The 288,358-nt window shown below is 35.1% G+C and overlaps 1 long non-coding RNA gene across 1 annotated transcript; it reads left to right on the forward strand.

The window, feature by feature from the left end:
- The first annotated feature begins 13,768 nt into the window (after nt 1–13,768).
- LOC129480311 (uncharacterized) lies at nt 13,769–210,103 on the forward strand. The gene is made up of 3 exons (XR_008656985.1): nt 13,769–14,358; nt 170,939–171,036; nt 209,557–210,103. It is a non-coding gene; the product is annotated as an uncharacterized lncRNA (long non-coding RNA).
- The last annotated feature ends 78,255 nt before the right edge of the window (nt 210,104–288,358 follow it).

Consider the following 288,358-nt stretch of genomic DNA (forward strand, 5'->3'; position numbering starts at 1 on the left):
AATGGTCAATTTCAAGGATGAGACACATACTGCAATGTCATGTCAGATACAATTCTGTGTTCTCTGAACTGGGTTTCTAGAGTAAGTTTTTTTGTTTGTTCATTTTTTGTTCTTGTTGTTCCTCACTCTATCGTCATTTAAAGGCAGGCCAAAGTTTCCATTCACCATCATTCCTAAGATTATTAGCAGTTAAAAAAATAAAGAATTGCCTATACTGGGCGAGTCAACCATAATTCTGGTTAGAAATATACATGTTGAATTGCTGCCTTGACACCAATCCAATAGTAGTGATAAACTCTTGCATCAAAGGTTTGCTTTTAATAGTTCAAGGAAATTAAGTATATGTAGCAATATATACCTCGTTACAACATACCCTCTATTTTTCTGTAATACTTATTTCTCTTCATCTATTTGTTGTTTACTCTCAAGATAAAGTACAATGAGTTCTAAGTAAATGCATTTGTGTAACTGGGAATGAATATATTAAAAACGAAATATCTAATCAAAACTAGTCTATTATTTCTTCAATATGTTCATGAGTTTCAAGTCTTGACTAAGACATACCAAAAATCTGGCACATGCTTGAAAGCATTCCTTTCAAATTAAAAAATGAAAATATAATCCAAATATTTTAACACATTTTATTATCTTCATTTTGTTGAATGTTGAAATCAGAGATCCACACAGGCAGAGGAGCAGCCTAGATTTCATATTAAGAATTAAATTTCTAAATTAAATAATAGAATGCTAAAGCTGTGGGTCTATGTGTGCAGTCTTTCTTGCAGGTTTGCCAAATGAAGTTGGCAGTGTTCTATGGTTGATTTTTGTATTTGCAAGGGAAGTAGCACATTTTACATGCAGATGTTGAGGATTTTTTTGGTGATCTGCAATATTTTAGAAAAAGCACCTAACAGAGCACTGCGTAAAAGTATATACAATGGATTATTTAATAATGTTATTGAGTTAAAAGTATCACATAGTGCAATGTGGTCTTTTCTGATATAAAGCCTTTGCCCCCGTGCATGGCACAGTGGAAGTTCCATAGCTCGGCTGGGTGCGGTGGCTCATGCCTGTAATCCCAGCACTTTGGGAGGCCGAGGAGGGTGGATCACGGGGTCAGGAGATCGAGACCATCCTGGGTAACATGGTGAAACCCCGTCTCTACTAAAAAAAAAAAAAAAAAAAAAAAATATATATATATATATATATATATATATATATATATATATATATATATATATATATAAAATTAGCCGGTCATGGTGGCGGGCGCCTGTAGTACCAGCTACTCCAGAGGCTGAGGCAGGAAAATGGTGTGAACCCGGGAGGCAGAGCTCACAGTGAGCTGAGATCGCGCCACTGCACTTCAGCCTGGGCGACAGAGGGAGCCTCTCTCTCAAAAAAAAAGAAAGAAAAAGAAAGTGCCATAGTTGTACATACAGCGTTATAATTAAGATTGAAAATAAAGAAGAGGGTTTGGTGGAGAGTTAGCAGTTATTATTCTCCATCTAACAGCTTTACCATGTTGCTGGTGGGTTACTCATGTTTTTTCAGTTTAAACAATTGCATATTTTAGTCAAATATGAAATGTTCAAGCATTAGAAATAAATGTTACAACAAAGCCAAGTCAAAATTTAAAATTCAACATCAAATAATTTCTAATATACAAAAATAAAACATTTTTACTCAAAAATTATATTAGATCTTTTTATTAAAAACTAGATTAAAATTTATCTTTTGAAATTTTATGTATAATTTTGAAATTTCTGATCATTTTGGAATTTGAGAAAACAAAATTAATATTCTACTTTTTATTGATTAAATTATCTTTTCTTTAAAAACTCAGAGTCTAATATCACTGTATGTCCAATAATTAAAGGTTATTTTAAGTGATAATTGGCACGTTATTACCCCAAACAGTTCGAATCTATTATTCTGCCTTTCCTTATTACATAAATGATTATTATCATTAATTAAGCTAAAATGAGAACGTTCTCTTCCTAAATTTATTTAGACATTGTGCTGTTCTTAATAGTTGCGTAGTGGTCAATTTTTTTTTACCATGTATATAATTACTTTTAAATTGCTCACATTTTTTGAATGTTAAATTCAATGGTTTCATAATTTTAGTTAATTATGGCTGCAATAATAAACCCTTATTCTTCAACTGACCAAGTAATTATTCATAGATAATTCACGTAGTTTACAAGTTATATCTAGAATTCTCATCTATATTCTGATAATGAATATATATATATATTTTTTTTTCTCATCTATATTCTGGTAATGAATATAGCTATGTAAAAGGATTTAAATGATAGTTTTTGTTCATAATAACTGACATTGTTATCTAAATTAAATTAGATATAAGGTATGTAATCCTTGATGGATGCAAAATCAAGACTGAAATAAAGGCACAATCCAAATCAAGTAGAAAATAAAATGTGTTCAAATATAAAGATTAAAGTCAATACTTTCATTTTATGTTGACATTAATTTACGTACCATTCAACCTCTGTAACTTCTGCATTTACAAAATGACTTTTTCTATTGCTCTTAGAAATTATGAGCAATAGAAATTACAGTCTGAGAAAAATTAGCTAACAATAAAGTTTAATAACACATCCATTTCTACTCTACAGTTTATATATACACATAAGCACATTCCCAAATATGTAAATATTTAATAACAATACTAATAACAAAATAATGTTAAATACTATAATATCTTAACTGCCAGTCTAAGACTGATCCAAAATGAGATGCTGAAGATTCTTCCGCTGGCTGTAACGGGGAGGATAGTATCAGACTAAACTGCCTACTGATAACAGTAAGAAATGCTGGGTAAATGAAACACAATAGCTATGTAGAAGAATCAGAAAGCCACTACCACAGATAGGACGTGAGGAATTGAGCTCCTCGAACAAAGGAAAACATTGGAATATGAGTCCTATAATTCTGATTGCAGGGGTATAGTGGATAGCCGTGGAGTATAATTTACAACAGATTCATTTGCCACAGGAGATAAAATGTTGTTTTCAGAGCTACTAAATAAATGACGAATTAGGGGTTAATATTAAGGAAAGTGGAACTGCAAAGAATGAAGCCCAATATCCTCTGTGCAATCTTTTATGAAGAAAATAGCTGATTCATGAGTTTCAAATGCATGGAGTGAGAGGTGGAAATTTCCAAGCATAAAGCAGTTCCTAGAAGACTGAAAGCCCAAGCAGAGACTTTGGCAGTTTGAAAGTTATAGTAGAGGCAAAAATTAGACATCAGCATTCAACCAAGAGAACAGACTTAGTAAATAACCCCTGCACTTAGTGGAAATGCATGAAGGTCAACCTCTAGGAGAAAGAAGGAAAAAAGAAATAAGTATTTTATCACAAGGACTGAAAATTAAGTCTTGAATCAGCTGAATGTCTGTTGGGGTCAAGGAAATTTGCACATACTATTACTCTTTCAGATAAATATTAAATTTTCTCTGAGCAGAATTCATATAATTCAGACACTGGCAATTGTCTGGCAATCAATCTCAAAATTACAGGTTCACCAGGACATAGGAACAACTGAGAGAAAACCAGAGAAAAAAATATATTAATAAAACAGACTAAAAATCATTCCTCGAAATGGAAACATCAGCTATAAACTTCAAAATAATTGCTGCTGACAAGACCAATAGGTGCTAAAATTACTAGACAAAAAGTATCATGGAAAAGAAGATACTTATATTCTGTCAAAATATCCCTTTACATCTCAAAATATCAAACACTAATTACAAAGAGACAACATAACTTCATGGTGGAGAAACTCAACAAGCACCACACTATCAATGCACTCAAAGTTAGTATTACCAGAAATAAGATATTAGGATGACATCATACAACACATGACATGATATATGTATTAAAGATAAAATAAATTCAGTACTATATCCCTACAATAAAATTAGTTTTCTGAGGGCAAAGTTTTTGTCAGGCTGGGTGTGGTGTTTCATGCCTATAGTTCCAGCATTTTGGGAGGCTGAAGTGGGGGGACTGCTTGAGCCTGGGAGGTGGAGGCTATAGTGAGCCTAGATCACTCCACTGCACTCCAGCCTGGGCAACAGAACCTGTCTCAAAAAAAAAATTGTCAGGTTTGTTCACCATTGAATCTACGGAAAGCATACTACTTTTCGTATGTTCAGTATAATACTTTCCATACATTAGGCCCTAAATAAAAACTTGCCAATTAACTGACTAAATATAAATGACTGTCTTTCCCCAAGGCAAGATAATTACAATATTTCTTTGGAAACTTTGCAAGCCTTCTAAAGGATAAGGCAGTGTTGCCTTCTTCTCTCCCCTTCGTGGGCACACACTCCATTACTCTCATGCTTAGGTAAGGAGACTTCTCAGGGATACAGCTGATTTGTTTTCTTATTTTGAGAAATAATGCATTTATGTGATGGAATGATCCTTTCCAAAATGGACCACAGAATTTTAGGAAAGTTACAAAAAACAGTGTTCACCTCTCACTTGTTAAATAGTAGCTGCTGAATTAAAGATTAACAACAACAAAAATGAAAAAACATATATTGAGAATATAATGAAATCTAGTTGTATGATGAGAGAGGAAATTGAGGAAAAGCAAGAAGTAATAATAAGTTTTTACTAAAGACTGAGGCTGATCTTCTGTGTTCCAAATATTAGTTATACAGCCAATACAAACATGGGGACTCGATTACTTCGACGGGGAGAGAAGGTAAGTCGCTGCAATGGGAAATACAAATATACTTGGTGAGGATGAAATGTAAGTGGAAAAAACTGGAAAGGAAGGAAGAAAAGCGCATAGGTTAGAGAATTTTAGAAGTCCATATTTAATGGTTCCCTGAAATCTGCAGGTGTTCCCTCTTCCCCCGGATAGTCGATGAGACCTCTCACTCCTGTTATAATTAGAAAAAGCAAAGAAGTTGGACTAAAGGAACAATTTCAGATTTCCACAACACTTACATACACATAAACACACACACACATGCACACACAGACCACACATTATTTTTCAGTTTTGAAACATTTATTCCTGCAGTAAAATTTTTTTAAACTTCATTTTGGTGATGATTTGACGTATATTCACTTTAAGAAAAGGTTGGTGTCCCCCCCTTCATTTTAGCTGGGGGCATCTTTCTGTATTAGCCCATATATATGTGTGCCATATTATTTATAATAGCCACATCTTTCTATATTGTTTGACTCTAATATTATTTATTTAATAAAGAACCTGAAATTTTATGAGAAACTGAAATATTATGAGACCAATCCTGATAAATTGTTGGAAGCTATCTTTATGTGGAGTCTGTTCACCTGTAACACATTTCTATAACAAAAATTAGTTCACAAGCAACTAATACATAGAATGATATCAGTATAATGTAATTATGAACTTCAGCAGAGGAAGGCAAAATTATTCATCAACTTAGCTGCTGCACTGGCATCAGTGAACATGTTAGTTCAATTTTGAGAAAAATAAGAGCAACCACCGGTACTAGGATTTTCTCCCCAGAAAGGTACACTGTGAGTCTGGAGTGGTTATCTGTTCCTTCCAGGTTGCCTTGAATCCCACAGAGAAGACCTGGGTGGTAGTGGGTGCTGATAGCAACAGAGATTTAACACAGCTTTTGGTTTACATTCTTACTGTTCATTAAATCCTCTGGTTTAAAAATTGCATAGATTTTGCATGGATGCCTCTATTTTCCCATTAATTTTACTTATTATTTCTCATATTTGTACTTATTAATCTCAGTATCTGATTTTATAAAGCACAAGCTTTTCCAAGAATGCATAATATTATTTCCAAAGAGAAACTCCTCATGTACCATATTCTATTAAATATTGTAAGTGTGTCAAATAGAAAATGAACACAAACTCTTTCCCAATGTAAAATATTAATTTTACAGATTTGAAACTCTTAGCCTCTATTTGGTAATTGAGTCTGAACTATTCTGAATTCAATGATGTCTTTTCACTTACAAGGTGATATTCCTTACCATCCCAATAAACAAAGATTCACATCTATTAATAGTGAAACATCCAGTTCATTGTGATTACCTCCAACATTTTTCTCTTCCTCTGATTATTGCTTTTTAAAGGTTTCTTCCGTCTTAATACTTCAGTAGTACTAAAACAACTCTAACTTGTGGGGGAGCATTTGTATTCAGAGTCTCAGAGAATGTCTAGGATCCTTTGCCCTCTTACTTTTTTCTGCATCAGCAAACATTATTTTAGGATAGAAAAAAATAAAATCTCCATTTAAATAGTCCATAGATCTTTCAATCTCAGTATATCCACATTGAAACTCATAGTCTTTGTCCCGAAACATGATTTTTTTCCATTTATTTATTTGATCATTAGCAATTAACTCATCCAATAAATACTTGTGGAGTCTTTGTCATGTTGTCAATATTGCACTGGGTGCTGTTGAGAAACAGTTTGCTAAGCATTGTTTCCTATGCCTTCACAAATTTGCAGTCTGGTAGAAGATGCCTCCTCTGAGGAATCTGACATTTGAGCTGAGACTTGAAGGATGAGTAAATATTAACTAGGTGAAGGCAGAAGCAGAAGAGAATTAACTCCTGGCATCCTGCCAAGCAAGAGCTGCGGCAGAACCAATTACAGTATGCCAGAAGAAATGAAAGGTGGCTAGTGTCCCTGGAGTGCCAGGTGTAAGCGAAAGAGTGCCACTGGGCAATCATGGAGACATGAACAGAGATGCCCAGAGCCTTAGTAGGGATCAGTAGGCCATATCAGTGAAGTTTAATTTCATAATTAACATTATTGTATGCTTGTGAAGAGTCAATTATTATGTAAATTTTTTTCACATTGTTTTTAATCCATATATGTGCCAGCACTCTGAGAGACTTACAATTATTATCACCATTTACAGAGCCAGAAACCAAAGGAGGTTAGGTATTTTAGACTGATTTTAGACTGCATATATTCTAATTAAGAAAGCTCAATTTGAAAGTACAGGGAATCCAAATTAGAGTACTTTTTTTTTTTTTTTGAGACAGAGTCAAGCTCTGTTGTTCAGGCTGGAGTGCAGTGGTGTGACCTCAGCTCACTGCAACCTCTGCCTCTGGGGTCCAAGCAATTCTCCTGCCTCAGCCTCCTGAGTAGCTGGGATTACAGGCACATGCCACCATGACTGGCTAATTTTCGTATTTTTAGTAGTGATAGGATTTCGCCATATTGGTCAGGCTGGTCTCAAACTCCTGACCTTGACCTCATTATCCACCCACCTCGGAATCCCAAAGTGCTGGAATTACAGGCGTGAGCCACCGCACCTGGCCGGAGCACTTATTCTTTTAGCCACTAGCATCCATCTTCATTGTCTTGGCAATGGAAACCCATGATAGAATTTTAGGCAGAGGAGTAGGAGTAATCCTCATACCCTGTTCCCCTCTGTCAGTTTACCAGCACCTTTATACTTAACAGCAGCATCTCCTCCTCCTTACTCAGAATCTTAGTGGTTTTAACTACAAAACATAGCTCTAATTCACCATCTTGGGCTAAATCCACGGAAACTATAGTTGGCTTTGTGTCTGACCTATTATGTGTTTCTAATGCCTTCCATTACAACCAATATATCCAATATTATTGTCCTAGTCTAAACTCTTCTCCATCAGCAGTGCGAATCATCTCCTTCAGTAGCAAGGCTGATTATGTCAAATCATACTTAAACACCGTAAGCTACTTTCCGTTGCATGTAGAATAAAATCTTCATCCTTCACTCTCTTAGAAGCTCTGTAGGATCCGTTCATTGACTCCGACTTCAGCCCAATTTTCTGCCAGTCTCCCTTTCACTCATTAAGCTCCAGAGATATCAGCCTTGTCTCCATTTTTCAAACACTGAGCATGTTCCCAATTTATCGTCACAGACCATGCTCTGTCTTTACTAAAATGCTACCTCTCCGTGCCCACCACATTTTCCTATTGGCACTCATTCATTTCTCAGGTCTCAACACACAATTATTTCCCCAAGGACATATTGTGTTGTATTCTGGGCTAGGTTAAGATTTACTTTTTCTTACAAATTTCTGTTTTGTTTTGTCTGTTTTATCCTCACAAACTAATTACTTAAACACAATTGTTACTAAATGATTTTTGTATAATCAATTATCCAACGACTGGCTTCCTTTGCATTTGTTTCTTGCCAAGTTTCCATGAGAACAGGGGTTACATATCAGTTTTGATAACTATTTTATCAGCATTGTATAGCACACTCACGGACACCAAGATACATATTTGCAAACTAGATATGGTTATTAATTCTACCCTGTATTTGGTAATAATAGGAGATTGAGCTTCAAATGTGAATTCTATAAATTCTGCGCAATACTTTCCTCACTATACGAGAAAGCTATGTGTTCTATCTAAAAGTAAAAACAGTTTAAATGTCAGAATAAAACTACCAAGTTTTCACACATGAACTCTCTGCCCTACTTGTATTTGCAGTTAAATGTTGAAAACTGGTTACAAACTATGAAAATCATATTAGTATAGCTGGATGGGGTGAATAGGAGAAAGTGCTTCAGACTAGCAATTGCTAAGTTTGCTATTAAGGATTTTTTTTTTAAATCTTCCAAATGTAATTAAAATCATATTGTATAACAGAAGGCCCATGACCCAAAGGAAAATAAAATGGTGACATGGACTATTTACAGATGATCTTACAACACGGTAAGAAATATCATATAAATTAAGAACAATAAATATCTAGTTTTCCAAAAGTTAAAGGAAAAGGTTTAAAGAGCTAATGTTTTCTTAGGTCTGAAAAATATGTATGCATGAGAAACAGGAAGGTTTGCTCTTGAAATTATTATTCCTCTCCTCATTTATTGCCTGTTGCTAAAATGGCACCAGGTCAAAACAATGAGATACTTTGCTGATAGTATCGCTATAAATACATAGATTTATTGATGGAATTATGACACTGCAGAAGCTTTTCAATTAGTATTAGAGTCATTAACTAGGCAGGGAATATATGGATAGTGGCACTTTTTTCAATTATACTTATAAAGATGTATTACTGCAGATAAGAAGAATAGAAACACTTGTATATAATAGTGTTTAAATGAAATACCAATAAAATGCTGTTTTTTTTCCTCTCAAACAATGTAGCTGATAGCATTTTGCTACTCCCACAACTTCCAATCTTGAGGATTGGATCTGTTCCCTGAGTGTTCTTGGCTTCCTGCAAGTCATTGAGTTTAGTGGTATTAACAAAGTCTTGTAAAATTCTCTGTGCCAGCTTTTCATAGCTTGTTATTTCATATCATTCAAATATCTGCTCAAATATCAGTTCATCAAAGAAACTTTCTCTTACTAGCCTACCAAAAATATCCACAACTTCATGAATACTACTTACTCACTGTTCCAATGTTTGAACTCTTAGGGATAAAAGTATCCAGGTTTGTGGAATTTAGCAACTCTTACCTTTGACACATCGTGAGGTAAGTGTTATACAGAATTCAAATTACTTGCTTTCATTATAGCATGCTAACTATAATGGGGTGACTTAATAGCCCACATATAATGCTTATTAACAACTGGCAATACAAGTAATCTCAGTAAAATCAGCAGTGTTTTTTCATATACAAAGCATATAATAATAGTGGTAATAATAAAAATATATAAAGAGACACAATAAAACTAAAAACTAAAACCACATGTCCCCAGACCTTGGGAAATAAAACCGTAAATACAGGCAGATTGTAAAGATCCAAAAGGTATTCCAATAAATTAGGCAATGCTGGGCTACCACAACTCATAGACTCAAGTACACAGTGGTTCAACATAATAGAAGAGTAGATCATTTAACAGTCCAGGGTAATTGGTGAGGGGATGAGAGCATATTTTCCACAGTCATTCAGGGACCCATGCTGAGGACCACTCTGCCATCTTCAATTGTAAGGCTAGTCCAGACCACTAGGTGGTTATTCTGTTGCCAGAATCAACCAGAGGAGGAAAAGGACAGGCTAGAAGAAGCATGCATTATTTTTGTTCTCCTTCCATTGACCTGAATTCAGTCATATTATCACAGCTAAATGTAAAGAATTCTAACAAATTTGGCTCAGTTGTCTTCCCAGCGAAAAGAAACAGAGATTTTTATGGTCAATGAGCAGACTGCCACAGTAGCACAGATTGTTGGTATGTTGGTGATAGCTTGTACAAAATCTTCCGTAACTCAGAATATGTTCTGCAAAACTCCATATTCTGTAAAATTAGTAGGATGACTACGTGTTCCAGGTTGTTTGAGGTAGTACTAAACATGCTGTCCCCAGAAACTATCCAGTTATTATCCCCTTTCCCTTTCAAAAATGCCCAGTTTAATTTTGTGAATTATATGACAACTTTACTTATGAGAAAATAATAGGATTAGCACAGCCCACTCAAAATCTTGGCCCTGATAAACAAGAACAGTCATCAAAAAAAAAAAAAAAAAAAATGCCAGCACAGTTATATTTCCACTAACATTAGTAGCCAGCGTTATAATCAGTCTATCCATTGAAGCCTTAGTCCTTGGGTCTCATGTTTCTCTTTTAGTTAATATTTGGCTTCACGTAATCTGATATACACTCTTTCTGTGTGGTTATTTAATAATTCAAAACCAAAATTAAAAATTTACCCTCAAGCTATGATTATCAAAATTCTTTAGCTATACTTACTGCCATCTATACCAAGGAATTATTAAATAGTATAATGGACATTTGTAAATATTTTTCACTTCTAGGATGAGTAATAATTAAGATGTGAATCAGTAAAAATATTGGGAAGTCACTTCCATGATTATGCAAAGTAGAGAAAACAAAGGATCCGACGTAAATAGGTCCTCATGCCTGTAATTCCTATGGGTTATGCGCTGACACTGATTAGAAGGTTCATCAAATTTTGCTGCTAGAGTATCGTTACTTGTGACTCACAGGAACCTTCAAGATTTGGGGAAGACACAACACTTGGAATTCACTGAGCCTCTAGAATCGTTTTATAACTTTTTTTGCCTAAATGGCAATAACATTTCCCAGCACAGTAGAATTTATTCTGAGACTTGTTTTCATTATAACATATCATCTGACAGTAGGGAGACTGATATCAAATGCTTGCATATGTCCTACAACTGAAGAATTACTACAAAAAGACATCTAATGATTGTGAATGACCGTACTTACATCAGTTTCCAATAGAAAGTTCATCAGTATCAGGCCGGGCATGGTGGCTCATGCCTGTAATCTCAGCACTTTGGGAGGCAGAGGCAGGTGGATCACCTGAGGTCAGAAGTTCAAGACCAGCCTGCTCAACATGGTGAAAGCTCGTCTCTAATAAATATATAAAAATTAGCCAGGCGTGGTGGCAGGCACCTGTAGTCCCAGCTACTCGGGAGGCTGAGGCAGGAGAATGGCATGAATCCGGGAGGCGGAGCTTGCAGTGAGCGGAGATCAGGCTACTGCACTCCAGCCTGGGCGATACAGTGAGACTCCGTCTAAAAAAAAGAGAAAGTTTGTCAGTATCTTCCTTTGACAAAATTTATAGTGTAAGTTTGGCAGTAAGTGGCTGAGCCCATTTGAGAGAAAAAGCATTTTTTTTTAAACCTTGATGTTAAACTTCTCAAGGATGCTGTCAGCAAATGGTCAGTCAACAAATAAAGTACGTCAGACAAAAAAACCTTTAATGTATGAGTACATACTAGAAAGAGAAAGGTAATTGTGTAAGTGAAAATATAAATATCAATGTGGTGGAGGTTTTGTTTGTTTTCTCCATGAAAGCTGCGCTTAATTGAAAGAAAAGTAGAAAAAATTTAAAAGATACAAATCCGATCACCTAACCCTATGAATGGTAGGGTATAAGAAAATTAAGAGGTATCATAAAAGAACACCTTTTGAGGCCAGGGCATAAAATGTGTATATTTCAAAGGGATTTTGCTGCAGTAAGTGAATATGCTGAGCACAGTGTTGTATCTTGGGGCACACAGTGGTATTTAATGGTGAGTGTGTGGAAAAGAGATGAGATCTGGGTCACAGCCAAGGGAACATAAAGTAATAGTAAAGTGCAGCACAGCCATGATAGAAAGTAGTATGCATTCCATTGACTATACGCATGATTATAGGTGTTATCTAGACACTGTGTTTAAAATTGTAATTTAAATATGTTTGTTTTAAATTGCAGTACAAGAGCAATATATAATACTTCAATATATTGTCAAGGTAATTATTGCGTAAAATAATGATAGTAAAACAGTACTTAAAAGGAGCACAAAACAGTACTTAAAAGGAGCATTTATATTTGAAATTATATTTTTAAATAAAAAACTAATAAAATATGTCTACATAGCTATATTAATAAAATATATTAAATAATATATATAAATATATACACACAAATATATCTTTTTCTCAATATTGACAAAGATTTGTATACTTAATTCATCTTTTAGGAACCACTGTTTTAACTTGCTTGCTCTTCTCATATAAAATTATTCTGGCATGATTTTCAGTTCTTATTTTTATTATTTTCGTTATTGTATTATTTTTGGTTTATTATACTGTCCTTTCTAATTTCTTGTTAAATATTTGGCTCATTTAGTGTGAACCACTCTAATTTTCTTCTATATCATTTCAAATATAAGTGCTCCTTTAAATGCTCCTTTAGTACTGTTTTGGCTGAGCTATGTATTTTATACTTATATAGATGAACACACATATATACGCACACACATATATACATACACGTACACACATACACATATATACACATGTATATAAACACATACATACATGTGTGTATCCTTAACAGGCCAAGATATTTCTATTCTATACAGTAAGATTTTTAAAGTAATCAGTTGCTTAAAATGTGTTGTCGACGTATGTTTATGTTCATATACTTTTCAGGCTATATGTAATTGATTCTAATTTAATTGTACTGTGATAAAAATGGCATCTATAGCACTGTTCCTTTTATTTTTTGAGGCTAGATCATGTTCACTTTTCATAAGTCATCAAAATGTTTTTGAAAATGCCATCTATTTGTCAATGTCATGGTGCAATGTCCCATATATTTTTGTTAAATCAAACTTACTCGCTTTTTATCATTCAGGTCATCTAGATAACTTTTGAGAGGTGACAACGTGCTAGCAGCCCTTGCTCGCTCTCCGCTCTCCTCAGCCTCGGCGTCCGCTCTGGCCGCGCTGCAGCAGCCCTTCAGCCCGCCGCTGCGCTGTGGGGGCCCCTTTCTGGGGCTGGCAGAGGCCGGAGCCACCAGCTCTCTCTGCCGGCGGGGAGGTGTGGAGGGGGAGGCGCGGGCGGGAGCCGAGGCGGCGCCGGCGGGAACCGAGACGGCGCGGGCGGGAACCAGGCTGCGCGGGTGGCGCTCCCGCCAGCGCGGGTTCCTGGTGGGCGCAGGCTCAGTGGGCCCCCTACTCGGTGAGGCCAGCAAGTGCCTGCTCAGGGGAGGATCTCCCGCTGGGCTGCTGGAGTACCCCGGGCTAGGTGCCGCAAAGTCCAGCAGTGAGTGCCATGGAGAAGTGAAGCTGGCTGGGTCGGGTGGGGACTTGGAAGGGACTTGGAGAACTTTAATGTCTAGCTAAAGGATTGTAAAGGCACCAATCAGCACTCTGTGTCTAGTTAGAGGTTTGTTAACACACCAATCAGCACTCTGTCAAAATGGACCAATCAGCTCTCTGTAAAATGGACCAGTCAGCTCTCTGTAACATGGACAATCAGTAGGATGTGGATGGGGCCAGATAAGGGAGTAAAAGCAGGCCACGGAAGCCAGCAGTGGCAACCCACTTGGGTCCCTTTCAATGCCATGGAAGCTTTGTTCTTTCACTCTTGGCAATAAATCTTGCTGCTGCTCACTCTTTGGGTCTGCCCTGCTGTTATGAGCTGTAACGCTCACAGCGAGGGTCTGCAGTTTCACTCCTGAAGCCAGCAAGACCACAAACCCACCAGGAGGGACAAACAACTCCGGACGGGAGGAATGAACAACTCCGGACGCGCCACTTTTATGAACTTTTATGAACTGTAACACTCACCACAAAGGTCTGCAGCTTCATCCCTGAGGCCAGGGAGACCACAAACCCACCGGAAGGAATGAACAACTCCAGACGCACTGCCTTTAAGAGCTGTAACACTTACCGCGGAGGTCTGCGGCTTCACTCCTGAAGTCAGCGAGACCACAAACCCAACAGAAGGAAGAAACTCCGGACACATCTGAACATCTGAAGGAACAAACTCCGGACACACCATCTTTAAGAACTATAACACTCACCGCGAGGGTCCACCGCTTCATTCTTGAAGTCAGCGAGACCAAGAACCCACCAATTCCGGTAGGTAAAAAAAGCTTGTGCCAGACTGTAAATTAAACCACTGCCTCTTTCATGGAGAATGTCTTAAAATTAACCAAGAGAAAAAAATTATGACAGATAAAAGTGTGCTTAGTGAGAGAGAGAGTTTGTTTACATTCTAGCCCAAGTTCCAGAACTTGTTGCAGATTTATAAAGGTTTGGAGAAAGCATTGAGTGTGGTCCACTCAGTACGGATCATACTTTGAGGATTACTTGGGCAAGTTAGATTTTGCAAACAAACATCCCCAACCTGATGTCTACAGCAAGGACATGAAGTAATTTAGGGAATAGTAGCCTCCAGTTCGTGTCATCCTCACTCAGGGATCCAACTTTGGAAGATTTCACTATGGGAAACAATGAGATGGGAAAAACAGAAAGTAGTGAGTCATGCACTGGGCCATGAAGGCTTTTCTTCAGCAGGGACTCTGCTCTTTTCATGGACTTGCAGTAAATAACACCAACGTGTTTAACTTCAAAGAAGCAGGAAAGGGAACTGTAGATATTTAGTGACTAACATGAGCTACCTTCATGAATGTCATGTTTTTGTAATAGCCAATGGCTATGTATTTTTTATCTTTCCATTATTGAAGAATATTAAGATCTCCCAATATTAGTTCAGTTCTCTATCCAAAACTGTGGGTTTTGAATGTATACATTTTTCAGACCTTGTATTTGTTGCATCCAAACATAGAATCTGGATAGTTATAAGTGCATACTATGTAGTAAACCTATTTAATTGAAGCATAAATTTTGCTTTAAAATAATGCATATTGACGTGACTACTCCAGAATTATTATGGTTATTATTTGTCTGCTACATATTTTATATTGTTTTCATATTGTTCCATAAGACTTTCAATTTTGCTGAGGTTTCACATTTTAAGTGTAAAAGTAAATTTAGATGGATTCATTTATTAGTAAATAAATGGATTGGATTAATATATCCATTGGATTATTAATAAATCCATTGGATTAATAAATAGATGGATTCAATTTAGATGGATTCATTTATTAATAAAATGTAATGTCACAAGATTTTCTTTTAGTTTGGGTAGTTGGTACTTTTTCATTTTTACTAATTTCCCCTGTTTTTAATTTATTTCCAATATCTTATTTTACAACTTGTATATTTTAAACATCTTTACATTTGCATTCCCCTTATCTTTTAAAATATTTTTCCGATTTTAATTCCTTCCTTCTCTTACTTGAAACATTAACAATTTCAATATTAATTAACCAACGTCTTACACTCCTCTTGGCCAGATATCAGAATAATTTAGATAACCTACTAAACATACAAGTTTTCCTAGTCTAGTACTTTAGTTCAAACTTTGTCCTATTAGATATATTATTATGTTAGGCAGTTATTGTTTATTTGGATTTACCAATGTCATTACTCTTCCTTAAAGCACAACTTGTCTATTTGAAGTCTTTTCCCTCAGCACCCAGAAACTACTTCAGAAAATGTTCTCTTTTAAATGGGTCTTGTGTATGTATCTGTGTAGTAGACTTTTACATTTTGTGTAAAAGATGTCTTTCATTCACATTACTTTTTTTGTAGGTATTTTCGTACTTTTTAAATTTTCTACATGTTTACTATTTAAGACTATATTTAAACTCCTTAACTTATTTCTTTTCCTGAACCTGATAATTATTGTTTTCCAACAGTTGTAGAGAATTATCAGAGAATTATCATCAGTTGTCTCCTCAAACAATGCCTTTCATTTTCTAATAATTTCTAATAATTTTATTATATATATGTGTGTGTGTTTGTGTGTGTGTGTGTGTGCGCGCGCCTCATCTTCTTTTACCTGTGTCTCCTATGTCATGTTTTAAATATTTCATCTAGGTTTTTTTTCCATACAACATTATGCATGAATTTTTCAGTTCTAATTTCTAGTTTGCTTATTTTTTATTAAAATATTCTTAATTCCTTAATCAGATCTTCGTCATTTGTTTTTGTAATTTATAAATCATACTTTTCTATTTTGGAAGTTTTTTTTTTAATATTCATTTTACAAGTCTGATACCTGAAATATCTATGTTATGCTTTTGCCATTTCTTGTTTCTGCTGCTCCTCAATTATGGTGACTTATTTCCCTATGTGTTTCACAATTTCTGTTTTCTATCTGCTTATATCATTTAACCTGAGTTTTTCCATATAGGTTTTGCTTAATGTCTACAAGTTTTTGTGGTTGCTATCAAATTGGATAAATTTTTAACTGTGTTTCTCACTTAAGATTTTTGATAATGCTCAGACACCAAGAAATTGGATTGAAAGTTTGCATTTGGGGCAGATTATGATAACCAGTTGTTAGAGACAACTCTTTTTTTCTACTCAGTTTCCTCGCAGAGTGATGTTTATTTCTTGTTCCAAGTTATGATGCAGTCCAGCTCTTTGTGGAGCCATCTGTGTGCTGCTATATTGTTTTGGATTCCTTAATGCAAAGCCGTCCTGGCCTTATTACTTTCTCTATATTTCATGAGTTCCTTGATAGGAAAACTCCAAGTGTCCAGCATTTTACAGTGACCCTCAGGATAAAGTTCATTGAAGGCATTATTCATAACCCCTGAGTTTCTCATTTTATTTTAAAGCTCAGCATATTCATCATTTTCAAGGAAGCTTGCATTTGTGTTTTAAAATACGTTTTAGTCAGCACATTAATTACTTTTGCTGATGGAGTCGTTCAGCTCATATCATTTTTGTTTGCTATTAAATCCCTGTCTGTGAATATCTATTGTTACACCAATGAGGTCGTAAGATATTTGAAGGAATGGGTAGATCTTACATATCCTTTTACCTGTAAACAACATTAGATTTAGCTTTTCTTTCCAACCAATACCAATCCAATTCCTGTCACTTCCTCTCCCCAAATAACAATGTAACTACTTGTAGTTTTAAACAAGAGCCATGTTTTCCTTCATTATCTTGCATGTGTTTCTGTCAGTATGTCCATTGTTTTATCTGGAATACTATTCTTCCTTTATTAAATATAAAAATATACATATATATTTATATGTGTGTATATGTATATTTATATATTTACTGGATTCTTTGTGCCTAGTACTATCTGATTTACGAGATTACTATACAAATCTTAAACACATACAAAAAGACTTTGCCTTTCATTCTTCTAAGACTATGTTGAAAGAGATGGACATTTGGAAACAATCACACCAGTACCAAGAAGAGTATTAAAAAAGGAAAACGATTTTATACTGTGGGATGTAAGAAACTGTTGCAACATCAATTTGTTGTTTCCCAGATCCAGATCAACCCTTCTATGTCCTGACTTTAATACAAGAGAAGGACCTTGTAAATATTTCTTCTTTGCCAACTGGTGCAACATTAGGTCTTGGAAATGGAGGGCATCAGAAGAACACTGAAGGAGGAAGGAACTTCTCTTTGTGGTTGTGATCATTTATTTTATGCTCCCATGTCAAAGTTGGCAGCAGCAGAGTATTCAAGCCAGGCTCCAGATTCCATGGAAGTTTTGTGTAGGAGACTCAAGGGCACCCAAATTGAAGAAAGTTTTAGCAGTGGCCTTGGAAGAGGATTCCCAGTGTGTTTCATCAGCGCACAGCAGGCAGATTCTCTGAGCGATTTTCCATCCCCCAGCAGGTGCCTTTCTAGGGAGGCTCATTGTCAACTTACTCAGTGGTTTCCTAGAGTTTTGCTTGTACCTGAGTGGGAAGTTTTCTACTTCTCTGTTTCAATCTATGACATCTCAATAAACATCTTTGATATCTAGTAGGCCACACCATACCTTGTTTAATAAAGTTTGAATCTCATTTTTTTAAGTTTGTCTCTTTAGCATTTGTCCTTGATCCTAGAGGTTATAGATTATTCCTTACACTTGCTATGTCTGTATTCTTTAGCTTTGTCTATGCAGTTTTAGTAGTTAATTAGGTATAGCTAGTTAATAATTCTTCATATTAGATGCTTCTTATTCCATTTGCTGATACAATTTGTATCTCATTGATGAAACTGCCCAATACAAAAAGGCACATGACAGCAGAGAGCTCTATTATGCTCTGTGATATGAAGCATACATTAAAAAGATTACTGAACTGATCTTGTAGGACTTTTATTTTGGAGTAACAACATCCTACTTATCCTTATACCTGAAATTAATAAAATATGAGGATATAGAAATATACATATATATGAAGTAATATATTTCAGCATATTAGGCATCGATCAATGGAAAACAGCAATCCTTGAAACACTGGGAACAAATCACACTCTACCTTAATCCCAGGTCACTTCAAAGCTATAGCACATGGAAGGGAAAACAAAGTGGAGCTTATTAACTGCCCTGAGTTCACATGATAACCCTGAGAACTCAGAGAAAGCCAAGTGGGTAGAATATGCAGGGCAAGTATCAAAGAGAAGAGAGGTGCACAGAGAGAAAAACTGAAAAATAGTTCTCCCCCTCTTTTCTCCTCTTTCTCCTCCTTCTCATCTTCCTTCATCTTTTTGTTATCCTCATCTTCTACTTTTACTTTGTCCTTCTTTTCTTCTTCAAAAGAAGATACAATCGTCCCAGTATCATTTGTTAAAAAGACTATCCACACATTACTGAGTTGCCTTTGTACATTTGCAAAAAATGATATGTGAACACAAATGTGGATCTATTTCTGGACTCTGTATTCATCCGACTTGATCTATCTTATGGCCACGACCACAAGCTCTCAGTCACTGCAGCTTTATAACAAGTCTGTCTAAAGCTTTCTTCTTTCTCAAAGTTACTTTGGCTAATGAATGTTCTTTCCATTCCATATGAATTTTATAATCAGCCATTTGTCAGGGCATAAGGTGTTAAATGGTCAATTAGGGCAATGAGCCAAATGGAAAGTAACAAAACTTTATTCACTTACTACAGTAGTACAGGAAAGAAAAAGACAAAGAGAAAAAAAGGATTGTTTCTTTTTTTCTTTTTAATTTTTATTTTACATTTGGGGGTACACGTGAAGGTGTGTTGCATATATAAACATGTGTCATGGGAGTTTATTGTGCTTATTATTACATCACACAGGTATTAAGCTCAGTACCCAATAGCTATCTTTTCAGCTCCTGTCCCTCCTGTCGCCCTCTAGTGTCAAGTGGACCCCAGTGTCTGTTGAATCTTTCTTTGTATTCATAAGTTCCTATTATTTAGGTCTCATTTATAAATGAGAACATTCAATATTTGGATTTCTGTTTCTGTGTGAGTTTGCTAAGGATAATAGTCTCCAGCTTCATCCATGTTTCTGCAAAAACAAGATCTTATTCTTTTTTTATGGCTGCATAATATTCCATGGTGTGTGTGTACCACATTTTCTTTATCCAGTGTAGGCAGTTAAGTTCATTCCATGTCTTTCCTATTGTGAATATTGCTGGAATTAACATTCGTGTGCATGTGTCTTTATGGTAAAATGTTTTATATTCTTCTCGTTATATACCCAGTAATGGGATTGCTGAGTTAAATGGTAGTTCTGCTTTTATCTCTTTGAGGATTTGCCATACTGCTTTCCACAATGGTTGAACTAATTTACACTCTCACCAAAAGTATGTAAGGGTTCCCTTTTCTCTGCAACCATGCCAGCATCTGTTGTTTCTTGGCTTTTTAATAATTGCCATGCTGACCGGTGTGAGATGATATCTCATTGTGGTTTTGATTTGCATTTCTCTAATGATCAGTGATGTTGAGCTTTCTTTCATGTTTGTTGGTCAAATAAATGTCTTCTTTTAGGAAGTGTCTGTTCATGTATTTTGCCCACTTTTTAATGGGGTTGTTTTTCTCTTGTAAATTGTTTATGTTCCTTATAGATGCTGGGTATTAGACCTTCGTCAGATGCATAGTTTGCAAAAATTTTCTCCCATCCTGTAGGTTTTCTGCTTACTCTGTTGATAGTTTCTTTTCCTGTGCAGAAACTCTCAAGTTTAATTAGATCCCATTTGTAAAATTTGCTTTTGTTGATTGCTTTTTTTACCTTTGCCAAATCTTTGCCTGTTCCTAGGTCCTGGATAGGATTGCCTATGCTGTCTTCTGGGGTTTTTATAGTTTTGTGATTTATATTTAAGTCTTTAATCCATCTCGAGTTAATTTTTATTTATGGTTAGGGAAGGAGTCTAGCTTCAATTTTCTGCCTATGGCTAGCCAATTATCCCCGCACCATTTATTGAATGAGGAGTCTTTTCCCCATTGTTGTTTTTGTCAGCTTTGTCAAAGATCAGATGGTAGTAGATGTGTGGCCTTATTTCTGGGCTCTCTATTATGTTCCATTGGTCTATGTGCCTGTATATATATATATATATATATATATATATATATATATATTTTAAACAGTACCATGCTGTTGATTGTTTCCCTAATGCTCCATTTTTCCCAATAGAATGACACTGGACAAGGTTCTGACAGATGACATGAAGCCCAGGAGGGGGGAATAGAATCATCACCCTGCTGAAAAGCCCTACATACAAGGCTCCTTCTGTATTATGAATCCAGGAATAGGACAGGTGAGGGAGAGGAAGAAGGGCTAGTAGTGGAAAAGTACTGACTAAGAGTGGAGGAAAAAAGTATCTTAGTCAAGTCTACAATCATCCCTCAACAAGACCTCCTTTGAGGTTCTTGAAAAGGCTTCAGCCAAAGATTCACAACAAGGAGACCTCCAACAGGAATCTCTTAGGTTAAGAATGCAGAAATCCATATGAGCATGGCTGTACTGGTGGATGCCTTAGTGCTTGACTGTATCTCTCTCCAGAAAAGTAAAATGCACTGGCTGTGTGCCAAGTCTGATGAGGAGGGCAACTTTCCCTATGAGGCCTACCAGTAAAGTCTTTGAAATTGCCTAATTACAAAGGTCAGGCCTAAAGAATCACACATAGGATTCTGCCCCAGAACCAGACTCTTCAACTCCACCACTTGATTCTTCAGGGCCTGAGCCTGAAGCATAGGCTACCTCATAGGAATCAAAACAGTTCAATTTAAGGGACTTTAATTACACTAGTTAATTTGTCTCAGACAACAGTTAATGACCAGAATGATGACTAAACTTTAAGTAGGGTAATCAGACATGCCATGGAAGAGTGAATATAGCCATAAGTTCCAGTCATTATTAAGTCAGAAAAAGATGTTCCAAAGCCCAATAGAATCTATTCTAGAGATCCAAGAGACCAATTGATATGCTTTGGCTCTGTGTCCCCACCCAAATCTCATCTTGAATTATATTCCTATAACTCTCATGTGTTATGGGAGGGACCTGGTGGGAGATAATTGAATCATGGAGGCAGTTCCCCCATTCTGTTGTCATCGTAGTGAATCTCACAAGGTCTGATGGTTTTATCAGGAGTTTCTGCTTTTGCATCATCCTATTCTCTTTTTGCCTGCTGCCATCCATGTAAAACGGGGCTTGTCCTCCTTACCTTCCACCATGATTGTGAGGCTTCCCCAGCCATGTGGAACTGTAAGTCCAATTAAACTTCTTTTTTTGTAAATTGCCCAGTCTCAGGTATGTCTTTATCAGCAGCATGAAAATGGACTAATACACCAATCTTCTTATGTTTTTATGTGATTATTTTTAAAATCTGGCCTGAGACATTAATCAGTCATAGCACAGCTCTGGCCAGTAAGTTAAAGCTGCCCTAAATGCTTTCTACGATTTACGCTGTGTCATGATGATCAGGGTATAAACATAAAGTAGAATCCCAGCAGGCACACATGGTGCCACTGTAAATAAATAGTTTACATTGTTAGGGCATCCTGATCAGGATATACATTATTTAGTTAGTCAGGTTAATAGCACCCCCATGATGTTCTTGCACCATGGGGTTTTTTGTCCACTGAGAAGAATTTAATTTAGTCCTTGCTTTCAAAAGGACTAACTGAGACAGTCAGTTGTGAACAGTTTTATTTGTTCATGACATTAGTTTATCAGCCTCAGGAGTGTGAATGACATCTGGAGGTGTTCTCCGTGGAAAATCCAAGAGCTGAGGTCACCCCATGCTGTCTCATAATCAGCATTATCAGATGTGATCCTAGTCTCAGCAGTCTCTTTGAACTTGATGTGTTCACAGCAGTTTGGAAAGGTAGTGCAGGGAGGTGGTGGTGGTGGTGTGTGTGTGTGTGTGTGTGTGTGTGTGTGTCTTTCCCCAGAATGAACAGAAAACTGTCAGAAGCTGATCTGGAAAATAAAGATCGTTAGTGTCCTGGCCTGACCCTACCTCTCACCCCACCACACACATCTCCCCAGGTGTCAGCTGGGGCTTTGTTTGTTTGTTTGCCCACTGCCACTTTGTTGCTTCATTCAATAATCAAAATTTCTTACTTTCTTAATTTTCTGCTATTCTCACCAGACTTTTCATTCAAAAGAGTTACAAGCAAGATGTAAAATAAACGCAGTGTGACGTAAATAGTTTTTATACAATATATCCAGAAAGACACAATATGTTTAAGAATTGATTGGGACAAAATTCTGAAAGATTTAAAATGGGTTTGCATAACCTCTTTCAGTCATTCCTGTTTAAAGCCATTCTGGTCTGCTATCAATTTGAGCCTTCATAAAAAGGTAGAAGAGAATGAAAGGCCGTGATAGGGTCATGCATGGAGAATTACATATCAATAATTATAAAAGAAAGGTATAACATGAAAAGGGGGTGGCAGCATGGTCAAATATAAGTAGCAAATGAGAAGTGCCTTTTTTAGGGAATTGCTGCAATGAGACCCTACACTGCTTCCCCATGATGTACAGTCTAGGCTGGTTTTCTTGTTTCCTCCCAGTCATCACTTAAGCCTATCATTTAATTATGAATTGAAAGGTTAACCACCCCTGCAAGTTGGGATTGTTATGGAACATGGAGATTCTATCACAGGATCCATGAGCTCAGTGATATGCAGCTTTGGCTGCAAATATGGGGCTATTAACAGATGCATTGTGCCGAGGGAACATAAACAGAAAACAAATGTGGACTTGCCAGGACTGGGTAGTGTGCCTTCAGTTAATGGAAAACATCAGAATCCAAAAAAAGTGTTGATTCAGTGGAACTCTGTAGATGGGATGGGAAGCCTGGTGTGATCTATTTGCCAAGAAGTCCCTTCCTCACTGGCTCAAGAGATATATCCCTTTGACCAGGATGTGGCAGGTAGGGCAGTTTTGTTTTGGTGGTGTTGATGTGGTTTGGATACTTGTCCCCTCCAAACTACATGTTAAAATATGATTCCCAATGTTGGAGGTGAGGCCTGGTAGCAGGTGTTGGGTAATGAAAGAGGATTCCTCCTGAATGGCCTGGTACACTCCCCACCATAATGAGTTCACATGAGATCTGATTTTGTAAAAAGAGCCTGGCCTCTACACCCCTCTTGCTGTCTCTCACACCATGTGACACACCTGCTTCCCCTTCACCTTCTGCCATGATTGTAAGCTTTCTGTGGCCCTCACCAGAAGCAGATGTTGGCACCACGCTTCCTGAATGCCCTGCAGAACCGCGAGCCATTAAAACCTTTTGGTTTCTGAGAAACAGAAAACAAAACATCCCACAATTTTTCTTTATAAATTGCCCAGTCTCTGGCATTCTTTCATAGTAGTGCAAATAGACTACACAGATTGTCTTCTGATAGAGTAGCAGTTTGTGTCTATAGGTTCAAGGTAGGATGGTGTCTGAATTTCCATGGGCCATTCTCTTACAGATCTAGAAGGCTATCAATTCTACATGTGCTTGTTTTGGGAGAATAATTCAGTCTCATGTTCAGCTGATGAGGTTGGGTTTGCTCCCGTTTATCAGCATAGGTTTTTTTTTTTTTTTTTTTTTTTTTGACAGTCTTGCTCTGTCTCCCAGGCTAGAGTGCAGTGGTACGATCTCTGCTCACTGCAACTTCTGCCTCCTGAGTTCAAGCGATTCTCCTGCCTCAGCCTCCCGAGTAGTTGGAAGTACAGGCGTCTGCCACCGTGCCTGGTTTATTTCTGTATTTTTAGTAGAGATGGGATTTCACTATCTTGGCCAGGCTGGTCTTAAACTCTTCACCTCGTGATTCACCTGCCTCAGCCTCTCAGCCTCCCAAAGTGGTGGGATTACAGGCGTGAGCCACTGCGCCTGGCCTAGTATAGGGTTTTTTTTTTTTTTTTTTTTTTGAGACAAAGTTGTCGCCCAGGCTGGGGTACAGTGGCATGATCTCTGCTCACTGCAAGCTCTGCCTCCCAGGTTCACGCCATTCTCCTGCCTCAGCCTCCCAAGTAGCTGGGACTACAGGTGCCCGCCACTACGCCTGGCTAATTTTTTTTTTTTGTATTTTCAGTAGAGATGGGGATTCACCGTGTTAGCCAGGATGGTCTCGATCTCCTGACCTCATGATCCACCCTCCTCGGCCTCCCAAAATGGTGGGATTACAGGCATGAGCCACTGTGCCTGGCCTAGCATAGGGTTCTTTGTAGTGAGCATCCACATAAGTAACAATGAGTTTATAAGTAGCAGATCTGATTTTTGCACAAATGTCTTGTTTCCACAGGGAACATTATTTTATATGCTAGTCTAAGGCTTGCCAGTGGCCTGATCAAATACTCAGGCCATGGTGTGACAAAAACCAAGAGTCAAATGAAATATAACATACTATATTAGTATGTTTAAGAGTTGGTCAGGACAAAATGGGCCTGGACCATTGATGTGGCCTGAATAGCCATTCCTAGCACATGATGCTCTGCCCATTGTTTATGGGAGACAACAACACTAGACGCTGATAATCAGGTCTGTGTTTTATTTTGAACAGCATATATTTATTTTAATGCTTCTTCGCATGTCTGCTAATTTCAATTGAATGCTGTATATTGTGATTTTTGCCTTTCAGGATGCTGTATACATTTATATTTCTGTTAATGTCTTTTAGCTTTGTTCTATAATACAGATAAGTTATTGGGAAATAATTTCATGTTTTAAGGACTTACTTTGAAGATTTGTAAGGTGAGACAGCAGCATTTTGTCTAAGGGTAATTATCATGTACTACTGAGGCAAAACCCTTTGACTATTATCACCAATCCCTTTGAATCATCAGGTTTTCTGTATTACCTGGAGAAAGCTGTCACTCTCCTGGCCTGTGTAATCTCTTGGTACTGTTTTCACTAATTCTTATTGGTGATTTGTTGCCTAACTTCTGGGAGTTTCTTCACATACATACTTGACAACTCCTGACTACCTTAGGAGGATCTAGGTCCATCTATTTAGGACAAATGGCTCATAAAACTAAATATAAATAGAAAATTTATACAACTTCTAAGAGGAAACACAAGAAAAAATCTTAAAGACATTTGCTTAAGTAAACATTTTTTATTTCATTTAAGATGAAATGAAACCACCAGAAATATACATAAAAGAAAAATTTTGATAGGTTCTACTTCATTAACATGAGAATCTTCTTCTTTTTAAATATACAAGTAATAGAATAAAAAAGCAAGCTACAGGCCAGGTGTGGTGGCTCAGGCTTGTAATCCCAGCATTTTGGGAGGCTGAGGCAGGTGAATCACTTGAGGTCAGGAAATCGAGACCATCCTGGCCAACATGGTGAAACCCCATCTCTACTAAAAATACAAACATTAGCTGGGCATGGTGTTGTGCGTCCGTAGTCCCAGCTACTCGCGAGGCTGAGACAGGAGAATTGCTTGAACCTGGGAGGCAGAGGCTGCAGTGACCCGAGATCACACCACTGCACTCCATCCTGTCAACAGAGCAACAGAGCGAGACTCCGTCTAAAAAAAAAAAAGCTACAGCCTGGAGGAGAAAAGATTTACAAATAATGTAAGTAACAAAGGTTTTGCATTAATAATTCATAAAGAACTTTCAAAACTCATTAATAGAATCCATAAAAAAATTTAAAAATCTATAGCTAAATGCAAAAAATTTGTAGCTACGTCACAAGATTATATATATTTGTGTGTATAAATATGACCACAGAAACATTTTCAACATCATTTTAAACATTTTCCACATCATTTTAATTAATGTAACTAAAACCACAGTGAGATACAACTATACAACTGCTACAATAGCTCAAAGTTAAAAATATATGTAACAGTGTTGCAAGTGTTGGCAAGGCTACTATGAAACTTGAGCTCATACACTCCTTGTAGCAATGTAACATGGCAACCACTTTAGAAATCACTTTGGCAGATTGTTTAAAAATTATATGCATCTAGCTTATAGCCTAGCTATTTCATTCCTAGGTATGTGTACAAGACAAATAGAAGCATGTATCCATGCAAGGACTTGTATATGATTGTTTATAACTGATTTCTTGTGATAATCAAAATATGAAAACAAACCAAATGTCCACACACATGAATGTATGAACAAATTGTGGCATCTTCATACAATGAAATTCATCTCAGCAATGTAAAGGAAAAGTACTGTTAGTGCCTGTACCCACATTTTTAAGATAACTCTTTAAATTATCATATTGAGTGAAATGCACCATGTAAAAGAGTACATACTGAAAGATTCCACTTCTGTAAAGTTGTAAAAAACAAACTGATTTATAATGACAGAAATTTGAGCATGTGCATAGGTTCTCATAATTAGGGGGAAGGAGAGGGAGACATCATATCCATCTAAATGGTTATACTATAAAGATAATAATGATAATAATGTATGTTTTACTCATCATTTTCTCATACCCCACCCCCTCCCACCATCCCACCTTTCTTGAGTCTCAAATGTCTGTCAGTCCACACTCTGTGTTCATGTGTACCCAATATTTGGCTCCCACTTAGAACTGAGAACATGTGATATTTGACTTTCTATTTCTGAGTTGTTCTACTTAAGATAATGGCCATCAGTTCCATCCATATTGTGGCAAAAGACATGATTTCATTATTTTTTATCGATGAACACTATTCCATCATGTATATATACCACATTTTCTTTATCCAATCATCCATTTATGGACATTTAGGTTGATTCCAAAGCTTATTGCTGCAATAAGCATAGGTGTGCAGATACCTCTGCTATATACTGATTTCAATTCCTTTGGATATACACTCACTAGTGGGATTGCTGGGTCATATGGTAGTTCTTTTTTATTATTATTATACTTTAAGTCCAAGGGTGTGTGTACAATGTGCAGGTTTGTTACATATGTATACATGTGCCATGTTGGTATGCTGCACCCATTAACTCGTCATTAACATTAGGTATGTCTCCTAATGCTATCCCTCCCTGCTCCCCCCACCCCACAACAGGCCCTAGTGTGTGATGTTCCCCTTCCTGTGTCCAAGTGTTCTCATTGTTCATTTCCCACCTATGAGTGAGAACATGCGGTGTTTGGTTTTTTGTCTTTGCGATAGTTTGCTGAGAATGATGGTTTTTTGATCAAAATAAATTTCTTTGCGAAAGGCATAATTTCAGAAATAGTATCATTGCCATTAGATATTAACAAATAAAAGAAAAATGACTACTGTTTATTCTCTATCATATTTTCTCTGAGTTCTAATTTTATGATTTATGACAGCATTGGGTTTCTTTTGTTTTTCAAATTTTCACTTTATTTGGAGTGGGGTGAATAGGTAGCCGAAATATTAAAAATGGTTCAAAACAATAGTAAATAATGACACTTATACATTCCAAAGGGCATGGAATTATTACTATTCTTAAATGATACACTCTTATAATAGGTTTTCCAGGAGTCACAGACAAGCCAATATGAGCAATTTATTGTTATGAAATCATGTGTTTTTAACGTTTGAATGCTGAAATTTGTAAATGATATTTCTATTTACTCCAATAACCTGCTATAGATCAAATTTATCTCCTTCAGAGGTTCTTCAGAAGGACTAGAGAAAGCCTTCAAAACATATAACCATAATAAATAAATTAGTTGTACTTAGCAGGTTTAAATGTTTTATGTTCCATTTGTAGTCATATATAAAAACATATAATATGGAAGATCTTTGACATTTTGTAGGTCTTTTGTATCAATACAAAAGTCAACTTAATTCCAATCTTTAAAGCACATTGAATTTGTATCTTTTTAGTAGTTTTCTTTGAAAAGAGTTAAAACATTTTTTGAATCCTTTTTGGAATAGGCTAACATGATTTATGCTTTCTTTTCCTATTTTCCTTAAAGCTCTCTCCACCCCTTAACACAGGCTTCCAAACATTATCTTTCTAAAGATAACTCTAGGAAGGATTATGATTAAGTATCTGAAACATACCAATGCTCACCTTACAATGTGGTAATAATTTTTGTATGCATAATAAACCATATTTAATTTTAAAACTAAATGAAAAATTGAGAATTATTCAGAAATAAGAGTAATCATTATGCAATTGCTATCATTAAGCATGGTAGCAATTAGAATTAGAAAGGGGAAATAATTCAGTCTCTCTATGTTGGATAATTGAGGAGGTTAGTACTCCTGATTATGGTTGTCAAACCTAAGAGCAGAGTATATTTTTCACAAAGTGTCCTCTGAGGAGTTAAACACCAGAAAAACTTTAGGCTGATAATTAGAAATGAATATACCAAGGTGTCAAGGACTCACTCATACACACTAATCAGGTGTTAAATGATCAGGGCAATAAAACTACATTTACATAGAAATTTGTCAATTGGTTGTTAATTATATCATTATTTAAAAATACAAAATTATTGCATATTTTCCAGTAGATTACCTTTAAATCTTTATTTATGTTCTTTGATCTTGAAAGAGCAGTTGTATACTGTATTGGAATTTAATAATTCTTTCTCTGTTATAACACCATTTAGTTATCTATAGCCATTCTCAAGAGTAGAGGTAGTCCCAGCCCTGGCTTCAAATTGGGGCTTGTAAACCAAAAATGAAATTCTTAACCCCCTGAGTCCCTCAAGGTCTGATAAGAGACATTTACCATCTACTATCTCTGAAGCCTACTACTTAGAGGATTCATCTATGTAACAAGAACCTTGGCTTTCACAACCCCATTTATCTTAACTCTAGCATTTCTTTATGCTGCCTTCAACTCTTCAAGCAAAGTTTAAGTCTTTCAACCAATTGCCAATCAGAAAATGTTTGAATCCACCTATGACCTGCAAGACCCTACTCCACCCTTCAATGTGTCTCATCTTTCCAGGCTGAACCAATGTTATTGCTTTATGTATTTGCCTGTAACTTCTGACTCCCTGAAATGTATAAAACCAAGGTGTAACCCAACCACCTTGGGCACATGTTCTCAGGACCTCCTGAGGCTGTTTCATGGGCCACACTCATATTTGGTGCAGAATAAACCTCTTCAAATATTGTTCAGAGTTTGGCTTTTCTCATCAACAGGCTTAAAGCTAAACCTCCCATCTCTCATAGGAACCAATTTCTTAAACTCCACTACACAGTTTTATTGCCTGAATTTCTATAAGTCTTCAGTTTTATTTAGCTCTGCTCAGTGTTTTGTTTTACTATTACATTTCTGGTTAACAAATATGACTATCTTGTGTTTGAATCTTAATTCTATTTTCTTTTTTCTTGCTTATATCTGTTATTCAGTGTATCTTTTGAAGTCAGTGTCATTCAGAGTTGACTCTCCACATTTCTTGATCAAGAAATTGCAAATACTTCTCAACTTTAAAGAAAAATTTCAGTCCTCAGGAACACACATACAGTATGTTTTTGTTGAGTGGAACAGGTTTAGAAGAAGCAGAAAGCAATGCTGCTTAATTTTGAACTTGTGAGGAAAGATCTTAAAGCACACACAACACAACGAAGTATACATCATAAAGAAAACTACTGATATATTTTATTAAATATATTTTCCTTTGAAAAGAGTTAAAAAATTTATATCTCTGTAGATATAGAGATATAAATATCCGTAGAGAAAATAATTATCTATAACAGACAAGTAAAAATCTGGAAGAAGGTGTTAAATGTATAAATATTTAAAAGGATAGATATTTAAAATATATAAAGAATATTTGAAATAAATAAAAGAACCAATAGAAAATAATGATCATAATGTTTGATTGTTGACTTTAAGAAGAATAAACTCAAATGGCCAATAAACTATATAAAATATTTTCAACTTTTTAATTAAAATTAAAAGAAGATAGTATATCATACCTATCAGATGTCATATACATCGATGGTGATATTATTGTACATGTTGGTCCAGATATGGAGCAAAAAGAACTTTATGCTATTCTAGTGAAGAGCAAATTTGTCAAACACTTTTCAGGCTTTGCAGTGTCTTCACTTGAAGATTATTTTGAAATGCTATATAAATCCATCTTTTGTTCATATTGTAAATGCCTCATAGAAATTCCTGTGTACAGAGGAACTTCCATAAAATTATTTATTGGAGTATTGTGTGTTACATGAAAATGTTTAAATAATCTAAAATTTCATGAAGAGAGCAATTAAATTAAAGCTTATTTACAAGATGAGGTTTTTATAGAAAAAACTAAAACTACATATATCAACAAGTATAAATCTCAAAAAATCAAAAATGTATATTACAGAATATTCATACATGTTGATGCCACTTTATATATATATTCATATATGTTGATACCATTTATAAACAATTAAAAACCTGTTCATGGGTGAATATATTCTAAAAACATGCAAAAGAATGATATATCTTGATTTCATGGTAGTGGTTATCTCTGAAACGGAGTGAGGAGAATGTTGTCAAGGAGATTATCACAGTGGTCTCAAGTAGATATGTAGCATTTTATTTTTCATAAAAACAAGAACTAATATGACACAATATTAAGACTTTAAAGTTTGATCGTATGCAAATGACTACTGATTGTATGGATTTGTATGCTTATTTATATACTTTAATGTTCACTATTATTTTAAATTTATAATACATGCAATAATGATAAATTCATATATTTAGTATTTAAAATACATTTGTCTTGCAGAATCTTGAGTAATCACTAAGTTTATTTTTCTTATTTTACTTTAAGTTCTGGGATACATGTGCAGAACGTGCAGGTTTATTACATAAATATACATGTGCCATGGTGGTTTGCTGCACCCATCAACCCGTAATCTACATTAAGTATTTCTCCTAATGCTATCCCTCCCCTATCCCCCAACCCCTGACAGGCTCCAGTGTGCAATGTTCTCCTTCCTGTGCCCATATGTTCTCATTGTTGAACTCCCACTTATGAACGAGAACATGCGGTGTTTGATCTTTTGTTCCTGTGTTAGTTTGCTAGAATGATGGTTTCCAGCTTCATCCATGTCCCTGCAAAGGACATGAACTCATTATTTTTATGGCTGTATAGTATTCCATTGTGTATATGTGCCACATTTTCTTTATCTGGTCTGTCATTGATGGGCATTTGGGTTGGTTCCAAGTCTTTGTTATTCTCAATAGTGCTGCAATAAACATACGTGCGCATGTGTGTTTATAGTAGACTGATTTATAATCCTGCTTGGACAAATGGTATTTCTACTTGGAGATCCTTGAGGAATTGCCATACTGTTTTCCACAGTGATTGAACTAATTTCCACTCCCACCAACAGTGTAAAAGCATTCCTATTTCTCCACATCCTCTCCAGCATCTGTTGTTTCCTGACTTTTTAGTGATCGCCATTCTAACTGGCATGAGATGGTATCTCATTGTGGTTTTGATTTGCATTTCTCTAATGACCAGTGATGACGAGCTTTTTCTCATACCTTTCTTGGCCTCATAAATGTCATCTTTTGAAAATTGTCTATTCATATCCTTTGACCACTTTTTGATGGGGTTGTTTGTTTTTTTTTCTTGTAAATTTGTTTAAGTTCCTGGTAGATTCTGGCTATTAGCCCTTTGTCAGATGGATATATTGCAAAAATTTTCTCTCATTCTGTAGATTGCCTGTATCACTCTGATGATAGTTTCTTTTGCTGTGCAGAAGCTGTTGAGTTTAATTAGATCCCATTTGTCAATTTTGGCTTTTGTCGCAATTGCTTTTGGTGTTTTAGCCATGAAGTCTTTGTCCATGCCTATATCCTGAATGGATTTGTTTCAGTTTTCTTCTCAGGTATCTATGGTTTTAGGTCTTATATTTAAGCCTTTCATCCATCTTGAGTTAATTTTTGTATAAGGTGTAAGGAAGGGGTGCAGTTTCAGTTTTCTGCATATAGCTAGCCAGTTTTCTCAGCACCATTTATTAAATAGGGATTCCTTTCCCCATTGCTTGCTTTTGTCAGGTTTGTCAAAGATCAGATGGGTGTAGATGTGTGGTGTTATTTCTGAGGCCTCTGTTCTGTTCCATTGGTCTATATATCTGTTTTGGTAACAGTACCATGCTGTTTTGGTTACTGTAGCCTTGTAGTATAGTTTGAAGTCAGGTAGCATGCTGCTTCCAGGTTTGTTTTTTTTTGCTTAGAACTGTCTTGGCTATACGGGCTCTTTTTTGGTTCCATATCAAATTTAAAGTAGTTTTTTTCTAGTTCTTTGAAGAAAGTCAATGGTAGCTTAATGGGAATAGCATTGAATCTAAAAATTACTTTGGGCAGTATGAGCATTTTCATGATACAGATTCTTCCTATCCATGAGCATGGAATGTTTTCCATTTGTTTTTGTCCTCTCTTATTTCCTTGAGCAGTGAGTTGTAGCTCTCCTTGAAGAGGTCCTTCACATCCCTTGTAAGTTGTATTCCTAGGTATTTTATTCTCTTTGTAGCAATTGTGAGTGGGAGTTCATTCATGATTTGGCTCTCTGTTTGTCTATTATTGGTGTATGGGAATGCTTGTGATTTTCGCACAATGATTTTGTATCCTGAGATTTTGCTGAAGTTGCTTATCAGCTTTAGGAGATTTTGGCCTGAGACGATGGGGTATTTTAAATATACAATCATGTTATCTGCAAATAGAGACAATTTGACTTCCTCTCTTTCTATTTGAATACCTTTATTTCTTTCTCTTGCTTGACTGCCCTGGTCAGAACTTCCAATACTGTTTTAAATAGGAGTGGTGAGAGTGGCCATCCTTGTCTTGTGCCAGTTTTGAAATGGAATGCTTTCAGATTTTGCCCATCCAGTGTGATATTGGCTGTGGATTTGTCATAAATATCTCATCATTTTGAGATACGCTCCATGAATACCTAGTTTATTGAGTGTTTTTAGCATGAATGGGTGTTGAATTTTATTGAAGGCTTTTTCTGCATCTATTGAGTTAATCATGTGGTTTTTGTCATTGGTTCTGTTTATGTTACGGATTACGTATATCGATTTGCATATGTTGAACCAGCCTTGCATCCCAGGGATGAAGCTGACTTGATTGTGATGGATAAGCTTTATAATGTGCTTCTGGATTTGGTTTGCCAGTATTTTACTGAGAATTTTTGCATCAATGTTCATCAGGCATACTGGCCTGAAATTTTCTTTGTTTGTTGTGTTGCTGCCAGATTTTGGTATCAGGATGATCTGGCCTCATAAAATGAGTTAGAGAGAAGTGCCTCTTTTTCTATTGTTTGAAATAATTTCAGAAGGAATGGTACCAGCTCCTCTTTGTACCTTTGGTAGAATTCAGCTACGAATCCTTCTGGTCTTGGGCTTGTTTTTGGTTGACAGGCTATTAATTACTGCCTCAATTTCAGAAATTGTTATTGATTTATTAACGGATTGTACTTCTTCCTCGTTTATTCTTGGGAGGGTGTATGTGTTCAGGAATTTATCATTTCTTCTAGATTTTCTAGTTTATTTGCATAGAGGCGTTTATAATGTTCTTTGATGGAAGTTTGTATTTCTGTGGGATCAGTGGTGATACTCCCTTTATCATTTTTTATTTGTCCATTTTATTCTTCTCTCTTTTATTCTTTGTTTTTCTGGCTAGTGGTCTATCTTGTTGATCTTTTCACAAAAACCAGCTCCTGGATTCATTGAATTTTTGGAAGGGTTTTTTGTGTCTCTGTCTCCTTCAGTTCTGCTCTGATCTTAGTTATTTCTTGTCTTCTGCTAGCTTTTGAATTTGTTTGTTTTTCTTCACTAGTTCTTCTAATCGTAATGTTAGGGCATCGATTTTAGATCTTTCCCACTTTCTCAGGTGGGCATTTAGTGCTATAAATTTTTCTGTAAACACTGCTTTAGCTGTGTCCCAGAGATTCTGGTACATTTTGTTTTTGTTGTCATTGGTTTCAAAAAACTTATTTATTTCTACCTTAATTTTGTTATTTACCCAGTAGTCAATCAGAAGCAGGTTGTTCAGTTTCCATGTAGTTTTGCAGTTTTCAGTGAGTTTCTTAATCCTGAGTTCTAGTTTGATTGCACTGTGGTCTGAGAGACTGTTTGTTATGATTTCTGTTCTTTTGCATTTGCTGTGGAGTGTTTTAATTCCAATTATGTGGTCAATTTTAGAATAAGTGCTAAGCGTTGCTGAGAAGAATGTATATTCTGTTGATTTAGGATGGAGAGTTCTGTGGATGCCTATTAGGTTTGCTTGGTTCAGAGCTTAGTTCAAGTCCTGAATATCCTTGTTAATTTTCTGTCTCATTGTTCTGTCTAATATTGACAGTAAGTCTCTTACTATTATTGTGTGGGAGTCTAAATCTCTGTGTAGGTCTCTAAGAACTTGTTTTATCTATCTGTGTGCTCCTATATTGGGCGCATACATATTTAGGATAGTTAGCTCTTCTTGTTGCATTGATCCCTTTACTCTTATGTAATGCCCTTCTTTGCCTTTTTTGATCTTCGTTGGTTTAAAGTCTGTTTTATCAGAGACTAGGATGGGAACCTCAGCTTTATTTTTGCTTTTCACTTTCTTGGTAAATGCTCCTCCATCCCTTTATTTTGAGGCTATGTATGTCTTTCCACGTGAGATGAGTCTCCTGAATACGACACACCAATGGGTCTTGACTATTTATCCAGTTTGCTAGTCTGTGTCTTTTAATTGGGGAGTTTAGCCCATTTACATTTAAGGCTAAGTTTGTTATGTGTGGATTTGATTTTGTCATTATAATGCTAGCTGGTTATTTTGCCGATTAGTTGATGCAGTTTCTTCATAGTGTCAATGATCTTTACATTTTGGTATGTTTTTGCAGTGGCTGGTGCCAGTTTTTCCTTTCTATATTTAGTGCTTCCTTCAGGAGCTCTTGTAAGGCAGGCCTGGTGGTGACAAAATCTCTCAGCATTTGCTTGTCTGTATTTTGTTTCTCCTTCACTTATGAAGCTTAGTTTGGCTGGATATGAAATTATGGGTTAAAAATTCTTTTCTGACTTGTAGGATTTCTGCAATGAGTTCTGTTGTTAGTGTGACGAGCTTTCCTTTGTGGATAATCCAACCTTTTTCTCTGACTGCCCTTAACATTTTTTCCTTCATTTCAGCCTTGGTGAATCTGACGATTATATGTCTTAGGGTTGCTCTTCTCAAGAACTATCTTTGTCGTGTTCTCTGTATTTCTTGAATTTGAATGTTGGCTTGCCTTGCTAGGTTGGGGAAGTTCCCCTAGATAACATCCTGAAGAGTGTTTTCCAACTTGGTTCCATTCTCCCCATCACTTTCAGGTACACCAATCAAATGTAGATTTAGTCTTTTCACATAGTTCCATTATTCTTGGCGGCTTTGTTCATTCCTTTTCATCCTTTTTTCTCTAATCGTATCTTCACACTTTATTTCATTAAGCTGATCTTCAATCTCTGATATCCTTTATTCCACTTGACAGATTCGACTATTGATACTTGTGTATGCTTCATGAACTTCTTGTGCTGTGTTTTTCAGCTCCATCAGGTTACTTACCTTCTTCTCTAAACTGGTTATTCTAGTTAGCAGTTCCTGTAACCTTTTATCAAGGTTCTTAGCTTCCTTGCATTGGATTAGAGCATGCTCCTTTAGCTCAGAGGAGCTTGTTATTTCTCAACTTCTGAAGCCTACTTCTGTCAGTTGGTCAAACTCATTCTTCGCCCAGTTTTGTGCCCTTGCTGGCGAGAAGTTGTGATCCTTTGGAGGAGAAGAGGCATTCTGGTTTTTGGAATTTTCAGCATTTTTGCTCTGTTTTTTTCTCATATTTGTGGATTTATCTACCTTTGATCTTTGATGCTGATTATCTTTGGATGGGGTTTTTGCTTGGGTGTCCTTTTTGTTGATGTTGATGCCATTGCTTTCTGTTTCTTAGTTTTCCATCTAACAGTCAGGCCCCTCTTTTGTAGGTCTGCTGGCATTTTCTGGAGGTCAACTCCAGATCCTGTTTGTCTGGGTATCACCATTGGAGGCTGCAGAACAGTAAAGATTGCTGCCTGCTCCTTCCTCTGGAAGTTTCACCCTACAGGGGCACCTGCCAGATGCCAGCCGGAGCTCTACTGTATGAGGTGTCTGTTGACACCTGCTGGGAGATGTCTCCCTGTCAGGAGTCATGGGGATCAGTGATCCACTTGAGGAGGCAGTCTGTCCCTTAGCAGAGCTTGAGCACTGTGCTGGGAGATCCTCTGCTCTCTTCAGAGCTGGCAGGCAAGAATGTTTAAGTCTGCTGAAGCTGTGCCTATGGCTACCCCTTCCCTCAGGTGCTCTGTCCCAGGGAGATGGGAGTTTTATCTGTAAGCCCCTGACTAGGACTGCACCTTTCTTTCAGAGATGCCCTGCCCAGAGGGCTGGAATCTAGAGAGGCAGTGTGGCTACAGCGGCTTTGCTGTGCTGTGATGGGCTTCACTTAGTCCAAACTTCCTGGAAGCTTTGTTTACACTGTGAGGGGAAAACCGCCTACTCAAGCCTCAGTAATAGTGGATGCCCAGCCCCCCACCAAGCTTGAGTGTCCCAGGTCAACTTTGGACTGCTGTGCTGTCAGTGCAAATTTCAAGCCAGTGGATCTTAGCTTGTTTGGTTCCATGGGGGTGGGATCCACTGAGCAAGACCACTCGGCTCCCTGGCTTCAGCCCCCTTTCCAGGGGAGTGAACTGTTCTGTCTTGCTGGCATTCCAGGCACCACTAGGGAAGAAAAACAACAACAACAACAACAACAACAAAAATCTCCTCCAGCTAGCTCAATGTATGCCCAAACGGCCGCCCAGTTTTGTGCTTGAAACCCAGGGCCCCAGTGACGTGTAGGCACCTAAGAGAATCTCCTTGTCTGAGGTTGTGAAGACCATGGGAAAAGTGTAGTATTTGAGCCAGATAGCACCATCCCTCATGGCTTCTGTTGGCTAGGGGAGGGAGTTCCCTGACCCTTTGAGCTTCCCGGGTGAGGCGATGCCTTACCCTACTTCTACTTGCCCTCTGTGGGCTGCACCCACTGTCTAACCAGTCCCAGTGAGGTGAATCGGATATCTCAGTTGGAAATGCAAAAATCACCTGCCTTCTGCGTTGGTCTCGCTGGGAGCTGCAGATCGGAGCAGTTCCTATTCAATCATCTTGCCCAGGCCCCAAGTTTCTATTTTTGAAGGACTGAGAATGTTAGTCAGCAACACATAATAATTAATTAAAATTCCATGATAGAAGGGAAAAAGTTTGAAATCTGATTGCTCTGTCATCAAACACTAACTGTACATTTAACTTATTTATGACATTCATGACATGAGCATTCATAAGTATGCCCATTCATAAGTAAGCCACTTTTTTTATTTATTTGTATTTTTATTTTTTTGAGACAGAGTTTCACTCTCTCACCTAGGTTACAGTGTGGTTGGCATGATTATGACTCACTACAGCCTTAATCGCAGGGGCTCAAGTGATCCTCCCACCTCAGCCCCCCACCCCAAGTGGCTGGGAATGCAGGCAAGCACCACCATGCCCAGCTAATTTTTCAATTTTTGATGGAGACAGGATCTCACTCTGTTGCCAAGGTTGGTCATGAACTCTTGGCTTCAAGCAATGCTCCCTCTTTGGCCTCTCACAGGGCTGCTATTACAGATGTAAGCTACCATGCCTGTCAAATTTTTAGACTAAGCTCTTTTTGTTTTGTTTTGTTTTAGAGACAGATGGAGTCTTGCTCTGTCGCTCAGGTTGGAGTGCAGTGGCGCAATCATAGCTCGCCGCAGCCTTGAACTCCTGGGCTCAAGTGATCCTCTTGACTTAGCCTCCTGAGTAGCTGGGACTACAGGCATGTGCCATTATGCCTGAATAAAACCATATTAAAAAATGTCTTCAGTAGAGCCCCCATAATGCTAACAAAACAGGGATAAGAAGATAACAGAATATTGTCAATGAAAGATCAGAGATTTCAGGATTAAGATGTTTGTCTATGCAAGATCTTTATATCAAGTATAGATTCATGTTTTGTATCATTTCTTAAGCATTTCATTCATTTAAAAATATGTACTAAGTGCTATTATACCTCTGTGGACTTTGGCGGGCAAGATATATTGAAGAAATATTATTCTTTATTTATAATGTAGGATTAATCTATCATATCTGATACAAGTAAAATTAGCAAAGCAGCAATAAAGTGATAGAGAAAACACTTGTTTTTATAGTCAATGAGCTAGTTAAATTAGGGATCTTGATTCTCTGTACCAGCCCTGATCACTTCACAGAACATAAGTGAGAAAGAATTAGCATTACAGTTTTTAAGACATTGTATTTTTGTGACTTTTCTTTATACTGTGTTAACCTCAATTCTACCTAATAAAATATTTGGATTCAAGCAGTGAAATGTTATCACAAAGTAGCCCAAAAAAGGCATTTTTTATCAGTTGAGAAAGAAACAGCAAATACACAGATGCTATAAATTAGAAAGCTGTAACTTTTAGTAGTCTATGATAATATTCGGTAGTATTATCACCTGCTTTACTTTGAAAAACATACCATATGCAAACTGAGCTTAGGTTTGGGGCACTGTTGAAAGTCAGAATTTTGGCATATAAGGCTACCTCCTGTTTCTTTTAATAAAGACTGATTGAATTCCTCATTAACAAGCTGAAATGAATGTGAGTTTATTTCTGTCAAGAAAACATTTTTCTTTCTAGTCCCCCAAATCTAAATTATCTGATGATCTATTCATTTGAGTCTTCATAAGATTAAAAAAGCTAATTATTTCTGCATTTCAAACTGAAGATCTTCTATGATGTGGCTTTAAAAATTAAGCCTCATCAAAAGATAAGCCAATGGATGCAAAACTTTCTCAAAAATGTCAGAATAAATGCTTTCTGTTAGACACTATGAAGTGCTTCAGAGAATAAGATCAGATTAACAATCTTTCATTTATAACTAAAGTTCTTTAAAAAAAAGTTCTCAATATAGCCTCCATTAAACTGACAGAAGAAAGATGAGATCACAGAATGCTATAAATACAAGATCAGAGTTTTTGAAACTAAGATGTATGTCTACACATGATCTTTGGCTATGTCAGAGATGAATGCAAGTTTTGTGGGGAGTCAAATGTATGCAGTACGTAACTAATAGGCCACTGAAAAGAATAATACAAAATTATGAACACAAAATTAGGTTCAGAGTCTTGGATGGAGTCCATGGAAGTGAGGGATCTTGACACTTTAACTTTGTTAGCTTCATGGTAAATTCTTTCCTTGAAACAGTTAATTTTGCATGGAGTTCATTGTAAGTAAATAATTAAACAGTGCATCTCAAATAATTATTAAACATAGGCTACAACAACCTGTGATAGTGTAAAAATAAGGCCAAAATCTGTACAGCTGAAGGACACTTTGAAGTACTTCAGAGGACAATGGATAAGGAGTACATTAAAATCTCCCACTATAAACTGTAGACTTGCTTCCTTTTTGCTACTAGTTACTCTAATTTTTTATTTATATATTGTAAGATTATCATATTAGGGTCATGCAAATTGATATTTTTACCTTTTAATTGCATTTGCTTTTTGCTTCATGATAGTGCTATTTTTACCCATTTTCTCTTTTAAGTATTGCTTTGTCTTTGTCTCTGCTTATTCTGGGATTCTAATTACACATTTCTTAACACCCCTCATTGTATCTCCATGTCTTTTACAGTCTCTTTTATATATATATATTTTTTTGTTTCTTTACATTTTATTTTACATAATCTCTTCTTTCTCTAGTGAACTAATTATTCAGACGTATTGGATTTTTTGGTAAGTTAATTTACTAAATTTTTGATTTTTTCAATATTGTGTTGTTGTTTTGGAGATAATTTTTGTTTAGTTCTTTGCTTGTAGTTTCTACTTTTTTGCCAAATTTGCAAGTTTTCTGAAACATACAAGTATACTTATTTTAACAACTGATTCTAATAACTTCATGTCTGAATTTCTTGTGGCACTGATTCTATTTTTTTCTTAAATTTCAATCATCTGATGTTGACACCTTGTAATTGTATTTATTTTTACTTGTGTGCTGAAACTTATATAAAATTAATTGTAGAAATAATGTCAGACTTTTAATGAAAGTGTCTTCTTTATGCCATGCATTATGTTTGTTGCTGCCTGCAGTCCCTGATTGGGCTGGTCTATATTCAACTTACCTTTCTTAAACAGTGTAGCCTTCTGACATCCAATCAAAAGTGTTTTATCCTGATTCTGTCCCCTTCCTGCTGACAATGAATGAAAAGGCTGGAAAAGAACTAGAAAACGTCAAGACAGCTACTGAGGGAATGAATAATAATGAGATCAGTATTCAGAATTAAAAAAAAAATTAAAAGACAGTGAATGTAATCCCAGCACTTTGGGAGGCCGAGGCAGGTGGATCACGAGGTCAGGAGATTGAGACCATCCTGGCTAACACGGTGAAACCCCGTCTCTACTAAAAATACAAAAAATTAGCCGGGCGTGTTGGCTGGCACCTGTAGTCCCAGCTACTCGGGAGGCTGAGGCAGGAGAATGGTGTGAACCCGGGAGGCAGAGCTTGCAGTGAGCCGAGATCGTGCCACTGCACTCCAGCCTGGGGGACAGAGCAAGACTCAGCCTCAAAAAAAAAAAAAAAAAAAAAAGACAGTGAAGTGTTTTTATGGAGTTTGGGCCAGTTTTCTCTTAGGATTCAATTCTACATGGCACGGCAAAACTGAGGAGCTGAATAGCATTTTTATGATTTACACATAATTTAAAATACTTTAATTTAACTCCATATTACAGTGTGGGCAAGTAAAGAAACCTAATCCATTTTAAGAATAAGTCTGCAGGTGGCAATTTTATAGCCCTTTCCTAACACATGAAGACAGGAAACAACAGTAACCATATTGAGACCATATGTCAGCAAGAAGGACATGAGCTCATAATTATGGGTCCACTTTAATATGAAATCTTAACATGCAAATTGTCTTTCTGTTATTTATCCTTGAAGTAGACAGACCACTGTCTAACATATACTCTTCTGCAAGTACAAGGACAAAGAAGTAGCACACATATTCTGATTTGCTGTTTTTTTATTCAAGTTGTCTCAAATGAGATAGTGAGAATGATTTGCTACATTAAATTATTCTGCCTTTGCTATTTGGTATGTGTGTTTTAGCATTGAATCCTGGCAATAGGGATTACAAAGGAACTTTATTCTGTTTGAAAAAATGTTTACTAAACTGTTGATTTTTATTACAGTAAATCTGCTTTTTGATCCCAACCCATTAAGCTCTGATTTATCTTTCACCCTTTAAACAATAACACTTATTTGAAGCACCATTTCCTCCTCAGACCTCAAATTAACTTTTATTCCACAAATGATGGTGATTTTTAAAAATTTTAGTGAAATTTTATTTCTAAATGTATTTGATAGTAAAATACTCACAGTAAACACTTAATGTCAGACAGCATGTCTGCATAAGCAAACAGGTTAATACATGTTATCTTCTTTAACTCAGCTATATAAAGATGATGATGTGTCCTAATCATGGTATCAATATGTCACTGAAAAATCAAAACTCTTTGATATGTAGTTGATTTTGGTATATACACAGGCATTTGCTTTCTAGTTCTGGACATGTGGTAATGAAATGGGAAATGTTCCCTTGTCCCTCTAGCAGGGCATGCGATGGGGCTGTGGCTGGCTTCTTCATTCAATGCCCTGATGCTCACACCTCTAGGGGGAGCATTCATATGGGCAGACTGTGGGGCTCCCACCCCATAGCAGTGGCTAGGGATGAATGTTTATAGCTGCAGTGTCAGTGGTCGTGTGTTACAGTGTCTTCTTTCAGTTTAGCCGTCCATAGGTGGCTTGTGTTAGTTTAATTAGACCCCCTGCCTTACTGCAAGGACAGAGGACTTTCTGTATCCCAGCGTTTCTTGCCTTGGTGTACCAAAAGAATCGGATCACACGTGGGCTTGGAGGATGAGTACAAGGTTCTATTGAGTAGTGGTAGCTCTCAGCAGATGGATAGAGAGCCAAGCCAGAAGGGGGATGCAGTGGAAGGTGGTTTTCCCCTGGAGTCGGGCTGACCAGCAGCTGGGCCCTCCTCCCACTACCCTGACTAACAACTCTGTATCATTCCATCGATCGGCCTGCCAGCATCTGCTGGTGTCTCTGTGTGTTCTGCCAGCATGCTCCTCTCGACATCCAGTTGCTTGTGTGTTCCTCTCGACGTCTGGCCACTTGTGTCTCTGCCCACTAGAGTCTCAGGGTTTTTATAGGCACAGAATGGGGGTGTGGCAGGCCAGGGTGGTCTTAGAAAATGCAACATTTGGGCACAAAAACAGGAGTGCCTGTCCTCACCTAGGTATGTGGGCACAGGTCCAGGAGTGGAGACCTCTCCAGGGACCTCACTCTTCTCCTCCCAGCACTTCCCTACCTCTTTCTAGTATCAGTAATATTGTTCCTTCCCACCCCTATGAAATTGGGTATTGCCATGTGGTGTTTTAGATGCTGAAGAATTTGATGGAATGGTTATTGTCATTTCAGAGCAAAAGCTTTAAAGGACGTTATACTATGTGTTATAATGCTTTTCCCACCAAAATGATAGTATTAGGATGCATGGGGATGACCTGTATCAGCCTGGATCTTTAAAGGACAATCACAAGCATTCTCCCCAAATCCATTGCAGACATATCACATAGATAAGAAATAAACACTACTTATTTTAAGACAGTTATTTTAGAATTGTCGTAACTGCAGCAAATCTAGTCTATTTTGAATTATGTACTACCGAAGGCTCCCCATCTTCCACATCTAAAAGCATGTAGCTATAGATCTAGTTTATTTGGGAACTATAATATTATTCTTCAACAGTTTTCTTTCATCTGACCACAAATTTTTAAAGATGCATGAACACACAAAAGTCATATTTATATATTTTAATCCAGCCTGAACAGTAATACTAATAGAATTTATTATAATGAAGACCATTGAAGAAGCAAAATAACAGTAGGTGAACAAGAGTTAGTTCTGAATTGGAGAAAATGAAAGTTGTGTATGATTTTAGAATTATATATTTATAATAGCTTAAAGCTCAGATGTACCACAGATATCAGTTTTTTTCCTCTTAACTTCTTTATTTTGTAAATTGACACATTGGATCCATTGAGTTTACTAAAGATGTATCAGGAGTGGGAGAGCTAGATCTAGAACCGTGTTTTCAGTATTCCCAATCCAGTGCCCTCTTCAGACAGAAAAGTGAAGTCAGTTTTACTGCTTCTGACATTTAACTGCTTGGTTTATTAATGGGCCTTAATTTACTCAAAATATATGAGTAGATAGAAGAACTGAAACCATTTTCTATAACTTTCTCTCATTAGTTCCAGGTCATTCTAAATGACAAATGTTTTATATGAGAAAAAAAGTAAGTCCTGTCCGAATTTTATACCCAGTGGAGGCCAAACAAAACCCTTACTGCCTAAAACATACATAAGTAATGGATAAATTATGAAGAGAGAAGTGTAGGTGAGCTCAAGAGCAAGAACATGATCTGCCATAAACAAAGAGGTATCCCAAAGGCAGAGTAAGAAATAGAGGCTATCAAGATTGCAAGTCAAGCCCCACAGATGGTTAAGTAGCAGGGCGTTATTCTCTACATAAAGCAAAGAAAACTGTCAGGATAAAGCTATCTCTCATTCATGAATTAGGAATAGAAAAATTCTACTCATCATCCTGGAGATATATTCTAGAAATTGGTTGCCCATTCTGGATGTAAATGGAATAACACACAAGATTTATGAAGCCTTAGACACTATTCTGCATGAGTGTGGTAACAAAATTTGCTGTGTGCATGTGTACTGAGACTCCAGGTTAAGGAACAAACCCCAAAATTGGTCTTGACCCAATAAATGACACACAGTACAGACTGAGATAAATGGGAAATTACCCCACAATATTTTATTTACAAACAAGATCACGTGAATGACTTTTATGTCTGTTACCCAAACACTGGGGGTTTGGTCTAGGTCCTGCTCCTTGCCACACAGAAAGCCAATCACTGAGACAATGAATATTCCCAGGAGAGAAGGTTTTAATCCGGTACTGTACCCAATGAGATCAGTCTCAAATCCATCTCCCTGACTGACTTAAGTTAAGAGTTTTTACAGCAAGGAAAGAATGCAACTGTGTGAGGAAACAGGAACTAGGGAAGGGTAAGGAAGAATAGTTGGTTAACAACAAGCAGGTGGTCAGTGAGGAAAATATGAACTGAGAGGAGTAAGGAAGCAATCATGACAAATGAGAGTCCTGGCATCTCATTGTCCAGGTGCTGTGATATAGTGAGTTTTATTTCTTTGATACTTTTGAAGAGGCTGAGGGTCTTCTGATAAAGGAACTCAGATAAAACAAATGGAAGTTTCAAGCCTTAAGACCAGAAAGATCAATTTCTATGTTCATCAAAAAAAAAAATGTCAGTGGGACTATTGGGTTGGTTTCAGATCTTGCTAATGTTCTGTTAAACACACACATCAACATTCGTACACATACATACATACAGATATGAGTAAATTCTCTAACATTCCATTTAGTCAGTGGATAAAAGAAGAAGCACAATTGTACTAGAGTAAATGAAAATAATATTAAAAAATACAGAGGGCATTATAAAACTAGGTTAAGTTTTTTTTAAAGACGATAGAGCAAATAGAATGCAAAAAATAAATCATTAAAAGATAATAATGACAATAACAGATGATAATAGATAATAATATTAATAAATAATAATAAATAAAACTACAAATCATCTAGACAGAAAATTAAAAGAAATGTGTGAAAATTAAAATAAATAATCATTAAAATAAAATAAACATTCAATAAATATGTTAAAATAGACTAGTAATACATAAAAAGAAAAGTACGAAATTGAAAGTCATATCTAAGTCTGAGGAATTTGTGTCCTGACCAAAAAAACCACGTGTGATTTTTCAGGCTGAATTATGGCTAATTACAAAGGCTTGATACACAGTCAACACTGACAGTCTCAGAGGGCAGTTGCAGTCAAGGACTCAGGCTTCTCTTGCCAGCCATGCTCCTATACACATTTACATTCCTAGCCAGGCACCTTTATCTCTAGGTCTCTTTACCCGAGGCTTTGCCACCACTGATAAGACCTTTCTATGGAAGAGGAAGAGTAGAACCTTTAAGACACTGTTTCCCAATCTTACATAGTACTCAGAGCTTTCTACTCCTAGCCCTTCCCCCCATTTTTCTTGCCCTTATCCCCCTTTCCCACCCTATAACCCACAAAACTTCAGGAGCCTTTTGTTCAAGGTTCTCGTGGCAGTGGGATGAGCCTCACATCTGTGTTGGAGGGTCAAGCTTCACTTGACCCTCACTTGACCCTCCACTGGTATGCTGTTCTGTGGGGGAAAAATAAAACAAGGAAGAGTCTAAATTTTCTCTGGTTTAGCCTCTTGCTTATACTATTATAATAAGTAATTAAAAACTTTACCATTGCCTCCATTTTTAATCTGCTAATCTGACACTTGGCAGCTCAGCTATCCCTCTCCAGGTGGTTCAACTCCTGTCAAAGTCAGTAGGACAAGGTGCTATATAATTATATATTAAAATGACAAATACAAAAAAATTAAGAGATGTGAAGGGTGAGATAAAAAAACATACATCTAATGAGCCTTACGAGGTAGCACTAGAATGATAAATAACAACATATACTAGTTATTTGAAAAGGCAAATAAATATATCATTGGCAAAACTGAACAGAATTTTAAGGAGTAAAAAAGAAATGATGAAAATATAAGAAAGGACAGCAGTAGATTATTTATAGTATTAAAAAGTTTTCAAAACTAAGAATAATTTTATGCCAATAATTTTGACAATATAGATGAAAGAGATGGAGAATATCTGAGTTATTCATAATAACCCAAATGATAGAAATAGATAAATGGCCTAAGCAAAATTTTAAGATGGCCCCACACTCATTGGTGTGGAAGTCCTCAAGGGGGTCCTTTTAAAGAGTATTTGGAGTATAGAGATGAAAGAAGTCATAGAGACTTAAAGCTGCAGCAGCTTCTCTTGTTAACCTTGAAGAAGCAAACAGCCTTGTAAAGAGGTGCAGAATCCCATGGGCAGCTTCTGAAGGGTGAGGATAGTCCTCCGTTGACAACCAGTCAAAAAATTATAACCTCAGTCCTACAACCTCAAGAAACTAAATTTTACTAACAGCTTTAATGAAGTTGAAAGAAGACTTCAAGCCTCTGGAGATACTACTGTTGTGGCCAACACTTGATTTTAGGCTGGTATGGGACCCAGCTAACCCCTACCTGAATTCCTGACCCACAGAAATGAACATAAAAAATGGGGGATATTTTCCATTACTAACTTCATGGTAATTTGTTATGGATTAAGAGAAAACCAATCAAATAAACAACTCACCAATTTATTCTATGAAGTTACGACCTGGTTAAAAATATGTAAATATTTTGAAGGAAAAAGAAATGAAAGATAAATTAAATATATGACAATAATTTAAAATAAAATATTAGCAAAGTAGCAATACAAGAGGGCCTCTCTCAAGAAAGATATGTTTAATAGTATATATAAAAGAGTCATATATACAAAAATTTATACTAATAAATCTTCAAAGATATTTACCTTCCATGTAATCATTTATATATATTTTTTAGGGTAAATGAGTTCCCAAAGTGCAAATTATGTCAATTTAACATAAAGACAATTTTGCCAATTATTTTTAAAGTTAGTATTCTTTTGTTTTTTAGTCAAAACTTCTAATAATGTTGTGCAATATTTTTAATTCACAGTTCTACCCCATCTATAATTTAATACTGATTAAATATTTACATATGTAATATGTTTTTTATCAATTGTTGGAAAAAAGTAATAAAATATTTTCTCATTGTAAAATAATTTATTGATTAAGTAGCGACTAAGGTATGTGCCAATCAATCATTGCCTTATACTCCTTTAAACAACAAGTGTAATCTCTAAATAAAAAAAACTTAAGTAAATATTGTAACAAATTTAATATTTACAACTGTTTTATGACATTGGAGTATTATCTTCACAAAGAGATGAGTATCTTTTCCAGTGTTGTATAGCTGCTAAGTGGTAGAGCTGGGATTTGAACTAAAGCACTCAGATTTTAATACCACATCATTAATCATTATGTTACTGCTCTATGCTAAAAATAGTAGGGTAGAGAAAAAGGTAACTCTTATCTATATCTCCATATATTAGTGTTGGAAAGATGAGTCACAATGATAAGTATTAACACATTTTTCAGTGCAGAAGTTTATTTAAAAATAATCTGTAGGATAACAGTTTTCAAATGGAATCAACAAAATCAAAACATATGTGACAGACTTGAAGAAAATATTACCATAATATGAATAGAGATGTGAATAATTCATAAGATCTAGACAAGCAAAACAAGCACAATAAATCGATACACAAAAAGATAAACATTTCACAGAAAAGAAATATTAGAGGAGAAATAAATGTATACAATTATTTTTATCCTAGCTGGGAGAGAAGTGACAGTTAATACAATGAGATAAATCTTACACTATCATATTGTAAAAAATAAAACAAAATTTTCTAAGATCCAGGATTGTTGAAGATATAGAAAAAAATAATAATTTTATGTTTTGTTTATCTGACAGTGAATTGAACCCGCCTTTTCAAACAGAGTTTAGCATTCTTTAAAAATAATTTCTGGGAAGTGGCTAAGATGGCTGACTGGAAGCAGCTAGTGTGCATGGCTCTCATGGAGAGGAACGAAAGGGGCAAGGGAACACAGCACTTTCAGCTGAAACATCCATGTCCTTTCGTTAGGACTAATCAAGAAAACAACTTGACCCATGGAGAATGGAGAAAAGCAAGGCAGGATGACCATCCACCAGGGAGCAATACGGAACCAAGGGGACCTTCCCTGTCCTGGGAAGTGGTGAGTGAATGTGCAACCCTGGGAACCCACACTTGTCCCACTGATCTTTGCAACTCTCGGATCAGGAGACCCCCGACATGAACCCACTCCACTAAGGCCTTCAATCTGAGTGGAGTCTCGGCAGAATGGCCACTCAGGCACACGTAGAGACCCAGGAGCTTTAGATACTCTGGCTGTCTGGCAAAAGTAGCTGCAACTCCAGCAAAGTGGGAGTTTAGACCCCCGTGCATACCCCTAGAAAAGATACTGAATTTAGGGGGATGAGCAGTGATAGTTTGCAGGCCCTGCTTCCACGGTGCCTCACAGGATAAGACTTAAAATTCCAGCCAGGCACTGGTAGCAGCATTGCACCTCCCTGGGACATGGCTACACTAACTTTTTAAGTGGGTCCTCAATCTTGTTACTACTGACTGGGTGAGAATTCTGAACAGGGGTGTTTAGCCAGCATTCTGGCTGGCAACAGGCCTGTACTTTCCTGGGACAGAGCTGCCAGAGGGAGGTGCAGGCTGCCATCTTTGCTGTTTGGCAGCCTTCACTGGTGTTACTTCCAGGTACTGGAAAATCCGAGTTGACTAGGGACTGAAGTGGACCCCCAGCATACTGCAGCTGCCCTACAGAAAAGTGAACAGAATTTTAAATGGGTGCCCATTCCCATATTTCCCAACTGAATAGTTCCTCCAGGCCTGACCCTCTAGCCACCCCCTACTAAAGCTACTGAGCCAGTAGCAGCTCAGCAACTCCCTGGACAGACCCTCCAGGGGCAACTGAAAGGCACTCTAATGCTGCCTCTACAATTGAACTGCCCTTGCCACCCTTTGACTAATGAAGGAGCAAATACCGTAATTGCCTTATCTACACTTCCAACAAGCTGCAGTCAACCCAAGGAGAGGAAGACAGTCTGTCTCCCATGGGTCCCACACATCCCCCACTGCTTATCACCAGACAGGGAACCCCTAGCTTGCTTTTACAGCACAGACCCTCCATCCAGGGCTAATTGCACTAAGCAATTGCTAACCCACATCTCCTGGTGTGGAGCAACCAATAGACAAACAAAGTGAGGGAGCAGCAAGCCAGCTGATGTGGAGCCCACAGAGTTTGGTGCAGGGGCAACTGTAGCAGAGCATGACCAGGGCCAGCCATCCTTCTAAGCCCGACTTTCTCCCATAAGAGACTTAGCCCTAGGAAATTGTCAGACCTGATCTTTGCAGGGCAGTCTTGCACATCAGATGGAACTGGTCAGACCTGAGCACTCCTTGGTGTGCTGGCCTCTCCTGGGAACCCAGCCTAGTCTCATGTGCTTACAGGGCAGTTGTGGGTTCCCTGAGGGCCCATACCATAGCTTCTGTGCTGGTGCATTGTGCCTGACTGGTGGAGAGCTCCACTGAGGCGGCTCCTACACTCACACACCAGCCCACATGTTTGTTCCCCATAATGTAGCTTCCCCCAAGCCATGGCAGCAACTCTGCACATCAATTTGCGGGTACATGTCCGCACAGAAAATTTTTACTTCACTTGCCAGCACACAGGAGTGCAGCACATCCCCTATCCCCACTGACCACCATTGCAGACTGACCCTTGGTGGGTTCAGAGTCAGCAAGCCCCACATCTGCCAGCACCCCGCTCTTGCACTAACACTGTGCAAAGACCAGGAGATCTTCCCACACCGTGAGTGATGGCTTCTGCCTGCAGGGCACAGAGAAGGCACCTAGACCTGAGCTGGCCAGCAGCCTGCTCCAAATAATGAAATTAAGGCAAAAATTCAAGAAGTTATTTGAAACTAATGAGAACAAAACTACAACATACTAGAATCTCTGGGACACAGCCAAGGCAGCATTAAGAGGGAAATTTATAGCACTAAATGCTCACAAAAAGTTTAAAAGATCTCAAGTTAACAACCTAACATCACATCTGAAAGAATGAGAGAACCAAGAGCAAACAAATTGCAAAGCCAGCAGAAGACAAAAAATACCCAAAATCAGAGCTAAATTGAAGAAGACAGACACAACATATCATTCAAATGTCAACAAATTCAGGAGCTGTTTTTTGAAAAAAATAATAAAATGGGTAGTTTCCTAGGTAGACTAATAAGTAAGAAAATAGAGAAGATTCAAATAAACAGAATCAAAAATGACAAGGAAGATATTACCACTCACCTCAAAGAAATACAAACAACCATCAGAGAACATTATTAATATTATGAATATTATTTCCAGTTTATATTATGCACATAAACCAAAAAAATCTAGAAGATGTGATAAATTCCTGGATACATACACCCTCCCAAGACTGAACCAGGAAGAATTTGAATCCCTAACCAGACCAATAACAAGCTCTGAAATTTAGTCAGTCATAGATAGCCTACCAAGAAAGAAAAAGCACAGGACCAAATGGATTCATAGCTGAATTATACCAGATGCATAAAGAAGAGCTTGTTCCATTCCTACTGAAACTTTTCAAAAAAAAATTTAAGAGGAAGGACTCTTCCCTTACACATTTTATGAGGCCAGCATCATTTTGATACCAAAACCTGGCAGAGATATAACAAGAAAAGAAGACTTCAGGCCAACATGTTTGATGAACATCAATGCAAAAATCCTCTGTAAAATACTGGCAAACTGAATCCAGAAGCACATCGAAAAGCTTATCCACCACAATCAAGTAGGCTTCATCCCCAGGATGCAAGGTTGGTTCAACATATGCTAATCAATAAATGTGATTCATCACATAAATATAACTAAAGAGAAAATGTTACATGATTATCTTGATAGGTGCAGAAAAAGCTTTAAATAAAATTCAACATATCTTCATGTGAAAAACTCTGAATAAACTAGGTAATGAAGAAACATACCTCAAATAATAAGAGCCATATATGAGAAACCCACAGCCAATATTATCCTGAATGGGCAAAAGCTGGAATCATTCCCCTTGACAGCTGGCACAAAAAAAAGAATGTTCTTTCTCACCACTCCTATTCAACATAGTATTGGAAGTTCTGGCAACAGAAAGAAATAAAGCACATCCAAATAGGAAGAGAGGAAGTCAAACTATATTTGTCTGCAGATGGCATAATCCTACATCTAGAAAACCATCACTTAGTCTCAGCCTAAAAGCTTCATAAGCTGATAAACAACTTCAGGAAAGTTTCAGGATACAAAATCAATGTGCAAAGGTCACTAGTGTTTCTATACACCAAATAAAGTCAAGCTGAGAGCCAAACCAGGAAGAAACTCATTCACAATTACCACAAAAAAATGAAATATCTAGGAATACAGCTAACTAGATAGGCAAAATATCTCTACAAGAAGAACATCAAACCAATGCTCAAAGAAAGCAGAGATGACAAAAACAAATAAAAAACATCCATTCTCATGAATGGGAAGAATAAATTTCATGAAAATGGCCATACTGCAACAAGTAATTTATAGATTCAGTGCTGTTTCTATTAGACTACCATTGACATTCTTCTCAAAACTAGAGAAAACTATTTTAAAATCCATATGGAACCAAAAGAAAGCCTGAATAGCCAAGACAATCCTAAGCAAAAAGAACAAAGCTGGAGGCATTATGTTACCTGACTTCAAACTATACTACAAGAATACAGTAACCAAAACAGCATGGTACTAGTACAAGAACAGATACATAGACCAATGCAACATAATAAAGAACCCAGAAATAAGAACACACACCTACAACCATTTGATCTTTGACAAACCTGCAAAAAACAAGCAATGGGGAAAGAATTCCCTGTTTAATAAATGGTGCTGTGATAACTGGCTAGACATATGCAGAAGATTAAAACTGTACTCCTTCTTTACAATCTGTACAGAAATTAACTCAGGATGGATTAAAGACTTAAATGCAAAAGCCAAAATTATAAAAACCCTGGAAGACAACCTAGGCAATACCATTCAGGACATAGGCATGGTCAAAGGTTTCATGATGAAGATGCCAGAGCAATTGCAAAAAAATAAAAAATTGACAGATGCGATCTAACTAAACTTAAGAGCTTCTGCACAGCAAAAGAAACTATCAACAGAGTGCACAGACAACCTACAGAATAGGAGAAAACTTTTGTAAACTATGCATCAGACAAAGGTCTAATATCCAGCATCTATAAGGAACTCAAACAAACTTAAAAAAAAAAAAACCTATTTAAAAATGGGCAAAGGATATAAACAGACACTTCAAGAGTAGACATACATGTGGCCAATAATCATATGAAAACAAGTTCAACATCACTGGTCATTAGAGAAATGAAAATCAAAACCATAATGAGATACAATCTCACACCAGTCAGAATGGCTATTATTAAAAAGTAAAACAACAACAACAACAACAACAAAACAGATGCTGGCGAGGCTGTGGAGAAAAAGGAATGTTTATACATTGTTTTGGGAAGTGTAAATTATTTCAATTATTGTGAAAGAGTGGCGATTCCTCAAACACATAAAGACAGAAAAACCTTTATGCCAGACAGAAATACTTCAAAGACAGAAAGACAGAAATATTTATTTGACCCAGAACCGCCATTACTGGGTATAGACCCCAGGGAATATAAATCATTCAATATAAAAATGCATGCATGTGTATGTTTGTTGCAACACTATTCACAATAGCAAAGAAAATGGATCAGCCTAAATGCCCGTCAATGGTAGACTGCATTAAGAAAACGTTGTACATACATACCATGGAATACTATGCAGCCAATAAAAAGAATCAGATCATTTACTTTGGAGGGACGGTTGGAGCTGGAGGCCATTATCTTTAGCAAACTAAGGAATAGAATACCAAATACCACATGTGCTCACTTATAAATGAGCGCTAAATATGAGAGAACACATGGGCACATAGATGGGAAAACACTCTGGGGCCTATGGGAAGGTAAAGGGTGGGAGGAGGGAGAGGATCAGGAAAAACAACTAATGAGTATTAGGCTTAATACCTGGGTGGTGAAATAATCTGCACAACAAACCCTCATGACACAAGTTTACCTCTGTAACAAACCTGCACATGTACCCCTCAACTTAAATAAATGTTAAAAAAAAAAGGTAAACTCAACTGGAAAAAAATTAAAATAAAAAAAGTGTAAATGTGATTACCTTTTGACTTTTAAAATAATGCATGCCAATTAAACGTTATTTTCAAGGCTAGGATGTTAATGTCCTAAGATTATCAAGTTGCAACCTACTTGTAAGAGATCACTGAAGAAAGTATAAAATGATACACAGTTATTTTTAAAAGTTGTCACATAAGTGGTATGGTTAGCTCCAAGAGTTCTAAAGCAAACATAAAAATACATTTTTACATCAAGTATATTTATTTCTATCTGCACATACTTAAAATTTAATGTGCTAGCAACCATTGTATATCAAATTTGAAAGTTTATTAATTTACATGTGGACTAACATGAGAAAAGTTTTATTTTTAAAAAAGTCAGGAAAAGAAGAATTGAATGGGAGGAAGGGAAGATGAGAATTTAAAAAGACTACCAAGGAAGTAGGGGAAGGAGGAAAATTGGAGAAAGGGTTAAAGAATAAAAACAATGAAGGCCTTAAATGTGCAATTAAAATAGAATCTATGGTATGAATTAAGGAAGGAACAAAGAAAGATAACTCAATAAACCCTACAAGACCCTTGTCAAATTTTTAGAAAAAAATATACTTAGAAAAATTTTTATTAAAGTCTCATTATAATTAGTAAATAATTGCGTAGGAAAATGAAAATGGCTATACATACTTACAAATCAGGAAAAGCTTAGAGCACAGTATTGTTGTCAATTCTTATCTTTAGTTGGGATAAAAATTTAAAAAGAAAATACAAAAATATAAAAGGTTTTACAGATGTTGTCATTTCCCTCACATATATATTAGGACTCATATATAATTATTCAGGAGACCATGAACTGAATTAAGGAGTTGTGTTCTAGTAAAACAGATCCTGACAAATTCAAAGCTATAGGTATATGGGACAATAGAAAGTATAGTATGGTCTCCTTTTCTGCATATATTCAAAATTTCCTTTATAGATTTTTCTTTTAATCCCTATGTCCTGGTTTACAGATTTTAAGATATATTACACCAATGGGAAGGGATTAACATACTGCCTGGCATTCAGTGGGCATAAAAGTAATCATCCATATTATTGTGTCTGATTTAAAAATTGCCTTTGATAAGATGGACAAAATTACCTAAGATTAAGTTCATCTATGTTATTAAGAGGACCTTTTAACTCTCCATGAAAGAGAGAAAGAAAGAAGGAGAGTAAAAAGAAGGAAGGAAAGAAGGGAGGAAGTAAAGAAAGGAAAGAAAGAAAGAGAAGAAAGAAAAAGGAAGGAAGGAAAAAGAAAGGAAAAGAGGAAGGATGGAGGGAAGGGAAGGGAGAAGGAAGGAGAGAGAGAGAAAGAAGGAAAGAGAGAAGAGAGAGAAGGAAGGAAAGGAAGGAAGGAGAAGGAAGGAAAGGAAAGGAAGGAAGGAAGGAGAAAAAAGGAAGAGGAAGGAAAGAAAAAAGGAAGAGGAAGGAAAGAAAGGAAGAAATGAAGGAAGGAAAGAGAGAAAGGAAGGAAAGAAGGAAAGAAAAAAGGAAGAAATGAAGGAAGGAAAGAGAGGAAGGAAAGAAGGAAAGATGGAAGGAAGGAGCGAGAGAGAGGAAGGAAGGAAGAAGGAAGGAAGGAAAAAAAGGAAGACAAAGAAAAAATAGAAAAAACGAACGAATAGATTTAGGCAGAGGCTTAAATTAGGGTTTCCTTGAGCTCTCCAGAGCTCCAGTTATTTTGAGTAAATCTACTTCCCCGTTACATACCCACACCACCCACTCACCAGATTAGTGTCTCCATCATGACTAAAAACTGCCTATGCAACCAGTTCCCCAAAACAGATTATGTTGTAATGGAGGTTTTCCTGAGCCAGTCAATCATCCAGGCACCACCAGTAGGTAAAGTCTCCAGGTTGTACATTATCACCAGGGCTTGCCTCCATCAATCTGGTCTGATCCAAAAATCACCATCCCCAACCAAGCGATGTACTGTACTTTCTGGAATTTCCAGCCTGATCTAAGCAAGATCCTACAGTTTTCAGTATTTTAAAGAATATTTTTGTTTCAGTTGCAATTGATTGCTTCCATCTGTAACATATTCTTTGCTAACTGGGTTAACAAATATAGGCATATTTTTCTCACATAATCTGAAGTCCACATATAGGCAGTTCCTAGCTTTGGTTCGGTCTCTGTTCAGGCTCTGCAATTCTCACAATGTTGGTTTGTTGCCTTCGTAATTTTGCCTTGCCTCTTAGTCATAAGAAGGCTGATGTATCTCAAATCATCTGGCCATATTTGAATTTGATAAGATTTTAAAAAATGGAATTTGTCCTGTTGTGTCTGCTGCTTGAGCAAGAAAACAAAAGCTCTCCAATGACTCATTCTTACCACTTACTGGTTAAATACAGGTTGTGTGACCTCCTGTAATTGTAAGAGATACTGTTTTAATTATGGAAAATGGGCTTCCTGAGAAAGAGAAAGGCAGCCTGTGTCATTCAAAGCTAGCCCGCTACTATCGGCTATGCTTTGGTGGTGATAGAAGCTGGCCTGCTGCTCACAGTGAGGCCTTGGTGTTTTCTGTTGAACATAAGGAATTTTTTTGAATATTAATGGAATATTAACATCAGACAAGGCAAATCTGCGACTGTGATTATATTAATGGAATATTAACATCAGACAAGGCAAATCTGCGACTGTGATTAATCAATGAAAAACAAGTCAGTAACATAAACTTGTATGATCACAGTACAAAATATATTTTTCTAACCACAAAAATGTCTAAATGTCTGCTGATTTTTTGAAACAGTCTCACTTTGTTGCCTAAGCCAGAGTGCAGCATTGTGATCAAGGCTCACTGCAGCCTCAACATCCTGACCCCAAGTGTTCCTCCCACCTCAGCCTCCCAAGTAGCTGGGACCACAGGTCTGTGCCACCACAATGAGCTAATTTTTATTTTTATTTTTGTAGAGTCCTAGAGAAGTCTCCCTATGTTGCTTTGGCTGGTCTCTAACTTCTGGGCTCAACTGAAACCTCCACCTTAGCCTCCCAAAGTGTTGGGATTAAAGGCATGAACCACATCTGGCCCCCTTATCTTAACTAATAGGAATGACTGCCTCTTCTTTTAACAATTACTAGTTTATCCTTGACCTAGTCTATCCTTCTTATAGGTAAGATGAATTAAAATGATCATAGATTGACCCCTGCCTCTTGATAGCATCCAATCTAGAGCAAAGCCTTGCTACCCAAAGTCCATTTCAATCTCAACCAAAGTCCAAAAATATAATAATTCCTTTGTAACATCGTCTTACTAAAATGCCCCACATTTCCCCATGGTGTGTGTCTCGCCTTCTCACAATGTGTTGGTCAAGTACAAGTGTGCTCCCAGGGGTCTTTACCTGGAAAGCAGTGGTGAATAAAAGCAGTAGTGAATACCTCCACTCTGACTTCTCTAGTTCCAATAGCCTGTTGCTCCAATTCACTCAGTCAGAAACTCCCATTGTTATATTCTAAGCTTTGTGATTGTCAGTAGCTGTAGAACTATAAAAAAATCTCAATTTCAAGCATCCCACTTTATTCAACACTTACCTTTTTCCAACACTTTCTGATTTGTCTTTTTTTAGTACCTACATTCCAAAAATATTTTTACTTCCTCAAAGTCTGTAATTAATTGACTTGACCCATTTTTTTCTATCTCATTAGCCATTTCTTTACTGATCTTTCCTAGATATTATTCATGCTTGGTCCATTTTGTACTCTTCATTGCCCTTGGCCATTTATACATTTATACACAGTCCTTGCTCCAATTTTTCTATTAAACATATTTCATATAACTGCAATCTTGATAGAAACTAAATTCTCTGTTCTGTTCCTTTCCCTGAGCAGCAGAATGTGCACATACATGAAAGATAACTGATCCATCCATCCATATAAAAAATAACTTTTCTGACTTAAATATGTAGCTACAAAATTTGTGTTTCATACTTTCTTACTCTCCCCCAAAAATATTTCACATGTCTTTATCTCTTTTGAACATCCCATACATATTCTATCTTCCTATCCTCAGCTGATAATTTCCTTCTATTCTGCAAGGGACTGAATATTTATACCTGCCCCCCACCGTGGCTCCCACCAAATTTAGATGTGAAATTGTAACCTCCCAATGAGATAGCATTACAAGATGATCCTTTAAAGGATAATTAGGTCATGAAGGTAGAGCCCTCATGAATGAGATTAGTGCCCTTATAAAAGGAACCCAACTTCTTTTTGCCAGGTGAGAATACAATCCTGTTGTGCAACTCCAAAGAGGGCTCTCACTGGAATCGAACCAGGCTGGCACCCTGATCATGGGACTTACAGCCTCCAGAACTGTGAGAAATACATTTTTGTTGTTTGAAAGTGTCTCAGACTATGGCAGTTACAGCAACCTGAATTGGTGAAGCACTATTCCAATGAGATAATTTGAAGCATTTGGAAGAGTCTAATTTTCTGGGCATCAAATTTAGCAATGAAACTATACCTTTACCAATATATTCTATAGTCCATTCTGATGTCACAAGTTTTTATTTTTATTCAAAGCCCCCTCTTTAGAGCTGTATCCTGGATCATTATTTTTTTCATCTTTTCTCAAATACTTTTTTTCTGGAAATTACCTCTTCTCCCTCTGGTATAATTAATTGTCTTCTTTTTATTTACTCATCCCATCAGATTAAATACATGTAATATCTTCCATCTTAAAAATAATTTCTCTGATCTCACATGCCACTGTTTATCCAATGTCATTCCTTTTTATAGCAAGTATCCTTGCAAGTGTTGTTTTTATTTGCTGTTTCAATATTTTACTTCTGACTCTCCATTAAAACATATTTTATTATGAAATATGTTATATAATCAAAATGACAATACATACACTATTTCAAGAAATTGAAGATGACATTAATTGTAGGACGTATCACTGTTTTATCTATCAATAAGAGAGCATTAACAGTAGCGGGTACAACTATAATATAATAACATTGATTGGCAGATACATTGCAATGGTGATAATGTGAAAAATGAACATTTTAGAAATGCAGTACCATATTATTTTTATTAATATAGTAGAAGAATTTAGCAAATAATATTCTTGTACACATATAATAAAAAGAAGAACTCTGGTTTGGGGTTATACTGCTGACTGCTTTCAAGTCCCTACCCCTCCTCTTTATGCTTCACATCTGGGCAATCTGTGGTGGAAGGTGGCACAGGCTTTCAATTCCGATCAAACTAGGAGAACCTCAGCTGTAGGGGGCAGGCTCCACTATGGTATTCTGGTCATTTTGCACATATCTAAGTAGGCCACATGGGCATAGGCTTGACCCGCACCTGGTCTGAGTTTTTGCTGGAGCATGGTGTGATCTGATCTGCCTGAGACGTGAGTGGGATCCTTGTAAGAAGCTGTTCCGAGATAATCTCCCACTTGCCTCTTTGTCTTACTTGGGAGGCTGGGAGAAGGCAGTGTTTCTGAATCTATCACTTTCTGAGGTATGGGAATATTGGCCTTGCTTTCCCCCTCAGAGTAGAGCTATAAAATTTAGACTCCTCAGTAATGAGATATTCTACTACTCATGTTGTGGTAATTAAGCACTCTTGTTGTGATGCCAGCCTTCTTGGTATATGGGACCAGGATCACAGGGTTCCATCATTTTTTCCTTTATTCTTTTTTTTGCTATCTATGCACGTAATAAACTATACTAATGTAGATATTACTGAGGCGATGCATCAGTCCTTGGCTTTTCCTGTCTTCTGCATCTGTAAGCTTGACACCAGCCTCCCCAGCCTCCACCTTCCGACCAACATAAAAGCCCAATACCACCTGCATCCTCTTGCTTTTCTTTCACTTTAGACTTAACATTGGCCCTTCTACTTCTGTCAAAGACAAAATTAAAACAAATTTAGTTTAAAGATCTCAGTCAGCATTATTGTAAATTGGGCAACACTCCATTCTATGAAATAAAATAAGTGTTCCAATGAGCTGCGTAGAGGTGGGTGGTTTTATGAAAAAAGTAGCCAAAGAAAGCAGAAACAAAGATCAAAGTGCAGATTGGTCATTTCAAAACTTATTTTCCTTGGAAGGTGGGGTCAGGGACACAGAATAATAGAAAAATAACTGGTTACCATCAGATTACTTCAGGTTTCATTTTGTGGTAAGGATTAAAATGGAGGAAATTTTGTTATTCCAATCGAAACTGGCCTGCTTGGGAAACCAGACAGTTTTCTCTCTCTCCTGATCTCCTGGAAGGCCAGACTGCAACTCAGTTTCAGTTTGGTGTTGTGGAGCCTCAGCATGAGTGACTTTATTTTGATTTTTAGTGTAGCCTATTGGGGCTTATGGAGGAGCTTAGTCTGCAACAATGACGTCTTATAATTTTTATTCAACACCTCATATCTATTAATACCCATGTATCATTCATCTTAAGATTCATAAGTTTCCAGGCAGTAGGGGATACCTGTAATTTCCTAGCAAGGGATGCTAGGGCCTCAAATAACACAACAGGTATACTTCTGTAGAGCATGATTGTTATTTTTAAAAATGTAACTGGGAGCTGTGATCATGCCACTGCACTCCAGCCTGTGTAACAGAGTGAGGACCAGTCTCAAAAAAAAAAAAAAGTGAAGAAAAGAAATAGAACTAGGAATGTTATTGTTTGGTCATAGTGAATGCTTATTAAAATATACCTAACCACTAGTAGGTAGTTTGTGTGAATTCCCATTATTCCATATCTTTTTTCAAGCTTTGGAAGAGTCTTCTTTTTGATTTTAAAATGCTTAAAAACATTCTTGATATTCTTTCCTGGACATTATAAAGTATTATTTTTCATATTTAAATTATTATTTATATTAGAATTGTATAATTAGTGAAAACAATATTTTGTGGTATATAAATGCATCCAATTTTTTGGCACTGATACCCAATTATTCCAATAAAATCTATTAATACTCTTCTTGCTTTGCTGATCCATAATGCCATCTTTGTAATGACATATGCCTTTCTTTTTGTATCTGATTGAGTTTCTTTCTGGGACCAAAATTCTGTTCCACTGGTTTTATTTAATTATTCAATATACTAAGGGGGTATTGAATTACTTAGCAAAAGTTTATTTAAAACAAATTTATTTAAAACAAAATCACCATATTTGAATAAGTACTATCTCTAGTCTCATTATTGGTCATAAACATTTTTAATTTTGTTTTTATTTTTCTCCCTGCCATAAACACAGCCCCCACATACCAGTATACACATGTGTATGCATATATAAATATTTATATAATTGAGAAAATTGTATATATTGTACTGTGTTGAATAATTTACTTTTTATCAAAATAACATTTAAAAATATTGAATTTATTTGTTAACCATTTGTAAATTTAGGAGAAATATTTTTTTTAAATATTTCACCAGCAAAAATGAACTTATTGTGAAAGAAAGTGATATAAACCTAGAGAGAAAATGACTGTGGTGTGGCAGATGTTGTAGATCCCCATCACCTATCTTCTTGGCCCACCTCTCCTTTCAGCTCCAGCTTCTTTTTATCTTTAGCTGTGAGAGATCATACTGACTTTGATAGCTCCATGCCTCAAGTACCTGACCCTCTATTTCTCTCCCTGAGAGCTTTAACTATGTATCCCAAGCTTGCTCAATAAAAGACAACAGCAACCAAGAAGTGTGAGAAAACTGACACTTCCCAAGGGCAAACTCTAAAGCCATGGGGGCTCAAAGCCAGCCAAAGAGTGCCCCAACCTCTCTGTATTCTGGTGGGCAATTCTGGGAGGTGTTCTATATCACATCTTAGAGGCAGTCAATGAGATTAAACCTCAGTTGCCCACAGTGGAAACTTACTCATTCATGCAATTTTCATTGTCTTAAAAATGTCTTGTTTTTACTCTCCTCATACTCTCAATCATGAGTCTTGGCATCATCTACTAACACCCTTCTCCTAAGTTCTTATTTTAGAATCTGCTTTTGTGGGAATTAAAATTAGGACACATGCCATCATAAAATGTGCAATAAAATGTGCAATAGCTTCAAAGAAATAATATAGTCAAGTATATATCAGATGTAATAAGACAGATTTATTAATAAACAGTTCATTAAAGATAAATATGAAAACATAACTAGTTCATTCATAAAATAATACAGTTAAAATTAGAATTTTTACTAAAAGAGGGAGCAGAGATTCTGACTATATAAACACATGCATGTGTGTGTACACACACGTCTTTGACTTAGCGTGTATACATATATACACAATATGCATGTGTATACACATACACACATATATGAAGAGTATGTATTATATATTATTAATGAGTAAAAGCACGTTGATTGCATATAAAGTTTTAGTTGTGCAAGATGAATAAGTTCTAGAGATCTACTGTACGACACAGTACTTATACTTAACAATACTGAATCATGCACTTAGAAAATTTGTTAACAGCCCTGTTAACACCAGCTCTGTTAACTCTCCCTTTTTGTGGTTAGTGTTTTTACCACTAATAGGAAGAAAGGCTCAAAAAACCTTTGGAGATGATGGATACATTTATTATATTGGTCGTGGTGATGGTCTCCTGGTTATATGCATATGTCCAAACTCATTAACATGTATACATTGAATATGTGCAGTGTTTTGTATCAATTATAACTCTGCTATAATAAAACTGTTAAAAAGAAAAAAAGAAACAAATTGAAAGGTTAAATTATTACAAACCTAAAAATATAAAATACTAATAAATAAGAATAAAAAATTTAAGTTAATGTACTACAAAGAATTTTCTTCATTCATAGACTTTATTTTTAGAACTGTTTTAGGTTTACAGAAAAATAAGCATAATACAGTATATAGCATTTTCATACTAGTTTCTTTCACTTAACAATACATATTTAAGGTTCTTCTATGTCTTTTTATGTTTTTAGAGTTGATTGCTTTTTATCTTTGGGTAATATTCTACTGTATGGATATATCACAGATTGTTTAGCCATTCACCTATTGAAAGATGTCCTGGTGGCTCCTAAATTCTGGCAATTATGTGTAAAGTTTCTACAAATGTTTGTATGCAAGTTCTTATTTTGACTTTAGTTTTCAACTTACCAAATTTTCAATTTGGGTAAATAGGAAGAAATATGATTACTGGGTTTAATTAGTAAGAACAGGTTTAGATTTATAAGAAACAACCAACCTGTACTCCAAAGTGGCTGTATCATTTTGCATTCCCAACAGTGGCAAATGAGAATTCCTGTTACTGTACATCTTTGCCAGCATTTGCTGTTGCTAGTATTTTGGATTTTAACATTTTTAAACATATGTAGTGGAATCTCATTTTTGTTTAAATTTGCAATTTCCTATAACATAAGAAGTTGAACATCTTTTCATATGCTTATTTTTTTATCCTTACATCTTCTTTAGCAAGATATATGTTCAACTCATTTTTAATTAGGTTTTTTTTTTGTAGTTTTTTAAGTTAAGGAGTACATGTGCAGGATGTTACATAGGAAAATGTGTTCCATGGTGATTTGCTGTGCAAATCATCCTATCGCCTAGGTATTAAACCCAGCATTCTTTAGCTATTCTTCCTGATGTTCTCCCTCCTCTCCCCGCTGACCCTCTGACAGCTGCAGTGTGTGTTGTCCCCCAAATTATGTGTCCATGTGTTTTCATCATTCAGCTCCCACTTTTTTTTTTTTTTTTGAGACGGAGTCTCGCTCTGTCGCCCAGGCTGGAGTGCAGTGGCGCAATCTCGGCTCACTGCAAGCTCCGCCTCCCAGGTTCACGCCATTCTCCTGCCTCAGCCTCTCCGAGTAGCTGGGACTACAGGCGCCCGCCACCATGCCCGGCTAATTTTTTTTGTATTTTTAGTAGAGACGGGGTTTCACCGTGGTCTCAATCTCCTGACCTCGTGATCCGCCCACCTCGGCCTCCCAAAGTGCTGGGATTACAAGCGTGTCAGCTCCCACTTATAAGTGAGAGCATGTAGCATTTTGTTTTCTGTTCCTGTGTTAGTTTGCTGAGGATAATGTCTTCCAGCTCCATCCATATTCCTGCAAAGGACATGATCTTGTTCCTTTTTATGACTGCATAGTATTCCATTGTGTATATATACCCCATTTTCTTTGTCCTGTCTATCATTGAAGGGCATTTAGGATGGTTAAATGTCTTTGCTACTGTGAATAGTGCTTCAGTGAACATACATGTGCATGTATCTTTATAATATTTTATGTTCCTTTGGGTGTATAGCAAGTAATGGGGTTGCTGGGTCAAATGATATTTCTGCCTCTAGGTCTTTGAGGAATCACCACACTGTCTTCCACAATAGTTGAAGTAATTTACAATTCCTACCAACAGTGTAAAAGCATTCCTTTTTCTCCACAACCTTGCCAGTATCTGTTGTTTTCTGACTTTTTAATATTAGCCATTTTGACTGGTTTGAGATGGTATCTGTATTAGTCCATTCTCATATTGATATGAAGAACTGCCTGGGACTAGGTAATTTATAAAGAAAAGAGGTTTAATTTATTTATAGTTTGACATGACTGGGAGGCCTCAGGAAACTTACAGTCATGGTGGAAGGGAAAGCAGGCACATCTTACATGGCCCCAGGTGAGAGAGAAGTGAGTACACAGGAAGAAAACTGCCAATTTTAAATCCATCAGATCTCATGAGAATTCACCCACTATCACAAGAACAGCATGGGGAAAACAGCTCCCATGATCCAATGACCTCCCTCCCTCTACAAGGGGAAATTACAGGTCCCTCCCTTGACATGTGGGAATTACAATTTTACATGAGATTTGGGTGGGGACACAGAGACAAACCATATTTGTATCTCATTGTGGTTTTAATTTGCATCGCTGTAATGACCAGTGATTTTGTTGAGCTTTTTTTCATGTTTGTTGTCTGCATGTATGTCTTCTTTTGAGAAGTGTCTGTTCATGTCTTTTGTCTAATTTTTAATGTTTTTTTCTTGTAAATTTGTGTAACTTCCTTGTAGATGCTAGATATTAGACCTTTTTCAGATGGATAGATTGCAAAAATTTTCTCTCATTCTGTAGGTTGTCTATTCACTCTGCTGATAGTTTACTGTACTGTGCAAAATTTTTTTAGTTTAATTAGATCCCATTCGTCAATTTTTGCTTTTGTTGAAATTGCATATAGTGTCTTCAACAAGAAATCTTTGCCGGTGCCTATGTCCTAAATGGTATCGACTAGATAGACTTCTAGGGTTTTATATTTAATTATTTAATCCATCTTCAGTTGATTTTTGTATATAGTGTAAGGAAGGGGTCCACTTTCAGTCTTCTGTATATGGCTAGCCAGTTCTCCCAGCACCATTTATTGAATAGGGAATCATTTTCCCACTGCTTGTTTTTGTCAGGTTTGTGGAAGATCAAAGGATTGTAGGTGTGCAGTCTTATTGCTTGGTTCTCTGTTCTGTTCCATTGGTCTACGTGTCTGTTCTTGTACCAGTACCATGTTGTTTTGGTTACTGCAGGCTTGTAGTATAATTTGAGGTTGGGTAGCATGATGCCTCCAGCTTTGTTCTTTTTACTTAGGATTGTCTTGGCTATTTGGGCTCTTTTTTGGTGCCATATAAATTTTAAAATAGTTTTATTCTAATTCTGTGAAGAATGTCAATGGTAGTTTAATGGGAATAGCATTGAATCTATAAATTGCTTTGGGCAATTTTTGCTTTTGTTGCAATTGCATATGGTGTCTTCAACATAGCCATTTTCACAATGTTGATTCTTCATGCTGCTATAAAGATACATGCACACATGTTTATTGCGGCACTATTCACAATAGCAAAGATTGGAACCAACCCAAATGTCCATCAATGATAGACTGGATTAAGAAAATGTGGCATATACACCATGGAATACTATGCAGCCATAAAAAATGATGAGTTCATGTCCTTTGTAGGGACATGGATGAAGCTGGAAACCATCATTCTCAGCAAACTATCACAAGGACAAAAAACCAAACACCACATGTTCTCACTCATAGGTGGGAATTGAACAATGAGAACACTTGGACACAGGAAGGGGAACATCACACACCGGGGCCTGTTGTGGGGTGGGGGGAGCGGGGAGGGATAGCATAAGAGATGTACCTAATGTAAATGACGAATTAATGGGTGCAGCACACCAACATGGCACATGTATACATATGTAACAAACCTGCATGTTGTGCACATGTACCCTAGAACTTAAAGTATAATAAAAAAAGAAAAACAAACAATATTGATTCTTCCCTCCAAGAGTATAGAATGTGTTTTTATTTGCTTGTGTCATCTCTGATTTCTTTGTAGTTCTCCTTGAAGAGATACTTCATTTTCCTTGTTAGCTATATTCATAGGTATTTTATTATTTTTGTGGCAACTGTGAATGGGTGTTTTTCATGATTTGACTAACTTGGTTTGCCCATTGTTGGTGTATAGGAATAATAGCAATTTTTGCACATTGATTTTGTCTCCTGAGACTTTGTTGAAGTTGCTTATCAGCTTAAGAAGTTTTTGGGCTGAAACTATGTGTTATTCTAGATGTGAGATCATGTTATCTGCAAACAAAGATTTGTTGCCTTTCTCTCTTCCTATTTGAATTCCGGTATTTCTTTCTCTTGCCTGATTGCCCTGGACTACATTGGAGTGGTGAAAAACAGCATCCTTGTCTTTTGCTGGTTTCCCAGGGAATGCTTCCAGCTTTTGCCCATTCAGTCTGATATTGTCTGTGGGTTTGTCATAGATGGCTCTTATTATTTTGATGTATGTTCCTTTAATATTTAGTTTATTAAGAGTTTTTAACATGAAGGGATATTGAATTTCATCAAAGGCCTTTTCTGCATCTCTTGAGATAATCGTGTGGTTTTTCTCTTTAGATCAGTTTATGTGATGAATCACATTTATTTATTTGCATATGTTGAATCAACCTTGCATCCTGGGGATGAAGCCTACTTGATTGTGGTGGATAAGCTTTTTGATGTGCTGCTGAATTTGGTTTGCCAGCATTTTGTTCAGGAATTTTGCATTGATGTTCATCAGGGATATTGGCCTGAAGTTTTGTATGTGTGCGTGTGTAGTATCTCTGCCAGGTTTTGGTATCAGGATGATGCTGGCCTCATAGAATGAGTTAGGGAGGAGTCCCTCCTTTTCAATTTTTTGTAATAGTTTCAATAGAAATGATATCAACTCTTTCTTATAACAATAGTAGAATTCAGCTGTGAATCCTTCTCGTCCTGAGCTTTTTTTGGTTGGTAGGCTATATTACTGACTCAATTTCAGAATTCATTATTGGTCAATTCAGGGGTTCAGTTTCTTTCTGATTCAGTCTTAGAAAGATGAATGTGTCCAGAAAATTGTTCCTTTCTTCCAGATTTTCCAGTTTGTCTGCATAGAAGTGTTTGTGGTATTCTCTGATGACTATATTTCTGTGGGATCAGTGGTGATATCTCTTTTTTCATTTCTGATTGTGTTTATTTGAGTCTTCTCTCTTTTATTCTTTTTATTCTAGCTAGAAGCCTATCTATTTTCTTTATTTTTTCAAAAGTCTAGCTCCTGGCTTTGTTGATTTTTTTTAATTGTTTTTCATTTTTCTATCTCCTTCAGTTCAGCAATAATCCTAATTATTTTTTTGTCTCCTGCTAGCTTCGGGGTTTGTTTGCTCTTGGTTTTCTAGTTCTTTTAGTTGTAATGTTAGGTTGTTAACTTGAGATCTTTCTAGCCTTTCAATGTGAGAATTTAGCCCTATTAATTTTCCTCTTAACACTGCTTTAGTTGTGTCCCAGAGATTCTGGTAGGTTATCTCTGTTCTCATTAGTTTGAAAGAACCTCCTGATTTCTGCCTTAATTTTATTATTTCCCCAGGAGTCTTTCTGGAGCAGATTGTTCAGTTTTTATGTAGTTGTGCGGTTTGGAGTGAATTTTTAAATCCTGAATTCTAATTTGATTGTGCTGTGGTCTGAGAGACCTTTTTTTATGATTTCAGTTCTTTTGCATTTTCTGAGTAGTATTTTACTTCCAATTATGTGATCAAGTTTAGAGTAAGTGCCATGTGAAGTTTAGAGTAAGTGCCATGAGAAGAATGCATATTCTGTTGTTTTGGGGTGGAGAGTTCTGTAGATATCTATCAGGTCCACTTGATCAAGAGCTGAGTTCAAGTCCTGAATGTCTTTGTTAATTTTCTGTCTTGATAATCTGACTTATATTGTTAGTGGGTGTTAAAGTCTCCCACAGTTATTGTGTGGGAGTCTAAGTCTCTTTGAACTTTTCTGATAACTTGCTTTATAAATCTGGGTGCTTCTGTATTGGGTGCATATATATTTAGGATAGTTAGCTCTTCTTGCTGAATTGAAGTCTTTACCCTTATGTAATGTCTTTTTTTGTTTTTTTTTTATCCTTGTTGACTTAAAGTCTGTTTTGCCAGAAAGTAGGATTGCAACCCCTGCTTTTTCTACTTGCCATTTGCTTGGTAAATTTTCCTCCTTCCCTTTCTTTTGAGCCTATGTGTGTCATTGCATGTGAGATGGGTTCTCTTAAAGACAGCATACCAATGGGTCTTGGTTCTTTATTCAGCTTGCCAGTCTGTGTCTTTTAATTGGGGCATTTAGCCCATTCCATTTAAAGTTAGTATTATGTGTGAATTTGGTTCTGTCATCATGATGCTAGCTGATTATTTTTCAGACTTGTTTATGTGGTTGTTTCATAATGTCACTGGTCTGTATACTTAAATGTGTTTTTGTAGTGGCTGCCAGTGGTTTTTCCTTTCCATATTTAGTGCTTCCTTCAGGAGCTCTTGCAAGACAGGTTTGGCGGTAATAAATTCCCTCAGCATTTATTCCTGTGAAAAGCATCTTATTTCTCCTTTGCTTATGAAGATTAGTTTGGCACAATATGAAATTTGGGATGGAATTTCTTTTCTTTAAGAATGTTAAATATTGGCCCCCAATCTCTTCTGGCTTGTAGGGTTTCTGCTGAAAAGTTCACTGTTAGTCTGATGGGTTTCCCTTTGTAGGTTACCTGGCCTTTCTCTGTGGCTGGCCTTGACATTTCTCTCTCATTTTGCCCTTGGAGAATCTAATATTGTGTGTCTTGGTGATGATTTTTCTCGTGGAGCATCTTACTGGGGTTCTCTGCATTTCCTGAATTTGAATGTTGGCCTGTATTGCTAGGTTGGGGAAGTTTTTCTGGATGATATCCTAAAATATGTTTTCCAGCGTGGTTCCATTCTCCCCGTCTCTTTCAGGTACCCCAAATCAGTCATAGATGCAGACTCTTTACATAACACTGTATGTCTCGGAGTTTTTTTCATTCCTTTTCATTCTTTTGTCTCTATTCTTGTCTGCCTGTCTTATTTCAGAAAGATGGCCTTCAAGTCCTCTGCTCAGTCCTTTCTGCTGTTAATACTTGTGATTGTGAGGTTCTTGTAGTGTGTTTTTTAGATCTAACGGGTCAATTATATTCCACTCTAAACTGGCTGTTTTGGCTGGCAACTCCTGTATTGTTTTATCATGATTCTTAGCTTATTTGCATTGGGTTACAACATGCTCCTTTAGCTTAGTGAAGTTTGTTATTCATCTTCTGAAGCCTACTTCTGTCATTTCAGCAACCTCAGCCTCATCTCAGTTCTGAGCCCTTGATGAAGAGGTGTTGCGGTCATTTGCTGGAAAAGGGGCACTCTGGTTTTCTGAGTTTTCAGTGTTTTTTGCAGTGATTCTTTCTCATCTTTGTTGGCTTATCTACCTTCCATCTTAAAGATTTCTGCTCTTTGAATGGGGTTTTTGTGGTTTGTTGTTGGTGTTGTTTTCTGTTTGTTTTTCTTTTAACAGTCTGGCCATTCTTCTGTAGGGCTGCACACTTTACTAGGGCTCCAATCCAGACTCTAGTTGCCTCAGTTTCTTTCTGTACCTGGTGATCTCACCAGTAAAGTCTGTGACACAGCAAAGATGACAGTCTGCTCCTTCCTCTGGAAACTTTATCCCAGGGGGATACTGACCTATTGCCAGGCCAAACACAACTGTTGTAGGTGGCTGGAGACCCCTGTTCTGAGGTCTCACCTAGTCAGGAGGAATGGGATCAGGGACACGCTTAAAGAAGCAGTTCAGCTGCTTTTTGGTAGAGCATCTGTGATGTGTTGGGAATCCCTTGAGCCCCTTATCCATTTGGACTTTCCAAGGCCCGCAGCCTGGACCAACTGAGAAGCCCGAAAGGCCAAAGTGGTGGCCTGCCCTACCCCTCAGTCACTCTGTCCCAGGAAGAACACAGGCATGAGTGGCCAGATGCCCTGGCTGGGAGGACCTACCCTGTGAGGAGGAGTGGACTGGTGTCCCACTTAAAGAAGCAATCTGGCCACTCCTTGACAAACCAGCTCTGTCATGGAGGGGATCACTTCTGCCCCTATCAGCTTGGACTCTCCAAAGCCCACAGGCTAGAATGGCTGAGTTGTCCAGCCAACCCGGGTGGACAACTCCCTTTCCCTGGCAACTCCATCCCAGAGAGAGATCAGAGCTCTGTCACTAATACGTGCTGGTGGGCATGGCTAGAGGGTCTTGTTGGGACATCCTCCCCAGTGAGCAGAAATGAATCAGGTCCCACTTAAAGAAGCAGTCTGGTCACTATCTGCCAAAGCCACTGTGTTGCGTTGCTCGGGGGACCCCTCTTCGTCCAGATGTTTGGACTCTCCAAAGCCCGCAGACTGGAACGGCTGAGTTGACCAAACAGCAGAGATGGCACCTGCCCCACCCCCCAGAGCTTTGCTGAGTCTCAGACAGGCTCCACCCTGTTGCCTGTGGCTGGCTGGAATTCCAAGCCAGTGCATCTTATCTTGTTAGGTGTCCTGGAAGTGGGACCCACGGAATGACACTGCTCAGCTGCCTGGATTCTGCCCCACTCCTAAGGGTATGTGCGGATCTCCCGCCTTGCCTGAATTGCAGACATCTTTGTGGGGGATCCTAAGGAAGGAAAGTGTAAAGCTCTTGAGTCTCTGTGCTTGGCTGAGCAGCTGCTCTGTCAAGATTTCATACTGTTCTATGTGTCATACCCATGGCTTTTGTAGCATGGGCTCAGAAGGGGATCTCCTGATCTGCAGGTTGCAAAGATCTCTAAGAGAAATGGGATTACCAGGGGTTGCAGTCACTTATGGCTTCCCTTGGCTGGGAGTGGGGGTTCCTTTGGCTCTGTGTCACTCCTGTGTGGGTCATTGTCCCACCCACCCTACTTTTCTTTGTTCTCCATGTGTTCAGTTTTTTCCTAATCAGTCCCAATCCGAGAACCTGGATATTTCAGTTGAAGGTGCTGTATTCACTTGCCTTTTTCGTTTGTCTCTGTGAGTGCCACAGACCGCAGCTGCTTCCAGTCGGCCATCTTGACTCCTCCTCCAGTTTTCTCTTTTTCTTTTTTTAATCTTATTGTTGAGTTTTAAAAGATTTTAACATGAGTTTTAACATGAGATTTTCTCTTAGTTTGTGGCTTGTCTTCTTATTTTCTTAACAGTAGTGATCAGTAATGATGGCTTTTCTTTCATCCTGATATTATTAATTTGTGACTTGGCTTTTTTCTTAGCCTAACTAGAGATGTATAAATTTCATTGATCTTTTCAAAGAAATAATTTCTTGTTTTATTGATTTTTCCTATTGATTTCTTATTTTCAATTCTATTGATTTCTGCTCTAATTTTTACTTTTTCTACGACTTATTTGGATTTTATTTTTTCTTCTTCTTCTAGTGTCCTAAGCTGGAAGCTTAGATTATTAATTGCTCTATTTTTTGAAAATCCACAATTTGTATTAATATGTGTAGGTTATAAAGAAAAGAAAGAAAAGTTAAATGAGAATTTTACCATATTATTTTCAAATTATGAATATTGATTTGAAATGAAAAAAAGTCTTACAACCATACTCTAAATGTATTATTAGTTAGATTAATAATTTCTTAAAAAAGAATATGTAGGCAGATTTTTTAAAATACTTTAACTTTTCCAATGCATATATACTTTATTAAAAAACAAGTTTAACACAGTGAAAGGCACAATGATATGTATCCCTTCGTTTTTCCCACCAACATATCAATAAGTAAATGGCCTTAGAATTCTTAATATTAAAAATTTATTGTATTGTATGATCTGAAATGACACCCGTTTTTGTAAGTTAGATATATATGGGTAAATCCCCCATTTATCTGCCAGATATTTACATCTCTCTAAATATAGTGAATAGTGGATATGTTTCTCACATGACTTTAATTTTTCTAAAATTATACATCAAATTAGTGTAATTATTATAATGTTTCTCAATGTGTATTCTATTGTAGCTATAAGAAATATTTGTATTTTACTTTAGGGTTGTGATAATTGTTAGCATTAAGATTTTTCATTAACTTTGAGGTTTTGTTGTGGTTGAAGGCAAACACAATTCATCTAGTAGTGATCTAGAAGGACTGGAGGCTGATCTCTTTCCAATAACTGTGTCTATGGAGATGGTGATAATCCTATCTGCACCATTACAAAGACTAAATGTTCACATTCAAAGTTCTGGAATTATGTTACAGATGTCTTTATTTCATTACGTGGTTGCTGGGGGTTGTTTCATCTGGTGTACTTTGATACTGTGTGTACCTTAACAAGCAATCTGGAATAAGCCTTCTATTTATAGCACTAGAAAACAGAGCATTGTTATATATCATGGCTACTGTTAATTACACTGCTGTGCAAGACATCATTAAAGCTTGAAATGCTCAAGGCATGTCAGGAGAATTTGTTTTTACTTAAGTTAAATTACTTTTAAGACTCAGATTTAAATAAATAATATATGTGACAATTGGCAAGTTCAGGTTTTTGGTCAAATTTAACTCTTTGTAGTCAGAAAAAATTTCCATTATTTCAATTAATTTCTGACAATTCCATTTCACTTTAATTGAATACACATGCATTTAATGTTCACTACATACACGATTTGAATTAAGTGCGATGCATAGTAGACACAACTTCTGCCACAAAATTATTTACAATTTGTGTTACCTACACATATTAAAAACTATAGTGCAAATAAGACTAAAATAATTCGGAAAATAATTGCTGAATATTTGCATTGTATGTCTCTATTTAAACAGTGATAAAATGAAAGGTGATGAAGTTTGCGCTGTGTACTGCTTATTTGATATATATGTATATATAAAATGACGTTGAGCTAGGCACGGTGGCTCATGCCTTTAATCTCAGCACTTTGGGAGGCCGAGGCGGGCAGATCACACGAGGTCAGGTGTTTGAGACCAGCCTGGCCAACATGGTGAAACCCTGTCTCTACTAAAAATACAAAAATTAGCTGGGGATGGTGGCAGGCACCGGTAATCCCAGCTACTCGGGAGGCTGAGGCAGGAGAATTGCTTGCACCTGGGAGAAGGAGGTTGCAGTAACCCGAGATGGAGCCACTGCACTCCAGCCTCAGTGACAGAGACTCCATCTCAAAATAATAATAATAATAAAACAAAATTTAAAGAAAAGAATTGCAAGAAATCATCAAACTTAAAACTTTTTATTCAAAGAGAATAATTAAAAGGAAAACATTAACTTGGCATATTTGGCTATAAATGAGGAAAAAAATGTTACATGTGATTTTTTTTTTTTTTTTTTTTTTTTTTTTTTTGAGACGTAGTCTCGCTCTGTCGCCCAGGCTGGAGTGCAGTGGTGAGATCTTGGCTCACTGCAAGCTCCACCTCCCAGGTTCACGCCACTCTCCCGCCTCAGCCTCCCGAGTAGCTGGGACTACAGGCACCTGCCACCACGCCTGGCTAATTTTTTGTATTGTTAGTAGAGACGGGGTTTCATCGTGTTAGCCAAGATGGTCTCGATCTCCTGACCTCATGATCCGCCCACCTTTGCCCCCCAAAGTGCTGGGATTACAGGCGTGAGCCAGCACGCCTGGCCTACATGTGATTATTAAGAGAATGATGTATCACTCTCATATAGAATAGTGTATGTATGTATATATAGATACATATCAGTTCTGTTACGTGTTAGCTGTTTAGTCTTAAACTAAATATGCAGTTTTGCAAAATCTTGCTTTCTTCATTTTAACACTTAGCTTCCTAGCTTCTTTCAACCCTGATATCATCACAGGTTAAAGAAAGCAGTCTTTTTGTCTACTTCCCTGAGTTGTTCTGAAACCTAAATAAAGCATTATGTTATATAAAATGTTTAATAAAGTCTCGGCTTATAAGGAAGCACTTAACTGCTCATCATCGTTATATTTTGACTTATAATAATGGTCTAAACAAAATAGAATATGTAATCTAGGCAAAGCCCAAAAGCTTTTAGTATAGAGATTTCTTCATAACCAAATATGGTAATTAAGTTTCATCAAATTCTCATAAGTGCATTTGCCTTTTTAAATTTTTAATAACCAAAAGTGTATTTTAACTTAAAAAATCTATCTGTAATTGTTATACATTTATATTTAAGAATGCAACTAAGTTTACGTTTGATGAATTTGAAAGAATAGTAACAAATTAATGAATATTCATTAACAATGCTATCTTGATTTTTTATCAGTGATACTGATTGTAATCAATATGAATTCCAAATGAGAATTTGAACACAAAAATAAAATAATTTTCCATTTTAATATAAATGGAATGGAAAAGTTTAGGATAAAGCTCTGGAGAAAGACTTACTGCATTTGAATCCAGGTTCTGCCTCTTATTAACACGATGACCTTTGGCAACTTACACCCTCATGGTGTGTTAATGTCTCTTCTCTAGAACAGAGAAAATAGCATACTTCCCTCAAGGGTTATTGTAAGGAATAGGTAAATTAATATATGTAAAACACTGCTATTGACTGAATGTTAATGCCCCTGCCAAAAAAATTTATATGTTGAAATCTTCCCCAGTGTGGTGGTACTAGGAAGAAGGAGGCTCTTGAAAGTGGGCAAGTAGGGGCACCTTGCAAGGTGATTAATGCCTTTATTTTATTATTATTATTATTATTATTTTTGGAGACAGAGTCTCGCTCTGTCAGACAGGCTGGAGTGCAGTGGCACAATGTCAGCTCACTGCAACCTCTGCCTCCCAGGCTCAAGCAATTCTCCTGCCTCAGCCTCCCGAGTAGCTGGGATTACAGGCATGTGCCACCATGCCTGGCTAATTTTCGTATTTTTCATAGAGACAGGGTTTCACGATGTTGGCCAGGCTGGTCTCGAACTCCCAACCTCATGTAATTCACCCACCTCAGCCTCCCAAAGTGCTGGGATCACAGGCATGAGCCACCACGCCTGGCCAATTAGTGCTTTTGTAAGGGAGACTCGAGAGAGACCCATAGTCAGTTCTGCCATGTGAATTTACAGTGAGAAGATTATTGTCTATGAGGAAGTAGGTCTTTACCAGACACTAACTACGTCAGCACGTTGATCTTGGACTTCACAACCTCCAAAACTGTGAGAAAGAAATTTCTGTTGTTTATGTCACCCAGTCTCTGGTACTTTGTTTTAGCAATTAGTGATGGCTAAAGCTGATTCATGTCAGTTCTCCATGTAGCCTGGTATATTTTCATGTGGTAGATCATTACAGCAAAAAACCCTGTCTGTATTAATTTAGTCCAGTGTATCTCAAAAATGTTCATTAACAAAATATAATTTCTCAAAAATTTTTGCACAATTCCTATTAATGCCTCAAACAACTGTGAAAGTAATATTTCAGATAACAATTTAGTACAACATACTATTTTTTTGTTTTACATAAATTAAAAAATATACCCCAAGACCAAAGATATATAGAGATTATTCTAAATTTTATAGGTATTATTTAAATATGACTTAGGAACTGTATTACTGACATGCAATCAGATACTGCTTGCCCACTCTCAATGTCACTCCTGGTGGGCAAATAATTATATCTATGTGAGTTCCATTCCCCTCTTTTAGTAAAGAATGATGGCGCATGAATAATATTTTAAAGTAAATAAAAGTTAAGAGAATGTTTCAGTCATTATAAAACCTATATTGAACATGTGTTATGTACCTGGTAACATACCAGGTGTAGAAGATTTACAAAGAAGGGACCTAAAGCTAAATGGAGATTGGGGACAGCTAAGGAATTATGGTACTTTGGCTGTGTCTTAAGTGACACATAAGGTGTCAATGATATAGGAAGCATTTTGTGCAAATATACAGGGCCCAAATATTCTGAAAATATTTTTTCCCAAACGTGTAACATCTGAGATTTATTTAATAACAGTTCAGAATACAAAACCCGTAGATTTATAGTAAATTTTAAAAGCCATACAACCTTCAAACAAGTGTGAAACAAAATATTGTTATGACATTATAAAATAACACCTTTATAAAATGAAATGGATTATATTATGAGAACTCTACCATCAAAATCTGGAGCCATGAGTTGAATCAAATTTTACTTTAGTTAAAAATTTTTATTTTCTCTTTACTTATACAAAAATAGAAACTTCTTAGAATTATAAAATTTAGGAGAAAATGACAAGTGTTTTCTATCTGTGTCACACAGATTTGTAAATGTAGGTGCTATGGGTTCCAGAAATTAGCGAGAGTTCTAACTAGAAAAACAAAAGACAAAACAAAATAGAATAATGACTTGTCTTCCATGAGAATATGTCATATACCATTACTCAAAAAATGTATGTGGTTTCCATGTCTTTTGGAATTTCAAGATTCATATATTTCATTTACCTAATGCCTCTATCACAGGTTACTATGATCCCAGAATTTCCAATGTCCTTCACATGACTCTATTGCAGCAGTTGTTACTCAGTGCTTCGCTCTCAATCTGCAGCACATCTTATGTTCTATATAGCAGATATCATCACATATAGTTTGTGTAAAAATAATTTATTAACAAAAAGAAAGTCATAAGATGGATTAAATAACTATTTTTGTAATTAATAATACCAAAGAAAAATGGAAAGTCATTGAGAAAATCTTTAGGTTTGATGCATTCTAGAAGATAATGGAAATCTTGAAAAATTAATAAATATGATAAACATTTTCCAGTTATAACTTCATTAAGTGTAATGCAGCTTATAAATCAATTTTTCATTGATTAATTAATGCAACATATATTTGATAAATATGCACTATGTGCAGGCATAGTACTAAATGAACGGATAACCATTCTTGCAATAAAATAATCCATAGTCTGCCAAGAAGTCTAAGAGAATTTTTAAAATGAGGATGTAGAGTTAAATTATCAAATATTTTGGTAAAATTGTAAAGAAGCTGAAAGACACACTTTTAAAATAAATTTAGAATTGTTGCTGTATATGAGAGGTAATAGAAAATAATTGCCTCAAATGCTATTAAAGTGATACATTTATTTTAATGATTGGATAAATGATTAGCATATTCATAGAGTAAAAGACAGTTTCTATTTTCAATTAGGAAACAAAAAACTGAATTGAAGCTGTCAAATTGGTGATTTTCTTTAATTTTTAATATATCATTGAGGATAAAATTTATAATTATGTGTATGCTAAAATTCATTATACTTGAAGTGAGATTACTAGAAATTCTATATATCACTTTTGTCTTGATAGACAAAAAAGTATAATTTTGCATTGCTGTGTATTTAACATTGGCAAAGTAATATCGTATTCATAAAAACAAAAATATTGATGTTTAAAAAATTCACCATAATAATTATATAAGGCATTTTGTTACTTATAGTGCTCCATTGTTTTCAAAGAGACAATATTATTAGAAAATGTATGTCTGTACATTAAAAAATAGATTGAATTATATGCAAATGATTTGGATAGGAATGATAAAGCAACTATTAAGATCTATATAAAAACATCCTGATTTTTAAACTTATGAATAACAAAAACTGTTTTAAAATCTACATTATCTTTACCTTAATATTTTATGAGATACATGTCTATTCAAAATAATCTTAGGCCTCTTATTCATTGTGCTTCAATCATTTATTTTTCTATTCTGTTGAGATCAGCGAGAAGTATGCTTATACTGTGTGTGCGCATGTGAGTGTGTGCGTGTATGTGTGTGTATATATTCCAAAGCTGATACATTTTTGAGGTAATACATGCAAAATGTTTTGGAGCTGACATCATATGTTAAGCTCACGCGTTAAATGAGCTCTTCTTTCTTCACTATTTCTTTAGCTCTGCATAAATTAGGACTTGCGTAAAATACAGCTTAGTTAACATGGGTATGTAGATACAGTACTACCTTTAAAATGTAGGTGCAAAACAACTTTAGCATTGAGACAAACTGCATAAAGCAGATTTTAACAAACATGAATCATCTCTGCTCATCAGCAGAACGTAAAAGAGGAATGTACTACCAGAAGAAGCATCTTATGAAATTAGAAAACATTTACACTTAATCTGAAAAATAATGTGACACATTCATGACTTCGATGAAATATTTAAGAATTCATAGTTAGGCAGTTCACTTCCAGCAAATTGGAATGAAATAGAAGTATTTAACTGGAGACCTTTCAAATCCAGCTTTTTCATTTTTATAATAAATAGTAAATAATAAGTTGTTTTCTGTGCATTTTTCTCATTGTTTTAACTGTATTTAATCTTCAGTAAATTGTATATGTGAAGTTTCAGGATGAAATTGTTCTCTGATAAACTTTTGTTAGAATCTACTGCAATAATATGCTAAAATCCCATACCGATTCTATTTTCAAGAATTTTCTAACTTAGCAGATTGTTAAATATTATTCATATTAGTTTAATGACAATTTGAGAAATTGTACAAAAGGATGTGTAGTATTGAAGATAAGTATAGAATGCTAAATGACTATACTCTGTATATATATATTTTTTCAATAGGCTTTATTTTTAGAATTTAGAAGATAGTAAATGGTACCCATTTATCTTATACTCAATTTCCCTTATTATTAATACCTTTTATTAGTCAGATATATTTGTTACAATTAATGAACCAATATTGATACATGATATAATCAGATTATCTTAAATTCTATCTAATACAATTTGTTGTTTGTTGTTATTGTTGCAGGATCTCATTCAGACACAATATTTCATTTTGTTGTCATTTTTCTCTTTGGCTCTTCTTGGCTTAGATAGTTTCTAAGATTTTCCTGGTTTTTGGTAACGTGAATACTTTTGAGGAGTGTTGGTTAGGTATTCTATAGGATAAGCCTCTGTTGAAATTTGCCTGATGTTTTTCTTATGATTAGACTGAGGTTATATATTTTTGAAAGGAAAATCACAGAGGTAATGGGTTATTTTCCTCCAGCATGTTAAGGATATATATTATCAACATGATGTATAATTGTTGACATTGACATCTGGCTCAGGTAGTGTTTGTCAGGTTTCTCTACATTTTCTCTTCGTTTTCTTCTATCCTTTCTAGAATGAAGTCACTATATGCATTCCACACTTAAATAGTGGGGAGTAATGTGCCCCTTCCTGAAGGTAATAGGCCCCCTTATCCATGGTTTCACTTTTCATAGTTTCAGTTACCTATAGTCAGCTACAGTCCAAAAATATTACATGGAAAGTTCCAGAAATAAACAACTCATACAGTTTAAATTGTGTCCTGTTTTGAGTAACAGTGATGAAATTTTGCACCACCCCACTCTATCCCATCTAGGACATGAATCATCCTTTTGTCCAGCATGTCCATGCTGTAATGCTACCTGCTCAGTAGTCACTTAGTAGCCCCCTGGGTTATCAGATTGACTGTCATGGTATTGTAAAGTGTGTGTTCTATTAACCATTATTTTATTTAACATGCTCACAGGTACAAGAGTAGTGAGGTTGGCAATTTAGACATGCCATAGAGAAACTGTAAAGTGGTTCCTTGAAGTAAAAAGGTGAATGTTTTTGATTTAATAAGGAGAGAAAAAGTATCCTATGCTGAGATTGTTAAGATCTAAGGTAAGAACAAATTCCTACTTGTAAAATTGTGAAGGAAAAAAAGAAAATTTGTGCTAGTTTTGCTGTTGTGCCTCAGACTGCAAAAGTCGTGGCCACAGTGCATGATAAGTACTTAGTTAGGTGGAAAAGACATTAATTTGTGGGCCAAAGAGATGAACAGAAAAGTGTTCCAACTGACAAAAAAAAAAATGGGTTTTGTAGTACCTGTGGTTTCAGGCATCCACTGGAGGCCTTAGAATGTATCCACCATAGATAAGGGAGACTACTGTACATAGATTATTTAGAATTCTACTGCATGAGTGACTTATCTACTATTTCCTGATGGTTAATTTATTCAACCATTTATTTATATTAGTATGGAATCGCACATATTTAATTTTACACTATGGGACATTATCAAATACTATTTTATTAACTTTATTGCTCAAATTATTCTAGCATTGACCAACAGGAACTCTTTCAGTGGGCTGGTTCCTGTGCCACTTTGATATGTTTCTATCGATGTCTGTTTGTGGGTTTGAGTGTGGGTGGGTGTGGGTGTGTATGTGCTGAGCATTGCCTTACTTCCAGAAATACAAGATGCTCCAGGATTATCTTGTTTATTTTTTGCTTCAGTCCTACAACCAGACTTTCTTCAAGGAGTCCTGGCTCCTTTTATTGAAGAATAATATTAGAAACCAAAATCTGAGTGGTAGACATGCTCTTTACTAGCAAAGTGTCCCTACATGCTTTGATTTATTTTAACCAGGGAAAAGATACCAAGCTCTGTGTTTATGGTTATGCTCTGAAAAAAAAAAAAAACTGAAAGTGTAAATAACACCAATTTATGGAGCACCCCTATGGCTTCTCAGTGCTCTGTAATTTAATAATTTAGGAAATAAATGATTTTGTATTATAAGATAATGTCATAGACAAAGATAAATGAATCAAAAATTGTATTGATTTGAAAATTTTAAAGAACACTCAAGAGAAAAAGTTTCTACTAAACCTATAGAAACTATGACTAGCAGATGAAAAGAAGGTCTAGATCAATGAAAAACAACTGACAAAATGAAAGTGATGGTGACAGGAAGGTGACTGGAAATGTCTAAAGAATTACTGTTGTTTGAAGTATATGGTAGGCTTTAATTGTGTTAAGTCTCTATTATATACCTCTGTAGCATACACCTTTGAATACTGTTATTATTATTCCTAATTTGTCCAAGTTGCTGGCTTGTACAAAATTGTTCAATTGTAAGAAGCAGAACCAGTAATCCTTGCGTTTTAGCTATTGGGGTCACAGCTATATAATGAGCATTGCTTTAAAATATGCATGTCATGTAGAAAGGCAATGCCCCAACTATGAAGAACACTGCTGTCATTAATTTGTTTCTTTAGCTGCACCTTAAACATGTTTCAACATGTTTTTCAGCTTCTAGGTGACTCGAGTATGGCAGGACAAGTCCCCATTGTCCCACCTCCTTGAAATAGTAGGCATACCTTGGGCCAAGAGATGTTATACAAACATCTGTGATGACAAATTAGACAACCTGTGAGCCAAAGGACAAAGGCATTGACCAAGGCACTGAAGCCAGAGAAAGAAAATCTCTATTTAGGATTCATATTGTTCTTAACACAACAATGAAAATAGAAAATTTATCACCCAAACTTTTTCTTTTTGCCACTTCGCACTGAATCCCTATTCTATATGCCTGAACTTTCACAAACACTAATCTAATTTTCATGACCATGGTTTTGCTTTTTCCTGTAATTTCAAATACCTGAAACTATACGTATAATAGATAACATACGTAGTCATATTTTTCTCATTGCATTAAGCGTAACTCTTTGGAGCTGCATCTATATTGTTCCTCTATCAAGAGTTCACTTCTTCTCTTTGCTATGTAGTGTCCCATTGTCTATATTTGGCACAATTGACTTTCCCATTTTTGCCTACCAGTGTTTTTCAGATTTTGTCGATTATGTATAAAGCTATGGTAAGCATTCTAGTGCAGATCTTTGCGTGAATATGTTTTCATTTGTCTTGATCATGTGGGTGTGGGTGGGTGAAAATGCGGATGTGGAATGCCTGGGTTAAATGATATGTATTTAACCATATAAGAAACTGCCAACTCATTTCCAATATGACTCTTCCCTCTCCCTAAAAAGGCCTCCCAAACACACATGAAAACGAGCTTTTCCAACACAAGACATCAAATAGTAGGCCTATGCAGTGGTTTTCATGTAACAGATAACCAAAGACTACAGCTTCAAAAAGAATATATTGTTTTGTAGTCTACAATAAAATTATTACTGTATACAATGTTTTATTTTAAATCAGTGTGAGGCTTAAACGAGTTATTCTCTTAAAAATATTTTCTGTCCTTTATCTGCATATGTATATTCATTGAGGTAATACATCTACAAGATATGTTGTCTCTTATTTTAAATGATCATGATTTAGTAATAAATCAAGAGGAGTGCTGAGATTTGACCTTAAGGCGTCTGCACATTTTAAGATGTTACTTAGGTGAACCTGAAAGATTCTAAGCACAGCACTATCAGAGAGAGAAGAATGACAGGTACAACTCTGTTTATCATTTTTCTAGTAACTGTAAGATTATTCATGAAGTTCCTAGCCCTCATTAGATCAATTCTGATGTTTTATATAGAACAAATTAGTGGTTTTAAACTCCTTTGTATTGGTAGTATTTATGAACATAATTAATCCCAATGAAGCTGAAACTTCCAAATGTTTGACAAACTATGACACATTGATCATTTTCAGTAACTACTACCCTAAACTTTGTGATTTTGTTTTTGTGATGATAAGAAGTCATTTAATAACAAAAATAGGCATTTAAAGGCTGTTATCATACCACCAGAAAAAAATAAGTCAATGTAGATCATCAAATAGTTTAGCCATTCACATTTATCTTGTTATTCTAAGTTTAAAAGGTATCTATCAACTAATATATTATTAAGCTGCTATGTTAGCAAAGAAAACTTAGGGAAAGATTTAGAGAAAATTAAACTGGTAAGATCCTGTTTCTAAGCCTGTGTAAGAAAGCTCACTAATACTTACCGAGGGGGTCTTAAAGTTCCCCTCATCTTGACTAAACTTTAGACAGGCTTCTTCCTAACTTGAAGCCCCTAAACTCCCTTTTCTTAGAATATTTATTGTAGAGAACTTACAAATTATTTATCTAAAAATTTGAGATGTAAATCTTTTTAATAGCCTCTTACAAGCTTGACAACCTGATGATGTTTTCTTTTCGAGGACCTTGGAGCCAGCCGTTTGAAATGTAATCATGAAAAAAAGAATGCTCTTGTCTTCCAATTTCTGTGAGAAAATGGGAGCCTAACTTTGGAGGGCAAGTATCTCCAACTTTAAAACTACCTCCGGACTTGAAGATACAAGAAAGTTTACTTTTCCTTTTGGTAAAGCCAATTAGCAAACACAAATAACCTAAATTCTTTTCCACGCCATCTCTTAAAAGTTGCTATCTTTTGAGAATCTTTACATAAATAATTAAAACAAAATAACATGAGATTCTAAAGAATGAAAGAAGTTTTGTTCAGTAGACAAAATATCTTTTATTGATGTCAGAAATTGTCTGTAAGGTGTTTTTCTTCTAATCTATTTTTAATGACTACTATCAGAAAGCTCTAGGGTATAATAAAAAATATGATACTAAATCCAAGGATACACTGCCTTATAGTCTATTAAACATTTTGAGTAGTATTGTTGATAGCAAAAAATTGAGGCTTTTCTCCTCAGCGGCATGCAAATTGCAATTGGTTTTGCCATCAATTGGTGCATTTTCTTCCCTTCTAGTCTACCACAGTTCAAATTTTTATACAGTCTTCTTCCAGCATGAATAAGAAAATATCACAGGCATAAACTATTGTTATACTTACATAAATAAATATATTTTAATTTTATAGCAATTATGTAAAGACACCAAAATTTTTAGAAATGTACTGGGATTTGTAAACTATTTAATTCAATCCTGTTTTATAATACATGAGGAAACTAAGTATAAATAATATAGCAAAGGTCAAAACTGTTGATTAATGGCAGATTTAGTATTCTCATCTAGAATCCAGCTTATAGTACAGTTCTGTTTTCATTTTTACATGCCAAATATAGTACTTTATAAACCTTTATCAATCTCTTTTGAAATCAATATATTTCTTTCAGTATTATGTACTATATATATGTAGGGTTAAATGGAAATTAAAAAAAAAATGTGGCCCACACTGCTAATGTGGGGGCTTTCTTCGTATCTCATTCATGAATAAAACAGTGATTATTATTATCATTATCATGGAAAGTTTTGGCACACATATTAATGACTCTACATTGCTTATTTCATTTAATTTCAAATAACATAGCTCATTTTAAGCTTAGTAAGAATTCTTAGAAAGTGGTGCTGACTCAGATATCCTCATAAAATGGACATATATCTATATATGCCTATATTTGTGTGCATGCATATATGATATTTCTAAATTTATATAAGTATATATGTTTATGTATGTATGAGTATATATTTCCTAAATTATATAAAATGTATATGCATGCATATACAGTATTTCAGAAATTATTTGTTTGGCTCTAAGAGTATTTATTGCCTGTTTCACTTATAAATATTTTATGTACCGCAAGAAATTTTGGCAGAATAATTATCTGTGTTTGTATATCTCCTTCGTTTGTTTTGTTTCAATTTCTATCTGAAAAAGGCAGCTTTTTCCCCAGAAGCATAAGACAAAAAAAATAAAGAATTTTCAGATGGGTAGATTGCAAAAATTTTCTCCCATTCTGTAGGTTGCCTGTTCCCTCTGATGGTAGTTTCTTTTACTGTGCAGAAGGTCTTGTTTAATTAGATCCCATTTGTCTATTTTGGCTTTTGTTGCCATTGCTTTTGGTGTTTTAGTCATGATGTCTTTGACCATGCCTCTGTCCTGAATTGTATTGCTTAGGTTTTCTTCTTGTATTTTTATGGTTTTAGGGCTAACATTTAAGTCTTTAGTCCATCTTGAATTAATTTTTGTATAAGGTGTAAGGAAGGGATCCAGTTTCAGCTTTCTACATATGGCTAGCCAGTTTTCCCAGAACCATTTATTAAATAGGAAATCCTTTCCCCATTTCTTGTTTTTGTCATGTTTGTCAAAGTTCAGATGGTTGTAGATGTGTGGCATTATTTCTGAGGCCTCTGTTCTGTTCCATTTGTCTATATATCTGTTTTGGTACCAGTACCGTGCTGTTTTGGTTATTGTAACCTTGTAGTATATTTTGAAGTCAGGTAGCTTGATGCCTCCAGCTTTGTTCTTTTTGCTTAAGATTGTCTTGCCTATGTGGGCTCTTTTTTGGTTCCATATAAACTTTAAAGTAGTTTATTCCAATTCTGTGAAGAAAGTCATTGGTAGCTTGATGGGGATGGCGTTGAATCTATAAATTACCTTGGGCAGTATGGCCATTTTCATGATATTGATTCTTCCTATCCACGAGCATGGAATGTTCTTCCATTTGTTTGAGTCCTCTTTTATTTCGTTGAGCAGTGGTTTGTAGTTCTCCTTGAAGAGGTCCTTCACATCCTTTGTAAGTTGGATTCCTAGGTATTTTTTTCTCTTTGTAGCAATTGTGAATGGGAGTTCACTCATGATTTTTGTCTGTTTGTCTGTTATTGGTGTATAGGAATGCTGGTGATTTTTGCACATTGATTTTGTATCCTGAGACTTTGCTAAAGCTGCTTATCAGCTTAAGGAGATTTTGGGCTGAGACGATGGGATTTTCTAAATATACAATCATGTCATCTGCAAAAAGGGACAATTTGAATTCCTCTTTTCCTAACTGAATATCAATTATTTATTTCTCTTGCCTGATTGCCCTGGCCAGAACTTCCAATACTATGTTGAATAGGAGTGGTGAGAGAGGGCATCCCTGTCTTGTGCCAGTTTTCAAAGGGAATGCTTCCAGTTTTTGCCTATTCAGTATGATATTGGCTGTGGGTTTGTCATAGATAGCTCTTATTATTTTGAGATACGTTCCATCAATACCTAGTTTATTGAGCGTTTTTAGCATGAAGGGCTGTTGAATTTTGTTGAAGGCCTTTTCTGCATCTATTGAGATAATCATATGGTTTTTGTCATTGGTTCTGTTTATGTGATGGATTACATGTATTGATTTGCATATGTTGAACCAGTCATGCATTCCAGGGATGAAGCCAACTTGATCATGGTGGATAAGCTTTTTGATGTGCTGCTGGATTTGGTTTGCCAATATTTTATTGAGGATTTTTGCATCGATATTCATCAGGGATGTTGGTCTACAATTCTCTTTTTCTGTTGTGTCTCTGCCAGGCTTCGGTATCAGGATGATGCTGGCCTCATAAAATGAGTTAGGGAGGTTTCCCTCTTTTTCTATTGATTGGAATAGTTTCAGAAGGAATGGTACCAGCTCCTCTTTGTAGTTCTGGTAGAATTTGGCTGTGAATCCATCTGACAAAGGGCTGATATCCAGAATCTACAAAGAACTTAAACAAATTTACAAGAAAAAACCCCCACCAAAAGTGGGCAAAGGATGTGAACAGACATTTCTCAAAAGAAGACATTTATTCAGCCAACAGACACATGAAAAAATGCTCATCATCACTGGTCATCAGAGAAATGCAAATCAAAACCACAATGAGATACCATCTCACACTAGTTAGAATGGCAATCATTAAAAAGTCAGGAAACAACAGATGCTGGAGAGGATGTGAAGAAATAGGAATGCTTTTACACTGTTGGTGGGAGTGTAAACTAGTTCTATCATCGTGGAAGACAGTGTGGCGATTCCTCAAGTATCTAGAACTAGAAATACCATTTGCAGTGATCCCATTACTGGGTATATACTCAAAGGATTATAAATCATGCTACTATAAAGACACATGCACACGTATGTTTACTGCAGCACTATTCACAATAGCGAAGACTTGGAACCAACCCACATATCCATCAATGATAGACTGGATTAAGAAAATGTGGCACATATACACCATGGAATACTATGCAGCCATAAAAAAGATGACTTCATGTCCTTTGCAGGGACATGGATCAAGCTGGAAACTATCATTCTGAGCAAACTATCACAAGGACAGAAAACTAAACACCGCATCTTCTCACTCATAGGTGAGAATTGAACAATGAGAACACTTGGACACAGGGCAGGGAACATCACACATGGCGGCCTGTCATGGAGTGGGGGGCAGGGGAAAGGTTAGCATTAGGAGAAATACCTAATATAAATGATGAGTGAATGGGTGCAGCAAACCAACAAGGCACATGTATACCTATGTAACAAACTTGCAGGTTGTGCACATATACCCTAGAACTTACATTATAATAATAATAATGAAAGAATTTTCCTTCTCTCTCAAACTGCTCCTTTATTTCTTTCTTCCCACTTTTCTCCTTTCATGCAACAATTTTCATTCCTTCTTAAATGTTATCAGTTTTCTTTGCATTTTGTCTAAAATATGTTATGACTTTTATCCAGAATAAAGTGGAAGTCTCCTAAATATCTGTCAGTGATAGGGATGAACTACTGTCAGAACGTTTTGTCCAGTGGGCATGAAACAGGAAGAAAAAACACGTAACATATAGGGAAATAAAGAATTTGGGTAAGCAGCTTTTTTCTCCCCTTTTTTGGCATCTCTAAAATCTCTCTAGCAAATCTTTTACAAAATATCCCATCAACTTTATGCACACCAAGACTAACAAACTTACTTTTCTTTAAGATTAATTTAACATTATCTATGATCAATTGAAACTTGTCATGGTTCTTGCAGCATGCCACGTAGAAAGGTAGACATTTTGTGGTGAAGACAACAAATGTTTATGAAAACCAACCCAGAACAAGTGGTCCTATTGCAAACCACAGCAAAACACACAGGATATTCTATTTTCTTCCCTTATGAAGAAAGGTGTATTTACTTCCTTAAACTTTGTTGTGTCTTTAATCCAGTAGACATTTATTGACTGTTTCAGTCAATCTATCTATCTATCTATCTATCTATCTATCTATCTATCTATCTACCGTCTATCTATACATCTATCTATCTAGTTACTATTGTCTATTTGTCCTTAATAACTTATCTACCTATTTAGTCATCCATGCATCTGTCCATCTGTCATTTTGTCTTCTCTCGCTACCCATTATTTTTGCATAAGACATATAAACAATAATACTGTAATGTCTAAAGGAGTTATTGAATTGTACAGTGGTACTATCATCTGATAATGCTTCAGAGTGGATCTGACATTTATGATTAGAAAAAGAATTCAATGAGTGATGTGATTTAGCAAAGAGGAAGAAGATGATTACTTTTAATCATCTGAGAAAAAAATATAGACCCAGAACTAAGGCTGACTACTTACCTCATTTGTTTGAAATTTGTGGTTTTTCTAAGATTACAGTAGTTAGATAAAAGTTCGAAGAGCAGGCAACAACTACGTTTAGAAAACTAAAAAATATTTTCAAATTAACTTCTCAATGAAAACAAGCTTTTTTATCTGTTAAAATACATATTATGGGTGAAATTATAATTTCTCCACCTAAATCGTTGTAGGAAAATGAAGAGTTATGTGTTAGTACAATTTCTCACTTTCTGCTTTTCAAAATAAGTTTTAAATGAATCTTTATAAATTTTAAAATAATTTATTAGCATAAAATTAATGTCACTCTGTTTTTTCATATATACATGTTGATCAGGTTAATTAGGCATTAATCCCACAAAGGAAGTATATATAATATACAACTATTTGGATCTTATTAGTTTTAAAATAAAGTTCATAATTGTGATTAATAATTAAAATAGTGAAATATTTTTCTTTTGAAAAACGTGTAACTTGATATCTAAATACTGTCATTGTGATTCTGTTGCAAATTCTGTATGTTTTAAAGTAGTGATAAAAATCCACTTTGAATACAATTTCATGAAAAGGTGAACATCTATTACTGTGGCTTGCTGACTATCTCCTGTAAGTTCAAAGGCTGTAGAATTTCTAAGATATTGACATACTATTGAGGTAGTAGATCAGCAGGGCTTGTTTTCCAAGTACTGGTGATGACCCCCGTCTCCACACTGCTGATCAGAGCAGGATGTGGTTGAAACAGTGTGCAGTAAAGAAGCCTGCTGAAACCAGCCGATGGTGACAGAGAAAAGCGACCTCTGGTTTTCCTCACTGCTTTTTAGCACAAAGACATTCCTACTGGTGCCATGAAAATTTACAAATGACATAGCAACAGGTCATGACAGTGGCCCAGAAGTTACCTTATATGGTTCTGGAAACTCCCTGACCCTTTTCCAGAAATTTCTGAATAACCTAGCTCTTAATTAGCATATACTTAAAAGAAGGTATAAATACCACTGCCAACAGCCCATACACTGCTACTCTGGGCACACTGCCACTGGGGTAGCCCTGTTCCACAAGGGGCAGTACCTCTGCTACTGCCGCTGCTGCTGCTGATGATGTTCATTGCTGCTTCAATAAAAGTTGCTGACACCACAGGCTTGCCCTTGAATTTCTTCCTGAGTGAAGCCAAGAGGTCTCTGGGGCTAAGTTTCAGTTTTGGGGCTTGTCTTCCCTGCATCTCTATGAACCTGTAAATGTAGTGTCTTACTTTCAAGACAAATTCAATAATCATTTCATTTGCAAGGCTTTCCATGGCACACTTAGTACCAAAGTCAGCAAACTTTTTCTATAAGGAGCCAGATGGCAAATATTTTCTGCTTTGTGGGCAGTACATATGGTCTCTGTCACAACTACACAACCCTACTGTTGTAGTGTGAAATAATCCTCAGGGACAAGATTGGTAATAGCAGAAGCCACAAATAGTAAGAAAACTCACAGAGAATACAGAACTCAAGAAACAATATCAGTATCAGCTGCCCCTTGTTACTTTAAGATTATCTTTTCCCGTATCCTCACCTGTGAATTTTTTTTTAGCTTAATAAGGATGGTGTTCTACTTAAAAATCTCCTTTCATTTGCCCTAACTTAGAATATACTCAACCCTTTTTTACCACCTTAATAAGCAGGTTAATTAAGTGAGCACTTTCTGGTAGTGGTCAAAAAACACCCCTGACTCATACCTTTAGTTTTCCTATTGATTGTACCTCCAATCTGTGTTACAACTAATACTAAGAGGATAAATCCCTTTTGTTCTGATAGTCTCAACTTCTTTCTCTAAGACAGGCAATACATTTACTAGTGAAAAAAATAAAATTTAAGCCTCCTCATATAAATATTGCATTTGATTCCATTCTTTTTACATGTAATATGCTCTATCAAAATGTGAAGACAAAAAGATCCTCTTTATTTTCTAAAATTGTTTTCAGAAGGATGAGTCAAAATCGGCCCCCTCCAAAGAATTTAGACTGCCAACACGTAGACATTTATTTAGTGCTTCCCCAATTCTTCATATACGTATATGTATGTATATGTATCAATGTTAATTAAAAATTATATAGAGGGGTTATTATACAGTATTCAACTAGTTAGATTATACATTTGATTCCATATTCTCTGGTGTGTATGAAATTTGGAGAGTGGAGGGACATTAAGACTCATCTGGCCAGTAGGAGAGTCGTAATTTTAAGTTTGGCAAATAAATCACCTTTTATTTAGAATTCCAAAGTGCAGTCTCAGTAAGTAAAGCACACTGAGTTGAATGCAGAGTGAGAGGCATAATCATTATACTTATCATTATTATGTAGTCATTGTTTAGCTCTCGTATTGTCTTTATAGATATGCTGTGGCTTCCAAAGAGCCATGAACTATTTTATTTTATCTTTATATCCCAGTATCTGGCACAAAGCTTGGTGCACCTAATACATTAAAAATGTTGAGTAAAAGTGTGAAAAATTCTGCAGGCCATTGAATGATCTGTCCCTGAGTCTACTTAGGTAGACTTGTGTGACAAAAACAAGAGTCTGCAAATATTTTCTGGATGTCTGCACATGTGAATAAGTGAATGATGCATTAAATATAATACACACTAACACATATCTAATTAATTTAGCTTCTTATGCCTGATAAAAGAATAATGAGAAACTCTAAAAGATACTGCTTTGAGATATTTCCCTCTGGACTCATTTACAAGCTAACAGAAGGATGTAAATCTGGTAATCGGTAAAATTTGCATATTTGTGAAAGAAAGATCTGTGAGATGATAGATCACTAGGAACTTTGGTCTATTTGATATTTTATAAGTTCATGCCATCAGATGGTGAATCCATTTGGGGAAAAAAAATTCCTTCCAGAAAATTTGACACTAAACACTGAAATATAATAATATCCAATGTGAGAATGTCTCCTTTGACTTCGTATTTGCATTTCCCTGCACATCACAAGGAGGCTTGCACATCACTCATGAGTAAATTAATATGGTAATAATGGTAATAAAATACAAAACTATTTGAAGATCCTTGAAAAATTAAAAAATCCATCCCTTAGATTATATGAATAGCCTTCTATTATCTGTGTTAATATCTTAAAATTAAATGTTATCCCCCAAAATCAAATACAAACCTAAAACATTTATGTTTCCATTGAGTAAGTGTTTCTGACTTAGGGAATACAGCTAGCAGTCAGTGATCTGACAATATACCCTAGATACTGTAAGAGGAATAACGCATAAGTGAACACTCTACAGAGGACAAGCCATAGATAAAATGGGAGTTTTAAGAGCCTGTAATCAAAGATGTGTAAGAAGCAGAGTGGCACATTAAAGGATCAAGAACCTTAATTTTTGACAAAATATGGGTAAAAAAAAAACCTTATAGATGCATACTATTTAATATTAATATTATTAATATTTTCTTTTAAACAGTTTTTGTAATGTTGTTTGAAAAAGAACCACCCTTTGTGCTTGCTATGTTCTCTATCGGTTAGATAGATCTTCACTTAATTTACTATCTTACCACTATGTACTCATCAATTACTTTTGGGTCTTTTTTTTTTTTTTTTTTTTTTTTTGTGAGACGGAGTCTCGCTCTTTCACCCAGGCTGGAGTGCAGCGGCGCGATCTCGGCTCACTGCAGGCTCCGCCCCCCGGGGTTCACGCCATTCTCCTGCCTCAGCCTCCCGCGTAGCTGGGACTACAGGCGACCGCCACCTCGCCCGGCTAATTTTTTGTATTTTTTTGGTGGAGACAGGGTTTCACCATGTTAGCCAGGATGGTCTCGATCTCCTGACCTCGTGATCCGCCCGCCTCAGCCTCCCAAAGTGCTGGGATTACAGGCGTGAGCCACCGCGCCCGGCCAACTTTTGGGTCTTTTTTTAAACATCTTCTTTGACCACCTTATCTACAGTAATTACTTTTGCCATTCTTTGCTACCTCTTTATTGTACTGTGGTAATAGTGTCATATACTATCATATATAGAACTTATAGCACTTTACAAAGGCACACATTGTGATGTTAGTGATATTGTGTCATTTTTGCTACTGTGTTCTCAGCTATTGGAATACATCACAGGTGCTCAATAAATAATTTTTGAATGCTAAATGTTGAATGAATTAATGGAGAAAATTCCCTGTTCAATCTAGTATTGATATTAAATCTCAACATATTCAACTTAACCAACACCTTTCATGTTGTACGTTCATAATTTTAATGAATAAATGCATCAACCATGTAATTTTTAAATTGAATATGTATTTTTGTTAAAATATTCCTACATATATAATTGCAGAAGATATTCAACAAATATATTTGAATCTGTTATGAATAATGCATAGTTTTCTGTTTTTAATTGTTAAACTGCAAGTATTTTAATGCCAATGGACTTACTTGCTGACAAATTTTATTTTAACTAACAAAAACGAGGTTAAAATAAAAATGACTTACAGCTGAAAATGGCAAAAAATGCAAACTACAAAAGTATAATTATGGTCAATAGTAAAGAGCATGAATGTTTTAAAATAAAAATACCAGGCTATTTTTCAGATTTTCTTGCTTATTTTCATGTTGATTTGGTTCTCAAAATGAAATAAAATAAATATCCGAAGACTATTTTGGCAACTATAGAGATAAGTCAATAGATATATAACATAATCATGCTCAGTAAGAAATTGCTATTTTGATCATTTCTTTCATTACTGTTGTCAGTAACTGTGAAAATAACCTAAGAATATAGATGACACTCTACTCAGGAATGAAACCATTTCTTGCCCTCTAAAAGAAAAAAGATTATGAAAACAAAATAAAGAAAAAAGTCAGTTTTGACAGAAAACATAGCATGGAAAAATAAACTAAATTAAAACGCAAATTATGTTATATATACGATATTGCTAAATGTGTTAAAATGATTATTTTCTGCACTATGATTTTTCTTATTGTTTAATATGTTAAGACATAAACATTTCTTAGAAATTAGGTTGAAAGTTATTTACTTTGTAGTGAGCTAGATATTTGAAAGAAATTAGCTGCTATGATTTCATTTTTTTATTTTTTTTAAATTTTATTTTATAAGAGCACTAAGCATGAGATCTACACTCAACACGTTTTTTAAATTTTTTATTTCTAATTATAATGGGTACGTAATAAGTGTATATATTATTGGGGTACATGGCAATATTTGGATACAGGCATGCAATGTGTAATAATCAGATCAGGGTAAATAGGGTATTCCTTTATCATTTATTTTTGTTAGAAACATTCCAGTTTTACTCTTGTAGTTATTTTGAAATAATAAATTATTGTTGACTATAGTCACTGTTGTGTTATCAAATACTGGATAATATTCATTCTAACTATATTTTTGCACTCGTTAACCACTCCTGCTTTATGTCTCATCCCCACTACCATTCCCAGCATCTAGTAACCATAAGTCTAGTCTCCATGAGTTCAATTGTTTTAACTTTCATTTTTCATATATAAGTGAGAACATGCAAAGTTTCCTCAACAAATTTTAAGTGTTAAATATTGTTATCTATAGGCGCAACATTGTATATCAGATCTCCAGAACTAATTTCTCTTGCATAATTGGAATTGCATATGTGTTGACTAGTAACTCCCCATTCACTTCCCCAAGTCCCTGACAAACATTATTCTATTCTTTGCACCTATGTTTTTGTATATTTTAGGTATTTTATGTAAGTGGAATCATGCAATATATGTATTTCTGTGATTGGCTTATTTCACTTAACATAATGCCTTCTGGGTTCATTTATGTCGTTTACATGTTGTAGGATTTCCTTCTTTTAAGGCTGAATAATATTCCATTATATATATGTATACCACATTTTCTTCATTCATCTGGTGATGGATATTTAGATTGTTTACTCATGTTGGCTACTGTGAATAGAGCTGCAGTTATTGTGGGAGTTGTTATATCTCTTAAGGATTTCAATTACGTTGGAGTAATATTAAAAGTGGGTATGGTAGCTTTATTTTTTTAATTTTTATTACATTATTTTATTTTATTTCATTTTATTTTATTTTTGAGACGAAGCCTCGCTCTGTCACCCAGCTGGAGTGCAATGGCACAATCTCAGCTTACTGAAATCTCTGCCTCCCGGATTCAAGCAATTCTCCCACCTCAGCCTCCTGAGCAGCTGGGACCAGAGGCACTCCCCACCACGCCCAGATTTTTTTTGTATGTTTAGTAGAGATGGGGTTTCACCATGTTGGCCAGGTTGGTCTTGAACTCCTAACCTCAAGTGATCCCTCCACTTTGGCCTCCCAAAGTGCTGTGATTAGAGGCATAAGCCACCACACTCGTCTGGGTAGCTTTATTTTATTTTTAATTTTTGATGAATCTTCATTCTGTTTTCCACAGTGGAAAAAGATAACCAATTTCCCCCACACCATCTGTTGAAGAAACTATCCTTTCCTTATTGTGTAACTTGGCACCTTTGTAGAATGTGATGGTTAATACTGAGTGTCAACTTGATTGGATTGAATGATGCAAAGTATTGATTCTTGTTGTGTCTGTGAGGGTGTTGCCAAAGGATTAACATTTGAGTCAGTGGGCTTGGAAAGGCACAACCACCCTTAATCTGGGTGGGGCCAATCTAATTAGCTGTCAGCATGGCTGGAATATAAGTAGGGAGAAAAATGTGAATAGAGACTGGCCTAGCCTCCCCGCCTACATCTTTCTGCCATGTGGGATGCTTCCTGCCCTCTAACATCAGACTCCAAATTCGCGAGTTTTGTAACTGGGACTGGTTCTCCTTGCTCCTCAGACTACAGACAGCATATTATGGGACCTTGTGATGGTGTGAGTTAATACTTAATAAACTCCCCTTTATATATATATATATTTTTATATATAATGTTTTATTATATATGAAATACATATATATGAAATACATAAAATATATATATGAAATACATAAAATTATGTATGATATATTTATTAATATATAATATATATAATATATAATAATATATATAATATATTATTATATATAATATATATTTTATATAATATATATAATTATATATTATATAAAATATATATTATATATATAAAATTATATATAATATATAATATATAATATATATAATTATATATATTATATATATTATATATAAAATATATAATTATATATTTTATATATATTTCATTAATTCTGTGTCTCAGAGAACCCTGACTAATACATTGAAGATCAATTGAATATCTATGTGTGAATTTATTTCCGAGTTCTCTATTCTGTTCCATTGGTCTGTAGTTCTGTCTTTGTTCTAGTACCATACTGTTCTCATTACTGTACTTTTGTGATGCTTTTTATTGTCAGTCAGGAAGTGCAATGTCTCCAGCTTGATTCTTTTTTTTCAAAATTGATTTGGCTATTGAGTTTTTTTTGTGGTTCCTTATGAATTTTAGAATTTTTTTTTCTGTTCTTATAAGAAAGGTTATTGAGATTTTAATAGAGATTCCGTTGAAACTCTAGGTCTCTTTGTTTAGTATGGACATCTTAACAATATTGAATCTTCCAATCCATAAATATTAAATGTCCTTCCATTGTTGTGTGCCTCACTTAATTTCCTTCATCAATATTTTGTAGTTTTCAAAGTACACATCTTTCACTTTGTTAGTTAAATTAAGGCTAAGTATCTGATCATTTATAAATGCCCCACTTTGTTGATATGTTTCAAGTAAAATAATTTTCATAACAGCCCTTTTATTAATCATATGTATTTAAAAGTAATGGATATATCCTTCTATATATTCTTCAAAAATTAACTGATTTTCTTTAGGAGAAAACAGTGTTTTGCTAGTCAAGTAATATGTATTAATTTATATTCTAAACTAGACATTCTGCTGATGTTCAGATATTAAAGTATGAACAAGACAAATGTATTTGTTATTTTTAAAAGAATCTGTGGTCTTTATGGGGAAGATAATTAAAAATATAACTAATTACTAAGAAGTGATATTTTTAAGTTAAAGGAAATAGGCTGTGAGAGAGGCGTTATATCTAATTGTATGTATATATAATCCAAACAATCTTATATCTAAGTGCTAAATTTTTGCTATGATTTAAATTTTTTTTGTGCTCAAATTTTATGAAATTTGCCCAAAGTAAAAATTCTGAAAAAGGCATCTTTGAAATGCTTTATTTTCTTTCCTCATGTAGGCTAGTCGTGCCCCCCAAAAAAATTATCCCAAACGATACACGGTTGATTTAAATTATTCATACTTTTAAATAATAAAAAACAAATTACTTTTATATTTTAATTAAGTTTACTACAAATCTTTAAATGTAACTAATGTAATGTAAGAAAACTAAGCTTACACTTTGTCTTCAAGTCTTCAACCATACCTTAAACCCCACAACAACATATTTAAATTTAAGAGATTATAAGAAATAGTGGCTAGAGAATGTTAAGTGAGAAGAAGAGCTAGACTTTGAAAACCTTGCTTTTCTTCAAAATGCAATGTCCTCTCTGTGCCTCTGGATGTCATAAGTATCAAAAGAAATAATTTATGACCAAGCTGTTGTGTTTTGTATTTTTTACCTGCTACATACATGCCTAATAAATAATCATTTCACAACTTTTCTTTAAACCATACTATGGGCAGTGAATCATGTAACATTTGAGATTGTCATCAGGTGAAACTGGGACTTACAGAGCTCAGATAAGTCTTCTGCAATGACAGAATGTGAGCTCTTCAGTATCAACACCAACTGACTTCCATCTAGAGATTATGTTAAAAAATAATCTGTAGCACATGATCTAAACCTAGAAGGCACAGAAATTGGCATCTTTATAGTATCTTAATAGTAATGGTTTGAAATTTCATAGTCCTCTCTCAACACTATAATTATCTTCTTTGAAAAATTTTTTGAAAGTAAGTACTTTTATTATTTTATTGCACAATAGTATAACAGATTATACTTGGTTTTGGTGACATATTAAGTTACACTCGTTGAGAAGAAGAAATATTTTGGCAAGTGCCAAAATAAGCAACATTCTCTCTTCAAGATACATGCTGTTTTATACTATAAAAATAGGCTTTTTTAATGTGTTTTTGAAAGATAATATACATCTATTAAATTTCCGAAATATGTGGTTGTAATTTTTCACTATTGTTATTTAATTACATTGGATATACAATATAAATTTTTGAGGAATAAATTATTGTAACAATGTAGAGAATGATAAACTCCTAAAATGGCCATTCTGTTAAATGTGGTGAGTTACATGTTTACTATTACTGTGACTATATTTAAACATTGAAATGTCTTTCCATCCATTTAACTTATAATCTGGTATGGTTTGGCTGTGTTCCCACCCAAATCTTAACTTGAATTGTATCTCCCAGAATTCCCATGTGCTGTGAGAGGGACCCAGTGGGAAGTAATTGAATTGTGAGGGCTGGTCTTTTCCATGCTATTCTCGTGATAGTGAATAAGTTTCATGAGATATGATGAGTTTCTCAGGGGTTTCCACTTTTGCTTCTTCCTCGTTTTCTTTTGCTGCCACCATGTAATAAGTGCCTTTTGCCTCCCTCCATGATTCTGAGGCCTCCCCCGCCACATGGAACTGTAAGTCCAATTAAACCTCTTTTTCTTCCCAGCCTCAGGTATATCTTTATCAGCAGCATGAAAACGGACTAATACAGTAAATTGGTACTGAGGGTGGGATGTTGCTGAAAAGATACTCGAAAATGTGGAAGCAACTTTGGAACTGGAAAACAGGCAGATGTTGGAACAGTTTGGAGGGCTCAGAAGAAGACAGGGAAATGTGGGAAAGTTTAGAACTTCCTAGAGACTTGTTTAATGGCTTTGCCCAAAATGCTGATAGCGATATGAACAATAAAATACAAGCTGAGCTGGTCTCAAATGGAGATAAGAAACTTATTGGGAAGTGGAGCAAAGGTGATTCTTGTTATGTTTTAGCAAAGAGACTGACAGCATTTTGCCCCCGCCCTAGAGATTTGTGAAACTTTAAACTTGAGAGAATTGATTTAGGGTATCTGGGAGAAGAAATTCCTAAGCAGCAAAGCATTCAAGAGGTACCTTGGGTACTGTTAAAGACATTCAGTTTTATAAAGGAAGCAAAGCATAAAAGTTTGGAAAATTTGCAGCATGGTTATGTGATAGAAAAGAAAAACCCATTTTTTCTGGGGATAGATGTAAGCCAGATGCAGAAGTTTGCACAAGTAGCAAGAAGTCTAACGTTAATTCTCAAGACCAAAGAGAAAATGTCTCCAGGCCATGTCAGAGACCTTCACAGCAGCCTCTCCCATCACAGGCCCGGAGGCCCAGAGGCCCAGAAGGAAAATACGGTTTCATGGGCCGGTCCCAGGGCCCCTGTGCTGTGTGCAGCCTAGGGACTTAGTGCCCTGTGTCCAAGCTGCTTCAGCCGTGGCTGAAAGAAGCCAATGTACAGCTCGGACTGTGGCATCAGAGGGTGGAAGCCTCAAGCCTTGGCAGATTCCATGTAGTCTTGAACCTGCAGGTGCACAAAAGTCAAGAATTGACATTTGGGAACCTCCACCTAGATTTCAGAAGATGTATGGAAATGCCTGGATGCCCAGGTGGAAGTTTCCTGCACGGGCTGGGCTCTTATGGAGAACCTCTGTTAGAGCAGTGCAGAAGGGAAATGTGGAGTCAGAGCCTCCACACAGAGTCCCTGCTGGGGCACTGCCTAGCGGAGGTGTGAGAAGAGGACCACCGTCCTCCAGACCCCAGAATGGTAGATCAACCGACAGCTTGCACCGTGAGCCTGGAAAAGCCGCAGACATTCACACCAGCCCGTGAAAGCAGCTGGGAGGGATGCTGTACCCTGCAAAGCCACAGGGGCTGAGCTGCCCAAGACCATGGGAACCCACCTCTTGCATCAGCGTGACCTGAATGTGAGACCTGGAGTCAAGGGACATTATTTTGGAGCTTTAATATTTGACTGCCTTGCTGCATTTTGGACTTGTATGGGCCCTATAACCCCTTTGTTTTGGCCAGTTTCTCCCATTTGGAATGGCTGTATTTATCCAATTATCTGTACCCCCATTTTATCTAGGGAGTAACCAGCTTGCTTTTGATTTTACAGGCTCATAGGCAGAAGGGACTTTCCTTGTCTCAGATAAGAATTTGGACTGTGGACTTTTGCTGAAAGTCATTTAATGCTGAAATGAGTTAAGACTTTGGGGGACTGTTGGGAAGGCATGATTGGTTTTGAAATGTGAGAATATGAGATCTGGAGGGGCCAGGGGCTGAATGATATGATTTGGCTGTGTCCCCACCCAAATCTCAACTTGAATTATATCTCCCAGAATTCCCATGTGTTGTGGAAGAGACTCAAGGGGAGGTAATTGAATCATGGGGGCCGTTTTTTCCCATGCTCTTCTCGTGATAGTGAATAAGTCTCACAATATCTGATAGGTTTATCAGGGGTTTCCACTTTTGCTTCTTTCTCATTTTCTCTTGCTACCGCCATGTAAGTAGTGCCTTTTGTCTCCTTCCATGATTCTGAGGCCTCCCTAGTCTTGTGGAACTGTAAGTTCAATTAAACCTCTTTTCTTCCCAGCCTGGGGTATTTATTTATCAGCAGGATGAAAAGGGCAGACTGATCCATAATCATAGAATCTTTCTCCATTTAAGCAAGAGTAGCATTATACATTTTACATAAATATGTGTGTGTGTGTGTGTGTGCACCTGCTTGGAATATTTTAAGATCTTAGTCAATTTCTTAAATTTCATCTTTTTCAAATCTTTTATTTTTTAAATACAAAAGCTTACAGTCATATTTTCCTAAGGTAATTTTGGTACATTTCACATTTAATGGCTTATTTCTGATAATATTATTGATAGCAAAAAAACCTTTTTAGATAATAATGTTTTGTTATAAAAAATTATGCTTGTGTTTTCAGTTGAGTGTCTGGCCTTCGTTGTATTTATACATGCAGATTTAAAAATTCAAGATTAACACCAATTCACCTCATAATTATTGCTTAAAAACAAATAGCAGGTATATAGGTCTTATGAGTAGGTAATAACTAAATACTGTTAAATCATTATAAGTACAATTATATCCAAGAAACAACATTGATGGACTATAATGGCTGAGATCTTAATTAAACACAAGTCAGCAAATTCTAAACAAAGGTTCTATGACTACTATCTTTTCCTAACTCTTTATACAAGTCATTAGGCTGTATCTTTTTTTTTTTTGAACATGAATTTCAACATAAAATTTAAGTGCATTATTTAAGAAGACAGAATATAAAAATCTCAGTTGAATATTAAAAGAATGGAACTGCTATAGTTTAAAATGTACTCCTTCCAAAATTCATGTAGATGCTTTATCTCTACTGTGGCGGTATTAAGAGGTGAAGCATTTGGGGAAGTGATTAAGTCATGAGGGTTCAGTCATCATGAATGAGGTTAGTGTCTTATAAAAGAGCTGGAGGGAACCATGTTAGGTCCTTTTTGCACTTCTGCTTTCTGCTATGTGAGAAAACAGTATTTGACTCCTCAGGAGGATGCAACAAGACATCACACTGGAAAGAGAAAACAAGGCCCTCATCAAACATCAAGCCTACCAGCACCTCGATCTTGAACTTCTCAGCCTCCACAGCTATGAGAAATGAATGTCTTCCTTTATAAATAACCCATTCTTAGGTATTTTATTCTAGCAGTAGAAAAAGACAAAGACAGGTATTAAATCACCTTTTGAAAAATCTGCCAGAATATTTTTAATGATCCAAACTCATCATCAATTGTACAAAATAAGAATTATTTCCCTGGAACGTGCAAATTAGGATGTTGGTTTAGTTCTTTATTGAATTTATTTTAGTCCAGGTCATCTTGATCATTTTTGACAAACTCTAATTAAAATAACTTAATTTATATTAAAATGGTATTATTATAAAATAAGTAGCTCTCAGCTCTCAATTCAGAAATCTGCTCATTTTTCTGTGTGGCTGTCTAACCCAACACTGGTATAGTTCACTCTTCATATCTCAGAAGGCTACAGGTCTGTCTGGAAGTTTGCTGGGCCACTGAGTAGTGTAATTATTTATGCTCATCTTGTAATTGCTTCCTCAATTTCACAATAATTGGGGAAAATGAGTTAAGGATAAAGGCAAAGTGCTTAGGTACTACACAAAGAAAATGATGGATTTTATTGTATTCTGACTCATTTAGTTTTAGGCTACCTCAGAGAAAAAAAAAGTCTAAGTTTTTAGTAGTCTCCAATATAGTACATTATTCAGTATCTATATAGTATGCTTCTAAATTTAATGCATGATTGAAAGGGATAATTTGATGTTTTCTGATATGTAAACATGGCTTAAAATTACAATTTGAAAGCAGTAGAACTTTCTACTCAACCTATCCAATACTTTAAGTAATAAGAATTAATACATAGTAAAATCTCCTTATGTTATAGATTACTAACAGTTTTTTTTAATTTTTAGTGAATCTTTTTGGTTTCTTTAAAATGATATATTTTCAAATACTGGCCCTTTTCTTCCTGCTGTCTAACTGAAACACTGCACCCTTTGACCAATCTCCCTATTCCTCCACTCTCTAGCCTCCTGTAGCCACAGTTCTGTTCTCTTCTCCTGTGTGTTCGTTTTTTAAATAGCTTATTTTAAATAACTATAAATTATCACAGTAAAGGTAGAATATGACTTGAAATTTTAATATATAAAAGCCCAAATGCAGAAGGGTAGTGTCAAGTTTGATGTAGTTAAACTATGTACTGCATGGAATCTGCGTAAGTTTGCTAGAGGTGCTCTAACAAAGATAACAACTGGTGGCTAAAAACAAACAAAACAACAACAATAACGAACAGGTAATTTATTTTCTTCATGATTCTTGAGACTAGAAGTCCAAACTCATGTTGTCATCAACTTTGGTTTCCTCTGAGACCTCTCTTCTTGGCTTATAGATGGCTTTCTTCTCTCCATGTCTTCATATCATCTTTCTTCTGCAGATGTTCATGTCCAAATGTTCTCTTACTATAACAACATTAGGGCCCACTTTAATGACCTCATTTCCACTAAATTACCTTTTTAAAGGCCCTATTTTTAAATATAGTCACACTCTGAAGTACCGGGGGTTAGAATATCAACATATCAATTTTGGTGGGACACAATTCAACCCAAAACAGAATGATAAATATTAAGGCTGGCAAGGAGGAATGATTATAAATATTTTCCCAATGTTACTACAGAATGGTACATTATAATACTGTAATAAAATGTGGTCCTCACAATATAAATTATTATTTATCTATTATTTTCTTATAGAAAGCTTCAGAACACAATACCACGAAATTAGTAGCTTAAAAGCATATCTAGTTATGATCTCCCCATTCTCTAAGTTTGAACTCTGGGCACAAAATTAACACACATTGTGCTTAGGCTCTCACAAGCCTGAAATCTAACTCTTGGCCAGGGCTTGTTCCCATTTAAGGCTTGGGCCCTATCCCTAGAACATGTGGTTGTTGACAGGATTCAGTTCCTTACAGTTGTAGGACTAAAATCTCTACTTTCCTACTAGCTTTTGGTCCAGGGATCAAAATTGGCTTCTAGTGCTAACCCTTGAGTCCTACCTACTTGGTGCTTTCACAGCATGGCAACTTAATTTCATCAAGACCAGCAGTATAATCTTTGTCACACTCTAAATCTCTGATTTCAGGAAGAAGATAAGCCCACCAAAACTGATAATTTCAAGTTAAAAGAAAAATATAATCTTCTGACATAAGTTACCTAGGATAGACAAAAATTACATTGTTCTCTCTAATTTTAGTAGCAAATATGACCAGACTTAGTGAAATACATTTATGTTTTATATTATATTTTCAAGATTGCATTTCCAAGGATTGGAGCTTCCCAAGGAGGCAAATTTCCAACTTTTTTGTAAAAGCTGCTGTTAACAAATTATTCCATAGCCCGTTTTTTTCTCAACTTAAGTTTAATCATTGTAAGTAATTTGTCAACTGTTAAATATATACTTATTGAGAATTAACACTTATCTTCCTGAGATCACATTAGGTGTTGTATTAAAGTGCTTAGATAAAACATTCTTCTTTTTTTATTATTATAATACTTTAAGTTCTGGGATACATGGCAGAACGTGCAGGTTTGTTACATAGGTAAACATGTGCCATGGTGGTTTGCTATACCCATCAACCCATCATCTACGTTAGATGTTTCTCCTAATGCTATCCCTCCTCCTGCCCCCCACTCCCTGATAGGCCCCAGTGTGTGATGTTCCCCTGTCTGTGTCCATGTATCCTCATTGTTCAACTCCACTTATGAGTGAGAACATGTGGTGTTTGGTTTTCTGTTCCTGTGTTAGTTTGCTGAGAATGATGGCTTCGAGCTTCATCAGGTCCCTGCAAAGGATAGAAACTCATCCTTTTTTATGGCTGCATAGTATTCTGTGGTGTATATGTGCTGCATTTTCTTTATCCAGTCTATCATTGATGGGCATTTGGGTTGGTTCCAAGTCTTTGCTATTGTGAATAGTGCTGCAATAAACATACGTGTGGATGTGTCTTTATAGTAGAATGATTTATAATCCCTTGGGTATATACCCAGTAATGGGATTTCTGGGTCAAATGGTATTTCTAGTTCTAGAGCCCTGAGGAATTGCCACACTGTCTTCCACAGTGGTTGAACTAATTTATACTCCCACCAACAGTGTAAAAAGGTTCCTATTTCTCCACATCCTCTCCAGCATCTGTTGTTTCCTGACTTTTTAATGATTGCCATTCTAACTGGTGTGAGATGGTATCTCATTGTGGTTTTGATTTGCATTTCTCTAATGACCAGTGATTATGAGCTTTTTTTCGTCTGTAGGCCGCATAAATGTCTTCTTTTGAGAAGTGTCTGTTTATATCCTTCCCTCACTTTTTGATTGGGTTGTTTGTTTCTTTCTTCTAAATTGCTTTAAGTTCTTTATAGATTCCTGATATTAGCCCTTTTTCAGATGGGTAGATTGCAAAAATTTTCTCTCATTCTGTAGGTTGCCTGTTCACTCTGATGATAGTTTCTTTTGCTGTGCAGAAGCTATTTAGTTTAATTAGATCTCATTTGTCAATTTTGGCTTTTGTTGCCATTGCTTTTGGTGTTTTAGTCATGAACTCTTTGCCCATGCCTATGTCCTGAATGGTACTGCCTAGGTTTTCTTCCAGGGTTTTTGTGGGTTTAGGTTCACATTTAAGTCTTTAATCCATCATGAGTTAATTTTTGTATAAGATGGAAGGAAGGGGTCCAGTTTCAGTTCTCTGCATATGGCTAGCCAGTTTTTCCAATACCATATTAAATAGGAAATCCTTTCTCCATTTCTTGTTTTTGTCAGGTTTGTTGAAGATCAGATGCTTGTAGATGTGTGGCGTTATTTCTCAGGCCTCTGTTCTATTCCATTGGTCTATATATCTGTTTTGGTACCAGTGCCATGCTGCTTTGGTTACTGTAGTCTTGTAGTATATTTTGAAGTCAGATAGCGTGATGCCTCCAGGTTTGTTCTTTTTGCTTAGTATTGTCTTGGCTATATGGGCTCTTTTTTGATTCCATATGAAATTAAAACTAGTTTTTTCTTATTCTGTGAAGATGTTCAATGATACTAGCAAAACTAAGCTTCATAAGCAAAGGAGAAATGAAATCTTTTACAGACAAGCAAATGGTGAGAGATTTTGTCACCAACAGGTCTTCCTTACAAGAGCTCCTGAAGGAAGTATTAAATATGGAAAGGAAAAACTGGTACTAACCACTGCAAAAACATACCAACTTGTGAAGACTCTCAACACTATGAAGAAACTGCATCAACTAATGGACAAAATAAAGAGCTAGCATCAAAAAGACAGGATCAAATTGACACATAACAATATTAATCTTAAATGTAAATGGGCTAATGCCCCAATTAAAAGACACAGACGGCAAATTGGATAAAGAGTCAAGACCCATCAGTGTGCTATATTCAGGAGACACATCTCCTGTGCAAAGACACACATAGGCTCAAAATTAAGGGATGGAGGAATATTTACCAAGCAAATAGAAAGCAAGAAAAGCAGGGGTTGCAATCCTAGTCTCTGATAAAACAGACTTTAAATAAACAAAGATCAAAAAAGACAAAGAAGGACATTACATAATGGTAAAGGGATGAATGCAAGAAGAAGAGAGAACTATCCTAAATATATCTTGGGCACTCAATACAAGAACACCCAGATTCATAAAGCAAGTTCTTAGGGACGTACAAAGAGACTTAGACTGCCACACAATAATAGTGGGAGACTTTAACACCCCACTGTCAATATTAGACAGTTCAACAAGACAGAAAATTAACAAGGATATTCAGGACTTGAACTCAGCTCTGGACAAAGCAGATGTAATAGACACCCACAGAACTCTCCACCTCAAATCAACAGCATATACATTCTTCTCAGCATCACATCGCACTTATTCTAAAATTGACCACATAATTGTAAGTAAAACACTCCTCAGCCAATGCAAAAAATGGAAATCATAACAAACAGTCTCTCAGAACACAGGGACACTGAACAAGCTGCTCCTGAATGACTACTGGGTAAATAACGAAATTAAAGCAGAAATGAATAAGTTCTTTTAAACCAATGAGAACAAAGACACAACGTACCAGAAACTCTGGGACGCAGCTAAAGGAATGTTGAGAGGGAAATTGATAGCACTAAATGCCCACATGAAGAAGCCGGAAGGATCTAAAATCAACACCCTAACATCACCCTTAAAGAACTAGAGAAGCAAGAGCAAACAAATTCAACAGCTAGCAGAAAACAAGAAATAATTAAGATCAGAGCCGGGCGCGGTGGCTCATGCTTGTAATCCCAGCACTTTGGGAGGCCGAGGCAGGTGGATCACGAGGTCAGGAGATCGAGAACATGGTGAAACCCCGTCTCTACTAAAAATACAAAAAATTAGCCGGGCGTGGTGGCGGGCGCCTGTAGTCCCAGCTACTCAGAGAGGCTGAGGCAGGAGAATGGTGTGAACCCTGGAGGCGGAGCTTGCAGTGAGCCGAGACTGCGCCACTACACTCCAGCCTGGGCGACAGAGCAAGACGCCGTCTCAAAAAAAAAAAAAAAAAAAAAAAGATCAGAGCAGAACTGAAGGAGATAGAGACACAAAAGAATCCTTCAAAAACATCAGTGAATCCAGGAGCTGGTTTTTTGAAAAGATTAACAACATAGATAGACTGCTAGCTATAGTAGTAAAGAAGAAAAGAGAGAAAAATCAAATAGATGTAATAAAAAATGATAAAGGGGATATCACCACTGATCCCACAGAAATACAAACTACCATCAGAGAATACTATAAACACCTCTATGCAAATAAACTAGAAAATCTAGAAGAAATGGATAAATTCCTGGACACATACACCCTCCCACGACTAAACCAGGAAGAAGTCGAATCCCTAAATAGATCAATAACAAGTTCTGAAATTGAGGTAGTAATTAATAGCCTAGCAACCAAAAAAGCCCAGGACCAGACTGATTCACAGCCGAATTCTATCAGAGGTACAAAAAGGAGCTGGTACCATTTCTCCTGAAACTATTTCAAACAACAGGAAAAGAGGGACTCTTCCCTAACTCATTTTATGAGGCCAGCGTCATCCTGATACCGAAACCTGGCAGAGATACAACAGTAAAGGAACATTTCAGGCAAATAACCCTGATAAACATCGATGCAAAAACCCTCAATAAAATACTGGCAAACTGAATCTAGGAGCACATCAAAAGCTTATCCACCATGATCAAGTCAGCTTCATCCATGGGATGCAAGGCTGGCTCAACATATACAAATTAATAAACATAATCCATCAGATAAACAGAACCAATGACAAAAGCCACATGATTATCTCAAGAGATGCAGAAAAGGCCTGCAATAAAATTCAACACATCTTCATGCTAAAATCTCTCAATAAACTAGATATTGATGGAACATATCTCAAAATAATAAGAGCTATTTAAGACAAACCCACAGCCAATATCACACTGAATGGACAAAAGCTGGAAGCATTCTCTTTGAAAACAGACACAAGACAAGGATGCCCTCTCTCACCACTCCTATTCAACATAGTGTTGGAAGTTCTGGCTAGGGCAATCAGGCAAGAGAAAGAAAGAAGCGTATTTAAATAGGAACAGAGGAAGTCAAATTGTCCCTGTTTGCAGATGACATGATTGTATATCTAGAAAACCCCATTGTCTCAGCCCAAAATCTCCTTCAGCTGATAAGCAAGTTCAGCAAAGTCTCAGGATACAAAATCAATGTGCAAAAATGACATTCCTATATACCAATAATAGAGAGCCAAATTGTGAGTGAACTCCCATTCACAATTGCTACCAAAAGAATAAAATACCCAGGAATACAACTTACAAGGGATGTGAAGGACCTCTTCATGGAGAATGATGAACTACTGCTCAAGGAAATAGAAGAGGACACAAACAAATGGAAAAAATTTTCATGGTTATGGATGGGAAGAATCAATGTCGTGAAAATGGCAATACTGCCCAAAGTAATTTATATATTCAACAACAATATTCTTTAAGTGATTTTTATATGCTAAGGAGATTGCCTTCCATCAATTGATGCACTTATAATTTAATATTTAAAAGTTCCAGGAAATTTATAGGCAGTGAGAAACAAAACAAAATGAAAGTGCTTGAAACCTGGGAACCTGGAGCAATCACTTACTATATAGACAGGCACCAACAGCGTTTTTTGCTTGTGGAAGTACCTCAGTCTTTTTATACTGATATGAGTATTGAAAATGCTCAGTAAATATTTGTTGAATAATAAGTGATCATTTATATCAGAAGTATACTTAAATTAGAAAGAGGAAACATAGAATCAGCCCTGAAACTGAAGCTGGAAATCCATGCAGAGTGAACGGATATATCAGAATCCAAAGTCTCAGCAATGTGATAGGTGCAAAGATAACTATCCATTCTGGAAGACACAAGGCAAATAGATTAAGCCTTGAAAGGGAAATGGCTTGACATCACATGTTAGGCAACCTTTTCTGTTGTTCTTTGCCTCAGAGAATAAATGTTTGAGTAAGACTTTCCAAACTGCTTGCATATTTTGTCTATAAGTAGAAAGCATTTGCTGTACTTAAAAGGTACATTTCTGGTGTTTAGGGAGAATGTAAATTCAACCTCTCTGGCACTCTATAATTACCTTACTGTAATGTAATTTTCTACAACACCCTGAAAGCTTTTCCTTTGATAATTCTTGAAACTCCTACTGCTCAAGCATAGTTCTGTAGAAATTGCTTCATTTCTCATCCTTCATTGAAGAACAAAATTTGTACTGCCCACAGCTGGCTATTTATGTCTCCAAACACCAGACTGGCTTGATGGCCAAGACCAAACATCAGTCCTCTTTGGCTTTCATATCTGGACAAACATTCCTGATCACTGGTTCCTCCACCTACTGACCAGTTTCACCTTCCCTTCCCAAATATTTCAATTCACTGAAAACTCTTAGTCATAAATAAAAACTCCTAACTGATCACCTGAAAACTCCTTTTTTTGTAAGTCCACAGTCAATCTGTCAATGAAATATATTAATTCTAAATAAGATCAATCAGTTTTTTTTAAAAAAATAATTCCTAAGGCACAAGGGCAAAGTATAATAATGCGGCTCTTGATCGAACACATTTGTTTCCTTATAGGTCTCTGTTCTTGTGTGTATGACCTCTTCCAGTATATATTTTTTGTTGATCAGATAAACTCATCATTTTGAAATGCAAATCAGATAGCTCCACTCCTTGCTTAAAAACGAGGGGTGCTTGCTTTTTAACATGTACCATAAAAGGTCCTATTTGATCCTATTCCATCCAGTTTCTCTAGATTTTATACCAGCTATTCCTTTGCCTTTTATCGTTTTTTTCTTACATCTACCTGGCTAACTTGATGGGGAGATCATTTCTAAGAAAGTATTTTCCTAATTATTCTCTCAAAATTATCATCCTCTGACCTCCTGCCTTCACTTTATAGTCTCTCTCACAGAAGCCATCTCTTTGTGTCATGAAAATTATCACCATTTGAATTTGGTATTGATCAATATGCTTATTTTTAATGACTTTCTTCTGGAGTAAACTACAAGCTTAATGAGGGCAAAAATTATTTCTTACTTGTTTATTCCTACTTACTCAGAGTCTGAAACAATAATTAGCACAGCGATAATGTCCACAAAATGTAAATTAGTGAAATAATGATTCCTTTTTGTTAACACTTTCAGGAAGAAAGAGATAGTTGTTAAAGGTATACTACAAAGCATCGCCAAATATTATTATACATTATGGCTTAAGCTCTGTTGTGAGTATGTAGATGTTAGTTAATTTTTACCTGACATAAATGTTTGTATGCCCAAATATTATATTAAATGTAGGAAAACATAATTTTATCTACCTGAATTTGCTAAACATACCCATCATTTTCTATGCATGCTCTCTCAGTGTGATGAACTGGGTCATGATGTAAAGAAGTCAAAGTAATGGTGTTTCTTTAATAAATGCAAATATGTATATTCCCTCATTGTAATATACAATGGGAATAATTATCAGTTCAGAATTACATAGAGAAACTGAGTTGTAAGCACAGTGAGGACAGTTATCATGTCTTATTTAATTTTCATAATGTGTATTATCTATACAATATGTCAACACTCAATAAGTATTTGGTAAATCAATAGATGGATGGATGAATGAAAGAACAGATAGATGAATAGATGGAGAGATAATCACATTTCATATGTAGAGATTTATGACAAGGGTTAGAGATTATGCATTAAGTGGTTTCACAATTTTATCCTCTGAAAGTATTGTGATGAATTAACTTTTAGAAACCTGCAACTCATGAATGTTTTTCATTATTTTCCTGTACACATCTTTTGAAAATGCAAATCTTTACATGTGACCAAAGTATCCTAAAACTAAATTTAAAAGTATTCATTATTGTATTTACTTCAATATACATTTTTATTTGTTCATTTTACATTACTGTTTTGTTTAAAATATTATCTAAGGTTACAAAATATAAAATAAGCTCTTGGTGCTTCTGCACAGCAAAAGAAACTACTAACTTATTTAATAATAAGTGATCATCAGAGTGAACAGGAAATCTACAGAGTGGGAGAAAATTTTTGCAATCTACCATCTGACAAAGGACTAATATCCAGAATCTATAAAGAACTTAAACAAATTTACATAAAAAAATTCAAACAACCCCGTCAAAAAGTGGATTAAGGGTATGAACACACTTCTCAAAAGAAGACATTTATGCAGCCAACAGACATGAAAAAATGCTCTTCATCACTGGCCATCAGAGAAATGCAAATCAAAACCACAATGAGATACCATCTCACACCAGTTAGAATGGCCACCATTAAAAAGTCAGGAAACAACAGGTGCTGGAGAGGATGTGGAGAAATAGGAACGCTTTTACACTGTTGATAGGACTGTAAACTAGTTCAACCATTATGGAAGACAGTGTGGTGATTCGTCAGGGATCTAGAACTAGAAATACCATTTGACCTAGCCATCCCATTACTGGGCATATACCCAAAGGACTATAAATCATGCTGCTATAAAGACACATAGACACGTATGTTTATTGCGGCACTATTCACAATAGCAAAGACTTGGAACCAACCCATATGTCCATCAATGATAGACTGGATTAAGAAAATGTGGCACATAAACACCATGGAATACTATGCAGCCATAAAAAAGGATGAGTTCATGTCTTTGTAGGGACATGGATGAAGCTGGAAACCCTCATTCTCAGCAAACTATCGCAAGGACAGAAAAGCAAACACTGCATGTTCTCACTCATAGGTGGGAATTGAACAGTGAGAATACTTGGACACAGGGTGGGGAACATCACACACTGGGGCCTGTCGTGGGGTGGGGGGAGGGAGGAAGGATAGCATTAGGAGATATACCTAATGTAAATGATGAGTTAACAGGTGCAACACACCAACATGGCACATGTATACATATGTAACAAACCTGCACATTGTGCACATGTACCCTAGAACTTAAAGTATAATTTAAAAAATATAATAATAAGCTCTTGGTGTTGACTTCTTTTGGTTTTCTTTTTTTTTTTTTTTTTTTTTGAGACAGAGTCTCACTCTTATTGCCCAGGCTGCGGTGCAGTGGTGGGATCTTGGCTCACTCAAACTCCAACTTCCTGCCTCAGCTTTCTGAGTAGCTGGGATTACAGGTGCCCGCCACCCACCCTGCTAATTTTTGTATTTTTAGTAACGACAAAATTTCATCATGTTGGCCAGGCTGGCCTCGAACTCCTCGTGATCTGCCTGCTTCTTCGGCCTCCCAAAGTGCTGGGATTACAGGTGTGAGCCACCGCACCTGGCCTTGGTGTTGACTTCTAATAAACAATGGTTTCAGTGACATTCTGTGGCTTACCTCTCTATAGAGATCATATAAGACTGGGCTCAGTGGCTCATGCCTATAACCTCAGCACTTTGGGAGGCCAGGCAGGAAGATTGCTTGAAGCCAGGGGTTTGAGACCAGCCCGGGCAACATGGTGAGACCTCAAAAAAAAAAAAAAAAAAAAAAAAAGCCAATGGGGTGGCACATGCCTCTTGTAGTTCTAACTCCTTGGAAGGCTGAAGCAGGATGATCACTTGAGCACAGGAGCTCAAGGCTGAAGTGAGCTATGATCAGGCCACTGCACACCAGCCTGGGTAACACAGTAAGACCCTGTCCCTAAAGAATATAATTTAAAATTATACATATATATAATTTAAAATTATGTATATATAAGTTTTATTGATATTTATTTATATATATATAAAATATTGACTGAAAGAAGAAATTTCAAAATTCACCTCAAATTAGTACACTCATTTCCTTGTCAAACTTAAATGACACTAGACAATATACAAATTAAATAAGTTGGTTAGCCAGGGTTAATGTTTGAAGATACTTATTTCATACATTTTCACTGATGACTATAAAATAGTACTTTAAATTCAAATGCTGGCTGCTGATGGAGGGCAAATCAACTTCAATTGTTATGGATATGAAATATATGAAGACATATCACAATAAATATATTCACAGAAATAGTAACTGAAGATAGACTAATGAGGTCTGAAAATATAAGCACTGGGGAATAGGAGTACACAAAGAACAGGTCAACACGATGTTACAGTGACAAAAGCAACTACAAGAAACAAATCAATATAATATTCAACTTTTAAAACAAGAGTACAAACACAAATAGAGGCTTAAGAGACATAGACAATCATCTTCAAGCATTCAAGTAGTAAATATTTATGCATATAATTGAATATATGTGTGTATTTATATAATTATAGGAAATTAGAGAAATAATGGAAGCATCAAATTTCTGAAAGATTATTTCACATGTTAAAAATTGTTATTTCTCTAGGTAAGATTATGAGTGAAAATTTAATATTTTTTCATTCTTACGCATTTTCTTCATTTTTCAAAAAATAATTATAACATTTGTAATTAGAATATAATTAAAATGTATTATTTAGAAATAGTTCACAAGACAAAATATCTTAAGTTTGTGATGATGAATGAAATAAAGCAAACGTAGATATCTAAAAGACTAAATTAATAAACCCCCAAAATATTGGTACAAAGCATTTGTTAGTCATTGGTTGATTATTTCTAATTAAATTATATAGAATTAATATGCCAATAAATATACATTACATTTTAAATGGCTTTCATTAATATATTTTTAACTTAGTGATATCATTTATATCAATTCATAAATCAACTTAAATGTTTGTTGGTAGTATTTCTTAGATAGCCAGAGTTCAAAAATTAACAAAATGTTTCCTTTTTTACTTTTTCCCTGTTTTTATCATTTCTCCTTTTTTTTACTTCTGCACAACATACAATTTTGTTCATCAAATCCTTCATATCCTACATTTCCCAAAATCATAAATACGTTCAGATAATTTTGTAGCATTTATTCAATTTAGTCAGATCAATGTGTATCTAAAATTTGAACTATGTTTCTATACTTATCACTGAGGATACAATGTTTGTGTTTTTAAACAGCTGTAACAAACTTGTAAGGGAAATGAAAGTCTTTTGCAAATTATTCAGTTACTTGTTCAGTACTCTATCACTCATCTAACAATAAATTTACATATCTATCTATGGAGGATATAATCTATCAAAAATGCTTTACCTGTTTTTAGGTCCTGTATAGAAAGTTGAAGATACCATGTTATTTTCATATTTTTTATAAAAACGACCACTCTAAGTATTTCTTTGTTTTTTTGGGAAATACAATGGAATAATAATAATGTAGAGAGAAAAATTACCACATAATTTAAGCTTCTATGTGGATCAGAAATTACAAAACCTCTTATATAATAACATTTTTATGTCTTTTATTTTGTCTACAATGAAATTGTAAGATGAATTATATTGAATTATGTATTTTCAATTTTTTACATCTAGTTTGAAGCCTTTTTATTTATTTATTTTTAGAGACAGGGTCTTGCTCTGTCAACCAGGCTGGAGTGCAATGGCATAATCTTGGCTCACTGCAGCCTCAAACTCCTGGGCTTAAGGGATCCTCCTGCCTCAACCTCTCGAGTAACTAGAACTACAGGCATGTTCTACCATGCTCAGCTAATTTAATTTTTTTTCTGTTTGTTTGTTTGTTTTTTCATAGAGACAGGATCTTTCTTTGTTGCCTAGGCTAGTCTCAAATTCCTGGCCTCTAGTAGTCCTCCCACCTTGTACTCTCAAACCTGAGGCCTTTTTAGTTCTTTTACGAAGTAATTCATCAATAATTTTAAAAATTGTATCATAAGATAAATTCTTACTGATAACAGAAAGGTATCTGCACATCAATAAGTTACAACTTATGCTTCATTGCAATTGTAATTCAAAGCAGGTTAATCTTTACCTTGAATTATTATTCCTGGATAAACCATGTGGAATTCTTAATTAATTCTATAATTTGTCTTCTCATCATTTTAGCAGTGTCATACATAAAGCAAAAGTTTTTACTTTTGGGATTTATTTTTTGTTGTTACTTTTTCTTTTTAGCCATTATACTTTTGGTATTAAGAATAAGAACTGTTTACCTAGTGTGGCTTCCTAAAGGTGATTTGGGTTTTTTTTAACCCCTGAAATTTTATGTTTGTACATTTTACATTGAAATCTGTGATCTATTTAGGGTTAATGCTAGTATAAGATGTGAGATATAGTTACTTTGTATATTAGTTTGTTCTCACACGTCTAATAAAGACATAACCAAGACCGGGTAATTTATAAAGGAAAGAGGTTTAATTGACTCACAGTTCCACAGGGCTGAGGAGGCCTCAAGAAACTTAAAAAATTATGTCAGAAAGAGGAAGCAAACAACGTCGTTCTTCACATGGCAGCAGCAAAGAGAAATGTAAAGTGAGGTGGGGGGAAAGCCCCTCATAAAACCACCAGGTCTCGTGAGAACTCACTCACTGTCATGAACTCACTGTCATGAGAACTGCGTGGAGGTAACTGCCCCCATGATTCAATTACCTCCCACTGAGTCCTTCCCACGACATGTGGGGAATATGGAAACTACAGTTCAAGATGAGATTTTGAGTGGAGACACCGGCCAACTATATCACTTTGTTCGTTTTTGCCTATGGATATCCAAATATTTCCATATGATTTCCTCAAAAGGCTATCTTTCCTCCATTGCACAGAATTCCATTTGCCTCTTTGACAAAAATCAGTTAGGAGTATTTGTGTGGGTCTATTTCTCTGTTTTCAATTCTGTTCCATTTATCTATATGTCTATCTGTTGTTTAAGACTTAAAATGAAGGTTAATTATTATGTTTATCTTGAAATCTGGGGAAAACCAGAGGCCTCTTTTCCAGAGTACAACCCACTGTGGCATTGCACAATATGCATTGTCTCCCTTCTTTGGGCTGTGAATATATATTACTAATAAACTACTATGAAGCTCATCTGTATGGTGTTGGGTGCTGTGTGTTTGACCTGTAGCATAACTTTATGATAGTAAGCTCGAAAACCTAACCATGGGATAAAGAGGATGAGATCAAAAACTGTATCTCTGATAATACAACACATTTTTGAATTTTGTAGCTATAAAAGTCTTGAAATTGAGTAGACCAATATATCCCACTTTATTATTCTGCTTCAAAATTATTTTAGCTATTCTAGTTCCTTTGTTTTTGCACCTACATTTTAGAATAATATTGTCAATATCTAAGAATTCTTGCTGGAACTTTGATAGACAAATTGTTAAACCCACATACCAATAGGAGGATAATTGATAGTTTTGCTATATTGAGTCTTCCAATCCATAAACAGGCTATTTATCTCCATTTGGTTAGGTCTTATTTTATTTCTTTCATTACCAACTACATAGTTTCTGCATATAAGTCCTGTAAATGTATTCTTAGTTTTATACCTACGTATTTTGTTGCTTTGATTTTTTTAAGCAGTTTTAAATGATATTGCATTTTTAATTTTAACATCAATGTGCTCATTGCTAGTTATAGAATTGCAATTCATTTTTGCAGGTTGGTCTTGCATTCTGTCAGCTTTCCAAATAAACCAGCTAGTTCTAGGAACATTTTTTAAAAAGAGAATTATTGGAATTTTCTAAGTAGAAAATTGTGTCATCTGTAAATAGTTTTTCTTATTTGTTTTTGATTTGTATCCCTTCTATTGGTCTTTCTTGACGTATTTCACTGACTAGAATTCCCAGTACTATGTCAAATAAGAGTGACTAGTTTGGATATATTTTTTCACATTCCTGGTAGAATAAAAGCATTCATTTTTTCATGGTTAAGTATGTGACTGGTAGGTTTTATTGAGTTTATTTGTTTTGCTTTGTTTTTTGTAAATCCTCTTTATATAGGAAATTCTACTCTATTTCTATTTTTCTGACATTTCTTAACAAAAATTATGAATGAGTTGAATTTTGTCAAATGCTTTTTCTATACCAATTGATATAATCTTGAGATTTTTTTTCTTTCTTATAACGTTAATATAGTGGGTTACATTTATTGAATTTTGAATATTGATTTAGCCTTCCATTACTGGAATAAACCCCATTTGGTGATGGTATATAATTCATTTTTTTCTTTTTTAATAAATTTTAATTTCTTTTTTAATTTTAAAATAAAAAAATAGAGATCTCACTAAAATGAGGCCTCACTATGTTGCCCAGGCTGGTCTCAAACGCCTGAGTTCAAGTGATCTGCCTGCATCGGCTTCTTAAAGTGCTGAGATTACAAGTGTGAGTCACTACTCCCAGCCTATAACTCTTTGTATATAATAATTTTGTATCTATATTAATGAAGAACATTGATCTGTAGATTTTTTGTTTGTACTCTCTATCCCTTGCTTTAGAAGTAGGGTAATATTAACTTCATAAAATGAGTTTGAATTTGTCCCCTCTACTTTTGTTTCTGCATGAAATTGTATAGAATTAGTTATTCCTTCTTAAAATATTTATATAATGCTCTTCTGAAACTATCTGGGTCTTGGAATTTTTAGTGCGAGGAATTTTTAAAATACAAATTTAATATCTGAAGTAGTTACAGGACTATTAACTTTATTTCATATTGAGTGAATTGTGATAGGGTATGCTTTTTGAAGAACTGGTCCAATTCATCTTAATTGTCAAATTTATACATCGATTTGTTTGTAGTATTCCCTTATTATTCATCAATGATGGTATGATAGTCCCTGTTTCATTCCTGATAGTGATCATTTGTTTTGACTTTTTGTCTTTGTCAATCTTGTTAGATGTGTGTCCATTGTATTGATTTTCCCCAAGGACCAGCTACTTGTTCGATCATTTTTCTTACTTGCTATTTTGTTTTTGTTTTTGTTGTATTATTTCTGGTCTTATTATTTTCTTCCTTCTGCTTGACTTATTTTGATATTCTTCTTGGTTCTTGACGTGGAAATTTAGATGATTGTTGAATACAGTTCCTCCTTTTCTAATGTTAATTCTCTTATGTTTCTTCTCAGCACTGATTTAGCTGCCTCCCACATATTTTGATATATTACATTTTCACTTTTATTTAGTTCAATTAATTTTTGATTTATAGATTTTTCAAAGAAGTGTTTAGTTTCTAAGTGTTTGGAGACTTCTTATCTTTCCATTATTGATGTTTGGATTGATTCAATTGCATTTATAGATTATATTCTCTATGATATGATATATCCAGATATGCTTTGTGAGTGTTTGAAAAAAATGTGTCATCTGCTACTGTGGAATTAGGAGTTCTGTAAGTATAAATTGAACCCTGTTGGTTGATAATTTTATTGATTTTTTTCTATATTCTTGCTAATTTTCTAATTATTATATCAATTGCTGAGAGAGGGGTGTTGAAATTTCTAACAGTAATTGTGGATTTATCTATTCCTTTTATCAGTTTTTGCTTGATATACTTTACATATCTGTTGTTTGGTACATAAACATTAGGACTGAGGTCCTGTGTATGGAATGACCCTTTTACGACCTTATCTAGTGTCCCTTTTAGACTGGTCATTTTCTTTGCTCTGAAATCTACTTTACCTGACATTAATATAGCCTGTTTAGCTTTCTTTTGGTTAATGTAACACATTAATCAAATTAATACATACAAAGTACAATCAGCCCTGTATCAGTGGTTCTGCATCCATGGATTCAACCAACCTCAGAAAATATTTTAGACAACAATAAAATGGGGCTGAGTGCGGTGGTTCACGCCTGTAATCCCAGCCCTTTGGGTGGCTGAGGCGGGTGAATCACCTGAGGTCAGGAGTTCGAGACTAGGCTGGCCAACATGGTGAAACCCCATCTTTACTAAAAATACAAAAATTAGCTGGGTGTAGTAGCAGGTGGCTGTAATCCCAGCTACTTGGGGGGCTGAGACAGGAGAAAAGCTTGAGCCCAGGAGGCAGAGGTGGCAATGAGCAGAAATGGTGCCATTGCACTCCAGCGTGGGCGACAGAGCAAGACTCCATCTCAAAAATAAATAAATAAAGGAAAACAATAAAATGACAATACAACAATAAAATAATACAAATAAAAAACACATTATAATACAAATATGAACTGTATACCTAGCATTTAGTTGTAGTTGGTATTATAAGCAATCTGGTGATGATTTAAAATACATAGAAAAAATTTATGTTGGTTATCTGCAAACACTCCACCACTTTATAAGGAATTTGTGCTTCCAACAGATTTTGGTATCCAGGAAGTCCTAGAACCAATCTCTCATAGGTACCAAGAGATAACAGTATATCTCTATATAGATATTTTAGTGTTTTCTCTAGGTATTAAATTATAAATTTATCACATTGCAGTCTACTTGTGTTGACATTTTACCAATCTGAATGAAATATAGAGACCTTACACTTTACATCCTATTGTTTTTCTCTGTTTATAATTTTCAAAACTATATTCCACATACATTCACAAGCACATTAGACAGTGTTATGATGTTTGCTGGAACTGTCAAACATAATTTAGAAGACTGAGAAGAGGAGGAAAATATGGTGTCTTTAGTTATATTTTTACTCTTTCTCTTTGTTCATTCTTCCTTGTATGTTCCAAGGTCCCTTCTTATAACAATATTTTTTCTGTTTAGAGAACTTCTTTTAACCATTCTTTTAAGTAGTTGACTGTTCTTTTCTTTTAGCACTTGAGAAAAACTTATGTGACTTCCTTTGGCCTGTTGTTTTCTGATGAGAAATTCACCATAATCTGAACTATTTTTCCCTATAGATAATTTGTTGCTTTTATCTTAGTGTTGTCAAAAGCATTTTTTTTTTGTCTTTCAAAAGTTTGACTATGTCTTAGCACAGATTTGTTTAGATTTATTGTGGTTTTGATTCACTCAGCTTCTTGACTGTCGTTTTCTTTTACCAAGTTTGGGGGGTTTTCAGCAATCATCTCTTGGGATTTATTTTCAGCTTCCCTGTTCTTTCTCCTTGTTTCTTTAACTCTGATGCCACAAATGTTCAAATTTTTGTTATAATTTCCCATGTCCCTGAGGGTTTTCTTCAGTTTGTTTTATCTCTGTTTTTGATTTTGGGTAATTTGTGGGTAATTTACACTATTCTATGTTCCAGGTAACTTTCTTTTGTCTTTTTCATTCTGCTGTTGAGCCATTCCATTGAGTTTTATTGTAGATTAGTTATTACATTTTTTAGAACTAAAATTTTTATGTGGTTCTATACCTCTTCTAATTCTTCATTTAAAATCTATTTTTATATATTTCAATTGTGTTTATAAATATGCTTATTGAAACATTATTTTGACTACTGCTTTGATATCTTTGATAACTCTAACATGTCTTTTATTTAGGTGTTGGCAAATAGTCAATGTCTTTTTTCATTCAAGCTAAGATTTTCTGGATGTTTGTATAGCAAGTAATTTTCAACTGACTGCTGACATTTTGTCTAATGTGGTATGAGAGTCTGTATCTTCATTAAACCTACTGCTTTAGCTGACTTTCTCTGACACAGCAATAACGGGAAGGGAATACACAGGCTTCTTATTGCTAAGTGGGGGTAGATGTTTAGATTCTGCCCTCAGCCTGTGTTGACATCTGAGAAGGATATTTACAACTACTGCTGAGCTAGGGTGGGATTTAGGGCTCCCAGTTTGGCCTCCACTGATACACCTTGGTTGGGATGGTTAGAAGTGCCTCTTTACTACACCCCATGTGGCCACTGCAAAGGCTGTAAGAGTTGCGGAGGTGAGTGAAAGACCTGATTTCCCCAGTAGGCCTTTTTGACCTACTGCAGTATTTTGGAGAGAGGTGCCTCATTATTGTGAAGTGGGACTGGAAATATGAGCCTTTTACCATGTTGTTTCCATTGACCCCATGCAGGAGCGGGCCCTTGTTAGTGCCTGACAGGTATGAAAGTCTCAGCTATCTGCTGTACTCTAGGGGTTTATCCCAGCAGATGTGTCACTCATTACAAGATTTTTTTTTTTTTTTTTTTTTGTGGAATATACCTGTAGTAGAGTAGTTGTTTCAAAATATTTTGTCTTGCTAGGATGCTACTATCTTGCTCCATAAGATAGAGATAACTGGCTTTGTAGGGTGGCTTTTGTTTGTTTTATGTGTCGGGGGGTGGAGGGGCTGTTAGGGCCTCTTGGCTTTTCTAGGTTGCCTGATATTTTAGCTCCAAGTCTGTGATTAAAAGGCAAAAGCAAACCCAAATATTTCACCATGATTTCATTCCTTGATTTCCAAAGCACCTAGCCAGTTTGCTTTCTTCTCTCCACATTTTAGAGTCTGTTTTATATATAACGCCCAGGGTTTTCCAGTTGTACTTGAAGGAAATAAAAAGTAGAAGATTATTCACTTCATATTCCCTGAAAAAAGTGAGGCTAAATGTTGTCTTGTTGTTAATCATAAAAAAAAGAAAAAAACACTAAAATTTATAACAATAAGAAATGAATGAATAAACATTGGTATATGTACACAATGACATATTCCTACAGTGATAATAAATGAGCTTCACACATAAAAACACGAATTAATTTATAAAATGTTAATTAGTAACAGGTTGTTTATGCTGTAATGTTTGAATGTTCAAAAATAAGCCAGAAAATAAAATATGTTTATTTAAAGATACATGCATATTTGGTACCCGTGTATGCAATTACATATGTAGGTAATTCTTATTATGGAAGTAGAAAAATGAAGAGAAAGAAAGATAGAGGAAAAGAGAAAGAAAGATAAAAAGCCTATGAGAAAAATAATTCAGTATGAGCTTTGTCTCTGAGTGGATCAAAAAGACAGAATCCATGACAAATACAAGGAGCTTTAATAGTTCTAGTAATATTCCATTTCTTTGGTTGGGTAATATAATCATAATTTTGTTAATATTACTATTAATCATAACATGCATACATGCATTATAAATTTATTTTTATATATTACCCATTGATAAAAATAAACAACTTCATGTATTACTGGAATTAATTTTATAAACATGGTGTAATGAATTTTGGATTTACAGAAGAATACTTAGAGTATAAACCAATTATCATAAAATTTTAAAAATATGCAAGAAATATGTCATTAGGAGAAGTTTATAGTATAAATATAAGCATGAAGTATAAATGTAATTTAATATGGATAGTTAACACTATATTAAAGATAATTACTAATTATAGACATAAGGAGAGAGCTTGTAATTTGGAGAGAATTCACAAGGGAATTTCAGTGTTTTCTGGTGTTTGCAATTACTGAGGTCAATGTTTTTTTTCTATTACCTTTGCATATTTCTGTACATCTAAAATATCTAAAAATGCAATCTTTTCTACAAGTTAAAGAAATAAATTTCTGAATTCACTGCACTGACAAAATATACTTGTTCTTAGTCACATGGTACCCTGAATATACTTACTTTATGGAAAATGTATCTTACAAAGCTATTCTTCATTTTTTACATGATAATTTATTATGTAACTTGATGTTGAAGAGTTCAGCATAAATTTAGATCCAGCTTAAATACAAGTACTCCAGAAAATACCTTCTAAGTGAATCTATAAAGATAACTTGGTGATGTGTTGGTTTGATTTGCTAGACTTTTATAATTGTCAGCTCTCACTAAAAGTCACTGAAGCTGAAGCAGCTAAGTCTTGAGTCTTGATTTGCAGAATCTTCATTTTGGGAAAAAGAATTATAACTGGCTTTTGTTTTAACAGGTGAAACCTCACAAAAATATTATTTATATTGATCTCTACTGATTACAATATATTCAGGATATCTCTTCTACAAAGTTTTATTTTCTCTTGAATGAGATGGAATTTATATTCCTTTAACATCTACCAAATGGTTACTTTACTCTATATAAAAGAAGATTCACAAGGTCATGGACTTCCACTTGATCAATACTAGCTGTATTATTACATTAGCTGTATTATACTAACTGTATTATTTTGCAAAACATGCAATATTTATAAATATCTCAACTTCTCCGATTATCCACATCTTCAAAAAAATTGTTACTATCACAAGATTGTTGTTAAATTTAATTTAGGAAAGACATGTGAAGTCCTCCTTAATAAATTGTTCATAAATAACTATTCCTATATATAACTGTTTCTATATATAAATATAAACAATATAAATTGTTCCTATATATAACTGCTATAGTTATATAAAATTGTAGTTGTTATTCTGACAAATTCTGAAATAAATAATATATAGGCCTATAGAGTTAAACATTTAGAAAAGTTTTATAACATTAATGTAAAACTTTAAAAATACATAATTACTTTCATTGTATTTGAATGAGGACTTTATTGATATGAACTTCTCTGTGTTTCTATTTCAAGGCAGAGTAGGTGGTTGCCTTCATAACTGTTATGTACTGGTGTTATATACTGGTGTTATGTACTGGTGTTAAATAGATTTATCTGAGGTGTAGTTCTAACTGTAAATATCTATAGCCTATTAAAATTTCTTTTATTTAGTTAGAAAGACATTATGTGTATGTTGATGAAAATTAGGAGAAGGAATCATAATGAGTCAGAAATGTACTGAGAAAAGACAGAACAGCATTAAGTCTGCAGTGAAAAGGAGCACATATAGTTATAAGTAACAGAACTAATGTGAGCTTAGTGTCCAGAACAAGGTAACTTTCAAATAAATTGTTTGAAAGACAAAAGTAGAATATTAGCTATTTCAGCAATAAGGCAGAGAAGTACAGGGTATCTCTGTGCAGCTCTGGGATTTTATGAAATTCTGGTTACCTGGATCAGTACATAGCATAAGGTTTCACTTGCATTAAAATGCTGTTTTCTCTCCTCTATTCTATAAAACCATTGGCTTTGAAGACTCTATTTTCAAATCCATTTCTTTCTGTTAAGCTTTCTATTCCATCTGATTTTTTCTTCCAAAGGAATGACTTGCATGTGTCATAGTTATAGGCATTGGACACCAAATAAATGAGATGGGAGCCAAATAATAATTTTTACAGTTTATGGTATTAAGTAAGATGTGGCTCATTCCCCAAAAAGTAGATGGTTATTATTATTGCTGGTGAAATTATAGCTCCTGTTAATTAAATTTGTTAATGTAAATTGTATAGAAATATGCAACATAACATAACTTTATTAACTAACCTAAATATACAATATAAACTGGAATATAAAGTCAATAGATGGCATACATTTATTATTAATTCATGTCCTGAACAGTGTTTTTGTTCTATTTTTCTATAGTTAGTATAGTAAACCAATTTTGTCTTTGTTATTTGTCAGTAAAGTATTTCTACCCTAATACTTTATTTATAAAATAGGGACAATATATTTACCTAACTGAAAGTATTATTTTGAAATTAAATCTGTAAATATGTATAAAGTGCTTAGAAGATGTCTCATATTTCAAATATCTTCATTTTTCAATGTATAGGTATTTTTATGTTTTAGGTGTGTTTCTTGCTAAATTAATTCAGATGTATTTAAATTTATCTGGCTGATTATTTATTCTAATGCTGTCTGAGTATTTCTGTCTTTATTAAATTAAATTATTTTGCATTTATTATTAATATTGGTATTTTGATTATTTTTACAATCTTATATTTGCTACTTACCATTTTTATTTTTTTACTATTTGAATTCCATGGACCTCACTGCCTTTTTTTTTTTTTTTTTTTTTGAGATGGAGTTTCACTTTTGTTGCCCAGGCTGGAGTGCAACAACACAATCTCGGCTCACCACAACCTCCACCTCCTGGGTTCAAGCAATTATCCTGCCTCAGCTTCCCAAGTAGCTGGGATTATAGGCATGTGCCACCAGGTCTAGCTAATTTTGTATTTTTAGTAGAGACGGCGTTTCTCCATGTTTGTCAGGCTGGTCTCAAACTCCCAATCTCAGGTGATTTGCCCACCTCAGTCTCCCAAAGTGCTGGGATTTCAGGCGTGAGCCACTGTGCCTGACCTTTTATGCCTTTCTTTAAATGGTCATATTTCTTCATTTCTTTTTTTCTTCTAATGTGACTTTAAAATTGACATTCAGTTCTATTGTTCTAATTATTTCATTTATTTTTTTCAAATATAATTGACTTAAGATATGTATTAGTCCGTTCTCACATTTCTATAAAGAAATACCCGACTGGGTAATTTATAAAGGAAAAAAGCTTAATTGACTCACAAAAGCAATAAGGCCCTGGGCCTGGCCCAGGAAACCATTTTTTCTCCTAGGCCTCTGGGCCTGTGATGGGGGGTGCTGCTGTGAAGACCTCTGACATGCCCTGGAGACATTTTTTCCCATTGTCTTGGCAGTTAACATTTGGCTCTTTGTTACTTATGCAAATTTTTGCCGCTGGCCTGAATTTCTCCCCAGAAAATGGGTTTTTCTTTTCTGTTAAATCCTCAGGCTGCAAATATTTCAAACTCTCATTCTCTGCTTACCTTTGTTTCTTTTGTTTGTTTGTTTGACATGGAGTCTTGCTCTGTCGCCCAAGCTGGAGTGCCATGGCGCAATCTTGGCTCACTGCAACCTCCGCCTCCTGCGTTCAAGTGATTCTCCTTCCTCGGCCTCCTGAGAAGCTGTGATTACAAATGTGTGCCACCATGCCCGGTTAATTTTTGTATTTTTAATAGGGACAGGGTTTCACCACATTGGCCAGGCTGGTTTTGAACCCTGACCTCAGGTGATCCCCTGCCTTGGCCTCCCAAAATGTCAGGATTACTGGCATGAGTCACCACACCCAGCCTTTGCTTCCCTTTTAAACATATGTTCTAATTTCAAACCATTTCTTTGTGAATGCATAAAATTGAAGACTTTCAAAATCAACCAGGCCACGTCTTGAATGATTTCCTGCTTAGAAATTTCTTCCGCCAGATACCTTAAATCATCTCTCTCAAGTTCAAATTTCCACAGATCTCTAGGGCAGGGGGAAAATGGCACCAGTCTCTTTGCTAAAGTATAGTGAGTCACCTTTATTCCAGTTTCCAACAAGTTTCTCATCCCTTTCTGAGACCACTTGAGCCTGGACTTTATTGTCCATATCACTATCAATCACCATTTTGCTCACTGCAATTCAATGAGTCTCTAGGAAGTTTTAAACTTTCCCACATCTTCCTGTCTTCTTCTGAGCCCTCCAAACTGTGTTTCAACCCTTTCCCGTTATACAGTTCCAAAGTCACTTCCACATTTTTGGGTATCTTTACAGGAGTACCCCACTCTCTGCAGTACCAACTAACTGTATTAGTCTGTTCTCAGAATGCAATAAAGAAATACCCAAGACTAGGTAATTTACAGAGGAAAAAAGCTTAATGGACTCAAGTTCCACATGGCATGGGGGGAGCCTCAGGAAACTTACAATTGTGGCAGAAGGTGAAGGGGAAGCAGGGACCTTCTTCACATGGTGGCAGGAGAGAGAAGAGTGAGGAGTAAAGGGGAAATAACCCCTTATAAAACCAGCAGATCTCATGAGAAATCACTCACTATCACTAGAACAGTATAGGGGAAACCTCCATGATCCAATCGCCTCCCACCAAGTCTCTCCCTAGACACATGGGGATTATGAGGATTACAATTTAAGATGAGATTTGGGTGGGCACAAACCAAACTATATCAAGATGCTTAAGTATAATTGATTTTTCTATCCCCTTCCAGAGTAGGACAATGTGTTTAGAATGCTTAAATGCTAATATTCACACCTCCAGTGTTACATATTCTGTACTGCATTAGCTAAAATTTAATTTCATCTGGATTTTAAAACAAATCATTTAATATTTATTTTTGTAGTTAATGATAATTTAAATTAAATAGTTTATATCGGGGAACCAGGCCCCAATATTTCAACATAGGTTCTTTTCTGTTTTCCCTAAATGTCAGCCAGTCTGAGAAATAAATAAAAAGAGTACAAGGAGAGAAACTTTACAGCTGGGAGTCCAGGAGTGACATTACGTATCAGCAGGTTTGGTGATGCCCCTTGAGCCACAAAACCAGCAAGTTTTTATTAGGGATTTCAAAAAGGGAGGGGGGTCTGAACAGGGAGTAAGTCACAAAGATCACATACTTCAAAGGACAATAAAAGATCACAAGGCCAGGGTGAAATTAGAATTACTGATGAGGTTCCATGTCCTGCTGGGCACGTATTGTCTTGATAAACATCTTAACAGGAAACAGAGTTTGAGAGCAGACAACGGGTCTGACTAGAATTCACCAGGCTGGAATTTCCCAATCCTGGTAAGCCTGAGGGCACTGCAGGAGACCAGGGCATATTTCATCCCTTATCTTCAACTGAATAAGACAGACACTCCCAGAGTGGTCATCGATAGGCCTACCCCTGGGATTGCAGTCCTTCCCCAGGGTTATTCCTTGCTGGGAAAAGAATTCAGCGATATTTCTCCTATTTACTTACTGCAAGAAGAAAAATATGACTCTATTCTGCCTGACCCCACAGGAAGTCAGACCTTAAGGTTGCCTTCCCTTGTTCCCTGAAGATTGCTGTTGTTCTGTTCTTTTTTAGGGTGCCCTGATTTCATATTGTTCACACATTTTACAGTTTGTACAGTTAACGCAATCATCACGGGGTCCTGAGGCAACATACATCCTCAGCTTACAAAGATGATGGGATTAAGAGATTAAAGTAAAGACAGGCATAGGAAATTATAATAGTATTGATTGGGGAAGTGATTTTCCATGAAATCTTCATAATTTATGTTCAGAGATTGCAGTAAAGACAGATGTAAGAAATTGTAAAAGTATTAATTTGGGGAACTGATAAATGTCCATGAAATTTTCACAATTTATGTTCTTCTGCCACGGCTTCAGCCAATCCCTCCATTCGCAGTCCCTGACTTCCTGCAACAAGTTTATAAGTAACATGCCTTAACAGCTGTGAATTCATTTTATTGTAATATACAGAGTATATTTTCTTTTCTATTGTAATATGTTTTCTCCATGTATTATTTGAAAGCCTTAGAATAATAAAATCCCAGATTTTGAATCTGTTGCAACTATCCTTAGACTCATTCTCAGCCATTCTTATAGATAAACTAGGTTTATTGGTAGTTTAGATATATAATATTTTAATCATTAATTCATATTTTTCTCTCTGATATCTCCTAAAATGTTCTCTGTATTTGAGGTTCTGCAGTATCTCTATAATAAACATCTAGGTGTAGATTTGTTTTATTGTTTATCTGATGTGGGCCTCCATATAATCCTATATTGAGAAGTCTCCTGCTTTTTTTTTTTTAATTTCTGCATTGTTTTCTAGTGATTTTAAAAAATATTATTGATTCTTTTAAATTCTCCTTTTTAAAATCAGTCTGAAACATTTGTAAGATAGATATTGTAACAATTCATTCTGTCCCCAATGTTTACTTACCTTTTATTTCTAAACAAAGTACACCTTTTTTGCCTCACTTACGAAACTCTAGATTTAAAAAAAAAGAACTATCGAGCAAAAATTTAACCCCAACTGAGTAGCTGCAGAGGCTTGAGGTTTAACCATTATGCTCTTGAGAGTAAAATATGAATCTCAGATGAATTCTTGGTTAACTCTTGTATTAATCTGCAAAACAGCCTTGCCATTTTTCTGATTTACACAGTGAAAGCAATATTCAGAGGGATTACTGAAATTGTTCTAGGTCATGTGACTAGTAATTGACTTTTACTCAGGTCTACTTTGAACAATAGCCTGAATTCCTTTTCTACTCCATGTCTTGTGCACTTCATATTCTTTAGGGTCTTACTTTCAATTATAGATGAAAAAGGAAGCACTGTTCCATATTTATGAAAAAGACCTGTAGAGATACGTAAGACTGTGAGAATGTGTTTGCATGTTTTAATGCTTCCCATTAGGTGAAAAGAACAGGGGTAAGACCTGTGTCACTCCTAAACGTCTAAAAAGCTGTGACATTTTCTGCTACTTGTAACATGATTATGAAAATTAGGAAAAGAAACATTATTACAATAATGATCTCTATGATTAGAAAAATGATTAATTAATAATAAATTTAATTTAAAAGTGATTATGTGTTAGAAATGCAGCTTCTAAGTAAGAAAAGTTTTAATTACTAAGTAGTCTGAGATTTAATTTAAGTATGTGATTAAACGCCTGAGTATAAATTCTGTGGATGTGATAATCTACCTAAGAAGTTGTAAGAAATAGTGAAATTGAGAAAAACATGATAGAAAGGCAAGCATTCATTATTTTGAAGTTGTGTTAAAAAAGCAGAACAGTATAGATTTACCAGAAAGTGTGTATCTTTTACCATAAATGTATTTAGTCAATTTATAATACGTGAAAATACTAGCTAGTAAGTGGGGCCACTTGTGATAATATTTGTTGTTAAAAACATACTCCTGATTAAAAAGAAAATACAGAAAAACAATAAATGATATTTTCATTCCATTTAGGCTTTATTAATCATTATTCTATTCTCTCTCCTTTAATAACATATAAGATTGAAAATTCACACTAAATTTAACAAGATTTTTTAATATTAAAAAATCTATAAATATAACTGAAAGGATCTGTATGTCTTTATCATTCTAGAACAAATAGAATATAGCTAGAATTTTATAGTCTCTGAATGTTCTTCTTTGAGTAAAAGTAAAATTTATTTGTTAAATAAATGTGTATTAAGTTCTACATTTATCTCAGTTTTCAAGGTATTGTCAATGTATTTGTTTACAAAATAGGCAAATATAACTGCTTTTAGGATTCTTACATTCAATTGTGTGGAGACAGACAATACAACAATAAACACATACAATTCAAGACTGTGACAGGTGCTGTGAGCAAAAATAAAGCTGAGGGGTCTGTGGTTTTACTTTTTTTATTTTTTATTTTTTTGAGACAGAATCTCTCTCTGTTGCCCAGGCTGGAGTGCAGTGGCACAATCTTGACTCACTTTGACTCACTGCAACCCCCGCCCCCGCCCCCTGCCCCCCCCCACCCGGTTCAGGCAATTCTCCTGCCTCGGCCTCCCGAGTAGCTGGGATTACAGGTGCACACCACCATGCCTGGCTAATTGTTGTAATTGTTGTATTTTTAGTACAGATGGGGTTTCACAATGTTGGCCAGGCTTGTCTCCAACTCCTGACCTCAGATGATCCACCCACCTCAGATTTCCAAAGTGCTGTGGTTTTAAATACTTGGTCAAAGAATTTCTCAGGGAGACATTAGTATTTATATACAGTGTAAGAGCCAAGAATACAAGCATCTGAGGCAATATAGGACATAGAGACAAATAAATAGAAAGGCCTCAAAGGAGTTGTATGCGTGAGTGTGTACTCCAGGAATAGCACAGATGACATATGGCTGGAATGGAGTGTCATGATTGTATGATAGAAGTAGTGGGTAGATATTTACATAATATTGGTCTACCCACTACTTCCGTCATACAATCATGACACTCCATTCCAGCCATATGTCATCTGTGCTATTCTTGGAGTACACACTCTTATCGCCCTCCCAGGGCATGAGACAGGGTTGTGACTCACTGCTTCACTGCCCTGCTGCTCAAACTCCTAGGGGGGAGCATGCAGATGGGCAGGTCATGGGAAGCGTTTTTGGGCTCCGACCCCTCAGCAGCATCTAGGGTTGAGTGTTTACAGCTCCTGAGGCCCCAGTGGGCATGTGTTACAGCGTGTTCTTTCAGCTTTGCTGTCTGCAGCCTACTTGTGTTGGCTCAGTAAGACCCTCTACCTTATCGCAAGGACAGAGGGCTTTCTGTATCCTGGGTTCTTGCTCTAGTATACTGGAAAAGTCGATCACATGTGGCCCTGGAATATGGGTGCAAGATTTCATTAGGTGGTGGAGGTGGCTCCCAATGAGATGGATGGGGAGCCAGAAAAGGATGGAGTGGGAAGGTGGTCTTTCCCTGGAGTCAGGCCACCTTGTGGCCAGACTCTCTTCTGACCCCCTCCAGCTGAATTTCCCTCAGCGTCTGCATAGCTCTGCCGTCAATTGCTTGTTGACGTCTTTCGATGTGTTCTGCTCCTCTCAATGTCCAGCTGGTTTTGTGTGTGCTTGCTACATCTCAGGTTTTTATGGGCACTGGATGGGGGGGTGGGGAGTGGGGGGGTGTGACAGGCCAGAGTGGCCTTGGAAAATGCAGCATTTGGGTGTGAAAACATAAATGCCTGTTCTCACTTAGGTCCGTGGGCACAAGCCTGAGGGTGGAACCATCGCCAGGGACCCCACCCTTCTCTACCCAGCACTTCCCTGACCCTTCCTGTATCAGTAGCAGATAGGCCCGTTCGGAGGCTCTTTGCAATAATCTGTGTGTTGTCATGATGCATCCTTGGACTCAGGTGGTGGTGATGAAGGTAGTAAAGGAGGTAATAAAATCAACAAGGTTTTCTAATACCATGTATATGTGTTATGACAGAGAAAGATTTATAAAATGACTCCAAGATTTAATGTATGAGCATATATAAGGATGGAGTTGCCATTTAATTATGAGACTAAAAACAGTAGAGAAAGAAAGATAGTGGGTAGAGATCAGTCTTTGTTTATATATATTCAATTTGAGAAGTCATGTAGAATTTAAGTGGAGATGTTGAATAAATTTTTGATATACCACTTCTAGTTTTAGCTCCTCCTCAGCTTGGAGGCTGTCACTCTAGCCGTACAACAGGAAAAAGCCAAACAAACTGAAAATCAATAATCTTATTGGTTTTATCAGAGAATTGAGATCACAGGGCAGACTGCCACCCCAACATCTGGACAGACAGATGAATCCAGAAAGTTATAGCCAAGATGTGATTACATGGAATGGAAGCCAACAAAGCCAAACATTGAAAGGAACATTTAAATGATAATTTTGATGAATTAATGGAGGCTTGTGTGGGCTATGGTGAGAATGAGAAACTCGGGGTTAAAATCTTACATGGGTCACCAGAATTTGATGAGTTTACCTCCAGGAACACACAGTTTCTCACTGAAAGAGACAAGAAATATCTCCCAGTGGTTTGGGCAGAGAGGGAAGAAAAGTACCATAATTATACATGCCCAGAATGTTCTCCATAAAAAAGGCTTACTCTTTAGGGAAAAATGCTTTACCAGAGACTCATTCCACCTGAGGGAAGGGAATTTATTCCACACCAGCCCCCTGTGCCTTACCTGTCTCACCTGAGGAGATGGGGAATGCTAAGAAAAGGTTATAAAGGTCACAGGCCAGGGACACAGGCCAAATAAAAGACCTAATTATTGAACTACAGAATGTGTCACCTCCCTGATACCTTACCATAATATTAACAGAACTCCAGTATTCAGTATAATAAGAGTGGATTACAGCTAAAAGAATTGTAGTGCACAGATTCTATTTAAGGGTGAATGCTTCAGGAAGCCAAAAGAGAACAAAGTGGGGAGGGGAGAAGAATACTAGCTCTGGCCCTTAGCGCTATAGCAAAAATTAAACACTTCCCAACTACTAGCCAGATTAACATGAACCTCATATTAAAGGGCCATGTACCTCATTTTCTATCATCTGACACATTGTGTCTAGTTTCAACAACAACAAAAATTGCAAGGCACAGTTAAATTCAGGAAAATAATTTGTCTGAAGATACAAAAAGCAACCATTAGAGCCAGACTCGGATGTGAGACAGATTTAGGAATTATCAAACAAGAAATTTACATGGTGGATATACAAGGAAAAGTACTTCATTGGAAGTAATACTTTGTCAGTTTATAGATGGTGTTTAAAAGTCATAAGACTGGTTTAGAACACACTTAGAGAGCAAATGATGGATAAGAGGTACGAGGATTTAGTATTATGACTCTCCAATGCTTAGAAATACTAGAAGAGATGGGGCACAGTGGCTCACACCTGTAATCCCAGCACTTTGGGAGGCCGAGGCAGGTGGATCACCTGAGGTCAGGAGTTTAAGACCAGCTGGCCAACATGGTGAAACTCCGTCTCTACTAAAAATACAAAAATTAGCTGGGCACGATGGTGGGCACCTGAAATCCCAGCTACTCAAGAGGCTGAGACAGGAGAATCGCTTGAACTAGGGAGGCAGAGGTTATAGTGAGCGGAGATCATGCCACTGAACTCCAGCCTGGGTGACAGAGTGAGACTCCATCACAAAAAAAAAAAAAAAAAAAAAAAAAAAAATGCTAGAACAACTGGTAAGAAAAGACTACTAGTGATGCAAAAGAAAAATCAGAAAAAAATATGTTCTGAGATCTAAGTTAAAAAAAGTATTTTAAGTAGGTGAAGCATATTCTACTTTAGTAGTTCATGCTGATATATCAGGAAAGAAAAGAAACATCGATAGGATCGTTGATTAATTTGCAAGAGAAGATTCAGTAAGTGAGGGTGGTGACAAGCAAACTGAAGTACATAAAAGAAAATAGACAAGAAGAATTAGAAACAGAGAATAAAATGTATTTTGGAATATTTTTTCCTTGTAAAGAGAAAATTAAAAATAAAGTTTAATAGTTGAGAAAGGTGGGCTGAGGAGACTTTATTTTTAATTCTAGAGACATAATAATTTTATGTTTCTGTAAATGAAAAAAGAGAAAGGACTATTAGTAGTGCAAGAATTAAAGGAGATCAAGTGCACAGGAAGAAGATTTCACCTTAGAGAGACATAGTTATCACCAGCATCCATCCAGATATTGTGATAATTCAATATATACATTTTCATTTCTCTGTCTAATCCTTCCTTGAATTTTACATCAGAATATACTTCATCCTTGGTTTCTGTACTGAGTTCAGGTTATATTGTACCAGATTACAGCTATATATTTTTAGAAATTAAGATAAGAGGATCTATCTAGTTGGGCTGCAGCATCTTCCTATAATAAATACAATACAATTAAACTTGATTACACATCCCAAACAAAAATATATAAATAAAAAATTAAGTGCATCAAGAAATCACCACCAAGAAAATCTTAAACAAAATGTTCACATTTTAGCTCATATCATCATCTGCAAGTGTTTTTTTTTTGTTTGTTTGTTTTTTCTATTCTCTTGCTCCAGCTCTTACTATTTGTTTTAGACCTAGGCCAGGCCTACTGACTAACACCCTTAAATAAGCATAACATTGCTGTGAAAAGTGAAGCGCAGAATTTACCACATTCTGTAACAGGCAGAGGAGATAATCACTTACCAGTAATTCAGATATTCACTCCGGATTGCATGCACTAAAAATTCTTCTCTCTTTTGATCCGACTGGTCTCTAAAGGGTTGTATACTGCAGAGAACCTAAGATTCTGAGTTGTATGGGCAGGTTTCTCACTGCAAATAGAGCTCTTCAGGACACTGGATTAGGGTTTGCCTCTGTGGGAAATAAGAGAGGCACCTGAGTGCGGCAACCACTCAACTCACACCGTGGTGTAATGTAAATCAACAAACTTGGTCAAGCTTCTTTTTTTTTTTTTTTTTGAGATGAAGTTTTGCTCTGTCACCCAGGCTGGAGTGCTGTGGCATGATCTCGGCTCACTGCAACCTCCGCCTTCCGGATTCAAGCGATTCTCCTGTGGCAGCCTCCCGAGTAGCTGGGATTACAGGTGCCCGCCACTGTGCCCAGCTAATTTTGGTATTTTTAGTAGAGATGGTGTATCACCATCTTGGCCAGGCTGGTCTCAAACTTCTGATGTCGTGATTCACCTGCCTTGGCCTCCCAAAGTGCTTCTGTCTCTGGAATGAAGAAAATGGGAGAAAGGAATAGATATTTTTGTAGATATCGTTTAAATGGAAGTATTAAGCACAGAAATTTTTTTTTGGTCTTTAGATGTTCTCGCTGTCTACCATCTTTTCCAAAAAACTCTCTCCCCCTATTTCCATCTGCAGAACATATTTTTATAAAGATGCTTTATGAAAATAATTTTTGAAAATTGGAAATTCAAGCAAAATGAGGAACATCTGCATTTTATACACTTGCAGAGATTCATGATGCACATACGAAACACCGAGGCTCTGAGGATTCTTCCTCTGTTGAGCCTAATGTAGTTTTACGTATTTCCCAACTTTGTCTTTTCAAAAGATGTCTTTTTGGTATGAAGTTTTAATAAACCATGAAACTATTTTCTGGCTAAAACATTTAGAAAAATGCTGTCTGACTGCTTTTTTCTAGAATGAGCTGGATACATTTTGGTAATTCTGAGTGTACCTAGAAACTAATAAGAAGAATTTTAGAGATAAGGCTATAGAGGAGCTTGCTTTTTGAGCCGGTTAAGAACAGGGTTCTGACTGAAAAAAAAATTGTGTTGGATATTACTGAAATACATTTTGGAGTTAAAATTAAATCTCTCTTTTAATAAGAAAAGAAAGAGTCAAAAAAGGCATAAATTTGTGACTAAACAAATTGTAAAAGAATCTTGACACTTTGATAGTTTTTATTCCGTCTTCTGCATGATATATTGCTTGATTCAACTTTGTGGTTCAGAGAGCTACGTATGGCAAGTGATTAAAAACATTTTCTAAATTTTAAAAATGATAAATGGTTAAGAAACACAACTGAGGGTACCATACTTACACAAACCAGTGATTAGACTATTATGGCTTTCAATCACAGAATGTTTCACGTTATCTACTTTGCCAACTCACTGTGATTTTATGATAACTTGAACGTGAGTAACAATAAAAGGAAACAGTTCTGATTGATGGTGATGGTACTATGAAATTCATTAGGGATTCAAAAGACTGCAGATTGAGAGTTCAATTCAAAATTCAGCCATCAGAGTCAATGCACTCTGTGAACTCATGAAATTACAATAAAATCCATGTGCACTTTTTAGATGAGACTGTTCCTAAAATACATATAAAGATCAATGGATTATATAATTTTTATTCATCAAATAGAGAAGCCATGGCTCTCAAATCCTGTTATGCTGATGCTAGTAAAATTATGCTTATATTTATGTGTATATATATATACATATATATACATACATATATATATACTTCTTAAATGTTAGTCTTCCAGAGAAATAGAATATTATCAAATAAAACTTTAAATTCTGTTTTAGAGCCATGTTCCACACTCAGTGAACAAGTCCTATGACTTTATTTAAAATTAACCAAATGATAAAAGATACTAGGATACTCTGTCTTTAAAATAAAAATAGCTTGCCTATTTATACTGACATTAACCAATATATTACTACATTTTTATTCTGAAAAAAAGTTTATAAACTCTGTAAAGATAAAAACATATTTAAAATTTACATTTACCATTATGGAACTGTGATAACAAATACAGTTTTACAGCACAAAAGTCATTGCCAGGAATTCATGTTAACAACTTGGAAGAGATTTTTTTGTTTTCACTCGAAATTCTGAAGTCTCTAAAGAATGACTTTCTGTAAGCCATTTAATTCATAACGAAGTCCCTGAATAGCAACAAAATCACAAATCATAATAATAAATACAATAAGGCAATTTTATATAAGTGCACAAACCTGATAATCTATGCTGATAAGTTAGAAAATAATTACTTGCTTCCCTAAAGAAAGGCAGCTGTAAATTATTCGGGGGTTACTCCAGCACTGATGGAAACATTTCCTTTGTTTTGTATTTGTAGCTTAAATAATTCCCTATCAAGAATTAGAAAGTCTTATTATTTCTGTACAATTATGAATAGACTGGTTATCCTTTAGTTTTCACATCCATATTTATTTTCTTTTAAGGATCTTTTTTATTCTGAATGTTTCTTTTCTTGTTTCCTTAACTTATATTACTTATACACCCTGTTAAGCCTTTCCTTGAATACAAAGACCAATTTTTGAATAGTGAAAGAATTGGTTGCTTGAGTGTTAGGGAGGCATAAGTATATACATATATGTATGTATATATGCATTATATATACACACACACACACGTACCTATCTTCCACATCTATGTATCTATCTATTGTCTATCTATCTACCTACCTATCTAGCTAGCAGCTATCTGTGTAATCTATCATCTATCTGAATTGATGAATATATCCTGGGTTTAATTCAGCTTTATTTTTCATGTACCTGCTGTATCCCATCACTCTGGTAGACCTTTTCATATTTCTGTTATCTTATTTATTGTTCCCAGTGTGCAAGTGATCAATTATTATCTCCATGGACTAATGTGTGTATGTTTGTATGTGTAATGTTTGTGGATTTTTTTTTCTATAATGCTACTTGGTTCTTTAGTCTCATGGATACTTATGATAATAAAACCCAATATTTAGCACTTATTCTATGCCCTCAAAGATTTAAATATTTTATATACATTTTCTCACTTATGCATTTCAGCATTGCTCTGAAGTAGATAATACTTATTGTAATTTATAAATCAGAATGTTATAAAATTCAAAGTAATAATTAGCTTTTGTATTCTTCCTTTTTATGTTCATCTTTATGTCCTGCTACATAAATCCTTTTGTATTGAAAAAAATTTTTAAAAATGATAAGAAACAATGATGTCATAAAAACCTGAGTTGGAGTATTGATCTGTTAATTATTAATTCCATGAACCTGAAAAAGTGATGATTCTGTCAGAAATTTACTCTACATATCCATACAATGGGGATAACAACACATACCTTGCAGGTTTGGTTTGAGGACAAATAAAAATGCATATAAAGCCTATAGCATTCTGTGTAGCAGACTTTAGCCATGAATATTACTAGGTACCAAGGGTATCACTGAGGTAAACAGAGTTGAATTATTTTTTTTAACTTGTATAAGTTGGAGGCAGATTGAGTATGGCCACATGAATTGTTTTCTCATTACTCTAAATGGCAGATTGCTTAACTATCATATGAACATGATAATATCACCTACCCCATATTATTTTAAGAGTTATTTGAGAACACTTAGAGCATCAGGCACACAAGTATTCAATATCTATTAGTTATATGTTCATTAATTATTATTTTTAAAAATTTTTTATTAAGAAACATTTATTTTGATGTATTTAATGCTAGAACTTCTATCTGATGATGTATATACAGTGTTTATTTTTATATTTTCCTAAATGGCAAATGAACATGCAAATCTTTCTGTTTGATCTTCAGAACATGGTTCTGTTGGTTGGCATTATCTTTCAAATTTTGCTTGGACTACCTGAATTACATTACTTGTTTCATTCTTTATAATCTAATCAATTCTTTAATTCTTGTATTGTGACTTGTCAACCCAACTAAGACATAGATAATATGATTAGAGAATCAAAAGAAGCCCGATTAACTCCCTCATTTTACCTATGTGTAAACTGAATACATATGTATAGAATAAATGTGTTGCAAAAACTTGTATTGTCAATGAATTATTGAGTTAGATCAAATTCTTGACAGCTCCGTTAGCCAAACAAGATCATTTACACTGATATTTAAATTAATATAATATTACTGAACATCAGTAAAAAGTCCTACAAGTGATAAAATATATAAACTGTTTTGGGACCATTATTTTCTGGCAGTTATTTCTTATATTAACAGATTTACTAGTAAATTTCAACAAAAAATTACTACATAAAGACAATACCTTTGAGGCTAACAAAGTAAAAAAATGTATTTTTTGTACATTTCAGAAATGTCATGATTTCAGTATCAGCACAGTAATATAATTTTACTGTGTTCTGTCACACCAAAGGGTTTCAAAGGAGATAATGCATGAAGAAACGACATTTTACTTCAGAATGATAATTATCAGCTATATTCCAGAACAGACAGATCACTACAAAGCAATAATAGTACCTATTATGATTCAAGAAAACTTTTATGTGAAGTTATTCATATTTGAAGGGTGATTGTATTGATGACAATGATAAAATAATAGCACTTAGTAATAATAGCATGTTCCATTTTTTATTTTCTCCTGAAAGATCCTAAGGTTATATATTTGGAAATATATATTTGTGCAATCATGGAAGGCAGGTAAAATATCAAATTTATTTTCAGAAAAAGGAAACAGAATCCTTTTAACAGCAAGCCAGTGTGATTTGAAAAATGAAACACTTTCTTTGAACATTTATTTACAGTTTTGCAACATACTATAATAGAAAAACAAATTTACAACAAAAATTACAGAAATTAGGGCCTTGTAGCATGTCAAGAACTTCCAAATTTGTGGCTTATTCTTGCTATTCATTTAACACAGGGAATTCAATAGTAATGGTGTTTTTGTAATTATTTTTTATTCAGCAGTAAATAATTGTTCTGAGTGTTTAAAAAAGATACATGATACATCAAAATCATTTTTAAAGCCAGAGGAAGTAAGTGACTCAAAAATATATATAATTTGCTGAGTGATCCAAAAAGTCAAAATTTTCTAGAAAAATAAATCACAGAAGCAATTAGAAAAGTAAAGATCTCCACTGAAAATGCCATTAAGGTCTGATGTATCATATTTAAAATTTAAATAACTAAGTATAATGATATTTAAATTATCTAGACAACAGAAAAATAAATGACATTCTGTTAAAATCAATGTCTGAAGTTAACATAACTTGAATGTCAAAATCTGATGTATAATACACAGAAAGTCATAGATTAATCTTATTGTGAACATATATGCGAAAGTTATTCTGAAGACTAGTTAAGAGACCTCAACAATAAATCAAGAGAAAAATACATTGCTATATTTTCCAAAAAGTTCAAGAACAAATCTATATTAACATATATTGCTATCAACAAATTAATGAAAAAATATGTTCATATTATTAGATGAATGTCATTTACTAAAATTCACAGCTTTCCTTTTTGCAACTGTAAATAAAATGGGAATAAAATAAAACTACATGTATTTACTACTACTGATTTCCAAATATCCACAGATAATATTTTTCTAATTTAGGAAACTAACATTATGCATGTGCTTTATACACAGAACTTGAGACTGCTAGAACTCTCAGCATCATTATTTGACATAGTTTTGGAGGTCACAACAGTGCTGGAAGACAATACAATAATTTAATCAGATAACTTTTAAGTCATCCAGATTCATGAAAATTGCTATATCATGTGTTCACTTTATCAATAAGTACCTACGATGTTATAGAGATAAATCATTTTATAATAGTAGCAAAAGCTGTGCACATATTTAGAAATAAATTTGATAGTAATATCCAGGAATGACATAGTGAAATTATAAAATTATATTAAAATGCATACAACAATTTAAATGTAATAATATAAAAACATGTCTGAGAATATGGTCATTAAGAATTCAGGTGATAAGCATACACATTTTGACATGTTGAATGTATAAATGTCAATTCTCATGTAATTTTGTATGGTTTAGATTATGTGTGAAAATAAAGAAAATAACGTTAAGATGTATATACAATACAAGTTCCCTGGAAAAAAAAATAAGCATTAATAAGAATATAAGAATTTATCTTACAGTATATAAGAATGACTTATAAAGCTATTCTGATTACATCAGTAAAGTACTGACATAGGAGTAGACAAAAACATGATTAAAACAAAATATCTGAGGCCAGTTAAAAATATAATTTGAACTGAAACTGTAATATATTTGCTTTACAGGATTTTTATTGTCTTCCCTCTATATCTCTACTTTCCTTAGTATGCAACCAATAGTCCACAGTCATTCACTGTGCTTAAATTTTGTATACGTTTTTAATCCAGGGACTCTCAGCCTTGGCAATTTGGGTCAATTAATTGTTGTGAGAGGGAATATCTTGTTTTTGTTTAGCAGGATCTCTGGCTTCCATAACTAGATATCTATAGCACACCTCACTTACCAGTGTAATGAATAAACATGTTTCCAGACATTGACAAATGTCACTAGAACTGGTGAGGGAATCATCCCTTATTGAAAACCACTGTCTTATTCCATTATTCAAAATAATGTATTTCATACTGGTTCAAAAAAGTGTCAAATAAATATTTGTTAAAGATGTGTCTGATAAACAGTTTATCTTCCTGGTGTTTAAATATATTCAAATTAATCAAGAAAAGACAAATAGCCAATTGAGTAACAAAAACATGAGCAGATAAATCACTAACAAGAAAAATCCCAAATATTAATACACATATGAAAAATAACTTCAATGATAGGTATAAATTGAAAATAAAAAACAATAATATATATTCTTATTGATCACTTAGACAAATCTAAAAATATTAGGACAATTAGATTCTATTAGGACCACTGCCAATGATGGGGGTATAGACAAGTTTTCATACATCATTGTTGGTGTTTGCCACAGATTTTTGGAAAAGGATTTTAAGCAATACTACACATAGAAATCTGTCATGAAGAAATATTCTCATACTATGTAAAGATATGTTGAATGATTTCAAATGCAGGCAGAAAAATGTAAACCACTTGGATGTCCATATATATGGAAATGAATGTACCAAAGTTTTTTAGAGAACTCAAATGTATTTCTTGGTGATAAATTGCTCCAATCACCTTCCTCTTTATGTAGGACATCACAGAAATTTTCGCCTACACTCAACTATGCCAAGATCAGGATTCTAAAGCCCTTGGCTCCCACGGTGCTTCTCATAAAGAGAATGTAGCAGAGACTTGTCATTTCCACAAATTCTTCATATAAGAGTTTAATTATTCCCTTTTCTAAAGGATAAATGTTGCCTTTACTCTTCAATGCTTTGCAATAGGGCTCTTGATTACCCTTCTTTTAGGATGAGGATGTTGAAGAAATTTAAAACTTGTTTGGCTCCTAGCAACCCAGAAAAATTACATTCCTTGTCAATGAGGTCTAAGTTTCATAGTTTTCAGCAATGAATAGAGCCAAACTTACATATGGTACACAGTAAATCCAGCAATTAGGCAATATGGTCTTTTGTCAGCCAACTGCATAAGAAAATGGGATTGGTGTCAAGATACATCTCTGTTCATTAAGTTCTGAAGATTATAAGATGTTTGTGAAAATAAATATTCAGGCTAATAGGTTTTGTTAGTCTGGCTACCTTCCGTAGTGATCAATATTTTGATAGTAGACAAAAAATCGAGATTAGTTCCTGAGGAATATCTTGATAAATGTTTCTTAAGCATTATTTCTTTATCTATACTTTCTCAATGTATTTTCTTCGTGTTATTAATTCTGTTATTTCTCTATCAATGAGTTGTTATATTATTTTCCTTCTCACTAGATAGTCATTAAATAGGTATTATAAATGAGGGAGCAATTGAAGCAAATAGTCTTATTTAATTTTTTAATGGATGTAGTAGCTTTTCTTTCTATTTCCTGTCTATTGGATTATCCATAATGATACTAGAGCTATTTTGCTGCTATAGAATCTGTCATTTTATGAAAAGAAGAAAAATAATATTCCTATACTTCTCTCTACCTTCTGCAACCTCTGTGTACACTTTATCATACAAAAGCTATTTCTATTACATTCCGTGTGTATTTCCTTTACTTGCAACATCTGCCTTTAAGTTATCTTTTGTACTATGGTCAGCCCAATTTGCCTAAATCATTTGTGTGATTGAGATATGTTCTTATTTGGAACACATAGAATACTTTACAGAAAAAAAAGTTGATATTTTTAGGCCTGTCTTTAAATGACTCTGTAGATTGGCTCCAGTTTACCTTTTCAGATTAATTGATTTAGTCAATTCATTCAACACATATTTTCTGGTGCTCACAGACATTGATCTTAATTCTATCCAAGTAAGGAGCTGACATTCCCTTGAATAGGAATTACAGTTTCATATAACTATAGGTGGAATATGTCTAGAATACTACTCTTGTTGTTTTTCTTTCTTAATTTACTATAAAAACCACCTCAAAGATTACTTTCTCTTAATTGTTTTCTGATTACCTTAATTGCAGAACATCTATCCCACCTCCAGACTTATAGCAGTCCTCTAATACCAATTTTATGGCTTGTACTACTTTGCATTTTAATAATTGATATTTATGTCTTAGCTTTCTAGTGTTAGCTACTGATAAGAAGGATGTTATACATATGTTTCATATATATCAGATATTCATGAAGCATTTGTTCAAAGAATTAATGAAAAAACCCTTCATCTTGGTTGATGAAAGCCTAGTCTTTGTTATGACTGAGAAGGAAAAACATTGTTTCCTTGGTTTTATATTCCAGTTTTCTGTCATTTCTACTTTATTCAGAGTAGCTTTAATAACTTTTATCTTGTTCCATATTTTCCCCTTATATCTTTGAAAAAAAGATGTTTCATTATGTTATAATAAGAAACCATAATCATGATGTCTAATATTGTGATGGATTAAGAAGTTTGTATAAGTACTAATAATTTCTACCACTTTGGTATTCCCTTATGTATTGGGTAAATTTTATTGCATATTCTGTTGAAAGCATTATGTATTGAGTGCCTTTGCTTAGAGTGTTTTTCAAATTAATGACTTTTTTTCTTCTTTGAAACAGTAGAAAATTTTAGTTTAAAATGAAGAAGAAAACTTTTCTTTAACTTTTTAACTCAGGTGAAAATTTCTTAAATCTATGTGGATGTTTATATTACAAATAATTAAGAAGCATGAACTGACATATCTTTATTAGTTTTGAAAAATGCTAAAGCAAGATAGACTACTAACATGTAAGGACTAGAACTAAACTAAAGCAAAATTAAATTTTCGTGTTACCAGAAACATCATCCCTTAACCTATATGTAAAATTAGATACACCCTTCCTATCAACTAGAAGCAAGGTGTGGAGAAACATTATGACCTGAAATGAATTCAAGCTTCTTTTAGACATAGTATGTTAAAAATCATAAAGAAGGTAAAGAATTATCTGACTTAGTGAAAGCTTGGAATTTGTTATGTGATTCCTCATAGCATCACAAACAGAAAGGAAGTTTCTAGTTCAAATGAGCAGTTTTGATTTTAAAAATGCTTAAGCCTCAAAAACCCCATATATTCCTGAAATATTTTGCAATATTATGCTACCTCCTTCTAATGATCTTAATTTAAAAAATATCAAAAGAATCAGCATTGCTTACCGTCCCTGGTTAGACTTATTGGCAGTGGCATCAACTTGTCTTCTAATAAGCAAGTTGTTCTCATGATCGCATGTTGTGGCTACAATTACATGAGTGAGCTTTTGTAAGTACTACAGCAGGCTAACTCTAACTCCTGGCCAATTTTATCAGAAACTCTGGAATAAGTCACAAACATCATCATCATCATCATCATCATTATTTACTTAAATAATTATAATATAGTTGTCAAGGTTGTAGAGCCAAATGACAAATATTCTGAAATAGTGAGACAAATTGTTCTCAATCATAAATAGTAAAATATTGTCAGATGGATTTTTACATTTTGCTGTTGTTAGTAACCAATAGGTTCCCCCTAATGTCAAATGTCAGTACATAAAACACTCTTCAAGTCAAATAAATTCTACATATCAAGTAAAGAAAAATTTTACCTATCAAGTAGTGATCAAGAAACATTATAAAATAGCAGAAACTATAGTTTTTCAACGGGTAGTTTTAATTCATGAGTGAGGAAATTCAGACTGATTGCTGGATGTTGCATATTTAATCATGACATTAGCATGGAAGGACATATTAACCCAAAACAAATATTATTCAGTGCTCACACACACACACCCTCAAACTCTCTTCTATCTGAGGATAAGGCTGTGTATATTAGAAAACCTCCTTTGTATCATAAGCTTAAGTGCATGTATAGAGACTGAAAAGAAAAAAATAAAAGGCAAACTAAGACCAAATAATGACATAATAACAAAGCATGAAAACAAAACAAACAAAAAACTAGTCAATGTGACAGTGTTAATTTAGATAGAGTGATCAGGTAAGATGTAAGATATTTTTGAATAGTTGTAACCTAAATGATGAGCAGTAATCAGTCACTTTAAGCTCTGGGAGAAGTGCTGCACCAGAAGAAATTTGGCGAAGTCTCTAGCAGGAAAATGTGATGTTTTTAAACAAAGGAAATAAAGTAAATATGAGAGGAGAAGAGTAAGACATGATAAGATCAAAGAGTGAAGCAGCAGCCAGTAGAGAAATGGTTTCTCAAACAACTATATTTTCATTTTATATGCCTACTTGTAAGGCATATAAAATAAATTTGTTACATACTAGAAAGTGACCTCAGATCTCTATCTTTTAAATGTATATCAATGAGGGCTTTCTTAATCCAATGAAAGTTGTACCAGGAGATAATTATTTTTCTAGTATTAACTGTTTCCATATAATTCCATATACTTGTCATTATAAATCCATAAACTCATGATTATAAACTGCATTTGAAGACTGTATCTGTTTTTTTATTTAATTTACACACAGCTGAAATACATCTTACAAAAAGAATTAAGTACTTGGCAAAATTTAAAATTAGAAGATTCCATATAAATGTGTATAGTTTTATTACTTAAATAAAAAGGGGACTATCTGGTGATATGATTAGGCTTTGTGTCCCCACCCAAATCTCATCTTGAATTGTAATCCCCATAATCCCCACGTGTAGAGAGAGACGAGGTGGAAGTAATTGAATCATGGGGTGCAGTGTCGTCCATGCTGTACTCGTGATAGTGAGTGAGCTCTCATGAGATTTGATGGTTTTATAAGAGGCTCTTTCCCCTTTGCTCAACGCTTCTCCTTCCTGCCACCTTTTGAAGAAGGTGCCTTGTTTCTCCTTTGCATTCTGCAATGATTATAAGTTTCCTGAGGCCTCCCCAGTGATGCTAAACTGAATCAATTAAACCTCTTTCCTTTAGAAATTACCCAGTCTCAGGTAGTTCTTCATAGCAGCGTGAAAATGAACTAATACATCTGGTGACACGAAATCCTTATTTCTTCATTTCTATAAAAACTAAACAAGAAACAGTTTTTGGAACTAAATAGCTGGAGTCCCATTGAGCTGGCATTTCAATTCTCCAATTTCCCACACTTTTTCATTATTCGTGTATATGTATATCCTTCCTGGCTATTATTGGCACTGATTTTCAGATCCTGCTTTGAAAAATGCCATGAGAAAGACCAGATAACAATATCCCTGAAAAAATATTTAAACTGAAATCAAATCTATCAAAGAAGCAATCTCAAATAGGCAGATAGATTACTATCATATTTTGCTTAAGCAGTGTACTTCTTTTCAAGAAGAACGTTTTGTTCACAGAATTCTATTTTGCATTGTTCCATTTTTGCTTTACTGCTGTTGTAGGTAATACTGCTAAGTACTAATGAGCTTGTCACTGTAACTGAATTCACAGTCTTTTTATCCCTTGTTCTAAGATTCTATTGTGAAAATCTAGTAAGTTGTGTGATGTCATAGGCATAACACTTTGTGCAAGTAATAGCCAGGATTTTTCAACACAGGCCATCCATTTCATTAACTATATGGGACAGATAATATAAATAAGGAAGGAAGAATCTTTCTACAATTTTCTCTCTGAACTGGCATACAACACACTAGACCTTGTGTACAAAGTTTCTAGCAGTTAAAATGATTGTGTATTAAAATGATTATCATTCTTGCTGGGAGTGAAATCATTTTTATTCAGGATAACAGAGATATTTACTGTTGTAAACTTTACCCAGATATAAAACCTGAGGCCCACAGAATCAATTAATTTGCAAAAGAACAAATATATTTAAAAAGTAGAGACAGGATTTGGATACAAGTGCTTTCTGCGATATCACCCTGTTTGCCAAAAGAGAGCCTCTCCCCTGAGATCTTATCACTCTTCAAATAGTGATTTCTGTTTCTGTCAGAACAGGCCACATTAAGGAGCTGTATCAAACAACTCTAAATTTCAGTGGCTTATGATGAAGATTTGTTCTCATTTACTGTATATGTCTATAGTGATTTGGCTATGGTTTTATTATTTATTGTGTTTTTCTGAAGGACCCAAGTCAGTGCAACAATCTCTCTTTGGAACATTTCTTCTATTATCAAGGCAGAGCAGAAAGAAAACAATTCCACCATAAACTGGCTCTTCAGATTTCTGTTCAGAAGTGATAAATGAATGTCACATGTCACTGGCCAAAGCAAGTCACTTGATGATGCCTGAGATGAATGATTGGTATGCATTATCATCTCACAGAGAATGGTGCTGAATATTTTGGAAAACATATATTTTGCCAGACAACCATTAATTGAATTATACCCCCGCAAATATTCACCTAAAGATTACATACATTAATGGAGAATAATTGAATCAATGAACATCACATAATGAAATCTGAGAAGACTTTTAGAGTTCAGTCAAAACTTCAGAGTGTAATCAGAACTTAAATATGTAAGTCTTACCAAGCTTGGGGAGAATTCTGACACTAGGAAGCTTGATGAATCCGGGCATAAAAATAGAAGAAAAAAAAAAAAAAAACGCTTGAACATTAAAATGCCTAGACCTTTTAAGATAAGCTTTTAAAATGTTGAGTAAATAACAAAATAGTTTAATGATATAAAATGTATGGGTGCCTCGGGGAAAAATTGGAAAGCAATGTAGTGGGCATGTTGTAAAGTTCTTTGGATGCCAACATTTTAGATAGAACACAAACAAAAAAGCTGTTATTCATTAACGAAAGCATCAACACTATCAACATCTACTCTCAAGATGTGTGTTTTTAATATTTAAAAATGAAAACTTCTTAGTCCTGCAGTTTAGACACAAAGGAAAGTCATTGAACTCAAGTCTCTATGAATCTTCTCTTTTCCAAATGAGATTTTCTATTGCTAATCATTTTGAATGCCTGCCAGAACACTTGGACTCTCGATCGGCAGGACAATACAGATGTCTGTGTGCCATTTAATAGCTTTCAGGTGAAATAACATACCAGGCAAAAAGCAGAATTGACATCCAACATACTGATGAAAAATAATGGACTTTTTATTCATCAAGCAAATAACATTAGAAGCAAGCAGCTTAAGATATTTCTTGAATATATTACCATGTATCATGTTAAAAAATTGTAAACTTCCTTTTGAGACAATTTAGCATTGTTTCTTTCCCTAATCAAAGATGAATTTTTCTAGATTTAGAATGCTTCATGGATTTTATGAGGGATTTGCTGTATTTTGTGCTTTAATCTCTTTTATGACACTTGGAAACCTTGTTTTCATTTTTTTTCCATTGCGTTTAATAAAACTTAACAGCAAGCAAAGAATCATATTTGAATATCACTGTTGATTGCATTAAAAAAGACAGCACATTCATTTCATCACTCTTTGCACATGTGTAGAGTTCCTCTGTACCAGGTGGGCATAATTAGGTTGGAATGTGGTTTGGCTGACAAATTATTTCCTATTGGCTGCATGATGTCTCTGCTGCATCCCCATGGAAAAGAAAATAAATGGCAATATTATTGAGAAGCTTTTGGAAAATATTTGATAGGCAACCATGGTTAGGTTTATGCAAATATAGCTTTAAAATTCCAACATTCTGAAGCCATATAATCAAGGAGAGCAAAGATTGTTCTAATGAGAAAACTTTCTAAAGTCATCCAATAAAATTCCATTAAAATAAAAGGATTTGATAAATTTAATCTTGATAGTTGATTTACACAATTGATCTTTTTCATGGCAAGTTTGTATATCATTTACAAAGGAAAGCAGTTACATGTGACATAGTTGATATAAATATTCCATATTAACCCAGCAAATGACCCATTTATTTTATTTACAATGGAAGCAAGAATCATTTGTTTCAACAATTTCTCATACTACCAATAAGATGACAAGCCATTAAAAAAATTTTATTCAAAAGAATATTAAAGAAAAGCAATACAAAACAAGATACATGCAAAAAAATATAAAACTCAATGGAAATAAATTTTGGAACTACAAGTGAACTGTTGCTGTGCACACAACCAGAGAATAAAATGAAATATGTAAGGTCTATTTCCTAATACTAGCATACACTTAAGCTTATTGAGATGTATTTAGGAAAAGAGTTTTTTCTGCCAGTTTGGTTCCTAGTAAGCTCTTAATAAAAACTGTGACTTAAATTTAGGTGGAATGTTGGACTGACTGTAAAAGTTCCCTTGTTCAAAAATGTTGATGGGTTTCAGAAATGTAAAATATTATAATTCTATGAGTCATTATTAAAGTCAAGTCAATATTTTCTTGGTTATACTTTTACTGTAAGTTTTGTATAATATTTTATGTAAGATAACTTTATAAGCTATACTTATAGCAGGTTAAAAGAAATGAAAAGCTGTGCTAAAAATGTTAAGACATATTACTTAAGTGCCTAGATAAGGAATATTCCACATAGCTGTGTTTTATAATATCTTAGTCATGAAATTAATAAATGTCTTTTTTGTTTCATAATATTACTTCTAATTTTTCAAAAGCATGGAGACCATGGAAAGTGTGATTTTCTAGAAATGGTGAAAATTAAATAGTTAATTGTAATATATGATGGCAAGTTAGTGCACAAACTGGTTTCCAAAATTAAATAGTTAATTGTAATATATGATGGCAAGTTAGTGCACAAACTGGTTTCCAAACTTAAATCAAATTTTTCTGGGGTTCTTTAAATTTCAATCCATTTTAGTCATAGATTTTACAATGGTAATAACTTTTATATCTTGCCTTACTTTCATACCTATTAAGGGATCTCTTATTTATAGCAAGATCAATGACAATTGATACTGGTCTTCATTTTGAATTCCTTCCAAATAAGGCCTGAAACCAGGGCTTAAGTGCAGGTAATTCTTTTGGTTGATGATGCCAGGAAGCAGAAGTGAGAAATTAGACAAGAGAAACAGGGCTTAAGGAAAGCCAATAAAGAATATATTGATGAGTGAGTTATTGCTAGAGGTAAATAGACCTGAATCCTGCTAAGAAACTTCTAAAAACAAACTTCAGTATCATCTCACATAAGGACCCCATGACATTTACTTCCTTCTCACAATGCTGTACTCCACCTGCCCACCAATCTACTGCATTGAGGTGGACCAAGCTTCAGTGGAGACAAAATCTTCAGGCAGAGGAATCAAAAAAGGAGCTTACAGAGTTAGTTAGACATAGACAGCATCTGCTAGAATACACATTGAAGGGATTCGTAAGAATAATTTGAAGCACTGTTGTTATAAAATAAAACTTGGTATCATTGTTAGAAAAAAAGAAAAAGATAAGAGTGGTTTTCTGTATCTCATGAAAACTATATACACACACATTTATATAATTAATACATTTTAAAATCTAACACCAAACATCTAATTTGTTTCAGAGACCTATAAAATTTACTTTCTCAATATTTCTTGAGTTATTTTCTCTCTCAGCCTTTGACAGCCACTGAAATTTAGTTCTCATCATTTTTCATTAGAAAAATTAGAATATCATGTTTACTGCTTGACATTTTCTCCTGCTACCAGTTTTATCTCTCATAACATCATTATGCATTATTCTCTCAAATATTTTTAAAAATATAACTATGAAGATGAAAATTTCCAGATTTAAAACTGTTTGGTTCTCCATTCTTCTGAAGATGGCATCACATTCATAATTCTTTATTATGTGGCCCATACCTGCTTTTTCAACATATTTTTTACCACTATGTTTTCATATCTAATTTCAACAACAAATGTTATTTACTATACATTGACTTATTTTGTATGAAGTTCTCTATAAAATTAATATATTTATGCCTTTTCATATGAGATGACTTCTCATATAATATACATTTTTGTCGTAATTTTTTCTCTTTCTTCCTCTCCTTCCTTACTGCTCCTCTCTCTCTCTTTCTTTCTATTTTTTTTTAATTTTTGTGGGTAAATTGTAAGTGTATGTATTTATGGGGTATATGAAATGTTTTGATACAGACATGCAATGTGAAATAAACACATCTTGAAGAATGGGTATTCATCCCCTCAAGCATTTATCCATTGAGTTGCGAACAATCCAATTACAACCTTTAAGTTATTTTAAAATGTACAGTTAAGTTGTTACTGACTATAGTCACCCTGTTGTGCTATCAAATAGTTGGTCTTATTCATTCTTCTATTTTTTGTACCCATTAATCATCTCTACCACCCCTCCAGATCCCACTACCTTTCCCAGCCTCTAGTAATCATCCTTCTACCCTCTATGTCCATGAGTTCAATTGTTTCATTATTAGATCACACAAATAAGTGAGAACATGTAATGTTTGTCTTTCTGACTTACTTCGCTTAACATAATGACCTCCAGTTCCATCCATGTTGTTGTAAATGACAGGATCACATTTTTTTATAGCTGAATAGTATACCCTTGTGTATAAGTACTACATTGTCTATATCCATTCATTTGTTGATGGACACTTAGGTTGCTTCCAAATCTTAGCTACTGTAAACAGTGCTGCAACAAACAGGAGTGCAGAAATGTCTTTGATATGATGATTTCCTTTATTTTCGGTATATACCCAGCAGCAAGATTGCTGGATCATATGGTAACTCAATTTTTAGTTTTTTGAGGAACCTCCAAGGTTCACCATAGTCGTTGTACTAATTCACATTCCCACCAACAATGCACTGGGGTTCCCTGTTCTCTACATCCTCATCAGCATTTGTTATTGCCTGTCTTTTGAATGTAAGCTATTTTAACTCGGGTGAGATCATATCTCATAGTTTTGATTTTCGTTTCTCTGATGATCAGCAATGCTGAGCACCTTTTTATATGCCTGTTTACCATTTGTATGTCTTCCTTTGAGAAATGTCTAATCAATTCTTGTGCCCATTTCTTTGATTATTAGATCTTTACCCATAAAGTTGTTTGAGCTCCTTATATATTCTGGTTATTAATCACTTGTCAGATGAGTAGTTTGGAAATATTTTCTCCCATTCTGTGGGTTGTCTTCACTTTGTTGATTGTATCCTTTACTGTGCAAAAGCTTTTTAACTTGATGTGATCCCATTTGTCCATGTTTGCTTTGCTCACTTGTGCTTGTGGGGGTATTGCTCTAGAAATCTTTGCCCAGACCCGTATCTTGGAGAGCTTCTCCAATGTTTTTCTGCAGTATTTTCATAGTTTGAAAGCTTAGACTTAAGTCTTTAATCCATTTTGATTTAATTTTTGTATGTGATGAGAGATAGGGTTCAGTTTAATTCTTCTGCATATGGATATCTATTTTTCCCAGCACCATTTGAGGAAGAGACTCTCTTTTCTCCAGTGTATGTTCTTGGCAATTTTTGTCAAAAATGAGTTCATTGTAGGTATGTGGATTTGTTTCCGCATTTTCTATTGTGTTATATTGATTTATGTGTCTGTGTTTATGCCATGCTGTTAACATGCCAGCATGTTAAGCATGCTGTTTTGGTTACTATAGTTTTGCAGTATAATTTGAAGTCAGGTAATGTGATTCCTTATTTTGTTCTTTTTAGTTAGGATACCCTTGGCTATCATGGGTCTTTTGTGGTTGCATATACAGTTGGCATTTTTATTTCTACTTCTGTGAAAAATATCATTGGTATTTTGATAGGGATTGCATTGAATCTGTAGATTGCTTTCAATAGTTTGGACATTTTAACAATACTGATTCTTCCAGTCAATGGACATGGAAGATTTTTTGTTGTCCTCTTCAATATTTTTCCTCAGTGTTTTATAGTTTTTATTGTAGAAATCTTTCATTTGTTTCATTAATTTTTAGATATATAATATTATATATGGTTATTATAAAGGGGATTACTTTTTTTATTTCTTTTTCACAATGTTCACTGTTAGAATATAGAAATGCTACTGGTTTTTGTATGTTGATTTTGTATTCTGCAACTTTACTGAATTTGTTTATCAGTTCTCAGTTTTCTTGTGAAGTTTTCAATTTTTCCAAATTAAGATGATAATATCTGCAAACAAGGAAAATCTGACTTATTCCTTTCAAATTAGGATAGACTTTATATCTTTCACTTGTCTGATTGCTCTAGGTAGGACTTCCAGTACTATGCTGAATAACAGTGGTGACAGTGGACATCCTTGTTGTGTTCCAGATCTTAGAGGAAAGACTTCCAGTTTTTCCCTATTCAGTATGAAACTAGCTGTGGGTCTGCCATATATGGCTTTTATTATGTTGAGGTATGTTCCTTCTATGCCAGTTTTCTGAGGGCTTTTATCATGAAGGGATATTAAATTTTATCAACTGCTTTTTTGGCATCAATTGAAATGATCATATGATTTTTATCCTTCAGTCTGTTGATATATTACATTGATTGGATTTGCATATCTCAAACCATCCTTGCATCCCAGCGATAAATTCCACTTTGTCATGACGAATTATCTTTCCAATGTATTGTTAAATTTGGTTTGCTAGTATTTTCTTGAGGATTTGGCATCAATATTCATTAGAGATACTGGCCTGCAGTTTTATTTATTTATTTACTTTTTGGTTGTGTCTTTGTCTGGTTTTCGTATAAGGATAATACTGGCTGCGTAGAGTGAGTTTGGAAATATTCTTTCCTCTTTTATTTTTAAGAATAGTTTGAGTTGTGTTGGTATTAATTCTTCTTTAAAAGTTTGGTAGTATTCAGTAGTAAAGCCATCAGGTCCCAGGCTCTTCTGTACTGGGAGACTTTTTATTACAGCTTCAATCCTCTTATGTGTTACTGTTCTGTTCAGATTTTGGATTTCTACCTGATTCAATGTTGATAGGTGGTGTGTATCTAGGAATTTGTCTATTCCTTCCGGATTTTCCAATTTATTGGTATACAGTTGCTCATAGTAGCCACTAATGATATTTTGAATTTCTGCAGTTCAGTTGTAAAGTGTCATTTTTTCATTTCCGATTTTATTTGGATTTTGTCTTTTTTCTAAGTTAGTATGGTTAAAGATTTGTCAATTTTGTTTAACTTTAAAAACAAAACAGCTTTTTCTTTCACTGATCTTTTGTATTGTTTTAATTTCAGTTTGTTTATTTCTGCTTCAATCTTTATTATTTCTTTTATTCCACTAAGTTTGGGCTTGGTTTACTCTTCCTTTTCTAGAACTTTAAGATGCATTATTAGATTGTTTTTTAAAGTTTTTTCTCTTTTTTGATGTAGGCACTTATAGATATAAACTTTCCTCTCAGTGTTGCTTTTGCTGTATACCATACGTTTTGGTATATTGTGTTTTCATTTTCATTTTTTTCAAGAAAATTTTCTTTTTTTTTTTATTTATTTATTATACTTTAGGTTTTAGGGTACATGTGCACAATGTGCAGGTTTGTTACATGTGTATCCATGTGCCATGTTGATTTCCTGCAACCATTAACTCGTCATTTAGCATTAGGTATATCTCCCAATGCTGTCCCTCCCCCCTCCCCCCACCCCACAACAGTCCCCAGAATGTGATGTTCCCCTTCCTGTGTCCATGAGTTCTCATTGTTCAATTCCCACCTATGAGTGAGAACATGCAGTGTTTGGTTTTTTGTCCTTGCGATAGTTTACTGAGAATGATGTTTTCCAGTTTCATCCATGTCCCTAGAAAGGACACGAACTCATCATTTTTTATGGCTGCATAGTATTCCATGGTGTATATGTGCCACATTTTCTTAATCCAGTCTGTCGTTGTTGCACATTTGGGTTGGTTCCAACTCTTTGCTATTGTGAATAGTGCCGCAATAAACATACGTGTGCATGTGTCTTTATAGCAGCATGATTTATAGACCTTTGGGTATATACCCAGTAATGGGATGGCTGGGTCAAATGGTATTTCTAGTTCTAGATCCCTGAGGAATCGCCACACTGACTTCCAAAAAACTACTTTAAAGTTCATATGGAACCAAAAAAGAGCCCGCATTGCCAAGTCAATCCTAAGCCAAAAGAACAAAGCTGGAGGCATCACGCTACCTGACTTCAAACTATACTACAAGGCGACAGTAACCAAAACAGCATGGTACTGGTACCACAACAGAGACAGATCAATGGGACAGAACAGAGCCCTCAGAAATGATGCCGCATATCTACAACTATCTGATCTTTGACAAACCTGACAAAAACAAGAAATGGGGAAAAGATTCCCTATTTAATAAATGGTGCTGGGAAAACTGGGTAGCCATAGGTAGAAAGCTGAAACTGGATCCCTTCCTTACACCTTATACAAAAATTAATTCAAGATGGATTAAAGACTTAAATGTTAGACCTAAAACCATTAAAATCCTACAAGAAAACCTAGGCAATACCATTCAGGACATAGGCGTGGGCAAGGACTTCATGTCTAAAACACCAAAAGCAATGGCAACAAAAGCCAAAATTGACAAATGGGATCTAATTAAACTAAAGAGCTTCTGCACAGCAAAAGAAACTACCATCAGAGTGAACAGGCAACCTACAGAATGGGAGAAAATTTTTGCAACCTACTCATCTGACAAAGGGCTAATATCCAGAATCTACAATGAACTCAAACAAATTTACAAGAAAAAAACAAACAACCCCATCAAAAAGTGAATGCCAGATAATTGTATCCAAACTCAGGTTCAGCTGCTCACTACTTGATGGAAACAAAGCAGGTTTACTTATGTGCTAGCGACTTTGGAGATGGCCAGACTGAAGCCTCAAAAAGCCATCTCAGAGTCTCAGGCTGGCTAAAGGGATTTTAAGGGAAAAGGTGGCATGGAAACTATGTGCAGAAGTGGTGCAGATTGCAGGTTGGCTTGTTGTTTTCCAGTGACTACCCTGAGTAATGGACCATTTGCCGACATAGTTGGCAGCATCTCATTGGGGGTCTGGTTATGAATTAACTGTTCACCAATTTCTTCTCAGAAGGGAGAAAATTGCAACTGTGATCTTCACTTAATGCTTGGACTGTTTCGAGATCAGTCTTTGGAACTCTCAAGCAAACAGGTAGTAAATACATGTGTAGCAAGAAACAAAGTGAGGGAGGCGTTACTTTTAGACTAAGCAAGCAAATTGGCTATACCCTTTATAACTTAATCTAGAAAAACAAAAGAAAAAAACAAATTTTTTTATGAAAATAGACATAATGACAGACCACACTAATATTAAACAGAAAGCAAATATTATAAAAAATGTTATACCAATAATTTGACATATTGCCAATATTGTCATACATAAAAACTGGATAAATTTGTGAAGAAAAATTACTAAAACAAACAAACCAAAAAACAGTTAAAAATATTACAGAAAAGAAAAATCATCCAGGCGTGGTGGCTCAAGCCTGTAATCCTAGCGCTTTGGGAGGCCGAGGCAGGCTGATTGCCTGAGCTCAGGAGTTTGAGATCAGCCTGGGCAACATGGTGAAACCCCGTCTCTACTAAAATCCAAAAAAAAAAAAAAAAAGCTGGGCGTCGCGACGTGCGCTGGTAGTCCCAGCTACTCAGAGGCTGAGGCAGGAGAATTGCTTGAACCCAGGAGGCAGAGGTTGCAGTGAGCCAAGATCGTGCCACTGCACTCTAGCCTGGCGACAGAGTGAGACTCCGTCTCAACAAAAAAAAAAAAAAGGAAAATCAATGTATAATATAAAATGTTCTCACAAAGGAAATCAAAAGCCCATGTATATTCACTGTTGAATGCTTTCACATTTTAAAATATATGTAAGTATAAACTTATGTAAACTCTTTAATAGAATAGAAAATAGGGAATGGTTTGCAACTTACTTCAGGAAGCCAGGATAACATTTCTGTAAACAATAGACAGGGATATTATGAGAAAATCAGTTATCACCCAACTCTTTGATAAACACAAATGACAATTTAAAAAACACTGAATCAAATGCACTGATGTATAAAAAAGAATAATGCATTATGAGCAAATAGAATATATTCCAGGAATGCTTATATAATTTATCACTAAAAAAAAAAAAGAGAGAGAGAGAGAAAGAAAAAAGTAGCTCCTGGCAGAAACTATTCTGGCTTGGGCTATCAATGAGGCCTTGCTTGGTGGTGGTAGAAGCTGGCCTGGTAGACACAGTTACGCTTTTGTGATCTCTTCTTTAACATAAAAATTTCACAGAATACTAACATCAGACAAGACAACTCTGTGACCATGAAGGACCAAGAAAAATAAGACTGTTTATAATCACTTATGAATACAGACAAAATCATGAACATTTGCCCAAATCCCAGAAATGACCCCCCATTTCTATATGTTGGTTAATATGAATGACAGCTGCGACTTTCTCAATCACAATTTTACCCTTAGTTCATTTCCTTAGATGTTCTGTTATCACAATTCTCAAGCTACTAAAAACCTTAAGTCATTGTCATATAAAGGTCGTTGTTATGTTTATCACAATCTACGATTATCTGTTATGCAGGGTAATGTGTCATGAAAACTATATTGTAGTATCTCATTATTAAAAAGTACATCTGCTCCTCCAAGGACACTTTACAGTGCATTTTAATATCAGTAAATAACCATTTTTTTCTTTATAAGGCAGAATAATTTAGTTCATCAAGCTAGTTGGTCTTTAAGATGTTTAACATACTGTCCGGTGTTTTATTTGTTCCTGTTAAAGATGTTGATAAACTTAATCATTTTGGTGTGGATTATCCAGCTTTAAGATAGATGTATTAATACTTGTTACCTACCAAGTTACCAGGGATAATGTGAAGAATAATTAAATTAAAAATGTAGTGTTTCTTGCATAAAAATCACTAAATAGTGTAGTATTTGGCATCATCGGTATGTTAATGCTAGGAAGAAGCATTCCTTGAAATATTGCTCTAAATGATTTATCTCAAAGTGCCCATTTGTGATTCTGGTATGACTCGGACAGCAGGACAGGTAATATAACACACTAAAGTATCTGGAAGTAGACCAAACTGTAAGTGAAGGAAATTGTCTATTCTTATGGATGAGATTTTATGTTTTTTATATATGTATACATAAGTGAAGCACTCAAGAGACATTGACCCAGTCCTAGGATATTTTAAAAGTATAGATTAATCTATAAAATACCACTTCTGGATTTAAAATTCCAAGCCAAACAAAACTGCACTTTAGATTTCCATTTTAAACCTGCAATAGAAAAGAAGATAGACATTTAAAATAATGGACACAAATAAAACTGCACTTTTAAGTACCTATCCTCTTAAGCTTGCAACATATGTCATCATTCACAGGAAGAGGAAAAAGCCATTTTTAACCAACGGTGAGTCACTTACTCAACACTCCCTTTGCTGATATAAGCCTGTAGATTTAAAACAATAACCATTTTCCTGAATATTTTGTGTTAACCACAGGATATTATACATCTTTTTTACAAAAAAAAAGAAAAACAGATAAGATTATAAAAGACTAAATCAAAGAATGTCAAAATTCTAATTATTTTTAATGTAATATTTTTCTTATGTTACACAGATGAGTAAGTGTGAATATGTATTTTTAAGCACCACATGCAGAAGAAAATAAAGCACTAAGAGTTTCATATTTTTGCTTTTTCCTCTTAAGTTTAAAATGTTTGAGAATAGTTATCAAGACTGGCAGGTTCTGTGCCTGTGTGTGCATGCACATGCACATGGTCCCATACACACAAATCTGAATGCATAACCAAAAGTTTAGCATCTTGATTAAATAAATCATTTAAAAATACTATAGCAAGATTTACTTGCTTCAGTTTTGCTATTATTTTTCTTTTTCCCTGACAGTTTCTCTCTCACATTTTTTGTTAGTTTAATTAAGTGTTCTCCTTAGACCTGAAATAAAACAAAAAATTGCAGGGTCGGTTAAATGGTCTCAGAGCACACAAAATTTGATCAGTTGCTACCTAGTGTCTATGCTAATAATAAATGCTTCAATGACACTGAAGCCATTCTGCCTGGTTAGTAAGTAGTGGGCTCAAAATATGGATTAATTACTTGAATACAGTGATTCTCAAACTTCTTGTGATTTTAAGAATTTTATGAAACACTTTCCAAAATTGCAGGCTCAGTGCTCTCAGAATAGACAATAAAACAGACATTGAGGAGCCAAAGTCTGGGAATGACCTAGGAGTGTGATAAAAATGTGACAATCCAGACCTACTAATTAAGATCCTGTGTGTTAATAAGATATCCAGGTAAACCATACACACATTAAAGTTTGAGAAACATTAATCGATCATACTCTTTCACTAATTTTAGATGAATGAAACCTTTTTGATTATTTTTATGCCTAAAGTACCTTCATTACCTGTATGCTTTATATGAAATAACATAATATAGAATATCTAGTTCGAACTCTGCATCAGGAGACTAAGACCCAGACGTGGATTTTGATAATCAAATGGGTCTTGATTTCATCTCCTACTCTTATTATCTTCAAAGTTGTTTGTCCTTTAAAAAACTCTTTCCTAGTATAAATATTCAAGGAAATCCACAATTTTGTATCCATTGCTATTTTCAGCAAACTTCTACTATTTCCTCTATACTCATTCCTTCTACTATATTTCCTATATAGTCATTCCTATGATTCCTATTTTTTTTCACTCATTGAGACACTGATATTCACTCTGGTAACATTGAACTCTCTCATTGTTAGCCAATTTAGACCACTCACCATTTAAAATCAGTATCACACATATCAGTCTTTGATTACTAAGGTTGTATCTTAAGGACAGAAGGGCATAGTCCTGTCAATAGTCATCAAATTAAATCCTGCAAACCTTTCAAAATTATTCAGTTATTATTTTCTCCCTAGTGCATTCTCTAGTTATTCAGCCATGAAGGGACTCCTGTCTCCTTCCCAGAATCACCTTTGGCAACACTTATAGTAGTTGTCTGTTGCTGCTATAACAAATCAGCTCTACCTCTGCCACTTAAAACAACACAATATTTTTTTTCTCGAAGTACAAGAGGTCAAAAGCCTAAAATCAATGTGCCAGCAGAGCTGCATTTCTTCAAAAGGCTTTATTGGAGAATGTTTCCTTGCCTTCTCCAGCTTTTAGAGGCTGAGATCCCTTTCTCAAATCACTCTAACTTATTTCTTTTGTTGTCACACTAACTGAACTTTCTGTCTTCTATGTTATAGACTCTTGGGATTATGTTGGCTTTCTCTGGAAAATCCAGTATAAACTTCCAACTCAAAATCCTGAATTTAATCACATTTGCAAAGGTCCTTTTGCCATATATGATAATATGTTTACAGGTCCTGGTGATGAGGATGGGACATCTTTGGGGGGCCATTATTCAGTCTACCACAATATTCTATACCTATTATGTATCAGAACCAATTGGTATCTATTAGAAAGGAAGGGAAAGAAAGACTGAAAAGAGAGACATACGCAAAGAGAGACATAGTCAGAAAATTAAATCTAATATCAGTAAAGAAAATGTTATTTTAAGTGAGTTGCTTTTGATCCTTTGATAATTAAATGCAATTTATAGATTTTAGTATTCTGAAGTGTGAATTTCCTGTTAGGTTAACATGCTCTAGTTGGAATGAATTATTTTTCTACCTTTTCGTTCCAGAAAAAAAAAAAGTAGCAACCCCCCCCTTTTTTTTGTTAAACTACACAACGCTGATCCAATATTTCATTGCAAAATGAAACTGTAGTTCTAACCATGGTAATTACTTAAATGTAGGTGATCAAACCTGGCTGATTACAATATCCCAATATTCTTGAGCAGTAGCTGAGAGAAAGAAAGTTCACTACTCTTGGATGTCAAGCTGCTGGTGAAGTGGGGCTCCACTCCCTTCAATCTACATGTGATTGACCACCTCTGGACCAGTCTCCAGCAAGGCTGCTGGGATGAGGAGGAGCTGGGCAAACACCTGTGGGAGGCTGGCCAAGAAGCTGAAGTTGTGGGGCTCCTTCTGGCTGTGAGGGAGACTCCTTGGGCCTTGAGAATGTTCTGCACAGCCCACAGTGCAGAACAGCACTGGGTGTGAGCGGCCTGCAGGTGGCCCATACTTCTGGATAGAAAAAAGCATCTGGGGCTCAAATTGTATGAACCCCAATCTATTGGTATCTTTCAATCTAGTTCTGTAGGAAAGCCAGAGCAGGTGGCCTAATGTTATGCTGCCTTGTCCTGCCTCAGATTGAAGGATAATACTGATGTCTGTTTATCTACTTATCTATCATATTTATGTTGAACATACCTAAGTAGCAGTGCAAGAGGTCTGCTTCTAGCCATGCATCTTGAACTTTGTTTTGAAAACCTTTTTTTTTTTTTTTTTTTTTTTTTTGCTTATTCTCTCTCCATATATAAAGAATGGGCCTCAGTCTAATTTATGATTTTTTCTTATATTCTGAAATTGTACACATAGCCTAAGCTCTTATGCTTTGAATATCTTATTATTCAAACGGGATTACTAATCCTTTTCATAGCCTTACTTAGAATATCAAACTGCTTATAGCACTTAAATCAGGAGTATATGCTACCTTGGATACCTTAATGCTGATTCATTGATTCCTTTTAAAAAATATATATCTTCTTCTTCAATTTCTTCTAAACATATTTCCAGAGTGAAACATTCTAGCTCTTGGCAAAAAGAATGATACAGCAGTATTCTGTTATTCTTCTGTCTATTTGAAATCACATTTTTTTCATCTTAGGCTATTGCTAAAGCAGGCTGGCTGCCTTCATCTTCCCCAGTATTCTAGGATAACCTCAAAGAAATCACAACAGCTTCTTTTCTACAATTAAAACATTTGGGTTTTGATAGTGTGCATGGTCTACAAAGAAGTGAGAAGTGTAGCTGTTTGTATTGAATCTTATGGTGAACATTGCTGGCTCCGATATATAACTTGATTGGTGCAACATCAAGGTAAATGAATCCTCAAAGAGCTAGCAAATGGATCAAATAAAAGTATGAAGCATAATATAAAGTTTGCTTTCATCTATGTTTGTTTTACTTTGTGTAAAATATTGCTAGAGTGTAAAAATCTATATCAGAACACAATAATCACAAATATTTAGAAAACTATCAAAGTATAATCAACATTGTCTTTGTGTTTGTGAACTACTTAACAAAAATACAGTTAAATTTAGTGTAGCGATTTAATTCTGAAGGATAATAATCTGTTTTATTAACAAATATATATGAATACAAACATGTTGGAGAAAAATAATGTATTGGCCCGTCTCAGAGAAATGGTACTTTGGGTATGTAAATAGATACGGTGTGGAGAAGAGAGGTGTGGCCCAGGACCTGGTTAAGGCAAAAAGAAAATTCAACTCTTTATGAAGCAGTGAGTTAGAAAATGCCTGATTCACAGCTACTGTGAAACTACTTACTGCACACTAAAAAGTAATTTTCTAATACTATATTCTTCTGCCCACATCTTCCGTCTCGTGGAACTGAAAATAGTTTATTTTGTGAAGGTTTACCTTAACTTCTCAAATTAAATGAAGAGTTTCAGATTTTAGAAATAACAGGAGTGGACTTAAAAGTTTGCAAATGTGAAGTAGAAAGTTTTAGATTTCCAAGTTTAATATGGTGCATTTAGATAGTACCTGCAGATATGGTCAAAATGTCTCCATTAATTTTTTAGAAAGCACTCAGACTGGCCATAATTGTAGACAGATTAATTAAACACTTTAGGGGTAAGATTCAGATTCTCAGAATACTGTTCTATCTTTGTCAAAAAGTCAAATTTTAAGACAATAGTTTGTAAGGCCTAGAACACCCACAAGACAAATAAAAATACGAGTATAAATATATACTCTATATCACATTTATTGTTATATTCACAATTCTGTTGAGAGCACTAAATGTTATTTAAAAAACTTGAATATCCAGAGTAAAGAGAATTAGTTCTGACATATGAAAAATTTTTAGCAGCTTCTGATGATTACTTTGTACCTTCACTGACAATAAATGCTGCTATGTGCTTTTTGGTTATAATTATTTTGGCATAAACTTTCTTTCTTTGACTCTAATTTATACAGGTAGTGTTTCTGAAATTCTCTGTTTAAATGTCAATCTTGAATTACACTCTCACCGGCTATTACAAGATATGAATAAAGAAACTGAAAAAATTTTAGATAAGAAACTTTTATGTATAAGATACTTGTTTGTCCAATGTTAAAAAGAATGCACTAGGCCAGGTGCAGTGGCTCAAGCCTGTAATCCCAGCACTTTGGGAGCCCGAGGCCGGTGGATCACGAGGTCAGGAGATCGAGACCATCCTGGCTAACAAGGTGAAATCCCGTCTCTACTAAAAATACAAAAAATTAACCGGGTGTGGTGGTGGGCGCCTATAGTCCCAGCTACTTGGGAGGCTGAGGCAGGAGAGTGGCATGAAGCCGGGAGGCAGAGCTTACAGTGAGCCGAGATCGCACCACTGCACTCCAGCCTGGGCGACAGAGCGAGACTCCATCTCAAAAAAAAAAAAAAAAAAAAAAGGCACTAATTACTTTCAACTTTCCACTGACTCTCACAAGTCTGAGGTCACATTTCCATCACATCAATAGTATTACTAAGTAATTCTTCAAATAATTATCTCACTCTAAGCCTAGATTGATTTATGCATTTTCTATCTACATAGTCATGCAGTTGTAATCACAGTTGTTACAATTCTAGCTTTATAATTTACTTATATCATTTTTGCTTATAAATAGATTTAAATAATGTGTTTATACTGCATTATGTGTGCTGTTTCATTTCCCTATTCAATTGCGAGCATCTCAAAATCAGAGAATATTACATATAAATTATTTTATTTTACTATATTTCCTCATCCATAGAACACAACAAAAGTACAACATAAGCAGGATAAATGTGTTAAATTTGATTCACAAATGTTGTAAGAGACATGCTGAACTTTAAAAATTGTATTCAAAGGAAATACTGAAGATTACATGAGACAAGTATTTACATTTTATGTTTAAATATACCTATAAACTAGTTGAACTCAAATTAACTTTCTTTGCTGGGTCCTTTGCTGCCAAGCTTTATAAAGAAGCTGAGCACTCCATTTCATATTTGAAATATTTTAAAATTTCTATTTTACTTTACCAATTTAAGACTCGATCCATAAATGGTAGTCAAGTCTTAATCTTCTTTTGATTTTCCAGAATTAGGATTTTCATGCCTGTTAGTTAAAAATGCTAAAACCTGGAATATAACATGCATTTAGACACAAAATTTAGAATTCAGGATTCAAACTTAAATGCATTCTTTATCCAAACCCTTCAGAAAAATGTGTGTGTGTGTGTGTTTTTGCACAACTCTTACTCAAGTTACCTTACTTTGTTTCCTTACTTTTATACTGTATATTTCTTTTTGATTCACACCCATTTGTTTTCACATTTCATGTTATCCAGACCACATCCAAATTAAAGGATATCACTATAAAATCTGAAATGAGATCTAAGAAAAACTGTGCTTTTAAATTTCACAAACGTTGTCATTGTTCATAATAGAATAAATTATATTAAAAGTCAAACAACAAGCTGATCACACTGCTTTGGCAGAGTAGTTAACTCAACAATGCAGAAATGATGCAAACTTTGGATGGCAAGGATCTTTGCTAAAAGATTAAATACAAATGCAGGCATTACTTTAGAGAGCCTTGAGTCTAGTTATTCCGTGATAATTAGTTCTTCTCAACTTGCTGAAAGTTATTCCCAGGAAAAAAAAAATAGATTATATATTAAGTTCCCTGGGATGTGTAACTCTTAAGCTCAAAAACATATTTTACATTTTTCTATGATGAACACACTTTTTGTTTCCTTTCATAAGCAGACAAGTAGACACACAGAAATAAATTTACAGCCTTAATCTCTTTGTTCTGCGGATAATATGGTTTCATTTTCTATATTATTTGATAGTATTCCTATGGAAAACATTGAAAAATGAGTTGAAGCATTACCCATATGCTCAACTAACAAAATAGTTAATAAAATTTATAATTCAGATAGAATATATAAAAAAGAATGAATTACCCAATATGGGAATTCCATATTTTACACTCATGTTTTTTTTCCTCTTTCTCCTTTCCGTTGGGTTTATGTGCCATAAAGGCTAAAATTGACACTTGAGACCACGAGCTGCAGTATTTTGTTCTCTCTTTCCCACACAAAGGAAATCTTGAATAGAAACATTTATTTCCAGTTTGGTAATCTCTCTACTGAAGTTGAAAAATTAAAAAAACAAACAAACAAAAAAAACAAACCTTGTTGGGTTTTTACATCCAATGTAAAATCACTAGATTTAAATGGCACTTAAAAAATAATGTTTTTTTTTCTGCAACCAAGTTTATAAAAAGGAAATTTTGGCTCATGGAAAAGAGATAAATGAATATAACAAGACTTCTGTTGGAGGGATTTATGGTATATATTTAGCATCTTAGACAATATAATAAATCACTGCCATAGTCAATGTGAAAAAATACGTTAGTTGCCATTTGTTTTTCATCAGCCTATCCGGATTCTTTTCAGATGTCATTTTCAAGATTTATATATCAGTGTTATTTTATATAAGAAAAAGTCTATTGCTGATTATACAAAAGAACTCGCAAATATAACATTGCCATCCTTTTAATTTTGAAACTGCTCACATGGATACTACCAGCTTCATTGTGAATCACTGAAAAAGAGGACACAATGCCAAGGAATCCAGAGAGAATGCAATAATGATAAATGCAAGTTATCACAAATCTCTGTGTAGCTGAATATCATATATTGACATTTTCTTTTTAGGTAGCACTGGTGGATCAAGCTTAAATATTCCCTTTACTTCTATAAAGGTCCTTGTCTATCATATGTTGTATATATTGTGAAATCCACTGATAGTTTTCTGTGTCCTGCAAAGTAGTATCTTCATTAGTCCTGCATCAGATATAAGCTCCTGATAATTTTATTCTGTCAACATAGTACTTTATGTGTAATGATACATAACAAATAATGTTAAAATTAATTTTAATGATGGTGATGATGAAATAGAAGAAGACCACAACTAAGGGCACAGTTCTTATTTAAAATTATGTAGGCCGTGAAAATCTCCCAATATTTTAAGCATAAACCAAAATATTAAAAAGTGTTCTTGATTTATAGCTATATATAATTTGCTACAATTAATATAAGAGAATAAGGCTTTACTATATCAGTCTAAATAAATAAATGGAGTTTGACCTTAAAAAGTCATATGTTTGGGCCAAAATTGACTAAAAATAATGTAGTTCAAAGAAACCAATATGCATAATTGCTTTCATATATCTTTCTATATTAAACAATAAATACTAACTTTCTGCTTGCTCTATTTTCTCAGAGACAGAACACTTTTGCTAAATCAATTCAAGGATTAAAGATAATTTCTTAAACCCAAGTCTTTTATTCATCCCCATTACTATTCAATTGCCTTTAATACCCTACCTATTTAAGTATTTCAGAGGAGCTCTCGCAGGGTTAATCATGATAATCTTGCAATATTGCAAGGTTAATCATGTTAATCTTATTTAATAATTTACTAATATATACATTTCAAATAAGCTATTGTCAAATTTACTTAAAATTCGGAAAGTTTGATATACTGTATAGATTACTGCAATAATGAGAATAATTTAGAATGTTTTATTTTTAGCAGTGATTGTTTAAAATATTTTAAGATGCACATTTTCAAACCCATACTAAATAAGGTTTTTCCCATGGGTAATCAAAGAAGTATTTAGAATTTGAATCTTGCTTATTCAAATTAATTTAAAGTGTGGATCAACTCTTAGTCCTCTGGGTGCATTTACATCAACACAAAAATTACATTGAAAAATGTTGTGTCCTCTCCAACCAAGTTAAATCAATGTGCTTGCATTTTCCCTGAAGGCCAATATAAATGCAAGAATGCAATTTTAAGAGTGAAGGACCTCTATAAACAATATTCTGTTTCTAATTTCTGAAAGACGAAACCAAAAGATTGAACATGGTAACCTTCACAGCATCTTAATTACTTTTATGTTAAAGCAGTTACCATTTCTATAATTAACAGAATAAAATCCACAAAGCTTAACATGAGAAATCAAACAATAACTTCAAATATGTGCATAAACATTAACGATAAATGCAAATATATTTATATTTTACCAAATGTGTCAGCATATGATTCATTACATCCTCATATATTTTTCCAAAAATGTAAAGTATACTGTAGTCCAGGAGGAAAGCTACATGTGAGAGATTAAATATGTATCTTGTCACACTGTCACTACACTATTTAACTGCAGCACTCAGATAATCTAGATCTATTTTGAAACTGAATAGGAACAGCCATTTAGTGTTTAAAAGGGACCTAGAAGTTACTATGGACCAATACACTGAGTTGTTCTACATACATTTTACTTATTTTCATCTTGGAATCTTCAGTTCACATGTTAATTTGTCAATTTAAAGAATAAGAAAGGCTAGGTGCAGCAACTCATGCCTGTAATCCCAGCACTTCCGGAGGGCAAGGTGGGAGGATTGCTTGAGTCCCGGAGATCCAGACCAGCCTAGGCAACATAGCACAACCCCATCTCTCTAAATAATTTTAAAAAGTAGCTGGGCATGGTGGTGAATGCCTTTAGTCCTAGCTACTTGGAAGGCTAAGGCGAGAGTATTGTTTGAGGCCAGGAGTTTGAGGCTGCAGTAAGCCAAGATCACACCATTGCACTCTAGCCCAGGTGGCAGAGCCAGACCCTTTCTTAATAAATAAATAAATAACAAGAAAATGAGTTTCTGGAAGCTTAGGTGACTTCGACATGATGCTGTGTGTATTGATAGGAGTATTTGTTTGTTTATTTATTTATTTTTGAGACAGAGTCTCACTCTGTCTCCCAGGAAGGGAGTGCAGTGGTGTGATTCCAGTCGCTACAACCTCCACCTCCTGGGTTAGAGTGATTCTCATGCCTCAGCCTCCCGAGTAGCTGGTACTACAGGCACCCACCACCATGCTAAGGCCAATTTTCATATTTTTAGTAGAGATGGGGTTTCGCCATGCTGGAGAGGCTGGTCTCAAACTCCTGACCTCAAGTGATAGGACTATTATTTGAAGCCAACTCTGCTCTAATCTGAAAGCTGATTCTGCTTTTTTAACTCCTTCCCTATTTCTAGGTATACACAGATTACTGCCTGAATTATCTGTCACACTGAGGGAAGAGAGAGACCCTCTCATATTGTTTTATACTCAGTACCTGTTTTAAGAAAAAAACAAGGAAGTGAAACGAAAGACAGGCAGCCCGGCGCCAGGCCCAAAACCAAGCCTGGGCCTGCTTGGCCTAAACCTAGTAGTTAAAAATCAACTCATGACTTAGAACCCGATGTTACCCATAGATTTCAGGCATTGTATGGGAGAACATTGTGAAACTCCTTGCTCTGTTCTGTTTCTCTCTGACCACCAGTGCATGCAGCCCCTGTCACGTACCCCTTGCTTGCTCAAATCAATCATGACCCTTTCATGTGAAATCTTTAGTGTTGTGTGCCCTTAAAAAGGACAGAAATTGTGCACTCGGGGAGCTCGGATTTTGAGACAGTAGCTTGCCGATGCTCCCAGCTGAATAAAGCCCTTCCTTCTACAACTTGGTGTCTGAGAGGTTTTGTCTGCTGCTTGTCCTGCTACAACACGTATTTCAATATCTTTGTTCTAATATTGAAATTAATTATAAAGTAGTTGATATAGAAGGAACTTTTGGAATCATTTAACTGGTCTCCTTTCTTTTACAGATGTGAAAACTAAGCCCCAATAAAGTTACAGGATATTTCTAAGACAAAATAGCTTCTTAATAGCAGAGGCAGAACTAGAAGTCAAGTCAATCAATGAATACTCTATGTATCCCAAACGTATCTTTTAATGATCATTTACTCAGTGTATATAAGCAAATAATTTAGAATACAAATTAAGTGACACAGATATATTGTGCCTCATGGGGTAATTTTTGCTCAAAGACTATTTACATGCCTTATACAGACTTAATTTCCATCCTCTCTTATTAGGTCTGACATTTCTTCCATTGGTTTAGTAGGTTTCGTTTTACACACACACACACACACACACATGCACACACACACATTACATATATATTTTTTGCTTCACAGCAAATGCAGAAAATATATACAAAATATCACTACCGAATTTTCTTGGAAAGATAAAACATACTTTGTTTTAGATATGTTATATATGAGTTCTAACTTTCTCTTCAAAGAATCAATATGTCAATATGTTCAATTCTTTGCCTTCTACTTTTAAACTTGACTTCCTTGTAAAGCAAGCTTTTCCAATTACCTTTTCCACCCTGACTCATTCCTATTACCTGCTCCACCCTGACTCATTCCAAATACCTGCTCCACCCTGACTCATTCCGATTTCCTGCTCTGCCATAAACATTTTTCCCGCCAAACCACTCACGCTGTCACTCTCTTTAAATTAGCCAATCGGAATTAGTTTAGCCTGTGTGGTCTAACCCTAGCCAATAGGGGAATGACACAGCAGCAGTGGACATGTGCGTCAGGAATAAGACCCCCTTTTCCTCCCTTGTCGAGATGTGCTCTCACCATTGCTCCATCCGTGAGGGTGAACCACCCTATAGAAGTAAACAGCCTTGCCGAGAAGAAAAAAAAGAAAATTTTATATTGAGTGCTATTTCTTTTGTGGCACCGAAACTTTACTTATAACAGATATTTAACTTTACTGTGCTCTTTAAGTTACTCAGTGAATTATTTAAAACATACAAAAGAACCTGGCCTTAAGGGCATGAAGCAGGGTTGCAAGAGGGAGTGGAACTTGGTGGATAGTTAAGAATTAAGTTGTGTAATGGATCATGGAGAATCTTCCAAAGAAGGTTCAGTGAAGACAGGACTCTGACCACCTATATGGGGATAGGGAGGGATGTCAAGAAGCTGCAGGCAGTTCCTAAATCATAGCAAGGATGTTCAGTTAGAAAGGCATGGCTGGCAGTGGTATGAAGAGAGAAGAGGTTGTGGAATGAGGGGTTTAGCAGAGGAAATCAGGAAGTCATTGTGCCTTACAGTTCTACCAAGAGGAGATGGTTGGGATGAAATATTCTTGATATTTATACCCTTATTTTCTAATAGGGAACAGACGTGGTTATTTGAGGATGCTGCCGTTCCAAAATTGTTGGGCACACAGATAATACATGACTTTGCAATTGGAGGGCTTGAGTGTTTTCTCAGGATGTAGGCAGTTGTAATCTCTTAAGGAAGCAAAGCAGCAGACAAGGTCCTTACATTTGTATGCAAAAATTATGCCTTGCCTATCCCCAAGGAGTACTGTCCCATAAAGGCCAGGAATTAGGCTACTTGATTTCCCTGGGAGTTAACATACAAAGGGCAGCACAGTGTTGATATGATTATAAACCATGTAAATTCTACATTATTTTGGACTCCCAGGAAAAAAAAATAAACTTTTAAATATTCTACCATTATAAAAATATTAAAAATAATGTAATTAATTACTTCACTTAATGATGTTGTTATGCTTGGGACACTTAAGTATTAGCAGAAGAAACATGCATTTTAATATTAATAATATGACATATAAATTAAATTCCATACACAGTTGAAATTAAAGTATTAATGGAGTCTTTGGTACCTCTGAAAATGGAAAGACAAACAAATAAAAAACTGTAATGAAAGACTTGAGTTCTGGGCTATTAAGTGATGTAAACAGAATTTTCTGTGTCATTCTATGTTCCTGGAAATTAGTTTAGGTTCTAAATAACTGGAAGAAAATATTGCTAAAATTAAATTTATCATGTTTATTACATAATTTATGGAAATATCAAAGGCTTTTATTTCACTAAAACCCATACAGCTTTCTGATCGTAGTCATATTTAATGTATTCTGGATAATAAATCTTTGGTTTGTTTTGTTTTTTCTTTTTTCTTAAGCTGATTTTATCAATGCATTAAACAAATTTTTAATTTAGTCATTATTTTTAATTGACAAATTAAAGTTGTATATATTTGTCATGCACAACATAATGTTTTGAAATATGTGTATGTTGTGGAATGGCCAAATCAAGATAATTAACATATATATTACCTTCCATACCTATCCTTTGTATGTGTGTGTGTGTGTGTGTGTGTGGTGAGAACACTTTATTCTCTTAGCAATATTTAGGAATACAATACATTTTTATCAACTGTAGTCACCACAAAGACCTCTTGAACTTATTCCTCCTGCCTAACTGAAATTTTGTATCCTTTTGTATCTCAATATCCACCCTCCCAACTAGTCCCTGATAACCATCATTCCACTTTCTGCTTCTATGAGTTCTACTTTTACAGAAGCTACAAATAAGTGAGATCACGTAGTATTTGTCTTTCTGTGATCTTGCTTATTTCACTTAGCATAGTGTCCCCCAGGTGCATTCATGTTTTTGTGACTATAGGATTTCCTTTTTTCTTAAGGATGAATAGTGTTCTGTTGTGTACATATTATTATGTCATATTATTAATATTAAAATGTTCATATTGTGTACCATACTTGCTTTTGTTTAACCTTAGTTATACTATTTTAAATATTTTAAGACAAATAGCTATAATGATTCTACTTGCTTTGATTTCTGAAAACATTTCCCCATTTCAACATCACTTTTTCTGCATTTGAATGTCCTTTTTAAAAACCCAAAATAAAATGAATAAATGTCATTCACATGCTTTGGTAAAATTATTCAATTGTAAAAATAATTAGCCTGTGTGTTTATTTTGCTTTGAAATTTATATAACATCTAATAACACAGGATCCATTATTTTATATGTCATATCAAATATATGTTTCATTAGAGGACTGTAGGTCAATTCTTATAAAACTTTGATTTTCATACAAGTCATCTGTGAATCTTGCTAAAATTGCAAATTCTGATTTAGTCAGTATAGAGTGGTGCCTCAATTTTGCTGCTGATCTTTGGACAATGGTTTGTGTTGGAGGACTTTAGAGGACAGTGAGGTATATACAGCTTCAGTTTTCTCTGTGAAACATATGTGAGAACAATACCACTGCAGGTCAATGATGTGTGGTGGAAATTTCAGTTTCAATCAGTTCATTATGAATTGTGTTAGCCAAGTCAGGAACTCAGAGGATGTCTTTTCCATTTATATGTCTTAAAGTTACCTCCTTCACACTGTGTCCATCATTTAAAGATTTATCAGACTCTGTAAAATACCGGTTCAATAAACTATACCATTATTAACACAATTTTACAAGTGAAGAATAACATATAAAGATATCCCTAAGATCACTTCAAAATAACTTACATTTAGCTTTCTTTTTCTTATTCATGTTCTTTTGTTTTGTTTTGTTTTGTTTTTTTGTTTGTTTGTTTTTTGTTTTTACATGAAGTCTTGCTCTGACATCCAGGCTGAAGTGGAGTGTCATGATCTTGGCTCACTGCAGCCTCCGCCTCCCAAGTTCAAGCAATTCTCCTGCCTCAGCCTCCCAAGTAGTTGGGATTACAGGTGCTCAGCACCATGCCCAGCTAATTTCTGTAGCTTTTTTTTAGCAGAGACGGGGTTTTAGCATGCTGGCCAAGCTAGCCTTGAACTCCTGACCTCAAGTGATCCTCCTGCCTCGGCCTCCCAAAGTGCTGGGTTTACAACCATAAGCCACTGTGCCTGGTCTTTAATCTTCTTAATAAGTTGTCAAAATTTAATATTAGCACATCTGATAAAAAGGTAGAACTCTTCTCTGTATGGTAAAAAATACAGTCATACAGTAAAAAAGGAGAGCAAGTCATTATTGACAATGAGAGAAAAAGTAAAGAAAATCTACTTTTTAAAATTTTTTCTGTGGACTAGAAAAATGGCCAGCCATGAATGTCGTTTAAAAGTTATTATATAATGAACATTCATGTAATGATTGCCCTTGTCAAGAAATAAAACATTGCCAGTCCTTCTAATACACCTTTCTGACTGACACCCTCCTGTCTTCCAAAGGTTAGCCTAATATGATTTTTATGGGAATTGATTTCTCAGTTGTCTTTTCAGCTTTAACTTCCATGTATATGTCCTTTAACAATATAAATTGTTTTGTCTTGTTTTGTTTTGTTGTAAAGGTTATATAAATGGTGCATTCAGTATATGCCTTTTGTTCTGACCGCTTCTCTTCAGTAATGTGGTTCTAAGATTCATTAACGTTTTTGTTAGTAGCTCTATTTTATTAATGTTGACTACTATTCTTTTATATGCATCCCATCACAATTCATTTATTTTTTGATGGCTGAATATTTATGTTGTCATCAAATTGTCTCCACTTTAAGTAATGTTGCAGTTAATATTTTTCAATATGTATCCTTATGTAGGTATGAGTATATAACATACAAATACAGATGTATAATCTATGGGTTATAGGGTATAGATTTCCTCAACATAATGAAATAAATACAGTGTTTGTCAAAATAACGATTTCAGTTTACATTCTCACCAGTGGTATGTGAGAGTTGTCGTTGCTGTTGTCAGTTTTTAAAATTTTTATCAATTTTTGTTATATGTTCATTGGCCATTTAGATTTCCTTTACTTATTTATTTTGGAAGTGAGAGTTCAAGCTTTAGCTCATATTATTTTCTTCTGGGCTGTTCTTTTTTAAAAATGTAATAACAAACGGACTCTGTACATTTTGAGTATTAGTGCTTTTCGATGATATTAATTGCAGGCATTTTCTTCCAGTTTTGATTTGATTTTTCACTATCTCTCTGGTATGTTTTGATACAGAAGTTCTTTGATTTAAGTGTTTGTTGTCCAAATTTGCCATGTTTTTCTTAGTAAAATTCATTGTTTCTTCTTTACATTTAATGTCTTTTCTTTTTATTCAGAAAACATACAGATTAATTTGTGTATTAATTATTCTATTTAATTCTCTAATGACCTATTATTTTTTATTAGATAGGTCTATAGCCAACTGGAATTCATATTTGTCCATAATATGGACATATACCTTATATGTAGAATATATTATAAACTTATTCTGTAATCTCAGCACTTTGGGAGGCTGAGGCATGTGGGTTACCTGAGGTCGGGAGTTCGTGACCAGCCTGGCCAATGTGGTGAAACCCCATCTCTATTAAAAATAAAAAAAATTAGCCAGGCGTCACGGCAGGCGGCTGTAATCCCAGCTACTCTGGAGGCTGAGACAGAATAGCTTGAACCTGGGAGGTGGAGGTTGCATTGAGCTGAAATCACACCATTGCACTCTAGCATGGGCAAAAAGAGCGAAACTCCATCTCAAAAACAAACAAAAAGACATATTCTTCTGGATATATATAAAAGAGAAAAGCAAGAATAAATACTATGCCAACATTATAATATTTATTATTAAACCCATCTCTACTAAAAACACACACACACAAAAATTAGCCAGGAGTGGTGGCGGGTGCCTGTAGTCCCAGCTACTTGGGAGGCTGAGGCAGGAGAATGGCGTGAACCCGGGAGGCGGAGCTTGCAGTGAGCCGAGATCACGCCACTGCACTCCAGCCTGGGCGACAGAGCGAGACTCTGTCTCGAAAAAAAAAAAAAGAGAGAGAGAGAGAGATAAATATATAGCTATGAGTATGTTTTATCTCATTATATTAAGTCAGTTTATTTACTTCCTAATTAGAGTACATGTTCATGACTACTAGAGTGTATGACTATAGAATTTTACCATTTTCTGTATCTATTAATAATGATGCAATTTTTATCCTGGAATCTGTATATATATTGGTGAATTCACTAATTTTTGTACAGCTGGACTTGCATTCATAATATAAATATAATTTGGTCAATTATCTTTAGTTGATAATTTTTTTCTGGATTATCTGTTGTGTATCAGCTTGGATTTAAGTTGTTAATAATTTCTTCAGAATTTTTTTATGAGAAACACTAAAATTATCCTTTCTTATGTCATACTTATTGGGTATAACTGTGAAGAATAAGCAGGCCTCTGTAACCCAGGCTAGACAGAAAGCAGAAACTGGGCATATGTTTAGATGGAAGTATATTGTGGGGTAATGTAATGTGGGAGCAAGAATGAGGACCAGGCTGAGCCAAGCAGAAAAGAAAGTAAGGCAAAGTAGAGAAACGTTTCAGCACCAAGTAGGCCACTATCAGGAACTGGTTGGTGAATCACAGGGCTCCATCAGAATCCTTAAGAAATGTTCTTCAGAGTTGTCATTGGTAGAAAGATGAAAATATCTTCTATTTGGCTCTTTAATCAGGCAGCCAAGAGTTTCTTAGCCTGTTAGAACTTTTTCTCAAGTCTGACATTGAGCTCTGCAAAGCTTATGTGATATACTAGAATAAATGGGTGACAGAATGCCTATACCTGGTACCGATCTGCCTCTCAGGTTCTTTCAACGAGAAAAAAGTGTACATAATGTCTACTCTGTCTGCTGTCTGGCATTCACCCATATTTGCATGAGAACATCTATTTCAAGAAGTTAGAAAAAGAAGAGCAAGATAAATCCTAAGAAATTATATGGAAAATGTCAATGACAGGAGAAGAAATTAAAAGAATGTAAGTATACAACAGAAAGGATCAACAAAGACAAAATATTCTTTGCAAATTATGTGCCAAGACTTGACACGTTAAGGCATTTTCTACTCTAGGTAACTACTTGATATAATATTTATAATTAATTTTGTAAAGGCATTAATAAAATATATGTATTAATAACTAGGAAAAGGTAAGTGAATCTTGGATTTTGTGAATAGAAATACTAGGTTCATTGAAAAAAGATGATACTCTTTTCCATAATATTTGGTTCAGTTTAATAGAATTGTTTACATTTTGTAATCAAGTTTTTACATATCTAGTTGGCAGTGTTTTCTTTGCTAAGTGTGAAGTAATAGCTCAGCTTTATTGTCTGAAGTAATAGCTCATTTCTTTGGCTTTTAGCCATAATCATCATTTCTCAAGTCAAATGAGCACATTCTGTTCTGCAAGTTCTTAGGTCTCAAGTTGATTTAGAGGTGTTTCAAATATTGTTCACAATTCTGCATGCTTGATATATTGAGTCATAAAGAAGTATTAGAATGAAATGAAAATATTAATTAACCTAGGAAGAATAATAAAAGCTTGACTGAAATAAGTGTGTTATATAAAGCAAGTATTTTCTTCTCACATATCTCAGTTAAATTTTTTCTGCTAATTCCCCTTGATATTTACATTTTGAAAAAGAAAGAAACAAGGCTTCAGTGATCAATGACCTTCTTTTCTATGTAAATGTTTTTCACCCAGCAATCCCATTACTGGATATATCTCCAAAGGAATATAAATCATTCTATTATAAAGACACATGCACATATATGTTCATTGCAGCACTATTCGCAATAGCAAAGACATGAAATCAACCCAAATGTCTATCAATGATGGACTGGATAAAGAAAATGTGGTACATATACACCATGGAATACTATGTAGTCATAAAAAAGAATGAGATCATATTCTTTGCAGGGATATAGATGGACCTGGAGGCCATTATTCTTAGCCAACTAATGCAGGAAGAGAAAACCAAATATCGCATGTTCTCACTTATAAGTGGGAGCTAAATGGTGAGAACACACGGACACATAGAGGGGAACAACACACACTGAGGGCTATCAGAAGGTGTAGGGTGGGAAGAGGGAGAGTATCGGGAAAAGTAACTAATGGGTGCTAGTTTTAATACCTGGATGATGAAATAATCTGCACAACAAACCCCCATGACACACATTTACCCATGTAACAAACCTGCACATGTACCCCTGAACTTAAAAGCTAAAATAAAGCTGAAGTAAATACTAAAAATAAATAAATAAATAAATTGTTTTCTTTAAAGTGGTAAAATTACAATATTTATGTATATATTTTTAATTTTTATATCTATAAAGATTTTAGTTAGAATATTTTTAGTTATCTTAAAAAAGAAATGCTGTCATTTTATATGTAGGCATAGAACATTAAACTGTTTTGTCTCTTACCTTAAAAAGAAAATTGTATGACGATTTGGTATTTTCATTGTTTCCTGCATATTTTTATTGAGCTATTCATAATAATGTAAACTGAATTTTTTCCTGAAGTGACAGTAATTTAGAATCCATAAGCGTGTTAGTCATTTACTTTTTCTCCACAATGTGCATTATTTAGCACTTTTCTGTATAAATTACTATCTATCATCATGTTTTCCAATTACTACCATTAGCCTGACACTTGAGTATTCTCTATTCTGACTACTGTGGAAATTAAAAAAAAAAAATCAACTCCCTATATTTTCACATTGCAAAAACTCTTAATATTGGTAATTATGAATTCTAGTGTTTATTTCTACAAATCCTCTAGAAAAGTTAAGGAGATATTATTTGAATTGAACATCTTTCTTTACTTTTAAGATTAGTTTAAATTTTTAAAAATTAAAACAGCAATATTTAATGTGGCTTTCATTTTGTTAAAAGAGTCATTTCAATTATATTAAAATTAATTCATTTGATCCTAACCCAAATTACCCACAATAGTTTCCATAGTGTAATTTGAATTTCTTTCAACAAAGGTTGGAAAACTATGAAAACTCTCACATTATAACCAAGGTACACATGAGTTAATTAAAAAAATAATTTTAATATTAAGATATCTCAATTTAAGATTCAGATAGCCAATTTAAAAGAGAAAAAAGAACTTATAATGACAGCTTACATTCAGAACACATTAGAATCTCAGATTTATTTTTTTCAAAGAATTCAGGTAAATACAGAAATTTTACTTTCAATGCAAGAGTAGTGATGCTTCTCCATTTTTTCTTTGAAAGATTCAATTTTCGATTTACATAGAAAATTATTTCTATATTTTTGAAGCAATATTAAAGTTAACATCAAAACAGTAATTTTCACTTACTAGAAGAAAATTAAAGTAAATGTAAGTTACACTGAAGTGATCTATAATCATAAGCTAATTTTAATATGACATTTATGTATTTAATAAAAGTCACCTGCACTTTGGGAGGCCAAGGCGGGCTGATCATGAGGTCAGGCATTTGAGACCAGCTTGACTAACATGGTGAAACCGTGTCTCTACTAAAAATATAAAAATTAGCTGGGCGTGGTGTCACGTGCCTGTAATCCCAGCTACTCGAGAGGCTGAGGCCAGAGAATCGCTTGAACCCAGGAGGCAGAATTTGCAAAGAGCTGAGATCACGCGACACTGCACTCCAGTGTGGGGGACAGAGCGAGACTCTGTTTCAAAAAAATAAATAAATAAAAGGCAACCAAATGACATCAGTTTTTAGAACTTTATTCTACCCTAAGGTAAAAAATAAGTGCCCTGATTACTTATTTAGAGATAAGTTTCATAGACCAGTATATTGAAAGTGGCATGCTCTATTGTTCTGAAGCATTTTTGGAGTAAAATGTAGGCATATATCTTCTCAATTTGATTGTGATTGACTAGGCATTATTATTGTTATTATTATTATTTAATTTTCTGGGGTAAGGCATAGAAGTCTAGGTTTTAAAAAAGTTAGTCCGTAAAATTTAGGAGCTAGTGTCTCATAAATCTGATAAATTGAGAAACATTTTTCTATGTTTTAAAACTTTACTTTTTTCAGATTCCATTGGCCAGACAGGTTAGATATTAAAATGATCAGTGTACAAATTTTTAAAGTAATATTTAATGCTAAATAGCTTTTATTTTCATATTTAATAATACAATATTTAGGCAGTTTTTCTAAAAAGTAGTCAATCCATAGCTGTGTTGTTTTCATTCTTGGCAGTGATATAGAAATTATAAAGGAAATCAAGGTCAAGAATGTTATTGATAGACAAAATTATCAGTTTGTGTTAACATAGAGGCTGATGATGAGACTATTTTCATAATCTTTGTTCTCTAGTTGAACTTCCGCTTGGGTTCATTTAGTTGTTTTACAGAATTTTTAAAATAAATAATTATATTATTTCAATAAATTGGAAAGCAACTTTTTAGCTTAGAAACATACGAAATAAAGAGCAAATATCATCAATAAGACTCAAATTTCCCCAATTTACAAGTCCTAGCAATGAGATGTAATTGAATGAAATAAGGAGAGCAACAATTTATCTATGTAGTATTTTTAAATGCACATTGCATTATATATTTTGGTTAGATATAAATTTAGATATCTTTCAAAGATAGTTTTCATCTATGAATTACTTTTCAATCCTAATCAAACGTATAATTCATACACAATTTTTAAACATGCAAGGAAATTTTAAATATATTAAGTATAAAAATTAAACAAGTATTGAAAGATATGTTTATAGTACCTTAAAAGAAAATTTTCCTGAAAATAAATTTTGAAGAGTTTTGGTTAATGGAACATACTGAAAGTAGCCTTACTGAAGAAAACCAGCTAATGTGTGCTGTGAAATATCAGTATGGGAATTTTAAGAATATCTGGTTGTAACAGCTATAAACCCATGGGGCTCCTATAAATAATTTATCTTATAACTGTATTCAGATACAATTATTAATCATTAATATTTATTAATAAATACTAGATAATGTCCCAGTTATTGTCATGTGCATTGTTTTCATTATTTTCTTAATGTAGTGGATATTATAACGTTGATCTAAGCAATGGGAAGACTTACATTTCCATGAATGTTTGGGTGTGTCCAAGGTCACCCAATCCTTAAATGGGAAGACTGAAACTCAAGGAGAGATAATTCATATTCAACTTCAATATTTTTATTATAGTATTTGTCAAGTTGTTCTTTTATTTTTTTTTATTTTTATTTATTTATTTATTTTTCTTTGAGACGGAGTCTCGCTCTGTCGCCCAGGCTGGAGTGCAGTGGCGCAATCACGGCTCACTGCAAGCTCCGCCTCCCGGGTTCACGCCATTCTCCTGCCTCAGCCTCTCGAGTAGCTGGGACTACAGGCGCCCGCCACCACGCCCGGCTAATTTTTTGTATTTTTTAGTAGAGACGGGGTTTCACCATGGTCTTGATCTCCTGACCTCGTGATCCGCCCGCCTCGGCCTCCCAAAGTGCTGGGATTACAAGCGTGAGCCACCGCGCCCGGCCTGTTCTTTTATTTTTACTGACTCTATCATGAAGGTCCAGAAACAACAGAAAATTTCAAATCAAAGGAAGACAAGACAAATAACGACTTCTCTGCTTCCCCCCCTACACTCTTTCCATCTACAATTTCTATACAGATCTTACTTGTATTCATTACATGAGTATCCATATTTCCTTTATTCTCAAAGGTGTGTGCATCCTCTTTAAAATTATTCTCTGAGGAAAATATTTCTTTACCTTAAAAAATGTCACATATCAGATTCTTCCCTTTGTCCATTTTCTTTTTATCTCTTCTGATAGTGAAGGTGTTTTGAAATGCCTGTTATTTATATTTTATGACATGTGAGAAGACTGGATATAATATATATGTTTGAAGAAAAATGGCTGCTTAACAATTTATTTTTATATAGCTAAGGTTTAATTGCTTCTGGAATACAGTGGTCGGTGATTTTAGTAAAAAAAAATAAAGGTAATTATAGATCCAGAAGCTGTAATTTTATTCATGTGCTATGACTTTTAGAGGTAACCAAGAATATTTCAGTTTTTTTCAGTGATCACATTACTTCTAGCCATTCTTATAATTACAATTTAGCTCTTTTGCCGTGTGTATAAATATGTAGGCCTTTCATATATATTTTTATACATGTACCAATTCATACACTCTAATAAAAATACTATATAATGTAATCTGAAGTCATTTTCCATAAAATAAGGTAAACAGTAACTAAACTAAAAATCAAAAATATTGTAGGCCCATACTATTTCCAAGACTATAATTTGTCAATTAAACCAAACACATTCATAGATATAATGTGGGGCAAAATAATAAACTAATAATCTTCTGGTTTCATTGTAAATTCTGCTACTACTATTACTAGAAATGTGCAGATAAGAGCAAATTTCAGAGTAGGTACAAAAACATAATGCATTTTCAGCAAATATGAATATTCTCACTAATGAATGAAAAATTAAAATAGCACATTTTACAGTAAGTATTAGTAGGATATGTGTTGTTTTTCCTTACATTTATAGTATAAACATATATACATTTGTACTAATCCAAAATGTGTTCTATAAACTTTCAAATAATATAAAAATAAAATATGTTATCAGAAGCCTATCCAATGTGAGAATATTTTGTAATGTTTACCATGGTTCTTTTAGGTTAATTACCTCTTGAGGTTTGCTTTTCAGTGAGATAGATGCCTTCTTTTTACAAAAATAAATGTGTATATATGTTTGTGCTTTAATTATTTCTATGCTGTTTATATACGTGTGGCTGGCTTATCTATATGTTCAATATTACTTCTCAATATAAAATAAGAGTGTATTTGAGCCTAGAGCAAGTCAAAATGAAGATTTTCTGATGCGATCGTGTAGAGCATAAGGCCTCAGTCATTGGGCTTTCTCCAAACCTTTGTAGGTATTGAAGAATGCCAGTTTTATAGGCAGAAATAGCTTCATGGTTTGTATCCTGTGTAGTCACATAGGGTCCTGATCTCAAAAAGGCTGCTATGTTTGATTTAATACTCTGCTGTTGCCATCTTAAAATTCTTAACCATTTTTGAACAATAGGCTCCATATTTTCTATTTTACCTGGACTGTACATATCGCATAGCTACTCTGGCTCACAGGGTGCGGAAAGGAGGGTGAAATTGTAACTTTTGCTTCAGAATAAACTACAACTCATGGACTACAGCTGTATGCCCCCAAGGAAGCAAGCTAAAAGTTTTTTGTTTGTTTTTTTGAGACAGGATCTCCCTCTGTCACCCAGGATGGATGGCACCAACGTGGCTCACAAATCCTTCGACTTCCTGGGCTCAGACAATCTTTTCACCTCAGCCTACCTAGAAGCAGGGCTACAGGCACGTGCCACCCCACCTGCCTAATTTTTATAAAGACTAGGTTTCGCCATGGTGCCCACCCTGGTCTGGAACTCCTGGACTCAAGCGATCTGCCCACCTGGGCCTCCCAAAGGTGCTGGGATTACAGGCATGAACCACTACGCCTGGTTAAGCTGAAAGTTTTTAACCTCACTCCCAATCCCTGAACTGTACTGTAAGACATCACATTATTGTTAGTATGAGGTATAATAAGCAACACACACCAGCAAAGTTAAGGATCAGTTATGGCAAAATTACTAATAGGTAAAAAGGATTAAGGTGATAAATATTAAATGGGCAGAAGACAGACATAGTATTATAATAATAATTGTTAATAGCTGTAAAATTTTGAATTAATTTAGATGTAATTTTAAAAGTATGTATCTTATGATGTGGATATTGAAAAATATTCAAAGAAGAACTTAGTAACTCATATTAGAATATTTTAATATGACTTACCTACAAACTGATAAGGAAAAAATAATTGCAAATATTTGGAACATTTGAGGAAAACAATTTAGTAAATGTAATCTATGTTCAATAGAGAAAGTATATAAATTATTTTCAAGATCATATGAGAAAATTAGCCCCCAAAATGTACATTTGGCCAAAAATAATTTGTTAAACAAAGGCCATGTAATTGATATCATGTAAGTCCTATTCTCAAATCATAAAACAATGCAATTAAAACCCTACAGTAATTACCATTAGAGCACCAGAGTAATAATTACTGCTGGCAAAATCCACTGATGAATACTCAAATTAGTGGGCAAAACATTAAGGAGAAACAGAATATTTGCATAAACTTAAAGTATCTTCTCCAAATGTATAAAATATAGCGATGGATTTAGCATTTGAATATAAATTATTTCATACCCCTCCCCTCAGGAGGTGGAGTGCAATATCCTTCTCATTATTATGAGTGTGGGCTGGACTTAGTTACTCCATTCGAACAGAGAATAGAAAGAAAATATTAACTCTAGAGAAAAAATTTAAACAGCACTTTAATTAAGTGAACAAGGTTGACATTATCTGTGATAAGTCATGTTGATGTTATTCACCCTCTGATATGATGTGATGAGCGAGAGAGTGGAGAAAGTCCCATGTATGAATGGATAAACAAAATGAAAGAAAACATACATGCATATGTGCATACACACCACAATGATCTATTATCAAATATATACTATTAGGGATCAACTTAATTGAATTCATGAATCAGCTTCTCAGCTTTTATATGGTTTTTATAGTTAAAAAGAATGTTATCAACACTTTTATTAAAATAAATGATCCCAGTTCATAATTCTAAGAAAACCTTTTATTGAAGTTTAGTATATACAAAGCACACATGTCATAAGAGTATATGTAGAGTAAGCCCAGTGAAGAGTAAGCCCAGTGAAGTTTTGGAAAGTGAACGGACCCATGTAACCAACTTCCATATCAAGAGATATATTATTAATATCATCCAAGAGCCAAGAAGCCACCATCCAAGAACCAATTCATTTTCCCCAAGAACTGAAATTTCTGTTATCCTAATATGTGCAAAAATTTAAATTATCTTAATCAATAGGTGATTTTTTGTGGTTGTTACTCACCATGATTTTGTTTTGAAAGTGTAACTCTGCTTTATTCTTTATTTTATTATTGATAGATACAAAAATAATCTTGTTGATCTAAATGTGATGTAATCCAGACTTTCTGTGGAAGTCAGACCTACCATGGAGCTAAGACCTTGGTCATATTAGGATCTTTACAAATAATAATGTTTTATTAGAATTGTTGTTTGTTTGTTTCAAAAATCTTAGGTTTTTAAGAATCATTTACAGGATTTACCCCAAATTGTATAAATACTATAGAAATTTATAGCTTCAAATTCAATAAGCCATCATAAATTCACTTTTTGCCCTGAAAGAAAAAGTCATATTTAGAAGTTTGAGACACTCCCAAAGTAAGAGTTAGGATGTTACAACTTTCTTTTTTATTAATTTTAATGTTAAGTTCTGAGGTACGTGTGCAATACGTACAAGTTTGTTACATAGGTAAACGTGTGTCATGATGGTTAGGTGCACCTGTCAACCCATCACCTAGGTGTTAAGCCCAGCAAGCATTAGCTATTTTTCCTAATGCTCTCCTTCCCCATAGTCCACCCGCTGACAGGCCCCAGTGTTTGCCATTTCCCTCCCTGTGTCTGTCCATGTGTTCTCATTGTTCAGCTCGCACTTATAAATGAGAACGTGGTGTTTTGTTTTCTGTTCCTTCATTAGTTTGCTAAGGATAATGGCTTCTATCTCCATCCATGACCCTGCAAAGGACATGATCTCATTCCTTTTTATGGCTGCATACTATTCCATGGTATATATGTACCACATTTTCTTTATCCAGTCTATCATTGATGGGCGTTTAGGTTGATTCCATGTCTTTGCTATTGTGAATAGTGCTGCAACTTTCAATGAAAGACAATGGACAACCATGATGTGTGTTAAACATAGTAGTGACAAGGTCAATATTACTTGTGATCAAAACATATTATCCTACAACATTCTAAAGCTTAGAAAAGCTTGATTAAGTTTAGGATTAAACATCAATAAACATGGGACTGTTCTGCAGCAAAATCCACTCAAGATCATTTTGCTCCTCATTTCAGATGCTTTTAAAATTTTAATTAGGTAGTTTTTAGTATATACACAATGTTGTAAAATTATCATCACTGTCTTATAAGGGAATAATTTTATTACCTCAAAAGAAACCGCATGCGCTTTAGCATTAACTCACCATTTTAATTTTAATGGACTTTAATTGGACAGTTTACTCCATTTCTATTTAAAGTAACTACCAATAAGAAAGGACTTACATCTGTTGGCTAGTAATATATTTTTGTATTGCCCTGCCATTCCCAAAATGTTTTCTTCTAACTTATTCATGTGATACCTATAGTAATCCTGTAAAGAGGGTTTCATTATCACCATTTAGAATGGTTTTCTATTGCTGCATAACAAATTACTGCTAACATAGTTACTCCAATAACATGTTTGTTAACTCACATTCTGTTGCGCAGGAATTCAGAAATCATTTAGCTGGGTCCTCGGCAGAGTTGCAATCCAGGTGTTAGAAAAAGATGGATCATCTTCTTGATGATGCTTGATTAGAGAAGGTTCCACCTGTGTTCATTCAAGTTGTTGGAAGAATTCATTTTCCTTGAAGTTGTAGGACTGAAAGTAGCAATTTCTTGCCAGTTGTCATCCTGAGGCTGCCCTCATTTCCTAGAGGATACTCATAGTTCCTTGACGTGAAGTACCCTCAAATATATGTTTGCTTCCTCAAAGTCAGCAAGGCAGAAAGATAATTTAGAAGGATCGATGCTGCAAACTTACATGTAATCATGTACATCTTGTCATAGTTGTTATTATTTTATTGGTTATAGTCAGGTCAAATTCCCACCTATACTCCAGGAAAGGGAATCACACATGGGCATGAACACCAGCAGCAGAGATGATGGAGCTCACCTTAGGAGTTTATCAGCCACACCATCTCTTCCTATAAAATGAATCATCTTATGCTGCTAGGTAAATAGCCTAAACAATACTTGAATATATTTTTTACTCTATTATTTTGGATACATTAATTTTATCCTCTATGTAATCTTCTTTTATAGCCACAAAGACAATGGGTAAAAGAATACATGAAAGAATAAAAACATGACAGACTAAACCATGACTTTAAATACTGGATATGTCAAGAAGAATTTTTTTTGGGAGTACTACAGAAACAATTTTCAGAAATAGTATTGCCAGATCCATTTTAAAATACCAGTAATTTAAAAGGTATTTTAAAAGTAAGTTTATATTAAATGTAGTGTTCAACTTTAAAAACTGCTTATTTAGAACAGTGTAAAACTTGTATTAAAATCCCGAATTTACTAGTGTTAAAAGAAAAACATGAGACAAATTAAATTTAACAGAGTTCAATTGAGCAAAGAACAATTTGTGAATTGGGCAGCCCTCAGATCCCAAAGAGGTTCAGAGAGCTTTGCTCCACAATATAGGCAGGCAGCGTTTATGGACAGAAAACAGAAGTGAGGTACAGAAACAGCTTGACTGGTTACAGCTAGATGTTTGCTATAATTGGTTACAGTTAGATGTAGCCTGTGATTAGCTGAAGCTTGGCTGCTGTGATTTGGGGAGACTCAGCTATCTGTTACAAAACACCACACTCCTAAAATTAGTCTTTCAGTTTGTTAACATATGGAGTTAGGTGGCGGTTTGTTATGTAAGAACCCAGGGTATGGAGGCATCCTGAAGTCAAATGTAATTTAACACTACTTGCTGTGTAACTCTGATCAAATTACTTGCCTAAGCCTCAGTTTGTTTATACATAAAATGAACGTCTATCTTGTAGGATAGTTGTATATATTTAGTAGATTAGACCTATCAAGTACTGTTACAGTACTTGGCCCATTGAAAGCGTGCATAAATGGCAGTACTGTTATTACAAATACTCTATATAATTTTAATATTGTGATGTTTACCCAATATTTCTCAAATCACTATGCACTTTTTGCACATTTCTGAATTTCAAATATGGGAAAAAGTAGGAAGAACTATAAAAATAAATATATTTTATTAAATCATGGCATTAAATAACCAATTGTAACTTTAATACAACATTCTCCTCAAATCCTCGTGTTATGAAGTTGTAGATGAGAAATTGATGAGAGAGCAGAGATATATTTAGATCGTAGCCTATGAGCTTATTCTTTCTTTCCTACTTGACATTTTTATGCATTGTGACAAATTTTTCTGTCTTTTTGTTATAAAATCAGAGAACAAGAAATATTGTTTTTGATAGGAATGTGTCAATGCTAACAGTTTCTTATGTATTATAAAATTCTGTTTTCTACTCTTCTTCTCAACCAGGAGATAACATTTTTGAAATAACACACAGTAACAAGTCTAGAGAATAAAATCTTACTATATAAATATAAAAGTTTTATTATTTTTGCTTTTGTAAAAATCATATCATGTATTCTCACTTAGTAATGAACTTTTTGTTTTCTGGCTATTGTTTAATAACTCATTATTTTTTTCCTTTTATGAAGAAAACACAATTTTTTTCAACGGCAAACACTGTTGCAACAAATTTCCTCACCAGTATTTCCCTATGCTCTATTTCTAAAAAGTAGATAGCAAAGACTGCGACTGATAGGACAAATAATTCATTTTAATTGTTCCTTTTCTGACTACTCTGTTGATAAGTAAAATACATATTCTCTTTCACCAAGTGTGGATATGAAAGACTGCTCTTACCACAAAATTCAAATGAAGAGTTTATTATTGTTTTCTTATTTCTTGACTTATGCCTTTGGGAATCACTTCTCAAATGCATGAGTAACTGAGGATTTCCCTTTCTTTCTTTTAACATTTGAACACTTTGTATTCTGTTGTCTTTTTCTGTATTGAATTGTGTAATCTCAATGCTCATGAGTTTTCAGTTTTTTATCAGATGTGTTTATTCGTTGTTCTTTGTGTTTGGTTTTTTCACTTTAAATTTTTTAATGTAACAAATATACATATAATTTTCATTTTTGACTTTCACAATTTTTACTATTTTTTAGGAAATATTACTCCAAATTTATAAAAATATACTCTTTAATGTTACATTTTTTATTTTCTTATTTAATTTTAATTATTATTGCATCTGGAATTACTATTTCTATGTGCATTAATGTGGGGAAACACATGTATTTTCTCCCAGATCATATTAAAATGCATCAAAATATCAACATTATCGTATATGTATTTTTCATATAAATTTGTTCATCAGAGTAAATATAATATTGTGATTAAAGTGATTTTACAGGAGGTTTTACTGTTTGATAGGTATGTTCTCCCATCACTATTATTATTATGCAGTATTTTTTCAAGGTATCTCTGTTTCTGCTCTATATTAAATAAATAATTGAGAACCCAGCGATGTTCATTGGCGGCTTATTGCATGATAGGTGCTTTCCTTTCCCACTGCAGATATAGCAATAGCTAAGACAGACAAGGGTAATGAACAGGAAGCTGAAATAGATCCACCTAGTATTAGTAGCATCACTTTAACTGTATCACATAGATGCTGATAGGTTTGATTTTTAATGTGGTTTTGTACAAATGATGCAATTTTATTTTTTATTTCCACTTTGACCAAGAGATTTTTAATAGGAATTGAAGTATTTTTTTCTGTTGAAGAGTTTTTTTTTTCCATTGTTGTTGCCATTAACATCTATTCTTACTCTATTGCATTACGAAAAGGTTGTTCTATTTTCTTAAAAAATTAAAGTTGCATTTGTGACTTAATATGTGATTAGGTTTTCTAAATGCACAGTAGCACTTCAAAAGTAGGTACATTTTTATTATTGTGGTTTTAGTATTTTGCATAGATTTACTAATGAAGTAAACATTTTCAGATCTTCTGTTAGCCTACTAAGTTTTGTCCACTTTTTCACTCCAGATATGAGAGACGTGTGAATTCTGACTGGCTGTACCACTTGTAATATTTTTATTTTTAATTCTAAGTGCTCTTTTCTGAGTTTGCTGGAAACATTAACCTATTATTTCCTTGTTTTGTGTGCCCTCATTTTCTGATGTAGTCTCATTTTCTGTTGGAATGCTACTTGGTTCATTTTTGTCTTTTCAAAATATTAATTTTAAGTGGGTTAGATTGTATTCTTTGCTTTCCACGGATAAACCTGAAAGATTTTTTAGGCTTGTTTGTGAACACTCTTATATGCTATCACAGTTTCTGGCTTCATAGTTTGAAAACTGTTGCTACTCTGCTACCCAGAAAGCACTCTAAATATGACCCCTCTATATAGCTACTCTTCCTCAAAGTCAAGTCTGATTAAGAACATTTGAAAATTTCAAGATGGAATCTAAGTCTTTCAAGCCCCTCCATATTAGCTATCTGAAGCTCTTTTCTCTATTACCCTCTGTATTTCTATGGGTACAATTTGGTTTCTGTAAGCAGTGTTTTATTCCTGAGGGTGAAACTCTGAAAGAACCATTTGCTGAATATTTCTTGTTAGGGCTATGTAGTCTCTTTCTTTCTGGTGATCTTATATCCATATGCAGTTTTGTCATATTCACCCACAGTTTTGAGCCAATAAGGATTACTCTCACATCTATCTCCTCATGTTTCTTCTATGGCTACGGTCTTCTTATTTGGGGATGTGAGGTTGGCGGCAATGTCGTGATTTCTGTAGAGTCAGTTAATATGTATTAATACATTTTAATTCCCTTTATTTACAACTTATTTTTGTCTCTGATGTCAACAGAAAGACAAAATTTCCAAGGCAGAATAGCACCATACCAGGCCTGAGTTAGATTTATAGCTGTTCTAAGTATTATTTCCTAAGCATCAATAAAACAGTAACCAGTCCAGATAGTATACAAACATCATAAATGGTTTTGGTTCAGTAACCTCAAGCATTCTATACTTGAAAAGTGTATAAATCAAAATCTATGAGATTAAATGTGATAAAAATGTCAAAAATGGATTATGGTGATGATTTGCTTTTCTCTACAACATGTTAATGAATGCGAACACACAGAACTAAACCTACATACCCTTTAAAATAAGAGATTTTAAAATTTATTACATGTTCCATATGTAATAAATTCACAGCATTACATGACTGACTGGCATCCATAAACCCCACCTGTCTATTATTAAAGAGTTTAATGGCATTTTGAAGCCAAAAAGTGTCAAAACTAGTACCAGCCCAAGTCGTAAAAATTTCTGAATCTAAATGAAGAGAGAATGATGTTATATATAGATTATAAAATAAATTTTTATAGACATTATAAAGATATGTGTCATTTTAGATTTGCTGGATAAGAATAAAGAATATTGATGTGTTGTGAGAATACAAAAAAATGTTCAAAACTTGCAGATAAACTGAAATGCATAGCGTAGGTCATTTGATAATTAGCAGTATAATATGTCAAAATGTTTCATGACTATTTGTTCCCTTCTCAATTAGAACCTGTAACTAATAAGCATTTTTTTAAACTGCTCCTTACAGAGCAGGGCTACCCTACAGAGTAGCCTAAGTTTTTGTTTATGGCTGGTAGATGATTATAATCACAGCAAAACATGCTAACCCAGTTTATTTTGATAAAACACTTTGGTTTAATATCAACAAACAAATTTGTTTTTCCTTCACACTAATCCTAGGAAGAGATAAGAATAATTTGAGAAACACAACCTGTCAAACTTAAGTTTATTCAATCCAATCACTCAGTGAACACATTTAGGGTACAGAAATCTGTGTATGGTCCTGTGAAGGATGCAAACACAAGTAATTGACCACCCATTTTCTTAATGCAAAGATAGCCAAAGGATAATTTCAGCATCTCCAAAATAATTAAACAAAACAAACTAAAAGCAATATATTTTATAGCAAGAGAGTATTGTTTTTCTTTTTAATTTTAGTGTTGCCTTGTTTTTAACAATAAGACTACAGAGTGAAAAACAAACTTTACGCAATATTTCAAAAAGTTCATAGCTACTATGATTTTGGAGCATTGCCATTTTGAAAAATGAGGCTAGGGTACTACAATAATTTTTTTTTTTTTTTTTTTTTTTTGAGACAGTGTCACTGTCGCCCAGGCTGGAGTGCAGTGGTGCGATCTCGGCTCACTGCAAGCTCCGCCCCCCAGGGTTCACGCCATTCTCCTGCCTCAGCCTCCTGAGTAGCTGGGACTACAGGTGCCCGCCACTACGCCCAGCTAATTTTTTGTATTTTCTGAATAGTAAAAAATACATATAATTCTGCAAAAACTATCAGGAGATAATCATCGGGATAATTTTGTGCTGGGGTGATTAATGTTATGATATAAACAATGCATCTTGACTCTGATATAAATACTACCCATTAAAAATCTCTGCTCTGGTATTGGAAACTGATAACTGATACTGCTCTATTTTTTTTTTTTTTTTTGAGACTGAGGTTCCTTCTGTTGCCCAGGCTGGAGTGCAATGGCACGGTCTCGGCTCACTGCAACCTCTTCCTCTCAGGTTCAAGCGATTCTTCTGCCTCAGCCTCCTGAGTAGCTGGGATTATAGGTGCCCTCCACCATGCCTAGCTAATTTTTGTATTTTTAGTAGAGACAAGGTTTCACCATATTGATCAGGCTGGTCTCTGGGTCAGGCCAAGACCTGCCTCAGCCTCCCAAAGTACTGGGATTACAGGTGTGAGCCACCACATCGGGCCTAGAAACTGACACTGCTATTAATTGGAACAGCTGTACCAGAAGATAGGGAAAGACAGCAGAAGATGATTATAACATGGATGAAAAATGAATTCCAATATCAAACGGGAGAGACAGTAATGCAAACAATAGCAGGTCAATTGCGTATTGATATAGAGAAACTTCTGAATAGGAGGATCTTCTAAATAGGAAGATCAAAAGGGCAGAATCAAATAAGACTCTTAATATAAATTTTTAGTCACCAGCGTTTTTTATCAATATTACTCCATTAATACATAATAGTTAGATATTTATTGTGATAAAATTAAAGAGAATAATGTAGCTATTACGAATAAGGTAGCTATTGTTAGTTTTTATAGAGTTTTCATTATCCAGTGAAATGATATCCAGACTTCAATAATATAATCATTGTGTAATTTTGAACTAATAAGTCTATAATTTTTGCTAATGTTACAAGTATAGTAACTAGCAGACACAATTTTACTGGTATTGATTGATAATTGCTGTTTCTCAATTGATAACTGTAAATTTATGTACCAGCTGCCATCAGCTACTAAATAGCTTACTATCATTATCTCTCTTTTTTTTGCAGATGGTAGATAAACTATCCTGTGAACTATCCATAAATAAAATATATTTATTGACAACATAAGTATACTGAAGTCAGAATTCGACCTGGTAAGTTATTTTAAAAGCAAAAAATTCTGTGTCTTTTAATTGGAGCATTTAGCCCATTTACATTTAACATTAATATTGTTATGTGTGAATTTGATCCTGTCATTATGATGTTAGCTGGTTATTTTGCTCGTTAGTTGATGCAGTTTCTTCCTAGCCTCGATGGTCTTTACAATTTGGCATGTTCTTGCAGTGGCTGATACCGGTTGTTCCTTTCCATGTTTAGTGCTTCCTTCAGGAGCTCTTTTAGGGCGGGCCTGGTGGTGACAAAATCACTCAGCATTTGCTTGGCTCTTTTTTGGTTCCATATGAACTTTAAAGTAGTTTTTTCCAATTCTGTGAAGAAAGTCATTGGTAGCTTGATGGGGATGGCATTGAATCTATAAATTACCGCGGGCAGTATGGCCATTTTCATGATATTGATTCTTCCAACCCATGAGCATGGAATGTTCTTCCATTTGTTTGTATCCTCTTTTATTTCATTGAGTAGTGGTTTGTAGTTCTCCTTGAAGAGGTCCTTCACGTCCCTTGTAAGTTGAATTCCTAGGTATTTTATTCTCTTTGAAGCAATTTTGAATGGGAATTCACTCATTATTTGGCTCTCTGTCTGTTATTGGTGTATAAGAATGCTTGTGATTTTTGCACATTGATTTTGTATCCTGAGACTTGCTCCAGGTTCTTATAGGGCAATGTGATAAGGGTCTGATGTCAATGCACATGCAAAAGGATTTGCACTGCAAAAGAGGAAGCTTGAGTTTATGCATGCATAAGGTCATGGTTGAAGGTATTACTTAGAATTTAAGGAGGATAAATTATTCTCAGTTCTATGTGACTGAGTAGTGGTGAGGAGATAAGAAAAGGCCTTCTGAATAAATATATTTCAATTTATTTCACAGTTATGTTTTCAACATATGCTCTTCCTTTCTTTGCCTTCCTGACATTATACAAGTATAGAGAAATTCATCATTTTTCCTATGAGGGGCCCATATGGCTCAGAGGCGACAAATCCAGGAGTAGAGTAGATAAGCCTATCATAGCCCTGGTGATCCCATTTTTCTAGTATTTGATTGAGGAACCATGGTTTAATTCAAACACAATACATGACTTAGCTTATAAGAATAGTCATTGTTTCAAGAGTTTGAATGTAAACTAAATTGACTCAATCAGACTCAAAGGAAAGACTTCTATTTTATTAGTATGTGAGAGCCTCACTCTCTTCTATGCAGTTCATGAAAAATGGAAAATATAGTCTATTTTATTATTGATAACCATATTATGATGATAAGATGAACTAGCTTTAGCACATCACTGTCACTGAGGATGGCAGGAAAGAGAGAAAGCAAGAATCAGAGTTCTTGATGACATATTGAGTCACTGTCTTTTGACTTGTTATAGGTCAAACTATTCTTATTATCTAATCCAGGGTAAATTTGATTTACGGGTACTTGCAGTTGGTATGACAGTACAGATACAAAATTTGATACAAGAAATTGAGAAGTATAAAAGATTATATTTGCTGAGTGCATAAAATAGGATGATGAGTTTCTGCTAAGGACGTTGCATTACCACCCTTCAAGAGGCATTGCTTTTACAGAGCAAAATGTAAATGGTGTCCCTGGAGTTGTGTGCTGAGGTGAATGGTTTAACTACTGCTTACTGAATCAGCAAAACTATTATTTTTAACACTATTCTGTATTAGTTAGTCATATAAAATTGTCAGTAATATTACACATATGTTGTGCCAGAGGTTTCCTTAAAGACAAATTAAATTTGTTACAATTAACCAATTATCAAACAAATATAAAAGCACATCCTTTGGGGTATTAGTTTTCTATTGGTGCTGTAAGAAATTCATCACAAACTTAGTGGCTTAAATTTATTATATTACCGTTCTGGAGGTCAGAAGTCCAAAATCAGTTTTAAGAAGCTCATCTCAAACTGTTGGTAGGACTGGTTCATTCTGGAGGAGAATCTGTCCTTTGAGTCTTCCAGCTTCTAGAAGAGTTGCATTGGTTGGCTTCTGGCCCCATTACTCTAATCTCTACTTCCACTGTCGCATTACCTTCTCCTTCATTTGACCAAGGTCGCTTATGCTTACATTTAGGTCCCCCTGGTATAAACCAGGATAATCTGCCAATCTCAAAACATGTAATTAGTCACATTTGCAAAATTCCTTTTGCCATGGTAAGATAACATATTCACAGCTTATAATGATTAAGACAGGACATATTTGGAGGGCCATTATTCAGTGACCATAACTGCATTATGATTAATGTCAGTGATGTAACTACTTTATTTCTTAAAGACCTGTATTTTGAAGGATGTAACATATTTGTCAAATAGAGCATTACTCATAGCTACTTATGCTACCAGAATGATCACTGTTTATTCTTAGAATAAACTCTAAGAATAAAATGACCTTCGTATCATGGAATCATGTCTTTCTAACTGTTAATAATAGGTATATTTTAAGATCTCATAATCAATCTAAATTTCAACCAAAAATATAAAATTTACAGGGGTTTATTTATAAGATTTAGTCAGATAGAATGTGTGCTGCATTTTCCTTGTTTTTAAATGTACCATAAAATTACTGTCCCAAATTTAAGTGTACAGATTTGCCCAAAAGTTTGATAACAATTTCCTGTTTTTTTAAATCAATGCTGTCTTCTAATTTCAATTTTCAACAATATTATTGTATTAACCTTATGAACTGATAATATAGTTAAATATAAAATATGTTATAAGCAATACCATACTTTGATTCTAATGTTTTGTCTTCTCTTCATTGGTATGTATATTCTGAACACATGATTACTACATAGGCTGCAATTCTCTCATCATCTGAATAATAAGATGTATATAATATTTACTTAGTCATTATTGATTGGCTGCTAGAAAAATTATCATAGTTATGGGAAATAGTAATCTTTCCTCCGACTGACTGGAGCTCCTCATGCTGATTCAACTGTAAAACAGATTTTACTTCAAGAAATGCGTTTCAATATATAATGGCTTTAATTCTTATTTATAACACTTTTGCCCATTAATTCAAATATCTTTCCTGCTTAAAAATTGGAATAGACTTTCTGAATCATTAATTGATAAACCTGTGCATTGTCAATATTGTGGCTTCCACTCATAACTCTATTTTAAGTCCCCAAATCATAATGCTATTTCTTTCACTTCATTTCCAATAAGCAAGTTGTATTATACATAATGTTCTATTATATGTCATGACTGTTAATTGTAGTATGTCAACATGACTAGGCCACAGCATGTCCAGATACTTTCTTAAACATTATCCTGGGTATGTCTGTGAATGTTGTCTGGATGAGATTAACATTTAAGTTGGTAGACTGAACAAAGCACATTGCCTTCTCTAAATTGTTCAGTTCTCGTACAGTCTCCTGAAGACCTCAATAGAACAAAAGGTTGAGCCAGAAAGTACTCACTCTCTCTGATGATCTTCAAGCTAGGACACTGATCTCTTGCTTTTGGACAGGAGATCTCACACTTGGCTCTCCTGGTTTTCAAGACTTTAGGCTGCAGATCTTGGAACTTGTCAGACTTTGTAAACATGTTTTTTATGTTGTTTACAAGTTACTAAATACAACTTAAAAAAGAATGACACAATTGTTTCTAAGAGTTGTTCACTAGGAACAAAATGGGAGAAATACCTCAAAGCAGAGAACTGGTTGTAGTGAATGAAACAGCAGCATATGTTAGAAATTATTCATCTTAATTATTTCTAATGAAATAAATGTAGATGTAATCTGCCATTTGTATTTTGTAAGAATGATCATTCTATCTGTGAAAGAAGTTTAACTTATTTGAAATCCTCAAGGAAGTAGTATTATATTATGTCTAAACTTTAAATATTATAAGTCAGTAAATTATCTTGACTTGCTGATGCTTTAATGTACCATGAATCTCAATACAGAGTATGACCAAATCTTTAGAGTAGTTGATTCTGAGAAAAATACTATGAGGAGACTTTTACTTTTTAGAATCTACTTTTAAAGTCTTGGAAGTAATGGTTTAGACTAAATTGTGTTTCCTCAAATTTATATCTTGAAACTTCAACCCCGAATGTGACTGTATTTGGATATAGGGCCCTTAAAGTGGTAATTAAGGTTAAACTAGTTATGCCGATGGAGACCTAATTTAATAAGACTAGTTTCTTTATAAGAAGATGAAAAGATATCAGAGAGTTTTCTGTGTTTGCACACACAGAAATCCCACATGAAGACACGATGAGAAAATGGCCATGTACAGGCCAGGAAAAGAGGCCTTACTGGAAATGAGCTCTGAGGGCACCTTGACCTTGGACATCTAGCTTCCAGACTATGAGAAAACAAATTTCTGTTGTTTAAGCCACCCAGACTGTAGTATTTTGTTATTGTAGCCCAAACAAAGTAATAAAGATTACATTTCATTAAACATAATCTAAAAGTTGACTCCAAGATCTAGTAAGTAAAAGTGTTGCAGTCAAATCAACTCAGGTGTGAAAATCTCTAACATTAGTTTTTAACATAGCCCTAACAGGAAGCTTAACATTTTGTATTTCTATGTAATTCCCCCTTTATTTTAGCAAAAGCTCCCATTTTTGTATTATGAAATATAAATTAGCCAAATTAAGTTAAATTCAGAGATTTCCAGTGCTTAACATGTTCACTTAGCTTGCACTAATTCTTTAGTTGTCATGTAATTTAGGCATAGGAATAGTCTATTACAATTAATTCATAGGTTATCTGGCCCAAAGCCATTCTCTGTTTCTCACTACTATCAATGGGATAAACCTCATCCTTTTTCTTTAATAGTGGTTTATATTTTCACTATGTTTCTAGAATGAGCGCTAGTGGTTCAACTGGTGGTATGGATAATTGGGATTTTTCATTTGCAAGCAGGGGAAACTGCATGCAGGTATAGAGGTTTTGAAGGCAAATGATCTCAAGACTTTTTGATTAGACTCACTCTGCCACTATCTCTGCACAATGTTAGTATTAAAAACCTCTCTCAAAAACTCACTACTTCCACTGGCTTCATAAAAATACTGTGGCAATGTCTTTATTCTCAGTTCCTCTAAACGTATCTGCAATTTTAATCTTATACTCTCCCCTCTCAGGTATCAGCCCAGGAAGAAGGGGAACAGGATATTTATTTATATTTTCTAGTATCTAAGATTATTTGTCTCTGTCTAATAATATTTCTACTCACTTATCCAAAGTCAATTTTATAGTTTGCTTGTATCACGTGGTCCTTTACCTCAAGAGTCCCTAACCCTGAGTACTGGTCCGTGGCCTGTTAGAAACCAGGCCACACAGCAGGAGGTGAGTGGCAGTTTAGCAAATGAAGCTTCATCTGTATTTGCAGCCCCATCCCATTGCTAGCATTATCGCCTGAGCTCTCACTCCTGTCAGATCAACAGCAGCATTAGATTCTCATAGGAGTGTGAGTCCTATTGTGAACTGTGCAATGTGAGGCATCTAGATTGTGTGTTCTTTATGAAAATCTAATGCCTGATGATCTGTCACTGTCACCTATCACCCCCAGATAGGACAGTCTAGTTGCAGAGAAGCAAGATCAGGGCTCCCACTGATTCTACATTATGGTGAGTTGTATAATTATTTTATTATATATTACAATGTAATAATAACATAAAGTACACAATAAGTGTAATGTGCTTGAATCATCCCAAAACCATCCCTCCCCTCAACCCTGGTCCATGAAAAAGCTCTTCCAGGAAACCAGTCCCTGGTGCACAAAAGGTTAGGTATCACAGCTTTACCTATCTGTTATTTAGAAATAAGAAATAGGTTTGGTTTCTGCCTTTAGAAACCAAATGACCCAGGTTTTCATATCTCAAGCAAAATTTCTCCTAACAAGTCAATTGCCCGAACCTACTTTTTTAAAACATTGAAACCCAATTAATGTGTCAACACATTTCCCTTTCTTCCCTTGTCAGGTTCTAACTGAGGTCTTAGGGGAGTCGGTGGGTGAGTGGCAGGTAACTGGAAAAACACGCAAGGAATCCTAGACAGTTTTGACATGGCTTTACTCTCTCTGGGTGCAAGCGAGACTGGGCATGAGCTGTGGGCATGAGTGAGATATATGTACAGCATTAACAGGGTAATTATACTTCGTACAGACAATAGTGGCTCCTAGCCAAGCACGAGCTCACATGGGTGATCACCTAATGTGCCTCACGTGGTGTGGTTACATAATGTGCAGGATTGTGTGCCTGAACTCCAAACCCACTGAGTCATGCTGTGTGGGAAGGCTGCCCTCCTCCTACTCCTGACTAAAGCACAGCCATTTCCCTTTCACTTCACCCCCTACGTAGAGGGCGTCCTCCGGGCAGGGACATGTGTCCATAGGGCAGAGCCCTGAATCCATAACCCACAATAACAATACAGAGAGAAACAGCTCACTACTAGGATCCCAGCTATGCTACTTATGACTACAAGGGCCCAGCATAGGCCAGAGCCCAGGGATGCCCACCGTCTCTGCAGAGAGCTGTTAGTAAGGCTCTTGACTGGCTTAATCTCCCATGAGATCCTTTCCCGGCTGCTGTTATGTCCTGCTGATTGTCAGGGACAAAGATACACCATTGTGTTACTAAAAGGGCACAGGCATCTCCTTGGGAAGCAGTTATGTCTAAGGCCATTTGGTTTTGCAACACCACTTTTCTGATCTGATCAACCTCATCTGTTAACAGGAGGAGGGCCACTTGGGTGTAATTCAGAGCCTGAGCAGTATGTTCTTCAAGAGCAGTGACTTGTGCTTCTACAGTTATGACACCCGCTCCAGGGATAGTCATTGCCAAGGGATAGAACCACAGGTGGCTTGTTGCACTCACAAAAACTGAGAGTGTAGTGCCTCCCAGTTATGTGGGCATCTGGACAATGTGGGGGGAACAGTGGCAGGTACATAAGGCCACACCCAGGTACAATGTCCAGTCCAGTCCACTGATAGGTAAGGCCATCCTGTGTTCCCACAAACCCATAAACTCCCAGGGGGCATAAAATCCACTAGAGCCCAACCTTGGTGGGGCCACTTGTTCCACCATACCTACGGTGTGGTGACATATGTTATGTTTACACAGGCTGTGATGGGCACCCATACCACAGTGGTCTTACCCCAGTATTGCTCTATGTACCACAGCACCTGGGCCAGGTGTACTACATGTTCCCTCCCTAGCCTGCCCCACCCATCATAAACGCTATGGGCCAGCCAGGGGTTGGGTGTGCCATGGGTCTTATGGCATCTTTTGTCCAAACCCTGCCACGTTGCAGTCCAGGTGTCAGCCATGGGACCCCAGGTCTCCAGCCATGCCTGGTTCTCTGCAAATGCAGAATGTATGTGTCAAGGCAAGCGCTGCTGCTGGAAGGGTGGTGCAGATCCAACAGTTTAAAACATCTGTCACCATAGCATAGATATTGGCCCAGTCCATTATGCAGTGGGAGCATGTTAACTTATGGTCAAAATGACAGAGCAGGCACAGGTACTAACAGAGCAAAATCACATTCCTTAGGCAAAATACAGGCTAACCTCTCATCCCTGGATAACAATGCAGCCACCAAGTGCTTTTGCCCTGGGAGATGGTACTATACCTTCTCAGCTCCCCATGGTTCCTTTGAGTCCTGTATCTGTCCCAAAGTCAGCTCCGTTGGCCAACCGCCAGCAGTGGGGGGCTTGAAGGCTCCATGGCCAGAGCAAGGTTTTCTGCTTCCCTGCCTTCAGGGGCTTTGGGTCAGGCAACAACAGGTTATTGTTCATCCCCATACCTGGTTGGAGGAGGTCATCCTTTGTATGTATCTGTGACTGAATGGGGGTAGCACCCCGGTGTAACAAAGCCTCCACTGGGGCTGGGCTCCCTTTCCGTGGACATTCGTTCACAGTTTGGAACACCAAGTCCAGCCTGGAACTGCAGCCCTGCAAAGATGGGGCTGTGACATGCAAGCATAACCCATTCTTCAAGAGCCGTATATATCTCTCAATCATACCCGTAGCTTGGGGTTTAATGGCACATGAAGTTCCCACTTTATGTCCATTTGTTGTTTCCATTGTTGTACGTGTTGTCCAGTGAAATGTGTTCCCCTATCACTCTCAAAGACCAGAGGGCGACCATACCAGACACATTGTGTTGCAGGGCCCAGATGCCGTTGGTCAGCCACCCTGCAAGGGTAGGTGAACAACAGGCCTATGGCCGTGTCCACAGCTGTTAGTACATGCATATACCCTTGCGGCTTTGGCAGCAGCCTGTTGTAGTCTACTTTCTACCCAGTCAAGGGGGCTCATTTTATCATCACTTGTTGTGTAACACTGGGCAGCAGCCTCCGTTTAGGGTATACGTGAGCACATGCTGGGCATTTCTGACAAGACTTCCAAATGTCTTGCATGGGCAGGGACAGGCCCCAACACTTATTGGCCTGTTGCATCAGTTTACCCCCTACATGTCCCAGTTTCCAGTGTAGCCCCAAGGCCACATCTCATGTAGGTGCCGACTGTAACCATCAGACCTTGGCCAAGACATCTGCCTCATTGTTGCTGGGAGTGGCCAAAGGCATATGGCCTGACACATGATAAATAATTTTTACCTCTTTCTGATGAACCATTTCCCAAAGGTCTTGCCACATGGTTTGGCCCCAAATGGGTCCATCGCCAGCTAGCCACTTCTGTATTTTCCAGGTAGTTAACTACAAGGTTAAGCCTCGATAAACCACCTAGATATCAGTACAGATTACCATAGATGTCACCTCCTTGGTCATCACCATTCATATTACTCTAAGTAGCCCATTGGCTACTTTGTCCACACCTAGCTTCAAACCATATGGTGTTAGTACTAGGTTGGACTGCAACAGAGGTCCAGGCAGCAGTAGCACCTCAGCTACATGAAGCCACGTGAAGGCAAACTGTTCCTGGCTCTCTGGAGCAATGTCTATGGAGAAAAATGCATTGGCCAAGTCCACTACATAGTTGTACTGTCCCCGTTCTGTCATCAAATGGTCCATCAAATCCATGATTGATGGCACAGCTGCATGGAAAGGGAAACTTCATTCAGTTCTGATAGTCCGTTGTCATCCACCAAGTTCTATCAAGCTTTCTAACTGGCCACACTGGAGAATTGTAGGGGCTGTGGGTGCCATGCACTATCTGCACCTCCTCCAGCTTTTTAATTGTCTCAGTTATCTCCATATGACCACCCAGCAAACAGTATTGACGGGTGGTAGTAACCGGTCGGGGTTGTGGCAGGACCTGAGGCTGCACTGGCTTTATCTCACACGTTCACAGTCTAAATTCCCTGGCCGTGGTTTGTGTACCATGACCCATTGGTGTACCATAACCCATCAGGAATGAAGGGATGCCCATCCTTAAATGGTGAAGGCTCAGAGTCTAGGGGTGCCTCAGGCACCATGGCCTTATCTTGCATTAGGATTACAGGTCCCAAGACCTCTTGCAACTCTGCTGCTAGGGGGCTCGTATTCAGCATACTCTGCTGCTGCAAGTAGGTGCCCCACTTTGCCAAACTTGATGTCTGTGCCGTCCCAGTGTGGGAGGTCATTACACATGAACGCACCCATATCACTATCAGCTAAGTCATCCACAAAACAACTGCAGCCCATGCTGTCACACTCTCACAAGCCTGAAGGGTGGCATATCTAGCTACTAGCTGTTACTCTATCAGGGCATACTGGAGCTAAGCTCCCTTCCATAATTGGGACCACAAGCCTCCTGGTGTTCTCAAGTGCTCTGTTCTCTGCCACAGGTCCCGACCGAAACATCTGTGGTCACATGCACATCCAGCTCAAATGGGCGCCCCTTGTCAACTGCTCATAGGGTTTGTGCCTGCGGAAGAACTCACTAGTCTGCCAGAATGGTGGTCTCAACTGCATCATCCCAATCCCAGGTGGCTCCCTTCTTTGTTAACCAATGCAATGGTTTTATCATTTGAGTTAAACAGGGCACAAATGCCCGCCAGTATCCCAGGAAGCCCACAAAAGTTTGCAGCTGCTTCACCATGGTAGGCCGGGGATATGCCTGAATCTTATCAATGATACCCTCTGGGATGGCCTTTGTCTTACTTGACCAGATAGGTCCCAAAATCTTGGCAAATTATCCAGGCCCTTGCACCTTGGATTCGTTGATGGCCCAACTGCATGCTGCCAAATGTTGCCTCAAGAGGGGCGCTGCTGCTTCTAAATCTGCGAGAGAATCAGAGGTTAACATTATCTCATCAATATAATGGAACAGGCGTACCCCTTCTGGACATTGCCAGGTGGCTAAATCCGTGGTAACTAGACGGTGATATAAGGTGAGGCTACGCACATAGTGCTGTGGCAACACTGTAAAACTCCATTGTCGCCTGTCCCACGTGAAGGCAAACTGTTCCTGGCTCCCTGGAGCGATGTCTATGGAGAAAAATTCATTGGCCAAGTCCACTACATAGTGGTATTGTCCCAGTTCCGTCATCAAATGGTCCATCAAATCCATGATTGACGGTACAGCTGCATGCAAAGGGAAATTTTATTCAGTTCCTGATAGTCAACCGTCATCCACCAAGTTCTATCAGGCTTTCTAACTGATGACACTGGAGAATTGTAGGGGCAGTGGGTGCCACACACTATCTGCATCTCCTCCAGCTTTTTAATTGTCTCAGTTATCTCCATATGCCCATCCAGCAAATGGTATTTATGGGTCGTAGTGACCCATCGGGGTTGTGGCGGGACCTGAGGCTGGTGATATGTATGTCCATGCAGCACTGGCTTTATCACAGGCATTCAGACTCTGAATTCCCCGGCTGTGGATTGTAACACCAGGCCATGTATAACGTCTTCCACCAGAATATATTCCAGTATGGGAGAGACATACACAGCATATAAATGGGGAGCTAAATGGCCGATGCCAAGGTGCAGAGATACTTTCACTTTCACTGACCAAGCTCCATAATCATCAGCGTAAGCAGGTTTGCCCAGAAACTTATCCAGGTTCCCATAAACAAGGCTGCAATCTGCACCAGTATCCACCAGGGCCATCACCTGCTGTACATTGGTGAGGGATCAGTGGATTGCTAATTCCACATCTGGCCTCTGGTCATCCAGTGTCCCCCCAAGACAGGCACCTTGGCCAGTTCCCTAATCAAACAGAAAAGGCTCTACATTTCCACCTGGCTGCAACAAGTAGTCTTTGAGCTGAAACGCCTAGGGGTACTGGGTTATGCAGCAATGTCATTCTTTCCCTTGGGCATTTTCTGGAATTGCAGCTCTGGAGACAATTGTCTCCACAAAGTTAAGAGTACTTCATTAGGCTGCTTGTCTATTTTCTGTCAGTCAACCCTGGCCAAAATAAAATCTATCCACGTCTGTTAAGCATGTCACTTGTTGGGGTCCCTTTTTCTCCCATGGGGACACCCTTGTGGGTGGGGTATCATCCCCTTCTTTACTGTTGGACCCCTTGGTCCCGTTCATGGCCTTCTGCTTCCCAGAGTGCCTCCATAGCAGTGGTTACTTCACGTATGTGGCACCTTGCGCATGTGTAGGACAGCATCTAGGAAGCCAAAGGCATTGAGGAGCACAGAACCCAACACAAGATTCCTCATGTGGGAGGTGAAAAGTTCATCATCTGGCCTCCTGGTGTTCAGGTCAATCATAGCCTGCCTCATACCCATCTCCCGGATGACTTGCACCAAATCTGCATACAACTGCCATTTACTCATGGTTGCAGGTGTTTCACCAGTGTCATTCCACACAATCCATATGGCTGCCCATAGCCACTCATTCAGGGTGTGGTCACCTTTCCTTTGTGCCAACCGCCTGCTCACCTGCAATTGCTGATGGAGAGAAGGGTGAGTTGTGATAGAGGCCAGCTTTTCCATTTCAGAGGCAGAACAAGAGATATTATCTGCTCCCTCATCCCACAAAAGAAGCATCCAGGCAGGCAGAAGTTCCCCTGGATGCTGGCAGCACTGCTTGCCTAATTCCTGTAACTCAGTTGGGGCACAGGCAGTATATGAAGTATGTTGTATTACAGTGTGGGGGTCCCTGAGCCTGCCCTTGGAGCCACAACAGCTGTTCATGATCTACCTTCTGATGGACCATTGGGTGAGCCCACAATGGGGGTTCATCCTCTTCAGTATTAGACCAAACGTAGGTCTCCAGCCAAGAGGATGGACCCAAATCTGCCTTCACAGCAGCCTCTAATTCCTTTTCTGAACTATGTTGCCAGGCCTCCAGGCACCCTATCTGTGCCTGGAGAGCCCTTACCTTAACTGCTTCCCTCAGGGACTGTGTGTGTACTTCTCATAGTGCAGTCAAAAATGCCCATCCAACTCTGCTGGCAAAAGCTCACCCCTTCTCAGTGTTCTGTGCTTACAGCTGCTTCAGTACCTTCTCCATGCTCACAAGGGACCCATCTATCCCCCTAGGTTTCCATCGGAGCCCATCTGAGCAGCAGAGCTGCCATGGGGTACCATAACCCATGTTGTGGCCACATGGCTGACCCAGAATCAGCAAGGACTGAATGCTCAGTCATCTCGGGATCTTGTTTGTAACGCCAATTGTCAGGTTCTAACTGAGGTCCGAGGAGAGTCAGTGGGTGATTGGCAGGTAGCTGGAAAAACACTCAAGGAATCATAGACAGTTTTCACATGGCTTTACTCTCTTTCTGGGTGCGAGCGAGCCTGGGCATGAGCTGTGGGCATGAGTGAGCCATATGTACAGCGTTGCCGGGGTAATTATACCTTCTCTGGATAATAGTGGCTCTGAGCCAAGCAGGAGCTCATGTGGGTGATTACCTAATGGGCCTCATGTGGCGTGCTTACATAATCTGTGGAGTTGTGCACCTGCGCTCTAAACCCACTGAGTCATACTGCGGCGGAAGTCTGCCTTGGCCTACTCCTGACTAAAGTGCAGTCATTTCCCTTACACCCCTTTTATTTTATTTCTGCTTTACCAACCTGCCCTTGGAAGCAGAAAATGTAAAACATCCTTGATTATTAATGAACATAAAAATAACATTAGGCTTCAGGTAGTTATTTATAAGTTTTTATACATGGTGAAGTTACAGACTTTGGCTAGAATTTTACTCTGCCTGTATATTTAATTTGCTATTTTTCATCATGATTTTTGTGGGATTTTTTTTTGCAGTCATCGTATATATATAATATAATTTGAAAAATGTGTAAATCTTATAATGGTAGAAAATAGGATGAGTTTCTACCATAAAAGTCATAATTTGACACTAATATTTGAGACTTTATTATATATAAGGACAATTACATAAATACATGTGTAAAATTTATTCAATTTAAGCTTTGTAATCTTCATTTTACACAAAGTGTTACAGTAGTTTAAAAAAGTGAAACGAGTTGCCCATATTTACACAGCTGTAAAGACAAAGCTCATCCTCTTTCTATTGTATAATATTTCCTTCAGTCTTTTCCACATCTTAAAATATACCTACTATACTTTATCATATGTATGCTGTCTTAATAATTCCCTATGGCCATTTATTAAATAATAGCAGTTTAGTTAAAAATTCCACTCTTTCTACTACAACACAATTGGCCCTATCTGATATCAACGTCATATAGATTTTATCCCAATGAGTATTCTCTCTTCAGTCTAAGCTTCAACCTAAAGAAAATACTCACATTTATTTAATAATTTTGCATTGAAAAAATCAAAACCTGAAGAAAATGTGCTGTTATGAGGTAATTAAAAATATCAACCCTTGAATTTTTAAAATTATTATAAATATTTCCATACTCTTCAGAAGACTACTCAAAAGAAAAAATTGTGCTTGACTTTGTATGTCCAAAAAAGTTACATAATACTCTTGTTATGGACCCAATTTTGTCCACTTCCAAATTTATATGTTGAAATCCTGATTCCCAGTAATTAGAATATGAATGCATTTAGAGACACAGTTTTTAAAGAAGTAAATAAATTAAAATGAAGTTATTATGGTGGGTCCTAATCCGATATGACCGATATCCTTATAAGAAGAGGAGTTTAGGACACAGACACATATACAGAAGACACAGAAAGAAGAAGGCTATTATATAAGCCAAGGAGATAACATCCTCAGAAAAACCAACTCGACTAAAACCTTGATCTTGGGATCTAGCCTCCAGAATTGTGAGAACATAAATATCTTTTGTTTAAACTACCTAACATTTGCTCAACTCAACTTACCTCTCATCTTTTATGTACCAAAACAAAACACCTGAATTCAAAGAATACACTAGTATGGCTATTTAATTTTGATAAGTAACACCACCTGATTTTTTGGAACCCAAATTAATTACCTTGGAATAGACTAGGCCAGTATGTCATCTGTTTATGAGCTCATCTACATCAACTAGACTCTTGCTAGAAATGCAGAATATCAATTCTCATCCCAGGCATAATGAATCAGAATCTGGATTTTAAAAAATTCCAGAGTTATTTATATTTATATGAAAATTTGAGAATCCCTGCTCTAGGCTGGGTTAATGCTGACTTTGCAGACTCACAGATTACAAAACACTGTAACCCAGTTGAACTGTTACGGATATGCTTACCTGATGGATGTAACTAATATTATTTTTGTTATTAGTACTAAGAGTTTTAGGAGATTCATTTGTGATTGTATCTGCCTTATATTTTAGTTACCTGGTACTGCAGTGTGAATCAAGAGAACAGAGAATCTCAAAACCACAGAGCCTATTCCACAAAGAACCTATGTGAGCACATGACTCTGTCCATGATTTATATCTGGGTGGCCATTAAAATTATTATTCTACCAGAGATACTTTTAAAAGTGAAAATAGGGCTGTATGCTACTTGAATAGGATGCCTGGTGAACAGATGCAAACTGTAACTCAATGACAAATCAGCTCCTATGGACACACTCAACACATTCAAATTATGGCCATTGGAAGACATGTGGATATCTCCAGATATAAGTGGCCAGATGGATTATTGTTGGAGAGGAATATCAGAAGCCTGAAAGACTTAGGAATTTCATAAGAATGGGTCATTAATTTACCAGTTTATGTCTTCTCTTATAATACCTAACTTGATAACAATGAGACTCTACAACTTTTGTGTATTCTTTATGCTGTGTTATTGCTATTTTAAAGTACTTACATCCTATGCAAGGCTTATTATGGAGGTGTATTGAGAGTCATAACTAGTTGATATATTCATTTTGTATATATCAATAAAGAAGGCTGTAATTTTTCCAATAAATTTTCTGGAACATAAATGTCTTCATTTTCCTATTTGAAGATCAATAGCTCTTTTTCTGCCATTGCAAGTGAGTGGAAGGTTGTACTAATAATTAAACTGTATATTAGAAAGTCAGATAATAATTGACTGTTCATGAATATAAAGTAGAAATTACTGCTCTGAGATATAATAAAGTACTGATGACATCAATGGCAATAAAGAAGAATACATCCAATTTTACAGGCTGTGGCTATCTGTAGCACAATCAGTCCTGTAGATGTGGTTTTGGGCACAGCTCTTGGTTGTTTAATGAACATCCATCTTTTTTCCTTTTTCTGATTATGCAAAGTTCAGTTATATATGGGTTGAAAATGTGCTCAGCCAAAAATAAAACAAAAAAGCAAACAACCAAAAAGACAAAAAATATTTTTCTCAGCCTCCTTAAGAATGGTGGTTTTTAAATCAACCACATTTGACCAAAGAAGTATATGGAGCAGTTACTGAGAGGGCCTTCCAATGAATTGTATCAAGGCAGTCACTCAGCTGTCCTGTGCCTTTTGCCTTCCTTCCCAATCTCTTTCTTTCTAACTAGAATTAGGCATAGTTCTAACCAACAGAATGTGAGCCCAGATGAGGCATGCCACATCTGTGTCTAAAGCTGAAGAAGACAAGTCTACTAAGAAGAAAGATCCTATCCTCTGGGTCACCCGTTGAGTGAGAGTCATCCAAAAACCTCATATTATTGTTCTGATAAATGATACTTTTACTTGTATTATATTTCAGCCATGATCTATTTTTTGCCATCTTGCTACAGTGGCTAACAGAACCTTTAGGAAACACACTAAGAATGGGACAGCAGAAAGAGAAACTTTGTTTTCTTATGATATTATAAAGCCATCACACCTTTGAGGAAAAATATATATATAGCCTAATTTGTTCAAATAATGTTTTTTTCTGCTCTCTGCAACTCACAGCTAACAGAGAGTTCTATCTAATAAAGTCTATACACTCATAATAAAGCAGTCAAATAAAAATTGTCCTAGAACCATTGGCTTCTTTCTATATATTTATTATGGTCTTCTTGAAAATAGAAAGCAACTATATTTCTATATAGGAAGTGACTAATCACTAAAAATTTGTTTGAAACTTCAGTTGTTTAGATGTATCTTTTGAAAGGAACAAATTTAATGCATATAGACCTGCCACAAGTATGTATTTTTTATTTTGTTTACTTAACTATGCAACCTGTATTTCTGTTCTCTAAGAGATTAAAAAACAAAGCAGCCCCAATAAAATGTAAAGTATATTAATATTTTTATATATCTGGCTGTATTTCCATTTAAATAAATAGATAATCCAAAATCAAAAGCAGTAAAAAGAGATGTATTTCTAAATGCGTGGAAAAGCCCAATTTTAATGTATTATGCTTTATCCAGTTTCCCCACCTCCCACTGACGGTAAGAAACCTGATTTATTTGAACCACCAAGAGGTACAGTGTTTGGGTAACTATTTTTTGTTCTGTGTATTAGATTTGAGGGTGAAAACTTTGGAACAACCCAAAATGCAAATTTTTCTTAGCTTTCCATCTCTCCATAACCTTTTACTTACATGCAGAAGTGAGTTATTGGAGTGTTAACACTGCTTCGGATGGATATCTCAATAAAATTAAAACTAACATAAAAGTAAACCAAGTGGTAAAAGGAATATTGACTTTCTCTTTATTGCAGATTTAACAATATGAAAGATAGTAAAACATAATTTTATGTTAGATAATAATAAAAATATGTGTTCTACAACATTGTATATTTATGGCATACTTTCCATTTCTGTATTTAATTTCTGAATATGAGAACCAATAACACGTTTTCTTCATTAGTTGTGTATTTCCTAGTGAAAGTAACATTTATACATCGTTGAAATATTAGCAAATATTCTTTTTGCAAATCATTACCTGTAACCAAGCACATACATATATATAAATACACTGTAATCACTAAATAAGAAACTGAGATAAAATCCAGTTCCAGAAATGGTCAGCTATGTTCATAAAGTCTATGTTTAGATATATAGTCAGAGCACAGGCTAATGATCTTACCTACATTTCTAAAGAAGGTAATAGTTTCTTATGTTTTTACTTAACTTTTATTAGATAATCCATTTTGTGTATGGTTTTCTCTTAGCCATTACTTTGAGGTTGTTTCTTTTTGGTTGAAGGGGAAGACATATTTTTCCACACTTTCTTGATTATTTGGTTTTTCCTCCAGTTAAACTACATCATATATATATATAAAACATTATTATTGCAGTGAACTACAATTTTAACATTTAATATGGAGAACTGCTCTCAGTTAAAGATCAGTTAGCTCCTCCTAGAAAGTGTTGATCTTTCCTTTAACCTTATGAAAGCAATTTAGGCTTAAGATGAGGAAACAGGCTTATAAAACAAAGACTTTGATAGTACCATAAACTCTGTGTACTGCATATTTTAAAATTTGAAGTGCACTTTAAGAACTGTTGCTCTAGGTTTATAATAAATACAATTAAAGATGTAATTATGAAGAAAAAAACTCATCTTTTTATTTTGTATGTGTGTTATTTGGCTCTATTACTCACACTGTTTGCTGTACATCATCTGTCAGAATCCACATAACTTCGGTTTTAAACAATAGTAAATATTAGATTTTTATATATTATTTTCCTGTTGGTCAATTTTATTTTAATAAAAGGCTATATTTTTAAGAAGTATGGGTCAGTCTTTAATCAAATAAACACATAAATATTTGTTATTCTTTTTTTAATTTATATTTATTTATTTATTTATTTATTTATTTATTTTTTATTATTATACTTTAAGTCCTGAGATATATGTGCAGAACGTGCAGGTTTGTTACATAGGTATACATGTGCCATGGTGGTTTGCTGCACCCATCAACCCGTCATCTACATTAGGTATTTCTCTTAATGCTATCCATGTTTGCTCAGTGGCTTTAATAGGAGACCATGGCTGGGTGCCAAGGCTCATGTCTATAATCCCAGAATTTTGGGAGGCCTAACCAGGAGGATTGCTTAAGCCTGTGAGTTCAAGGCCAGCCTGAGAAACATAGCAAGACCCAATCTCTACAAAAATAAAAAATTAATTGGGAATGTTGGTGTGCACTTGTAGCTCCATCTACACAGGAGGGGGAGGTAGGATGATCACTTGAGCCCAGGATTTTGAAGTTGCGGTGAGCTACGATTGCACCACGGTGCCCCAGCCTGGGTGACAGAGTGAGATCCTATCTTAAAAAAAAAAAAAAAGAGATAGAAAAAGAAAAAAATAAGAGACAATGCTTTAGAAATAGTTCATTAACTAGTGACTTTATTAGCAGCCTCCACAGTTGCTGCCAAAGAGAAGGTTCCACAGTCCCTATCAATTTATGAATACGTGGAGTTTCTTTGATGGGTAGTTGAGGAAACTATCTAGTACCTCCCTCTTCTCTACTAAACAAAATCAGTATCTATTTTCAAGAAATGTCTTAAAATTAATTTGTGCCAAAATGTGATTATTGGTTTACATATTTGTTAAAGATCTAAATAAGCTGGGTGTCATTTCATTTGACTTTGACCGAAATTAGAGGCCATATGAATTAAAAGTAGTGTCAGTTCCTAACCTGTACCCAAGTAATAAGTGAATTTATCAGCTAGAGTACAGTGTTCACATATATATGTATATTTTTTTCCAGCTAGATTACAGTGTTCATATATATATATATATATATTTTTTTTTTTTCTTTTTAGACAGAGTCTTGCTCTGTCGCCCAGACTGGAGTGCAGTGGTATAATTTTGGCTCATTGCAACCTCTGCCTCCAGGTTCAAACGATTCTCATGCCTCAGCCTCCAGATTAGCTAGGATTACAGAGGCACACCACCATGCCCAACTAATTTTTGTGTTTTTTGTGTTTACAGAGTTTCATCATTTTTGGCCAGGCTGGCCTTGAATGCCTAACCTCAAATGATCCACCTGCCTTGGCCTCCCGAAGTGCTGGGAGTTACAGGTGTGAGTCACCATGCCTGGCTCCACATAAAATTATTTTGTCATTAACATTACATTTTAAAATACAAACGCTGTTTTCCACACTACTCAGGTCAGATCTTTTACCCCACTTCACTCAGTGGGATTGCATTGTTTATTTCCATCTCTATAATCTACTGTTCATCCATCCATCTATCCATCCCTTAATTTAGTTTGTTTGCTACAGTCTGCATTTGATTCTTTTGAGGGTGTATGCTTGTGTTTGTGCATGGAAGTTGGTGTGTGTGTGTGTGTTCAAAAAGGTCTACAATTCCCTTTTTCTGTAATATCTGTGTCTGCTCTTGGTATTACAGTAATGCTGAACTCATAGAGTATGTGAAAAGTTTTCTACATTATTTGATTTTTCTGAAAGAAATTGTGCAGAATTCATATTATTTCTTTCTTAAATGCTCAAGTGTTTATTAAAATTTACCAGTAAAATATTCTGGCCCTAGGGTTTTCTTCTTTGGAAGATTTTTAACTAAAATTTCAATTTATTTGATAAATGTAGGACTATTAAAATTATCTATTTTTCCTTGAGTTGGTTTGGTAGTTTGTGTCTGTCAAGGAATTGGTCTGTTTTATCTAAGTTGCCAAATATATTGGCATAATTACCTTATTGATATTTGTCACCTTCTTTCACTCCTTATATTGACATTTTACTCTCTATTCTTGATCAGCATGACAAAAGGTTTACCAAATACATTGATATTTTCAGATAATTGCCTTTTTTCATTTCCTTTATTGTTGCCATTTCTACTTTTATTTCTACTCTTATACTTAGTATTTCCTCATTCAATTTGTTTTGTATTTAATTTGCCACTTCTTATGGAGGACATTTAGATTGCTAGATTTTAGTTAGGTCATGCTTTTGTTCTCAGCAGGCCTTATGATAGAAATTTTTCTCTAAGTTCTGCTTTAGTTGCATCCATACATTTTTATATATTGTGTTTTCACTTAAATTCATTTGAATATATTTTAAATATATCTGAGACTTATTTTTTAACACACGAGTTATGTAAATGTATATTATTTTTCATATTTGGTGATTTTTCAGGTATCTTTTTTATTCTTGTATAACTGTTTTCTGGCTTACAAGCATACTTTGCATGATTTTTAATCTTTGAAATTTGTTAAGAGTTATTTTATGGTATAAAATATCATCTACCATGATTATTCTTTCTTGTGGATTTGCAAATAATATGTATCTACTAATGAGTGGCCTTTTCTATAAATATCAATTTGACCAAGTTGTATGATAGAGCTGATGGTTCAGATCATCTATAACTATCTATAATACCACTGACATGCTACCTACTTACTCTACCAGTTACTGAGAGAAGAGTGTTGAAGTCTCCAACTATAGTTTTAGATTTCTCTATTTCTTTTATTCCTTTTTTTCCAATGTGCCAATATTTTTTCTTGTGTATTTTGAAACTCATATTAGGTGGATACACACTTGAGATTATTACACCTTCTGTACCATTGGCCCTTTATCATTATTTAATTTCCCACTTAACTACGTTCCGTATAGTTAGTATCTACATGTTATACAATCCATCACTTTACTTTTAATCTATGTATGTCAGTATCTAAAATGGGATGCTTGCAGTCAGCATTATGTTGGGTCTTGCTTTGTTTCTTTAATCAAATCTGATAATCTATGTTTTCTTTCAACTAATAAGTTTAGACCATTTCCATGTAAAGTGATTATCCACCTGTTTATATTAAAATCTACCATCTTCCCTGCTGTCTTACACTTGTTTTATGTTTTCTCTTTCTCTTCTTTTTCTGAATTGAATTGTCTTCTTGTGATTCCTTTTCTCTCTTTTTTCTTTTCTTTTGAGACAGAGCCTCGTTCTGTCACCCAGGCTGTAGTGCAGTTGTGTGATCTTGGCTCACTGCAACCTCTGCCTCCCAAGAAGCCATTCTCCTGCCTCAGCCTTCCAAGTACCTGGAATTACAGGTGTCCACCACCATGCCTGGCTAACTTTTGTATTTTTAGTAGAGATGGAGTTTCACCATGTTGGCCAGGCTGCTCTCAAACTCCTGACCTCAGGTGATCCACCCGCCTCAGCATCCCAAAGTGCTGGGATTACAGACATGATCCACTGCCCCCGGCCTCTATTGTTTTTTATAGTAGTTTTCATAGAATTTTAAAAGTACGTTTTTAATGTAATACAACTCTACCTTTAATTAGTATCCCACTGCTGAAGCAGATAGCATATGCCCTATTACCCCATCTCATTCCTTGCTCTATTTTTTCATCCATTTCATTTTCATATGTGATAGAAACTTAAATTTTAGAGCAGTTACAGTGATAAAATCTTTTTATAAATTATTCTATTTCTGATGTTCTTAATTTATCTGTGTGTAGAACCATGTTTCTGAATATATTATATTCTTCCTACAGAAATAATTTTCTTTGACATTCCTTATAGGTTGGTTTTCTAACAATTAATTTTCTTAGTTTTTATGTGTCTTAGAATGTTATTATTTCTTCAAGATTTTTTTTTTTTTTTTTGAGACAGAGTCTCGCTCTGTCACCCAGGCTGGAGTGCAATGGCATGATCTCAGCTCACCGTGAGCTCAGCCTCCCAGGTTCACGCCATTCTCCTGCCCCAGCCTCCTGAATAGCTGGGACTACAGGTGCCTGCCACCGCGCCTGGCTAATTTTTTTTTTTTTTTTGTATTTTTAGTGGAGACGGGGTTTCACTGTGTTAGCCAGGATGGTCTCGATCTTCTGACCTCATGATCTGCCCTCCTCGGCCTCCCAAAGTGCTGGGATTACAGCATTTCTGTAAGATTTTTAAGTCAGCTTTATTGAATTATAATTTAATATTTTACATTGAACCCTTTAAAGTATACAATGAAATAATTTTGTCTTATACATATACAGTTATGCAATCTTCACCTTAGATTATTTCTGGAACACTTTGTCACCCCAAAATGAAATGCCATGCCCTTTGTCAGTCATCTTCTATTCCCCAATTCCTAGGTAAACAGTAAGCCCCTTTCCATCTCTGTAGATTTTTCTATTATAGATATTTCATATAAATAGAATCATACATTACATATTTTTTGTGACTGTATTGTATTGTATGTATTGGATACACATGACACACATACATACACATTTATAACACCACACACCTAGGGTTTAAAATGACCTAAACTTTCAATCTCACAATTTCTGCTCGTCACAGCTTAATTAGGTTCTGTGCTCAGAATGTCGCTGTGCTGTAATAGAGGTGTTGGCCAGGCTGCATTCTCATCTTTAGACTTGCCTAGGGAAGATTCCACTTCAGGATTCTTCAAGTTGTTCGTAAAATTCCTTTCTTGTACAACTTTCTCATTTGATTTGAAGCCAGTAATGGAGAGAAGAGAAGGAGAGAGATAATGCATTGCTTCTGCTCTCTTGCTTCTGGTCCTTTTTACAGGGCTCACTTGATTAGAATAGACTCACCTCAAATAATCTAATTTTAACTACCATGAAGTCAACTGAAGAGGGACCATAACCTCATCTCTGAAATTCCTTCAATCTGAGATATTCTCTTGGTTAGATGCAAGTTACAGGTCCTTCCCACAATCAAGAATAGTTATTGAACAAACATCTGTATACCTCTGGAATCATGGAGGCCGGGTTAGAATTGTGGTTACCATATGCATCTAAATTTAGATATATCTTGTCTGAGAAATATTTTCTCTTTTATCTAATGCTTTGCTTAGCTACAGTCAACAGGCCAGGAGTGTGCACTCACAAGCTTTCCCTCCATTACATCTTTCTTTGAGAACTCACCAGAGATTTCATTGCAAAACAGGTTTTAGGTGTATGTGTCCTAGACAATAGTCAGCTGTTAAATGTTTAATAACTACTTCCTAAAACAAACAAACAAGTTTATGCATATTATAACTTCTACTGATATAAAGATTATGCAACACATAATTCACAAATATTAACAAAATATACAATACCTTGTATTATAGATTTTACATAGCCAACTGAGGCTCACAGAATTCTTTTACATTTATGTACAGGTTAACGAGTAAGACAAAAGTAGAATAACAAAGACATATGCTCACTTTTTCCTCATTTATCAAGTACATCAGTGCTTCTTTGCTGAATTGAATCATACTTTATGAATACTACAGTCATATTATCTCTCTTGCTCTCCTCTTTTATTCTTTTTGCTATTCACAATTCACTTGATAGAGCCATTACTTTTGTAAATCTAAAGAATAAACAAAGCAATAACTCAAACTCTGATAGGTAGTACTTGCTGATTTCCACAGTGTCAATACTAGCATGGCTTATTTCAAGCTATCAAAATGTTATCACTGAATGTGAAGTTGAAAGACAAGTTCAGTAGCACATTACTATAAAGTAGTTTTTGCTACACAAATAAAATAGATATACATAATCTCAAAAATACAGATAATAATAAAATTTAATAAAATAATTAGGAAGTTTATGTCTTGAATAATTTTTACCTTCATTTGTATATGTAATTTAATTATTAAATTTATATAACTAAATTTTAGATAATCCTTATTAAAAAAAACTTTTAGGTAGCCTTCTGAAATTTAAATGATTACCTTTGCTCCCTTATTCTTTTCCCACCAAACAAAAACAAGTCTTACAGAATTGTCAATGAAGATGCACATGCTTGTGCCTGATTCTCTCTCCTTCCTTCTTTTCTTTCCTTCCTTCCTTCCTTCCACCCTCCCTCCCTCCCTTCCTTCCTTCTCTCCCTTCCTTCCTCCCTTCCTTCCTTCCTTATATTCTTCCTTCCTTTCTTCCTTCCCTCCCCCTCTCCCTTCCTTCTTCCCTTCTTCCCTTTCTTCCTTCCTTATATCCTTCCTTCCTTTCTTCCTTTCCTCCCTCTCTCCCTTCCTTCTTTCCTTCCTTCCTTCCTTCTTTCTTTCCTTCCTTCCTTCCTCCCTCCCTCCCTTCCTTCCTCCCTTCCTTTTTTCCTTCCTTCCCCTTCTCTGTTTCTTTCTCTCTTTTTTCTCTTTTTTTTTGTGTGCAATGAACTTCTCTATAGTATGCACATGATTCACCTCCCAATATTACGTATCAAGTAAATAAAATTTTTATTATGAGGCAGTTTGTTACTATAATGTTACACACTTACAACTAGAACTTTTAAAAACTATACTGACTTCTGTTATTAACTACTTATCTCACTTTAGATTATGCCAAATATTTCGTATGAATAATGAATTAATTCTGGCTGTGTAAAGGGTATCACTTCTTTTTAATATAAAGCTAACATTGCCTGATGATACATCAAAATAAATATTCACATGAATTAACTCAAATGAATTCTCAAGTCTCTCATTTAGTTAACCTATTTTTAATTACCATGAAGTCAACTGAAGAGTGACCATAATCATATCTCTGAATAGAGCTTAGTTGAGCAATCCACTTTGGTGAAATGCATCCTGGAATTCTTGGTACCAATGTACAGGACATCAAATAACCTCAATTAGAGATCATTGTGAAGTGGAAGAGAAAAGAAAGAGGAGATAAAAAGAAAAGGACATCTGCATTGACCAGCAACAGTGTTCCTAAAAGTGCAAGTTGCTTATTAATTTAAGGTTGGATAACAGAAAAGCCTAATATTAAAACGCATAACAGATCTTTGTATTAGAGGACATTATCTTCTAGAATTGTGTTAGATATAATGGCTTGTCAAAGTAGAAAGCCAAATGGGCAAAGTATAACATTATTTCACTTTTGTACTAGTATGTTGCATGAATTTATTTTTTTCTTTTATTTATTTTGGCATAAAGAAACATGAAATGCTAGACGCTTTGAATACTTCTGTATCAAACAAGTATGGTACTTACTTATTTTATCTCCAAAAGAAACACTAAAGTCTATCTCAGATTTAAATGTGCCAACTTGAGTTTTGCAAAAAAGATAAATTGATTTTAAGAGTATTGCAAACGTTCAGTCATACTGACTAAAGCGTAATGGCCTCAATGAAGTGTTCACAACATTTGGAATTTTGTTTTGTAACTCCATGCTTCAAATATAAGCAAACTGATAGGACAAACTCACAATATATCTGAAATAAATTAGATGTCGAGCATATATACTTGTGTATTTGCATATGAACACTTTTAAAGGGAAGCCTTGAGCGTGGCTACATTTTGAATTATTTAAACTAATAATAATTTGTTACAATATGAGATAGCTTAAATAAGCTCAGAAAACATCTGTATAGATTATCTGATTGTCTCAATACCTGTCCCGTTAAATCTTGTCTTTGTTAAATATATGGCCTTTCTTCTGAGCATTGTCTTATCACTAGGAAGGTTTATTTGTCAAATATTCAAGATTATATCACCTTCTCCTGCAACCTTTTACATAAAGCGTCAACAAATTCTTTCCCTTTCATTTTATTCCAGTCAGGGATGCTTTCTTTTTCAAAAAAAATTTCCACTTTTGTAAGAGATAGAGACAAATAAAAGATTATTTTTATACATTTATCTACCTAGGTAGAAAAGACACCTGAACATTAAGGATTAAGATATAACTTTTCTAGATATATTTCAGTTATCAAAAAAGTATCCAGAAACTAGTCAGCTAAATTTATTTAAAGAGACATGTTGACATTACATTCTTAGGCACTTGGCTTAAAAAATCTATCAGAAATTTGAATTAAAAAAATACTACTAATTTTACTTAAACTGCTATGCTTGTGAATATTACATGTCTGGATGATTTATTCTGCTTTGCATGAAGCCTTTAAAGACTGTGGCTAATGTTTAGCAGAAAACAAAATGATATGGTATTTCTCATTTCAAAGCAAAGGAAAAGATGCACTTAACAGAACGAATACCTCAGTTGGTTCTGTTAAGAAAATAATATGTATTTTTTAAAGATAGACTGCTATTAGGGTCTGCTGTGTCAATAAAATACTCCTTGCTATATATTTACCCAGTGGCTTTTAGTGAATTCAGAGAGAATCTTAACATTATGCTCAATCAAGTCAATTACAGGGTTGGGGTGGGGTAAATGATACTATTATTTACATCATAAACTGTCTTTCATCTTTTCTACTGCTTCAAACCTGCACCTGTGTGTAAAGCTGCAGAAAAAAAAGAGCAGTGAGAACCTATGTTTTAGAAATATTACAGTAAATTACAATGACAGGATGGGATTAAAAACAGCAAAATTTTAGGTTATGAAATACATTACATCTACCAGTTATCAATTTATGTTTGTTTCTGCTTAATTTCCCTTTACTAGGGATATATGGAGAATATGTGATAAGAAATACAAAAACAGGTGCTCCATACTGTGATAAAATTAAGTCAATGCAAAAAAAAACTGTGTCCAAAAAAGTATTATAAGTACATCTCCAGGCAGATGAGCAGAATAAACCACTGAACCAACTGTAATGCATTTCTCAATCTGATATGTGTTCTACAAGACAAAGCTTCTATTCCTGATGAGACACTGGCCAGCTGTTGCTCAAAATGTTTCAAACTCTAACAGCCTTTTTAAATACCAGATGTTTACTAAAACAGAGACTCCATGTATACTCTGTGTAAAAAGGGTGTGGTCACACATAACAAATCTCATTCTTATTCACAGTTCATAATATTCTTAATTGTATCATCTTCAAAAAATATTACATGACTAAAAAGATCATTAATCCTTTTACAAAGTACTTCCATCACCTTTTGATATGTATAAGTGAAATTTGTGTATTGTATATGTATATATGTATGCATATGTATGTATTTTAGATTACATATATATTTGTATATATTGTAAAAGTTAAGAATGTTGTAATTTTTCTAATGCATTAATTTTAAATGCATTAATAATAAAATTACTTCAATAATAAAACTTTCTTTTATATATGCATTAAAGTTTATATATATATAAACTGTGTACAGGAACCATGTACAGTTTACATATATACAGTTTATATATATATATACAGTTTATATAAACATAAGTATGAACATATATATACAGCATGTATATATATATATGTGTGTGTATGTATATAGATACAAACTGTACACAGTTCTGGCCAAGATGAAAGAGTTTTTGGGATCTAACTTGTGATCTCATCATAAGTAACTAGAAAAGTGGATGAAAATCAACGGTTTTCAAACATTGACAATAAGAGCACAGGTCTCTAATCCCTGACAAAAAGAAAATTTAAAAAGAAAGTGAGAGAGAGAAAGAGACAGAGAAAGAAATAAAGAGACAGAGCCAGGAGTTTCCCCTAGCTTCTGCTTGCAGGCATTTTCTGGAATGATGTAAAGCCCAACTAGAGACCCCATAACCAGTAGTAAAGAATGTTCAGACTAGCTAAAAGATGTACAATTGTAGACCATGAAAGAGATTTTTAAAAAGCATAACCAGTGAAAAGCAATGACCACACTAAGGCCTATTTTAATCTCGTTGCAGAAAGTTAGTAATAAAGAAAATAAATTTGAAATGTAGATAAGAGAAAACATATAGATATAAATAAAACAGTTATAAAACTTACTGAATTATTTTCAAACATATGAAGATAATAGACAATGAAACTAAGTTTATATAAAGTTCTAAAAATAAAAAAAGTAAACACACATCCACATTAAAATTTGTAGTTGAATATTCAGAGAAGATTTACTCTTAAGCTGTTCATCACAACAAACTGCAAATAACTCAAAATTCCATTCATCAGTAAATGAATAAATGAATTGTGGTATATCCATACAATGAGCTAATACTCTAATAAAAAGTAGTAAATTATTGCAACATGCCAACCCATAGATTTCTCTCTAAAACAGTAAGATGTTCAAAAGGAAATGGGCACAAAAGTGTTCATACCATAATATTTTATTTCTATGAAAATCTAGAAAAGATGAAATTAGTTTACAGTGACAGATATAGCATCAGTGATAACCTTGGTCTGGGCATTAACAGCGAAGGGCAATAGAGAAACTTCCTGAGTGATGGAAACAGCCTGTATCTTAATGCTAGTTACATAGGAATGTGTATTTGTGGAAACTCCTCAAACTCATGAATTTTACTTCAATAAATTCAAGTAAAAATCTGTACTAAGAAAAGTGAACATTAAGAGCAAGTATTTTGGGGTCAAGTAACACGATGGAACGTTCCTAGTGCAAAAGTGGGGTCCTGGCTGGGAGCGGTGGCTCACTCCTGTAATCCCAGCACCTTGGGAGGCTGAGATGGGCAGATTGCTTGAGCTCAGGAGTTCGAGACCAGCCTGGGCAATATAGTGAGATGCTGACTCTACACAAAATACAAAAGAAAAAAAAATCCAGGCATGGTGGCATGTGCCTATACTCCCAGCTACATGGGAGGCTGAGGCAGGAGGATGCTTGAGCCCAGGAGGCAGAGGTTGCAGTGAGCTGGGATGGTGCCACTGCACTCCAGCCTGGGCAACAAAGTGAGACCTTGTCTCAAAAAAAAAAAAAAAAAAAATCCAAAAAACAAAAAAACAAGCAAGCTACTGTAATTAATCTGTTGACTCTGCTGTTACTGATGAGAACTGGTGGCCTAGAAAATGCTATTTAATATTAATTTGATGTACTTTATTCCCATTTATTATTCATGCTATTAATCAAGAGTGAAGCTTGTTGAATTTGTAAGTAATTCTCATAACCTTACATGAAACTAATTTATGATATTCTAATTTGAGTGATAAAGTCTTAACTATTGTCATTAATTATATGAGTATTCACACATTCTCTTGTTCTGAGTTTTTGTTGTTGTTGAACAAATCAGTCCATTTCTGTTTAATTTTGTTTGGTCTGTTTGCTTCCTATGCTTTCCCAAGAAGTAGTACCTGCTGGCATTGCATCAGTTTCAATTCTTTTTCATCCACCCATTTAGCCTGCTTTAACTTGAGAACTGCAAAAACCTCCCGGCACTTAACAACTTTACCCAAATCCCTGCACTTACAGACCTGACCAAATTCTAGCATGGCTTCTAACAGCTTAAGGCCTTGACCCTAGGAGGCCAGCCTTCCTTAAAATGACTGTCTGAGAAAACTCAAGACTGTCAGAAGAATTTACTGTTTAATTCAGCCAACATTTCCCTTTCCTAGAGAATTTACTTAAAGAAAAGGTTAACATTGTAAATCTTTTTTTTTTTTTTTTTTTTTTCTTTGAAAAGGAGTTTTGCTTGTCACCCAGGCTGGAGTGCATTGGTGCCATGGCGGCTCACTGCAACCTCTGCTTCCCGGGTTCAAGCGATTCTCCTGCCTCAGCCTCCCCAGTAGCTGTGACTACAGGCACCTGCCAACATGCCTGGCTAATATTTTAATATTTGTATTTTTAGTAGAGATGGGGTTTCACTATTTTGGCAAGGCTGGTATCAAACTCCTGACCTCATGTGATCCACCTACCTTGGCCTCCCAAAGTGCTGGGATTATAGGTGTGAGCCACCATGCCTGGCCAAAATTATAAATCTTTTCTCTGTCCCTTGGAGTTATATAAGTATGTATCTCCTAATGCTCAGGAGTGTCTCTATCAATGACCTGACCTGAAAGCCATTTTTTGAAATGTAATCATCATGAAGAATAGGGATTCTCTTTCTTAGTATCAGTGGAAATACAGAATCCTAATTTTGAGGCTGGATGTGGTGGCTCACACCTGTAATCCCAGCACTTTGGGAGGCTGAGGCGGGCAGATCACTTGAGGCCAGAAATTCGAGCCCAGCCTGAACAATGTGGTGAAATCCCATCTGTACTAAAAAACACAAAAATTAGCCAGGCATGGTGGCACAGGCCTGTAGTCCCAGCTACTCGGGAGGCTGAGGCAGAAGAATTGCTTGAACCTGAGAAGTGGAGGTTGGAGTGAGCCAAGATCAGGCCATAGCACTCCAGCCTGGGTGACAGAGTGAGACTCCATCTCCCAAAAAAAAAATTATATTTTGATAGTTGCCAGATGATCTACACAGCTGGCATAATCGCATTTACACTGCCCAATCCTTTATAATTTCTCACTTCTCTGCCTCTGGCTCATTTCCTCTTGCTACTCCCTCATTATCTGCCTACAATGCCCCATAATCTCTGCACAAATCAGAATAGAGTTCTACTCTTTTTCCTACATAGTTATTCACTAGTGACTGAGTAAAATCTGTTGTCATCACTTTGGCTAATGTCCAGCTTTGTTTATCTTTGAAAAACGCAGATTGTTGATTCAACAATAAATTAAACATGCAAACAATTCATCAAAATGGACAAATAAGTCTAATATCAGTTCCAATTTTTTTCATTTCTAATCTTAAATTGTATCTAGCATGATGAATAATTTACTCAAATTAGTGAATAAAATCAAATAAATCATTTTTAATGAAGGTGATGACTTTCAAAATCCCCTTTTTTGACAATCCATTTTATTAAATAAATTTTTATTGAACACTAAAAAATTATGAGTTAACAGGAACAATATGTTTTTTTTCTAATTGTAAGCATTTAGAATATTTTTTGACATTAAACCATTCCTAATTCTCGAGCATCTAGTGAAGGCAAGCATGGCTGCAATTAATAGGGAAAAAGAAAATAAATCAGGCATCTCTGATAATTACATAAATAGCAATGCATTGTCAATTATTTGAAAGCACATTCTTTCAAATTACATTACTATTCTTTGAAATTGACTCATATATATGAATAGTTTGCTTCATATTATTTAAGAAATATTGATTAAAAATAGAAATAGAATAAAGGTAGCTGCATTTACAAATTTTGATAAATGATTATTCAGAAATTTTTAAATCTACTAAAAAGTATCCAAATGTTTCAAAACAGAAATTACTAACTAGAATTTTCCTTTTACTATTTTTATAATTCATTCTAAATCTCAGCACTGTCCTATATTTATTGGCTTTTAAATATGCTCATTTTTGCATATATTTTATTTAAAATGAGTTTAATAGAGTTAGTTTATTGATTTAGAGACTTTGCAGTAAATAGCAATCTAGATTTTTTTTTAAATCTAAGTGACAGCACCTTTCACATTCATGACTGAAGATGTGAACGGATAGGTAGATAGATTGATATTGTGTATTATGGATACCAAGCAATTATTACCAGAGAAAAATAACCTGACTGTACTGATTAAAATAAAACATTTCTGCAAGATAGAAATTATAATTACTTTACTGAACTTAAACTGCACTTTATACTCTGAATAAATTAGGCCATTATTATTCTATGTTCAAATTCCTAAGGGTACCTTGCCTTTGGTTTGTATCTATTTAATTCAGATCAGTTAGTGAACACCTTTGGTTAATGTCATGATATTTCCATTATGCAATTCAAACTCTCCTGAAAGAAGGGTGTCAAGTTGCTACCCTTCAGCGAAGGTGCATTCCATTAAAGACTCTGAATTTAGAACTTCTTTAGAACATGTTTCAACAGCAGAAGGTATTAAGAAACACTGTATAAAGGTACAATTGATTAATGGAAACTCTTTCTTGCTAACATGTGCTATTTTTGTACATTTATCTCTTCCAATAAAGCCTTTCATAATTTTTTTTTCATTTCAATTGTCCTGTTCCAATCCATATTTTGCACTCTCTGATTCAGTATATTTACCTGCCACATTTTTATTATTTTTCCAATGTTAACCCCACAAAGAAAAGCTATTTCAGTTGACTGGAGCTCACAGTATTCATTATAGCCAATCAATTGTGTAAGTAGTGGTAATGAATAATCAGAATATTTGAAAAATTATCAAAATAGAAAAGAGTAATAAATATAAATGAGACAGGACTAATCATTTTATGAATATTACCAGTATAATATTGCTCTTGATTTCATATGAAATGAAAATTACAAAACATTTGTCAATTTCATTTATCCTGAATACAAATGTCAGATAATTTGGGGTGTTCCTGTGGGTATATAAATTTTAAATAATAAATTTAAAGTGTTTGTAGGCATAAGGATTTTTGGTCTCAAATGTTTCAGAAATCAGAGTTAGAAGCTTGCAAACAGTGATGTGCTTGAGAGTTTTTTTTTTTTCTTAGTTTACTAAACTTGTGTGCAAGAATTCCACTGAGAGCAAAAGTATTATTATTCATTAGATCATTTTGTTGACCTTGAGATGTCATCATCATGTGTACAGAGAGCAATATTGTAGGCTAATAAAAAAAGATAAAGTAAGTAAAATGTATAAGTAAGAAGAAATGCTAGGAAAAATGTTCTTTCTGGAGGGTGAGGGAAAAGATTAGATTATAGTTTGCAGAATCAAGGGCACATAGGAATGACATGCAATGATCATGATTTATGAATGTATTTTGGAAGGTAGAAAATCAATAGATATTCTAAAAGTTCTGTTTTGTTCAGTTTAATTTGAACTGCTCTCTCTCCTCTCACATCACATTGGCTTAAATATGATAGTGATTAAAAATACACATACACACATATACATAATATTAGCACCATTTTTCTAATTAAGTAGTTATGCATGCATTTAACATCCAGGATTAAATATTTAAAAAAAAATTCTAGATTTCTTACATGTAGAGTTTTGAAATTTGGATACATTAATGGAATGTTTGGTTCAGGAAATTTATTTGAGTTTAAATGATGAATCATTGGTTTACATAAGAAATTTTCTATATTGCTAGGCAGAATACCTCCTTAATTCCCACTTTTTATGTCTACTTAAGCCTATAATTTTGTTTAGAATTTGGCAAAAAAAATTTTATTGATATAATTAGTTGTTCATAAATTATCTATCAACCCCAAATGCATAACCAGGGGTGCTCAGTTTTTATGATAATTATACTCATTTTGATCAAGTAAAACTAAAAAGGAGTGAGGCAGGTGGTGAACACCATGCACATTTATGCCTAGTCGTGTTTGCTGCGGACACAGGATAAGATACTACATGATCTTTTAAATTTTTTTATTCTAAGTTTTCAATTCCACTGTAAGAAATGAAATAAGGTTGTTTTGACTTTGATAATTTTTGTGGTATAAAAAAGGAAGTTAGTTATTGGGAGTTAAATATATTGAAGCATATATTTTATTTAAGAAAAGAAAAATGTTGCTAAAAATCTCTATTCTCAAATGTAAATGAATAAAGAAATGATTGAATAATTGATCAATAGATAGAGTGGACAAGAAATGTGATAGGATGTTTTCAGTTTAAGCTTTAGGCAATAGTTTCCATTGTAATCCATTGAATTTTGCAGTTGTGATCCACATCATTTGAGTTGTTGACATTATTGAACTTATCCAAACAAAATATATGACATAAATTATAATGTTTTCCTGAATTGTATCAATATGGCAAAAAAGCAAAGCAGATTATATGCATGTGTTTGTATGTTGTGTGATAGTATGAGTACTAAAAGTATATCTTTTGTAAAATTTGTTTAGAACTTATGATTTATTTTTCATTATCTCTTTTAAGGTACTTTTATTATTAAATCAAACATGTCATATGTGTTAGTGAGCTGTAATTGTAATACTGCTTAGCCATCATAGTATAGGTTTCAAATTGAGTCTGCATAACTTATTGGCATGATGAGTTTAACATTATTTTAACTCTCAGAATCTATACATTTATAGTCTGAATGTAACTTTTTATATTTCCAAACTGATAAGAATATTTAATTTTCTAAAGTAACTATTTTTCATATTTTCTCATACATACAAAAACGTATTTTACGATATTTATCAAAAATGCTCTTTATTTGACAATACAAAATCCATGTAAAAATGATTGCTTAACATGATAGAAATTATCTGTTAATAACCTATATTTTTATAATTAAGAAACTTTTATTTCTTCTATTAAGCATGCAAAAAAGGCCAGGTGTGGTGGCTCATGCCTATAATCCCAGTACTTTGAGAATTCAAGGCAGAAAAATCACTTGAGCCCAGGAGTTTGAAACCAGCCTGGTCAACACAGCCAGACTTTATTTTAAAAAATTAGCTGGGCATAGTAACATGCACCTGTAGTTCTAGGTATTTGAAAGGCTGAGGTGGGAGGATCCCTTGAGCCCAAGAGTTCAAGATTTCAGTGAGCTATGATTGTGCCACTGCACTATAGTGACTAGAAGACAGAGTAAGACTCAGCCTCTAAAAAACTTGCTAGGATTAATTTTCTCATTAGAAATATACTTTTATAGTCTATAATATAGATAGAAAAATAGTTAGATGTAGATATGTAGATATAAATATATAAATAGCCCATGAGATAGACATTAAAGAAATTGCTAACATTGGCTCAAATATAAAGAAGGCTTAAAATTTAAATAAATGTAAAGTGTGTTAAAATGAATATACTTGTATGCATAAAAAGCAATAAACTAGGAAAAAAGTCTTGTTTTTTTTTCCTTCTCTCCCACAATGTATGAAGCCAATAATGTATTATTTAGTTGAACAGACATAAAAAATAATTGTTTCTGAAGTAATAGAAGAAAAGAAGTGATGAAGTAAACCATGTCATTCATTTTGCCAGATAAAAATGGCATTATGTAGTTTATAAAATGCCATATGTTACATAATATATCAGTATTTTATGCTTCATAAATAAATTTAAATATCTTAATTATCTTTCCATTAGTAATGAATTTTCATGAAAGTATCTTGAAATCTCTTTTCTTATGTATTTTATCCTCCATGCATCCATATCCAATCACATCAATAAGTTACATCAGTTGGACTTGATCATTCAGATGTCTTTACTTCTGAAACAGAAAAAAAGCTTTAACTCAAACTTACAAAGTTATTTCTCTGTACATTTCCAAATGTCAGTCATCCCTTTAGCAAAAATGAACACTTGAAGTATTAGCAACTATGAAATTTAGTTCAATAGATGACGATCAGGATTGTCAAGCAGAACACTTTCTAAAATGGGAGTAGGAATTAAAAAAAAAAGAGGGTCACTAGAAAAGGGAAGGTTAAAAAGAAAAAGTTGAGATAGAAATTGTTGCGTGTGCAGTCTGTAAATCCAATCTCTACTACAGAATCTATTAATGCCAATGGTATTCTTCATATGGGGCAGATGGTGAGTACAGGCTCTAAAATTATGCAAATCAGTAAACTCATGAAAATTTCTGGTTGCGTCTTTTTTTTCTTTCTAATTCAGTATTCATTAGATTTTATTCTACTGTCTTCTGATGTGGAACTTTCCAAATCATTTGTTAGCAATGAGAGTTATAACCTCCAGTGAATTCTTTTTCTTTTGGTGTTAAATGTTGTTTTTTCTTTCTGAAAGTTTTTATGATTTCTTGCTTCTTTTTAGAGTTCAAGATTTTTTTACCAGTATTTCTGCTCAGTCATACTGAAATGGAATAAGACTTTAAATCTGCCAAAGCTCTTCTGTTAAATAAAATTACTTCTACCATTTTAATAAAAGTTTTATAAAATTCTTTGCTTTCAACCAGATATTTTTATACTTCTGGATGTTCATTTGCATTTTAGGTTTTCCTGCATTGCTCTTAAGTTCTCTCATCCTTTCCTTCATTATTTTTATTTACTTATATTTTGTAATATTTATTCTACTTGATTTTACAGAATACTAACATGGTCTTAACAGTAACTTCTTTTGGTGCAATTACATATGTATATATTACATTTTAAATGTATGTTCTTTATTGCATAAATATTTTTCCTAAGGTTATAATTGAAATGTTCACCTCCTCCTCCACTTCTGTCTCTTTTTTCTCATTTCATTGTACAGATTGCTACCTGTCTCTTCCAAAGTTTGTTCCACTAGCAACAAGCTTTCTGCTGTTTTTTAGGTGACCTGTTAGTGTCACCTTAGGCTTGTGACCAAGTTTTCTGCTGTTTGTTAGGTGACCTGTTAGTGTGCCTGTTAGGTGACCTTAGGCTTACTGCTATTTACTTTTTCAATATTCATGAGCCAATTTATGCTTGATGCTCAGGTATAGCTTCTGATGTTCAAGTAGCAGAAATTTCTGTTCCATCAAGATAGCAATGAGTTCATCTGTGTATTGTTTATTACCAAGGAATATCTACTTTCCACTTTATCAACTGCCAGATGTAGACCTCTGTTCCACCTCTCTCTATTGGGTTCCCAGAAAAACCCAAGGCCAAGCTCACACGAATCAGGTATCACTCGCCGCCTGCAAACAGCTGCATCTCTTGGGCCAGGAGCAGTGGCTCACGCCTGTAATCCCAGCACTTTGGGAGGCCGAGGTGGGCGGATCACGAGGTCAGGAGATCGAGACCATCCTGGCTAACATGGTGAAACCCCGTCTCTACTAAAAATACAAAAAAAGTAGCCAGGCGTGGTGGCGGGCACCTGTAGTCCCAGCTACTTGGGAGGCTGAGGCAGGAGAATGGCATGAACCCAGGAGGCGGAGCTTGCAGTGAGCAGAGATTGGGCCACTGCACTTCAGCCTGGGTGACAGAGTAAGACTCCATCTCAGAAAAAAAAAAGAAAAAGAAACTGCATCTGTTGGAGTTCAGATGTAACAAGAAGTATGTATTCAAATAGGTGAAAGCAGCTTCTGACAGTATCATTTTAGAACCAAGGATCTTTAGAGCACACTTTGAAAAGCAGTGTCCTCAGAAATCTAGATACACAAGATGCTGGCACCACCTCAGGAAAGGAAATGATCTGTTAAAGGGAAGGGAAACAAAACCAAGCTAAAAACTTATAAGAGCAAAAATCAAAGTTGAAAGCTGCTGACATATTTCACCATCACTGTTGAATGCTTGGTACACAGTGGCTAATTAATGCTGGGTAATTTATAATAAATTGCAAATACAAATACTGATTGCAGGCATATTTTAGTCTTTTAGTCTCTATTTTAGTCATTTATTGTACTTTAGTAGATTCCTCTATAAAATGTGCAATTCCTAGAGTTTACATTTTATTTAAATATATAAACTTTTCTTGACTTTACCAGTCATCTTAAAGAAGAATATTTTCACAATCATTTTATTCTGTAAGAACAACAAAGAAAATTTAATCCATAAAGAGACTTGGTTTTCAAAACTACGATGCTAAGCAAAGATAAAATGCACTATATTAGCTCTAAATTTGCCTTTTCACATACATCGTTTTTCAATGAGATTTCATTATTGATTATCTTACCAGAAAAACATGTCCATCATACACCCTAGAGCTTTTCAAAGAACAGTGTTGGTTCACTTTTCATTCACCTATTAGTGACCTAACAAGCAAAGAGCAAAACCTAAGGTATTTATGTATGCAAATCAAACATCTCTTTAATTTAGTGCAAAGAATATCTTTTCAAGGTCTGGAAAAATCTACCTATCTGAACTAGTATATGCATTCAGCTTACTAATAACCTATTTGATGACAAAAATGGTGTGAAATATTTCATTTTCCTATTTAACGATATTGGAATAATAATGTTATATCTGTATGGATAAATTTCAGTTAGTGAATCTACATATTTTCACAAGAAATTTTTCTAAAAATATCTTTTCAACTAAATTTGCCCTATTTGATGAAAAATGTATTGAATGTCTACATTCCCTTAAATAGACCTTTTTTGAATAATTCAGTAACACTAAAAAGTCAAAGTAAATACACTGATGAGGATTCAGAGCAACTGCTTTGTCAGGTTGTCTTGAGTGTTCAGATATAGTGTAGTCCTTTATATTCTTAGTACTAAATATATGTTCATTGTTTTTATTAGTTTAAAAACGTAACATTGAATGTATTCTTGACTGAATGCTGCTATAAACCATGTAATATGCATATCTTCCTAAACATGACAAATGTTAACAAATTACATCTTTTTTCCTTTTATTAAAAAGTCAGGTTTATTAAAATATAATTTATATACAATTAATCTTATTCTTTCAACATACTCAGTTCAGTAAGTTTTGACAAAGGTATATAATCATGTAATTGCCACTACAATCAAGAAACATTTTCACGAATTAAGAATGCTCTTAAGTCCACCAAAGTCCAAAGCGATTTAATCACCTTACAAAGTTTTTTCCTGCTCCTTTGCAACAAATTCCCTGTCTCTATCTCTGGCCCTTGGCAACCTCTGATCTGTTTTCTGTCCCCATAATTTTGCATTTGCTGTCATTTTAAGTACAGGGAATAATGTAGTGTGTGATATTATGTGTCTGGCTTCTTTCACTCAATGCTTTGGTGATTCTTGTTATGACATGTACTAGTGATTCATTTCCTTTAATTTCTGAGTAATACAATAGGTATTTGAATGTTCTTGTCTGCTAATTTCATCATCTCTGTGATTCCCAAATCTCTTTTTACTTACTGATTTTTTTTTCTTCCTGGAAATGGGTCACATATTCCTTCTTTTGTTGCCTGATTACCCCATATTTCTACTTCTAAGCAATTTTTAGACCAAGGAAGTGGGATGCAAAGAGAACCTGATGGTCTCTCAGTGAGTAGAGGAGGCAGATGCTAAGATGGTGGGAACTTAGGACAGAGTAATAAGAGGAAGGAACTACAAAGAGAAAAATCTCCATACATTTGTGGACCTTTGGAGTCTTTGGCCAAATACTAAGTTGTTCACTCCAAGGGTAAAATAGGCAGGTGAAGAACAATTTTCAGGAAAAGAAAATACTCTGGAGAGCTATAAGCCAAACAATTCCAAGAGCTCACACAAGGCTTGGACTCATCCAAGGCCTCACAAGCCAGAATGGAGAGATCTTGCCAAATACATGGAGCTTAGAGACCCTAAACAACAGTAATATAATGAGGGAGCTAAATTAGCCCTAGTGTAAAGACTACAACATGTATGTCCTTAAAAAGGCTTTAAAACTGGCCTTGAAAGAATGAAACGGCTGTGCCGGAACTGTAATTCCCTTCAGAGCAAAAGGCCAATAGTGTCTGTCTAAGTAAATACAACGCATTATACATATGGACAACATTTACAATGTCTGAGATCCAATCGGAAACAAATTACATCTTATAGACTGTTAAATAGTTCATCATTAGGAAAAAATGCACCTTGTACATTTACCATGCATGAAAAAAGCAATCATGGAAAACGGCATCAAAATCAATTTCACATAATATTAAATCTTAAAATATGGGTCATAAATTCAATAATGTAAAAATAAGTTATCCACAACAGGCATTGTATTTTAACTTTTTTCTCAAAAAATTAAATAAAGGCTGGATATAGTGGCTCTCATCTTTAATTTAATCTCAGCAATTTGAGAGACAGAGGCAGGAGAACCGCTTGAGCCCAGAAGTTTGGAAACAGCGTGGGCAACAAAGTGAGACCCAATCTCTAAAGACAATATAAAAATTAGCTGGGCAAGGTCATGTGTGCCTTTAGTTCCAGTTACTCTGGAGGCTGAGATGGAGGAATCACTTGAACCCAGAAGTTCCAGGCGGCAGTGAGCCGAGACTGTGCCACTGCATTCCAGCCTTGGTGACAGTGTGAGTCCCTGTCTCAAAAAAAAAAGAAAAGAACAGAAAAACTAACTAAAATTGTTTTGTTTCCAAGTTAAAACCAATGAAACACATAATTTAATTGATGATGCTAAATATATTGTGCTTTTAGGCCAGTATAATTGATATCTACTATAATTATAGTAAGTAAAATCAAAGTGCAGAATTTGGCATCATTTTGAGCTGATACCAACTATCTTGTCAATATTGCCATTTTGATATATCCTGATGGTACATTTATCTTATTACTTATTTATTTTTATTAGCAATATTAATAATTGACTGGTCAGTTACAATAATAATTTAGTGCTGATAATGGTCATCATAAGAAATGATGCTATTTAAATAACTACGTAATATATTTTTTTAAATGTTTTTCACATCCTTAAAGGACATGTAAGTTAAGTGAGTAAAACTTGACAAAAGAAAAATCTCACAAAATGAAATACAATTTCAACATATTTGAAACAAAGTAACTTTACAAGCAAAAAAGTTCTACCTTTGGATAAGGAGGATAAGTTAGGTACAATTGAGCTAGTGGATATGAGGCACCAAATAATAATAGAATTGTCATTGATTGGGGTATAAATGAATTGCAAGATAGTCTTAGCCGCCATATAATTTAATCAAATGTGATCCATTATAGTACATATTTTACAGTGCAGCTTAAAAAACATTGAGAGGAAATATGGTTTTCAATAATGTAGCAAGTGAAAATATGTTTTGAATTGAGGTATATAAGCAGAACAAAATATCACTTTTATGGATGAACTGATAAGTTCCAAATTAAGATTTTAACTATGAATTTGTGGGGTGATCATATTAAAGAAATTGAGGGATTCTACATTCTTGACCTTCACTATTTATTGAGGTACTACTACAAATAATGTAAGGAATGAAAGCACAGTATGGGCTCTAACAAAGCTGAGAGCCTGTGAATAGAAAAACAGACAATCAATAGGAAAGTGACCTATGCAAGTTATATTTTCAGCTTTCAGAATTTATATAAAGATATATGTGTGGTTTTCTAAATGATTAACCTATTAATGTTTGTTGAGCTCCTTCAATCAGTAAGTTAATATTTTTCAACTAGTTTTTGAAGTTTTTGTCATCATTTCTTCAAATATATTCACGGTCCTTTTTAATCTACTTCTAGCACTCTCATGATGCATTTCTTTGAAATGTTTGTTATTTTCCAGTAGATGTCTGAGGCTCTGTTGTTATAATTAAATAGTTTTTCTCTGTGTTATTTGAAATGAAGTGATTAAACTCTTTTGAAGTTTATTGAGTTGTTTTGTGTCCGCCCTTTCAAATCTGCCACTGAACCATTTTGGTAAGCTTTTAATGTATGCAAAATTACTTTTTAGATACAAAATTGCCATTTATTTGTTATAGTTTGCATCTTTTTTGTATTGATTTTCTCTTTTTCTTTACTCACTATTAATCCATTTTCCTTTAATGTGTTTACAATAGTTGCTCTGTAGTCTTTATCTGTGAAAACCAAATACCTAGACCTGCTTGAAGTCAGCTTACTTTACTTACTTTTCATCTCTAAGCATAAATAAAACTTTGTGGTTTTTTTTGCCTACCAATATTTGTTTGAAAACTAGAGATTTTCAACAATACATTGTAGCAAAATTATTATCAGTATAAGCACAGGGAACAGTTTTTATTCCTAGACACTTCTCAAGGTATTGCTTTCATTGACTATTTTCCAGTATCCTAAAGTAATTGTTTTTGATCATTTTCTAGTTGTATATTTGTTTCTACAAAGGGTAATTAGCCAAACTCTTTATGGTACGTTTACTGGAAATAAATCACCTTTATTTTGAGGCTGAGAATATTATATTAATAATTTTCTGGCCAGGCGCGGTGGCTCACGTTTGTAATCCCAGCACTTTGGGAGGCCCAGGTGGGCAGATCATGAGGTCAGGAGATCGAGACCATGGTGAAACCCCGTCTCTACTAAAAATACAAAAAATTAGCCGAGCGTGGTGGCGGGCGCCTGTAGTCCCAGCTACTCTGAGAGGCTGAGGCAGGAGAATGGTGTGAACCCGGGAGGCGGAGCTTGCAGTGAGCTGAGATCGCACCACTGCGCTCCAGCCTGGGTGACAGAGCAAGACTCCGTCTCAAAAAATAAAAAATAAAAAAAATAATAATTTTCTGATTCAAGTTTTGTGTTAGATCCTAGAGACCTGCAACTAAGTTGTGATGTGTAGTGATCTCCATATGTAATGAATAGCAAAATCATATTTCTAGGTCTGTTGTTCTTAATCATGGGTGTATATATTAGCTGGAAAATATTTTTTAATGTCTACGATATTTGGGTCTTACACCAGGAAATTATTATTTTACTTTTTGGTATGCTTCCTAGGTGATTACAATGTGCTGTAATAATTGGTAATAAAAACAATTCATGCGTCTAATATTGATGATAATTACTTTTGAAACTATTTACCAAAGCAATGGTTTTAGACCTGGCACTCTTGATACTTATTTTTTTTTACAACATAATGCTTCATTAAAAACAGTAAAAATGCTTTTCTTAAATTCCGAATATAAATGTAACTTACGTTTGTCAAAGGAAATGTAGAACACTCTCAAAAATATAAAAATGTAAGTTTCTATAAGTCCATTATCTCCTAATTATTATCACTGCTCTGATTTTTTATTTTGTACATGCGTTATTCTCCATATATATGTAGAGAGAGAGAGAGAGAGAGAATCATAGCCTATCTATATAAATAAATAGGCTATGATTATACAGTAGTACGTATAGTAATTGATAAATCAGAAAATGCAGTGGGTCTGAGATTTCACCATGCTTACCTAGCACAGTATATCTAAAAACAGCAACACCTCTGTATCAGAAAACAGACCTTTTATTATTCAAAACAGCAGCTAGACAAGCATCTTATGTTGCTTCCCCATATCCCAATTCTCCACAGAATTATGTGATGAGGCCAGATTTTCATCTGCACAAGAACCACAAAATTATGAGACTTGGAGTTTATCTAGGGTGAATGACATATTTGCTTCTCCTTTCATCTGAGAAAAGAAAGCTTCTACAAGCTTAAAATTTCACTAAATGGTTTTGAGGTAGGAGATCATTGGCTGGACTTGTTTTCCAAGCACCAGTCATGACCCCTGTTGCCCACCCACTGCTTGGAGCAGGATCTGGTCAATATATGGTCCATTGAAGAAGCCGGGTGAAACCAGCAGATGGCAAGGAAAGAATTCTCTAGTTGCTCTCACTGCTCATTAACATAAAGACACATGTACCCTAAAACCTAAAGTATAAAAATAAAAAAATTTAAAAAAAAAGACACTCCTACTGCCACCATTACAGTTTGGAAACGTAATGGCAGTACTCCATGTGAATGACCCAAAAGTTACTTTATATATTTCTGAAAACTCACCAGCACTTTATAGAAAGTTATTATTCACATGTATTTAAAAATGAGTATAAATATGGCTGCTCAGCAGCCCATATGCTGCTCCTGTGGCCACACGTCCTATGGGTTAGCCCTGCTCCACAAGAAGCAGTACCTCTGCTGTACACTATCACTTCAATAAAGTTGATTTCTTTCACCACCAGCTTTCTCTTAAATTTTTTCCTAGACGAAGCCGAGAAGCCTTCCGGGCTGTGCCCCATTCTGGGGCTCACCTTCTCTGCATCAGTTTTGAAGCAGGGAGGAAAAGCACTTCTCTATTTTTAGTAGCACTTGTCAATACTTTTTGCTCAGAAAGCCTGGACCATGTAGAAATAGTAAGAAATCTAGGGAAAATTGTTTCACCAACAGTATTTATTTTTCAAAATTGCTTCAGTGTGGTACAAAACTATTCAAATAAAGACAACTTTTCATTTAAATACCTGCACTTTGGATATATATACCCTTTTATTTAAAAATCTTCATTTTTTTGATGTCTTAGATTTTAAAATTTGTTTTAGTTTCAGGAGAAAAGACTATATGAAACATCTTTGTAAATAAAACTCAGTAAACTTTGACTGTTTAGGTTCAGTGCTAGAAATAGAAGTACCTGACCAAAGTTAATTAATTCTTCATAGACTATTGACTTATAGAAAAGTTATAACAAGCTCAGACTGGGCATGGTGGCTCATGGCTATACTCTCAGCACTCTGGGAGGTTGAGGTGGGTGGATTGCTTGAGCCCAGGAGTTCAAGATCACCCTGGGCAACATGGTGAAACCCCATCTCTACAAAAGAAAGAAAAAAAGAAACCCACAAAAATTAGCTAGATGTAGAAGCGAATCCCTGTAGTCTCAGCTACTCAAGAGTCTGAGGTGAGAAAATCACCTGAGCCTGAGACATTGAGGCTGCAGTGATCTGTGACTACACCAGTGCACTCCAGCCAGGGTAACAGAGTGAGACTCTGTCTCAGAAAAAAAATATAAGGAAATACTCAGATATGCACATATTATTTTTATTGCTAGATTAATTCTATGTGCTGACCTCAAAACTTTAGAGACTTTTGTAATAGCTCATTATATTAGTTTAACTAATCAATTCACTCTACATGTATAACACCATATATTTAAGACAGAAAAAACCACCACATTGATTTAACATTTCTCACAGAATATTATGGTAGACAAACATTTAAGTATGCTATGGGTATTGAGATTTTTCTCCATTACCAAACATACAATCAAGTGGGAAAAACAGATAAGTGAAAGAGATGTATCATATCTAAACATTTAATAAGGGAGAGAAGTAAAGAGAGTGAATACCAAGGCCACGGAATAGAGGCATAAATAAGAGGAATTTTTTCATGGAGGGCATACTGGGAAGCCCATACCTAAAAAAATTGGTAAACCTTTGAAGGGGATGGTGATATAAAAGAAGCAGCAAAGATCCTCAGACAAGAAAACATAGCATGCTGAGGAGTATAATTCCGTCTAGATAGGGCACAAAAATTTTAGCTTGTATATGGAGAATTATGACACCACAAGTATCATATTATGAAGCAAAGGAGTAACATGAATAGCTTAGTTCCTTAGAAAGAGTACAGAGCTAAAATATACAGAGTCAAATTTGATATCTGATGGGATTAGTCTCAGAGACTGCAAGCAGTGATAAAATTACTACATAAATACAGGTGACAGATTATGATCTGCCTAATAGTTATCTTACTGTATTTTATCTCTAGTGACAGGGTCTCACTCTGTCACCGATGCTGGAGTACAGTTTCAAAAGATCATCGCTCACCATAGCCTTGACCTCCTGGGCACAAGCGATGCTCTACAGGAGCCACTGTCCCTAGTTATGGTTCCTGTGCAAGTAATGATTTATTGCTTTATTTCTTTTCATAGATATATTCATTAAATAATTAGTTCCTAACCTATTCCAATAACTTACTTCTCATTTTCTTTCTCATATCTGCCTATTACACCTAAGACTTTCATTGAAAGTCCAATGCTTACCATTCATTGATAGTCTTATTTGACCATTCAGTGGTATTTTCAAAAGCAACCACAATGTGTTTCTTAAATTTATTCCCTAATTTTCATTACCCTACAGTGGATGTTTCCTGGTTCCTCCCTTAATTGACCTATAAATATTAGTATCCTTCATGTCTTTATCCTAAGACTTCATTTTATCTACCCCCTAGTCTATCCAGAGGTAGATTAAAAGAGAAATGAATGAAATCTAAACTTCAGGGACCTTCATTTAACTCCTTTAAAAGCACTGGGAGGAGCCATTGCAATATGTGACCATGTCTCTTGACATTAGTAAAATGCATTGAAGGTATTTATTATAAAATAATAAGAACCACATACATTTTCCTTTACAACTATACCTTATTCACTTTCCACTTTGCATCTGAAGAAAATGGAATACCTGTGGGTATTTTAGGGGCCCAACTAGGGGAAGATACATTAGACATACATTAAATTTGAGTTTAAGTGGATGTTTATGTAGTTCTCAGTCACTTCTGTATATAATTCAGTTAGTGTTTGTTGAGCAGACATAGGAGTGGCTTCCAGAAATATTTCTACTACTTTCTATGCTGATTTACTAATTCCGTGACACAAAAAGGTAGGGACAAGTGTTATATTCCAATGTGAACTTGATTTTCTCAAATTCAGCCCAATCAAAATATTTACAAAGCATTACTAATGAGTTATAAAACAAAAAAGAAACACTTCAAAATTATCAATAAATCAAATATCAATCATTTATGTGGGAAAAGACACACATATGCTGTTTTTTTTTGTTTTGAATATAATACCAAAAAGAAATCATTCTTAATTGAGGTGATCAAAGAATCAGACCAAAAAATGTATGATTATAGGATTATGGAGGTTTGGTGTTAGGCTGTATAAATGAATAAATACATTGTTTCTCAGGATTTTGCAAGCTGGATATTTGTCATATTTTATTAACTTTTCAAACTTTATTGAGGTATAACTGATATACCCAAATTGCCCATATTTAACGTATACATTTTGGTGAGCTTGGTCATATGCGTACACCGATTATTCTCCCATCACTATCAAGGTACAAAATATATCCATCACCTTCAAATATTTTCTTATGTTCTTTTGTGTTTTGTTTGTTTGTTGCACCAGGAATACTTAACATGAGATAGCTCCACAACATCCACTAAAGTACACAATACTATATTGTTAACTATAGATCTAGAGTTAAGATAGATCTATAGTCTGATGTCTCTTCTGATTTGTTGCCTAAACTTAATAAAACTATTTGGTTTTTGTTGTTGTTTGAGGCTTTTTGAATTCTAGTAATACTTTATAGACACTAAGTTTCAATTTTATGTAATTTCTATGTGTCACAAAATAATCTTTTTTGATATATAATATTTTTACATACTCATGGCACATGTAATATTTTGATACATGTATAAAAGGAGTAATGATAAAGTCAGGATATTAGGATAAAATCACCTCAAGTATTTATTATTTATTTGTGTTGGAAACATTTCAAATTCTCTTAGATATTTTGAAATATACAACATATTGTTGTTAATTATAGTCATCCCAATGTACTACTGAAAAATAGAACTTATTTCTTCTATCTAACTGTATATTTTTAACCATTTGCCTATCTTTTTTCTTTCCTTCTGCCCAATACACACCCTTCCTGGCCTCTGATAACTATCTTTTTACTCTCCAACTACGTGAGATCCAACTGTTAGTTCCTATGTGTTAGTGAGAATATGTGACATTTGCCTGTCTGGGCCAGGCTTATTTCCCTTAACATAATATCTTTCAGTTTCATCTATATCACTGCAAATGACAACATTTTCTTCTTATTTATAGCTGAATACTATTCCATTGTGTATATATACCACATTTTCTTGTCCACGTATTCACTGATGGGCAGTTAGACTGATTCCATATATTTGCAATTGTGAATAGTGCTGCAATAAACATGGGACTGTAGGTCCCATGTTTTGTTATACTGATCTACTTTCCTTGGATAAATACTAAGTAGTGGAATTGCTGGATTATGTGATAGTTCCATTTTTAGGTTTTTGAGAAAATTGTATGCTGATTTCCTCTCTTGCAATTTTAATGAATTTGTTTATTAGTTGTAGCTGTTTTTTTGATGGAGCTTATAGGAGTTTTTATATATAAGATCATGTCATCTGCAAAAGAGACAGTTTAACTCCCTCATTTCTAATTTGGATGTCCTTTATCCCTGGCATGCAAGAATGATTCAACATATGCAAATCAATAAATGTGATATATCATATTAATCACATAAGTAGAATGGTCATTTCAGTAGATATAGGAAAAGCATTTAACATGATTTAACAACCTTTCATAATAAAGATGCTCAACAAATTAGGTATAAAAGGAATGTACCACAACGTAATAAAGGTCTTTCCCATACTTAAAAATATTATTGCAATTTCTAGTTCCATGTAAATATTTACCCTTATACTTTATTTTGTTTGTTCCTTTTTTGTTTTAAATTCTCAACACAAATCAGATAAGCTTCAGGCTTGAGAGGTAGAGGCAATCATAAAAGACTCCTTCTCCATGACCTCCACCACTCTCATGGCTTTAGAAACCATCTGCAAAATAATGCCACTCAAATATGTTCATGATTGCAAATCTATTTTCCTGAGTAATAGGCCACTATATTCAATCTTCTTTCTGACATTCTGAGTTGAATTTATATTATTTATCGAATATGTAATACGTCCTTTGCTAATATTTCTCATCTTTTTAAATGGAAGAGATATTCATCCTCTTCACCAGTTTAAAAAACCTTAACAATGACTAATTTCAAACATTGATGTTATTTGAAATAATATCATTTTTACGAAGGCACATTTTTAACTCCTTACTACAAATCCTTGTTAGTTGAATCCTAAGTTCCTATTAATTTTCAACATAGAAGTGGAGAAGAATGTTCATAGAGATTAACCACTATCTTTTCACACATACATAATGCATTCTTACCAACTTTTATTGATAGGCTAATATGATAACACACAGTGCAAGGTGCCAAGTTAAATTAATAAGTGACTATAATACATTTTAATATTTCTCTATAATAATTTTAGTATAAGTGATATTGACAGAAAAAAATACATTTAATTAGAAGAATATGTCTCTATTGTAGGATTGTTTGGAGTTTTATCTGTGAAAAAGTCCTCTCTAGAAAGCAGCTGTCCTAAAAAATGTTCTATTGCAATAAAGTTAGTCATTTTCAGTGTCTCTTTTTCTGCAAGATAACCTCAGGAATTGAGATAATGTAAGTTAAACTTTAATCAGTTGAGGAAACATCATTCTAAAGATGTTTAAATTTTCTCCCTTTCCTAAACTTATATAGTCTTATCTCACACTACTAAATATGTTTTTGTCTAAAGTTTATAAAAAGTCCAAAATTAAGAGAAGACGGTTAAAAAAGATACAGCCAGAAGACTCTCTTGATATTTTAAACTTATCTTCTGAAATAAGGAACATATATTAGTTTTCTACTGTGGCTGTAAGAAAGTAGCAAAATCTGGGTGGTTTCCAACAACGAAAAATTGATAACTATACACTTAAACATGTTTAAAGTGGTAAATTTTATGTTAAGCATATTTAACCACAAAAAAATTATTAGCAGCAAATAGAATAAGATGAACTACATGTACTCCCTTCCCCACACCAAAATAACATTGTAGCTTTCTCAAAAAAGTTTTTTTAAGGAAAAATATATAGAGATATTTGTTCGAGGGAGATAAAGTTACAGACATGGTGCTAAAATAATTTTTAAATATTAGCAACAAATGAACAAAAAGTCATCTTTGTTTAAAATAGTAAAACGATAGTATGAAAATTCTTTTACTCAGGAACGACTGATGATATATAATCATATTAAAATGAGAATTCATATATTATTTTAAATACATCTATTCAACATCTGTTGTCTATAAAATTTTTACATTTTATTCACATGCACAATTTTGTCAAGTTTCTGTCAGATATTTTTCAGTAAAATTATAACTGAGATTTTAATTACAACACAATGAATACTTATGATGATATAAATGTACTTATAGAAATGCAGATCACACAGCCTAAGAAGTAAAAAAAAAAAAAAAAAGCCTGTGTTGGCAGTTTTGCTGTATTTCTATTTTTTATTTTATTTTATTTTATAAGTTCTGGGGTACATGTTCAGGATGCACAAGCTTGTTACATAAACATGTGACATGGTGGTTTGCTGCACGTATTAACCCATCACCTAGGTATTAAGCCCAGCATGCATTAGCTATTTTTTGTAATGCTCTGCCTAGACATTCAGATGTTTCCATACATTTACCGAAATCTAGGCTGAGGTTCCCAAAGCTCAACTCTTGTTTTCTGCACACCCACAGGCACAACACCACATGGAAGCTACCAAAGCTTAGGGCTTGCACCCTCTGAAGCAATGGCCAAGATGCACATTTGCCCCTTTTACCCACACCTGGAACACAAGCAGCTGTTATGCAGGATACCAAGCCCAAGGCTGCACACCCAGGATCAATACTTTGCATCTTTCAATCCAATAAATTTGACACTCAGTATTAACCATCACAATAAGCTATTTATTACTGCTTCAATTTCAAAACTTGTTATAGTTCTATTCATAGATTCAACCGGTCTATTCATAGATTCAATTGAATTCACAGATTCAATTGGTGATTCAATTGAATTCACAAATTCAGTTGGTGATTCAGTTCATTCAGTTGAATTCACAGATTCAGTTGGTGATGAATCTGTGAATTAAATTCACAGATTCAATTGGTCTATTCATAGATTCATAGGTTCAGTTTTTGGAGGGGGTATGTGTCCAGGAATTTATCCATTTCTTTTAGATTTTCCAGTTTATTTGCATAGAGGTGTTTATAGTATTCTCTGATGGTTATTTGTATTTCTGTGGAGTCAGTGGTAGTATTCCCTTATCATTTGTGATTGCAAATGTAAAACCCAAAACTATAAAAACCTTGGAAGAAAATCCAGGCTATACCATTCAGGACATAGGCCTGAGCAAAGATTTTATGACAAAATCGCCAAAAGCAATGACAACAAAAGCAAAAATTGACAAATGGGATCGAATTAAACTAAAGAGCTTCTGCATAGCAAAAAAAAAAAAAAAAAAAAAAAAAAAAAAAAAAAAAAACCTATCATCAGAGAGAACAGGCAGCCTACAGAACTGGAAAAAAATATTTACAATCTATCCAGCTGACAAAGGTCTAATATCTAGAATCTACAAGGAGCTTAAGCAAATTTACAAGAAAAAAACAAGCAACCCCATTAAAAAGTGGGCAAAGGACATAAACAGATACTTCTCAAAAGAAGTATCAAAAGAAGACCTTCATGCAGTCAACAAACACATAGCCAGTAATGTGGGTAAGAGAGACAGTCATGCGTTGCTGACACCACCAGCCTCCCAGCTCCCAACAGCAACCCTTAGTATGGAGAATTTGTGTGCTTAGGACAAGGAAAACTCAATTACTGGGGGACTTCACATTGAACTCAGTGCTTCCTTGTCACAGCAGAATGCAAACAGTACCCAGATAATGCTTGCCCTTTGAGGGAGCTTTTGGATCAGTCCTAGCCAGAAGGGAGTTACCCATCCCAGTGGCCAAAGTGTGAGTTATGACAAGCCTACCACCATGGGCTAAAGTGCTCTGCGACCCTAAGTGAACTTGAGGAGCAGTCCAGGCCACAAGTACTGTAATTCCTTGGCAAGTACTTGTCCTGAGCTGGGCTGAGAGCCAATGAACTTGGACGGTGCATGACCTACTGAGACACCAGCTATGGCAGCTAAGGAAGGACTTGTGCCACTTTCCCCTCATCACCCAGCAGTGACCATGGGGCACAGAGAAATCTACATGATTGGAAGAGGGAGAGTGCCGCAATTGTGAGACTTTACATTGAACCCAGTGCTGGCCTGTTATAGTGGAGAGCAAAGCTGTGCTAGGCTAAGTAGTGCTTGAAAATGGAAGGAGCTCCTAGACTAGACCCAGGTGGAGGGCAATTGCCCATTCCAGCAGTCAGAACTTGAATTCCTTGACAGTCCTTGCCAACATGAGCCAATGTGCTCTAGGATCCTAGGTAAGCTTGAAAGGCAGTCTAAGATATAAAGACTGAAATGCCTAAGAAACTCCTAGTGGTGGGCTTGGCTTTGAGACAATGGATTAGGCTGGCACATGACCTAGAGAGAGACCAGAAAGGGCAGCTAACGGAGTACTTGTACCACACCCCTCTGCCAAACTCAGGCTGCACAGCTGACAGCAACAAAAGTGACTGCTTCCTTCTGCTTGAGGAGAAGAAACTAAAGACTAAAGGGGACTTCATCTTACATCTTGGATACTAGCACAGCCACAGTAGGATAGGACACTAGGCAGAGTTGTTAAGTCTGCATTACAGGCCTTAGCTCATGGATGACATTTCTAGACACACCTTGGGCCAAAATAGAACCCACTGTCTTGAAGGAAAGAAACCATTCCAGGCAGGATTCATCCCTTGCTGACTAAAGAGCCCTTGGTCCCCAAATAACCAACAATGATACGCAGGTAATAAGATGTGGGCCTTGGGCTTTGAGATGTGCTGCCTCCAGGGTAACCTAGCATACTCCCAGCTGTGGTGGCTATGGTGAGACTCCTGTTTGAGAAAAGCAGGGAAAAAAGTAAACAGGATCTTGTTTTGCACCTTAGGTACCAACTCAGTCAGTGAAATGGAGCACCAAGCAGGTTCTTGGGGTTCCTGAATTCAGGCCTAGGCTCTTTATCAGCATTTCTGAGCATACGCTGAGCCAGAGAGTATCCCACTACCCTGAAAGGTGAATCTCAGGCCTGGAAGCATTCACTAGAGGCTGACTGAAGAGCCCTTGAGATTTAAGTTAACGTCGGTGGTGGCCTGATAGAGCGCATTGTGGGCTAGTCACACTGGTGGCTACAGAGAGAGACTCCTCTGCCTATGAAAAGGGGAGAGAAGAGGAAGAAGGACTTTCTATTGTGTTTTGAGTGCCAGCATAGCAACAATAGAACAGAACATCAGATGAATTTCTAAGATTTTTTACTCTAATTCCTGGCTCCAAGACAGCATCTCTGGCTCCAGCCAGATTTCCCCAGGGAATTGCCACATTGAAGGGAGTGACAGAATCCTGTCTGGCTTCGCTGCCAGCTGATTGTAGAGCCCTAAGGGACTTGAGTGAACATATATGTTAACCAGGTAGTGGTTACAGTGGGCCTTCAGCAAGACTCAGTGCTCTGCTCCCTTCAGGTCTGACTTAGCACTGTCACAGTGTTGGTGGCCACAGAGAAGCTTGTGTTTCCTCACCCCTAGTTCCAGGTTGTGTAGCTCACACAGAGCAACTTTTTTTCATTTGAGAAAGAGTAAGTTAAAAGAAAATAGTCTCTGCCTGGTAATTCGGAGAATTTTCCCAGACATTTTCCATCACCTCCAAGGTGGAACCTCTACAAGTCTACAAGTACTACAGCATTATTGGATCTGGGGCCCAAGTTCCTTTGAACACCAGGAAAACCTATCCAAGAAAGACAGGCACGAATAAGCCCAGACTGTGAAAAGTGCAATAAATGCTCAACTCTTCAATGCCCATACACTAAAGAACATCTACAAGCATCAACACATTCGGGAAAACATGACTTCACCAAATAAACTGAATGAGGCATGAGGGACCAATTCTGGAGAAATGGACAAGTGACCTTTCATATGGAAAATTCAAAATAGCTGTGTTGAAGAAACTCAAAAATATTCAAGATAACACAGAGAATGAATTCATAATTCTATCAGATAAGCTTAACAAAAAGACTACAATTATTAAAGAGAGTCAAGCAGATATTCCAGAGTTGAAAAGTGCAATTAATATGCTGAAGAATGCATCATGGTCTCTTAATAGCAGAATTGATAGAGTGGAAGAAAGAATTAGTGAGCTTGAAGACAGGCTATTTGAAAATACACAGGCAGAGGAGACAAAAGGAAGAAGAATTAAAAAGAATGAAGCATGCCCACAAGATCTAGAAAATAGCTTCAAAAGGGTAAATCAAGCATGAAGGAAAAATAGAAACCTTCCCAAACAAAGAAAAGCTGAGGGATTTCGTCAATACTAGACCTGTTCTACAAGAAATGCTAAAGGGAGTTCTTCAGTATAAATGAGAAGAACGTTAGTGAGTAATAATAGATCATCTGAAGATATAAAACTCACTGGTAATAGCACACAAAAAAACACAGAATATTCTAACCTGAAATGTGATGTGTAAACTACTCTTATAGACAAAATGATGAACCAATCAAAAATAATAACTAAAATAACTCTTTGAGACATAGACAGTATAATACAACAAGAAAAACAACAGAAAGTTAAGAAAAGGGAGTGAAGTTGAAGTGTACAGTTTTTATTAGTTTTTTTGCTTGTTTGTTTATGCAGTGTTGTCATTAATTTAAAATAATGTGTTATAAGAGAGTATTTGCAAACCTCATGATAACATCAAATTGAAAAACATATAATGAAAACACAAAAATTAAAAAGCAAAAAAATTAAATAATGGAGAAAATCAACTTCACTAAAAGGAAGACAGAAGAGAAAGGAAAGAAAAAGATAACACCGTAAAGCAATCATAAAATAAATAACAATGAGTAAGTTCTTAATTATCAATAATAACATTGAATGTAAATGGACTAATCTCTTTAATCAAAAGACATAGAGTGACTGAATGGATAAAAAAGCAAGACCCAGTGGTCTGTTACCTACAAAAAACACACTTCACCTATAAAGATGCATATAAATTGAAAATGAAAACATTGAAGTATATATCCCATGCCAGTGGAAACCAAAAGAGAGCAAGGGTAGCTATTCTTACATCAGACAAAATAGATTTCAAGACAAAAACTGTAAAAAAAAATATATATCATTATATAATGATAAAGAGGTCAATTCAGCAAGATAATATAACAGTTGTAAATATATGTGCACCCAATACTGGAGTACCCACATAAAACAAATATTATTAGAGCTAAAGAGAGAGATAGACCTTCACACAACAATAGCTGAAGTCTTTAACATCCCACTTTCAGTTTTGGACAGATAATCCAGACAGGAAATCAACAAAGAAACATTAGACTTAATCTGTACTGTAGATCAAATAGACTTAATAGACATTTACAGAACATTTTATCTAAGGGCTGCAAAATAAACATTCTTCTCCACAGCACATGACTCATCCTCAAGAAGAGACCATGTGTTAGGTCACAAAATAAGTATTAAAACATTCAAAAAATTAAAATAATATCAAGTATGTTCCCTGGCCACAATGGAATAAAACTAAAAGTCAATAACAAGAGGAATTTTGGAAACTATACAAGCACATGGAAATTAAACTATATGCTTCTGAATGACCAGTGGGTCAATAAGAAATTAAGAAAGAAATCGAAAAATATCTTGAAAGAAATGGTAAGTGGAAAAACAACATACCAAAACCTATGGAAGACAGCAAAAGTAGTACCAAGAGACAAATTTATAGCTGTAAATGTCTACATCAAAAAAGAGAAAAAAAACTCTACAAATAAATAAGCTAACAATGCATTTTAAAGAACTAGAAAAGCAAGAGCAAGCCAACCCAAATTAGTAGAAGAAATAATATCAGAGCAGAAGTAAATGAACTTGAAACCAAGAAAATATGAAAGATCAATGAAACAAAAAATTTCTTTTTTTGAAAAGATAAACAAAATTGACAATCCTTTAGCCAGACTAATGAAGAAAAAAAATAGAGAAGACCCAAATAAGTGAAACCAGAAATGAAAAAGGAGACACTACCCCTGATACCACAAAAATTCAAAGGTTTATTAGTGGCTACTGTGTTGTATGCCAACAAATTAGAAAATTTAGTGAAAATGGATAAATTCTCAGACACATATGACCTACCAAGTCTGAGCCATGAAAAAAAATCCAAAACCTTCCGACCAATAACAAGCAACAAGAACAAAGCCATAATAAAATGCCTGGGATGTGATGACTTCACTGCTGAACTCTACCAAATATTTAAATAAAATCTGGTACTAGTCCTCCTCAAAGTATTCCAAAAAATAGAGGAAGACAGAATACTTCCAAGCTCACTCTGTAAGTCCAGTATTACCCTCACATCAAAACCAGACAAAGACACATCAAAAAAAGAAAACTACAGGCAAATATCTCTGATAAACATTGATGCAAAAGTCTTCAACAAGATACAAACTGAATTGAATAATACACTGAAAAATCATTCATCATAATCAATTAGATTTATCCCAGAAATACCAGGATGATTCAACATATGCAAATAAATCAATATGATACATCATATCAACAGAATGAAGGTTGTAAACCATATGAACATTTCAAATTATGCTGAAAAACCATTTGATAAAATTCAACATCTCCTTATGATAAAACCTTCCAAAAGCTGGGTATAGAAATAACATACCTTAATATGATAAAAGCAATATAAAACAGATCCAAAGCTAGTGTCTTACTGAATGGGAAAAAAACTGAAAGCCTTTCCTCCAAGGTTTGGAACATGACAGATGCCCACTTTCATCACTGTTACTCAACATAATACTGGAAGTCCGAGCTAATGCAATAGGAAAAGAGAAAGAAATGAAGGCCATCCAAATTTAAATGGAAGAAGTCAAACTTTTCTTGTTTTTGCGGATGAAATGATCTTATATTTGGAAAAACCTAAAGATATCAAACACACACACACACACACACACACACGCACACACACACAAAAAAACTGTTAGAACAGATAAACTAATTCAGTACAGTAGCAGGATACAAAATCAACATACAAAAATTTGTAGCATTTCTATATGCCAACAGGGAACAATCCAAAAAAGAAATTTTAAAAAAATCCCATTTACAATAGCCACACACAAAATTAAACATCTAGGAATTGACTTAACCAAAGACGTCAAATATCTCTACAGTAAAAATTATTAACCACTGATGAAAGAATTTGAAGGGGACACACACACACGCACACACACACAAATGGAAAGATATTTCATGTTCATGAATTAGAAGAGTCAATATTGTTAAAATGTCCATACTACCCAAAGCAATCTACAGATGCAATGCAATCTCTATCAAAATACCAATGACTTTCTTGACAGAAATAGAAAAAAAAACTTAAAATTTATATGGAACCATAAAAAATCCAAAAGAGCCAAAACTATCCTGAGCAAAAAGAACAAAACTAGAGGAATCACTTTCTCTGACTTCTGATTACACTACAGAGGTATAGTAATCAAAACAGCATGATACTAACACAAAATAAACACATTGAACAATGGAATTGAAAAAAGAACCCAGAAACAAATCCACACATCTGCAGTGAACTCATTTTAAACAAAGGTGCCAAGAACATGCACTTGGAAAATGACAGTCTCTACAATAAATGGTGCTAGGAAAACTGGATGACCATATACAGAAGAATGAAACTAGACCCTTATCTGTCACATATACAAAAGTCAAATAAAAATAGACTGAAGACTTAAATTTGAGACCTTAAGCTATGAAATTACTACAAGAAAATATTGGGGAAACTCCCTGGAACACTGGTTTGAGCAAAAAGTTTCTTGAGTAATACCCTACAAGCACACTCAGGCAAAGCAAAAATGGTTAAATTGTTCACATCAAGTTAAAAATCTTCTGCACAGCAAAGAAAACAATTCAAAAAGTGAAGAAATGACCCACAGAATGGGAGAAAATATTTGCAAACTACCAATCTGACATGGAATTTATAACCATACTATAAAAGGAGCTCAAATGACCCTATAGGAACAAAAACTAATAATCCATTTTAAAAATTTGTGAAAGATTTTAATACACATTTCTCAAAAGAAAACATACAAATGGCAAATAGACATATAAAAACGTGCTCAGCATCATTGATCATCAGAAATGCAAGTCAAAACTACAATGAGATATCATCTCACCTCAGTTAAAATGGCTTATATCCAAAAGATGGGCAGTAACAAATGCTGACAAGAATGTGGAGAGAAAAGGAATCCTTATACATTGTTGGTAAGAATGTAAATTAGTACAACCTCCATGGAGAACAGTTTGGAGCTTCCTCAAGAAAAACTAAAAATAGAGCTACTGTATAATTCAGCAATCCCACTGCTTGGTATCCACCCCCAAAGTGTATTGAAGAGATATCTGTGCTTTCATGTTTGTTCTAACACTGTTCACAACAGCCAAGATTTGAAAGCAACCCAAATATCCATCAACAGATAAGTAAATAAACAAAATATTGTATATATACACAATGGAGTACCATGTAGCCATAAAAAATGATGAGATCCTGTTTGCAACAACACAGATGGAAATGAAGGTCATTTTATTAAGTGAAATAAGTCAGACACAGAAAGACAAACTTTATATCTTCTCACTTATTTGTGGCAGCGAAAAATCAAAATAATTAAACCCAGGGAGATAGAAAGTAGAAAGATGGTTATCAGAGGTTGGGAAGTTTTGAGGTGAATGTAGGGGGCAGGGAAGAGTTGATGGTTAATGAATACAAAATAAAAATAGTTAAATAGTTAAATACTGTGAATAAGACATAGTATTTGCTAGCACAACAGGGTGACCATAGTCAATAATAATTTAATTGTATCTTTTAAAATAGCTAAAAGAGTATAATTTGTTGGAACACAATGGATCAATGCTTGAGGGGATGGATACCCTATTTTCCATGCCGTAATTACTACACATTGCATGCCTGTATCAGGGTATATTGTGTACCCCATTAATATATACACCTATGAACCTGCAAAAATAAAACTATGTGGCATTTTCTTGCACCAAAAGAATGAAATACTTAAGAATAAACTTAACTAAAGATGTGAATGACTTGTACACTGAAAATTATAAAACACTGATGAAAAGCATTGAACAAGAAATAAACAAATTTAAATATATCCTGTGTTCATGTAATGGAAGAATTATTATTGTTATAATAATTACACTATATAAAGCTATTTACACATTCAGAGCAATCTCTACCAAAATCGCAGTAGCATTTTTACAGAAATAGAAAAAAAAATCTAAAATTCATATCTAACCACACAAGATTATAAAGTACCAAATTGACTTAGAGAGAAGAGGAACAAAACTGGAGGCCTTATACTTCTTGATTTCAAAGCTACGGTAGTAAAAAAAAAAAAAAAATAGTTGGCACTGGCATAAAGACAAACATATCAACCAATGAAACAGAATAGTGATTTCAAAAAACTGAATCCTAACATATATAGTCAACTGATCTTCAAAATGGGTGCCAAAATACACAATGAGGGGAAGGACAGTCTCTTCAACAAGTGGTGTTGGGAAAACTAAATATTCACATGCAAAAGAATGATTTTTTGAATCTTTATCTTACACCACACACAAAAATCAACTGAAAAGTGATTAGACATAAAAATATAATACCTGAGACTAAAATTTCTAGAAGAAAATATAGGAAAATGCTTCATGACATTGACCTATATGTGTGACTGACCACATATGTATATGATTGTTGACAAAAGCACAGACAACACAACAAAAATAAACAAGTGGGAATCCATCAAGCTAAAAAAAAGTCTTTACAGAAAAGGAAAAAATCAACAGAGTTTCAAAAAAGCAACCTGTAAAATGGGAGAAAATATTTTCAAACCATATATCTGACAAGGTGTTAATCTTCAAAATAATTAAGGAACTCCTACAAATGAATAGTTTAAAAAACTCATAACCTGATTAAAAGATGTTCAAAGGAACTGAATAGATACTTCGAAGAAAATATACAAATGGATAACAGGTATATGAAAAGGCGTTTAAACAATTACTAATCATCAGGAAAATGCAAGTCAAAGCCATAATGAAATATCACCTCTGTGGCAGAATTCTTACACTTTCATGTTGCCTCAGAGTCCATTGTGAATCTTTTTTAACTGTCTCATAAAGAAGCAGGGCTTATTCACCCTTGACACAGTTTCCAGTTTTCTGTAGTCTCCCAGTTCCTCAGTGTGTTCAATCCAGGTACCTTCTTCACAACTGCCTCCTCATGGGACATATAGATCCAATCAACTCCACCTACTCCACTGACCCTCACACCTCTAAGGTGAGTACATTGAGGTTTCTGAGAAAGTAGTCAAAATAGGACATAGTACAGAAGCTAACATTTTACTGCCTTTGGATAAAGTCATTTAAGAATATAATGCTTAGAGCTTTGGGAATCATTGTGAAAACATCAGAATGAAGCCAAAATAACCACTTAGAATCCAAAGCAAAAATTATTAAAGCACTAAATCAATTAATATTTCTTATATAATAACATATTTATTTCCACATTCTGTTATTTGAGGCCAAAATCATCTTAACTGATTTACTTGATATTACTTAACTATTAAAAATCAGTAAAAAGAAAAGTAACTGAGTTACTTCAACCATTTAGTGTAATTAAGACTGATTAAATGACTCTTGCACAAAATTTCTGTGCTTCAGAAATCCTCTTCATTGCTTAAGATGAAAGTGTAAAATAAATCTATCCAGCATGCCCATTAATTTATTTACTGAAAAGCAATATTTTTAGCTCTATAGCAGTAGCAATCAAATGTTCTTCAGGAGCAATATTGAGGTGCTCTTTTGCTTAATGCAGTTAAATGAGTTTAGTTGAAAATTTCAAGCATTATAACACGTTGATTAGATCTGAACCAACTACGTTTTGTTTATTTGAAAAGGTGAAAACTTGGTTTTGGAAGACATTTTTCGATTATCCTTGAAAATTCCATGATCTGAAATTTTTAAGAGGAGATTTATGAATTAATTTCCTTTCATGAAACTAGCTGTTATTTAAATATGTATATTGTAAGGACAGTGTTTGCTTTATTTATCCAGGCAGACTTTTGAGCCGTTTGTTCCCTAGGAGAGACAGGGGAGAAAGGTAACAAGGTCTCCCTACCTAAGGAATGGCTCATACCATCTCCCTTGCCTGCACTGCCCCCTGAAGATTTCCACAGCTCCCTATTTGTTCCCAGTCTTTCTCATGATCACATAAAGTTGTTTGTAGAGAGGAGTTGTAAGTCTGTGCAAATGCATCTTTTGTGTGTAGTACTCAGGTCATACTTGGCTTCTAGCAATTCATTAAAAATCGTAACTGGATCTTACCTGCTTCTGTGTTGGTTCCATATTTTTCCTGTACTCTACTCCAAGGAAGGGAGTGCTTGTGCTCATGTCTTTCCTTGGAGGTCCATTTCTTTTCTTTTTCTTAGATATCAGGTTATTTGGTTGGCTTCCAGCCTGAACTCTGCAATATGTTCAAGGTTTCATAGATTATCTGGCTTTTTCTTGTTGTTAACAGGGGAGTGACACCTTTTCTAGCTTTTTACATTCTAAGCAGAAGCTGGAGTGCCTCTCTCTTTCATTAAGGCAGCAAAAACTTGACACTAAAAGAACACTAAACAGAAAATAAAATCAGTTTCAATTCTGTTATGAACACAGATGCAGAATTACTATGCCAATTCTTGTAAAGGGAATACAGCAACAAATTTAAAAATACCATTTTAAATAATATTTTTTGAAGATTTAGCCCATGGGATGCAAAGGTCATCTATTTTCATTCCCAGTGGGAAGCTAAGAGCTGGAATTTTTCCTCAGCTTCTTATGTGCTAAGCAGGTATGTCATTCAGTGGCATTGACCAGCCCAAACCTCCAGCTCCTTCTTCCCTAGGCAGCTCATCTGTGGTCCTGTTAGAGAACTGCTGTACAACAGAGAATATATAAAAATATATATTAATTATAATACATATTATAATTTATATATTATATAATAATATATAATTTATATATTATGTATATTAATGTGGGCAGGCATTGTACACTTAAAATATTGTATTAAATATTAAAATATTGCTAAAGTGATGATCTTATATTAAGAGTTCTTATCACAAAAAAAGAAAAACAAAAACAAAACAAAAAATATTTGACAAAATTTAGATCTGCAAAATTTAACACAGGATCATTAAATGTGATAGAAATAATGGCAACCAAAGACCATTCAGAAGGCAGAAGCTATAATTAATAAAGCATGGCATTGTTAAACTGATTTAAATGAAACATTAATTTTGTTATAAATTTCAACAGGAACAAAATGAAAACTGAGAAAAAGGGGACAATTTAGTTGTGTAATAATAAAGATTGAGGAATTTAAAAAAGAAAATTATAAAAAATCTTTAGATAAGTAAAAACATTCTAAATAGATTGAGGACATGTCTTGTTCACTGATTAGAAGATTTGATATTTATTACTATATTAGGTAGGTATGTGTGTATGTGAATATTGACAGACATTTCTGAAGTTTTTATGGAAATATAAATGGTCAGTAATAAAACAATCCTGAAAAAGAGGAAAAAGCTAGATATTTTAAACTAAGTGCTGTCAAAATATATTGTAAAGCTACAGTAATTACAACAGTATGGCCCTAGTGTCAAATCAGAAAATTTCTGGCTTTTAATAGAGAATAGACCAATGAAGCAGAGTCCAGTAAGACCTCAAATAGATGTGGTCACCTAATTTATGACAAATGTGACACCACAGTCCAAACTGGTAGGAAGGATATTTTAATAAATGAAGCTTGTCAATTAACTCTTCATTTGAAAATTGTATATTAATCCTCTACCTATAACATGCACAAAAGTAAATTTCAGATTGAATGCAGATCCTCATAAGAAATGAAAAAATGTAAAACTTTGATTAAAAATCTGATAAATATAGCCTTAGATTAAACAGAAACATTTTAAACACAAAAAGTACCAAAAGATTACAAAAAATTTCATTTGGCTATGTTAAAGTGAATGTTTGTGATCAAAAGACAACACTGAAGCAATAAAGTGGAGTCTATAAGGAAGGAAAACATAATGGCAACACATACCTTTCATAATAAACTAATAACCAAAAGACACTAAAAAATACTTGCCAAGTTAAAAAAGCCAATTCAAATTGATAATTGATCAAGACATAAAGCAGCCCTAATAGGATATATCCAGGTAACTAATAAGTATCAGAGAATGAGTTCAATATTATTATTAAATGAAGTATACTAAAATCTCAAAGTGTTACCACTATTCCTAAAGCAAAATGACTAAAATGAAAAAACAAGACGGTATGAATTATTAACAACGATGTGGAAAAACCAGAAATATCATTCCCTTGTTATAGGAATGAAATTGGTGCAAACATTTTGGAAAATTAATTGGTAGTACCCATTAATTGATTGGTAGTACCTATTACTACTAACTAATAAGTTGGGCATATACATACCTGTGACCAAAAAAGTCTATTTCTAGGTATACAAACATTGTAGTTTGGGTCATCCAGAAGCCAACAATGAGATGAAGTTTACAGTAGAAGTGGAATTTGGGGTGTAAGAAGTTTATGAAAATCAATACTTAGCAAGTAGAAGGAGACAGGGTTGGGCAAAAGCAGGAATTGAACTGCAAAGCAAATTTGATAAAGCCTCAGTCAAGCCTATGGAAAGCTCTGGAGGAAGAAGTGCCTGCCAAAATTGTCTCCTGACAGCTTGAAATAGCCCAAGCCTCTATATCCTCCCCTCTCCTCTCTCAGTAACCAGATGCAGCGTCTCCAGCAAGGTTGTGACCACAGACAAAGCCACTGTCTGTACCTGGGGCTGATTCTGAAGGGGCTGCCAGTTGGTGGTTGTTTGCTGACCAAAAACTTTAAAACTAGCAGCACTTTCTATCTGAATCTGGATGGGTTCATCTCAGTGTCTATCACAGTATTCAACATATATGCACGCACATATTCACAGGCACACACACTTGTGAAATAGTATTTATGACAGCTCTCTATATAATATCTAAAAACTAGATACAATCCAAACTTTGATCAACAGGTGAGTGAATAAATAAGTCCTACTGTATTCGGCCACAAAGTATAAATTACCTGTTACAATATGGATGAACTTCACAGACATAATATTGAGATAAAGAATCCAGACACAAAAAGTAAATCATCTATGTGAATCCATCTGTGTGAATCCATCTATATAAAGTGTAGAAACAATAACAATTAATTTTGTCATTAGGAAGTTGACATTGAGGAATTTGGTTACTGGAAGTGAGAATGGACTTTTGTCATTCTGGTAGTTTTCTGCTTTCATTTGGGAGCTGGTTATATTAATATATTGACTTTGTAAAAATACATTGAGCTATACACTTGTTTTATTGCACATCTTTCCCAACATTTTATTACATTTTCAAGCACCCAAAGTAGCTAAAATATTTTTACAATGAATACCTATATATCCATCACCTCTATTATACCCTCAACAGTTTAATTATATACAGCTTTCTCACAATAAGATATTTTCAGCCACAATGTGCAAGTTATTTTTATTATATTTTATAAATTAAATATACAATATTTTCTTATTTAAAATTTAATATCTGTTGTTATTGCATATTCTTGGGAATCTTCAATGGCTAGAGTGGTTTTGGTTTGAGGAAAATGTAGTATTTTTCATTTTCTTTCTCTCTTCCCACACACACATGCATGCACTCACACCAGTGGGTGTGTGTGTATATATACACATAAACCTTTACACTAGAGGATATATATTATAAAATATATATTGTGTGTATATATAAATAATGTATATGAGAAGATATATAATGCATGTATATATTTATGTATATGCTTATATTGGAGAATATATAAATAATATTTAATGAGGATAATTATTCACATATAAATAAGAATATAAATTGAAGAATATTCACACACTCACACATGTGCACACACATGTGAGTATGAACACAAAATATGCCCACAGCATAAAAGTTTATAAATGTATTTTGCAAGGTATTTATCTCATCCAAAGTTACACAGATTTCTGAGTCTCAGAATTGTTCTTCATATGGCATCCTATATTGGAAGTGAAATAGAGTATTATATGATCTAATTTATCATAACGATACAGATTTTTAGATAAATAATTCAATTTCTACAGGCACATTACAAATGCATTTATCATATGATTTTTGTAGGTGAAAGAAAAAGAATATTTGAAATAATAGAATATGACTATTCAAAACCATTCTCCCTCAATGATGCCACATTAAGGTTATTGCAGGGCGAGGATTACCATATTGTGATATGACTGAAGGACAAATGATTTAAATTCCTGTTTCTATTTCCTGGTTTTATAGAGAAAGAAGATGTTCAAAGAAAGAGGGTTTGAAAGCTTAATACTCAATAACAGTCAAAGGTTTTTAAAATGATGCATATGACAGTGTTATTTGTCTTCTAGGCCTGTCTTGAATTTTTCTAAATTGTTTGTAATAGAATCAAAAGGCACTTACCAATAATCCATATAAATAATATAAATATAAATTCCAGTTTACTGAATCATGTATCACCGACAAGTACTCATGATAATATATGTATTATCTTATTCTATCCTCTTCATTACCCTGTCAGCTTATGTGAACAAGATGCTTTAGTTCTTCAAAGCTTCACAGTGTGACTTCTTTTGCTTCAATTGCTACAGACACCTAGCTGTCCAAAACTTCAATTATTTATTTATACTTTATTTATCTACATCTCAACAGATCAACAGTTTTCTAACACATCTTTCAAATGATCACAAAGCTTATAATATAACTTCTGGAGAGATCTGGCTAGTCTAGTTTAAAGGAGTGAAATTTTGCAATCCAATGAGAACACACTACTGCGTCTTATAAGGAGTTTTTCAAAAATATTTTAAGTTGAAGCTATTATGAATAACTCTGATTGTTTACTGAGAGGAAAAATATTGCAAATTAGCCCAATGTTTTATTTCTTTTCTGTTTATAGAATGTTATACATATATGTATGAATTGTTCTTCATATATACGAAGAACCATATAGATATAGATATAGATATAGATATAGATATAGATATATCTCAGTCTAATGACAGTAATGATTGAAAAGGTACCTTTAAAATATGTACCAATATGTTTCTTTGCTGCTCAAAGAGATAACAGCATCTGTATAAAAACACCAATTAATATATTCATGACAAAAATAAAGCTATGACAAAACCTATAATACACTACATTCTTTGTGATTTTAATATTATATTTATGATTTCCGTAGTTAGTAGTTCTTATAGATAAATTATTGAAAAGGTTTAAATTTGGGAGGTGTTATAGTTTCTAAGAAATGAAAACATGAATTTATAGAGCTTCATTATAGATGTTGCCATGGACTATATATTAATTTGTTATATTTCCAGAGGTAAAAATTTCTGAAAAACATATCATATCCTAAGTACAACCATAGCACTCCTTTTAATATTAATCAAACTGTAATAAACTCTACTATTCTTGAAGTCAGCAGAATAAGTCATCATTTGCAGCCACTATGGTTGGGACCATGATTATAAATAAATAATCAAATATAAATAGATAGTTGCTATGATATAGTTTTTCAGAAAAGCGTGGTTATAGGAATTTCACTTCCTTAATTACAATACATATATGAGTCTCAACTTTTTTTAATCATTCAACCAATTTTATTGTAACTATGAAGATACCAAGGACCAGTAACTTTGTACATAAAATGAAAACTTTGTAGTTTATTGTTGAGATTGCTTCAGCCTCTCACATTGATAGTTTTCTTTCAATAGCCCAATAAGTTGTCCTGTTGTTTAATAACATATAAGGCACTTGGGTTCATGTAGTTATGTTTTCTGAGTTTTGAGAAAATAGTAAATTTACCTTAAGAACACAGCTGAAGGTTTTCATTTAGCATGAATTTTCTCGCCCTGGCTATTTTATAGCAAACAATATGGAGAATTGTTCAAACTGCTCATTTAGAGAACCTAAATTAAATTCTAAATTCATCTGCTTATGAACAAATGATAAGCTAATTGATATATCATGAAAGTTGATTATCACTTATACTATAATATGCAATCTCAGAACAATTTTATTATAAAATCAATTAAATACATTCTCATAAAGTTTATTTATTTGATAGCTTTATTACTTGTGTAAGCTTGTCCAGTCACTAATAGACTTCTGTTGTTTAACCTAATTCTCCTTACACTCAGTCTCTGAAGTGCTTTTCTCTGACTTGAACAAATTCCTTAAATAAGTTGACACAATTCAGCATACAGTAGTTTTTGTTTTCTTTTTTTTTTCAGACAGAGTATCACTCTGTTGCTCAGGCTGGAGTGTAGCAGTGTGATCTTGGCACACTTCAACCTCTCCCTCCTGGATTCAAGTGAATATTCTTGTTATTCTAGCACATTCTAGTTATTTTTGAGAACTGTAAGTGAGAAAAGTGAGAAAACTGGGTTGCCCAAGGCCACTCAGAGAACTGCCCTGCAAGGGATGAGAAGAGAACAGTAACTTTAAATCAAAATAATAATAATCCCAAAGTGATTGAAAGAAACAACAATAATAATACTACAACTATTAACAGTAGTAACAATGAAACTCTGGTTAAGTTATATGTCAGATACAGGTATAAGTGATTTAATTTTTCAAAAAAAAAAACAATTTTTTCCTATGCTATCCTTGCATTAACTTATTTACTCCACAGAGAAGCCCAGGAAGTATGCTATTGTATTTTCTTTAATTTCTAAATGAGAAAACTGTAGAGAAGAGAGGTTAAGACATTTCTAATGTTGTAACAGTGAGGAATTGATAAAATCTGTGTTTATGTACTGTTCATCAGACTCCAGAGATAACATTCTTCCCTGTTAGAAGAAAATGCTTAAAGCAGAGTGTGTTGTCACTGAAGGCAAGGAAAGAGAGTCTTGTGTCTCAACCACCTGAGTAGCTGGGATTACAAGCTTGCACCACCACGCCCAGCTAATTTTTGTATTTTTACTAGAGACCGGATTTCAGCATGTTGGCCAGGTTTCTTCAACTGCTGGTCTTAAGTAATTCATCTGCCTTGGCCTTCCAAAGTGCTGGGATTACAGGCTACAAGTGTGAGCCACCATGCCTGGCCAGCATACGGTATATTTCAACCCAATCAGAGCAGAGTAGAAAAATGCATGTTTTTAAATAGGAAAAGTCATTGTAACACCATATTAAGACACAAACATTGGATACTTTTTGTTAATTCAATAATAGTCTATTAATTTTAAAATAAAATATTTAGCATTTCTTTGAAATTTCATTAAGTATATAGTATTTGTTGTTTTGGTGAAAGATGGAAGAATGTGCCATCCCAAAACATGCCAGATTGATATATTGATTATTTGGAGTTGAAAACGTTGGAAAAGATGTAGTTTCAGAAAAAGCTAGCTGACCTCTCTCCCTGAATGCAGCAAACCATAAATATTCCTCCGGCAGGGGTACCTTTGTAGTACCAGGGCACGAAAATAGTCTTTATCAACAGGGACTTGGAATTAGAGGCTTCAGTGGACCTGAATAAAAATTCTTAATGAAGCAAACCTTATCTTCCATTAGTTTTATAACCCCAACCATATATCTCTTAGTGACTTCCCTGGAAATTATACTGCCCTTAGTCAGATTTTCTTTGTCTTGTCGTGTCTTCTCTATTGTTCTTTGTGTAGAAAATACAAAAGCATCTTGCTTTGGCCACTTCTTTGAACTTTGCACTTTTGTGAAGATCCCCATAAACATGTAAAACTAGTAAAATTTGTATACTTTTCTGTTGTTAATGTTATTGGTGTTAGTTTCATTTCTAAATATAGCTAAAAACCCACTAAGGACTAAGAAGGGGTGGAGGTGGGGTGGAGGTGATCTTGAACTCTCCTACAAGAGCCAACATTTAGATTTATTACAATGAACAAGGTATATATGCTTTTTTTCTCTATATGGTTAATCCTACCAACTTTGTTCCTGTATTATCCTATTCAAACTCCTGAGAGCCCTAAATGCGTCAATTATTCTATTGATGAAACTGTCTTTAAACTATCCCTTTTAGAAGTCCCTTCTTCTATCATCATTTAAAGTATAATAAACTCTGTAGTCTTATATCACCCCCCCACATACACACACAAACACACACACACACACACACGCACACACACACACCCCTTTCCTCATTCTCACTTCATAAGCTGATACCTGAACTCCTATTGATTGCCCTTTCTTAGGTCACCAATGACACCATTACTGATGATTCCAATGGTGACATTTCATTTCCTGTCCTACCATCTCTGCAACAGTAGACACATCTTTTTCTTTCCTTCATCTCTGAAGACTCTCTTTCCTTGCCTTCAGTGACAACACACTCTGCTTTAAGCATTTTCTTCTAACAGGGAAGAATGTTATCTCTGGAGTCTGATGAACAGTACGTAAATGCAGATTTTATCAATTCCTCACTGACGATATTAGAAATGTCTTAACCTCTCTTCTCTACAGTGTTCTCATTTAGAAATTAAAGAAAATACAATAGCATACTTCCTGGGCTTCTCTGTGGAGTAAATAAGTTAATGCAAGGATAGCATAGGAAAAAAATGTTTTTTTTTAAAAAATTAAATCACTTAAACCTGTATCTGACATATAACTTAACCAGAGTTTCATTGTTACTACTATGAATAGTTGTAGTATTATTACTGTTGTTTCTTTCAATCACTTTGGGATTATTATTATTTTGATTTAAAGTTACTGTTCTCTTCTTACCCCTTGCAGGGCAGTTCTCTGAGTGGCCTTAGGCAACCGAGTTTTCTCAGTTTTCTCACTTACAGTTCTCAGAAATAACTAGAGTGTGCTGGGAATGCAACATCTTAAGAAAAGAAAGAGTTGGATGAAATAGCTCAAGCTCTGTTATAGCCCCCATGTAGAAACAGGATGCCATTGAACACTTTAGCTCAGGGATGTCCGTAGCTTTGTGGTATCAAATTCACAGATGCCTACTTTTCAGGATTCTTTAGCTGTGGTATAAGTGGGGCACACGCAGATGAGACATCATCCACCCCAGATAGCTTCCTGAGCCTTGGGGGCCCAGTTTACAGTGAATCATAAGCTTCTGTTGTCCCTTTCTGCATTTCTGTAAATAATAAACCTCCTTCTTGTAACTTGTGGTGTGGGGCTATTCTGTCTCGCCAGACTCAGATGTTGGTAACCAGTGCACAGTGACCCTGCTTCACAACCTAAAATATTCCAGTTCCTCGGGATTTTGTACTTGAGCATTTTCTCTTTTCATGTTCCATATACCTCAGAGGTCACATCCTCCATTGCTTTCCAGTATTACCTGATGTATCTAAAATGTCTTCAAATTTTGCCTTAATTTTTATGTGTATCCAATTAAACACAAGGCATTTTTTTTCTTCTGTTGAACATCACACAGGAATATCTAACTCGAAGAACTAAAAGGCAATTCATTACTTTATTACTAAATTTGGATCATATTGTGTGTTCTTTGGTTCATTGAGTAAGATGATTACCCATTCCCTTGGTCAAAAACTTCTGGGCTAATTTAGTCCCACTGAGATATTATATATCTAATATATTATATTTATAAAGTGTAATATATAATATTAATATATAGTATATAATATATATAATAAATATATTTTATATATAATTTCTCAATTTCCCATATTTCAATTGCCAATATTTAAGTTCCTCCATAAGTAGTATTTTAACCTAGATTATTACAATAATTTATGGCATGGTCTTATGCCTTCCCAAACTATTCTCCCAGAAAAGTCAGTGTTTGATATAAAAGCAAAATTTTATCATTAAATCACTTTTTTAATTCCTTGAAAATCGTCTGAGACAAAATATGCATTCTTTATTATGAAAGAGGAAATGGTTTAGAATTTGTCCTTGCTAAAACATGCAGCCAACATTCCTTGTCCTACTCCTAATTCTATACTCTAGTTCTACTTTTTCCTGCCACACTGGAACATTCTTCAGGTCTTTGCAGTTAATATTTATTTTTTCCTAAATTGTCCTCCAAAAATATCACTCCAAATTTAGACTTCAGTTATGTACCTATACTGAGTAGCCCTTAACTTTCTCTAAGTAATGGTGTATTATCCCATTATTTTAGACATATATTTATTTTATACTTTGCTTTAATCTTTAAATACTGTAATTTGTGCATGTTGAAAGTATCTGCCATTTAGTAAACATTGAATATAGGTGAGATGTGATACCTAGGCTAAGAGCGCTGGATTGGGGCCTAGGCTTACACACATGCTGTGTCAATTAACCTTTCTATAATTAAATTAGCCAAACTATAAGTTGGAGGCACTAAAAAGTAATCATTGTTTTTTGTCAGAAGTTAATGAAAAGATGCATTAAAGTAAACTAGGACAGAATCAAGTAGTTTGTATCAACTATGATTTCAACATTATTAAATGAATATAAATATATACAATTTATTCAAGTATTATAAATATTATATTTATGCAAATATTTAATAATATATAAAATAATATAGTAATATATTATATATAGTATTATATAATAATTATAAATATTATAAATAAATATACATATACAATTTCACAGCTTACATATATAAAGCATAAAGCTAAAATAAGAACAAAACCAATTTTTCATGGAAATTATACTCAGAACTTATTTTATGACTTTGATATCTAGATATAACAGATAAGTGGCAGAAAAAGTGGTAAATTGGAGAAGACATTTACATGGCAAAGACTCTGTTTTCTGTTTCGATTCTGTTTTTAATTGTGACTTTTTCCTGAGAAAATTATTTAACCTCTCTGAAAGTAAGCCTGATTAATTTTCTGTATATATCAATGGTGATACAAAGACAGTAAGTGGCAACTGTTTGAAAGTTATGAAGGGAAAATAATAGGGCTTTTGTTGGCCAGATGTAACACTGAAATGTTAGGGTGCTTCCTTTCTCATATTAAAGTTCAATGCAGGCAAAAAATTGATGCTAAGTGTGTATTAGGTCAGTGATCAAACACAATTCTAATATTTAAATTTAGAAATATTTTAATACTTGAATAATTTCAAAAATGGAATTATTCTTATGAATTTACATAGTGATTACCAATTTTAGGTCTAAAATTGTCTGTTTGGTTCATATTGGCTTGGGAAATAACAACATAATTAGATTTACACAAATTTAAGTCACGAATCTTCAAGAATGCTCAGGAGAAGGCATGCAGGCTGAATTCATAAACTTCTGGATCACCTCTAAGCTTGTTTGAAGAACAAACTGCAATTATTTTAAAATGCATCTTTTGTTATTTTCCTACAAAAGCTCATGCTTATTATATATTTTCAATCTCATAGGACACACTAACGTTGTTTCCAATATTCCCCCTGCAAACAATCCTTCAGAAGTTCCCACTAGTTGACCTCTATCAATTTCTTATTTAATCCATAGGGGATGAAATCAACTTCTCAGTTTTTCACAGCCTTTACAGATGAAGTTTATATTTACCATATACATTATTTTCATTTATTAAATATTATTGTGATGTTTTTTCTTCTATATCCCAAGATCATTGCCCAGATTTTTTGTTATTTGTGCTGCTTTCTATTAAAAACACTTTCTCTTAAACTAGGACACAGACTTCTTCATACTAATAGTTTAGAATTTGTCAAGCTATATTTTTATTCTATTTTGAGTATTTGTTCTGATGAAACAGTTGTCCACACATTTTTGTTCTTGTGCGTTCTCATGACTACTTCTATTTTGTTTAGATATATGTTTTTTAAAATAATAAAAAATAAGTAGCCAGATACTAAGCAAATCCTGCAAATGGATGAGTGATACATTAATTATTGTGTAGTTCCCTGATTTTTGACCTGTTTATTTCTCTGTCTATTAAGTGTACTTTTCCTTAAACTTGCTGTTTTCTTTCCTTACTTTTGGTTCTGTGAAATCTAAATATTGTATACTCTACAATATAGTAGAAAGTCTTAACAGGTATAATAAATTTTATTATATTAAAATCTTAACAGGTATAATATATTTTATTATATTAAAGTCTTAACAGGTATAATATATTTGCATATTGCGTATTTTAAACTGAAGTTGTATATTCACGTGAATTTATAAGAAATAATACAGAGAAAGAGTTCTCTTGTACCCTTGGTCCAGATTCTCCAAATTGTAACACTTTGAAAGTTATAATATGATATATATAATATCATATCCAAGATATTGTTATTGATAATCTATCAATCTCACTCATATTTGCCTACTTTTACTTGTACTGTTGTACATAATGTATATAATTGACTTTTACTCACTCAACAAAATTTCCTAAAAATACATCCAAATGATTACATTAATTAATATTTTGTTCCTTTGATGACTGAGTAGTATTTCATGGTTTCTGGTATAAATTCACCATGAATTAAACGTTCACCTGAGGTTATTGACCTTTTCAACTGTAACAAATGAAGCTGTTGTAAACATTCATGAACAAGTTTTTGTGGGAACACAAGTTTCATTACTCCAAATTAAACACCCACAAATGCAATTGCTGGGATCTGTGGTCTATGCATACCTGGTTTATATTTTACTTTAAAAATTTTTTAATTATTTTCTTAAAATTTTGAGGGTACACTGAGTGCTCACAGAAGCTAGTAAGGATACTGGGCCATTGGAGAGGAGGTGGAGAAGGTTAATCAGCACACACAAAAAAAAACGTGGAAAGAATGAATAGCTGTCTGTCTTTTTGAAAAACTGTCAACTATTTTTCAGAGTGGCTCTATTATTGTACTTTTCCACTAGCAACGTATGAGTGATCCTAGTTTTTTACATCCTAAATAGCTTTTGCTATTGTCACAATTTTTAAAAGACATTTTGATAGGTGTGTAGAAATATCTCATTATGCTTTTATTTGACATATCCATGATAATTAATAATATTGAACATGTTTCGTGGCTTATTTGACATCTGAATATTTTTCTTGTTAAAACGTCCATTGATGTCTTTTGTCCATTACCTAATTGGATCATTTGTGTTTTTTTAAAAAAGTTGCTGTTGAGTTTTGTGTCATCTCTATTTATTTTTGTCAGTTTTGATAGATGTTTATCAGTTGATTGATTTTTTCAATAAACCAGCTTTTTGTTTCACATTTTTTTCTGTTTTCAATTTCATGAATTTTTGTTATCGTCATGATTATTTTTCTTATTCTGCCTGCTTTCAGTTTACTCCATTATTTTTCTAGTTTCTTGAGCTACAAGTGTAAGTTATTGATTTGAGATCTTTTCTCATTTTTAATGAAGCATTTAGTACTATAAATTTCTTTCCCACCACAGCCTTAGCTGTATTTCCCATATTTTGATATGTTGTATTTTTCTTTCATTTGTTTAAATATATTTTTAGATTTTTATTTAAGACTTAATATTTAATCCATAGATTATTTGGAACTGTGTTGTATAATTTAAATGCATTTAAAAATTTTCCTGCTGTCTTTCTGTTACTGACTTTTATTTTAATTCCACTATGATCAGAGAACATACTCTACATGACATAAATTCTTTTGAATGTATCAGAGTTTGTTTTATGGTACTAGAAATCATCTAGTATTTTAGTTAATATTTCATGAGCTCCTGAAAAACTGTATATTCTGCTGTTTTGTGTGAACTGATTCTATATTTAGATATATATATATATAAAATTGACATATATTTAACTATATATGTGTGTCTGTGTGTGTATGTGTGTGTGTTTGTGTGTGTGAATAAAATCTTGTTGGTTGATTGTGCTGTACAGATCTTCTACATGCTTGTTGATTGTTAAATTTTTGTCCAATAATTCTATCAGTTGCTGAGATAGGACTGTTAAAACCCACAACTATAATTTATTTTTTTTTAGTTCTATCATTTGTCTCTTCATGTTGTTTAAGACTTTGTTATTTGGTGCATATATATTTAGAATTGTTATGTTTACTGGTGAATTGATCCATTTATAATGAGTGTTGCAGTCTCCTCCCTCCTTAATTTAGTGAGGTCCAAGATCTTGTCCCACAACCAAGAAGAATAAGGCACACGAATGCCGGAGAGTGAGTAAGGCAAATTAGCATTTATTAAGCAACAGAAAAGCTCTCAGCAGCAAGAGGGGACCCGAACAAGGGTTGCCAGAAATGGGGCTGAGTTCTGAGTCTTTTATGTGACAGAAACAAGGAAGTCCTTTGTGGGTCCTGCCTTAATGGAAGGGGTAAAATTCCCTGCTGGGAGTGTTCTGTCTGTGCATACCTGGAGTTGGCCGTAGTGACTCCATCTTGGTTATTAGGCATGACTGCCTAAGCAAAATTCATGGGGGCACCAAAACTGCAATGCTAATGATATTATAATTAGCTCTGGGTCAAGTTAAGGACATTTAGTTGATTTTTTGAAACATAATTGGGACAGTCCATCCCTTCTGAGAGACATCTTGGTATAAGAGGAAGTTGTTAACTACATTTCCACGTGCTAGCTACACCACAAAGGTAGTGAAGGTGCATTCCCATGGACGCTGTCTTTCTCCCAAGACCCTTCTCTATCTGCCTAGCCAGCCTCTAACTGCCTCCTCTATTGTTAGTAATGTTCTTCTTTGTAAGATTTTTTGAATCTAACTTCTAGATTATCAGATATTAATATAGCCACTTTTGCCCTTTTATTGATAAATATTTCCATGGTATATATTTTTATATTATTTTACTTTCAACCTACTGATATTATTGAATGTAAAGTGTATTTCTTACTATAGCAATAGTTAGGTCGCACTTTTTTATTTATTCAGCTAATTTCTCTTTTGATTGGTGTATTTATGTCACTTATATTTAATGTAATTATTAATGTACTAAAACCTAAGCATTTTATTATTTACTACATATTCTTTTGTTTTGTTCTCATTTTTCATTTTTCTTTTTTTTTTGAATTTACTATGTGCTACTTGAGCTTTCATGTTGTTTTACTTACAATGTTTGAATACATCTACAATATACACTCTTTGCTTTGGAAATTTGTATATACTTTTTATGCTACTCTTCATATTTTAATACCTGATTTAATATCTGATTTATAAAACAATATATAAATGCCAATGGTTTTAGCCTTTCGATTAAAGCAAGGAAGCTCAGCTTATATTTATTTTCCTTTAACTTCTATACTTTTAAGTATCACTTCCTTTAGTATCAAATGGAGTTATAATTTTTGTTTCTATCATCAACTATGATTTATAAAACTCACTAGGAAAACACATCTATTGGATGTATTCATATTTCTGCTAATTCTATTAATATAGTTTCCTTCTTTCTTGATGCTCAAAATTCCTTTTTTTCTTTATTTTGTTTGAATAACAGTTTTTAGTAAAAATTTAATGGTAAGCTTGCTAACAACAAATTGTTAAACAGTTCAAAAAATATAATTTCCCTTTATTCCAGAAGCATAGTTACAACATCTGTAGCATTCACAGTTGGAAGTTCTTTTCTTTCACTACCTGAAAAATATTGCATAACTTTTTTCTGACCTCCATTGTTTCAGATGAAAAAATGTATTTTCATTTACATTGGTTTCCTCTATAGTTGATGCACTGTTTCTATCTGGCTGCTTTTAAGACTTTGTCTTTAGTTTTGTCAACAGCCTACATTGGGGAAAGGACACAATCTCCAATACATGCTTCTGGAAAAATTGGATATCCATATGCAGAAGAATGAAACTAGACTTCTATCACTCACCTTATACAAAAATAAACTCGAAATAGATTAAAAATTTAAGTGTAAGACATGAAAAATTAGACTACCAGAAGAACACATATAGAAATGCTTTAGGACATTTGTCTAGGCAAAGATTCTATCCATAAGACTTCAAAAGCACAGGTAACAAAAACAAAAATATATAAATATGACTGTGAAATTTAAAAGTTTCTGCACAGCAAAGAAACAATCAGCAGAGTAAAGATACAACCTGTACAATGAGAGAAAACATTTGCAAACTATTCATCCAACAAGGGGCTAAAACCCAAAATATAAGGGACTCAAGCAACTCAACTACAGAAACAAACAAAAATCCAATTTAAAAATGGGCTAAGGATATAAATAGACATTTCTTGGGAAAATATATCCAAAAAACAAACATGAATATGAAAAATGCTCAACATCAGTAATCATCATGAAAATGCAAATCAATACCACAATGAGATATCATCTTACCACAGTTGGAATGGCTACTATTAAAACAAACAAAAAAAATGCTAATGAAGATGTGGAAAAAGGGGAATTCTCATACACTGTTGGTGGGAAGTTAAATTATTGCACGTATTATGAAAAATTGTATGGTGGTTTCTCAAAACAAAAATAGAGACACCATATGATCCAGCCATCCCATTACTAGGTGTTTATCCAAAGGAAAGGAAATCATTACATTTAAGAAGCATCTGCACCTCCATGTTTATTGCAGCTGTCTTCACAATAACCAAGATATAGAATTAAGCTAAATATCCATCAATGGACGGATAGATAAAAATTGTGGTATATACATATACCAAATTTATATATACATTCATATATATATATATATATATATATGAATACTATTCTGCCATAAAAAGAATGAAATTCTGTCATTTGCAGAATCCTGGATAAGACTGGCGAACATTATGTTAAGTGGAATAAGTCAGACACAGAAAAATTAATACTATCTGTCCTTACCCATATGCAGGAGCTAAACAAATTTGAGCTCATTAAAATCAAGGGAGAATTGTGGTTATTAGATGTTGGGAAGGATGTGGGAGGGGAGGTTAGAGAGAGGTTGTATAATGGATACAAAATTATAGCTATATAGGAGGAATAAGTTCTGTTGTAGTGCTCTATAGCATGGTCACATGGAAATAACTATAATTTATGGTATATTTTCAAAAAGCTAGAAGAGAGGATTTTGAATGTTGTCAGCACAAAAGTATGATAAATGTTTGAGGTGTTTGAAATGCTAATTACCCTGATTTGATCATTACGCATTGTATACCTGTATCAAAATATCACTGTTTCCATAAATATGTACAATTATTCCATGCCAACTAACAATGAAAGGACAAGATAAAGATTCAAAAAATAGGAAGAAATATCATTTTTCTGATACAGTTTCTTCTCGGCGTGCCCATATTGTTTCATGATTGCAAAACATTCTTTTAAGTGCTCGTAAAGTATTGTTTGCATGCTTCTTAAAATTACTTCCAGAGGTAATGTCAAACTCATTCCCTTATAGTTTATGAGATCCATCTTCCTTTAAAAAACTAGTACACTGCCCATTTCTTGTCTTCTAAAACTTTTACTAGTCTCCATAATCCTCGAAGATATCTAGAGCAACTTAAAAATCTCTTTCCTAAATTTTCTCTTTGTTTTGGAGTGAGTTCTACTCCAATACTAGGGCCCAGAGCTCATAGTGCCTCTTCGTTCATCTTGAGATTTAATTAAAAGCAATGTAGAGTCTTCTCTTTTGGATCTAAAGATCTATTTGATGAGAAAGACTGAAGAAAAATAAGGATAAGGCTATTTCCTCCATGTTTTCATGGCACAAAATCTTTGTTTGCTAACTGTGATAAGCAGAATAATGCCCCCCCACCCCCCACAGTACTGTCCCTGTCCTATTCTCTATGTCAGGAAGGATATGCTATGTTACATAAGAATATATGGGCTGGGCACAGTGGCTCATGCTTGTAATCCCAGCACTTTGGGAGGCCAAGGCGGGCGGATCACGAGGTCAGGAGATCGAGACCACAGTGAAACCCCATCTCTACTAAAAATACAAAAAATTAGCCGGGTGTGGTGGCGGGCGCCTGTAGTCCCAGCTACTCGGAGAGGCTGAGGCAGGAAAATGGCGTGAACCCGGGAGGCGGAGCTTGCAGTGAGCCGAGATTGCGCACTCCAGCCTGGGTGACAGAGCAAGACTCCGTCTCAAAAAAAAAAAGGAATATATGATGTCACAATGCAAGAAAGTATTAAGGTTGCACATGACGTTAAGCTTGCTAAACAGCAGACCTTAAAGTAAGAGATCATACTTGATTATCTTGGGGGGCCCAATTTAATCACAAGGATCATTTAAATGTGGAAGAGTGTGGTAGAAAATATTTAAAGATACTACATTGCTAATTGTACTGGAGGAAAGGACCAAGAGACAAGGAATGGGGAAAGCGGCCAAGAGACAAGATATGAAGACAGCCCCTAGAAGCTGGAAAAGGCAAGAACATGTGTTCTCCTTTAGAGTCGTAGAAGGAAAGCGGTGCTGCTGACACCTTGATTTTAGCCTAATGAAAACCATTTAAGACTTCTGACCTTTATAATTTTAAAATGATAGATTTATGTTTCTAAACTACCAAATAAAAATAATTTGTCTTTAGTTTTTAAAAGTTTAATCGAAATGTTTCTTGAAATGTGTTTATCTGTGTAGGGTATCTTAGGCTTCTTGAATCTATACATTTGTGTCTTCTGCAAATTTGAGGTTTTTTTGAAGCACTATTTCTTCAAGTATTCTTTCAGCCTCATTTTACTTCTTTTCTGGTACACGTAATGAAAATGTTGGATCTTTTGTTGTTGCCTCACACATACCTACATCTCTGTTCATTTTATGTATCAGTCTATTTTATTTATGTTGTTCAAATTGGTTAAATTCTACTATTCTGCCCTCAAATTCACTGATTTTACCTTCTCGCATCTCAATGGTACTATTGACTCCATCCAACACATTTTTCATTTCTGTTACCGTGTTTGTTTGCTTTTATAATTTACATTTGGTTCTTTTTGTTGTTTTGTTTTTTTACAACTCAAGTTTGGTTAATATTTTGCTATTTTGTTATATATTTTAAGAAAATTTCTATTTGATGTTGAAACATTTTTGCTAGATATTTTAAAATTATATTCAGATGATTCCAACATATGACGTGTTTTGGTGTCGGTGTCAATTAACTGTCTTTTTTCACTCAAGATGTTATTTTCTTGGTTCTTTGTATGATCGGTGATTTGTAATTATATTCTGGACATTTTATCTATCATGGCAGACAATTCTGAGCTTTATCTAAACTGTTCCTTTTGGCAGGCAGTCACGCTGTTTAGCTTTAGCATGTACATCCTGGGTGTAGGGCAGGTACACTGTGTACTATTTACTAGCTTGTCTGAGTTCAGTTAAACGGAACACACTCATATGCAACAAATTACATAAAGCAGATGTATCATTTACAGACAAACAGCAAGAGACAACAGATACCTATGTGAGCCGGTCCATTATGAGCCAGTAGCCCAAGGCTCAACAAAGTTGCCTGAAGTGGATGGAGTGCATGTGAAGTGCCTGAAGTGGATGGAGTGATTGTGCATGCCCCACTTGTACCACAGTTGAGGGACCCCACAAGACAGCTTGCCCTAGGTTACACACCTCAGGACCAATGGGAAAATATGCCCTAAAGTTTTGAAGAACATCTCTCTGTCAAGGGAGAGTAACAAGGCCTACGCTGTTTCAGGCAGTTCTTCCCTGTCTCAGGATATTGCATTCTCAGCATATACTACAGTTGCTCTTGACAACTACAAGCAAGAAAGAGGGGATAATTGGGTCAGAACAAGGACACCTGGAAAGTTGACCTGCAGCCTCCTGCTCCAGCCAAGATATTTCCCTTAGAAAAGTTAGTGTATTTCATATGCCCATTGACCTCTCCAGATTTGGAGGTGGAGGTTTGTCTTGTCAGATCAATGTAACACCTTGGCTGACACTGTCTCAGTGAAACATCATTGAGTCATAGTCAGAATACATTTTGCTAGTCCCAGGAGGACTACTACCACTAGCAGCACAGCCAGACCTCTCTGCAGTAGTAATCTAGCCCCGGGTCTCAAAGATCTAGGTAAGAGGTTGCCATAGAGGTTAAAGAAGGATTCTTCAGGTGGCTCCACTGTCTGCAAGCAATGGGTCAGCTTCTGGATCTCCTCTACCTATGTTTCTACAATACGTAAGATGTTTATCCCAGTGCAGTAAGAGGTGTTGGCAATTGTATACACTTCTCTCAGTTGAGCTAAAAGAAAGTCTGGAGGGCCGAGTGCGGTGGCTCATGCCTGTAATCCCAGCACTTTGGGAGGCCAAGATGGGTGGATCACCTGAGATCAGGAGTTTGAGACCAGACAGACAAACATGCAGAAACCCTGTCTCTACAAAAAAAAAAAAAAAAAAAAAAAAATATCCAGGCGTGGTAGTGCACGCCTGTAATCCCAGCTACTCTGGAGTCTGAGGCAAGAGAATCACTTACACCCGGGAGGCAGAGGTTGCAGTGAGCTGAGATCATACAACTTCACTCCAGCATGGGCAACAAGAGCGATACTCCATCTCAAAAAACAAAAAAAGTCTGGAACAATTCTGTTGTTTAAAATGACTTTCTGGGTGGAACTGGGAGATGTTTCCTTGGTTTCTAAGACAGTGGCAATGGAGGAGGCAATATTTGCCATGATTTGGGACAGGTTTCTTTTCATTTTTTATGAGCAATAACTCCTATGAGTGGTACCAAAGATCTCATAAAAGACATAAACCTAAAGTCAGTTACACATCCAGTCAAGTCTTTGGTAAGTCCAGTATACAGCATTAGGCTCCTGAGTCAATGGAACACTTCATTTTGGGGGTGAATTCTAGGAGCATCCCTAGCACACTCAATGTGGCAGGATCTGTAAGTTTTCCAGGCATGACTTTGCCCACCCCACATTTGAGTCACCCCAGATTGCCCACAGATAAAGATGTAGCCCTCTGGCACACACAGGCCCCCTGTGCTAGGATTATTTATGAGGATGAAGGTATTGGCACTCACTAGCTAAGTCTCATTGATGGCAGTAGTTTCCTGAGTTTTCCTCATACAGTTTACCCCATACAGTCCTAAAACCCCTACACAGAGGGCTAGCACTCTTCCGATACTTGTTCTCTTCAACATCATGAACACACATCCTTGTAATTAAAGGAGCCTGGTGCATCAAAGCACCTGTCCACCAAAGATTTGTTAGTTGTGGTCATGACATTTTTCTACAAAGTTATTTAAGTTAAAAGATAGCACCTTTGAATTCTTCCTATGTGGCATGTGCTAGGCCCTCACTCAGTAAGCTAGGACTTAGGGTCCATTACTGTACTCTGTGGCATTAGGAGTGATGGAGTAGTTAACCACTGGCAAGACAAAAGGATCTTTCTAGTCAATGAAAGAACCCAGCACTTTGTCAGGTTACCCATGGTGGTCACACTTTGGAAGAGCCCACTAAGGCATTATGCTCACAGGCCTCTTGTGGAAAATTCAGACTGACAAATTAATGCCTACCTCTCACCCTTTCCAGGGTCTCAGATGTTCTCTACCTATTGCATAAGAATTAGGCTGAGTTGGTATAGCAACCCAGTCTGTCTGTTTTAGTGCCAAGCTACTTCTGCAGACACCCATTGCGTTTGTTGCTTGACTCAGACCTTTCTGCCTCAATCATCCACTCCAGTACAAAGTTGGCATATCTCATAACATCATCCACCCAAATGGAAGGATCAGAGGTATCCAGCACCATTAGAGGGATTCTAGCAGTCTGTCATTCTTTAGTCCTGTCCTCCACCCCTGTGGAATCCCCTTACAGGGGAGGTACCCAAGGGAAGTATAAACTCCAGATTAGAGACAGGTTGGCCTCTCTGGGGTACTATGGCACCCTCGACTGCAATTCATCCCCAGGACATGTACCCTATAGGGAAAAAGGAAAAAGAATGGTTGAGAACACAGACTAAGACTTTACAGGCACAGAGAGCCTAGTCAGGTGGGTTTCTTGTCCACCTCCACCCCAACCAAGCTCAGTGTCCCTCAATATGTACTGCAGTACTGTTTCCTTTGCATTGGTGCATAGTGTTCAGTGTCCCTATTGCCCTAGTCAGATGGGCTACCCCCTCACTAGCAGAACATCTTGATGTTCTTTATTCAGTTGCTTTGTGAGTTCCATTATTCAATAACTCTATTGGCCTGAGGATGACAATGTACTTAAAAAGCCCATCTTTTTTCACTAATGTGTACCCATTATCTAGTTGCTTGAATAGCAAAAAATATTCCTTGGTCCAAGTAAAATCCCATGGGCTATGTAAAAGGATGGCATAAATTCCTCTCAAGTGTGGCTATAGTTGCCTCAGCAACCATATGATTGACAGATATTTGTCTTTTTCAGAAAACAAGCTGTTTTTCTTAGTCCTTGTCCTCACATGGAGATCCTTTAACAGTCCGATCCTTCCATTGCCATTGTCCTGATCAGATGGCTAGGTTTTGGCAATGGCCCATAAGTCACTGAAAATATAGCAAGATATGCGATAGGGGTAGCCTGCATGGCCATCACCACTGCATTTAGTTTGGCCCATTGGGTAGAATGCCCATGTCCAGTCTCAGTCAAAAGGTAGCCATCCACTGGCTGAATGGTGGCCCAGTGTGTGTTGTCTGGCAGAGCTATCAGTAAACCATGCCTGTCAGGCCTCTGAGCCCAAGCTAAGCCATCATATCCCCGGTGACCTGCACGTATACATCCAGATGGCCTGAAACAAGTGAAGAATCAAAAGAAGTGAAAATGGCTGGCTCCTGCCTTAACTGATGACATTACTTTGTGAAATTCCTTCTCCTGGCTCAGAAGTTCCCCCACTGAGAACCTTGTGACCCCTACCCCTGCCTGCCAGAGAACAACCCCCTTTGACTGTAATTTTCCACTACCTACCCAAATCCTATAAAACGGCCCCACCCCCTCTCCCTTCGCTGACTCTCTTTTCGGACTCAGCCTGCCTGCACCCAGGTGAAATAAACAGTCTTGTTGCTCATAAAAAGCCTGTTTGGTGGTCTCTTCACACTGATGCACATGACAACGCCATGCTGTCAGTAAGCATGTCTCTGAGTCCTGGGACCCAGGTCGCCACAGGAGAATCCAATGGATCCTTACAGGTTGCTTAAAAGGGATAGGTTGTTGTAGTCCTGAATTAATAAAGTAATGTCCTATTCTCCACTTACTATGTAGTACTGCTTTTGTTAAATAATCCATTGGGGCTTGGGTAGTTTAGGTGGCAGGCAGGATATGCCCCACTGTTATGGCTTGAATTCGGAGTTGTCAAAGAGTATGTCCCCTCAGGCAATGGTGATTTTTGTGCTACTAGAAGTTGGGGGGTCAATGCCAATAATGCACTCATAAGTGAGAACCATGGTCACTGACATCCAATATGGACCAAAGCCATATCACAGGTAGATAAGCACTACTGGTCAATGCATTCATTCTAAAACCTTCCAATGTCACCAGTTTTTCTCCCTAAGAGGACCTGGAAATATTATGTGGACTCCAGTATAAAAAAAAAAAAAAAAAAAAAGTCTGAATTTCTTTCTTTTCCCCTCTTACCTTGACAGAAATATAAGGCCTTTGGCCTCCATTTGGGGACCCTGAGACCTTGGTCCCATTTCTGACTCTGCCATTCAGCCCAAGACATTGGATTTGCAATGTCCTTTCATCAAAGAAACATACCTGGCCTTTCTCTATATCTGTCCTTTAGATAATGAGTCTCCCTTTCTCTGAAGGCCTTTATCACATGTATTGATTCCTTCTCAGATGCCTCAAGGAAGATCTGAGGATCCCTTTCTTCTTTCCCTCTCAGGTGCCTTAGTGTCTGGTTGAGTACCCACTTCCCTCACTCTCTGCCCCCATGAATGACAGGGTAATTAAATAAATATCCCCAACCAAGGGATCTATGCTCCTCTATTTCCTCAATGCCTTTTGTTTGCCTTGATCCATGCAGCCATCTCATTCACATCTGTGGAAAGTGTCAGACCTACATCCCACTTATCACCCTTCCTTCCTCTGAAAATATTCAGTCCCCATGCCCCCAGGCTGCCGTCTTTCCCCTGGGCCGGGTACTAGGAAGTATCACCCCTCCTGCTTCCCAAAGAAGCTGTGATTACATTAGATGGGGCCCTGCTTGCAGGACCCATTTTGTGGATTAGGTTTACTGTGTGCTGCTTACCAACTTGTCTGAGTGCAGGAGACAGAATACACTCATATGCAACAAGTTACACAGATTTGTGACTTACAAGTAGGCAGCAAGGGACAAAAGAATGCTAGGATCTATGATGAGCTGGTCCCTGAAGACTCAAGAAAGCTGCCTAGGGCACATCGAGTCTCAGCTGTGCATTCCCCACTTGCAGCACAGCTGAGGAGCTCTTTTTTTTTTTTTTTTTGAGATGGAGTTTGGTTCTTATTGCCCAGGCTGGAGTGCAATGGCATGGTCTTGGCTCACTGCAACCTCCGCCTCCTGGCATTAATAATTGAACCCCCCTGAGTTCAAGCGATTCTCGTGCCTCAGCCTCCCAGGTAGCTGGGATTACAGGCACCTGCCACCACACTAATTTTTTTGTATTTTTAGTAGAGGCAGGGTTTCACTATGTTGGCCAGGCTGGTCTGGAACTCCTGACCTCAGGTAATCCACCCACCTTGGCCTCCTAAAGTGCTGGGATTACAAGGCGTGAGCCACCACGCCCAGCCAGGACTCTTAAAGGCAGCCTGTTCAGGGTTATATACCTCAGAGGCAATGTGAAACATTGACTTAAAGCTTTGAGGGACATCCTGCTTCCAGAGGAAAGAGTAACAGGCCCAGCCTAGTCCAGTCAGCCCCTCCTTATCTCACCATAATGTATTCCCAGCACAATCTACAGTAATTATTAAGACCTACAAGGAAGAAAGGGAAGAGAACTGGGTCAATCCAAGGCCACATGAAGTACTGTCCTGCACTGGCCAATTTTTTTGGCTGTAGTTTCAATACCAAATTAATGTTTAGAGCTTTTGCATTGTGATTTCAGCCTCTTCGATTAATGTGGTACTGCTGCAAATTCCATTGCTCCCTGTTAGTGCTGCCTACGGCAGTGGAAGCAGTTTCTCCAGGTTAGGCTACCAGGTGTCTGAAGTATGTGGTGAGGGGTGTGGTAGAATCCCCCAACCAATGTCCCCTGGCTACTCTGGGGACATTGGGAAGAGAGTCTTAGGCCTGCAGGGACAAAGCAGACCAGGCCACTTTCTCTACTAGGTCTCTCTTCCTGGTTCTATTTTCCCACTTTTGTGCTTCCTGGTAGAAAAGGAAGCCTCAAGCTGTACTGGGAAGGAGAGCACCTCTCTTAGCGTTTCTCCTAGCTGCTTCTCCTGGATGGTGGTGGGTGTCTCAAGCTAGCGGCTCCTGATTGATCCAAGGGAGGAAGGAGCTTACTTGAGGTATCTTCTGTTGCTAGATTGGGGGATTAGGAAAAATAAGTCTGAAGGCCTTCTTCTGTCCAGTGAGGATACACAAGATGCCTTGCTGCTGTGCTGTTTCACCATTCCTTGCATATCAAACTAACTCTTCTTCTGTTTACCTCCATCTCTTAGAGCTTTTTCATGTTAGTCACATGTGTCATTTTCAAAATATATAGTTGTGCATAACAAAAAAAGGCAGGAAAAACATGGATCTGTGCCATATTGTCTGAATCCGAAGTTCCTTGCATACTTTATACTAAATAAGCTTTATCTGTGAGCTATATTACTAGTATTTTCTTTACCTATAATTGTTTCAGGTGTCACATTTAAGAGTTTGCTTGATTATGATATTTAAATATTACAGAATATATTTTCAGAATAACAATATTCTGCAAATAATGCCCTTGATATTCAAATTGAAATTCACTTTTCATAATAGATCAAGAAAGTTAGAACCTAATGATTTAACGGTGTACACAATTGCAGCATTAATTTTGTATTCAAAGCAACATAAAATAAATGACAAATTGAAAGAAAAATAGGACTTTATTTGCTCTGTTCAAATATTAAAATAAATAATAATGTCTATTGAAATGTCATAATCAGGATATTATTTATTCTAATCAAATGATTAAATATGTAATCAGTCAAATGTCATAGATTTTATTGTATTTATATATTTTTTTTTTTTTTTGAGACGGAGTCTTGCTCTGTCGCCCAGGCTGGAGTGCAGTGGCGCAATCTCGGCTCACTGCAAGCTCCACCTCCCGGGTTCACGCCATTCTCCTGCCTCAGCCTCTCTGAGTAGCTGGGACTACAGGCGCCCGCCACCACGCCCGGCTAATTTTTTGTATTTTTTTTGGTAGAGACGGGGTTTCACTGTGGTCTCGATCTCCTGACCTCGTGATCCACCCGCCTCGGCCTCCCAAAGTGCTGGGATTACAAGCGTGAGCCACCGCGCCCGGCCTTGTATTTATATTTTTATAGAGAGAAGATGTTACTCTGTCACCAGGCTGGAGTACAGTAGCTGGATCATAACTCACTATAACCTCAAAAAAGCCTCCCAAGTAGCTGGGATTACAGGTGTGAGCCACCACGATAGGCTAATTAAATTTTTTAATTTTCTATAGAGATGAGGATCTCTCTGTTACCCAGGCTTGTCTTGAACACCTGGGCTCAAGGGATCCTCCCACCTCAGCCTCCCAAAGTGATAGGATTACAGGTATAAGCCATCATGCCTGGCCCTAGAATTTTTAAATTAATGGTGGTTGATACACATATTTACATTGTATTTTAGCCAGATTTACTGAGGTATAATTTACTTATGCAAAATTTACTAATTTTTTTTTTTTTTTTGAGATGGAGTCTCACTCTGTTGCTCAGGCTGGAGTGCAGCAGCACAATCTCAGCTCACTGCAAGCTCCGCCTCCGGGGTTCATGCCATTCTCCTGCCTCAGCCTCCTGAGTAGCTGGGACTACAGGCGCCCGCCACCACGCCTGGCAAATTTTTTTTGTATTATGAGTAGAGACGGGGTTTCACCATGTTAGCCAGGATGGTCTCAACCTCCTGACCTCGTGATCCACCTGCCTCGGCCTCCCAAAGTGCTGGGATTATAGGCGTGAGCCACTGCGCCTGGCCGAACAGTTCCATTATAGCATATACTCAAATGTGTCTTAAAGTATTTATAAAGGTAATACTCATTGTATTTACTTATATGACATTTTAATTAGATTATAAAATCCAGTTACCTTTTAGTATGCTCAAAATTGTGTCAAATGATATTAATTCTTGAATTAATTATGCATTATAAATTCTTGTCTCAATAAAATTTCATGTACACTTTCACTCTGTAAAGCTGGAATGCATATGGAGCTGCTTCAATTTTTCAATTGTATTTTCACTTTTCTCTTTTTATGCCTACCTAAATTGGTTCCTATAATTGAATTTATCATTTAGGAGTGAACATTTGTTTAAGAAAATTTAATCTTTCTCATCAGCATACTCAATATTTCAATTTTCCATTATAGATTATAAGAATAAATCTTTAGGTAATATAGGCAAACAAAATTTAATATATAGAATTAGTTTCTTACACGATTGGCGAGTTGGTGGAGCAGGTCTTGGACCGATCTTCTAAATGATTGCTAGAACTCCACCACAAAAACGACAGAGCTGGGACTGTTGCTCCTTTTGCCATGACTGAGAAGCTGGAGAATCAGGATCTCCTGTGCAACCACTGGCACTAAAATTATGCTAACTTTGCTATTTGTTTTTTTCCCAGTTTCGAAGTTTATCTTATTAACTTAAAATTTAAACAAAATTGTTAGTCTAAACATCATTAAATGTACTCATGGGAAACATATTTACATAGAGAATAAGAAAATAATTTTTTGTAACTTAAGGCACATTGTCCATTTTACAAATGTACTTTTAGAAAAACTGCTTTGAGAAACAATAATTTTTTCTGTCATACTTCATAAAAGCTAGACACATTTCTAATGCAAATTTCCTTTTTTTTCTACTTTGATGTGGAAGCTGGGAAGCTCGAATGTTTGCATTGTAATTTAACAATACGAAGAAAAATTTCATCTGTTTCTCTACATTGTTGGCCTTAGGCTTACTCTAGCAGCCTCCATTCATATCTCTTACAGGGGTACCTTATAGTTTCATATCAGATCATTCCTGTTTCTCTTTCCTTTTGTGATGCACCTCTTCTTGCTAAAGATTTTGGTCACTATCTTTTGTTTTGTGTTTACTTCTTTTAGCTTGTATGTAAGTTCTGTTCTACACAACATTTCTGATTTACATGGCAGGAAATGTGTGAGACAGTTTGCCACCTTCCTGACTGATCTGGGCCTTAACTGTGCCCCTATATTGTGAATAAACAGTTGCATTCTCTAACATATATTTTATTTGATCCAAACAATACATTAGTGCAACTACCAAACATACATCTTAGATCCTCTGTAGCTATAACATTTTCAACAGTCATATTTATGGAATCCATCTCCCTCTGTTATATTTTTATTGTTATCCAAATAGAGGAGATAGATATAAATGAACTCACTCTGGTCAGCCAGGGACCACACAGTGGCTTAAAATATCTTAATCCAGGTATCTGCAGACTAACCCTAACCTAACAGTGAGTTGCTACCTTTGTTTTTTTTTCTCTAAGCATTAAAATACTTCTGTCATAGCTGCTTGCTTCTTGATCATAGGATCTCAGCCATGGTTCATATTTGAATAATAAAGAATGTCGGCTAAGGACTGGACATTTGGTCCTTTGTGACTGTTGTTATAGGAAAGTAAATGGTTTTGTTACATTGCTTGTCAGGAAAAAGAATAGGAAGGCATCTTCTATCTCAGGCTCTTTTCCTTAAAGAAGGTAGGTTTAATGTAAAACCTGAATTGTAAGTAAGCCTGGAGATACATTTTTAGCTGTTCCAAATTGAGCAAGTACTTAGTCAAACTACCAGAGTTTTGGGAAGTGCCTGAGTAAGCCAGTCTGAAATAGCCGATGGTCCAGCTCAAGACTATTCAATATCCATGCACCTGCCTTTTCTAAAGCTTAAACTTCAAAAGAGTAACAGTAACAAGTACATGATCCTGTCAAATATAATTCAAATATATGTCGTACAAATTAAAATGCAGTGGTCCTATCCAAAATAGGTATCCATGATATTCACTCCTCTTCAGATTCAGTCTCAACCATGTCTTAATATCCTGAAATAAGATAATAAATTATGAAGTTATTCAAACCAGCCTACCCTAAAAATGATGGGGAAAATGGAAGATAAAATAAGACAAACAATTATATACATGACAATGCAGAAGAGAAGAAAACACAAGAATGTATTACATACTTAATTTTATAACTGATCACGGAACTGTGGATGGTATTTGTACCATTCCAAGTTTCCACAGCAAGAGCCCACTCTTCATGAACAATGCCTTTAGTTGTCTTGTCAAATTGGAGTTGTTTTAATCTTCCATTAATGTTTACCACTTGACAGAAAATCCAAAAGGCATTTGAGGTGTCCAACTCCAGGCAAAAACCCTGTGTGTAATCTTTCAGGCCTAACCATAGGCCATTACAATGGCTTTACCTGGCAGGACTCACGAGAGAAAGGTACTCTCCCTATACCAGAATTGGCAAACAGCCAGTTCATTACAATGTCTAATGGGAGCTACAGTCTAGGACTCACTCCCCGCTAGCCAACCACCCTCCAGTGGATGTCTGCCATTCAAGTCTCAGGCACCCCCATCTGAGCTATCGTTATTAGGAGCCCTCAATAGAAAATCTTTGCAGAGAACTCCTTATGATGGGGAGAGAGGGATAAGGGAGAGGAGAAAGGGGAAACCTTGAAAACATTATTCTCTATTCTGAATCAGAACTCAGTATTTTTCCATTCCTAGCCCTTCCTCTTCTTTCTGTTCCAAGGACCCAGGTCCATAAGATGAAAGGAGCTTTTTGTTCATGGCTCCTTGGTCAAAAGGTCCTTGCTAAGAAAATTCCCACATCTGCATCTGTGCTGATCTACATAACCTTGGCCTGAAGCTGTTTCATGGGACAAAATGGAACACTGGAGGATCTAGTGATCTTTCTTTAGTTTCTTGCTTAAACTATCTCAGTTAGTAAAGATTTGACTGTTACTGTCATTTTGGCTTATTATTTTAATTAGCTATTTCAACCCCATGGCAGCTTAGCTCTTGACAGCATTCTGGAAAGTACATAGGATTCAAGACATTTTTACTGCTTTTGTTATATGAATTACATGTCTTCATAATAAGGAATTAAGGCTGGGAGTGGTCACTTGTAATCCCAACACTTTGGGAGGCCAAGGCGGGTGGATCAACTGAGGTCAGGAGTTTGAGACCAGCCTGGCCAACATGGTGAGTGAAATCCCATCTCTACTAAAAATGCAAAAATTAGCCAGGCATGGTGGCGTGCACCTGTAGTCCCAGCTACTCGGGAGGCTGAGGCAGGAGAATCACTTGAACCCGGGAGGCGAAGGTTGCAGTGAGCCGAGATAGTGCCATTTCACTCCAGCCTGGATGACAGAGCAAGACTCTGCCTCAATAACAATAATAATAATAATGATTTAATATCAAACCATTCTTGTAAGATATTTAATATTGCCATTCAGTGGTAAATAAAAATAATATGCAGTCATGCCCAGCCTACTAACAACATTTTGGTCAATGATGAACTACCTACAGAACAGTGGTCCCATAGGATTATAATGAGCCAAACAATTCATATATATATATATGGAGAGAAGAGAGAGAGAAAGAGTTAACCATTAAACAGCCTCAGACAGGTCCTTGAGGAGGTATTCTGTAAGGAAGCATTGTTATCACAGAAGATGAAAGTTCCACGCATGTTATTGCCTTGGAAGACCTGCCAGTGGGACAAGATATGAAGACAGAAGATAGTAATATTGATAATCCTGACCCTGTGTAGGCCTAGGCTACTGTATGTGTTTGTGTCTTATTAATAAAATGTTTTAAAAGTAAATAACATAAATTTAAAAACTTTAAATCGAAAAAAGCTTATATAATAAGGGTATAAAGAAAGAAAATATTTTTGTACAGATATTCAATGTGTTTGTGTTTTAAACTAAGCATTATCTCAAGAGTCAAAAAAATTATAAAGTAAAAAAGATACAGTAAGCTAAGGTTATTTTATTATTAGAGAAAAAATAGTTTTTAGAAATGTAATGTAGCCTAAGTGTACAGTGTGTATTAAGTCTACAGTAGTGTTCAGTAATGTCTAAGGACTTTGCTTTCTCTCACCACTCACTCACTGACTTACCCAGAGCAACTTCTAGGCCTGCATATGCCATTTATAGTAACCATCCTATACAAATGTACAACTTTTTATTTTTTATACCGTATCTTTTTACTGTATGTTTTCTATGTTTAGATATAAAGATGTTTATCATTGTATTTCAATTGGCTACATTATTTAATATAGTAACTTGACGTAAGGGCTTGTAGCCTAAAAGCAATAACTTCTACCTTATTGCCAAAGTGTGTGGTAGGCTACACCATCTAGGTTTGTAAAAGGACACTATGATGTTCACTTAGGGAACACATTTCTCAGAATGAATTCTCATCATTAATCAACTCAAGACTGTACTTATAAGTGAATCCACTGTCATTACTATAGTTCAGGTCACCTTAAGTTTCTTCTTGGACTTGTGAATGAACCATGGAATTAAGAAGCTCTCTGTCTACAGTCTTGTTTATCTATTGTAATCCGTTTCTTGTAGTCCTTATTTTAGATCTCATTAATGTCTTGTCACTTCCATTAGAATAAATTATAAACACTTTGGATGGCCTGAAGACATCTGTAATTTATCCTAAACTCATCTCTACTCTCATTGCTTGACATCTCCCTTTTCCACCCACACATATATATTTAAGCCCACATAATTACTGCAATTACCCCAAATTCTGTACTTCTCACCAGTGTCTTGCAAAACCCACTCCATCTAACTAATAAGACTTTTCATTTAACTCTCCAGTTGTAATTGATATTCTAGTTTCAAACTCTATTTTCTGTGTGAAGGCTGTACTGATATCACAATTTTGTTTCTTCAGTGTGAGCACTGGCAGCTTGTGGCCTATGGTTTTGGTACAGCCTGCAAGGTAATAATGGTTTTTAGAGATTTAAATGATTGAAACAATTTTTTAAAATAACATTTTGTAGCATATAACAATTGCATAAAGTAAAAACTGTAGTGTTTTCATAAATAAAAAGGTTTTTTTTGGACACAAGATCATTCACTTACATGTGGTCTATAGATGTTTTCAGGCTATTATGTCAGAGTTCAGTGCTTGCAACAGAGACTGTACGATTGTCAAAGCCTAACATACTTAAAATCTGACCCTTTGTAGAAAAAGCTAACATTTGATCTAAAGTTTTCTGTAAAGATACATCTACATTATATTTATTGTAATTTATATTTATTTATCTGCATACTGGTTGCAGTTTCGAAAAACTATAATCTTCCAGAAGACAGAAACTATGATATTTTTAATTAGACTTCAAGCAAAATTATTTTAAAATGTGGTCTCGATTTTTAAGAAAGTGGGGAAGAATGCTTTCTTCTTTTGTTAAACTTCTTTGCTTCCAGTCCAAGAAGTGACGGTCATTTATTTTTATCTTGTTGCTTCCCTTCTCATATTACCTTGATAAAACGTAATGAAATAATACTCAGGTTTCTTAGTAGAGTCATGTTGTAAACATAAGCTTTTTTTTTCTAGCCACTCTCAAAAAATGGAAAGCCTCTGCTTTATAATGTGTCACCTAATTAATGACATTGAATTATCCAGTAAGTGGACTCTTCAGGTTAATTAAATATCTTCATTAACTTTTTCACTGCTTTTAAAAATAACATTTACACATTTATGCAAATAGGTTCATCATGTGTCCTTAATCAGTTATTTAGCTTTGGTGCAGAGTTAATAATTCTAATATTTGTTCAAACTGAAGAAAATGCAGGACTCAAAAAAGAAAGGATATTTTTATTCAGGTTTTGAGAAAATCACAAGTAAAACCCCCAACTTATTTATCAATAATTGTATTTTACATACATTTCCATATTTAAAATTTTGATAAAATGATTATAATTAATATTTATCTTTAATAATGTAAATATTAATTAGCTACTATGTATTTATTGGCTCATATTATTTAAATTATATATGCATTTATATAATTTGCAGTCTGATAATGCAATAGAAAAAAAAAAAACAACATTTTCTGAGAAGAAATTCAAGCCAGCTGCAGAAATGTGCATAAGTAACAAGAAACCAAATCTTAATCATGAAGACAATGGGAAAAATGTCTCTAGGCCATGTCCTAAGTCTTCACAGCAGCCCCTCCCATCACAGGCCCAGAGGCCTAGGAGGAAAAAATGTTTTCTGGGGACAGGCCCAGGGCCCCTCTCTGTGTACTGTCTAGGGACTTGGTGCCCTACATCCCAGCCACTCCAGCTGTGACTAAAAGTGACCAAGGTACAGCTTGGGCCATGGTGTCAGAGGTCGCAAACCCCAAGCCTTGGCAGCTTTCATGTGGAGTTGAGCCTGCATGTGCACAGAAGTCAAGAAGCAAGGCATGGGACCCTCAGCCTAGATTTCAGAGGATGTATGGAAACACCTGGATGTCCAGGAAGAAGTTTGCTGTTGGGGGCGGGGGATGATCATGGAGAGCCTCTGCTAGGGAAGTGGGGAAGGGAAATGTGGGGTTGGAGCCACACACAGAGTCCCCACTGAGGCGCTGCCTGTGTGAGAAGAGGACCACCATCTTCCAGACCCCGGAATGGTAAATCCACTCACAGCTTGCATATGCACCTACAAAAACCTCAGATGCTCAACACCAGCCTGTGAAAGCAGCTAGGTGGGGAACTGTACCTTTCAAAGCCACAGGGGCAGAGCTGCCCAAGACCATGGGAGCCCACCTCTTGCATCAGCATGACCTGGATGTTAGACATGGAGTCAAAGGAGATCATTTTGAAGCGTTAAGATTCAACTGCCTTGCTGGATTTTGGACTTGCATGGGGCCTGTAACCCCTTTGTTTTGGCCAATTTGCCCTGTTTGGAATGGGTATAGTTACCCAATGCCTGTACCCCCATGGTATCAAGAAAGTAACTAACTTTCTTTTGATTTTACAGGCTCATAGGTGGAAGGGACCTGTCTCAGGTGAGACTTTGGACTGTGGACTTTTGAGTTAATGCTGAAATGAGTTAAGACTTGAGGAACTGTTGGGAAGGTATGATTGGTTTTGAAATTTGAGGACATGACATTTAGAGGGGACAGAGGCAAAATAATATGGTTTGGCTCTGTGTCCCCACCCAAATCTCATCTTGAATTGTAGCTCCCATAATTGCCATGTGTTGTGGAGGGACTCAGTGGGAGATAATCGAATCATGGAGGCAGTTTCCCCTATACTATCCGTGTGGTAGTGAATAAGTCTCACACGACCTGATGGTTTTATAAGGGGTTTCTGCTTTTGCTTGGTTCTCATTCTGTCTCTTGCCTGCTGCCATGTAAGACATGACTTTCGCCTTCCACCATGATTGTGAGGTCTCCCCAGTCATGTGAAACTGTGAGTTCATTAAACCTCTTTTTCTTTATAATTTACCCAGTCTCAGGTATGTCTTTATCAGCAGTGTGAAAACAGACTAATACACTGTCTTTAACATTTTTTCTATTGTTTTGACCTTGGAGATTGATGATTATTTGTCTTCAAGATGATCTTTTTGTGGAGTATCTTACTGAAGTTCTCTGTATTTCTTGAATTTGAATGTTGACCTTTCTACCTAGGTTAGGAAGGTTCTCATGGATGATATTTTGATATGTTTGCCAAGTTGACTCCATTTTCTCTATCCCTTTTAGGTACACCAGTTGTACATTCAGTCTCTACATAATCCCATATTTCTCAGAGGTTTTGTTCTTTCTTTTTCATTCTTTTTTTCTATTCTTATCTGCCTGTCTTATTTCAGAAAGACATTCTTTAAGCTCTTAGATTGTTTCCTCCACGTGGTCTATTCTGCTGTTAATACTTGTGATTGCATTGTGAAATTCTTGTAGTATTTTCAGCTCTATAAGGTTGGTTATGTTCTTCTCTATACTGGCATTTTGTCTGTCAGGTCATGCAATGTTTTATTGTGATTTTTAGCTCCATTGTATTGGCTGACAACATACTCCTATAGCTCAATGAACTTCATTACTGTTTATATTCTGAATGCTATTTCTGCCATTGCAGCCTCAGCCCTGTTCTGAACCCTGGCTGGAGAGGTGATGTAGTTATGTGGAGGTAGGAAGGTACTCTGGCTTTTTGAGTTTTCAGTATTCTTGTGCTGATTCTTTCTCATCTTTGTGCACTTAACTAACTTCGGTCTTTGAGATTGCTTACCTTTGGATGGTATTTTGTTTTCTTTCATCCTATTTGATGATGTTGAAGATTTGTTTGTGTTATAAGGTAGATTCAGCTGACTGGCTTCATTTCTGGGAGATTTTATGGCACCAACACTCAGCTCCCAACTTCTGGACTGTGTGCTCTAACTCTGGGGGACTTGTATTAGGCCCCAGCTTTGTTCTCTTGTGTCGGGTCTATCCCGCAGACTCTGACTGAGTGACAAATGAAAAAGGTATTCAGACACAGATATTTTGCCTGAGAATGCAGCTAGGGGACTGTGCTGCTTAGCACCACCAATGAGAGTACAGCCCCACTAAGCCAGAGACCTTTGTATTAATTTAGTACAGATTTAAAGACAAAGGCCTGGAGCAAACATAATTTGTGGGAAATTAACATTGTTGACTCCTGAGTAGAGAGTAGTCCTGCACATGAATGATCAAAGGTCGGTTTCCTGAGACATAAGTTAAGAAAAATGGCCAAAAGTCTAAAAAATTTAAAAAAATAAAATAGGAATAGAAAATGGAAGAAAGTTTATTTTTTAAGTTAAAAAAATAGTTTTTTTAAATGCAGAGAAATACATGTTTTTAAGAGAAAACATACCTTTAATCACAAGAAAAAAGTGCCTTTAAAAATAAAAATATTATATAACGTAATAATATAAAAGTTTCTTTTTGAATTTTGAAGTTGTTGTAGTTTTAAAATTGTATGTATTTGGCATTTCCTTTATTTTGCTTTATGTTAACATTCAAATTTCGTCTTTAAATTTTAATTATCCTTAAAAATTTCTAGGTGCCTTTTAGTTGAATTCTAGACAAAATTTATCTTTACAGCTCTTTTTTTTATTATACTTTAAGTTCTAGGGTACATGTGCATAATGTGCGGGTTTGTTACATATGTATACATGCATCGTGTTGGTTTGCTGCACCCATTAACTCGTCATTTACATTAGGTATTTCTCTTAATGCTATCCTTCCCCCATCTTTTTATCTGCTATACAAATATATTTTTATGCAATATCAGTGTCATTAATATAGTTAATGACATGGTTAACATAGTTAATTACAAAACATAGTAATTTTATTGTTAAATATTATAATTTTAAATTATTATTGATGGTTTTTACAATATGTATCATATTAGTAATACACCTTAACACACAAAAAGTATGTCAGCCCATAATGATGTTATTTTACTGGTTTATTTTAGTTTCATGTTTGAAATTTTTATATTCAACTAATAGAAAAAATAACAAGAAAGAGAAATACAAATATAGCAAATATCATCCAAGCAATAATCCCTGACTGAACAATGCCAAGATATACATTGTCTGATTTCTTCTGTCATTTAGATATTTGCGTGAATTTTAAAGCTTTTGTATATTTTTTATTTTATTAAAAATAATTTTCTGTCTTGCTTAACATGTTACTTACTTAAAAACATAAAATATTTAATCTACTTCATATCATCCAAATATATGAATTAGCTCATTTTCTCTTCTCTATACATGATCTTGTGTCTTTATTCAGACAAAATAGCTCTGTCATTTAAATACTTCCTTATCTTTAGCATAGTGTGATTTTTCTTTTTAAAATTATTATAGTTCAATAATATATCAAGCTAGTGGGAGAAAAGCAAAGGTGAATTAAACTGTTTCAGTAAAATGTAAAAAAAAATCTGATTTTAAGTAATTACTAACTATGTACAGTCACGAACTCATGAACCAACAGTATAGAAGAAATAATTGGTGCGATTTGGGCAAACTAGAAAAAGCCAAGAAAAATGAAAAGATATTTTTATATGATCATTCTTAATTAGAGCCACTGACAGCGAATGTAAGAATGTTTAATGAATGTGATCTATAAAGCTTTGCTAGATTCTGACTAAATCAGAGGTTATATATTACTTCTCACACTTCTTTATTAAAATTATTTTGTTTTTAACTTAAGCATCGTTTTTATAACTAAAGTGACAGTTATACATGAACAAGTATAATAGTTTGACTAAAGTATTTTGTACCAAAACAGGAAGATTGAAGTGTGCATAATCTCAATAAAAAGTATAAAATATATTTTAGACATGCAGTCATTCATTGAAATGTACACATGAAGTAAATCAAGTGACCTCATTATTGAATAAATTGACTGAGAAATATATGAGGTTGAATTAATTTCTTCTTCCACAGAATTTTTTTACTTATTTCATTTTTGTTCAATGTTTCTTGATATAAAATAGATTATTTTCTATTATTTTCAAATGTCTCAGAAATCTTTCCAGTTCTTTCCTACAGTCTTCAATATGTTTTTTAAAATTAATGCAAAAATGTGGACCATTTAAAAACTAGATTTTCTCAAAGATTCAGTGTTGAAGGTAGTGTCCCTGGAGATTATTTGTTAAAGAATGTTTAAAACTAACTATTGCATGCCTAGTCTTTGACATGATTTGTTTTGTAAGATCCTCGTCATCATGATATGTATTCAGGAAAAGGAGTATTCTCAGATTACAGATAAAGAAGCTAAGTCAGACACATATTGAGTATGTAACTTGATGTGAGCCATAAATAAAAATGTACCAAATAGTTAATTGTATAAATCTAAAGTATTCTATAATAATATATTATCTCTGGCTGGTGAATCTAGCAAACACAACATACAGTTATCTCTCCACGTAGGTGGGGATCAATTCC

Source organism: Symphalangus syndactylus, chromosome 4, assembly GCF_028878055.3.
Source record: "Symphalangus syndactylus isolate Jambi chromosome 4, NHGRI_mSymSyn1-v2.1_pri, whole genome shotgun sequence".
NCBI classification, from domain to species: domain Eukaryota; kingdom Metazoa; phylum Chordata; class Mammalia; order Primates; family Hylobatidae; genus Symphalangus; species Symphalangus syndactylus.